Below are 288,358 nucleotides of genomic sequence, written 5' to 3' on the forward strand. Positions count from 1 at the left end.
GAGAAGTATGAGTATACCAAAGAGATCTCAAGACTTACCTAGAAAGAGGGCATTCCTATTTCTAGCAAGAAAATCTATTTTCAGTGCTCTTTGGTGTCAAGGTATGACCATCAATTCCACAGACTCTGTAGCAAAGTGTTCCTCATATTCTCATTACTCACGTTCTTACACTCTTCTTTCTCAACCCAGTTTAGCCTGTTTTTCTGTTACAACAATCTCAACAGCCCTCTTCAGTCTCCTGGAATTGCTTCTGTCAATGCATTCTTCCCCTAAGACTGCTCCCCAAGCAAAGACCATACTCTGTCTTTTCTCCTTTAAAATCTCTTCCTTTGTTCCCCAACAGTCCTGATGTGGTTTCTTTTCATTACCCTAGCTGTGGGGGCCTCTCTGAATTTGAATGTCCTCCATCCTTATTATGGCTAATGGTTCATTGTGGTTTTGCATCTATGGCTTCCTAAGACCTTCCTAGCTCCATTGTTACCATAATTCTTTTCTGTTTGTTAGTACTGTTCTCATTCTTATCTTATTGTACATCAGTGACATACACATTTTCTGCCTGCCACCCCATCCCGTTTCTGCACTCCTTTAGGTGCATTCTATTCCTTCCTTCAATTTGGTTGAATGTCACTAATGAACATCTCCATTTTTTGAGTCAGTAGAGAAATCTCACTTCAACACAGCACCTCTGTTGAACTTCCCTTCACTTGAGGCCACAGTGGTTGCTCAGAAGAGGAGCTGGCTCCGTTTGCAGCATATCTAGTGCCACCAGCAGATGACTAGAAATTGGTCAGAGGTTCTCAATAATAAATAAATAATAATAATAATCAGGAGACCTTTGGGCTTCATGGGCTCCAAAGTTTCTGGGTCATTGTAGGGTGGACCATAAATACGAATTGTTTAGGAAAAAATCACCATAAAAAGCTTTCAATCATAGCCTGTCTTTACAGTGAAATGTACTAGAAACTTTAAAATGAAGCCAGATATTAGCACTGACATTCAAAGCCACCTAGACTGCATGGCAGGGAGTGTGAGTAATGAAGTCATGCGCATCAATTTATGCTGCTTTTTGTCTGTTACTCTAGATGCAGCTTTAATATATGGCCCAGCTCCCCTTTATTTCATTCATTTTTCCTCATGTAACCTCATGGAATCCAGAACATGGTCCTATAAATTCATAAGGATAAACTATATATAGCCCAGCATGTCATAAGATGAATTAATACATCTGAACTTCATGCAATGGCTGCTCTTCTAGCATCTCTCTTCTGGGGTCAGTGGGAATGAACCAACACTTTTGTGGACTAAACAGGGGTGCTAAAAAGTGATATTCTTTCTCTCACTGTAGTAAGCCTCTGTTCACATTAGGATGCAGTGCTGCCAAATTCAGTCTGTTTTCCAAGGGCTCAATCCTTTTCCCATTGAAGTCAATGGTAAAACTCTGCTTGTCTTGAATGCTGGCAGAATTGGGACCCAACTGAAAAACCATAGAGCAGGGGTGGCCAAACCACTGCTCGCAAGCCGCATGCAGCTCTTTTACTGTTAAAGTGCAGCTCATGAAAGCCTCCCACCCACCCCTTCTCCACCTATCAGGCTGGGGGGGGGGGGTGAGCTTGGAACCTCTGTCTTGTAGTGGGGTAAGGGCTTCTGCCCAGTGGGGAGGAGGATTTCGGGGCTTCAGCCCTGCAGGGCATACCTGCTGGGGATTGGGGTTTCAGTAATAGCGGGGCAGGCTCTTGAACTTCTGAAAATTGTTGTATGCGGCTGAGAAGGTCAGTAAGTTTTCCCACCCTGCCATAGAGGGTATCACTGGCTGACTTTCCCCTTAGCAGGGCAGTTTGAAGTCCTTCCTTCTGCTCCATTTATGCTGGGAAATTTGGATCTAAATTATAGGCCTCAAAGAACCAGGTTTCATCCTTTTACAAACAGTAAATTATTTATTTCATAAATGCTGAATCACATAACTGAGATGAGTGTGTTAAATAAAGAAATGCCACATCTTACCCTGCTGAATGCTATGAAGACTATAGTTAAAAAGAGCTCTGAAGATAGGGTTGCCAACTTTCTAATTGCACAAAACTGAACACCCCCACCCTGAGGCTCAGCCCCAGCTCACTCCATCTCTCGCCCCCCCCAAACCTCCCCCACCCTCACTCACTTTCACCAGGTTGTGGCCACGGATTGGGAGGGGGTGCGAGCTCCAAGATGAGGGGTTCAGGGTGCAGGAGGGGGCTCTGGGCTCAGGCCAAGGGGTTCAGGGTGTGGGAGGGGGTGCAGGCTCCAGCTGGGGGTGTGGGATCTGGGATGGGGACTTGGATGAAGGGTTTGGGGTACAGGAGGGGGCTCAGAACTGGGGTAGGGGGCACCAGGAGGGAATTTGGGTGTGGGAGGGGGCTCAGGACTGGGGCAGGAAGTTGCGGTGCCAGAGGGGGTGTGGGCTCTGGGAGGAAGTTAGGGTTCGGGAGGGGATTCCGACTTGGGGCAGGTTGGAGTATGGGAGGGGATTTGCGATGTGGCTCCGGCTGGTCAGCACTTACCTCAGGCAGTTCTCGGAAGCGGCTGGCACGTCTGGCTCCTAGGCACAGTGGCCGGGTGCTCTGTGCAATGCCCATGCCAGCAGACACCACCCCCGCAGGCACTGCCCCCATGGCTCCCATTGGTTGCAGTTCCTGGCCAATGAGAGCTGCGGAGCTGCCGCTTGGGACGGAGGCAGCGAGTGGAGCACCTATCGCCACCCCTATGCCTAGGAGCCAGATATGACAGTTGGGAGCCAGGGAGCCTGCCTTAGCCCCGCCCATCGGACTTTTAGCAGCCCAGTCAGCGGTGCTGACCAGAGCCACCAGGGTCCCTTTTCGACTGTGCGTTTCAGTCGAAAACCAGACACCTGGCAACCCTATCTGAAGATGAAAAAATGAGCTAAGCACTGGGACGTGCTTTTCCAGGGCCTCTATCGCCACAGGGGGCTAGAACCAGTTAGGTGGGGCTAATTCTCCACGACCTTGTACTTGTGGCCCAGATCGGATCTGTCCCCCTCCGCAACTGCAAAACCTGGGGAGCTGCGAACAGCGGCTCTGTAGCTTTGCGGCGGGGGGATGTAGAGGGGTCCGGGAGCTGGGGCCGCTCCGCGTGCGGGGACAGGCGGCAAAGAGCGAGATCACACGCGCGCAGCCGGCCTGCGCAAGCGCATTGCGGAAGCCATCCCTACGCCCCCGCCGGGATTTAAAGGGCCAGCTGCCGGGGGCCCTGGCAGGGCAAGGAACCAGCCACCTCAGGGCAGGCGCGAGTGACGCGCCGGGCCCATGCGGGGAGCGGCCGCCCCCTCAGCCTGGATTCTCTGGATCGCGGACATTCCAGGGGAGATAAGCGAGGCGGGTGGGCGGGGGAAGCGGCCGCTTGCCCTGCTCCGCCCGCTCCCGGTCCCTGCGCCCCCGTCTGGGGGATTCCAGCTGGAGCTCGGGAGCGGACGCTCCAGCCCTAGGCCCGTTATGGAGCCCGGGAAGCTCCTGAGCGTTGGAGCCTCCGTGGCCGCGGTGCTGCCAGCGGGCGGGAGCGGGGAGCGCCTGGGGAGCGCCACCCCGAAGCAGTTTTGCGCCCTGCTGGGCAGGCCGCTCATCAGCTACACGGTGCGGGCACTGGAGAGGTAAAGAGCCGCCCCATCCCCTCCAGGCACCCCCGGGACATGGCTCCCCTAAACCCCCCTCTCCCACAGCCCCGTCTCCCGCCTCCTTTCCGCCCCACAGCCCAGCCCCTCCTACACCCCAGGACACCGCCCCGCCTCCACCCTCTTCCTCCCAGCAGCCGCTCCTGTCCCTCCCCCCGGACTGCGCACCCCACCCTCTGCGATTAAACTCCCTATTGCTCCCTTCTACCTTCACCTCGAGCCGGTGCTACCTGCCTGCCGCACCCTGCCCTGTGCAGCCTGAGGGCTCGGCCCCTTGCACCCCGAGCCCAGCTGCCACCCTCCGACCCCCAGATCCCTCCCTGGAGTTCTGGCACCAGCTTGTCTCCTCCTTAGGGTGACCAGATAGCAAATGTAAAAAAATCAGGACGGGGGTGGGGGGTAATAGCTACCTATATAAGAAAAAGCCCCCAAAATTGGGACTGTCCCTATAAAATTGGGACATTTGGTTACCCTACTACTCCTGCTAGCGAGGCGCTTTGCCACTGGCTTCATGCTCCAGGACTCGTCCCCTGCTGAGTTCCCGATCCCTCAGCTCTTGCATACTCCGCTTGTTTACTGCCCCCCAAATGTATCTCTTCTACCCTAGGCTTGTCTGCCCTCTGCTTCATATTCCTGGAGCTGTTGTCACTTGTTGCATGCCCACTCCCAAATACACTTGGCAAAGTTGGGAACCCCCTACCCCACCTGGACTCAGAATCATAACCAATTCTATTTCTACTCCTGAAAAAAAATCCATGGGTTTTACTGAGAGCTGGAGTAAAACAAGTGCAACTCCTGACGTGGTGAGCATGAGCTGCATCTGCTTATATGATGGTGAATTTGGCTCTGTTTCTACAACAGTATAGCTATTGTTCGGGAATTACGTGCTTGGGATAAGCAAGTATTTCTCTCTGATATCAAAATATTTATATATTAATCCGTTCCAGTTAAACCAAACAAGTAACTTCTGATTGTTCCTAATATTCTCCTGAGCTAACTTTTCTGCCCATAGCCAAAGCTTTTGGCAATGAAGGTGGGGTTAGTGTTGATTGACATTCCTGAGAGAAAGAGAGAAATCACATCCTCCAGTGCAGAAATCACTACAGGCCTCCTATATGCCTGCCGCTGGCATCACATATATATTACTACCCTGCCTTAATAGAAAACATGAACTGTCTTGTGGATTTAATTAAAATTCAGTTGAACTGGAAATTGATACCTAACATAATGCGAGGCTGCATCTGTGGCCCCCCCCCCTTTTTTTTATGCTGAATCAAAGAATTCAAGTATTGGGACACTTCAGTTAATATTTTTTCCATTTTACAAGGTTGCTGGATTTTAGACATGTGACTGTCTGTGGATGGGTAATAAATGTTAACATAGTACACAGGCCTGGATCTTGGGAGACACACACTAGAGGCTGGGGTGAGAAAACTTCGGCCCACGAGCGGTTTTAATCCGGCCCTCGAGTTTCAACTGGGGAGCAGGATTTGGGGCTTGCCCCGCTCCGGTGCTCCGGGTGGGGGGCTGCTCCACACGGCTCCCAGAAGCAGTAGCATGCCTCACTCCCCTCCCCGTCCCCAGCCCTATGCCTAGGGGCAGCTAAGGGCCTCCGCTCTGCACGCTGCCCCCACAGTTCCCATTGGCCAGGAACCACAGCCAGTGTGGGTGGTGCCTGCGGACAGGGCAGCGTGCAGAGCCGCCGTGCCTTGCGTATGTGCCAGAGAAGGGACATGCCGCTGCTTCCGGGAGCCGCTTGACTAAGCACTGCCTGGAGCCTGCACCCCGTGCCGCAACCCCCTGCCCCCTTTACTGTTAGTGCCCCAGCAAGTCAGATTGCCTAAGCAGGCCTGCTTTGCTTTTCTTCTCTGAGGCTATAACCAGTGTAATTGCCTACTGTACTGCCTGATCCCCCTCCCACCCTCCTGCACCCCTCGATCCCTGCCCAGAGCACCCTCCTGCACCCCAAATCCCTCATCCCCTGGAGCCTACCCCCCCACCCCAACCAGAGCCCGCACTCCAACCCCAATTTTGTGAGCATTCATGGCCCACCATACAATTTCTATTCCCAGATGTGGCTCTCGGGCCAAAAAGTTTGCCCACTCCTGTCCTAGGCTAACAAACTCATTGGCCATCATTTTGTTTAGTGCAAATGCAACAGAATGTAGTTAGTGGACCAATATTTGCTATATATTATCCAAAAATAAAATGGCAACTTTTTTTCTCATTCGATTTACATCACCCATTTGATTTACGAATTCAGTATTCAAAGTATACACAAAAAAGCACTTTCCTTGAAGGGACTTTGCAATGATCCAAGACCTTCTGGTTCCAATGCCTCCAGCGTGTCTTGTCTGTTGACATATACCTAGTGGCAGGAGGCAGACTTTCCAATTCTAAAGAAAGGAGGGAATATACCCTTCCATACATTTTCAATCTTGCAGAAAAACCTCTGTTGTCAAAGATGAGGAAGCTCAACTCCAGCTAGTTACTCAGTTGACACATGAACAGGTGTGTCAAAGGATTTCATTCTGCCAAGAATCCGCTACAATAAATTTTTCTTGAGGCTTGTCGGTTATGTCCTTCACATATTGTATTCTGGCTTCCCATAATGTATTCTTACCTGACTTGAAATCTCACATGCCAAATTCCTTTGGCAGACTTGTGTGTCAGTATCACATAAGACTATTTCAGAAGTGGTATATATTAACTGAATATCTGTGTTTTTTAAATAGCATTAGGGACCAAATTGTTATCCTGATGTTACCCATACCTTACTTTGCCAGTATAGCCGCACTGATTTCACTGCAGTTGTGTGTGGAGTAAGGTGTTATCACTGTTCAATGCGAATATGGGCAACTGACTAACTCTGACTTATGAAGTCTCATGACAGGCTTAAGGTTAAATGCTGCTACTGTTCCCCTTTTCTAGATGAGTAAATGGAGATACAATGCAATTAAGCGACTTGCCATAGGTCTCCGAACAAGCCAATGAAAAGAGGGCTTTTGGGCTTTATTCCTCAGCTAACTCCTAGCTTCATATATACTCTGATAGGTAGACCTCCCTGCTTTCCTGCACTGGGATAGTTTCTAAAGGACACTTGTCACAGTTCAGAACTACTGCACCTATATTCTCCCTCTCTGTTGAGCAAGGAACACACTTCTAGGCTTCATTCTCCCTGCCATCACCTCTTTTGGGCAGATACCCGAATCTTTCTTTCCTGACTGGGGTTTTTCCAGGCTGCACTGTTCCCTGCTTCACTGTTAATGCCCCAGCAAGTCAGATTGCCTAAGCAGGCCTGTTTTGCTTTTCTTCTCTGAGGCTAACCAGTGTAATTGCCTACTGTTATAAAGGTACCACCCAGCTCTTTTTAAGCAAGCGAGTTTATTCTTAAGGTAAAACCATTACAGAGAAAACATTAAGAACAGTGATAGATCCTTCATGCATGCTAATAAGCTTACCGAAGACCACTCCAACAAAGGCTCTGGTAGGTGGCCAGTCCTTCAAACCTGTCCCTAAGGAGTGGCACACCTCTTTGGACAGTGGGTCCTGTGTGTTTGCTGGATCAGAAAGAAGGGTCTGTGTCAGTTTAAATTCAAGATTTATTCTAAAATCCTCTCTTTGTTGGTCTCGGGAGAATCCAGTTTGAACCACTCTGTGAGTTTCTCTCGTGGTGGTACCTCTGTAGAAGTGTTACAAATTGACTGGATCTGCCTAATCAGCCCCGACTGTTGTTAGTTCCTGGAGGCCTGTGGTCACCTACTGTAATCTGCCAGGGTATAGGCAGCTTACCTTGCAAGCGGAACAGAACCTAGCCTGGTGGTTATGGTGGTAGTTTGGGTAATAGCAGGCAAAGATCTAGGGTTCAGGCTCCAGCCCAAAGGTGACATTGGAGTCACGGTTGAGGGCCAAGCCAAAAGTCAGAACTGGAGTTAGAAGCCAAAGGGTAAACCAACGTCATGGTCAGAGCCAGGAGCCAGCAATCACATCTAAGCTAAAGGGTAAGCTGGAGTCAAAGTCAGCCAAGAGTCTGAGTCAGGAGTCAGAAACCAGAATTGAGCTAGAGCAGGGCTTGGAGCAAGGACTGAAGCAGTAGTGAGAACAGGATAAACACAGCTGCAGGCTTCGTACATATTGAGCAGCCACTAGGGTTACCATATTTTGAGTGTCCAAAAAGAGGACACTCCACAGGGCCCCAGCCCCGCCCACGCCCCCGCACCAACTCCACCCCTTCCCCAAAGTCCCCGCCCCAACTCCACCCCCTCCCCTGCTTCCCGCGAACATTTGATTCGCGGGAAGCCTGAAGCAGCCAGCAGGTAAGCGGTGGGGGGTGGAGGCGTGGCCCAGTCTGGCCCCCCCAACCGAGTGGCTCCCTCCGGCGGCTGGCCCCGGCCCCAGCATCTCCAGCCTGGCTCGGCTCGGGCCCTGGGGTGCCGGCCCCGGGCCAGCCCCCAGCCAAGCACCCCCGGCCCAGCACCGCCGGCCCCGGTCCCTGGTCCAGCACCCCAGGCCCCGGCCCAGCATCCCTGGCCCCTGGGCCAGCACCCACGGCGCCCGGTCCGGCCCCGCACCGCACCGCCGGGCCCCGGGCCAGCCCCCGGCTGAGCACCCCTGGCCCAGCACCGCCGGCCCCGGCCCGGCCCCAGCCCAGCACCGCCGGTCCCCGGCCCAGCACGCCCGGCCCGGCCCCGCACCGCCGGGCCCCGGGCTAGCCCCCGGCCAAGCACCCCCGGCCCAGCACCGCCGGCCCCGGTCCAGCACCCCCGGCCCTGGCCCCCGGGCCAGCACCCCCGGTGCCCGGCCCCACCCCGGGCCAGCCCCCAGCTGAGCACCCCCGGCCCAGCATCGCCGGCCCCGGCCTGGCCTCCAGCCCAGCACCCAGCGGAGCCGGCCCCTCCCTATTTTCCCGGACATGTTCGGCTTTTTGGGATTTCCCCCCGGACAGGGATTTGAGGCCCAAAAAGCCAGACATGTCCGGGAAAATCCGGATGTATGGTAACCCTAGCAGCCACTGGGGTGGTGTTGCTGCAAGGCTCAGATAGCAGCCTGATGGCTCCTTTGCCCAATCAGGAAGTGTTGGGTAAGGGCTTATTGGGCCCAGCTGAGCTTGCTGGGTTGCCTTGTGACCAGGCTGAGAGCCACCTCTGCCAGGGCCGGCGCTTCCATTTAGGCGAACTAGGCGGTCGCCTAGGGCGCTAGGATTTGGGGGGGTGGCATTTTCCCACCATTGGCGGCAATTCGGTGGCGGGGGGTCCTTCCACGCTCCGGGTCTTCGGCGGCAATTCTGCGGTGGGTCCTTCACTCGCTCCGGGAACCGCCGCTGAAGTGCCCCGAAGACCGGGAGTGCGGAAGGACCCTCCCCGCCGCAGAATTGCCGACGACGACCGGGAGCGCGGAAGGAACTCCACCTAGGATGCCAAAAACCCTGGCGCCGCTCCTGACCTCTGCCCCTGATACCTTCTCCCATGAAATAACAAACAATCCCTGGCCCATAATGATACACAAACTTAATATAGTAAGATCTCCCAAAGGTATTGCAGGATATTGCCATATTTGTCACAATACTGATCATCTTTATTAGGATGTGTCAGTTCATCCAGTTTTTGTCCAGGTTTCTTATGGTAAAGTCCTCGTGATTTCCAAGCAATTTTAATAGAGAGAGGTTCCCTCTGGAATTACTTTTTCTAGCAGAGATGTTTTTATGATGAGTTCAGACTAGTGTCAGATTCTATAATTTACCATTGCTTGAAGACTTGATTTATTTAAACACCAGTGCTTCTCTTCCTTTATTTCTTAAGGAAATGGGAACCTGACATAAATTCTTCATTTAAGCAGGAACACATTCACTCTGCAAGTAGCAATATGGAGAGAAAAATCTAAACATTGAGTTTGGGTAGTGTTGTCAATAACACTAATTCAGCAGTTTTGTTTATGATAAATTTAGCAGAAAAACATTTTTTGGTGGTGGTAAACTTATTGAAGAATAAATATTTTTCATATAGCCAAATAAAGACCTGCAAAATTACTGGCAAATATGTTGGGCCATATCATCAACTGATATAAATGGGAGTAGTTTCATTGAGATTGAGTGGAACTTTGCTGATTTCCACCAGCTGAGTATCTGGGCTTGCTATAACTATAGGAATTATTGAACTGCATTAAGAAGTAATCATCAGAAATCTGGCAAAAAAAAAAATCCTCTGCACTTCAGTGATCTCAGTTTTGAAGTGGTTTCAAAGAAGTTACTCCACATTTTCGCTATGATCAGAGTTGAAGGTCCATTATTTTGATCTCTTGTTTACTCATTTGGAAGTTGTTTTGGAATCCAAAATTGGATTCATGTCTATACTGTCTGGGGATTATCCCGTTCTATAACAATTTTGATTTGTGTGTGTGTGTATATATGGCAGCCTATAAAGCATTTTGGGAGCTCAGAATAGATCTATTTCTCTGTTACTGCATTGTACAGATTCTTTTCCATATTATATGTGATCAAACCAGACTAAAACCTTCTGCTTAAAAGTTTTTTTATAGTTGAAAAAAAAAGAAAATAATGATATTTGACATTTTAAAACAAAATTTTCAAGCTGATTTTGATGTTTTTTTAAATTGGTGAAGTTTACCATCAAAAGATAGAAGTTGAACAGTTTCAGGAAAGAATTAATCACTCTGCTGCTATATTGACTGTTTGTTGACATTCCATATAGAGTCACTAAATAAGTTTGAAATGTGTCTATAATCAGACCCTCAACTGTCAATGCAGCTGTGTGACATGGAATTCCTGTTAATGAGAAATCTGTAGTGTACTAAAACAGTACTATATTAATATTTTTCATCATTCTTATAAATCACTTTGATGTAGGGCCATTGTGTGGATCAAAGCATGGACTCTTTCCTTTCTAATCATTCTGGGCTACCTATGCTCTTATAGGACTAGATTGTGTCTTTAAGGCACAGCCCTAAATTAGAATTGTCAACCCTCCAGGATTATCCTGGAGTCTCTAGGAATTAAAGAGTAATCTTTAATTAAAGATAATGTCATGAGATGAAACGTCCAGGAATATGTCCAACCAAAATTGGTAACCCTACGCTAAGTAGAGCCACACCAGCCCAGGGTAAGCTCAAGAAGGGATTGTCCCTGATCTCAGTGGAGAGGGGTGCACTCAGCCATCTACAGATTTGTGCAGAGGTAGGTTGGAGCTGTGACCCCTCCCTGCCATTTTGTTGTGGATTGCACCAGTGGAGGCCTTGAGCCCTCCTACACCCTACATACAATGGCTGATCATGGTCTGCCCTGATACTGTCCTCCTTCTTTACCATTATCAAAGAATCATAGAAATGTAGGGCTGGAAAGGACCTCGAGAGGTCATCTAGTTCAGCCCCCTGTGCTCTGGCAGGACCAAGTAAACCTACACCATGCCTGACATGTTTGTCCAACCTATATTTAAAACCCCCAGTCATGGGGATTCCCCAACCTTAGAAGCCTGTTCCAGAGCTTAACTACTCTTATAATTAGAAAGTTTTTCCTTATATCTAACCTAAATCTCCCTGGCTGCAGATTAAGTCCATTACTTCAGTGCACATGGAGAATAATTGTTTACAGTTCTCTTTATAGCAGCCCTTAACATATTTGAAGACTGTTATCAGATCCCCCCTCAGACTAAACATACCCAGTTTTTTAACCTTTCCTTATAGGTCAGGTTTTCTAAACCTTTAATCATTTTTGTTGCTCTCTTTTGGATTCTCTCCAATTTGTCCACACCTTTCCTAAAGTGTAGAGTCTGGAATAGGACACAATACTCCTGATGAGGCCTCACCAGTGCTGAGTAGAATGGGACAATAATCCCCATGTTTCCCATACAACTTTCCTATTAATACACTCCAGAAAGCTGTTAGGTTTTTTTTTGTTTTTGTTTGTTTGTTTTGGAGCTGCATCACATTGTTGACTCATATTTAATTTGTGATCCACTATAGCCCCCAGATCCTTTTCAGCAGGACTACCACCTCGATCATTATTCCCCATTTTGTGCATTTGATTTTTCCTTCCTATGTGAAGTACTTTCACTTGCCTTTGAGTTTCATCTTTTATTGTTAGATGGTGCAGAAGATAATTAAGATACCACTCTGCCAACTCTCCACAAGACATTGTGCATATGTTAGATGCAGTGTGGTCAGTTTCATTTGGCTTCAGAGGAAGGAATTTGAATGCTGTTCGTGTATCAATCAGTCACTAGTGAAAATGCAGAGCAGATTCTGCTTTTGCACCATCTCACAATTGTGGGGAGTTCTGCAGTTTAGCAAGGGATGGCACAAATCTCTTCTTTAGTTTCTATCAATGTGAGTATGCCTTTCTCCCTGAGTTTTGCTTTAATTTTAACTTGAAATATGCAAAGAAGAGTTGAGTTGAGTTCAATTAGTTTGCCCTAGGTTTGAGTCAAAATCATGCAAAAGCGCAAGATTTTTATGGCTAGATGTATGACTGTACTGAAGTACACTTGAAGGATTCATGAACCTGGGGTGAGTGACAAGTATGAAATGAAACTGGAAACCAAGGTGTCAGATGATTTCAGATTTTGTCACAATTTTTGCACAGATTTAATACTAGCGAGTTGTGGAGGCCTTTTTTTTCTGACAGTAAAGCAGACTTGATCACATATAAGTAGAAAATATTTTTTATGTTGCAGAATTTTAATAATTGTTTTCCTATTTATTTCTTTGTTTTAAGCAGAAACTAATTTTTCAAAATTATCGCTAAAAACATTAATGCTGTTTCCTTAGTTATAAAAAACTAATACTCAAATCATTGTAGATAATTTGCAAATTTAGAAGTAGATACTTACACTTGGCCTAGTGGGGTCACCTTTCTGTTCCCCCTATCCTGGCCTTTACAGGATATGTTAACGCAGACTAAGCAGTGCTTAAAGTGTGTGTGTGTGTGTGTGTGTGTGTGTGTGTCAACTCCACTGCCTGGCCCCAGAGGGACCCCCAACTCTCTGTCATTTTACCCCAGTCCTGCTCTCACTGCACTCCCAACCTCACTCACTGAATGTTACCTCACCCCTCCAGCCTTAGAGAGACCCCAACTCCACTGATTGTCACTGCACCTTGACCCCTGAGATCCCCAACCCCACTGTTATTGTACTCCATCTTCCCAGTCCCAGAGACCCCCTCAACCCTACTCTCATTTCACCCCTCATTGAGACCCCCAACCTCAACTGTCACTTCACCCCTTGTCCCTAGAGAGACCATCAACTCCACTAAATGTCACTGCACCCCTCAATACCCTATTCCCAGAGAGACTCCAGACCTCACTGAATGTTACTGCAGCCCCCTAGCCCAAGAGGGAGACTTCAACCCCACTGAATCTCACTGCACCCCCGATGCCCCAACTCCTCAGGATATATTTTGTTTTAAGAATTTGTATGAGGCCCGTTGAGTCATTTAAAAACAATAACAATAAATAAATATAAATAGCATAATAAGCTAAGTTGCATGTAATTATGTAATATTTATATAAAAGAAATTGTGAATTGTCTGTATTAAGTGCATGAAAATTTTCGGCTGGTGTTATGATAGGCCTCCCCACTTTTTTTCAGATCACTTTAAGCACAGAGTCTAGGGGTTTCTCTATACGACACTAGCCTACTGAGGATTAACCAGAGCACTTGTGCTTTGCCTCTGCCTCCAGTGAACCCCTTATGCCCAAAGGATGGGGTGGGTGGTATTGTAATAAGAGAATTCTCAACTGTCAGTCTGAGCAAAGGGGGCTTGCTGCCAAGGATCATGTCCCAAAACTGTAGCATTTAATTTCAGAAGGGGAACTGCACAAAAATGAGGAGGTTAGTTAAACAGAAATTAAATGGTACAGCAACAAAAGTAAAATCCCTTCAAGCTGCATGGAAACTTGTTAAAGACCATAATAGAGGCTCAACTTAAATGTATATGTCAAATTAAAAAAACGAGTAAGGGAACCAAAAAAGACCACCATGGCTAAACAACAAAGTAGAAAAAGCAGTGAGAGGCAAAAAGGAATCTTTTAAAACCTGGAAGTTAAATCATATTGAGGAAAATAGAAAGGAGCATAAACTCTGGCAAATGAAGTGTAAAAATATAATTAGGAAGGCCAAAAAAGAATTTGAAGTATAGCTAGCCAAAGACTCAAAAAGTAATAGCAATTTTTTTTTTTTTAAATACATCAGAAGCAGGAAGTGTGCTAAACAACCAGTGTGGCCACTGGATGATCGAGATGCTAAAGGAACACTCAGGGACGATAAGGCCATTGCGGAGAAACTAAATGAATTCTTTGCATTGGTCTTCACGGTTGAGGATGTGAGGGTGATTCCCAAACCTGAGCCATTCTTATTAGGTGATAAATCTGAGGCACTGTCCCAGATTGAGATGTTATTAGGGGAGGTTTTGGAACAAATTGATAATCTAAACAGTATTCACCCAAGAGTTCTGAAGGAACTCAAATGTGAAATTGCAGGACTACTAATTGTAGTCTGTATCGAATCATTTAAATCTGCTTCTGTACCAAATGAGTGGAGGATAGCTAATGTGATGCCAATTTTTAAAAAGGGCTTCAGAGGTGACTCCGGCAATTACAAGCCGGTAAGCCTGACTTCAGTGCCGGGCAAACTGATTGAAACTATAATAAAGAACAAAATTGTCAGACACATAGATGAACATAATTTGTTGGGGAAGAGTCAATGTGGTTTCTGTAAAGGGAAATCATGCCTCACCAATCTACTAGAATTCTTTGAGGGGGTCAACAAGCATGTGGACACGAGGGATCCAGTGGATATAGTGTATTTAGATTTTCAGAAAGCCTTTGACAAGGTCCCTCACCAAAGGCTCTTAAGCAAAGTAAGCAGTCATGGGATAAGAGGGAAGGTCCTCTCATGGATTGGTAACTGGTTAAAAGATAGGAAACAAAGGTTAGGAATAAATGGTCAGTTTTCAAAATGGAGAGAGGTAAATAGTGGTGTCCCAAGGGCTCTGTATTGGGTCCAGTCCTATTCAACATATTCATAAATGATCTAGAAAAAGGGGTAAATAAACAGTGAGGTGGCAAAATTTGCCGATGATACAAAGCTACTCAAGATAGTAAAGTCCCAGGCAGATGGCAAAGGACTACAAAAGGATCTCTCAAAAATGGGTGACTGGGCAACAAAATGGCAGATGAAATTCAATGTTGACACATGCAAAGTAATGCACGTTGGAAAACATAATCCTAATTTATGTATAAAATGATGGGGTCTAAATTAGCTGTTAACACTCAGGAAAGAGATCTTGGAGTCACTGTGGATAGTTCTCTGAAAACATCCACTCAGTGTGCAGCGGCAGTCAAAAAAGCGAACACAATGTTGGGAATCATTAAGAAAGGGATAGATAATAAGAAAGAAAATACCATATTTCCTCTATATAAATCCATGGTATGCTCACATCTTAAATACTGTGTACAGATCTGGTCACCCCATCTCAAAAAAGATATATTGGAATTGGCAAAGGTTCAGAAAAGGGCAACAAAAATGATTAGCAACAGAGGGTCCTGTGGCACCTTTAAGACTAACAGAAGTATTGGGAGCGTAAGCTTTTGTTTGTAAGAACCTCACTTCTTGCATCTGAAGAAGTGAGGTTCTTACCCACGAAAGCTTATGCTCCCAATACTTCTGTTAGTCTTAAAGGTGCCACAGGACCCTCTGTTGCTTTTTACAGATTCAGACTAACACGGCTACCCCTCTGATACCTGAAAAATGATTAGGGGTATGGAACGGCTGCCGTACGAGGAGAGATTAATAAGACTGGGACTTTTCAGCTTGGAAAAGAGATGACTAAAGGGGGATATAATAGAGGTCTATAAAATCATGACTGGTGTGGAGAAAGTAAATAAGGAAGTGTTATTTATTCCTTCTCATAACAAAAGAACTTGGGGCTACCAAATGAAATTAATAGGCAGCAGGTTTAAAACAAACAAAAGGAAGTATTTCTTCACACAACAGTTGGTCAACCTGTGGAACTCTTTGCCAGAGGATGTTCTGCCAAGACGATAGCAGGGTTCAAAAAAGAACTAGAAAAATTCATGGAGGATAGGTCCATCAATGGCTATTTGCCAGAAGCTGGGAATGGGTGACAGGGGATGGATCACTTGATGATTACCTCTTCTGTTCATTCCCTCTGGGGCACCTGGTATTGGCCGCTGTCGGAAGACAAGATACTGGGCTAGATGGACTTTTGGTCTGACCCAGTATGGCCATTCTTACATTCTTAACAATCCAAAGAATCAGGTATGATAAAATATATGGTCCCAACCAAAAGTATCATTAACTTGTTATAATAATATATAATTATAAATAATAATAATATTTGTGTTGAATATGCTCAAATTCAGCAGGAGGAGCAGTAGATCAGAGCCTGGGCAGTTGCTTTGGCTGCTCTCCCTGCTGCCTCAAATTCTCCCTGGAACCACCCAGTTATTGCATAGTTTCAGTGGGACTATTTTTTGATTTGCCCATTTTTGCGTAAGGAGGGTGCCGTAGAGAATTCCTTCTCAGGCATTACAACAGTTTGAGGGTGTTATACCCCCTAGCTTTGGAGCTAGGTATTCCCTAGAGAGGACCTAAACTCTTTGCTCCTGTTTTTTTTTTTTTTTTTTTATGATGCCTTTATTGGGTGATGATTAGAGTGATCCTCTTATTTTTCTGAGTGCAGAATTAGGTTCAAGAACAGAGCTATATTTTAATCTTATTTTGAAAATATACCATTCTTTGCTTTGTAGCTTATTATTATCCAGATGGGTACTGCGGTTAGTAAAATATGTGCCTTTTATAATCATTCCACAGTTGGCTAGATTAATGTATTTTTCCACTTTTAAAAATAATTGTACATGTAGAAATGATATACTGATTTTATTTTTTTTTCCTTTTTTTTAAGTTACTGCCTGCATAGAGTTTTAGGAAACAAACATGGAAATGAATGAATTTGGACTCTGCTGTTAAATATTTTGAAATGCAGTACATGAACACAATCTTTATTTTCTGAGCATATTTAGAACATAACCAAGATATAAATAATGTTACTTCAGTCAGCACTTCAACCAGTTCAAATTAATGTATTTTTAAAATCTAATCTAGGTAGGTTCTTTTCTGTGCCCATCACAGTGCTATTTTTGGGGTCAGTAGATTTAGAAAACTCCCCCCCACTACCCAAAAAAAAAAGTTTATCTAAATAACGGTGCTGTTAAGAACCACCAGATTATTGTCTTCATGGTCAAAACAATGTTGTGGAACTTGAATGTTTTTACATTTTGTGAAAGTAGCTTTGTAAAAAGGTAATTATGTGATGATGATGATGATGATGGGCAATCACTCGTTACCGAGTATGATCAGCTTCCATGGAGTTATGGGTCCTCAGGTGGCTAATAAGGCCAGTCCTTGAACCACAAGTTCTATTGCAATGAGGGCAGATGTTTTCAGGCTCAGCAGGAGGCTGTTGACCATGACTGGAAGCCAGGCTCTCCTTCCTCCTGCGCCTCTTGTCCTCTTCAGCTTGTCAGCGAGCAAGTTCAAAATGCAGGGGACCATCACGTAGGACTTCACTCCATTTTAAGCGATCCTGGGCAAGTGTCTCCCAAGTGTCAATGTCAATATTACACTTTTTTAGATTGTCCTTCAGTAAGTCCTTATAACGCTTCCATTGTCCACACACGTTATGGTACCCTTCTTTCAGCTGAGAGAACAGGACCTGTTTTGGGAGGCGATGGTCTGGCATCCGGATAACATGACCTGTCCAGTGGAATTGCTGATGGATGATCATTGCCTCGATATTGGTGGTCTTTGCCTCTTTCAGGACACTAATATTGGTGTCTATAGGTTGTCAAGTGGTGTCTATAGGTTATCCAAGTTTTGGACCCATACAACAGTGTTGGGAGAATAACGGCTTGATAAACAAGAAGCTTGGTGTCTGTTAGAATGTCATGCTCTTCAAAAACCCTGTGCCGTAAATGAGAAAAAGCTACATTGGCACAGCTCAGGCAATGTTGAATTTTTGCATCAATATCTGCCTTGGATGAAAGGTAGAGGAAATGATCGACATTCACCAGTGCCAGTCCATTGATTTTGATAGATGGGGCATGTAATACCTCATTTGGAGAGGGCTGATAGAGCACTTTAGTCTTCTTGATATTAAGAGTGAGACTAAGACTTGAGTAAGCATCGTCAAACACATTCAGGATAGTTTGAAGATCTTTCTTAGAGTGGGCAAAGATTGCGTTGTCATCAGCATACTGAAGTTCCACAAATAGATGTTGTGGAGATCTTACTCTTGGCTTTCAGCCTGCTAAGCCTGAACAGCTTTCCATCCATTCTGTAAATGATTTCAACGCCAGCTGTAAACTTCCCAGCAACTAGGTAAAGAATGATTGTGATAAAAACCGCAAACATGGTTGGAGCGATGATACAGCCCTGTTTTACTCCTGTTTGTACAGTAACTCCTCACTTAAAGTTGTCCCTCTTAACGTTGTTTCATTGTTACGTTCTGATCAATTAGGGAACATACTCATTTAAAGTTGTGCAATGCTCCACTCTTACATTGTTTGGCTGCCTGCTTTCTTCACAGCTGGCAGCCTCCCTACTTCCCCCTCCCCCCCAGTGCCTCCCGCCCGCTGGCAGACCCCGCAGATCAGCACCTTCCCCCTCCTCCCCCCTCCTCCTGCCCGGCAATCAGCTGGCTTGCGGCGTTTTGGAGAAAGGAGGCAGGGGGGAGGAGCGAGGACTCGGCGCGCAGGCTTCCCCTCCCTCCTGCTGGCGGCAATCAGCTGGCTTGCCACGTTCAGGAGGCAGGGGAGGGAGAGGAAGCCTGCGTGCTGAGTCCTCGCCCCTCCCCCCTCCCTCCTTTCTCCAAAACGCCGCAAGCCAGCTGATTGCCCTAGGCAGGAGGGAGGGGGAGGAGCGAGGACTCAGCGCGCAGGCTCCCCCTCCCTCCCCTGCCTCCCAAACATGGCAAGCCAGCTGATTGCTCCGGGCAGGAGGGAGGGGGAGGAGCGAGGACTCGGCGCTCCTCCCTACCCTACGCGGCAATCAGCTGGCTTGCGGCGTTTAGAAGGGAGGGGAGGGAGGGGGAAGAGCCAAGACGCAGCGAGCGAAATAAAGGGGGAGGAGGTGGGGGGGGGGAAGAAGAGGCGGGTCAATGGTGGGGGTTTGGGGGAAGGAGTGGAGTGGGAGGGCTGAAGTTTGAACCCCCCCCCCGCCGCCTCTGGTGCCTGCAGAGTAGGGGAAGCTGCCCTGGAACCTAACCCCCCCATTTACATTAATTCTTATGGTGAAATTGTATTCGCTTAACATCGTTTCACTTAAAGTCACATTTTTCAGGAACATAACTACAATATTAAGTGAGGAGTTACTGTACTTTGAAAGGTTCACTCTGGAAGCCAGTGCTGCTCAGAACAGTCACTTTCATGTTATCATGAAGCAATGTTAGGACATTGATGTATTTATCAGGACATCCAGTCCTAGAGAGTACTGTCCAGAAGGCATAGTGATTCACTGAATCAAAAGCTTTAGTTAAATCAATAAAAGCCATGTATAGTGGTTGGTTTTGCTCCCGACACTTTTCTTGCAGCTGCCGTGTTGTGAAGATCATATCGGAAACCCCTCTGTGACACTGGTAAAATTTCTTCTGACGGAGCAGAAGGCGAGTTGCAAGGATCCATGCCAGAACTTTGCCTGCAATGGCTAGGATGGAGATACCATGATAATTTCCACAATCTGCTTTACCCCCTTTCTTGAAGAGGGTGACAATCAGGGCATCCCTCATTTCACTGGGTATCTTCTCCTTTATCCAGATTTTAAGGATAAGCAGGTAAAGCTGCCGAATTAGTTCTGGTCCACCATCTTTAAAGATTTCAGTGGGGATCCCATCTAGACCTGCTGCCTTGTTGTTCTTCATCTACTTGGTGGCATTGTGTACCTCATACAAATTAGGAGGGTCTCCGAGCTCAACCCTAAATGGTCGTTGAGGGATTTGCTCAAGGACTTCATCTGTAACTATAGAATTATGTTAAGGAGGTCTTCAAAGTGTTCTTTCCAGTGAGAATTGATGGCTTTGTTGTCCTTCAGAAGTGTGGTTCCATCCTTAGACCGAAGAGGATTCATATCATGGCAAATTGGCCCATAAACAGCCTTGGTGGCACTAAAGAAACCACATGTATTATAGATGTCCACGAGATGCTGGAGTTCTTGCGCTTTCTCAGTCCACCATTTGTTCTTGAGTTCTCTGGTTTTACGTTGGACTTCTGCGCCCACCTTGGCATGGGCTTCTCTCTTTATATTACAATTTATGTCATTCTGCCAAGCATGAAATGCCATTCTCTTCTCATTAATGAGTTGCTCAATTTCAGCATCATTCTCATCAAACCAGTCTTGATATTTTCTTGTTTGGTAACCTATGGTTTCCTCACAGGCATTGATGATTACTGCTTTCAACTGGCTCCAGTGTTCCTCAATTTCTTCCGGAAACGCTGATGGGAGCTTTTCTTCTAAGACTGTTTGGAAGTGGTCACGCTTTATAGGGTCCTTCAAATCTTGAATTTTCAACTTGCGCTTGACCTGCTTCTTTTGCAGCCTCCATTTGGGAGCGATCTTAATTTTCATTGTGGATCGAATAAGCGATGATCAGTCCAACAGACATCAGTACTTGTGATTGCTCTTGTGAGAAGTACGTCACTACGCTCTCGGGCACGAACTATAATGCAGTCAAGGCGATGCCAGTGCTTTGATCATGGGTGTCTCCAAGATGTTTTGAACTTTTCCTTTTGTCGGAAGAGAGAGTTCATAATAATAAGTTCATGTTCAGCACACTTGGGCAGGAGCAGAATTCCATTTGAATTGCTTTTGCCAACTCCTTCTTTCCCGATTGTTCCCTTCCACAGGTCTGAGTCTCGTCCCACCCGTGCATTGAAATCCCCCAGAAGGATGATCTTGTCTTCTGTAGGGGTCTCCGATAAAATGGTTTCCAGCTGAGAATAAAAATCTTCCTTTACATTCTCATCAGCATCCAGTGTTGGTGCATAGGCGCTCACAATAGTTGCCTGTTGATTTTTGGTGAGGCTCAATCGGAATGTCATAAACCACTCATTGATGCCAACTGGTACCTGAGAGAGGCACCTTATGAGCTTGTTCTTTATAGCAAAGCCCACTCCATGCAATTGGGATATATCTGTAGATTTTCCTTCCAGAAATAGGTGTATCCTCCTTTCTCCTCCCTCACCTGTCCTTCATCAGCTCTTCTAGTTTCGGACAAAGCAGCAATATCGATGTTAAACCGACTCAATTCATGAAATATATGTGCAGAATACCACTATATATGCAGAATACCACTATTTCCAGACCACTGTTACAATACTACATCATAACAATGTTTTAACATCTAGCTTCTACCACTGTTTGACTCACATAGCAGCCTCCATATTACTGTCCTTCTCTATCTTGACAATGATTCACTTTCTAGCTCAGGGGTCGGCAACCTTTGGCACGCGGCTTGCCCGGGTAAGAACCCTGGCGGGCTGGCCCAGTTCGTTTACCTGCCGTGTCTACAGGTTTGGCCGATCGCAGCTCCCACTAGCTGCTGTTTGCTGTCCCAGGCCAATGGGGGCAGCGGGAAGTAGTGTGGGCCGAGGGATGTGCTGGCTGCTGCTTCCCGCCACCCCCATTGGCCTGGAGCGGCGAACCGCGGCCAATGGGAGCCATGATCGGCTGAACCTGTGGACGCAGCAGGTAAACAAATCAGCCCGGCCTGCCAGGGTGCTTACCCTGGCGAGCCGTGTGCCAAAGGTTGCCGACCCCTGTTCTAGCATCTGTCCAGAGCCTCTTTGCTGTCTGACTCTCATTCAGTTGTATGTGCTCTGACACGCAGTAGAATTTGGAATAGTCCAAAATTCTGTGTACCAAATAATATGAGTTTGAGATGAAGAGCAGTGAGACTCTAACTGTTGGTTAGAATACACACACATTTGAAAAGGAAGTGACAGGTCATTGGGACCCAGAATGGGATTGGACTCAATTAGTTGATAAGGTTGGTTGACAAGGAGATTTCTGGTTGGTATATCTGAAGTCTTACTCCCTAGTCCTGCAATTTGTTGTTTGTGGGTAGACTCCTGCACAGAATCACATTAACTTCATTGGGGCTCCATGTGGATGGAGGGGTCCACCCATCTGGCTCTTTTTTCAGGATCAGAACCTTAAAGTAGCAAACTGGTATAGCAACTTTAAAATATTGGGAAGTGCTTCGTTACGCTAATATTTTTACCGATAATTAAGTTTCTTGCTACAAGAATTTATTCATTTTTAATCCTAGTCCAGGTGCTCAAAATTTAATTAAGAATGCATGCAAACAATATTTATGCATCTCTACAATTTCTTACAGAATAAACTGGATATCAGATATTGTTGTGGTGGTGTCTCTAGAGAACATTGAAACAATGAAATCTATCATTGAAAAATATGGCCACAAACGAATTACGGTTGTAGAAGGTGGAATGACTCGCCACCGGTCAATTTTCAATGGACTGAAAATCTTTCCAGAGAGCAAGCTTTCCAGCTGTCCACTCCAGAAACCAGAAGTAGTGATTATCCATGATGCTGTGAGGCCGTTTGTCGAAGAAGATATTCTTCTTAAAGTGGTTTTGGCTGCTAAAGAACATGGGGTATGTACAGCACAACAACTGAACTCTGTAAAGCTCTTACATGGTACAAATAAAATAGGAACTGTATTAATAGTCAAGATAGTACCATACATTTTAAGTGGAACAAATATAGGATCCAGTCATGTAAGCAGGTCAGCTTGGGTGGACATGCTTACAGGATAAGGGCCTTATTTGCCATACAGAATAATATATAACCAGGATATGGAATTAATATGCAACTTGTAAGGTAGGAAGTTACCAGCCTGATGAGAATTTACGGTGTATGCTTGATCCCGCTGGCCTTTAGTATGCAAAATTTTGTTGACCGATACCTAGATACTCCAGTGATGCATACTTTATAGATATCTAGAAGAGAGAGTAATATTTTTGTGGCATAACAAAGAGCTTTGCTATTATATTTTTCCATCTCACCTTTCATCGCAAATTCCTTAACAAAGTAAGTGGCAAAAGTACTGTTCCTATTACATGACTTGATTTCCCTAAAACCCTTAAACATTGTCATATTGTACCAAATGACATATAAGTCTTGTAGATCAGTGTTTGCTGTTTTGTGTAGATGGGAATAATTAAGCAATAAATGGCAGAGAGTTTAGCTAACAGTTAGTTAATGATCAGCCGCAAGCCCTAAACACACCTGGTCATTAACTGCCAGGAAATGCCTGTTATTGAGATCATTATTTCTATTGTTTTCCATTATAAAATAGGTTTTTGTGTTTGTTGTCTTGAGCTTTGTTTGATGCTGTTCTTACAGTTTTTGTTTGCAGTACCTGTGTTTTCCTAGTCACTAATCATTGGTACGTTAAAAACAGGATATTTCTGAATGCTGTTAGGATTTATAGGAGACATCTTATAAATATCAGTTAAATGGAATTCAAATATGACAGTTACTTTGAACTTAAACTGATGCACAGACAAAGCATGGAGGAAATGACCTGTAATTTGGTAAGTAATCTCAATGGAATTATTGGGGACTATGACTGTGAGTAAGGTGAGCAGGACTTGGCTTTGCATTTTTAAGGAAACTCCTAACATTATTATTCAGCAGTCATATAGTAAAACTTATGTTCAATTATGCATCTGAAAAGTATTAAAGTTCTATATTTTGTGCATTGCTACATAAAGTTCTACCTGTGAACACATTTTATTACCGCTTGTTTGGGGGACAGGGGTCCCTCATGTCCCCTCCAGGCTCCATTTCAGGTCTTTATGCTGTCCTTTTGTCCTTCCCCTAAGAGGGTTCTTGGCACAAACAAACAAAAGAAGAATCCTCTCCCCTCTCTTCCCTTATGGGAGAGGGGAGTTGATGGGAAAATAAAGAGAGGTAAGGGTGGCTTGGAACTCATGAGTCTTGGGTCTACCCTTTGATCTTAGTCTAAATGGGGTCTACCTCCAACCTCTCCTTGTGGGGTGTACTGCTCTGTGGCTGGGTCTTGCAGCTTCGGGAGCAGAGAGGATTGTTGCTATCTCCCTTTCAGCAAACCTATCTAAGGTAGGCTAGCCTCTTCCTGTTCACCACCCCTTCCAGTGGCAGCTTTTCCCTTTAAGCCCCTCCCGTCCCCACCAGCCTTTCAGGTGCCCCTCATTGGAATTGAACAGGCCCAGGGAAGTTTGTTAGTCTCCTTTCTGTCAGTGTGAGGGTAAGTGCCCCTTCATACGTTGCTATGATTTGTTTCACTTATGTACCATATACTTTAATATGGGATTATTAGCATAGTGTAACCTTCTAAATTAACTGATTTTTACATTTTCTGTGGTTTAAGTGTTACACTTGGGGGAAATCAAAATGCATTTTTACATACCTCTATATTTAACCATCTTGGGTCATTGCTTTATTCTTTTGATCACTGATTCTGAGAGGTGCTCAGTGATCTCAACTGCCATTGATTTCAGCACTTAGCAGGATCAGGACTTTTTCTTTACCAAATTAAGGTCCTAGACTTGCAACTCATTGCACATGGGTAGACTGCTGTATTCAGGTGGAGCCTCACTGACCTCACGTGCATAACAGATTGCAGGATCATAGTGTAAAATTCTAAATATTTGTATATTGTATAGGCAAAAAAATGTCTTGAACTGGAGTTGAGGAGAATAAATATCAGTAACTTAATGGTTTTAAATAATAATATAATAATACAGTTGTTACAAGAACATAATAATTTTAAAAAATCACTCACCTAAGAAATTCAGAGTTCAGGTTAAACAAAACAGAAGCCCAAATGTTTAAATCCTACAGTATCCAAATTGTGCATGAGACAGAATAGAAATTTTGTAAAGGTGCTTATGAAAATCATACATTCTATAATTCTTCATTTTCTTGAGCCTGATTACTTTCCTTTTCTTCCTCCACTACTGGGATCAAGTACCATCAACACAGGAAAGCATGTACTTCATGACTTGGGTGTATATGATATTTTGGATACCTACACCCAGTTTGGGAAGTTGTAAAGTTTTATTGCTACCAGCCTTCCGCATTGTGGTGGCTGAAGACAAAACTGTCTCATGTTCAACCTGTTCCCTGCAGGGAACATTACAGTAGAAGGTCAGCAGTATCAGTACATTTCTGTCTTTTCCACTAAGACAAGGCTACTTCTGAAAAGAGGATGAGGCCTAATGCTTCAGACTCAGTGACATGGAAATGGCAATGTCTCAGATCCTCACAAGGAGAGGGTCATTTTTTTGGAGTTTCCACAAAGATCTTAGAGACTTCCTCTTACTGGGATTTCATTTCCTCAGGGAGTAGTTGATGAAAACTGTGTTGACTCAGGTAGTTGGGCAAGGGCATTGACAGCACTTACGCAGGTGGGAAGGTTGGTTTAGTAGGTAGGGTATTGAACTGGGACTCAGGAGATCTGGGTTCAGTTCCTGATTTACCACATACTTCCTTGGGCAAATCAATCCCATGCCTCAGTTCCTCATGAGTACAACAGGAAATAACTTTCCTATCTCAAAGGGCTGTTGTGAGGATAAAATCTGTTTATGTCTCTGAGGCACTTGGATACTAGAGTGGCAGGAGTATATTGGGAATAAAATTCACCTGGTGCCTGTCCACTTTGGGGAGTGGGGTAAAGGAGAACAAGTCATGAAGCAGTAGCTGTATTTGGAACTGTGGCAGTGATGTATGGCAGGAGTGAGTTGTGGCATTTCTTAACTTGTAGGAGTGGGACGAGCCATCTGTTAAAATATATATTATGAACATTACATGTAAGGGCTCCCAGAGTATATTTATGATTATAAATCCAAATACATAGAGCTCCATAGCAATTGGCTTATATTTTGGTCGGTTGTCTTCATTAGTAAGAAATGAAACAGACTCTACTACTTTTGCTTTAGTGACAGTTTAGGATCTGCACCAGTCATTTGGGGACTTTTAAAGTCTGCTGGAGCCTTACATTCCAGTTTGCTTATCTGATTTGCTAGTAAATATATTTCCAGAAAAATTCCTGTCCATTAGAGCTTCCAAGGTCTTTCAAATGTATCCAATTTGAAATTTCTAACACAAGCCATTTTTGAGATAGGTGATGACAAAAAGCACTAGAACTTTCTAAATATGAATGTCACTTTTTTCTTAGAGCATAAGCTTTCGTGGACTACAGCCCACTTCTTCGGATGATATATGCATCCGAAGAAGTGGGCTGTAGTCCACGAAAGCTTATGCTCTAATAAATTTGTTAGTCTCTAAGGTGCCACAAGTACTCCTGTTCTTTTTGCGGATACAGACTAACACGGCTGCTACTCTGAAACTTTTTTCTTGAGTCCCATATCTCAACATAATTTTCCTAATCCTCTCAAACTTGGGAAAATATTGCTTGCTGGCCACATTCCACATGTGTCAAAATTTAAGTGGAAAAATAGTCTTCTGTAACTATTTTAGGGGGAAGGAGGCAAATGTGCATTACAATATAGTGGAAAATATGTCTCAGCCTTTGTTCTGGAGAGTCTGCTCCCTTTAAATGAGATTTAACCACCAAATGAAGTGATAACAGTGATTCATCACAGGGGTCCTTTCATGGTAAATTCTCCTTTTCTTCCTGAAAATTAATTTTCCATTATAAATTAAAATGTCTTTTAAAATGAGCATCAATGATTATTCAGATCCTGATCACATAATTAACATAGTGTTTTTGTAAATCTGCTATTTTAACATAAGGTTCTTTCTAATAGTGATAGAAGCATGGGATTATTTATGTTGATATGAACTTTCAGATAAGATTGATGTTGCAATGAGACTAGCATTTTTATAATAATAATAATAATTAATGGAGATATCCCATCTCCTAGAACTGGAAGGGACCTTGATAGGTCATCGAGTCCAGCCCCCTGCCTTCACTAGCAGGACCAAGTACTTATTTTGCCCCAGATCCCCAAGTGGCCCCCTGAAGGATTGAACTCACAACCCTGGGTTTAGCAGGCCAATGCTCAAACCACTGAGCTATCCCTCCCCCCATTGTTTTCTAAATGTGTTTGTGTTTACTTATCTGAAGGATATTTTTGGATCTATTCTGTCCTGTCATCTCTCAGACTCTTACTGTTTTTAATGTTTAAATTCCCACTTAATGCTAAAGGAAATAAACTCAGACACTTCATCTGCAACTGAGTAATATTATGTTTGTAATCCAGTGAATGATTTTTTTTCTCACTAATTTTCTTCTAGGGTGATTATAGTATCTAGCTGCATAATTATTCCAAATAAGTTGAGTACGGGACAAAGGCAACCTTTATAAACATTTTCTTCACCAGTCAATGTGCCCTGGTTTGTCTGATCATCCCCTGCCAGGAGATAACCAATCCCCAATTTGCTACTGCTCTGGGCTAGCCCATGTAATCATCTGTTTCCCGTGTCTGACATAGTCTTCCTTTTCTAATGTATATCCAATCTATTTTAGGTATTTATAAGTTGCTCCTTGGCTGTCTAGTGTCTTTTAATAGGTAGCAGGTTTAAAAGAAACAAAAGGAAGTATTTTTTCAAACAACGCACAGTCAACCTGTGGAACTTCTTGCCAGAGGATGTTGTAAAGGCCAAGACTATAACAGGGTTAAAAAAAGAACTAGATAAGTTCATGATGGTTAGGTCCATCAATGGCTATTAGCCAGGATGGGCAGGGATGTTTGCCAGAAACTGGGAATGGGCAACAAGGTATGGATCACTTGAATGTTCTGTTCATTCCCTCTGGGGCACCTGGCATTGGCCACTGTCAGGAGACAGGTTACTGGGCTAGATGGACCTTTGGTCTGACTGAGTATAGCCGTTCTTATGTTCTTTGTTTGGAGCAGCAAGGAAGAGGAGCTGTTTTGTCCCACTTTCATATATTTAATTTCTGACGTTTCTAAATATATGCCTCCTAACCAGGAACAAATGATAAAACAGCTACTTTCTCTACTGGCATAGCTTCACTTAACTCAGTCGAGTTATGCCAGCAGAGAATTTGACCGAAGAAGCTCTTGGCTTCCCTTGCTACCTGTCAGCATAGGAGCATCTGAGGACCTGAAAGGACCTTCAAATTGTGTAACAGAAGCCTTTGTAATAGAATCTGGCAAACTCCCCTAGTTGTGGGGTGGGGTGGTGGGAAGTTATCTTCATCTAACAGCTACACTTCATTTTGAGGAAATCACTGGACAGCCATGGACTTTCCATCTCAAAATTGTCATAGTTTCAGAATATCAGAGAGAAGTTACCCTCTTCTGTTCTCTCTTGTAATCATGTTCTTACCATATCTACAGGAATCAGCTCCTCAGTGTTTCATAACAGAATGTAATTATTTCCTCTTACATTATGTGTAAAAGCTTTTCTGATACAAAATCTGGCAGAAACGTTAAATCAGTAATGCAATAAGGATAATACTACACTGTTGTTCATCTGCATACCATATAGATAGTGTAACTGTATGAGGTTTTAATGTTCTTAAAATGGCAATTGATCAAATAGGGGATTGCACTCCTTAATTCTACTTGTCAGACAAATAAATTACTTTATTACATTTACTAATCAGTTTGTTATTTGCCTGTAGGATTCAAAATGTTCAGCTTATCCAAAAATAATAAATTATGCCTTAATAAATTAATTCTCTGAAACAATCCCCTTATTATGTAGCTTTGTAACCAATTAAATCCATTTATGTTTTTGGGGGGCAATTTATAAGTAAAATGATACGTTTCTAGAAACAAATTCTTCATTGCCAGTAAAAGCTGGGGATGGTAGAAGCTGAAGAAGGCAGCAATCCAAAGCCCCTAGCAATATCTCATTGCCAATGTTTTAAACAGTATCACCAAAAAATGTTTAAAATTAAAATAAAAGGAAAAACCTATCATTATTGGAAAAATCATATTACAGCGAGAAAGAGTCTCTCTTTGTTCCTGTCTGTAGTTAAATTTGCAACTAGATTTGATTATAAACCTGATTTTCATCCCTTCTCTAACTCAAAGTAGAAGGTTCATTCTCAGAATTACAAGGTAGACTGTAATTAATTTAATGAATAACTGTAGTTTTCAATAGTCTTCAAAGAAAAAATCCTTATGTTCATAATTAGCAAGAGTCTGAAGATAAGATGAATTTGTCAGAGAACAAATTGAATCAGTTGAAGGAAAAATGTATGGTGATGGATCAATTTTCAGCAGCGGCCACTGTGACGCACTGAAGAAACTAGGATTTGAGGGAAAATATGCTTAATAAAATGCTTGATGACAATTTTTGCTTTATATATAGACAGCAGAGAAAGTTGGATCTCAGTACATTATTGGATAGTATTTGTGTATGGAGCCTACTCACACATCACTCAAGGAGCCCAGGTCTGTGGGAACTTCTGCATACATTGTAAGGGCTTCCACTGAAAACAGTGAAACAGTGTAAAGACTCTTAATTAACCTCAGTTGGTTTTCTGTCAGGCCCAGGGTGCAAAAAGATTCTTCCTTGCAGGAGAGGAGCAATGCTTCTGAACACCTCCTAAGTTGCTGTGAAGTGATCTCCTCCTTTTCTCCCCTTGTGGAACTTCACATGTGTACAGGAGAGGCAGGAGCGGCGCCAGGGTTTTTGCCGCCCTAGGCGGCAGCGCTCCTCCTCAGAGCATTTGGCGGCGGGGGTCCTTCCGCTCCGTGTCTTCAGGGCGCTTCGGTGGCGGGTCCCAGAGCAAGTGAAGGACCCGCCGCCGAAGCGCCCTGAAGACACGGAGTGGAAGGACCCCTGCCACCCAATTGCCACTGAGGACGGCAAAATGCCGCCCCCCAAATCCTGCTGCCCTAGGCGACCGCCTAGGGTCGCCTAGTGGAAGCGCCGGCCCTGAGGAGAGGAGCTCCACTGCTCTGCACCTGGGGAAGTACACAGCACCATAGCATCTCTCCACTAACTCCTTAGAGCCTGATGCCATATGACAATGTATGTGCCTCATGAATCAGTTTTTTAAATTGACATAGCTGGTAAAATGCTACTCAGCAAATAACTAGTTAGACAGTTAGTGGAAAAATTGTTGAACAATGTTTTTGACATTTTTTCCTGCTATTCAGTCAGCCTTAGAAGGAAGTTACATCCTTTTAACATTTATTAAGTGGAAAGTAAATGAACAGTATGTTACAATTCAGTCTTCTCTTGCACCCCACCCCAAAATAAAACTACAAATCTCTTTTATTCTTTTAAATTGAAGGAAATGTGGCCTTTAGGAAAAAGTGGAGTGGCCTCAGAGAGAGTTTTCACTCCTGAGTAATCGGCTTAGCTTTTGGAATAGTGGTGTCAGGTAAATTGACCAAGCCCTACACTTAGGCATATGTTCTATGCATATAGCTTGGTTCCTTTCTTACTGCCCCTTTGCTCCTAGAGGTAGTAGGCTGCCCATATCAGTAGGAGATTACTGTTTCACAGAGTTGGCTCATCTGGGCTTGCCAGAGCATTTGAGGAATGGAGTCAAGGCTATGCCCTTTCTCTTCCACTTCCACTCTTCTGCACCCAGTGGGGGAGGCCATGCAGGGACATACATAGTGGGGTCTTTTACCCCTGTGTGGCAGCATAGGTCATATCAATGTGTAATAATTGCTGTCAGTTATTTAGTTGGTGATGGTGACCACTTTAAATAGTAGCTCATGATGGCTTGACTATACTTCTGAAGTTTGCTATTTTATCAATAGGTGCAACTCCATTGTTCAAGAGTTTAACAGCCTTACGGCTTGAACTTGCCTTCTGATCTGCATTGCATCTCATTCTGTCTCATAAAAATGAGCTGCTGCATTTGTACAAAAATGAGTAGTAGGTAATTTCCTGAAAGTCAAACCAATAGCTTTCATGTACAATATTAGAGTGTAGAATCAAGCCTTTCTTTGGTTTTTATACTTGAGTCTCCCCTTGTATATAGGAGAGAGGTGAGTAGGAATTAGGATAGGCCTGATGAAGGAGGTCTCCCCAATTCCATGTGCATAGAGTATGTGCACAGAACTCACACAGTGCGTGTTGACGCAGCAGGTTTAGGAGAAAGAAGCCAGAAAGGAGAAAGGCAATGGGAATCTACAAACAGAAGAGACAAGACGACCAAAGGGTATGAGAAGAGGCTGTGAGACTTCAGAAGGTGAAGAGACAGTTGATGAGATTCACAAAGCTGCTTAAAAGCATTAGAACCCCCTTCTGTTCCAAGCCCTTGTTTAGGATGGGAGTCAAACCGGAGAGTCCATGATAAGGTAGGAAACTCAGAATTTTATAGAGATGAAGAAGTGCTTCTGTTCTTCCCCTACTGTATAGAATCTGGGCTTTTGGAAACTATTTTCAAACAGGTGTCTCTTTTCTAAACTGCAAACAGGTGCAAGACTGGGTGAAGAACAGATCTGAAGATGTGAAACAATAAGAGTAGAAAGCTGTTCCCAAGAGAAAAGAGAATACTCCATGATAGGGCAAGGATCCCTGTGTATGAAATGGCTTTTTGAGGGTTTTTTCTGATGTCTTCGAAAATTAGATTTTGTGCTAATTGCCAACCACCATCGACTCACTTGGAAGAATAACATGAAAGATAGAAAATGCCCAAATTACTAGGTGATATTTAGCATTCCAGCCATATCAATCCCGTTGGTTGTTTGATCCTCCTTTGCCTGCACTGGTATCCTCGGGCCCTCTTTGGATGCTGCTCATCTGAAAAATTGCAGCCTTTCATGGTTTTTACACACACACACACACACACACACACACACACACACACACCCTCTCTCTCTCTCTCTCTCTCACTCACTCACTCACTCACTCAGAAAGTGACTAAGAGATCTTACAGACTAACAGATGCATTGGAGCATTATCTCTCTCTCTCTCTCCTTTCTCTGCGTTTTTTGAATGCAGATTTCCATTTTCTTTGAAAATCCTTTGTCACAGATGCAGCTCACCAGACTGCTGTGAGGTGATCCAGTCATTGAATCCCTGGGTTTTAAGCCTCTGGCATCTGAACAGAGCCTAGTTACTGTCCCTGTTTTAGGGTCCTTAGGTACACTCTCCAGGTGTCTCTGGGTGCAGATCCCCCATGCAGCACCTTGTACTGACAGCTGCAGCCATGCAGTCTTCTGCATGGAGACTTGGAACAATGCTGACACTTCCCCCTCTGCCTAGGGTTGCCAACTGTGACTGAAGCTATTCCCGGATATTTTTTCCCCCAACATGATGTAATGTCATTTTCTTTAAATATCCTATTAAAATCTCCTGGATTGCTTTCAACAGTCACTGGGAGATCAATGCCGATTCCAGGACACACCAGGCCAATCCTGGAGGGTTTGGCAACCCTACCTCTGCCCCTCCTGCTCCCCTGGTAGCTTAAACACACCATCTCCGAGAACTACACCCAAAAGTATTAGCCTTCTGATTCCTCCCCAGCTCACCCTTAAGATAGGAGGAGGAATGGAGAGCATGAACAAAGAGACAGATGACCAAAGCAAAAGGTTATAAATGGACTCTCAGAGAGACACCCAGAAAGTGCTCCCAGCTGGAGCAAACTCCCTTAGCATAGCTATTGTCAGATAAAAGCATAATTGTTAAAGTTAAGTACTCCCCATTGTCCTCAGCCTGGTGTGTAGTGATCAATGGCTCCATGTCTAGTTGGCAGCCGGTTTCAAGCGGAGTGCCCCAAGGGTCGGTCCTGGGGCCGGTTTTATTTAATATCTTTATTAATGATCTGGAGGATGGTGTGGACTGCACTCTCAGCAAGTTTGCAGATGACACTGAACTGTGAGGCGTGGTAGATACACTGGAGGGTAGGGATCGGATACAGAGGGACCTAGACAAATTAGAGGATTGGGCCAGAAAAAAACCTGATGAGGTTCAACAAGGACAAGTGCAGAGTCCTGCACTTAGGACGGAAGAATCCTATGCACTGCTACACACTAGGGACCGAATGGCTAGGTAATAGTTCTGCAGAAAAGGACCTAGGGGTCACAGTGGACAAGAAGCTAGATATGAGTCAACAGTGTGCTCTTGTTGCCAAGAAGGCTAACGGCATTTTGGGCTGTATAAGTAGGGGCATTGCCAGCAGATAGAGGAACATGATCATTCACCTTTATTCGACATTGGTGAGGCCTCATCTGGAGTACTGTGTCCAGTTTTGGGCCTCACACTACAAGAAGGATGTGGAAATATTGGAAAGAGTCCAGCGGAGGGCAACAAAAATGATTAGGGATCTGGAGCACATGACTTATGAGGAGAGGCTGAGGGAACTGGAATTGTTTAGACTCCAGAAGAGAAGAATGAGGGGGGATTTGATAGCTGCTTTCAACTACCTGAAGGGGGGTTCCAAAGAGAATGGAGCTTGGCTGTTCTCAGTGGTGGCAGATGACAGAACAAGGAGCAATGGTCTCAAGTTGCAGTGGGGGAGGTCTAGGTTGGATATTAGAAAACACTGTTTCACTAGGAGGGTGGTGAAGCACTGGAATGCGTTACCTAGGGAGGTGGTGGAATCTCCTTCCTTGGAGGTTTTTAAGGTCCGGCTTGACAAAGCCCTGGCTGGGATGATTTAGTTGGGAATTGGTCCTGCTTTGAGCAGGGGGTTGGACTAGATGACCTCCTGAGGTCCCTTCCAACCCTGATATTCTATGATTCTATGATGATTCTACCTGTTGTAGGCTCTGCCAGCAGTGGTGGATTCCACATTTACATAGGGCATTAAGTGATAGCAATTTTCATAGTAACAACTTCATAATATCAAGCAGAATTTATAAGTTGTACAGATAGCTCTCCCCACCCCCATTTTCACACCCTTATTATTACTTTTCTCAGATTAAATATTCAGAATCTAGTGTATTTTAGAATAAATCATAATGCTATTTACTGGCATTTTACAGAGAGAGATAAGTTAGTTTTATTCTTATGACTTTAATATATAACTATGTACAAGAAGAAAGCTAAGGAAACCCAATTAAGGATCATCAGTTTCTGCTAGAGTCTTCTCAATTCCCAGCTTGTTAGAACTAATGTGGGTTCTGACATCTCTTGATATAGGTGTCCTTTCCTCCATTACTCAATTCAGTATAATGCAGTGATAAAGGTGACCTCATTAGAAGAGTCATGGTGTCATAAATTTACATTACATTTGTTTAAACCATCCTGTCTTTTTAAAGTCCATTCAATCTACCTCATGGTGTCAGCTGGGTAGTATTGGATCAAAGTGTATATTAAGTTTCTGATTAAACAGACCTCTTCTGCAGTTAGGAATAAACACAATCATAACTTCTTCCTTCCTGATGTTGGTTTAAGATTCACATATGTCCAGTTTCAGTGAGTTCCACCATTGTCCTTACCCAGCTGGGTAAACAGACTTTAAGGAAATTATGTACATTTTAGCATACCAACCATTCGCCTACTGTTCAAAACTCCTTGCACGTGTTCTAGTGGACCCTATCTTTGTCTGACTAAAGGGTATGTTTAATGTCTTTCTCGGAGCACACTCAATGTTTCAAACCCAGTTTCATGCCAGTTTTTCTAACAGTCCCGTCCCTGGGTTCTAGATTGATAGATAAAAGTGGTCAATACACATATATCAGGTAAAACTAGAATTGGACATGCAACACTGTTTCATCAAATTCTGAAATTAACAGTGTCTCTTCCAGTCATTAATGTGAATAATTGATATTCTGCTCTACATTCTCAAAGTAAGTTTCAGTTAGAAACTCACATATTTAACAGAAGGCAATTAAGATTTTTCTTCCATTTTTAAAATAAAAATAAAGCTCGTGGCTCCTCTCAGTCAAATCTTTAGTAAAACCGAATCCTTAACCTGGCATTAGACTTCTCTGCGGGGAAAAGAATATCTAGAGCAGGGCAAAACTTTTCAGCCAACACTTTTTGACTAAAAATGCAGATTCAGCAAAACTGAAATGTGTTGCTAATTTGGGTTGGTTTCATTGAATTGTTCATGTCTGAGGGAAAAGGGAGGTAGCAAAAATAATTTCCAGGAAAAAGTCAGAATGTTTCCTTTTGATGTTTTTGAAACAAAATGTTTAGAATTTTTTAATTCAAAATAATTGTTTCAAAATATGTCTTCAGTTTTATTTAGAAAATTGAAAAGGGGAAGGATAGCTCAGTGGTTTGAGCATTGGCCTGCTAAACTTAAGGGGGCCATTTAGGGATCTGGGGCAAAAATCTGTCTGGGGATTGGTCCTGCTTTGAGCAGGGGGTTGGACTAGATAACCTCCTGAGGTCCCTTCCAACCCTGATATTCTATGAAACTGAAGTGAAACATTTCATTTTGGATTAAATTAATTGTTTAGTTTGACCTGAAACAATTAAAAAAATTCAGGACTGCCAGCAAACCAAAAAATCATTTATTTGCACAGCTCTAATCTTCTGTTCCATACCAGCTGCTGCAGTCTTAGGGTTGTAGTAGCCCCAGCAGCTGGTGCACTTCAAGGAGGAGAATGGCTGGGAGAGTTTGTGCAGTCATATCTTCTACCTGAACCATATTCTCTAACCTCACCTATACACTGGGGTACATGGAGCCGCAATGGTGCAAGAGTAAGGATCCCTTCAGTAGGATTCCCGAAATCATGCTCTTCTACTTTCCTGCGGCGGAACCATGCCATTTCTGCTAGGTCATGGTCTTGAGTCTGCAGATGAAGTAGGACGTTACCCTTAATAACAACTGGATATTTGGGGAAAGTGCTTTTAAGAAAAAGAAGCATAAAATATGATACAGTGAGACCCAATATCTTAAATTACTGTAAACCAACCAGCTGTGTGTAATAAAGTGATTAGAGGAGTTCTTCCAAAGCTATTTATAGGACTCTGTTTCATTAATACATTCTCCATTTCAGGTTCACAAACGCAGAAGATTTAAAAGGAATATGCCATTAAATATGTGAAATATTTTAATCTCATAATTACCAGTGGTTGGTTTAGCTTTGAAGATGCTATTCTATAAATTTGGAGTAAGCAGTCATTCACTGAAGACAGCCCTGCTAACTGGAATAGTAATTACTATATGTGGCTGAAGCACGTTGATTACTACAGATATAATTAGCTTGACTGCAGATGTCTGAATAGATGTGCATGTTTTTACCTGTGTCATGCACAGATCCATAGGTATTGCTTTCATTTCTGTTTTTGAAAGTGTATGTAGCTGTGAATGCCCGCCATTGCAAGTCATTTGATTTGTGTAACAGAATATTTTCCATGTATTAACATGTGGAAACAGTTTGATAGATTAGGTTGAGAAGAAATTAATCACAGTGATTTTGAGCAGTTTCATCTGGCTCATATCCAGAACTAATTTAGGCTAAATCCCAAAGAGACAGAAGTATTTGATAATTTGCAAATAATCTTTCACCTAATCAAAAATTCTACCACAGCTTTGTAAATTGTTGGATCTATATCTAGCCCATCTACATTCATATATGTTATTAATCTGAGCTGTTTATTTGAACAGCACTTTTATGTGACTCTTATATTCACTGAAGACTAAAATAAAGTCACTTGCATTTCTACTAAATTAAGCTTTTTTAAGCTTAGTGGACATACGGGGCCAAATTCACCCTCAACACTGTTCCGTTGACTTCAATGATATTGCACCATGAATTTATTTGTCTTGTGTCTGACTGTCCCAACTGATTTCAGTATAAAGCTTCAAAGAGATTATCTCATTTTAAGTGATTTAAATATACTTCTAAATTCTGGGTCTATATGTATGAAGACAGAAAGTTTATTTCTTTTTAAGGCAATGTAATGCAAAATTTTCAGAACTCTGTTTCCATGCCAAAGGACTTGTCAGAGAATAACTCTCTGATTAAAGAAATCAGCATGTTCTGCTAAAAATGTTAATATTAAGATATGTTAACACTAAGAAATGTATAGATGGTTAAAGTTTTCCTGTTGTTAAATTGTCATTCATAATCTTGATATACATGAATTGACATCAGATCTAGTCTGTGTATTAAAAATCTGAAACTCATCTATTAACATAGATTTATGGATTCCAAGGCCAGAAGGCACCTTTGTGATCATCTAGTTTGATCTTCCGTATAAGACAGGGTATAGAACTTCTCTAAAATAATTCCTAGAGCAGATCTTTTGGCAAAACATCCAATCTGGATTTTAAAATGATCAGCGACGAAGAATCTACTGCAACCCTTAGTAAATTTGTTCCAAAGGTAAATTACTTTCACTGTTAAAAATGTGCACCTTATTTCTAGTCTGAATTTGTGTAATTCAGACAACTTCTGGCCATTGAATCATGTTATACTTTCTCTGGTAGATTGAAGAGCCTATTATTAAATATTAAAACATGATTAAAATAGATATAAGATATGCTTTGGATTGGTAGATCTAGCCGAGGGAGATTTAAGGTGGAAGGAGAATGAGTGCTAGGAGATATGAAGCTAGATAGTAGAGTGGAAACAATTGCTAGCAGGAAAAAAGGAGAGCAGGGGTGTCAGAATACAGAATCAGAAGAGTCCTCACTTTATGGTCTGATGCTGCAAACTAACGGGCAGGGGCAGCTCTATGTATTTTGCCGCCCCAAACACGGCAGTCAGACGGCTTTCGGCGGTGCGCCTGCGGGAGGTCCGGCTGGTAACACGGATTCGGCGGCATGCCTGCGGGAGGTCCACTGGTCCTGCAGCTTCGTTGTACCCGCCGCCAAAGCCGCGGGACTGGCGGACTTCCCGCAGGCATGCTGCCGAAGGCTCCCTGACTGCTGCCCCCACAGCGACCGACAGGCCGCCCCTCACGGCTTGCTGCCCCAGGCATGCGCTTGGTGTGCTGGTACCTGGAGCCGCCCCTGCTAACGGGCCTAAATGGCCTGTGAACCACCTACCTAAAGCCTCAACACAACAAGCTGATTTGTACAGGTGGACTTCAGTGGGACTCTGCATGGGCATCTGTGGTCCGCTTGCAGGATCAGGGCCTAAGATACTGCCTTTCTTCTGAGACCAGGCTTCTGCAGCTGTCAGGCTTGGATTAAACAGTGTGCACTCAATGCACTTGCGCAGGGCCTCCATCTCAGGAGGACCTCTGACCACTGGCAATAAAAAAGCAAAATAAAACCTGAGTGGTGCTGCGATCCCTAGCACCAGATTGTAATACCACTCACTCAGACTTGGCCCAGCCTCTCCTCTATCATGATGGAGGGGCAGATGGGCCAAACCTGAGTGATGTAGGGCCATGTGAGTGCAGGGTGGGCAATAGGATAAAGTGAAGGTGGGCAGCCAGGATTGGGAGGAGCTACTTAGCCCAGGATGGGAATGAAGAACTGAGCTAAGCTGGGGTGGGTGGGGAAGGCAGGTTGCCAGTGAGAGGCCAGGAAGGTCCTCAGGGTGGGGAGGAGGACTGAGGAAAGTTGTTGTTGGGCTGTGTGGTGAGTGGTGAGTATTGGGGTTGGAGGGCGGGAGTTGAGGGGCTGGGGGAGAATGTGGTGTTGAGCATTAAAGGGTGAGTTGTGAGAGCTGTGGGGGCATTCGGGGTGGTGGGGTTGGGGACCAAGATGTTCAGGTTGAGTGGGGGATTTGCGGGGCTGTGGCCAATGGAGTTGAGGTGTTGGAGGTTGCAGTGAGCAGGGTGTATGTCCGGGTTCTGGATTGTGTGTGGGGGCTGGATATATATGGGTCGCAGGATAATTGGGGGATGGTGGAGAGTTTTTGAGGTATATGTGGGGTGGAGGGGCATTCGGAGGTCTGTGTGGGGTGGGATATATATGGGTCGGAGATGCTTTAAAGAGGGTGTGGGGGCACCCTCTTTAAAGCATTGTGCACAGTGTCCCCCAAATTCTTTATTCTGGGCCTGGCAGTTGGTGTCTTCTGTTAGGGCTTTGTGCCTTTGGAATTCACTCCTTTCTTGGTCCATATCACTCAAAGTTGTTAACTTTCAGGAGGTGCTGAAAGGTTCCATTTTTACTCTGGCTATGAGGAAGGGACAGATTTGTGAGGCAGGGTAGTGGAGGGGACTCTGGTGGTTTGGATGTTATGTTTTTGTTTTGTTTTGATTTTTTGGGAGGGTTTTGTTTTGTTTTGTTTTTTGATAACTTGCTCTGGCTAGGGTATATTTTTCTGAGACCAAATCTGTGTTTAATGTGTACAGAGTGCCGAGGGCATCCACAGCCTGGGATGGATGGCTGATATCTCTCTCTCTCTTTTTTTAATTTTTTTTTGGTAGTATACATCCAAATGAATAAATGAATACTTATTTAAAGTAGCTACTCATACAGATAAACAGACCAGGCTATGAGATGTAGATTAATTCTTTTTTTAAAATAATATATGGATTTTCAATATGTGTATTTTATAAAAATACTGTATAAGTTATTTTGCATTGTGTCACCAATTCCTTTCTTTCCTTTTGTTTCACTTTCTTAGTATATGGTGTTATCATTATTGCTCCAGAGAGCAAAAGCCTTGTATTTGCTTTAAGTTTTGACTTTTTAAACTGATTGTGCTAATGTGTATGTTCTTTCAGGCTCTAGCATGTAGCTCTTGTGGAATATGCAGGTCTGATCAGTATTCCACTCGTGCTGCTTGAAATAAGAAAGGAAGCTTAGAAACATAGTGCAAATTCTGGGGGAAATCTGGAGAAGGATAGCTAGGCAGAACTATGTATTTGCTGGGAGATGAGATCCCAGAAAAACAAATATGTCAAAAATATTGCCTGTACTGAACGTTGATACCACTGCAGAACTATGTAAGCCTGGGGTTGGTCTAAGATTGAAGCCCATGGTTTGAAATTGATGCTAGGAAGATGGAAGACTTTATGGTGCACTCACCCATACCCTACGTTAATTTGGTGCATGAATTGAATAACATTTCAAGATAATATGAAATTCATGCATGTAATTATTTATTTGTTGAATACGCATATCTAAATGTTCAGCTGCTCCGGCTTCCAGTGTAACAACAATAAAAAGAGACAGATACTGTGTGGTTGTTTCATGGAAGGAGGTAGTGTGAATCAATGAGAATACTTACAGTACCATGTTTACATTGGACTATGTGATGTACATATCCTTCCCTACTCTCCCTTAAATCACCATTGTATCTTTGGATATTGTAGATGTGCTATTGTCTTCTGTTTTCACTCAAACTCCAACTAAGTAAATACTGAATACGGACCTTAAAATTTGACCATAAATGTTTTGGATTAGTGCAAATTTTAAATGAGTTTTAGGTATGAGGCTATTAAAGATAGAAGAACCCAAAGACAGACTGATCTTTTGTTTAGTCAGCAGATACACTGTTATGAAGACAAATAGGGCTTGATGCTGAGAGAGACTGAGTACTTGCTCCCACTGAAGTCAGTGAAAATTGCAGGTGCTCTGCACATTTAGAATTATTCCAAGTGAATGGTTGGATCTAAGAGAGATAAAAGGGGCAGGCTTCATTTTTTTTTACTAATGATTTGACCAAGAAAAACTGCTTAGTGGTACCTAATTAATGTAAAGGAACAACAATACTTGTGTGAAACCAAGAAATCTATTTATTTAGATTATTTTCAAGTGTCTGCCCCGGTAACTTTAAGTGCTTTAACAAATATTTTAAATACATAAAAAACAAAGAATAAAAGCTAAAGAAAGTCAAGCAAACTTCCCATACAAGTCAACTCAACTAGAAAATAGTACTTGACTAATAATAATTAATGATGTGTATGACTAACCACCTCAAAACTCAAACCCGGCCTTCATTAAAAGCCCAAGAATGTAGATCAGTGCTGCATAGTGTTCTAAAGGTTAACAAATTCAGGCTCTGCTGGATCCAAGGGACTAATGAGTTTGAGTTAATGACCCTGCACAGAAAACATGCTGGCACAAGATCCCTCTCCATTTTAAAACCAGTGGCTGCCTATTTATGACTTTAGACTACTAAAAAGACTTGGGAAACTGTATCAAGGTTCCCCCCTGAAAGTAAAGGTCACACTATTTTCCCCAAGACCATTATTTATTTACTTATTTATTTAAAGTGCTCTTGGCCAAACCTACTACCTAAGCAGCCAGGCCAAACACCTACAAATTGGTAACCGAAGTAGCAAATCAGAGGTGCTGCTATGGTTTCTGTCATCACTTCTAGTTGCTTTGGTTCTGTCTACTAACACAATGTCAATTTTGCAGAGACTGAGCCTTAAACACGCCCCAATTTGAGTAAACTGTTGGGATGAATTGGTCCACTGCACCATCTGGGTCAGACAAGATAAAGATGTGAAGCTGTGTGTCCTCAGTATATCTTTTACAGCCCTTCCTATTAGTTTCTTGTCTGTGTGGAGCAGGATATATAAAGCACAAGAAAGAACTCTTAAAGCAGATGAGCAATTTCCCACACTACCTCTAGGATCTCTGGCAAAGAAAAATAAAAGAGCCTTGAGTGTTTCCACCAAACCCTTTTAAGGATCAAAAATATGCCCACAATACATTTTGATTAATAATATTGTAAGCAATTGACAGACATGAAGGCCAAGAAGGCCAATGGCATATTGGGTTGTATTAGTAGGAGCATTGCCAGCAGATCGAGGGAAGTGATTATTCCCCTCTGTTTCACACTGGTGAGGCTACACCTGGAGTATTGCATCCAGTTTTGGTCCTCCCACTACAGAAGGGATGTGGACAAATTGGAGAGTCCAGCAGAGGGCAACGAAAATGATTAGGGAACTGGAGCACATGACTTACGAGGAGAGGCTGAGGGAACTGGGGTTATTTAGTCTGCAGAAGAGAAGAGTGAGTGGGGATTTGATAGCAGCCTTCAATTATCTGAAGGGGGGGTTCCAAAGAGGATGGAGCTCAGCTGTTCTCAGTGGTGGCAGATGACAGAACAAGGAGCAATGGCCTCAAGTTGCAGTGGGAGCAGGGCCGGCTCTAACTTTTTTGCTGCCCCAAGCAGCAAAAAAAAGCACCGCCCCGCCGAGTCCCCCCCCCCCTCCCCCCGAGCGCCGCGCTGCCGGAACCCCCCGAGCACCGCGCCCCGCACCGCGCTGCCCCCCGCCACCCCAAGATTGGCCGCCCCTTACCAGGTGCCGCCCCAAGCATGTGCTTGGTTGCCTGGTGCCTGGAGCCGGCCCTGAGTGGGAGGAGGTCTAGGTTGGATATTAGGAAACACTATTTCACTAAGAGGGTGGTGAAGCACTGGAATGGGTTACCTAGGGAGGTGGTGGAATCTCCATCCTTAGAGGTTTTTAAGGGCTGGCTTGACAAAGCCCTGGCTGGGATGATTTAATTGGTCCTGCTTTGAGCAGGGGATTGGACTAGATGATCTTCTGATCATCTTTCAACCCTAATATTCTATGATTCTATGCTTCTGTGACATATAAGACTCCATTATCATCTTCCATCTCCAAACCAATACTACCATTGCAATTTCTGGAATGTACTCAGATCAGAAATCCAATGGGCTAGGGTCAAGACACTTGTTCAATTGTCCCACTGCAACCTTCTTCACTATCTTTCCCCAAAAAGAGGGGATAGACATATTTATAATTAGCAAGACTGTTAGCATCGAGACAGTCATCCTGAGCAGAAACTTCATAATGGATTCCTTAAGGATAGAAGGCAGCTTGTCCTCCTGAAGACAAGCGTTGACAGTTTCCACAAAGTGCAGACCAGTGCTTCTTAACTGATCTTCAGCCAGGAAGAACATGAGTCCAGTTCATATAACTTGAGAACTTCTAGAACTGCAGTGAGCGATGCCAGCTGAAATTCATGTTTTTTTCCTTGCTGATATGGATACAGTCTAGATCTGAGCAATTTATATCCACACAAGAACTTGAAAATTCCTTGCGGGAAATAATACTTGGCTCTGTAGCTGAGTGAAAATAATTTGAATCAACTAGTCTGTCCAGCTATAGCAGTCTCACTTTAGGTACCTAGCAAATACCATGGTAGATGTGGTTCACTGTTGAATTATTTTGGGGAAGTTCTTTGGCTTCTGCTATTCAGGAGATCAGACTACATGATCATATTGGTCATTTTTTGGTTTTAGAATCAACGAATTAGATTGTCAGATACAGACTCTAAATATGAATTTATACTGTGTACAAAACAGTTGTTAAAATAGTGTTTCAAAGTGCTTTTAAGAATACAGTTTTAATTTTTTACGCAATTTTTTTTTCAGTGTGTGTCTGATTTATGAGATCTGATTATGTAAACCACATTGCATTACATTGGTCTGGTTTTGTGATGATGCTGTGAAAAAGGCAAATGCAATCCCAGGGTGTGTTAGTCAAGGTATTTCCAGTTGAGCTAGGGAAAAATTAATCCCATTGTCCAAAGCATTGGTAAAACCTGGTCTGGAATACTGTGTATAATCCTGGTCACCCATGTTCAAGAAAAATGAATTCAAAATGGAGCAGGTATAGAGAAGAGCTGCTAGGATGATCAGGGAAACAGAGAGCCTACCTTATGAGAGGAAACTAAAAAACCTTGCTCGGTTAGCCTAGGAAAATGAAAGCTGAGAGAGGATGTGATTGCTCTCTCTAAATACCTTGAGGGGATAAGAAGGAAGAGAAGAAGAGCTATTTAAGGTAATGGACACTCTTGGCACAAACTGGCCACAAACAAATGTAGACTGGAAGTTAGAACAAAGTTTCTAGCCTCAGAAGAATAAGGTTCTGGAATGGCCTTCCAATAGGAGTAGTGGGGGCATCAGCCTAACTGGTCAAGATAGAGCTTGATAATGTTTATGAACAGCATTGCATGATGGAGTTGCCTGCACTAGCAGGGGACTGGATTCAGTGACTCATGAGGTTCCTTCCAGTCCTATGTTCCTATGGTTAGAATGTAATCTTGCATGATTGACAAAGAGATTATAACATAATATTGCATGAGCCTGGGAAATCTTATTTGACAAAATCTGTTTTTTTCTGGTATTACTGTTTCAGAAAAACTTGTATTAGACATTTAAATAGACTTAACTAATTATGGAAAAGTTGTGGGTTGCATACGACTTTTTCCCCAGGACCTTTGAATTTTATAATTTTTTTGTATGTGGACAATTAAAACATGACAAAACATATAACATTATCCAAATGTCCAGCAAGGAATAATGATCCAGCACCCTAGAATCAGAAATTAGAGATGGAAAAGACCCAGTGACATAGATCATCTAGTCCATCTATCTCAACAGGATTGTTCCCTTCAGTACATCTGCTAAATCTTTATTTCTGAGTTGATTTGGTAGCCTACTGATTAATTGATTAAGAATGAAAATCGCTAATTTACTGACTTTCTGGTGCCATATTATACCCTGGGATATGAGAAAATGGCTTTCTTTTACTCCAGGCAGAACTTTTTGGGCCCTGTCTTCCCTGTTCTCATGAAGAAGGGAAGCTCTTCACACAAGAAAATTGTTCAGATCCTTTTTCTGTCATTTGGATCCTCCGGTCCCCTCCCCTTGAGCTGCCCCTTGTAATCTTATGCACAGGTACCTGGCTTCAAGCACTGGGGGTTCACCTCAATTATGTGTCTTCCCTCTGTGCACATAAAATAGTGAACTAAATAAATTTCTTTATGATAACTCATAAAAGGCTCAACTTATTGAATAAATTTTATCTAACTATAATTACAGTACTTGCTGTCACCTCCCTGCTTCATTAGTAGGTGGTTTGGAGGAGGAAGGGTAAAGCAGCAATATTAATTGATTTCTTCTAAAATAAACAAAAATCTGTCAAAACCTGCTTTGTGTTGTATTTTCCTATTAGATGCCCATGTGAGGTTCCAGCTGAAGTCAAAGAGAGACACTCTCTCACAACCAAGAGCAAATTTTGTTAATGGAAGGTCAAGTTGATTAAGGCAAATACCACTATTGTTTCAGTAATAAGTTACTCCACCTCTGCAGAGCAAAACTGCACCAGCTCTGCTCTGAAGTCACTGGGAATGGGGGATGCTCAGTATGTCTCAAGAAGAGCTTAACACCTGGCAGCACTGGGCCCCAGAGTGTATAGAGGTTAATATGTTAAATTTGTTTTGGCTTGTTCTCTGTGCAGAAATTAGCTAAGATAAACATCCAAGTATATATTTAAGATTTTTTTTGTTCCCTAGGCAGCAGGAGCAATCCGTCCTCTCGTCTCTACTGTTGTTGCTTCCTCTGCAGATGGTTCCTTAGACCATTCACTAGAACGTGCCAGGTACAGAGCAAGTGAAATGCCTCAGGCTTTCGTATTTGATATAATCTATCAAGCATATCATCAGGTAAGAATTTGGGCTTTTCAAAACAGAAGCTCACTTTTCCCCCCCTCAGTGTCTGTTAAAGGAAAATAATTCACCTTGTTTGGTTTTTCTGAAAATTATAGTTGAAATTTCTATAAATCTATCACAGATTATATGAGATTGCATGTAAATCATTTTAGTGAAGTCTCCTAATGCCAATGTTTTATAATACTATTTTATAATTTTTTACTATGATCTGCGTACTAGTGACAATTCTTATCATCTGTTCAATTTATACTGTTATCAAACTGCCAAATACAAATGTTATTCCTGGGTTTTAGGTGACAAAGAAAATCTTTATCTATGCCTAATGGTATGTGATAAAATATATATTTTGTATATTATGAGCCATATTCTCTGATGGTGTAATTCCATTATAGCCAATGGAATTATACCAGAGAGAATTTAGCCATTCATGTATTTTACCAATGTGTCTCTCTTCCTTTGTGCATTACTGTATCATTAAATCTGTTAAAATGAATGCTACAAGCCTGACTTTGAATTAAGATTCCAATAACCCAGAAAACTCACAAAAGTCAGAAAATTAGCAATAACAGTTATTTAATTTCACTTCCTCTTATTTTCTCTCTAGCTTTGTGGTAATCTTTGTCCCTTATTTTCCTCTTTTCCCATGACACGTTGACCTCTTCCACTTCATGGGTGAAGCTGACTCAAGCAAATCACTCCTGTACTTGAGGATTAAGGTCCTGATCCAGAGCCCATTGGAAAGATTCCCAGTGATTTAGAGTTTAGGTCTTGATTCAACAAAATACATAAGCTAGTGGACTAACATGCTTAAAGTTAGATATATGTTAAGTATCTTAATCAGTGGAGTAAGTGGCAGGACTTTGTGGAGGCAGTCCTGTGTGTGAGTAGTGTAATATAATGGACAGTGGGATATGCTAAAATATTGGAAGATATTAATTTTGCAAATATCAGTTAATGTATGTAAAACTATAAAATATTCCATGCATCATAGTAAATTATTAGATTCACTAGATACATTGGTAAATGACTGATCATGATACATAAGTGAATACAATCTCTGTTTTAACTTTCCATTAATTAACTATATTGCATTAACACCATTGAACTGAAAAATTTTGGGCAGGAGATTCTAATGAAACCTTAACAGTTTCACCATTATCTTCTTTGATGTTTTCTTTCATTTGCCTCACCCTACTCTCAGAGTTTACTGGAAGCATTCCAAACTCTAATCTCCAGGCTTCACTTCCTCTTCACACATCAACTTGTGGGGCGTTGCCTATCATCCAGTGATCTCCAAGGTCGGTGCCTGGGAGCATGAGATTTCTTCACTTGCCACTTGGCAGGAATTCTTTCAGTGCACTAGTGTGTAAAGCATGGTACCCCAGGGTTGAAAAGCAGAATCTGTTACAAATCCTTTGCAAGAATAACAACCTGTGTTGTGAAATCTTTTGAGTCTTAGATGAAGCTTACCCCCTATATCATCACTCCCATTTATCTACTATGAATGAAATAAAGTATTTATTCCACATGAAATCTACATGAAAAGGATGTTACCATTGCATTGGTAAGCTCTCAAAATTCAGGAGATGTCACTCCCCCCTCATGAGTATCTGTTGTGACTGTTTTTAATTACATGGCCATATACTATTTCTCAAAAAATACTGTATAATATTGTACTCTATTTTTCTAGGGTTAGGTTGTGGATACCCCATGTTCAGGTACACTAGAGAGCTGGGAAGGGTGTAAAGGAGCTTTGCTGTCCCTCCACTGCATTGTTCAATGGCCAGCCATATTTGCAATCCCTGTGTTCCTCTGAGTACAGGGAATGCTCCCACCTAGAGGGTGCACTTCTCTCCCTTTGCAGGAGCAAAACTCCAAAAGTGGGCATTGAGGAACCAGGGTTAGGGTCCCTTCCCCACACCTGTTGCATTGGCTATATGCTATTCATCCAAAGGGATGATGCAACATGTACAAATGCTCTATGCTTTGGAGCTCTGGAAAAGAATTCACTTCACTAAAACTTCTTAAATGTTTCTGGTCACAGGTGGTAGTGGTTGTTATTATTTATTTGTACTGCAATAGCACCTAAAGGCTGCAATCAAGGTTCAGGGCCCTGTTTGTGCTAGAAATTATACAAACAGATAGCAAAAAGATAGCTACTGCCCTGAAGACCTTACAATCTAACTGTAGAAGAGCTTTTTGTAGGGACTGGAGGTGGAAAGAAGATAGCTAAAATGCTTTGCAAACCTTAACTAATCTTCATAAAAATCTCATGAAGAACGTTGCTATTGTTACACTTTTACAGATACAGAAAGAGACATTAAATGTCTTGTCCAAGATCACATAGCAGGTCATATGGCAAAGCTGGGAATGGAGTCCAGCTCTTCTGTGCATACTAGACTATGCTCTTACTCTGAGTAGAAAACACAATAGTGACCTTTATGCCATAACACTGGGGACCAGTTGAAGGCCCCTTTCACCTTTACTGCTTCTCCAGGTTTCCCAGTTGAATATATGTGCGCTGTTTTATTTTTGTCTGATCTTGTACATCACATTTTTGCATGTAGGATCTCATTTTAGTGTTTGCTCACATCTCTGATTTCTCTAGGTCCATTTTCTATTACTGTTCAGTCCACAGAGCTATTTAGATCTTCTCTCAACTTGTAACATGTGACTCTCAATAATAGGCTGTTTTACTTCCCCTTCTAGGTCATTAATGATGATATGAAATGAGATTGGATCTAACCCACCAATCCCTAAATAAATAAATATATTTGAAACAAAATAAATAACTAGAAATGCCAACAAACAGTACTTTGACTGGCTTGCTATTGAACATTTGTAGGTATGATGGCTAGGGTTTCAGATATTTAATTTGTATTTTGGAAAAAAGCTATTCTTCATGTGGCTGCAGATGTGCATTCCACTCAGATGTGCGCATGCCCAGTGCTGACTGAAACTGGAAAACTTTTGCTTAGCAGTATCCATAGGGATGCCGCTTGTGCCCTACGGCCCTTAGCTTGTCTCGTGGCTATTTAAAGGCAGTGCTGCAGTGACATCCCAACCCCCACCTTCAGTTCCTTTGCACTGAATGTTAAGAGTAGAGACTCCGATACAGATGGGTGGAGGGTGGGTCGTGGAATACACGTCAGCACCCACATGTCAAAGAGAGAAGACATTTGAGTCTTTCACATTTTTATTAGAGGAATGCAAATGATTGAAAAAGAACTGCTTAGTCTCCTGGGAAAATAAGGTAAAAATTTCTTTTAAAAATTATGACAATACAAACAGCTATATCAGCGATGTCCAAATTTTTGAGCCTCTGAGCAAAACCTATTTCTGAAAGGTCAAAAGGTTACAATCAATACTTTGGGGCATATTTTCTGTCCTGTTCTTCTCCCTTTGCACCCTTTCCCCTTAACTGCCTTGTTTTGGGGAGGAGAGTCATCCATTTATTCTTAACACAGTTGCCCTCAAAGGCCACAGATTTGACATAACTGAGTTATGTACAATATTTTGTCATAATCTCATTATACCTATTAATATAGGTGAAAGAGGCAGCAACAGCTACAGTTAAGATTGCCTAACATTTTCCAGCATAAGCCTCTATTTATAGTTTTGCCAAGTGCTAGCCATTTGGTCTGAAAATTTACATGTTAGCTCTTTGCCTCAGAGTGTATTTATTTTGCAAAGTTTCAGCAAAAATAGCTTAGCCATTTCTGAAAAAAATGTTAGGGAAAAATATGCATGTTTTATTTGTTAAAACATTCCATCGGCTTTATTGAAGTGTTCTAATGTTGCCATCCTGTATAGCTGGAACTTGAAATTTGTTAGGGAGGTACCTTTTGCTGCCCTATGAATGAAAATCCACTGAGATTTGGCTAAATTAGAAGCCTCTTCGTATCACCATGTGCATGTAGTCAGTGGAGCTTTTTGCTCCAGCCCTAGTATGCTCACTGCACTGGGTATGCTCCCAGGCCTCACTCAACTTTCTGCATGGTGCAGAGTTAGAGTTCTAGATGGGGCAGAAATACAACTTCCTCCCCTCCAAGTGCATTATCCCCATGGACTAGATCATAGGTTCTTGTGCCCTTTCCATATTACTACATACAGTCGTTAGCTACAGTATCATATACTTTTTTTTTTTTCATTCAGTGCACTTGGAGATCAGTGACTTGAGGTAGCGAATTAGAAAAAGAGAAAGAACTTGCTTTTGTGTTTGCAACACTGGATAGGGACTCAAGACCAACTGGGTTAAATTCTTTGCTCTGCCTGAGACATCCGCTGTGATGTTGGGTAAGACACTGTACTGTAATGCATACGTGCAAGGGGGCTGAATTATTGTTGCACAGGCAACCTTAACTCTGGCATTTCCTAACTTATTAGGTTAATATAAATGGAATTCCTGTTTTTAGGAACAGACATTTATTCTATCCGTATCAGCCCCCAGGGAAATCAGAAAACTAGAAGTGTTAATTATAAATCCACCCTTTCAAGGAATAGCCAAAGAAGTCTTATTTCTTAGACCAGACTTGTTCTTTTTTGCCTAAGGTAGTTTCAGGTTTCCGTTCAGATTTTTAAATTAAACTAGGAGCCTATATCCAAAGAATCCTCCTGAAGTCTGAAAAGAAAGACCGGGTACATCATTTAGTGGAAGTTAGCATTCCCTAGAGCAATATCTTAAGAGGAATTAGAGTATCAGGAAGTCAAGGAGACTATCTGTTTCCTTCCATCAGATTATGCTAGGGCTGATTTCTATACAGACCTGATCCTGACAGATTGTGCAATGCATAGAAGCCCTTTGTATTTAGTAGTAATATAAAACATCATGTTATGTCATGTTACATTATTGTAACAAAGTAGCAGAACATTATGTAGAAAAGGCTGAAATACACATTTCATACTGTATGCTGTGTCAAGATTAGGTGCTCATTATCTAGGTATATTTATCAAGGTGGGATAGTTGTAAACAGTTACAGAGCCTTGCTTTCCTGGCAAGTGGACAGCTAAGAACAGAAGTGGAATAGCAGGAGAGCCTGAACAGAGTCTAAAGAGGTCTCTGCAATAAGACATTGGGAGAAGACACAGCTAACTGCTAGTGGACCAGCACTGACAAGCTGACTGCCTTCTAGGAGGCAGGAAGTACATGCAGATGATGGGGAGCAGCAGATTTCAGAGGGTTGTAGTGTAAGAACACTGCACTATTTTTTGTATAGAGAAGCCTCTGCTCTCCATTAAAGGGGAATAGTGGAGGTTAAATAATATGTTCCTTTTTTAAGGGGGCAGTTTCTATTTGAAAATCACACTTCCATCTGAAAAGGCTGTATCTGTTTTACAAGTAAACCCTATTATTTACTATACCTGAAAGAGCTTTAAGTAAAAACAGCTTCTCTATTTATTGGTGTTTATACTTAGTGCATTTGACTCTACTTCATGTATAGTCAATTTGACTGTTTTCTTGATGGTGGACCTTTCCCTGGCACTGCAAGAGAGTTTTTAATAGTGATCACAACAGCAAAGCTGAAAGTGAAATAGACCAACCAAGAGATAGGAGTGTGTACTGAGAAGGGGTTAGCCCTGAGCCTGTTTAGGAGTGTTGCTCTCAAGCCTAGGGTTACCATATTTTGTGCCTCCTAATGGAGGACACTCCCGGGGGGGCCGGCCCCGCCCCCAGCCCCGCCCACGCCCACGCCCCAACTCCGCCCCCTCCCAAAGTCTCCGCCCCCTCCCCTGCTTGAAGCCTGAAGCAGGTAAGGTAAGGTAAGGGGCGGGGGAGGGAGAAGGAGGCGCGGCGCGGCCCAGGCTGGCCCCCGGCGGCTCCAGCCTGGGTCGGCTCGGGCCCTGGCCGACCACCCCCGGCGCACCCCCCGGCTCCCAGCCCCGCGGCCCGGCTCCCCGACCCCGGCCCGGCTCCCAGCCCCGGCCCGGCTCCCGGCTCCCCGACCCCGGCCCGGCTCCCAGCCCCGCGGCCCGGCTCCCGGCTCCCCGACCCGGCTCCCGGCTCCCTGACCCCGGCTCCCAGCCCCGTGGCCCGGCTCCCGGCTCCCAGCCCCGTGGCCCGGCTCCCGGCTCCCCGCCCCGCGGCCCGGCTCCCCGCCCCGCGGCCCGGCTCCCCGACCCCGGCCTGGCTCCCCGACCCCGGCCCGGCTCCCCGACCCCGGCCCGGCTCCCGGCTCCCAGCCCCGCGGCCCGGCTCCCGGCTCCCAGCCCCGCGGCCCGGCTCCCCGACCCCGGCCCCGCGGCCCGGCTCCCAGCCCCGCGGCCCGGCTCCCGGCTCCCAGCCCCGTGGGCCCGGCTCCCCGACCCCGGCCCGGCTCCCAGCCCCGCGGCCCGGCTCCCCGACCCCGGCCCGGCTCCCGGCCCGGCTCCCGGCTCCCAGCCCCGCGGCCCGGCTCCCAGCCCCGCGGCCCGGCTCCCCGACCCCGGCCCGGCTCCCGGCTCCCAGCCCCGCGGGCCCGGCTCGGCTCCCAGCCCCGCGGGCCCGGACCGGCCCGGCTCCCCGACCCCGGCCCGGCTCCCGGCTCCCAGCCCCGCGGGCCCGGCTCCCCGACCCCGGCCCGGCTCCCAGCCCCGCGGCCCGGCTCCCCGACCCCGGCCCGGCTCCCGGCTCCCGGCTCCCCGACCCCGGCCCGGCTCCCGGCTCCCGGCTCCCCGACCCCGGCCCGGCTCCCAGCCCCGCGGCCCGGCTCCCGGCTCCCAGCCCCGCGGCCCGGCTCCCGGCTCCCAGCCCTGCGGCCCGGCTCCCCGACCCCGGCCCCGCGGCCCGGCTCCCAGCCCCGCGGCCCGGCTCCCGGCTCCCAGCCCCGCGGCCCGGCTCCCGGCTCCCAGCCCCGCGGCCCGGCTCCCGGCTCCCAGCCCCGCGGCCCGGCTCCCAGCCCCGCGGCCCGGCTCCCCGACCCCGGCCCGGCTCCCGGCTCCCAGCCCCGCGGCCCGGCTCCCGGCTCCCAGCCCCGCGGCCCGGCTCCCGGCTCCCAGCCCCGCGGCCCGGCTCCCAGCCCCGCGGCCCGGCTCCCAGCCCCGCGGCCCGGCTCCCCGACCCCGGCCCGGCTCCCGGCTCCCGGCCCGGCTCCCGGCTCCCCGACCCCGGCCCGGCTCCCAGCCCCGCGGCCCGGCTCCCGGCTCCCAGCCCCGCGGCCCGGCTCCCAGCCCCGCGGCCCGGCTCCCCGACCCCGGCCCGGCTCCCGGCTCCCAGCCCCGCGGGCCCGGCTCGGCTCCCAGCCCCGCGGGCCCGGCCCCGTGGGCCCGGACCGGCCCGGCTCCCCAACCCCGGCCCGGCTCCCAGCCCCGCGGCCCGGCTCCCAGCCCCGCGGCCCGGCTCCCGGCTCCCAGCCCCGCGGCCCGGCTCCCGGCTCCCAGCCCCGCGGCCCGGCTCCCGGCTCCCCGACCCCGGCCCGGCTCCCCGCCCCGCGGCCCGGCTCCCCGACCCCGGCTCCCGGCTCCCCGACCCCGGCTCCCGGCTCCCCGACCCCGGCCCGGCTCCCGGCTCCCAGCCCCGCGGGCCCGGCTCCCCGACCCCGGCCCGGCTCCCAGCCCCGCGGGCCCGGCTCCCCGACCCCGGCCCGGCTCCCAGCCCCGCGGGCCCGGCTCCCCGACCCCGGCCCGGCTCCCAGCCCCGCGGGCCCGGCTCCCCGACCCCGGCCCGGCTCCCAGCCCCGCGGCCCGGCTCCCCGACCCCGGCCCGGCTCCCGGCTCCCCGACCCCGGCCCGGCTCCCAGCCCCGCGGCCCGGCTCCCAGCCCCGCGGCCCGGCTCCCAGCCCCGCGGCCCGGCTCCCGGCTCCCAGCCCCGCGGCCCGGCTCCCCGACCCCGGCCCGGCTCCCGGCTCCCAGCCCTGCGGGCCCGGCCCCGTGGGCCCGGACCGGCCCGGCACTGCGACCCTGGCCCGGCCTGGCCCCCGGCCCGGCTCCCGGCCGGGCACCATGCCCCCGGCCCCGCACAAAGAGGCCCCGGCCGAGCCTCCCGATTTTCCCGGACATGCCCCGGCTTTGGGGGATTTCCCCCCGGACGGGGATTTGAGCCCCCAAAAGCCGGACATGTCCGGGAAAATCCGGACGTATGGTAACCCTACTCAAGCCTGCCCACAAGACCCTTGTAAACAGCAGTGGGGAGCAAAATCAGTTTCCAGGATTCAGCCCTAGAGAGGTCAGATTGTGTGCTGTCTCTTTTTTGGAGGATTCTTCAGGAATGTACTGAATTAATACGTCTCCTGTTCATGTCCCTCCTGTAGCCAGCACAACCCCACTTTTGGGGCAATAGTGGCACCTGGCTGAGGGGAGTTTGCAGAATCTGCCTGCATAGATGAGGACCTCTAATTATAAGAAGACAAAATAATATTATGTCAGGAAGAACCATGCAAATACTTAAATGCCATATCCTGAGAAGCAGATGTTCTTCTGGAACAGAAGAACCATTGCAAGGGTCTCCATAGAATTTGGGGATGGGATGGAGAGAAGAGAAATTCTGCAAACTGTTCAATCAGCTCAAACATTCTTTTCAAAGACTAACAATTTTCTTCTGTAGCAGATCTCTGGGGCTTATGCAGGGAAGACTTGGCTGGAAATATGAAAGGAAGTTGGCTATTGCTAAGTCCACTGCAGTAGTAGTTACTCATAGATTTGCCTTTTCAGCATGTAAATGAGTATAGAGAGCTACATATGTGGGATTTGTAAACTTCTGAAGTACATCTTGAAGGGGAGTATCGTCATTAGGGTTTTTCTCTTTAAACATATATGAAGCATTTTAGTATCCCCTGTAGTAAGAAGTGAAGTCAGCTCCAGCAGTTTACTAATATTTTAGCATAGGTCAGGCAGGTCCTGTCAGGCAAAATATCTAGGTTGATTCTGGGACTTTCTGTGGGTGCCATCTTTGCTGAAGAAATCAATGTCTGTTAAATTAACATTGCCTGCAACAATTGAGATTAAGTGAAATTGTTAACTAAGACCTCGGTGCTTAGGTACTCCAAAGGCCCATAACATTTAGGGTAATACTATCAGTAGGAGCTGAAGTAAGTGGAAATATATTTAATCATGACTGGAGGGAAGCATTGATGGCAGACGTAATAAACTCTTTTTGTTGTTTTTAATGTAGCTGTCTGGAAGGGTGGTAGTAACATCCAGTCATGGTCAGTAAGGAGGTGGAGTGTGACAGAATTGAGGTTGTGGATAATGGGGAAACCCACTTCCCTGTATGTAGACATTTTGTAATTCATTGTGGCCTTTCTGAAGGACCTTGGACTGCTGACATTCTCCTTGTCACCTGAAGTTGTGGCTGTGGAATTGCTAAGGATTATAACATGTCAGACTTGCAGATAATGGTTCAGAGACCTGGCATAAATGGCAGACTAACAAGGCCATGGGAAGCAGTTATTGATTTTCTTCTTAGTCTTTTTCTATTTGTTTTTGTTGTTCCTTTAAAAAAATAGGAATGGTATAACTAAATTAGGAAAAGCAAGCTAAGAAAAATTCTGGAAAGGGTATGTGGGAGCTCAGAAGTCAGTGCTGCTCACACTTTTTGTGAGACTGTGGTGCTAAATGGTGTCTTCAGATTCACATTTCAAACATTCTGTAGCTCCATTGGTCACTCATGCCTATTCAGATGTGATCCATTGGGCTGGACGTTGACTCCATTCAGACAAAAAGGATACTTAAATCTTTGCTTGAAATCCTTTGGTTATGAATTGATCGTGTGGAGTATAGATGTTTGTAAAAGCACTGAAAATATTGTTGAATCACATTAAGTTACACTTAAGGTGAGGTAGATGGACGGATCTAACCATAGTCCATAATGAGTCATGATGCAAACCCTTTGATTTTTTTCGAGGAGGACTTGGACAGATATTTATAGCAAACATATTGCCTCCATAAGGATGATCTGCTACAGTAGTGTTGTCAGTCAACCTCTATGAATCCATCCTATATGTATTTGAGAATCACTATATGTTGTGTTACAGCTTAGGGTACATGTGCATTTTGAGCTGGAAGTGTAAAGTCCAGCTCAAGTAGACATATCTGCGTTAGCTCTGATTGAGCTACTTCATTAAAAATAGAGTACAGCCATCATGGTGTGAGCAGTGGCTGCCTTGAGTACGAACCTAGCATCTTAGATGGGTACATACTGTGATAGCTAGGCCCTACAGCTGTAGGAGCAGGATTTTATAATTGTACTATGAGAATTAATGTATGATTTGATTTCATCCTGCCAGCCACCCTTTTTGAATAGCAGAAAGGAATGACAGACCAGAACAATCCTTATGACTGATTATGGTCACCCTTTTGTTTTAGGATAAGTTATGTCTACTATGGTTTCCTATATGCATTACAAATTAAGCACTCTACTTACATATACATTTCTTTGTTTTAAGGTTTTAGTAAGTAAGAGACAGGATCTTGTATTGTGTCTATGTTAAGGAGATTAGAGGAACGTTGAGGGCCTGAAGCCCCAATGTGAATTGTTTTAGTTATAAGATTTAGCAAGGCTTGATTTACAATGCATTCTGCTGAATATAAAATACTGCTGTCTGTATACCTTTGAAGGTTTCTGTAAGAGATTGTGTGAATGAGGAATGCATGCATCAGGAAAAGATAAGGTGTGAAAGCCATCACAAATGTCCAGATGGTCAAGAAAAAGTGAGAGACTTGGAAAGACCAGAAGACAATCAGAAAACACCCATTGTATCCGATGCTAAACATGTTAGCAGCATTGACGACCTCAGAGATGAGGCAGGCACCCCCAAAGGCGAGGAGACAAATAGGAGATAATGATGGGAAGCCCGACAATAACCATGAAATGATAACACCACTTAACGACTAATGATTACAGGATGACATTGCAAAATGCATGGACTCAAATGGGAATTTAAAACTATAAAGCTGGGGTGTTTTGCCATGGAACTCTGGGTTCAGTCCTGCAAAGCCTTGGAGCATCGGATTGCAACTGACTGAGCCCAGCTCCACACTCGTGCTCAGTCTAACTGGCCATTAGATTGACTCGAGCTACAACAAACTGGTAACTATAAACATCAACTGGCAGGACTCTGTGTGTGACTGAAAAGCATATGCTAACTGTTGTATTTTCAATAAATGCGGTGTGTTTGCCTTTTCCCCCCTGAAAAGATCCCATGTGCTTTGTATAGCATAACACGGCCACTCATGCTCCCGCAGCCACAACTATTTTTAGTGTGCTGTCTCAGTCAGAGCTAGTGTGGGTATGTCTCCTTGAGCTGGAATTTACACCTGTAGCTCAAAATTTAGATGATAATTGCACATTTCTTTTACTACATTAATATGTGTGTGTGTGGGCTGTCCTGCCTTCCTCAACTCGATTATGGAACACAATGATAGTGCATCAAAAAATTACTAATGAATTGGCCAGGAACTGGGTAAAATCAGCTAATGTTTTTAGAAATATACAAATATAGTTGTACAAGCCAACCAAATAACAGAGCAATGCTGGATTCTTTCTAACATGGAGTCCTCGATATAGACTACTTCCACCTGCCTACAAAATATAATCAGTAATTATACTGTTATGTTTGAAAAACTTAATTTTATTTTTTTTGCTGTACTTATATTTATGTGTTAAGTTTCTGGCTGCTTTTCAAGTTTTCTGAAGCATCCCAGAGGGTTATTTATGTGTGTAACACTTTTTGCCTCTCACATTAATAAAGTGCTGGATTTTAATCCTTGCTCTCTCAAAGGTGTTTTTAGAATATGGAAGTATTCATTCTCTCTCTAAAACAGAAGCATTGATATTTAGTGGTATAGTAAAGTAGCATGGGTGCATTTGAGTTTGCAAAAGTATCCCGCATCACTGGATCTTCTACAAACATGAGAATCTGTATTTAGTGGCATGATAAAGTAAAGTTGGGAAATATGTATAGTTGAACAAATTTAAATTTTTCTATGTGTAATCTAAACATAAAACCAACCTGACAGAGGTGAAGAAAATTCTGATCAGTTCATAGATTGTAAGGTCAGAAGGGAACATTGTGATCATTTAGCCTGAAATCTTGAATAACAGATGCCATAGAATTTCCCCAGAATAATTCCTAAAGTATATCTTTTAGAAAAACATCCAATCTTGATGGAGAATCCACCATGATGCCTGGTAAACTGTTCCAGTGGTCAATTACTCTTACCATTAAAAATGTATGCCTTATTTCCAGTCTGAATTTGTCCAGCTTCAACTTCCAGCCACGGGATCTTGTTGTACCTTTCTCTATCAGATTGAAGAGCTCATTACTAAATATTTCTTCCCCATGCGGTACATATAGACTGCAATTGTTGCCCTTTACTCTTTTTGTTATTAAATAGATTGAGCTCCTTGAGTCTGTCACTAAAAGCCATGTTTTCTAATCATTTAATCATTCTTGTGGCTCTTCTCTTTCCAATTTATCAACATCCTTCTTGATTTGTGGACACTAAAACTGGCCACAGTATTCCAGCAGCAATCGCACAAGTGCCAAATATAGAGATAAAATAACCTCTCTCCTCCTCCTCAAAATTCCCATGTTTATGCATCCTAGAATTGTAATAGTTCTTTTGGCCGTAGTGTTACACTGGGAGCTCATGTTCTGCTGATTATCCACCCCATAACCCCCAAATATTTTTCAGAGTAATTGCTTCCATGCTAGAGTCTCCATCCTGTAAGAATGGTGTACATTCTTTGTTCCTAGATATATACATTTACATTTAGACATATTAAAACACACATTGTTTGCTTGCGCCCAGTTTACCAAGTGATCCAGATCACTCTGAATCATTAATTACCACTCAGCCAATTTTTGTGTCATCTGCAAACTTTATCAGTGATGATTTTGTGTTTTCTTCCAGGTCATTTATAAAATGGTTAATAGCATAGGCCAAGAACCAGTCCCTGAAAGACACCACTAGAAACAGACCTGCTCCTGAATGATTCCCTGTTTACAGTTGCATTTTGTGACCTATCAGTTAGAAAGTTTTTAATCGATTTAATGTATGCTATGTTAATTTTATATAGTTTCAGTATTTTAATCAAAATGTCGTGTGGTACCAAGTCAACTGCCTACAGAGGTCTAAGTATATGATGTCAACACGACTACCTTTAATCAATCAAACTTGTAATCTCATCAAAAATAGATATCAAGTTTGTTTCAAGGATCTGTTTTCCATAAACCCATGTTGATTTGCTACCCTTATTTAGTTATTTATTATTCAAATCTCATCCATTATCTTGCCTGGGTTTGATGTCAGACTGCCACGTCTATAATTACCTGGGTTATTCTGTTTACCCTTTTAAAAATTGTCACAACATTAGCTTTCTTCCAGTCTTCTGAAACTTTCCCAATGCTCAAAAACTTATTGAAAATCAACATTAATGGTCTAGCGAGCTCCTCAGCCAGCTCTTATAAAACTCTTGGTTGCAAGTTATCTGATTTAAAAATGTATACCTTTAGTAGATTCTGCTTAACATCCTCCAGGGATCCTAGTGGGATGGAAAGAGTATTATCATCACCATATGATGAAACTATAGCATCTGTTTCCCCCCACCTCCCCTAATACAGAACAGAAATATTTATTGAACATTTTTGCTTTTTCTGGATTATTATTGATAATTGTACCATTTCCATATAATAATAGACCAGTACTATTGTCAGGATTCCTTTTGTTCCTAATATATTTAAAAAAAAACTCTTATTGTTTTTAACTCTACTGGCCATAACTTTCTCCTTGTGTTCCTTGGCTTCCCTAATCAATTTTCTACAATGCCTAACTTCTGATTTATATTAATTACTAACAACTTCCCCTTTCTTCCATTTGTTATTTTATTTTATTTTTATTTTATTTTACAGCTGCCATCGCTACCCTTGAAGCCCAGGTTGTGATTTAACCAGCATAGCCTTCTTCCACTATTGTGGCTTTTTGAGCATCTAGTAAGGTGTTCTTAAATGATTCCCAATTATCATTTGCATTTTTCTGATTAAATTCTTCCTCCCAGCTGATTTGGCTCATAACTGTTTTCAGCTTTGTGAAATTGGCCTTATTAATGACCAAGGATATATATTATTAGTTTTGGCTTTATTCTACTTGCACTTTATAAATGTGATCAAGACATGATCACTTGTACCTAAGCTACTATTAATTTTTAGTTCTGTGATCAGTTGTCCATGGGCAGCTAGGACTTCAGATATGATTGTTTGACAAGAAAACATAGTTTTTCTGTTTCGGGGCTGTAAGGTTCATTCTCTCATAAGAAATAGATTGCTGATTTATCTAAAAGCATTTTTTGTATTCTGCTTGTTCTGTTTGTGTTCAGGGGTTTCTTGTTTTTTATGTGTAATGCTTCTCACACAGACTTCTCTGTTTGGACTGCCCCAGGTTTCATTCTTTTTCATGGAGAATTTTGAAATTTTTGTTTTACATTCCAAATCAGACTAAAACCAGATTTTGAACAACCTGAATCCTTCACAAAACAGGCCTTTCTCCATCCAGTTCTTGTCTGATACACACTGACTCCTGCTCAAATATAGCAGGCTTGATAATAAATCTAACTTTTAGTATGCATTTTTGACACGTTTCTAAGAGATTTTACAGTTGCTTCCCCTGACATGTTTTGCCCACACAGCTTTTCTCTTTGTCCTGGGCTGTTGAGTAATAGGATTTTTCCCATCCGGAAACCAACTGAGTCTTGCTAATCTGTTTTCAGAAGAACTATATTTTAATCTGATGTTAGCTCAATAATGTTTTAATTTATTCAAAATCTGAAGCAAGATTGGTGGTCTGTTGAGTAACCTTGATTAATTTAGAAAGTTCTGTACTTAATTAGTTCTTTGGCACAGTAGTAGACCCAGGATATTATATGAATCCTGTGATGGAAATTAATTAGGATAAATTGGGGAATTTTTCAGAGAAGTTGTATGAACCATTTACAAAAAAATAAAATAAAAATCATTTTGCTAATGAAATAATGACTCCCATTTTATGTCACTCCTCGTCTTGTAGAATCCCAAAACACTGTACAAGCTCATATAGTAACTCTTTATATTATGACAATATTGCTCCCCAGTGAAAAGATGCCACATCTTGTATGAAACTTGGCAGCTGCTTAATAGCACACTTCATATAGGGCAGTATTTGAAGAGGAATACTGTATTCAAGTGGAACTTGGTGGGTGATAATTTAGGAAGACATACTATAATTATGCACTTGGAAACTGGCACGCTTTTCACAAGTATGGAGGGATCTGTCCTGAGAAGTCAACAGTAGACTGTACCTCCAGCAGCATAGTGCCTTTCCTAACCATTGATTTTTTTTTGTACTAAGAGGGAAGAATGCTACTCACTGGGCTGGTCTGCACTGGGGCTGGGGGGCTCGATGTAAGATACGTAACTTCGGTTATGGGAATAGCATAGCTGACGTTGACGTATCTTATTTCAACTTACTTCGGGTCCTCACGGCACGTGATCGATGGCCGCGGCTCCCCTGCTACCACTGCTCGCCCTGGGGGAGTTCCGGAATCGACGGGAGCGCGTTCGGGGATCGATTACTAACCGCCGATTCGGCAGGTAGTCTGGATGTACCCACTGAATCCACATCAGTTCATGCAGAAATCCTCCCCTCATCCAAATTCTGTTCTGGCTATACTGCTTAGCTTCTGAGATGATTCCCAGAACAATGAGCTTTTAACTTTTTGGTCAGTAGTTCAAATCCATCAATTAATAGATTCATAGATTTTAAGGCCAGAAGGGACTATTAGGATCATCTATTCTAATCTGTCCTCCTGCATATCACAGGCCACTGATTGTTTCCCTAGGTAAATTGTTCCAGTGGTGAATTACCCTCACTGTTAAAAAGATGCACTTCTGTTCTGATTTGAATTTGTCTGGCTTCAGCTTCCAACCATTGTCTCTTGGTATGCTTTTGATTGTTAAATTAATGAGCCCTCTATTTTCAGAAATCTGTTGCACATGTTGGCACTTGTGGACTGTGATCAATTCACCTCTTAATCTTTTCTTAGATAAACATAAACAGATTGAGCTTCTTTATCTCTCACTGGAAGGCAGGCTTTCAGACCTTGAATCGTTCTTGTACCTCTATTCTGAACCTTTTCCAATTTGTCAACATCCTTTTTAAAGAGTGGGCACCAGAACTGGACACAGTGTTCCATTATCATTACTGTCATGTACAGTGGTGATGGCCCCCACCTATTTCTACTTGATATTCCTTTGCTTATGTAGCCAAAAATTGCCTTTGTTCTCTTAGTCACTGCATTGCACTAGGAGCTCATATTCAGCTGATTATTCAACATGCCTCTTAAGTCCTTCAGAGATCAGTAGTAGATTGTTTTGAATTCCATTTTACCAGGGACAACTGATGGGTAACTCCTCCTCCTCCTATGTAAGGCAGAAGACCATCTACTAATAATACCCAAATTCACATCTTATGCCAACCAGTTTGCATCCTGACTTTCATTATGTCAGTCAGTCTGCAGAAAGCCTCCTCTCAGCCCTATCTGCAGGCACACTGAGCTGCCCTGCTTTTATGCTATGTTAGACTGCCTCAGTCACTCAGCATCATGTGGCAACTCTTTAGTAGCAAAGTCATACCCATTTATTTTTCTTTCCACAGTACAGCAATGATTTGGACTGGAAAGAGACAGAATTGGTGTTTCATTGTAGAGGTATTGATCTGAGGATACTCTGGGTATACAGGAGTCAAAGGTCTCCCTTTAGCTTTGCAGTAGCCCTCCGGACTTTCACAAAGATAATATTGGTGGTTGTGGGCATCCATAAGCAACATGGGGGGCTGGTGTATTTCTTTATCTTGATGACTGGTTCATCTGGACCACTTCCTTTGCAGAGACCGAACAAGAAGCAGCCAGGTTAAGGCTAAGATTTCAGATTGTTTGGGGTTTTTTTTGACAAAAAGGGACAAGAATGTATTCCCCCCCAGGATACTCTGAGACACAGCAGAGGATTGTCTTCCACTCTCCGAAAAGACTCCTAAAACGAGATCTGTATTTCTATTATCCAGAGTCTCTCTCAGTTCTTAGAGTGCTCTCCAGGTACCCTTGGTATATCATAGTGTTATATTAGGATCTGATTTCCTGATCCTACTTCAATCTTAAACACTTTCAGCGAGATAGATGATGGATAGATGATGACAATTTGTAAACTCCATATCTTCTCTCACTCCTTAGCTAGTCAGGGAATCTCTTATCTGGTGGCTGGATAGGAGGAAACTTTCAGGGAATTCCCCATTCAGGATCCATACAGTATCTTTATCATGCTGATTGCCAATCTTTCCAAGTGTGGAGGGAGGAAAAAATACATAGTCCTGGTACTGTTGTGATAACTGGGCCCGCAAATTTATTCTAATTGTGAGCTCAACCGTATAAAGTACATGAAAGTTCATGAGCTGTTACAATAATGTATAATAAAAAATGTTAATGGCAAAAAGTATAAAAGGTAGACAGACTGATTTAGTCACACAAAAATGCCTACTAATATAACTCAAGGATTGTGTTAAAATCATGCTTGGTAAACAAGAGAAGTATGGAACCAGAAATCAGTGAACCAATATTGGTGTGTCAGAAACTAGGCCTAATTGGTGGACAAAATAATGAGGGGATGGACTATTCCACCCACCATTTCCTTTGTGGGTCCTTAAAAAGGCTTTGGGAACTAAAGCTGACTACTGTCGTGAGCTTTACCATTATGGCTGCCACCCACACTGTCTCTTGGGACACCAGTCATTTGTTATCCTTGACAGATGGCCGTACCAGAGCAGGCCACACAAAGGGACCAAGATGACACTGCCACTTCTACCAGCTCCAGCGAAATCCCAAACACCACTTGGGATGTAAGACTTTTTCATAAATGCTTTAGTGTGTTCTTTTCCTGACCCACCTTATTTATTCTCCTTTTTCCTTCTCTCTAATAAGGGTCTGACTTAGCTATCCAAGACTGTATATTTTACAACACTGCTGTAAGTCTGTAACCAGAATAGGATTGCCAATTTTGGTTGGACATATTCCTGGAGGTTTCATCACATGACAGATTTTAATAAAAAATTAATCTTTAATTCCTGGAGGGCTAGCAACCCTAGACCAGAAAGAGGCAGCTAAAAGCAATGCCCTAAGCAGCCCTATGCTAGTATGAGTTTGCCAGATCTCAGATTTGATAAAATCATGTTCTGTGCTGCTCTTTTTCCAATGTTCATTCTTGGTTTGTTGAGGGGGCTTCCTCAACTGGATCTTCTGAGTAGCAGTGCACAGTCACATGCTCCTCATCCACCAAGTCTTCCACAGCATCCTCCATGGTCCCTACTTGCCCTGACCCTCATCAGCATCCTGTTGGACAATGAAGCTGGCAGAGGTGCGGAGGGGGTTGTGAGCCACTTCACGTTCTCTACTGGGCCCCTCCTTGACAACACCTGGTCCATCTTGTAGAAGGGGCATGTACAACAAGATCTCCTGACTGTTGGCGTCTTTTCCCCTCCTATATAGGAACCTCAAGTGCTTGATGTGTTCCTGGCACTGGGCTGGAGTCCGCTGAATGACTGCTTTAGTCTCCGTGAAATTTCCTGGTAGAGGTGTTTTTCTGCTGCTCTGTGTGAAGTGATGGAGAGTGATGTATTCCAACCACATATTGATCAGTACCCGGGTCAGCAAGCCAAGCAGCTGCTCTCAGAGCAGGATTCATAAAGCTGAAAGCTGTTCTGAATTATTCAGTGCAGCTTATCAACAAAGTGCCAACAAGCTGGCGACAGGCAACAGTGGTTGCCCTACTGATATCTAGGAAACTCCCAGAGGATGCAGCCAGCTATCGCCCAATCTCTCTCCTCTCAACCACCAGCAAACTCATGGAAGGGGCACTGCTCCACCGTCTGTTTGACATTATCGAAGACATCCTCCTAGTCGAGCAGGTAGGATTTCGCCTGATAAGGAACTGCTGTGACCAAATAGCTTCACTCACCGACCACATTGAGGCAGGATTCCAACATAAGTTGAAGACAGGGATTGCCTTTGTTGATTTGTCCTCAGCATGTGATACCATCTGGAGACACGGCCTCCTCCTCAAGATCTCCCACATCATTCACTGCTGGTGAACGATCTGTCTCTTGGTGGCGATGTGACCAGGGACCGCCACTTTAAGGTATACCTTAACGGCCAGATCAGTAGACCAAGAACTCTTAACTCAGGCATCCCTCAGGGCCCCGTCCTGGCCCCGATATATAGCAGCGACAGAGTTGAGGAAATTCGTGTATGCTGATGACGTTGCCCTAGCTGCTCAGCACACAAGTCTCCATACGATCAGCTGCACTATATGGTATGTACTTACCCCCATCCTTCAGGTGTGCTAATTTACTTGTCCTCTGCTTGCCTCCAGACAAATGCTTCTGGAGTTTAGATGTGGACAACAGGGGGGTTATGGCACAACCACATGCATGGACACATGTATAGTTGTTAGTATAGCTGTAACCTTAGTGTGAGAGAAACAGCAGAAGCACACAGGACACAGAGAGAGAACAAAGAAGGTTCCAGATGCAGCCAGAGAAGCCCGAGTAGCCTGACCTTGAGGAAAAAGAAGCTGAGAGAGAGAGACAGAGCTGTTGGGTAAAGTGTTGGCTGAAAGAGGCTTTGAACTGAGCAAAGAAACTATCTCCTGTTGTTTGAGTTTTATTGTGTTGAGGGAAACAAGACTTTGAACATTCTTTGTAAATAAACAGGACTGTATAAAAGAAATACCTGACTCCATCACCAATCTTTCCTTCAAATGGAAACAACCCATTAGATCCTGAAAATTGGGTACCCACTCCAATCAAAAATGGATAACCGTATAAAGGTCTTGAAGATTCAGTTAACTGGAACCTTACCATTTTGTAAGTTATGGTTTCTATTTATTTATTTATTTATTTAGCCATGTTTCAGAGTAGCAGCCGTGTTAGTCTGCATCCGCAAAAAGAACAGGAGTACTTCTATTTTTTTCCACTCTATATGCATCCGAAGAAGTGGGCTGTAGTCCACGAAAGCTTATGCTCTAATAAATTTGTTAGTCTCTAAGGTGCCACAAGTACTCCTGTTCTTTTTATTCAGCCATGTGTGCCCCAAGAACAAGCAAGTATAATGCAAAAAATCATGAGACTCGGCAACACTGTTTCCTTCAGTTGGGAAGTTTAACTCTGTTATGATGGTATACGTTTGGGAAGTACTAAAAGTGACTGGCCCAGGGAGTGAATGAAACTGCAAGGGCAAGGGAGCGGAGCTGTTTAATTGTTTCCTATTGGATGAAGAGTTATCCATCATTCTGCTCTGATGGAATGGAACCACCAAAAATAATTATTCTGTAAGATGTTCTCTTTTGTGCAGCCGGTGTGAAGAACAGGTTGTGACGCTGTATGGAAGATGGATGACCATTTATAATAATATTGCAGAATTGCAATGAATCTTACAAGATATGCCAAGTAAAAGGTATCAGTGCCTAAATATGATAATCATGGTTATATGTATGTGTATTCTTTGTATTGTGAGTTATAAATATGTGTAGTATATTTGTATTTCAAACTTGTGTTGTGTATCTGGGTGACACACCCAGACAGATTAGTATCAGCACTATCCAGCCTGCTTCATAGCCTATCAAAGACAATCAACTAACAATGAACCCATTGAAAGAAGCCAGGGGGTTACATCTATGAATCAGCAGGAGATGTGGGGACATGTCTGTGGACAGGGGACTGCAAATGCTTTACCATGCCCACATACTGTAGGTTTGTGCTTGGACAGGGCAAGAACCTGGGTGTCTGCATTGATTTTTTTAAAATTTATTAATCTGTTTTTGACACTGAATAACTGTCTTTGGTAATTATTATCTCTGGCACATCAACAATGGAAACTTGCTCGGTTTGCAAGGGACAAGAACAAAAACCATAACCTAAAGCCCTTGCCTGTAGCTAATTGGTTTTGCAGTTAAAATTCAAGATTTATTTGTATCAGTGCAGAAAGGCCCCGGGGGAATGATTCTTTATGATAGGTTTGGTAATTCTGTAGTCAAAAATTAGAGTAAAAATGTACCACAGAACTAGATAGGATAGACAGACACATAAAGAAACAGCTCTGAAGCAAGAATATTTTAAAATATTAACTTATATGTGAAAAACAGTACATATCCTATTTCAAGGCTGATGAAACAATAAACTTCTGAGAATTTCTGATATTGTAACTGTAATAGATTTACTGTACTAGTTACCGATGAAATGTCATCTCACAGATACATTCAAAATCAGTGATATGGGACCAAAAGGATTAATGGCTATTAACCTAAAAATAAGAATAAACTCAAAGCTTCTCTCTCATGAATTGTTAAGAGATATACCGGAAACAACTTTCTGGTTTTCAGCAAATAACAGGCAGAGGAGGAAGATGGTTGGGTGTAACCTGCAGCTTTTGTTGTGAAGAAACTCAGTGTCCTAGTTTTTATGTTAGGGAATCTCAGTAGAGCTAATTTTTTAGGCTACATCACTCATTTGTGCTATGCTTTCAAAAAAATCCATAGGAAAAAAATGTGCATAAAAAACTCCAAAGTTGGTGCATGTAAGTTACAAATGTAAATGATAAGGTCTGGAGCCTACTCAGCCGATTATACCTTATTCGGACATGTTGTATGTTGGTGTAAATAGTCAGCAACCCTGTGATACTACAATACCATTCTTTGTCTCATCTTGCAAAGCACATCTCACTAGGCTTCTAAAGTAATAGGGTGGATGCCATATAATTGTTGCAAACATGATTTCATTTAACTTTGTTATATGGATTAAACAGAATTTGAAAATTGCTTAACTTTGTGCTAGCATGGAGACCAGACTTTAATGTTCTACAGTGAAATCTATTGCAAACCATCTGGGAATGAATCACTACAAAACTGTGGGTATGTCTCAAAACACAATAAAAAACATACAAACTTTAGTAAACTGTTCACTGTTGCTAAGCTGTGTATGGATCTTGACATAGAATACAATAAAATACAAATATAGGGTGCGGTCATCTTCAAGCCAGTCTGAAAACCCCAAATATACACATTTTACTTTCCTGATTATCCAACAGCTCCAAAGCATCTTTAAATAACTGTTTTTCTTCTTTATTATTGCTGATGTCAAACTCATCTGGTTTCTTTCTGTTGTGGATGTGTTTGGCGCCAGAGTTCACAGCTGTGTTTCCACCAACTCAAATCTCTGCTCCAAAATTTAAACTCTGCCAATAATTTCATCGAGCTTGGCATCCATAACTGTTATGACCAACTGTACTATGTCAGGCATTATGTGAAAAGTTTTGATCAAACTGAAATTATATTATAATCTATCTGGACAGCCTATCTTTTTGAGGCTCTGGCTATTCAGGGCAAGAAACATGTAGGAATTCATGGGTCACTGAGAAATTTATTTTTAAATGTCCTGCTTTTATGAGTCATAGACATTTCATGGTTAGGGCTGAATCTCATTATTTGAATTTCTCAAAGAAGTAGCAAAGCTTCCAAAAGCAGCACATTAAAAATAGACTTAAAAATTCAGTTGTATACAAAATGAATCTGAGCTGTCCTTAAACTATGTTCTTTTCATTTCACTTTTTCTCACCTGGCATCAGTGCATCATCTCCATAGACTTGCAAAGAAGTCTATTATAAAAAAACAAAACAAACCCCTTGTTTTTATGTTTAAACAATTACAGGTAGTGAATGGAGTGGTAAATGTCATGGAGTACAAGTGTTAGTGAAATATGTTTTTAATTATTACTATACTTGTGTCATATTTAATTTCTTGAATTCAGGCACGCCCTAAAGATGGATTATCCTATAGATTAAATTCCCCCCATAATGATGTATAATTAATACACTGCTAAAATAAAAATAAAATTTAATTTTAATTGTAAGCTAGTGATTTCAAAAATGTTCCTTCCTCAAATGCCTTCAACTATTCTAAGACAATAGGAAGGTTTACATCTTTCTGGTCTGTGATTGTATATAGGAGAGCGAAGGTAAGACAAGATTATGACTATCAACAGATGGCTGAGGCAGTAGTGTTATAAGGAGGGCTTTGGGATGTTTGACCACTGGGAGGCATTCATGGACAGAGGACTGTTCTCATCGGGTGGACTGCACTTGAATAGGGAGGATAATACACTTCTGAGATAGAGGTTGGTACAACTGATTAAAAGTGCCTTAAACTACGAATTTGCGGGAGACAGTTGGAAGATGCTCATGCAATCTCCATGCCTGATTCAAATATTGAACAGGAGGAAAATCAAGTAAAGAGGAGATAGCAATGGAGAAAAGAACAAAAGAGTGTAGGAGGGTGGACAACAAAAGGAATGATAGTGCCAGTACCACTGGCAGTAACAGGTAGGTGATACTGGCAGTGAAATGATTGTACCTAATTGAGCAAGGAATATGGGTGAAGCTAAGAAGAAACAACTGAGATGTCTGTACACCAGTGCAAGGAGCCTGGGTAACAAAATAGAAGAACTAGAAAAACTGGTGCAGGAAGTGAAACCAGATATTATAGGGATAAGGGAAACATGATGGAATAGTAGTTGTGACTGGAATATGGGTTTTGATGGATACGTGCTGTTCAGGAAAGACAGAAATACAGATAAAGATGGTGGAGTAGCATTGTACATTAATGACAAAGTAGACTGTAAAGAAATGAGAAGTGATGGAATGGCTAAAACAGAATCTATTTGGGTCAAATCACTTTGGGGAAGAATGCATACAGAGGGTGCAGTGGGACAGTGCTTGGGATCTGCTACAGATCTCCAAGTTCCTATTTGGATATATAGAGAGCACTTTTTCGTATTTTTAATGAAATAAAGACAACTGGGAATTGTGTGATTATGGGAGACCTTAATTTCTCAGATATTGATTGGAGGGCAAGTGCTATTAATAATTATAGGGCCCAGATATTCCTGGTTAGGATGGATTTCTTCACCAAATAGTCACCGGACTAACAAAGTGATTTAGTGTTGGTAAGTAGCAAGGACCTCATAGAACAACTGGTTGTAGAGGACAACCTTGGATAGAATGATCATGAGTTAATTCAGTTTAAACTAAATGGAAGGATAAACAAAAGTAGGTCTGCAAACTGGGCCTTTGATTTCTAAAGGGCAAACTTAAAATAAATAAATAAGGGAATTAGGGAAGTAGACTGAAGAAATCCAGGATCTGAATATGGAGGAGACTTGGAATTACTTTGTCAAACTTGCAGAAACTATCTGAAGCCTCTAGCCAAGCAAGAGGAAACAATCTGTAAGGAAGGGCTACAGACCAAATTGGATAAACAAACAGCTCAAACGGGTTATTAAGAGAAAGCAAAAAGCCTACAAGGGATGGATCAGCAAGGAAAGCTACCTCTTGGAGGGAAGAATGTGTTGGGATAAGTGAGAACTGCCAAAAGCCAAGCAGAGTTGGAGTTTACAAAGGCAATTAAAACCAATAGTGAAAGGTTATTTAACCAGATTAAATAAAAAGAAAACAGGGAAAGAAAAGTGGGACTGCTAAGGATTGAAGATGAGGTGGACATAAAAGATAATCCTGGTTTGGCTAATGGGAACAAGGGTATGGCCAATAACGAGGTTTTTTAATGAATCTTTAAAATCAGAGGTTGTACCCTATGACTGGAGAACTGCAAATATATAGTACCTATATTTAAGAAAGGAAAAAAAAGTGATCTGGGAAACTACAGGCCTGTTAGTTTGACTTCCATTGTATGCAAAATCTTAGAACAAATTGTGAAAGAGAGAGTAATTAAAGGTATAGAGGTGAACAGTAATTGGGATAAAATGCAGCATGATTTTATGAAAGATCATGTCAGATCAACCTGATCTCTTTCTTTGAGAAGATTAACTGATTTTCTAATCTGGACAATGGAAATTTTGTAGATCTAATCTACCTGGATTTCAGTAAAGCATTTGATACATTTCCACATGGGAAATTATCAGTTAAATTGGAGAAGATGGGGGTTTAATACAAGAAGTGAAAAGTAGGTAAGGAACTGGTTAAAGGGGAGACTGTGATAGGTCATACTGAAAAGTGAACTGTCAGACTGGAGGGAGGTTACCAATGGAGTTCGCCAAGGATCAGTCTTGGGACCAATCTTATTGAATATTTTCATTAATGATCTTGGCACAAAAAGTGGGAGGTGCAAATTAAATTTGTGGATGACACAAAGTTGTGAGGTATTGCTAATAACAGAAGAGGACTGGAATATCATACAAGAAGATTTGGACGACCTTGAAAACTGGAGTAATAGAAATGGGATGAAATTTAATAGTGCAAAGTGCAAGGTCATGCACTTAGGGACTAGCAACAAGAAAAAGGCGAATGCAGTCCTAGGATGCATCAGGTGATGTATTTCCGGTAGAGATAGAGACGTGTTATTACCACTATACAAGGAACTGGTGAGACCTAATATGGAATACTGTGTGCAATTCTGGTCTCCCATGTTTATGAAAGATGAACTCAAAATGGAACAGGTACAGAGAAGGGCTACTAGAATGATCAGAAGAATGGAGAACCTACTGTACAAGAGGAGACTTAAGGAGCTTACCTTGTTTAGCCTAACAAAATGAAGGTTGACAGGAGATATGATTGCTCTCTATAAATACAACAGAAGGATAAACACCAGGGAGGGAGAAATGTTATTTAAGTTAAGGATCAGTGTTGGCACAAGAACATGTAGATATAAACTAGCCATCAATATGTTTAGGCTTGAAATTAGAAGAAGGTTTCTAACCATCAGAGGCATGAAGTTTTGGAACAGCCTTCCAAGGGGAGTAGTGGGACAAAATCCTAACTTGTTTTGAGACTGAGCTTGATAAGTTTATGGAGAGGATGGTATGATGAGGTTGCCTACAATGGCATGTGATCCATCTGCGACTGTTATAGCAAATATCTCCAGTCACCATAGATAGGACAGGAGATGGGATGGGCTCTGATTTACTGCAGAGAATTCTTTCCTAGGCGTCTGACTGGTGGGTCTTGCCTACATGCTCAGGGTCTAACTGATTGCCATATTTGGGGTTGGAAAGAAATTTTCGTTCATGTCAGATTGGCCAAGATCCTGGGTTTTTTTCACCTGCCTCTGTAGCATGGGGCACAAGTCACTTGCTAGTTTGAACTAGAGTAAATGGTGGATTCTCTGTAACCTGAAGTCTTTAAATCAAGATTTGAGGACATCTCTAACTCAGCCAGAGTTTATGTACCCCTACTTCAGGAGTGGGTAGATGGTTAGCAATGTGCAGCAAATCAGACTGGATGATCATGATGGTCCCTTCTGTCCTTAAAGTCTGTGAGTCTATGTTAATAGAAAATAATTTGTGTATACATACCTGAAGAATCTCTTAAGGAAGGAAATTTTTTAATAATAAATGTTCGTGATTGAGACCCATTTGAAATACCACCAATATTACTGGTGTTTTTGAATATTTTGTCCCTAAATCCAAATGTGTGTGCAATTTACAACCTCGTATCATATATATCAGAAAGCCTGATTCCATGCTGCAGTATATTTGTTGTGGATGTGATTTAGTTCTTTAGTGTATTAGCTTTGTCTAATTTAACTAAAATTGTGAAACTTTTTTAATTGCTGTTGTTATGATTGTCTGAATAGTTTCCTGAAACAAGTTCCCTTTCTTTTTAGGTGTGTTACACCTTAATTCATGCTCCTGTTTTATTTTCTACCTAAAGCTATTAAAAATGGCTATGGAAATATACAGTACTTCTAAAATTCATCTCTTTTTTTAAAAAATTGGTGGGATAAAAAGCTTTTCTTGCTGGTTGCAAGATGATGACTGACTGGAAAAGCAATTATTATTATTCATTTAAATATTATAGTAAGAGACCATTAGAATTTCATACAGTTCTGTTTTCTTTAACTGACATATTCCTTCAGACATTTCACAGATACCTTGCAAGAGATAGACTGGAACCAAGGGACTCTTACATCACGTTGTTATTTGTCAGAGGGCTGTTCTACACTGGGAACTTACATTGGCCTAGTTATGTCTCTGAGGGGTGTGAAAAATCCACAGCTGGAGAGACATAGCTATGCTGACTTAACCCCCAGTGTAGACAGTGCTAGGCCTATGGAAGAATTCTTCCATTAACCTAGCTATTGCCTCTTGGGGAGGTGGGTTAACTAGAGCAATGGGAGAACGCTCCTGTTGCTGTAGTGAGTGTCTATAATGAAGCTGTTGCAGCTGTGCCACTGTAGCATTTTAAGTGTAGACGTACCCTTACACTTAAACTTACTGAGGAAATACAAAACTATTGTGAGTCACATTATAGCAGGGATCAGCAACCTTTGGCACGTGGCCCGCCAGGGTAAGCACCCTGGCAGGCCGGGCCAGTTTGTTTACCTGCCGCGTGCCCAGGTTCGGCCAATCGCAGCTCCCACTGCCGCGTCCGCCCATCGTGGCTCCCACTAGCCGCGGTTCGCTGCTCCAGGCCAATGGGGGTGGTGGGAAGCGGTGGCCAGCACATCCCTCGGCCCGCACCACTTGCCGCAGCCCCTGTTGGCCTGGAGTGGAGAACTGCAGCCAGTGGGAACCACGATTGGCGGACGTGGCAGGTAAACAAACTGGCCTGGCCTGGCCCGCCAGGGGACTTACCCTGGCGGGCCGTGTGCCAAAGGTTGCTGATCCCTGCATTATAGCATTGTTGCTCCTATATTCTGTAATCAGCCAAATAGACTTTAAAGAAGTCTCACAGCTGACATGTTACGCTTTGTTGTTTTTTTCCTTCCCTAAATTGAACAAGAAAGAAAAGAAAGGGGAGGGGGGAAATCTAAAATAATTGTATCAGGTTACTTTCTCTGTTGCCCCATAAAATTCTCAATTTCATACTCCTGCTTATGGTGCTTATATGTCAGTACTGAGGTATATGAATATAAATAGTTTGGGTTTACCCCCTGCCCACTGCTGTGTAACAGTGTTCTGGTTTGGTTTTCCTCTTCTAAATTGCTGTCTGCTACATTTAATTGTGTAATCATACCATATTTTAATTACTCAGAGCTTGGAAGAAGAAAACTTTTTCCTATGTATTTTACATGTGAACGCTTATTTTTAAATAATATCTTCAGAGTTATTCTGGAGCATTTGCATGGTATGAGTCGTACCCTAGGTCAAAATTTAGAACCATTTATGTTAACTATGTGTTCCTAAACTGAACATGATAAACAACTTCTCTACACTGAGCCTGGCACCCTTGCAATGCCCACCAAATTCAAGGAAGAATAATTTAATAGTGAAATTTGTGTACAGGAGGCTGTTAGATTCTAGAGGTTTGGACACTTTGCGCTGCTTGATCTGTACAAATAGAACATAATCTAGCCACATGGGAATTTCCCCTGCAGTGCTGTCTCCTATGCCATCCTCACCCCTTACATCCCTGTGCTGGGAGATGGTGCAGAGTTCTAACACAATTCTGAGTTGGTTTGTGGTCCTTTAGGGAGTGTAATATAGCCTAAGGGCTGCTTAACTTACATCAGGGCCAGTACAGCTTGAGATTCAGGGAGTCATAAACCTCAGTCCATGCTTTGTGATGAGTGTAGCTTGGCTCAGGGGAGAATCTGTCCCCTAATTTTGCATTCCAGTCCTAATATTCTTGCCTTTCAAGTCCTCAATAATTAGATGTGCTCAGCTACTTGAAGGGTATGAGGGGAGAAGAAGGGTGTTTTGGGAGAGTGCCGTTTCATGCTGATAGGAAAGCAAATGGAATTCCAGTCACTTGTCTTCATCTGAAAACTTGTGGATATAACATAGAGCCTTGTTACTGTAGGGCTCTGTATGTGTGTAAAAATGGGAACAAATAAATGGGAGATGCACAGATCTGTAAGGGATGTGGAAAATCCCATTTAACTCCCTTGCCCTCCATCTCCCACACTTCAAAAGACAAAAGGGACAATGAAAATGCCAATTCTTCCACTGCTAGGTACCCAGCTCCACATACTTATGAAGTTTACTATTAAACTATTTCCATAATTCCCTCATCAGCAACTTTTCATAACTTTAACTTCTGATCATCAAAGTTCAGTACCTAATGGTGTGGCAAGTCTATCTAGACTCATGAAAGTCCATAAATTACTGGAGTCTGGCATAGTGTGAACAGGGTAGGCTTCCCAGCATAACTGTGCCAAAGCGCCTCAGTCCTAACCTAACTATTAAGGTGCCAGAGCTGTGAATAGGATTGTAAGGACGCAAAATGTGGTTAAACTAGACAAAATATTTTGTTGTTTAGACCATTAATATGTTAATTATACTCTTAAATATAATAAAAACAAATTTGTTCTTGTTTTAATTGCCACAGTGTAGTGATTATGACCTGGATTACGGGACAGAATGTTTGCACTTGGCTCTAAAATACTGTAAAACAAATGCCAAACTTATTGAAGGATCACCTGACCTCTGGAAGGTAAGAGCGATATTGATTTTCTTTTATTTATTTATTTTTTAGCAAAAACACCACACCAGCTAAAATATCAGATAATTACAAAATATTAAAATTCCTAAGATGTTACAGTAATTATGCCTTTGTTTTACAAGTTTAAAAATTCTAAAAACTTGGGAATGGTTTATAACAGTTGATGGATAATGTATAAATATAAAGATTGGAGGCATTTAAAGAAATAATTCTTACCCAATTAAGAGTTGTAGAAAGAAGTTATTCCTGTATTTGCAGTTCTTCGTGTAGATTGTCAGTACAGAGTCACACTCTTGAGGTCTGCTGGCTTGGAACCCTTTGGAAAGTTCTGAATATGGTGAGACTTCATGGAGTTCACCTTAAGCTTTGCAACATTCCATGAGAGGTCATATCAAGAAGTGTGACCCCCAGATGCACCCTTGGGTCCTTTTAATTCTTCAGACTCTTGAGTAAACTCCACAAGAGTGGGGATGGAAGCTGGTGAGTGTGCATAAGATGGGTTGCTTCTTTCTGCTTACTTTATTGCCAATACAGATTCCCATCTTTAGGAAATTGATAAGCAGAAACAACTTTCTAAGGAGCTGGTTTTGAGGAGAAAACTTGGGGCCTGATTCAGTGCCCATTAAACTCAGTGGAGAGATTCCAGTTGACTTCAGTGGGTACTGAACAGTGACTGGGACTGCACTCCTGAAGTAAGCATCAGATTTGGAAACTATATTAAGAGAGCAAAGCTGCATAATGATGTGGATTGAGCTCCCAGGTAGCGGCTCTCTATGTTTATTTGGGTATATAGGTGGAATAAAACGGTAGCTGTCCCAAATTCTAGGTGCCTTAAGAGCTATTTAATATGTAGCAGCCCTATAATGTATAGTAGTAACTAATTAATCAGTACAGTAAGATGAGGGGAAAGTATCTCAGCCTCCTTAAATACTGTCCCCCCCAAAAGGTCTTCATCCACAAAAACCCAAATAAAAAGACACTGAAGGTCCACACATTTGAGCTATTGCACATAAGTGAGAAACAAGTTCCAAAGCTATAGGGTCTTTTGGCTAACTCCTTGATAGCAACCTCTTTCTTTCATATCAAAGGGGCTCAATTTTGACTGCCTCAATCGATCACAACCTTCACAGTGTAGCATGGGCAGAGAGGTTATCTCTCAGACAAATATCAGGCCATTTAAGGCTTTATAGGTAAATGCAAACTCCTTAAACTCAGTCAGAAACCAACCGGCAACCAATGCAGACCACAGAGTACCAATACAATATGTTGTAAGGTTCCCTGCTTAAACATGCATTCTGTCACTTTCTGAATAGAGTTAAGATGCAGTCCCAAGTACACCATTAAAGTCACCAAGAAGTGATTAACACAAGCAAGGTACACATGAGAAAGAGAAGCCTTTGCTACCACAAAGTACCAAAAAAACCCCAATAGATTTATGAACATTTAGGAGTCCTCAGATTTTTTTCATTTTTTTTATTTTGAACAGATGCAGTTAGTATTCATAGATAATATGGGCTCATTGGGCGTGGTTCCCCATTGAAGGAGCTCAGATGCCTTTCTAGGCTCCTTAGTCTTGACTTCATTTTGACTAGGGGAACTTGCCCAAGCACACCATCCATTTATGGTGCCAAAAAGAGAGGTCACTCACAGTAGATATTCATAATATGATCCTCCCTCTCCTTTCATACATGCTTTGACCAGCAGTGACATGGTTAATAATTCTGACCTTCACATTATTATTATTTGGCATCTATTGAGTTACTACCTCCTAGAGTTGTAGAGGAGCAAATCATGCCTGTTGGCGCCAGGGCCACCCAGAGGATTCAGGGAGCCTGGGGTCTTTAGTGGCAGGGGTCCTTCCCTCCAGGTCTTCGGGACACTTTGGCGGCGGGTCCCGGAGCAAGTGAAGGACCCGCCGCCGAACTGCCGCCAAAGACTCAGAGTGGAAGAAGCTCCAGGTCTCCGGCAGCGGGTCCTTCACTCGATCTGAGTGTGTTTGGCGCCACTGAAGGCAGGGCCGGCTCCAGGCACCAGCTTACCAAGCAGGTGCTTGGGGCGGCCACTTCGGAGAGGGGCGGCACATCCAGCTATTTGGCGGCAATTCGGCGGACAGTCCCTCACTCCCTCTTGGAGCGAAGGACCTTCCGCCGAATTGCCACCGCAGATCGCGATCGCGGCTTTTTTTTTTTTTTTTTTTTTGGGCTGCTTGGGGCGGCCAAAACCCTGGAGCCAGCCCTGACTGAAGGACCTGCTGCCGAAGACCCGTCGAAAACTCTCGTGGGGGCCCTTGTGGGGTCCGAGGCCTGGGGCAAATTGCCCCACTTGCCTCCCCCCCCTCTGGGTGGCCCTGGTTGGCGCTATTGTTTTAGGCTCCCTACAATCTCTGGCAGATGTCGCTGCTTTGGTGACACATGGGTTGCTTTTTGGAGGTTTCCTTGCAACCATAAAGATTAAAGATTTAGTTTTTTAAAAAATGAAATCTGATAATCTGGAGAACAAGATGACATCTTAAAAGAGGTGGTGGGATGGTGTACCTGTTCTTTTGAGTCGCCAACTTGAGCCCTGTGTAATTTATAGGGACCTTTTAACAGCCAAGTTGATTGACTTGTTAGAAACCACTCTACAGACTTAATAGGGATACTTTGTTGTCTGTTGATATTCCAGTGATTCTTATGTTGTCGTCTTATGATTTCCACCAAAACCATCTTCATAGTTGTGATAAATGAAGGATAAATGAAGGAGGAGAGGTAGCTCCCTTTTATGGACACCCACCCAGCCAGTTAGCTATAAAGTCCCTCTTGGTGGCTGTACTCTGCTTGCTTTACCTGTAAAGGGTTAAAAAGTCCCCCGGGTAAAGGAAAGGGAGTGGACACCTGACCAAAAGAGCCAATGGGAAGGCTAGAACTTTTTAAAATGGGGGGGAAAAACACTACCCCTTTGTCTCTGTTGTTGTTCTCCAGGAAAGAGGGGAATAGGGAGCAGTTATGCTATCAGAAGCTTTAAGCCAGGTATGATCATAAAACATCAGATCATACCTAAAACTACTTATTTGGAACCCCCAGATGTGTGAGTAGATCAGAAATGTTTTTAGAAAGACGCGATTAGGTTTATTTCTCTTTATTTCTTATGGCTAGTGGACTCCTCTGTGTTAACCCCAGATGCTTTTGCTTGCTTGTAACATTTAAACTGAACCCCCAAGAAAGCTATTTTGGAATTTTTGGAATTGCTCTTTTAAAATCTAGCAAAAGCCTAAGTTCCAGAAAGAAAATACATCTGGAATATTTTTTCAGAAGCACAAACTACCATTTGTTTTCTTATTAAGCCTCCCTAAAGAAAAGATTCTGCCATACTTCAGGCTCAATCCTGAATTGTGCTCATCATCTTGCAGAATTGTCCTCAGCTATATATTAAGATCTACATTAGCCTGTTACACACAGTGAATGTTTATTTTATTATGGTTACTGGCTTTTCTCTGAAGCTTTTTGGTGCTCTGATGAATTATATTACACATGCCAAGAACTGATGTCTTCAGCGAGATCAACATCAGTCTTCTTACTTCCAACAGAGAAAATGAACTCCACCCTAATGAAGGAGAACTGACACAATAATGATGCTTCAAAGGGTTCTTGAAATTTCAGAGTATCTGGAATAGAATATCTTCAGTCTATTATCCCTCCTCCGATGGGAAACAGTTTTTAAAGTAATTAAAAATGCTGAGACAGACACTCACACTCTCTGTCTTTCTCTGTCTCTGCTCCACACATTTTTTGTAGAGGTTTTTAGGTCCTTAGTAAGCCACAATCCATCAACTGATATTCCTTCAGAACACCTTTCTTTTACCATAATCTTCAGTATCTATCTTTGGATTCTGTCTGAGAGAAATTGTCCTTTTTCCATTCTTTAATTCTTGCCAAGACATGTGTAGTAGTGGGGGCCAATCTCAAGGTACTCACCCAAAGGCTGCTACACTAAACAGATGATGAAATATAGAGCTGCTACTAACAGAGAGAGGTCCATTAGTAAGCCATCTCTTCCATCCCACCTCTTGAGATCAGGGTGACTGAATCTAAAAGTCTTAGGAAGATTCCTTATCTGTTGTTGCCTCAGAGCAGTTCTGCCATCCTGCCATCACCCTTTAATTATTTGAAATGCTATCTACCTCCCATTAAGTATGGCTTAACCTGATGCAATCACAGAAAAGGTGATTTTTACATGCATATAGTACTGTTCCTTTTAATTACTTCAGGTTGTTTCACCTGACTGTTATCTATATCATGATTGCTTATGTTTAATAACTACTCATGGCAAAGCTTTTAAATGTGAGCACTGTCTTTTTGCTACCTTTGTTCTATGAATGTTTTATGTATTATTTAATTTTATTTTCAAGTTTGTGACATATTCATTTTTGGAGTGAGAATCATTCACAAAGCTGACAAGAATTACGAGAGAGATCAGCAGAGCAAAATAATTTAATCAGAAAAATGTGAATTATATTGGGAATTGCTTAAGAACATTTTACTAGATACCCAAAAGGCCACAAATCCACAATCAGGGAAGAACACCATGCTGGTTTTAAAACAGACCTGGCTTAAAGGGCAAGTGAAGGCAGCTATGAAAAAATTATATGTATAAAACCAATCGAAGAAAGGGAAAGTTGATAGTAATTCATATAAATCAGAAGCTTGGAATTGTAAAAAATTGATAAGGGATGCAAAGGACACAAGGCGAAATCTATGGCCAGCAGAGTTAAAGGCAATAAGGAGGAGTTTTTAAAGTATATTAAGAACACTAAGAATCTTAGCAATGATATTGGTCTGTTATTAGATGGAAAAGGTAGAATTATCAGTAATAATACAGAAAAGGCAAAAATGATCAATAACATTTCTGTTCTGTATTTGGTTAAAAGCCAGATGATGTAAATATATCAGATGATGACATATTTTTCACTCTTACAGCAACTGACGATACTAAACTGCAGCTATTATAGCTAGACATTTTAAAATCACAACTGGATAACTTGCATCTGCAAGCTTTAATAGAGCTGGCAGAGAAGATCTCTGGAACATTAATATTTATTTTTCAATAAGTCTTGGATCACTGAGGAAGTTCCAGAGAACTGGAAGAAAGCAAATATTGTGCCAATATTTAAAAAAGGGTAAATGGGATAACCCTGGTAATTATAGATTAATTATCCTGACATTAGTCCTAAACAAAATAACACAATGGCTGATACAGGACTCTATTAATACAGAATTAAAGGAGGGTAATATAATGAACGGCAATCAACATGGATACATGGGCAATAGATCACTTTCATAGAATTGTAGAAATATAGAACTGGAACGGACCATGGGAGGTTATCAAATCTAGCCCCTGCAGTGAAGAAGGACCAAGAAAACCTAGACCATGTATTTGTGACGGAGATTCCACAACCTCTCTTGATAACCTATTACAGTATTTAACTATTCTTATAGTTAGAAAGTTTTTCCTAATGTCTAACCTAAATCTCTCTTGCTGCAGATTAAGCCCATTACTACTTCTCCTATCTTCATGGACATGGAGAACAATTGATGACCATTCCCTTTATAACAGCCCTTAACATATTTAAAGGATGTTATCAGGTCGTTTCTCAGTCTTCTTTTCTCAAGACTAAACATGCCCAGTTTTTTTAACCTTTCCCCATAGGTCAGGTTTTCTAAACCTTTTATCATCTTTGTTGCTTTCCTCTGGACTCTCTCCAATTTGTTCACATCTTTCCTAAAGTGTGGTGCCCATAATTGGACACAGTACTGCAGCTGAGGCCTCACCAGTGCCTAGTAGAGCAGGACAATAACCTCCCATGTCTTACATATGACACTACGGTTAGTATACCTCAGAATGATATTAGTTTTTTTCACAGCTGCATCATACTGTTGACTCATATTCAGTTTGTGATCCACTATAACTCCCTGGTCCTTTTCAGCAGTACTACCACCTAGTCTAGATTATGAAAATCCCAGTATGAAACCATAGTGAAATATCTAGAGCAGGGTCGGCAACCTTTCAGAAGTGGTGTGTCGAGTCTTCATTTATTCACTCTAATTTAAGGTTTCACATGCCGGTAATACATTTTAACGTTTTTAGAAGGTCTCTTTCTATAAGTCTATAATATATAACTAAACTATTGTTGTATGTAAAGTAAATAAGGTTTTTAAAATGTTTAAGAAGCTTCATTTAAAATTACATTAAAATGCAGAGCCCCCCGAACTGGTGGCCAGGACCCAGGCAGTGTGAGTGCCACTGAAAATCAGCTCGCGTGCCGCCTTTGTCACGCATGCCCTAGGTTGCCTACCCCTGATCTAAAGGATAACATGCTTGTTATGGCTCCCTAAAGAGTTACAAAACATGTGATAGTTTTAAATGAGCTCTAAACACATCTATATATTTAACAACAAAGTGTGATTCTATAGCATTTCTTGTGATTGTTGTAACTTATGTTCTTACATTTGCCAGTGGTATTTACTGTAATTAAGAAATTGACTATATCATTTGTTTATGGTACTAATATAAAGAATTGCCTTCAGGGCACTATTTTATTGGTTTTACATTCCTTCTTGCTCTGTTAAGTCTAATGAGGTTTTTCTGTCCTTTAGGTAACCTACAAGCGGGATCTGTATGCTGCTGAATCAATTATTAAGGGTATGTGTTTTTCCTTGTGACTGTCAGTTCATATAATTCTCAAATCAAACCCAGAATTTAGAATAACACTATTTTAAATTTATCACCACAAGAAACAATAACCATACAACTGCTCTGGTTAGTTCTTTTAAAAATACCAACTTTATGTTATTTATTATTTATATAGTCGTAGTGTTTATATCTATCTATCTATCTATCTATGTTACTCATATTTGTAAAGATTAAAGAATATTTAGACTATAAAGAATATGTAGAATATTTGAAAAAATATTTGTGACTTTAGAAGTGAAAATGTTGTAAAAAGATATGGCTATTATACTAACAAGACAGTTAATTTATAACTTTTATATTGAGTACACACAAAGGTCAGCTTAAAATTTATAGAATGTTGGCATATATTTTTGTATATTTAGTGCTTTATACTGTGCAGACTTATTCCAAAACATTATTAGTAGTACAAACTGCCCTGCTTGACTGTTCTATGATTACTGTATTTTTCCCCTCTTTCTTGCCACCAATATTTAAAGGGAAACTGACAGGTAACATTTAATGTGAAACCCAGATTTTTGTAAAAAACCAAGAATTTGCAAAATCTAAGTCCATTAGGAATGGTTCCACAAATTTTGTTTAAAATTTTATTTTATTGTTTTTGAAAAAACAAATAATGTATGGTTTAGGCGTAAAATATTGCTGCACTGTATTAGTGCATGAGAACTCTAATGTGAAATTAACTGGAATTTGTGACCTGGTAAAATCAGGAAGAAGATCATATGATATAACTAGATAACAATATTCCTTTTAATTCCTGTATTTCATGCCTATGTATTATGCTGTGAATTCAAAGATAGAAAGTAATAAAAATGAGGTGTCCATGCTAAAAGAAATGCAAAAATTAACCAGATGTTACAATACTGAAAAGTAATTAGATTTTTTTTTCCAGTTTGAATAATATAGGTCCAAATCCCACAAGCCCTTGTGCACATATTTAAGTATGAGTACACGCACTGACTTTAGCAGGAGTTCTCATATGCTTGCAGTTAAGAACAAGTGTGTTTGTGGGATCAAAGTCAAACTGGGGCAATAAACTGGTAACAGAACAGTAGTTAAGCATTATATAATCAGTGGTCACATCCTCAGCTGGCATGATGTGAATGGAGCTATGCCAATTTATGCCAGCTGAGAAGCTGGCCACAGACAGAGCCTGCAAGCTTTCCGTGAGAGGAATTCACATTAAAATCAATAGAGTGTGTATAGTACAGGGCTCGTGATTTTTACCTTAATATGTTTTGTTTTGATACTGAATTTATAAACATCCACTTAACAAAGAAGCATTGTACTTTTGTCACTCAAACTTGTTGAGCCCACCCAAGGCTGCTCTGGGTGCTCAGACTGATATAAATTATTTAAGTGGTTAGAAATGCCAAGAGTAACATAGCTGAACTAGATTTACATAAACAATGCAAACAGTCCAAAACCGTACTTAATTTAATAGGCTGACCATATCTTGGCTAAAGAATCAATATTTAGTTTTAAAAACCCACCATACCCAAGTCTCCATATTATGTTTTTCTCATTTTCCACTCATCCTGCACCATTTCACCCTTAACTATCCCATCTATCACAAACATATAATGGCAATTTATCCCCAAACTGTCACCTTAAATTATGTCTGTCTTCATTTTTACTGCCTTTAACATAATTTTAAAGTGAACTATACTTTATTTTTTGCATTGAACATGTAGGGCCAGCATGTTGTACTGCATCAATGGAACTACTTATATGACTTCGAGCTACTAGTTTGAGTGAGGGTTTTCAGGATCTACCAACATTTTGTATGTTTCAAAGTTTTTTAAATACAGTTAAAAATATAATCCTATTGAATTATAAAAGATAGCATTAATTTTCTTTCAGCGACTTTTGTGATGTTTTGTGATTTGTGGCTAAAGAATATTTAATAATTTTGTGCTAAATCATGGCTTTACCATAAGCCCAGAGTAAGAGGCAGCACACTATTGAACAACCCAGAAGACTGATTTTCTCTGGTTTCTCCACTGCTCTGGGAGGGAGCAAACTGCACCTGATCTAGATCCAGTGCAGCGTACACCACCTGACACACTGGTGCAGCTTTGCTGTCATGCACATCAGGGAACGGGAGCCTCTTACGATGTAGTGGCTCTTCAGAGTCTGTTTTCCCCTGTCCTGCTGCTACTCATGATACAGGTAGTTGGTGCCTCCTTACTCCTTTGGGCCTCTGTTCAAAACAGGCCATGATTTACACACATGCTAAAAGTTCTGTAGTGCACATCGTCTGTCACAGACGACATCCTTGACCTTTAAGCAATGCTAATGCTTTTCTTTTAACTCAGTTAGGCAGTAAGGAAATCCGTTTAAGTTTCGGCGAAGGTATGCGTTCTGATGAGAATAATTTGGAGAAGTCTTCACTTTCTGACTGCAGATGGAATCTTTTTGCTTTGAGTTATGATCTTGGATAAACAAATCTTTAAAGAGTTTATTCTTTATGAGCCAAAATGTCAAATTTATACTTATGGCAGAGCACAGCTTGTCTAAGGAATAGTTTTCTTTTTAATACACTTTTCCAGTGATGGTCTCATGGACTTTCTGGATAATGACTTATTTTGATGTTTTATTTATTACAGGATACTCTTGCATTTCTATAATTTTTCTTTGATTAATTGCCTAATTGTAATTTAATATAATTAAATAAAATAAAAATTGTTGTAAAGATAAGTACTTGGCTGTAGAATACTGTGTGAAAGAAGTGACAATTCATCATCCGACAGTAATTAGGTGACTTATTCCTTAGTCATCCACGTTACAAATGTAATTCTACCTATGCAAGAAAAGCTAACAAGCACATATATTCTTAAAGCTAACAAGTCCCAAATGCTTCAGAAGAGCAGAACTAGGTTTTCAGCTGCTGGCTAAATGAGACTTGATGATAGACAAATTCCAGCCCACTAAACTGAACTCTGATGTAGGTAAGGAAAACACAAATGTAGCATTCGTATTCAGAGCAGTGCAGTGCAATATATAAATAGCTTCATGAATCACTATCTTCTGAAACTGTTTTCTTAAAACATACTTATTTATTTTCTCACTTCCTTAAGTCACAAAACCCCAGTACCATTCATTTTATAAACAGTAACATTAATGCTTTTCTTTAGTTCAGCAGGTATGAACTTGCAGAGTATGCAGACAAGGTGGCACATGTCTATTTTTTAATAGCCTATAAGTAAAGAAACCTCCTCTTGTAGTCAGGCTGATTCATTTAGAAATGAGATCTGGATAATACAAAATATCCTAAAAAATCTCTATTAGGACTACTGCCCCTAGGGTAAGTATCTTTGAACTCTAGTTCAAACATGTAAACTTTAAAAGTAGCTTCTCAACAAGAATTTTGTAATTTAGAGCCTGATTTTTTTTTAATTAACAGAGCCCTGCTTCTGTAACTACTTTTGCATGCATGCTTATCAATGTGTACTTGCAGATTGGGCATTCCATATGCACAGTTGGCTGGATAGACACCTGCTTATCCATGTATGGGGCCAAATCCCAATTTTGGAGGTATGTACAAATGTAGTGACAGACTTCTAGCCTCAGTTTATGGAAATCAGGAATTATATTCCATATTATATGGAGAGCACATGTGAAAGGTTCTGAAAAACACTTCTGTGAGTTCTGTTTTTATCAAAGGGCATATGTAGATGATGCAGGATTATCAGTCAGGGCTAGGAAGGCAGGGCAGACCCTAACCAATGGCATGTTTCCACTATGTGGCAATGGGTGCCCATAATAATCACTGCTGAATGGAAGCAAACTCTTCCTTGTCTGCCACCACAAATATTGCTCCCTCTCTTCTTTATATGCAAATGATAGTATGCACAGTGTTGAGTGTGATGATTGTTTTTGTGTGCATAGAGTTTTGTGTTTGTTAAGTGGGCAATAATAGCTTTGGTTTGGTTTGTTGTGTTCTATGAAGAACTATGGACCTTTGAAGAAAGTTTATATCCACAGACTGGACACCTAATGGCAGTCATTCCATCCCCATCCTCCCCTCTCCATCTGCACAGATAGAAACCCTTCTTCCATGAGAGAGTGATACCTTGGAAGTTCTGCATGATGAACCATACCAAGTTTCCAGAATAGTTTATCTATTCTCTACACTCTTGTGTGCTTTTCTGTGGTAAGGGAAAGCACATAAGAAATTAGCTTGACGTGTTGCAGCCACAGCATGGACATTCTGTTGAATTCATTGTAGAATTGAGAGTAGAACACAGGTCAGCTAACGATATGTGCTTGTAAAGGGGAAGCATTTCAGTGATGGCTTGAGGGGGGCCATGTCATGCAAATATTTTGAAAAAGAAAGTAAGTGTGTGTGTGTGTGTGTGTGTGTGTGTTTGTGTAATTAAAAAAAAGTTATGCTTAAAAGCTGAAGACTGCTGTTTGCCATTAAAAAGGTAACTTTCTAGGACCTTGATAGGGTATTAATCTTCATTCAGGTTTGTTTGTAGATTTGCAAGAATCTAACTAGTTTTGACTAACTTTACCTTTAAGCTTGACTTAGCCATTGCTCAAATGATAGAGTGCCATGGGTTTGTGTATATATATATATATATACATACACATACACATTTATTTAAAAGATTGGGTATGATTCTAGAGAGGAGGTGATGAGAAATGTCACTGAATAATCTGTGCTGAAGCATTCTATGAATGACAGTACCTCAGCGCAAAGGGGTCAGGTTAAGATTGAAGTTTCAGTGTTAACCTAGATTTTTTTGCTTTTGTAGATTTCTTGCCTTTGTAGATTATTTAATTTTCCCCTCCTTTTTAATTTTTCAGACTTCGTATACCTCAGTCTGCAGGCTATAATTTCCATAATTTTTTCACACTTTCCTAAGCACTTCACAAGATGTTCTTTCAAGTTGCTGAAAGCATAATTTTTTAGTGAAAACAGAGATTGCATATATTTTTTCACAGCAAGTTTTAAAAATAAATCTGTATGAATTCTATTTGCCCTGAAGTTAATTGAACACTGAATGATCTTAAATGCCTAATATGCTGCATTACATACTGTTCCAGCATGAACTATGAATTCTCATAATGTTGCTATGTCCATGGCAGTGAAACTAGGAAGTTTGCAGCTCAGATTTCTCAGCATTTGGGTAATACAAACAAAAGTCACTGTTAATTCATAACCATGTAATGACATCTTTGCAGGGAAGGGGAAATCATCATTCTTGATGTGTGTAAACACTCCTGAAAAAATGCAGGTGTATTTCTGTGAATTCTTATTTTACTTACAGTTGCTGTTAGAAGAATGTGGGAGTGGAACTGCCTTTTATTTTGAGTGAATCGTACATTTGTATACAATTTTTTAAATATTTTATTCAGTTCCATCCCTAATACATTGTAGACAGGTGAACCATAGTACTGCAAATTTATTTTCTTTGCATTTATAATGATAGCTTTGTGTTGTACTTTGTAGCTTTCACAGTTTAGGGCAACTGCACCTGTATTGCTTCCCTATGGTCTACCAAGGGCATGCAGTTTTAGGCTTTTGTCTCCCAGCCATTACCTCTCTTGGGCGGAGACCTGTGTCTCTCTGCCTCCTGACTGGGGTTTTTCCTACCTACATTATGATATCCCCAGCAAGCCAGACTGCCTAAAAGGCCATCATCTGCATTTAGCTTTCTCTCCAGAGTCTATGCCCAGTATATTGCCTGCAGTTATAAGTTACCACACAGCTACTTATAAACAAGCACATATATTCTTAAGGTGAAAATATTACTGAGAAAACATATTAAAACAATAAGAGAACCTACATGCATGTGAAAAAGCTTACCAGAGATCACCTCAATTCCAGTCTTGGGCTCTGGTAGGTGTAGGTCTTTCAAAATGCATAAGTTGTTTTTTCATGGGGTTACAAGTTCATAACTCTCTCAGAATCAGAACAACAAGGAATAGTTCAGTCTTTCCTTTATACAGCTTGGGCCTTTGAGCTGGGCCTCATGTAATTGGTGATCAGCAGACAAAGCCCCCCCTTCTCAGGATGTAGCTTCAAAAGACTGAGTTTTTGCATAAGCAGAGGTGGGGAATTTGCATTCACCTCTCCGTAAATATTCCTGAGGAAAACCCAACAGTTTTTGTTTCAAAAGTCCATTGTTGCCTGGCACATTGTTCAATATAGACCTTTGATCCGCCAGGTGTCGCATCTGTCACATATTCCACATCAAGAGATTACATACAATCCAGGCCCACAATAATGACTGCACCACACTTAAAGTGGGATGAGCAGTTTCAATTAAGGCCAGCAACACAAACTGGGATAAGGTGGGACATACCTCATCACACTCTCTGGTTGGAGTGGATGATGGCAAGGGGGCAAGGAGTTCTTGCATGACTCAGGCCCCTCCCGAGCTTGTTCATATCACAGCAAGTTTGGGAGGGGCCTAAGTCATGTAATAATATTTGCTGGGCATTTAATGATGGTGGCTGTTTTTGCAGCATCTGTAAATTCAGGCACGTTTGTGAGGCATGTTTTGGGACCCATTCAGCCCGTTCTTGCCAGAGCGGTAAGGGATGATCACAAGGAGGAAACAGGACTGGGGGTGGCTCAAGTGCCAATTGCAGGTCTGGCTCGGTTGGAACAGGGTCTGGGACACAGAACGCAAGCTGGGGAGGGGAACGAACTGGGAGCAGTGCAATGAGCATGGGCACCAATGCCAGTTAGGCCGGAAGAGTTAAGGGTTCTCCTATGGGACTACCCTAACAAGGCAGATGGGGCATATTTGTGGGAGGGGTTTACTGTGGGATTTCGGATCCCCTTTGTGGGGAGTAAGACTCATGTGATGTCAAAAAAATGAAGGTCAATAACTGGGATGGGACATATTGTTCAAGAGAAGATTATACAGGAATTAAAGGAGGGCAGGGTGGCTGGGCCAATTACCCATAGAAAACTTGAGGATTTCCCTTCTGGGTTTGGTCCCCAAGAGGACTCAAGAGACATACCAATTAATTCATCACCTGTCTTACCCACGAGGTGGCTCTGTTAATGATGGGATAGATTTGGCACTATATTCCGTGCGTTATTCCTCCATTGACAAAGCAGTTTGTATGGTTAGGGCTTGTGGCCCAGGGGCACTAATGGCTAAGTGCGATATCAAATCTGCTTTTCGACTGCTGCCAGTTTACTCATTGGACTTTGAGCTCCTGGGTTTCTTTTTTGAGGGACAATTTTATTTTGACAAGGCTATGCCCATGGGCTGTTCGGTGTCCTGTTCAGCATTTGAAAAATGTAGTACAATGTTGCACTGGGCAGTGATGTGGGCAGTGGGACTATGCCAAGTAGTGCATTATTTGGATGATTTTTTGTTTGCAGGATAAGCCGGGTCAAATGAGCATGTTCACCTATTGAACATATTTCAGGTCCTGGCTAAACAGTTTGGGGTACCCCTAGTGGAAATAAAAACAGGCTACATTGACCTACTTGGGGATCGAGCTGGACAGCAGGGAGGGCATATCGTGGCTCCCTCAGGATAAGCTTCACGAGCTATTGGGATTGTTCAGGAGAGCAGTAGGAGCCAAGAAACTCACTACAAGATCTGCAACCTATTCTGGGGCACCTGAACTTTGTCTGCAGGGTTGTTGCCCCAAGGAGGGCATTTTGTGCCCGGATGGCAGCAGCAAGAGTGGGCATAGCCAGGTCACACCATTACATACGAGCCACTAGAGAGATGAAGGAGTCACTTTAATGGGGTACCATTGTGGAGGGCGCAGAATGGCTATGACAAGAGGTTTAAAAATCCAGTCAGATGCTGCAGGGGATACAGGTTTTGGGGTGTTTTATCAAGGCAGGTGGTGTGCCCAGAAAAAGCCTGCCATCTGGACGCAAAAAGGGGTGGTGCGTGATCTGACTTTCTTGGAATTTTTTCCCATTTTCATTGTGGTGGTTATTTGGGGACCGGAGCTGGCTAATAAAAGGGTGTGCTTCTGGTGCAACAATATGGCAGTGGTACAGGTTATCAATCGCCAAACTTCCAGATCGCACAGGGTTATGAAGTTGGTGAGGGCATTTGTTCTACAATGTTTAAACCTCAGCATCTGTTTTTCTCCCACGCACGTGCCGGGCATGGATAATGGCATAGCAGATGCCTTGTCTCGTTTCCAGTTTGACAGATTTCGTGAGCTTGCACCAGGAGCTAGCAACGAATCCAAGCAGATGCCGCTGGCTCTATGGAACCTCGGCATATGATGTAGTCAGTGGCATGGAGATTCTTGGCTCCGGGCACACAGCTGAGCTATTCAAGACATTGTTTTTTAATGAGTTCTTTCAATTTAAGGGTGCTTTTCACCTATACTGCCCACCACGGATGGCGGTTGTTGCGGTACCTGGTCGAGGACAACTCAGCTGCTGGCACCTACCTGGCATGGTGCAAGGGACAATGGGTTCTTTTGGGAGAATAGGGCTTTACCTATTGGGGCTGCTATACAAGAGGCCATTGGGAGACGTCTGGGAAGGAGCAAATTGCTGGTGCCTCCTGGTGAATGTCTGTGCAGGTTCTCCATAGGGAAGGCATCCAGTGACCAGATAAATGGCCTGGTAAAGGACTTAAAAGGAGATGCTGGATAAAGGAACAGCATGGGTGAGGGAAGTTGGGGACTCCTATGATTGGTACGGCAGGGAGCCAACCCCTCTCCCCGTTCTCATAGCCACCTTAACCACCTACGAGTGGGGTGGATGGTAAGTTCCAAGCCACGGGTTGGCTGGGGGAACCAGGATGGAAAATGAAGGGGGGCTGTTGGAAGCCCCAGATAATGATTTGAATAAACATGGATTTGCCTGCACTGTACACTTTATCTGCCGGCCTATATATGATAAAGTTGCGGCCTGATTAAATTCTATATCAAGTGTCTCCTTTCCTTCTTTCTTTATATCCAGACAATAATAGACCATTCATTTCAGACAATGGACCCCAAAGATACTTAAAAATTTAATCAATAAGGTCTCCCAAGAATAGTGCAGGAAATAGCCATATCTTTCTCAATAGCAATGATAAGAAATCTTTAATTTGAAGTGAGAATGCCTTTGTAGTAGTTCCGGGGTGGGGCTCGTTCCTTCCTGGGGCGCCTGAAAGCCAGGCCGCCCCGCTACAAAGCGAATAACAGTTCAGGGCCCCGACCTTTGGGTAGGGGCTAAGCACCCAATTGACAGTTCAGGGCTCAGGCCCTTTGTGCAGGGGCTGAGCAGACAATGAACAGTTCTGGGCTCAGGCCCCTTTGTGCAGGGGCTGAGCGGCCAATTAACAGTTCTGGGCTCAGGCCCCTTTGTGCAGGGGCTGAGCGGCCAATTAACAGTTCTGGGCTCAGGCCCCTTTGTGCAGGGGCTGAGCAGACAATTAACAGTTCTGAGCTCAGGCCCTTTGTGCAGGGGCTGAGCACACAATTAACAGTTCTGAGCTCAGGCCCTTATGCAGGGACTGAGCACACAATTGACAGTTCAGGGCTCAGGCCCTTATGCAGGGGCTGAGCACACCATTAACAGCTCCGGCCCTGGGTCAGGGCGGGGCAGCACACCAATAGTCAGTCAGTGGCCCAGGCCTTGTAGCAGGGGCTGGGTCAGTTTGGGTTAGCCCAGGCCCTAGGTCAGGGCGGGGCAGCCAACGGATAGTCTGTCAGGGGCCCAGGCCCCTTGGACAAGGAGGAGGAGAGACTGCTACCCGGCGCGGGGTGGCAGGGGGGAACATAGGCCCACCCACTCCACTGTGTTCCAGCCCGGGGCCCTATCCGCAGCAGTCCATCTGCCGCGCAGTCAGTGGGGATCCTGACCGCAACACACTGACATGGGTTCGGGGTCTGCTATCCCCGGGCCACTTCCCATCTCCTCCTCCATGGGTACCTGCTCCTCCTGAGTTCCGTCTGCTGGGTCACAGATCATGGGCTCCTCCGGGCCCCGAGCACCAGGTAGGTCTGTCGCTCCCTCTGGGCCCTCGGCGGGGGGAAGCTCAGACTGCTCCTCAGGATACCGGGCTCTCGGCAGGCTCGGCCAGTCCTCCTCAGGGTACCGGGCTCTCGGCAGGCTCGGCCAGTCCTCCTCTGGATACCGGGCTCTCGGCCGGCTCGGCCAGTCCTCCTCTGGATACCGGGCTCTCGGCCGGCTCGGCCAGTCCTCCTCTGGATACCGGGCTCTCGGCAGGCTCGGCCAGTCCTCCTCTGAGTACCGGGCTCTCGGCAGGCTCAGGTCCGCGGGAGCTCGGGCACCAGCGTCTGTCCTCTCCCGCTGCCGGCCAGCTACTGAGCGCTGGGGCCTGGCCTTTATACTTCCTGTCCCGCCCCTTGACTTCCGGGGGGCGGGGACAGGCCGCGGTGGCTCCGCCCACTCTGGCGGCTTTTCTGGCTCATCCCTTCCTGGGGCGCCTGGAAGCCAGGCCACCCCGCTACACGGCCCCCCCCTCAAGGCTGGCTCCCGGGTACCGGGGCCAGACCCTTCCATACCTCCTAGGCGGGAAAGGAAGTCGGCGTTTGCGTGGTCTCTCCCAGCCCGATGGCGAACGGTGAAGGCATAAGGTTGCAGCGCTAAGTACCACCGCTGCAGCCGCATATTATGGTCCTTCATGCGGGCCAACCACTGGAGAGCAGAGTGGTCGGTGATTAAGATGAAAGGGGCTCCCAGGAGATAGTACCGCAGGGCGTCACAAGCCCACTTCGCGGCTAGGGCTTCCTTTTCCACCACGGCATAGTTCTTTTCTCGGGGGAAGAGTTTCCGACTGATGTAAAGGACCGGGTGCTCTTCGCCGCCAACCTCTTGGGAGAGGACTGCCCCGAGACCCACCTCCGAAGCGTCGGTTTGCAGGATGAAGGCCTGCTTGAAATTGGGGCTATATAAGACTGGCTCTTGACACAGGCTTCTCTTGAGGGCTTGAAAGGCTTCGTCACACTCACGGGTCCAGACCACTTGCCAGGGGCTTTCCTTCGTTAAGAGTCCCGTCAAGGGGGCTGCGATAGCCGCAAAGTGGGGAATGAAGCGTCGATAATACCCCGCTAGCCCCAGAAACTGGCGTACTTGCCGTTTCGTGGTGGGCGGGGGGCAGGTCGCAATGGCCTGCACTTTGTCCACCAGTGGTTTCACCTGGCTGTGCCCGATAGCGTACCCCAGATACTTAGTTTCTTGTCGGCCGATGCAACACTTCTTCGGGTTAGCCGTTAACCCGGCAGCCCGCAAGGACCTCAGGACGGCGGCGACCTGTTCCAGATGGTTTTCCCACTGCGGGCTGTAAATGACTACGTCGTCCAAATAGGCCGCCGCGTAGTCTTGATGGGGTTGGAGGAGGCGGTCCATCAGGCGCTGAAACGTGGCCGGGGCTCCGTGGAGGCCGAAGGGCATTCGAGTAAATTGGTATAGGCCCGTAGGGGTGGCGAACGCAGTTTTCTCCCTTGAAGTAGGATCCAGGGGGATTTGCCAATACCCCTTGCTGAGGTCCAGGGTCGTGATGTAACGAGCTCCTCCTAACCGAGCCAACAGCTCGTCTATCTGGGGCATGGGGTAGGCATCGAACTTGGAGATGGCGTTCACACGTCTAAAGTCGATGCAGAACCGTTGGGAGCCGTCGGGCTTCGGTACCAATACGATGGGGCTTCGCCACTCGCTGTGCGAGGGTTCAATCACGCCCAGGTCCAGCATCGCCCGTACTTCCTCATCCACGGCGCCTCTCCGGTGATAAGGCAAGGGTCTGGTCGCGCCGCGAATCACCACCCCCGGCTCCGTTTGGATCCTATGGTACACCAGGGAGGTGGCTCCTGGTTGGGCAGTGAAGGTGTGACGGAATGCTCGTAGGAGGCACCGGGTTTGCTTGAGTTGTTCCTCCGTCAGGGTCTCCCCAAGTTGGGGTTCCTCAGGGTCCCGGGTATGGGCTACCTGGGGCCCTAGCTCGGGTTCTGGTGGGTAGGGGTTAATCAAAAGCCCTTCTCGTTCCCGCCAGGGCTTGAGCAGGTTGATGTGGTACTGCTGTATCCGCTTCTTCCGGTCGGGCTGGTCGATCTCATATGTAACCGGGCCCACTTTCCGGACCACCTCATATGGTCCTTGCCAGCGAGCCAGAACCTTCGACTCACTGGAGGGGAGAAGGAGTAATACCCGGTCTCCGGGTAAGAAGTCCCGTGCTTGGGCGTCCCGGTTGTAGGCCTGGGCTTGAGTCTCCTGGGCGGCTTTCAAATTCTCTTGGGCCCGGTCTCCAGCCTGCTTAAGACGCTCCTGGAGCTGGATCACATACTTTAAGAGGCCCTGGGCCGGTGAGGGGGTTTGCTCCCAAGTTTCCCTCACTAGGTCCCATAGGCCTCGTGGTCGACGGCCGTAGAGCAGCTCGAACGGCGAGAATTTCGTCGACGACTGGGGGACCTCTCGGACCGCTAGGAGCAAGGGTGGGAGTAGCTGGTCCCATCGGCGAAGGTCCTCCGGGGGGAACTTACGGAGCATGTCTTTTAAGGTCCGGTTAAACCTCTCGACCAGCCCGTCCGTCTGGGGATGATAGACTGACGTTCGCAGCTGCTTGACCCCCAGAAGCTCACACACCTGGCGGAGCAACCGCGACGTAAAGTTTGTCCCTTGATCCGTGAGGATCTCGCGGGGTAGGCCGACACGGGCAAAAATCTTCACTAGCTCATCAGCGATGGTGCGGGCTGTAATGTTCCGGAGGGGAATTGCCTCGGGGAACCGGGTCGCATAGTCTAACATCACCAACATGTATTGAAACCCTGCACTGCTTTTGGGAAGGGGCCCCACCAGGTCCATGGCCACGCGCTCGAAGGGTGTCTCAATCAGGGGCATCGGGATCAACGGGGCCTTGGGAGTCCGGGCCGGGGCGGCCAACTGGCAGCGCGGGCAGGAATTACAGTAGTTCTTCACCTCCTGGTACACCCCTGGCCAGAAGAAGCGTCCCAAAATCCGGGCCAGGGTTTTCTCGTGACCGAGGTGCCCAGCCGCGGGGACGTCGTGGGCCAACTTCATGACGGACTGTCGATCACGCCGGGGAATGAGGAGTTGGGTTCGGGTCTCCCCCGTGTGGGGGTCCCGCTCGACCCGATACAGGCGGTCTTGCCGCAACTCAAAGTGTGGCCACTGGGCCGCTCGACCGGGGTCGAGGACAGTCCCATTCGCCATGGCCAATTGTTCGTATACTCGCTGCAGTGTGGGGTCGGCCCGTTGGTCCCGGCAGAAGTCCGTGGTGGGCGAGGAATCTGTCGCCGCGCCTGGGGGAGCATCCTCTGGTTCTCCGGCCGAGCTGGTTGGCTCGGGGGTTTCCCTCTCCTCTCCTTCACTCTCGGGGGCCTCCCCTTCTAAGGCGGGCACGGCCCGCGGGTCATCTCCTGCGTGCTGGCGGAGGATTGCTGGAAACTCTGGCCAGTCTTGGCCCAGGATCACGGGGTATGCCAGTCGTGGGGCCAGTCCCACCACCATTGATCGGGTGACCCCCTCGATCGTCAGCTGGGCCCGGGTACTCCGGTAGGGCCGTACGTCCCCATGGATGCACTGCAGGCGAATTTCACCCAATCGGGCGTCAGCCGGGGGGCCGAAGCGTTGGCGGACTAGCGTCTGTCCGCAGCCCGAGTCGAGGAGGGCCACTGTCGGATATCCTTCAAGGACCACCGGCACGGTGATCTTAGCCGCCTGGGAAGGACGGGCCCGAGCCTCCCCTGCACAGACCTGGCCAAAGGTACACTCCAGCCCTGGGCAATCCCGCTGGAGGTGGCCGTATTCCCCGCAGGAGAAACAGGGCCCCAGGGTGGCCTGCCCCGTTCGGGGCCGGACGCCAGGGGGAGGTCCCGGTGGACTTCGGTGGTCTTTTTGCCCTATGGGGGTCGGGATCCGAGCGGGTCGCCCGGGTGCCACCGGGGCCCGAGTCCAACCCTCTGCTTCCCGGGAGGAAATCCGTGAACCCGCTCGAGCGGGTGTCCCTTTCTTCTCGGGGGTAGGGCGCTCCGCCCCGGGTGGGGCCCCTCGGAGTCCCGGGCCTATCGGCGTGTCAGCCACGAGGAAGTCCTCCATTAGTGACACGGCAGCGGCCAGGGTCGCTGGTCGGTGGCGGAGGACCCAGGCCCGCCCCCGTGGTGGAAGAACATGGGTGAACTGCTCTAGCAGCACCTGTTCCATTACCTCCTCCGATGTTCGGTGCTCGGGTTGTAACCACCGCTTGCAGGTTTCCCGGAGTTCCTGGGCCACCTGCCAAGGTCGGGCCCCCGTGGGGTAGGTCAGACTCCTAAACCGCTGGCGGAAAGTCTCGGGGCTCACATCCAGGGCATCGAGAATGGCAGCCTTTACTTGGCTGTAGTCTTGGGCGGCTTCCACCGACAGGCCTCGGTAGACCATCTGCGCCGTCCCAGTCAGGTATGGGGCTAATATGGAAGCCCATAGCTCCGGGGCCCAACCGGCGACGACGGCCACCCGCTCGAATGTGACGAGAAAGGCTTCGGGGTCATCACCGGGTACCATTTTCGTCAGCCGGATCGGGGGGCTGGGCCGCGTAGTCCCGGCTGCGCCTCCAGGCTGTGCCTCTCCGGGTCGGGCCAGCGTCGCGGCGAGTTGTTGGAGACATTCCCGCTGGAACTCCTGCTGCTGGGTGACCAGGTCTTGCACGAGCTGGTTCCGCTGAGCTCCAAGCTGCTCCATGAGCTGCTGCTGCTGTTGCAGCTGGGCGGCCTGCTGCTCCCTTTGCTGTTGCAGCTGGGCCGCCTGCTGCCGCTCCTGGGTTTCTGTCACCAGGGCCAAGAGCTGGGACAGATCCATGTCTCGGGAGGGGGATCTTTCTCCCCCGGCCCCTCTCTCCCCGGAGTCGAGGGTTCGCGCCCACATCCTGGGCGGAACTCCTGCCTGGCTTGCCACGTGTAGTAGTTCCGGGGTGGGGCTCATTCCTTCCTGGGGCGCCTGAAAGCCAGGCCGCCCCGCTACAAAGCGAATAACAGTTCAGGGCCCCGACCTTTGGGTAGGGGCTAAGCACCCAATTGACAGTTCAGGGCTCAGGCCCTTATGCAGGGGCTGAGCAGACAATTCACAGTTCTGAGCTCAGGCCCTTTGTGCAGGGGCTGAGCAGACAATTAACAGTTCTGAGCTCAGGCCCTTTGTGCAGGGGCTGAGCAGACAATTCCCAGTTCTGAGCTCAGGCCCTTTGTGCAGGGGCTGAGCAGACAATGAACAGTTTTGGGCTCAGGCCCCTTTGTGCAGGGGCTGAGCGGCCAATTAACAGTTCTGGGCTCAGGCCCCTTTGTGCAGGGGCTGAGCGGCCAATTAACAGTTCTGGGCTCAGGCCCTTTGTGCAGGGGCTGAGCACACAATTAACAGTTCTGAGCTCAGGCCCTTATGCAGGGACTGAGCACACAATTGACAGTTCAGGGCTCAGGCCCTTATGCAGGGGCTGAGCACACCATTAACAGCTCCGGCCCTGGGTCAGGGCGGGGCAGCACACCAATAGTCAGTCAGTGGCCCAGGCCTTGTAGCAGGGGCTGGGTCAGTTTGGGTTAGCCCAGGCCCTAGGTCAGGGCGGGGCAGCCAACGGATAGTCTGTCAGGGGCCCAGGCCCCTTGGACAAGGAGGAGGAGAGACTGCCACCCGGCGCGGGGTGGCAGGGGGGAACACAGGCCCACCCACTCCACTGTGTTCCAGCCCGGGGCCCTATCCGCAGCAGTCCATCTGCCGCGCAGTCAGTGGGGATCCTGACCGCAACACACTGACATGGGTTCGGGGTCTGCTATCCCTGGGCCACTTCCCATCTCCTCCTCCATGGGTACCTGCTCCTCCTGAGTTCCGTCTGCTGGGTCACAGATCATGGGCTCCTCCGGGCCCCGAGCACCAGGTAGGTCTGTCGCTCCCTCTGGGCCCTCGGCGGGGGGAAGCTCAGACTGCTCCTCAGGATACCGGGCTCTCGGCAGGCTCGGCCAGTCCTCCTCAGGGTACCGGGCTCTCGGCAGGCTCGGCCAGTCCTCCTCAGGATACCGGGCTCTCGGCCGGCTCGGCCAGTCCTCCTCTGGATACCGGGCTCTCGGCAGGCTCGGCCAGTCCTCCTCTGAGTACCGGGCTCTCGGCAGGCTCAGGTCCGCGGGAGCTCGGGCACCAGCGTCTGTCCTCTCCCGCTGCCGGCCAGCTACTGAGCGCTGGGGCCTGGCCTTTATACTTCCTGTCCCGCCCCTTGACTTCCGGGGGGCGGGGACAGGCCGCGGTGGCTCCGCCCACTCTGGCGGCTTTTCTGGCTCATCCCTTCCTGGGGCGCCTGGAAGCCAGGCCGCCCCGCTACAGCCTTACTAAACAGAAATGGTACTAAGGCAAAATTGAGGAAGATATGAAGCTTATCTTTAGTTCGTGTTACTGTGAGTGGAAAAGAAAAGACTGTCCCAACGAAGTGTTAAGACTGGTGCAGAAGACAGTCCCATGCAGGTAACAAGTTGGTTTAATTGGCAAGTGCCTAAGAAAACACCCAGTGTCAGAAACTATCAGGGCAGTTGCTTGTATGAAGCTTGACAAAATTGAGATGTGGCAAGACTAGGCAATGATACAGTTGGGACATGGCAAGATTCAGAAAATGGGTTGGGGTGCCTTAGGATTCAAACAAAGGAGTCTGACTATGTTGGAGAGAAGGGTTAAACATATCAGAGCAAGTCCTGAGTAAAGTTTTTTTTTTTTTTTTTTAATTTTACTCTAACAAACTCTCTGACTTCACTGATTTAAGGACTTCAGGATTTGGCCCATTATATTTTGGCAGTATGGAGAGCTTTAGCTGTGGTTATGGAATGGACAGATCCTTTCTGATAGGACTACAGGTTAAAAAGGAAGCAGCACTTGGACGTTTAATCCCACCACAGCTACATTTTACTCCATGTTCAGGGACAAAGCGGAGGAAGTCAAGGGTAGATGGGAGAGAGGCTGAGTAGTGTTCCAGAGAGATGTTGAGGAGTGTCATGTGCACATAGGGAAGGGGAGTCCAAAGCAGTAGAAAGGTGGAGGGAGACAATATAACAGTGATCAAGAAAAGGGAAGAAAAACAGCCCAACTGGCAGTTAAAGGGGAAGATAGGGCATGGTGAGAGAGGAGAGGAGAGGCATGTCAGGAGGCATCATTAGTGGTACAATAGGTTTGTATGCAGATTTTCTTAATATGAAGAGCTGCATATCATCAAACCAGTTGACTTTGTGTATCATCAAGTTTTTCAAACAATCCATTACCTCTTCTTTAGCTGTTTCTATAAAATCTAATTGTCCAAACGTCTTTTCATTATTTTTCTTCTTGAAGCCATATTTTAAAAATGATTTCAGTATCCCATCCGTGTCTGCATTATCATTAATGGTATTACTCTCCTCACTTTCTCTGTAATACTATTCCCTCACCTGCTATTTTTTATAAAATGACTTGTTATTCCTTCTAACTGTTTTGTATAGCATTAAGATGTTGTGCTCTTCTTTATTAAGGTTAACCTACAAATCTTAATTGTCTTTTTGTATTCTTTTTCCTTTACCCCTTGGATTCCAGGGGATAGGAGATTTTTGAGGGGTGGGGAATTGACTTTTTAAACTGAGATCTTTGAGCAGCCCCTTGTGAAGTTACATTGGATGCTATTTGTTTGCAGACTCCTCTTTCAGAGAAATTGTCTGTTGTGTCTTAGTTCTGCTGCCTTTTCAGATTCCACAGCCTTATTCCACATGTTGATTTTCGTAATTGCTCTAATCTGACTTTACTCAAATACTTAGTTCCTCAACACTTCATTTTCTGAAATCTACTACCCTTGAATTGCTCCATTATGTACACATATCTTGTACCGCTTCATTCCTTGTACTAGCTAAATTGACGTGATTCGTGGTTTCTGGTTTCAAGCTTCTCTACCATTCTCAACCAGTTCCTCTCTGCTGGTAAGAAGTAAATACAGGATGCTTCTCCTGTACTCACAGGTCCCACTTTTTACATCATAAAATTGTTTCTTTTTATGTAGAAAACAGCTTTGATGCATGTTTGACTTCACTTTCTGCCCAACAAATCTATAGGAATATAAATTCTCCCATAAGAGTGGTATCCCACGGTTTCCAGTTGCCTGAGAATTGGGCCATACATTTGTCACTCTCATTTTCATCTGGTCCTTGCAGATACTTGTTGTTTCTCATTTATTTTTCTTTCTTTGTAGCCTAATCCAAAGAACTTCACCACCATTCTCTTTGCTGTCAAATTGTGCTTTGGTGGCATTGTAAATAATATAAAGTATAGCAACACCCTTCCACCTCTTCTTTAGAGCTTTTTGGCAATTAATTCAGTTTTAATGTTCAGAAAAAAATTGCTTGAAAATGATCACAAATCTCATTCATTTTCCAAGAACACTAACTCCATAGCAATAAGCAGTTTTAAAGTTATTTTTGTTCTGTATTTGTTACCTTTTATACAGAGATGCTTGATCATATGCCATAGAGAAGAAGGGAAAGTTTTCTTAGACAACGTTAAAGACATCTGAATGAATTTATCATTTGATGTTTAAATATTTAAAAACTTTCCACATGAAGCCAGTATATATTTTTATATCCAATGTTGTTTTGATGAGCATTCAGGACATATTTTTATAATTTCTTTTAAATCCCTCATGCTAATTTAATTTTTTAGGTTTGTTTATTTTTGTCCTTGAACTGTAGTACAGATCTGTTTTCAGTATAATTATACTGTACATTTATTATCTTTTAGCTGCTTGTAGAATGATAAAATAAATTAATGGAGTTATCCCATCTCCTAGAATTGGAAGGGACCTTGAAAGGTCATCGAGTCCAGCCCCCTGCCTTCACTAGCAGGACCAAGTACCGATTTTGCCCCAGATCCCCAAGTGGCCCCCTCAAGGATTGAACTCACAACACTGGGTTTAGCAGGCCAATGCTCAAACCACTGAGCTATCCCTCAGAAGACAATACAAACCGTACATATCAGTGTGCATGTTAATTGAGCATCAAAAGGACAAAAAAATGCATTAAAAAGGAAGAGTTGGATTAAAAAAAATTGTTAAAAAATAACAACAAAGACAACCCACCAGGAAAAATCTTGTTGAATCTTAAGATTAGAGTCAGAGTTCCTGCTTTGAAATGTTGGAATATTTGTTGGAATATTTAAATGTTGGAATAAAATATGGAACTGCATTAATCTTATTTTTAGTAGTGAATTTGTTATTCTCCTAGACCAATGTGTTTAGTTATGAGTTCCCAGTTGTGAGGTTGTTGTCTCATAATCAGATGGATTTGACCTGATTCTACAACTTGCTCCATGTGAGTAGCTTCCTGTGCCCAAAACCTCATTGATTTCAATAGAGCTCCATGTGAGCAAACACCCACATGGAGCTGGTTGTTTGGTTCAGGCCTTAATTTATCTGGCTGCATTTTTGTCCCATCTGCTTCTTGCCCATTTCGTAATATACCTTTTACAGCATTGCTAATAATGTATTTAGTGCCCACTTGGAAGTTGGGGTGGAGAGGAATTAAGCTTGTATGAAATCAGTATACCAGGAAATTATTATACTTTCTTGATATTCATTAAATGTAAGTATGTGGGGTTCATCCAAAACCCATTGAAGTCAATTAGGAATCTTTCCATTGATTTCAGTGAGCTTTAGATCAGGCCCGGTGTGTGAGATTTTGACAAAATTCTGCTAGAAGTAGGAAATAGGGAATAAACTGCTAATTTGATTTTCTGATTTATGTTAATTGTGCTGACTTGCCTTGGAGTAAGGCCTCTTAAAATGAGATTTTCAGCTGTTGAAAAGGCTATATTGAAAAACAACAGCTGAAGAAGTTGAAAGTAGAGTTCAGCAGATTAATAATTTTGTTTGATATATTCTTTATATGAAACATTCAGTTCTTGTTTTTTCTTGATCACAGACAGTCTATCACAACAAGTTTGTGTTACCACTGATATGAAAGAAGATGCTGTGCAGTTAGGTTTTCTCCTTCATGAAACTCTGAAAAACGAAGTAAAAGTAAGTACTTGTACATAAGAACATAAGAACGGCCGTACCGGGTCAGACCAAAGGTCCATCTAGCCCAGTATCCTGTCTACCGACAGTGGCCAATGCCAGGTGCCCCAGAGGGAGTGGACCAACAGGCAATGATCAAGTGATCTCTCTCCTGCCATCCATCTCCATCCTCTGACAAACAGAGGCTAGGGACACCATTCCTTACCCATCCTGGCTAATAGCCATTAATGGACTTAACCACCATGAATTTATCCAGTTCTCTTTTAAACGCTGTTATAGTCCTAGCCTTCATAACCTCCTCAGGTAAGGAGTTCCACAAGTTGACTGCGCTGCGTGAAGAAGAACTTCCTTGTATTTGTTTTAAACCTGTTGCCTATTAATTTCATTTGGTGACCCCTAGTTCTGGGAATAAGTAAATAACTTTTCCTTATCCACTTTCTCCACATCACTCATGATTTTATATACCTCTATCATAGCCCCCCTTAGTCTCTTCTTTTCCAAGCTGAAGAGTCCTAGCCTCTTTAATCTCTCCTCATATGGGACCCGTTCCAAACCCCTAATCATTTTAGTTGCCCTTTTCTGAACCTTTTCTAGTGCCAGTATATCTTTTTTCAGATGAGGAGACCACATCTGTACGCAGTATTCGAGATGTGGGCGTACCATCAATTTATATTAGGGCAATAATATATTCTCAGTCTTATTCTCTATCCCCTTTTTAATGATCCCTAATCCTGTTTGCTTTTTTGACCGCCTCTGCACGCTGCGTGGACATCTTCAGAGAACTATCCACGATGACTCCAAGATCTTTTTACTGACTTGTTGTAGCTAAATTAGCCCCCATCATATTGTATGTATAGTTGGGGTTATTTTTTCCAACATGCATTACTTTACATTTATCCACATTAAATTTCATTTGCCATTTTGTTTCCCAGTCACTTAGTTTTGTGAGATCTTTTTGAAGTTCATCACAGTCTGCTTTGGTCTTAACTATCTTGAGCAGTTTAGTATCATCTGCAAACTTTGCCATCTCACTGTTTACCCCTTTCTCCAGATCATTTACAAATAAGTTGAATAGAATTGGTCCAAGGTCTGATCCTTGGGGAACACCACTAGTTACCCCTCTCCATTCTGAGAATTTACCATTAATTCCTACCTTTTGTTCCCGGTCTTTTAACCAGTTCTCAATCCATGAAAGGACCTTCCCGTTTATCCCTTAAAAAAACAACAAGGAGTCTGGTGGCACCTTAAAGACTAACAGATTTATTTGGGCATAAGCTTTCGTGGGTAAAAACCTCACTTCTTTGGATGCATCCTTTTATCCCTTTTTTTACATAAGAACCTTTGGTGAGGGACCTTGTCAAAGGCTTTCTGGAAATCTAAGTACACTATGTCCACTGGATCCCCCTTGTCCACATGTTTGTTGACCCCTTCAAAGAACTCTAATAGATTAGTAAGACACGATTTCCCTTTACAGAAACCATGTTGACTATTGCTCAACAGTTTGTTTTTCTATGTGTCTGACAATTTTATTCTTAACTATTGTTTCAACTAATTTGCCCGGTACCGACATTAGACTTACCGGTCTGTAATTGCCGGGATCACCTCTAGAGCCCTTTTTAAATATTGGCGTTACATTAGCTAACTTCCAGTCATTGGGTACAGAAGCTGATTTAAAGGACAGGTTACAAACCTTAGTTAATAGTTCCGCAACTTCACATTTGAGTTCTTTCAGAACTCTTGGGTGAATGCCATCTGGTCCTGGTGACTTGTTAATGTTAAGTTTATCAGTTAATTCCAAAACCTCCTCTAGTGATACTTCAATCTGTGACAGTTCCTCAGATTTGTTACCTAGCATATGTGTTAGTAATCTTACTAATAGCCTGTTTCTGGTTGCCATCAATTCTTAAGGAAATGGACCAAATTTCACCATTGTGTTAAAGACAGTATCCAAGGCCCTCTGTGCCACTAGAATAATTTAAAAGGGGAAAGGAAACTAATCAGCTATTCTGCCTTCAGTTTCAAACATGTCTTGCCAAAACTTTGAAAAGTGTATTACTGGCACTCAGCACTTGAGAAATATATCCTCAATTTGTTTGAGACAGCTTTGCCACTCTAGTCCATAATAGCAGACATGTTAGGATTCACTTAGCATTTGTGCTCACTTCTACAAGTAAAGTCTAAAGAATCATTGACTACACTATAGTTAGATAGATGTCTCTGATTATTCTATTAATTCACCTCTCCAGAGGACAGATTGTGATGAGAGATTCCAAAAGCCAATACCAACAGAAAAAACGCTTCAAAAATGATATCAATGAACTGAAGGAAATGCAAATAACTTTTCTGAGAGAATTCCAACAATTACTTCATCTCATGCAAAGTAGTACCTCCCGCAACAATTTTTAACCAGAACTTTATAATAAAATATGTGACTAATAAATTAATGTTACTAAAAGATATTTTTCACTACACACATATCTATTACTGTAAAAAAACTAGGTCAACAACTTTTCCTATTCATTGCAATTGTTAATTTAGTCATTGCCTTGTTAAAACAAGTAAATTTATAAGGAGACTAAAGATGTTTCCCTCTTTGTGCTTGAAAATTATGCACTGTTGGTTCCTCAGACCTGGTCCTCTCCTATGCAGAGATTGCCAATTGTGATGAATATGGCTAAGTTGTATACTAGTTTTGTGATTAAATAAATATCCACAAGGGACTAGATTGAAAATATTAAATTCATTTCACTTGGGATGTAGGCCAGGTTCACTAATTAGCCTTTCAGGGGTGACGGGCTAGTGCATTAATCACAGCACTATTTAGTTCCTTGGAATGGTATTAATTATGTATATATTTAATAAAGTTCAACTGTAGTATTTTAACTAGTTTTTATGGATGCCTGGTGCATGGGTATGTTTTTTTTATAAATGTTTTTTTATAAAAACGGAAATTGAAGAAAGTTGAAACCATAACATAGGTGGCAAGGTAAGTAGGAAAAATGTGTTTTCGCTAAAAATAGTGTTTTCTATACAATTTATTCATTTTATGTTTGGGTCATTTATCAAGGTTGTTTAAAATTTCCATCTTATGAATCAAAAATCAAAAATTTTCTATAACTGAAAGCTAATTGCTCCTAAATCCAGTAATGATTTGGCAAGACCTCTTATCTCCATCCATTTAGTCATATAAGCATACTCTACTCATCAGGTGTTATTTCTTCATGTTGTTTACTGACCAAGTATTATCAAATCTTAGCTCAAAACACCAGCTCATATCCCTCAGAATTTTTAAAAACATTTTTATTCAAAATACTGGCACACAGACTGAAAAACAGCTCCGTTTGGTTGCTGCATTTCTTATTTGCTGCTGAACTGGAAACCTAAGAGTCAATGACACTTAGATTCCTGCTTCCTAGCTCAGTAAATGTGGGTGAACTGCAGAATATCTTTTAGAAAGGCATCCAGTCTTGATATAAAGATTTCAAAGATGGAGAATCCACCACATCTTTTGGTAATTTGTTCTGATGGTTAATTACCTACTGTTAAAAAGTGGTTTTCTATTTTGAAAGTCTAACCTCAATTTTCAGCCATTGGATCTTGTTATGCTCTTGTCTGCTAGGCTGACACATGCTTTTCTATCAGATAATTTCTCTTCATGTAAGTGTTTAGATTGTAATCAAGTAACCTCTTAACCTTCTTTTCGATAAGCTAAATAGATTGATCTCTTAAGTCTCATTTTCAGGTATGTTTTCCAGTTCATAAATCATTCTTGTGGCTCTTCTCTGAGCCCCCTCCAATTTTTCAAATTCCTTTTTTTTCAAGCATGGACATCAAAACTGTACATGATATTTCAATAGTAATTTCATCAGTGTCATATTGTGAAGGTATGAGGGATACCATTCGACTGAGGCAAAAGGCCAGCAACTGGCTGCTGCACCTGGGAAAAGACCTGCAGCTTAACTGGCTGATCCTCATAAAAGCAGGAACAGGAAATGGAGAGAGGGAGCTGCCATAGGCTGGAGCTACTGGTATGAGGAACTGTTCCCAGAAATAAAAAATGGACAGAAAGGAGACTGTGGGAAATCCTTTTATCAAAAAGGCTCTGAGGTAAGAGTCAGGAACTTTGGTTGAGGAACTTATGGGGAGTGAGGGACAGACTTGGGGAAGTTTTGATCTCATTGTTGAGAAGACTGGAAACTACGTTGTCTGGGCTTGGTGAGAAGGTTCCAGGCAGAATTCCCCCAGGGAGGGCACTGGTTCAGCATGAGCAAGCCAGGGTCCAGCAGGAAGAGGACCTTATAGGATGGGCCCCATTCTCTTACGCATATACAGCAGTAATATAACCTGCCTACTGGTATTTGATGTTCACGTTCATACACTCAAGTATCACAACAGCTCTTTTGGCGAAAGTTTCTCACTGGGAGCTCATATTGTCTTGTTTAGCCACTTTAACGCCTAAGTCCTTTTCAGAATAACTGCTTTCCAGGATACAGTTCCCCATCCCATGCCTGCATTATTTGTTCATAGATGTATGACCTATATTTGTCCATGTTGAACTACATGTTGTTTGATCCCAGCTTACCAGCATTCAGATTGTCTGTAACTAACCTGTCCTTATCTCTCACCTAACCAATCTCTGGGTCATAGAAAACTTTATCAGTAATGATTTCTTCCAGATCATCAATAAAAATGTTAAATAAAGTTGCCCAAGAACTGAACCCTGTGGGATTCCTAGTGTAATGTTCTCAGTCTCCAAGTTTCGATGCTCAGTTTGTCTCATCTTTCCTGCCTGCTTCAAGGAGTGAGTGCTGTCTTGGCCATGATTTGGGACAGAACAAGGAGTAATGGTCTCAAGTTGCAGTGCGGGAGGTTTAGGTTGGATATTAGGAAAAACTTTTTCACTAGGAGGGTGGTGAAGCACTGGAATGGGTTACCTATGGAGGTTGTGGAATCTCCTTCCTTAGAGGTTTTTAAGGTCAGGCTTGACAAAGCACTGGCTGGGATGATTTAGTTGGGGATTGGTCCTGCCTTGAGCAGGGGGATGGACTAGATGACCTCCTGAGGGCCCTTCCAAACCTGATATTCTATGATTCTAAGGGGGGTGGGGGAAAGAGAAAAAGAATGATAGACTGCAGATTTTAAAGTATTTATTGAAAACATGGCCCTCAGGAGAAATTCAAAATGTTAATGACTGTATATAGAAACTTAAAAATCCTCAACCCTAAAAACAGCCTCTACATCTCCAACCTTCCATCTGTCAATCGGAAACAATGGAACTTGCCATTCCAAGGCTGAAGCTTACAGGGGTTGGGGGCAGGGCATTCTCAGTAGCAGGGCTATATCTCTAGACTTGCTCTTTCCAGCAACACCACTTAAACTTGAATCTGGCCATGATGATAAAGATTTGAAGAATACATCTTTCTGTCCATGTTTTTTCAACTGATACAGTGTCCTGGCTTTTAGTTGTCTCTGCAGATATGGCTCTGCCCTCTCTCTTAAGCTGCAGGGAGTGTTTTTGAGTTGCATATTTAGAATGTTAATTGTGAATTTTAAGCCATGTAAAATGCTCACAGACACTGCCGTGGTGGCGGCTTTAAAAGAGTGAGTAGTAATACTGTTCTGAGTTTGTATATTGATACAATATCTGTTTGCTTTTTCAGCAGGCTAAAGGTAAATCAGTGTTTCTATGTAAAAATGATAATCGTCTACAGAACATCTTTTTAGGACAATGCTACAATTTTATTTGCATAAATGTGAGTATTATGGACAAATATGCTAATTATGCACTTCATATTTAAGATATTTATTGATTTTTGAAATAAATCAACAACTTACAATAAGTTTTTGTGTGTAATGTGTTTTGAACAATAAATAGTAAAATCAATATTGCCACATGGGAATCTCACTCCTGAGGTTTGTATTTCTAGTGTGTGACAGGCCCAGAAATTCCCTTATATTTCAAGAGTCATAGACAATTGAGACACTTGTAGTTGAATATGCGCCCTTCCTACCCCCATTCTTGTACTCACTCCAATCACAAGCACCTTTGAAAGCAGCCAGTGAATTATTGCATAGGAGGGATAAAGAGTTCTTATAAATCACCAGTTGAAACAAATAAACTGCAAAGGATCATAGGGTTGATAGCGTATTTATTTGATTCTTGTTGTGCTATCTCAAAAACAACGAGTATTCAGGCTGAAGTTATCATTGGAATACAATTTTGTATTCCTGGGGGGATTCTACGCCAAACATTTCAAAATTCTGGGCCAAAAAATTCAAAATTCTGCAAAACTCTGCATATTTTATTTGTCAAAATAATGCAATGTAATCACACCAGTTTCAATTGTTTTGGTAATTTATTTAAACTACAATACAGAAAAAAGTCACAATAACTATTCAGCATTTCCTAAACACGTAAAAGTTAAGTTACAAACACTTGGTTACTAATACCCTGCATTCCAGTTATAATCCTGGATTTTCATTTAAATTACATTACAGAACACCAAACAGGAAAAAAAAATGTAATGTCGTTTTAAATTGCTCAGACTTTCACACATTAAAGTGATACAGTTTTGCTAATCATTATCCTGGACCTGGCTGGGTATTTTGGGAAGTGGTTGGTTCTAGTTGTCCTGACATTTTATTGACTGCTTGGTAAATGTTTTATTTGCCCTTAAAGTCTTTTTTTTTTTTTAATGGGTAAGTAAAATAAATCCTGAGCTGTAATCTAACTCCATTGTGCCACTTTGGCACAGGAAAAAAGTGAGAAAGCACATAGATCTTCTTAGCTGAGGATTCCCTTACTGTCATTTATAATAACGCTCCTTTACATCACTCTGGCAATGTAGGGGCATTAAAACAGGTTTTATGCTCCTGGGGGAATTGACTGAGAATGGGAACAGTTAACTAACAATAGGAACATTAACAATGTTATTTTGTAGGCAGGCTGCTACAGGGGTGCAGAATTATGTCAGGAGTAAATTTGAGACTCCCTGTAATGTATGCCTCCACAGAAATTGTAGTCCACTGAGATTGCCTCATGTGGCAATGTGACTGGTTCAAAATGTTGTTGTGGCCATCAAACTCAGCATCCATCACATGGTCTGTGCCTACTGGCTCTGACAAGTCCATTCCACTAAACCTCTGGCTAGGATCCTGTACTGGAGCAGGAAGGGTTTAAGTTGAACCATGTCTAGATTCCAGTTTTGTCACTTATATGCCTTAGAATGTAGCAGAATTCATGACAGCGTGCTGTAAATGGCTATAATTTCACCAGTCCAAAGCATTACAAATATAAGAGGTATATTAAGGGTGTATTTCCCTTTCCAGTGGATAAAAGAACCTTTCACTGCACTTTGTGAATTAGGCTTTGCTTTATTTTCTTTTGATAACTTTAAAATTTCCTTTTATTTAGGGTAAAAAATCTGACATTAAAGAAACCCAGCAACTAGTGGATATACTTGAAAATGCAAGAATTTCTGTCTTACATCCAGTTGTTCTCATTTCGGTAGGTTAACTTATATAAGTTTAATGTAATAAACCTCTAATCAAATATAAAATTGTTTTCTTAGAAGCTGTATAATTTATTAAATATTTCATGTGATGCACCTTTGGATTTTAAGTATTTTTAAATGGTGAACTGTAAATGAGATTATAAAAAGTCATTGCACTTCATCAATATGTACTTAATGCTGCCAGGAGCCAAGCTGAGGCAGATAAAAGGTACAGCATTACTTGAAAATGTACTTTATTTTCTTTAAGGTTTCATGATGTCTAGTCCTAGTTGGCTTTTTAGCTCCCACTGCTTTATTATGCCCTATTCCAGGGGTCGGCAACGTTCGGCACGCGGCTCGCCAGGGTAAGCACTCTAGCAGGCCAGGCCAGTTTATTTACCTGCTGACGCGGCAGGTTCGGCCGATCGCGGCCCCCACTCGCCGCGGTTCGCCATCCCGGGCCAATGGGGGTGGCGGGAAGCCGTGGCCAGCACATCCCTCGGCCCGCGCTGCTTCCCGCCGCCCCCATTGGCCTGGGACAGCGAACCGCGGCGAGTGGGGGCCGCGATCGGCCGAACCTGCCGCGTCAGCAGGTAAAAAAACTGGCCTGGCCCGCTAGGGTGCTTACCCTAGCGAGCCGCGTGCCGAACTTTGCCGACCCCTGCCCTATTCATTCTGGCGATGCTGCAGATTGCATTGAGCTCTGTAAGAGTGTGGAACCAGCCAATTGGGTGTCAGGTAAATGGCATTTTAAGTTATGTTGTGTGGTTTTATCAGTTTTAAAATTATCATCATTTTCTGCCACGTTTTACAAGGAAATTTGAAAAACTGTGTACAATATAATTTAAAAATGTCATTTACCTACCTGGACCTCTTAAGACCTAATAGATTCAGCTATGGGTAAACTTTCATTAAGTACCAGTCTTTCTAAGTGTATATATTATCAATATTTATGTGGTTTACATTCTGGTTACATGGGTTATTTGCTACTGCTGCTGAGGATATCTTCAGAGTTTGGGCTGAATGCTGCTTCTACACCTAGAGGGGCAGAGGGATTCATAATCACACAAAATATGAGACAAGAATTTTCCATGCAGCTGAGCAGCTCTGCGAGCCTCTCCGTCTGCTGAACAGCAGTGCATAGTTCTCTGTACTAGTTTTCTGCCTTGCTGAGAGTATGGAGAAAGGGGAGTTACCAGTTCTACCCAGTCCCAAGGATTATGCTGCTGTATTGTACTTAAAGCTTTTGGTAGCAATAGTGCATCACAACTGACTGTTATTTTAAATATCATTCTTTGAGTAAGGTACTTGCCAACATATTGGTTGAATGTTATACATGAAGCCAGTGGCAGTAGAATCTCAGCTAGTCTAAGAGGATTGCATTGGCTAGGAGTCAAGAACTCCTGAGTTCTAGTCTCAGCCCTGACAGTCACTTTCTCTGTACCCAGAACAAGTCACTTATCCATTACCAACTAACAGGTGTTGTGAATATTTATTTGTTAATGTTTATAAAACACTTTCCAAGTGAATAGCACATCACAAATACTACATCCTTATCTGACCGAAGTGTTCCCCGCAGACAGTGGGCTGGTCTGAATGCTGATCCTTGACACCTGAGAATTTAGTCTTTACTTGCTTATGTACATTTATGAGGAAATTCAGTAGGAACCTCCATGTGTACCAACCTCTTACGTTTTATTTGGGCTTCCTCTGTTTACCTATGAGAAATAGAGAAAATCCGGATCTCTCACTCCTGCACCCAATATTTAGGGGCCTCCATAAAAGACTCTTCTTTCTTGCCAACTATTCAGCTATGTGGTAACACAAAATACTTTCCCTCTGGGGCAGAATATTGTTTGCATTATCCCTTGAATAACTGCTTTAATCACTTTCTCTACATATAAAGCCCAAGGAGGAGTGAATCTTTATAGAATTATCAATCAGCCAGATAACACTATAACTTTAAAATCTTTTGCAGTAGATGTCATGGCTGTTGTCTGTTATCGGATTGGTATTAAATTCTTTCTTGTCTGGGATGTAAAATGAAAGGGCTAAGAATTGATAGTAGCAATAATAAAACATTCCAGACCCATGTCAACTTTTCAAGAAAAATATATGAGAACATAAATTCCTTACAAGAGCTCACTAAGGAAACTTCTGTCAGGGTTCTGCCCTCAAACTACACAGATCTTGACATCTGCCTGCGGTGCAGCACAATCTTTACAGAAGCCCTGTTTCTCTGCCCTGCCTCCCAATCCCAAATTGTTAAACTGTTAATACCTTCTAAGAAAAATAAGATACATTTAATATGATCTGTTTAGCAATATATATGTTTTTAAACTACGGGATCTGATTCATCTGTTAAATTATTCTCCCAGTACATTCTAAATATCCCTGACCTACATAGCCTGGGAATAACCTTAATAACAGATACCCAAAATTGCCTGTTTATGAAACATATTTTTGATGCACACAAAGTCTCTCTCAAAAGTAGAGCAATGTCCTAAAAATAAATAGACCTCGTGCTAAGCTAAAAAAAAAAAAGGGGGGGGGGTTGTATAGAATTATTTTTCTAGAATTCTTATTGCTATCTATTCATATTCTCGGTTTATGGAGCTTCCACATTATTTTCAGAAATAGAACAAATAGAAAATGGAAAGAGGTCTGAAAAATATGTTTTTAATTAATAAAGAGTTATCTAAACAAATCATTGTCTCATATTAATCACTGGGAACTATTTAAGTCCTTTAAACTTCCGATCCCTAAAATTCACTACAGATGGTATAACTGGGGGATAGAAATTTCTTTCATCAGTCTTTAATTACTTAGTGTTGGGTGTATTCCTAAATAATGACAACTATAGTGGAATTCATCTCAGTTTGATATTTTTATTTTTAAAAATAAATAAATTTAACTTATAAATCCTGAATGAATTGTTAGAAAACTATTCAGTATAACATTGCTCTTTTGATGTAAAAGTGGATACTTACATTTCTCAGATAAATAAATGTCAAAACTTAAAGGTATTATGAGGATGTTGGCACATTTGGTCATTATGGTTTTTTAGATACTGGTTGACTGATGTACATTTCCCTTTTTGAGTCCAGAAGTAAACTTATTCCTTGCTGTGGAGCCAGGAAGGGATAGGCGAAAAGAAGCAGCAGACTTCTTCTAATCTAACATAGAAAAACCTGTATTACGTGTTTTTCCTTCAGCCCTGACAAGCTTTTTATTTCCTTTTTGTATAAGTAGAAAGTGCTCACACGCGCTGCACTTATTTCAGAACATCTTCACTGATAAAAAAGAATCAGATCACTGGCAGAATCTGTTTTGTATTACTTCGCTTTTTTTTTTTTTTTAGTGTTTAACTTTTTTGATTGTAAATGTAATGGGCCAGATTCTCCGGTGCATTGCACTGCTTTGCACCAAACCATGAATGTAGCGAGCGAGGGGGGGATCACAGCAGTATAAGGGAGACCCTCTAGTGGTGTACAGCCAGCATATAGGGGCTCCTACATCACTTGCCCCCCTTACTGATACTATAGCAGGGTGTGGCCAGGATGTCACTATATCATACTGATACTGGAGTACATTTTTGGCCCATTGGATCCTTTTGTAACCAGCGTAAGTGAATACTGATTGGCTTGCTATAACCCAGTACAACAGTTTTTCCACCTCTCCTACACCAAACATGAGCTCTCTGCTGAACAGCTAAGCTCCAGCTTCAGACCCAATATCTCTATTCCCACACTAACACAGCTGCTCTAAACTCTGTATAAACTTGTAGCTATATGTTTCACTGGACAAATGTATTGTGCTTAAACCTGTTTTAATGCATTTCCTGCATTTTCACTATTAATGCGTTATAGCCTTTGCTAGTATCAAATGCTGTGGTTAAGATTGCTATTTTAACTCAATTTTCACTCTCACGCAACTTTTTTGGGGGGGGCGGGGGAGGGACGGGATAATGGGGGACTTTGGAGCTGAAATGTCCAATATTTGCTCTTAGTTCAAAGGTATGTTTGAGGAAAATCTCTTCCGCATCTATGAATTTTGTGAATGTGACTAAAATATATAGCTTTTGACTACACATTGTCTTGACTGGAGTCTCAAAAAAAGCAGAAGTTTTAAAATTTGTTTGTAAATTGTCATTAAGGAGTAGTGCCTCAGCTAAATTTTTAAAATAATTGATTTATATTTAACAAAGTTATGAATGGTTTGAAAATTGCATTCTTAGCATGCACAACAAAACATTGTGTTCTGGTGCACATTTCCACATATCTATGCTGGACATGCATACACAGTTTGGAAAGTGTTAATTTTTAAAGACCTGTTAAGAGGTAGTTATTCACCGCAGACTGTTGGCTTGATTGTTCCAGTCAGAACAGAAAGTTGAGAGCAGGCAGGTACACGGGGAGCTGCAATAGTTTACAAAGGCACAGATTCTTCTACGAGTGCTTCCTCATGTTGATTCCATTCTAGGTGCGTGCCCGCCCGTGTGCACAGTCGTCAGAGACTTTTGTCTTAGTGGTATCCGTAATGTTGGCGGTGGTGCCCCCTTGAGTGCCACCGACCCTATGCCCTCTCAGTTCCTTCTTACCGCCCATGGCGGTTGGTTGGAATGCTTTGTCTGGCATCGCAAGAGCGTTAGCGATTCTTTCAGACCCATTGTTCTGTCTCCTTTGTAGTTAGTTGTTAGGTATGGACCACTATGTTAAGTGTTAGATAATAGTTTTAGTAGTTGGAGTCCTGGCTGGGACTTCACCGCGGAACTTCCCCAGGCTTTAAGTCATGTTCATTGTCTACCCGGCCAATGCCCATTAGTGACCCCCCACGATATCTGTTTGAAGTGGTGGATAGATCACTGGACTGTGACGGAGACCTGAGTTCTATTCTTGGTTCTGCCATTGCCTGTTGGGTAACCTTGGGCAAGTTGCTTCACTTCCCTATACTTCGGTTTCCCCATCTTTAAAATGGAGATAATGATACTGACTTCCTTTGTAGAGCGCTTTGAGATCTACTGATGAAAAGTGCTATATAAGAGCTGGGTCCTATAATAATCAGTAGTGATATTTTCTATTCTTAATGTTCTAGTTAAATATATAGTAGAATATAATCCTGTTTATGTTGTAAAATGTATATAATAAAATATGCAAGATGTGCAATGTCATGAAGATAAGATTCCATCACCAATATTAACTCTTGAATTTCATGATTTGATAATGTACTATGAACATGCAGACTCAGTGTCACACTAGCACATTTTTTTCATGTAATATACATTGTCATAATCTTCAACAATCAGGCCCTTTCCCTGATGGCAGGTAGAGGATGTTGCATCCTATTTCAAAATAATATTCGTAACAAGTTTTCCCTTTAGTGTAAGATGCCTTCTAGTTGTGAATTTCTGCTTATTAAAAATGTTAATTACTTTAGCTTTTCGTAAACATGTCATGTTGATGGACATCGATATAGACACACAATATATTTTTGAAGCAGTAATGAGGGTTCTGGAAGGCTTGAAGTAGAGCAGAAGAAAAGCACAAGTGTTGTCAAAGCATGACTCACTAGCTCTTGCCTCCATCAGGAAAGTGAGGCAGGACTGGTAATGACAAAACTCAATCTCAAATCAAATATTTTAAAAACACAAAATCCCATTAAGAATTTAGGGACTTTAATTTTCTGCAAAGTAGCTTTTTATTTTTGTGTTTTATGAGACTCGTTTTAACTATCCAGTAGCATAGCAGTGGCATCATATGAAAAACGTTATATGAAGAAATGTCCTTCTTAAATCTTGGTTTTCTCTGCTTAATAGAAACTTTGTGAAGAGATAAAGATCAAAATTGTTGGATTGTTGTCAAGTCTGAGTCAAAGTGTGAGAACTAGTTACCGTACTTCTCTTTACAATGCTGAAGTGCAACCTAGTACAGAATGCAACTTACAAATGCAATGCCCCAGACAGAGAACAGACACAGCAAATATTCTTGAGAATGTGATTCCATGTTGAAAAACTAAAGGTTGTTAAAGGAAAACATCTGTACTCTTCTCTGATTTCTTCAGATGAGGATTCGATTTGTGAATGCATTGATACTAAACAATTGTATGAAAGATGGAGATTAGAGATTTTTTTAAAATTAATAAACTCTTAAATGTAGAGAGCACATTCTGTTCTGCTCACTTCTGGCATGTTGGTTTATCTAGATTTTGAAAAAGTTTTCCTCTTATTAAATATTTAAGTCATGGAGCATGACATTAATACAAATTTATAAATAAATCCTTTGCCATCTTATATTATTTTTGTGTTTATCTAAATTTTTTTTTTTTAAATCTGGAGATCTAACGGAATATACTTTGTCATATAATGTAGTAATGGTTTGCTTTTTGCACCCCTTTGCAGGTCCATTTGAATGTTTCAGAAAATATGTCTTTCAGCAGTGGAATGGAAGAACTGGCTGGGATCAAGGAATTTGCAAAGGAAGTGAAAAAGAAACATATTTTGGTTTACGGTCTTCTCATCCATTACAATAAGGTATGTAATTCTCTTTATACCTGCAAATTATCTACTTTTGTAAACTGTATGATTAATGATAAGAATCTTCTTCATTTTAAAAAATCAAAGGGAAATAAATATGACAAAGTAAAGTTTTGTTGGAAAGATTCTTGCCTGTTCATGTTCAATATTCAGTAGAGCCTCTGGTTACAGGCAAAAATGCAAGTGATTTGATTAGAGAGAAAAAATGGTAAATAGTAAAAAAGAATAAAAAATTGTGAACATGCTTGAGCCTTTCTTTTCCTGTTGTTAACTTTTAAAACTTGGCATTTGCAGCTTTTTAAAATGGAAAACATTAAAAGTTTTTGTAATCAAAATTGATTTTTTCAAGTGTTTTCCATTCCAGTATCCATGTCTCCAGTAGCAGTAGATTTCCAAGGCAATCTGCAGCATCTTTGTACTTAGAAAAGCTATTTAAAATAAACCTTTTTGTTTGGGGATATGTTCTGTTTACAAAACACAGTCGACTACTTTGCCATTAGTGTATATATAGTTTTCACTGTGCAGGCAGCTTTATAGCTTCATAAAGCCACCAGTTAAAAGAGGCAAATATTAAATATTCAACTGATGTTTAAAGAAGTGGAATAAATGTATTTTTTACTACATTTTTGGGATATGGTAGTTATTTAGAGTTACATGTGGCTGATTAATCACAACTATAGTTCATAACATTTTCGCCTTTATTCCAAAAGTGCTGAGGCCTCAAAAATCCAATTGATTTTAATGAGAGTTGTGGATACTTAATATCTTTGAAAATCAGGTCACTAATATTTAAAGACTTATTAATATTATTATAGGAATACCGTTATAAATAACTGTAATTCTCCTTCTGTTAACTTCTATTATAAACCCCTGTGTAGAGGGATGTATTTTATTCAGATGTATATTTTCAGATTGTATAATCTGTCTAAGATGAAATTTAAAATTCAGTGTCTCAGATAAAGGTCAAAAGTTATTTTGAAATCAAATTTGGAGTGAAAAATCAAGATGGCCCTTATTAAATTATTCAACCACAGATAAAATAATTTAGTGGTTTCAAACACCTTTTGCACACAGGGCTTCAAAATGAGTTAGGTATTCAAAATGTAATATGACCTTTACCTATGCTGGCAAATAAAAATTAAATCACATAAACTATTTCGCTTAGAAAGTAACCACTGTGCATTACTTTTTTAACTGAAAAGTTGAAGATATTTAGATAATCTCTCAAAGATTAAATCTTGCATTTTGGTGTGTGCCTCTACACCAGTGGTCCCCAACCTCTTCTGTGTGGCGGGCGCCAGACCGAGGACCGTGACTGCTGGAAAAGCACCTGCCGAAATGCCGCCAAGAAGCGCTTCTTGACGTTGCCACTTCTCGGCGGCATTTCGGCAGGTGCTTGTCCGGCGGCCAGTAGGTGAGCGCACATAGATGCCCCGGCGGGCGCCATGGCGCCCGCGGGCACCACACTGGGGACCCCTGGTCTACACTGACTCATCTATTGTAAATCAGCTATACTACTTGCATAACTTGAATGCTAGGTTTAAGCCGTGAGTGATTTTTTTCCCCCCAGAAATAATAAATTTCCCTATCATTCATTCTGTACATAGAAGCTATTTAGGCAAGATAGGTCTGTAAGATCTTTTATGTCTACTGGTTCTGTAATTCACAAGATGAAAAGGATTTTCATAGACTTACTGAAACAGATCATAGAATCATAGAAGATTAGGGTTGGAAGAGACCTCAGGAGGTAATCTAGTCCAACCCCCTGTTCAAAGCAGGACCAACACCAACTAAATCATCCCAGCCAGTGCTTTGTCAAGCCGGGCCTTAAAAACCTATAAGGATAGAGATTCCACCACCTCCCTAGGCAACCCATTCCAGTGCTTCACCACCTCCTAGTGAAATAGTGTTTCCTAATATCCAATCTAGACCCGCCCCAACTGCAACTTGAGACCATTGCTCCTTGTTCTGTCATCTGCCACTACTGAGAACAGCCAAGCTCCATCCTCTTTGGAACCCCCCTTCAGGTAGTTGAAGGCTGCTATCAAATCCCCCCTCATTCTTCCTTTCTGAAGACTAAACAAGGCCAGTTCCTTCAGCCTCTCCTCATAAATCATGTGCCCCAGCCCCCTGATCATTTTCATTGCCTTCCACTGGACTCTCTCCAATTTGTCCTCTCCTTTCTGTAGTGGGGGGCCCAAAACTGGACGCAGTACTCCAGATGTGGCCTCACCAGTGCCGAATAGAGGGGAATAATCACTTCTCTTGATCTGCTGGCAATGCTCCTACTAGTGCAGCCCATTGTGCTGTTAGCCTTCTTGGCAACAAGGGCACACTGCTGACTCATATCCAGCTTCTCATCCACTGTAATACCCAGGTCCTTTTCTGCAAACCTGCTGTTTAGTCAGTCGGTCCCCAGCCTGTAGCGGTGCATGGGATTCTTCCATCCTAAGTGCAGAACTCTGCACTTGTCCTTGTTGAACCTCATCAGATTTCTTTTGGCCCAGTCCTCCAATTTGTCTAGGTCACTCTGGACCCTAAATCTACCCTCCAGCTTATCTACCTCTCCCCCCAGCTTAGTGTCATCTGCGAACTTGCTGAGGGTGCAATCCATCCCATCATCCAGATCATTAATAAAGATGTTGAACAAAACCGGCCCCTGTGGTACTCCGCTTGATACCGGCTGCCAACTAGACATCAAGACATTGATATCTACCCGTTAAGCCTGACAATCTGCCAGCTTTCTATCCACCTTATAGTCCATTCTTCAAATCCATACTTTTTTAACTTGCTGGCAAGAATACTGTGGGAGACCGTATCAAAAGCTTCACTAAAGTCAAGATATATCACGTCCTCTGCTTTTCCCATCTCCACAGAGCTAGTTGTCTCATCATAGAAGACAATCAGGTTGGTCAGGTATGACTTGTCCTTGGTGAATCCATGTTGACTGTTCCTGATCACCTACCTTTCCTCCAAGTGCTTCAAAATGGTTTCCTTGAGGCCCTTGAGATCCAGTCTCAAATCACTAATCCTCATATTAAAAAATCCCTAAATCTGTATTACATAATAAAACGTAATATCTCTGTTGATCTGTTACTACTTATAACATAAGGGAATTTTAAAATAATTTTACTTACATTTATATGAATGATCATAATGAGTCCTATTGAGACAAAACAGTGCAGCAGATCTTCATTTTAAGAAGTTTATAAATTACAGTGTAATGTACCAGCTTTTACAGTCATATAGTTGGTTGTGGCTCCTCCTAAACTCTTTCTGACTGATTTTTAAATAAATATAACTATTAAAGGGCAAGACATTTACCAGTAATTTTACTTCTAGCCTTGTCTTCCCTTTATACCCTTTATGTAGCAAGAATATCAGATTAATGTATGATGATATATGTGATGTGCTCAAATCTCTAAGCACTACAAGCATTGTTAAGGATTGTTTACCTTGGCTTCTGTGGATCTGTCTTCACTTGGTTCTTATCTTATCTCTCTGCCGTGTCTACCAGTATCTTCTCCCCTATCTTGGGTTGTTTAGGGTTTTGATATATGTATTTATTTATTTATGTATTTATATGGAGTATGGAAAAGTGAGAGTGTTGGTTTGGGGTTTTTGTCAATTTTTGCTCTATGATACCTCTTCCTTACTCAGCAGAGGCTATATTGTGCTTAGCACAGGATTATCGATTCATTGCCACATGAAGATTTCCCTTATGTGCTCTTGCAGTATAGCTGAGTGCCATGGAAGCAGGTGGAGAGAATTTTGGGCCACATATGGTATGAACCTGCACCCATGTAGTTGTTCCTATGGCTGTCTGGATTAAGGAGAACATGGTTGTGGGGACAGAATATGGGTGGCTTGCAAATAGTCACATTCTGCTTTGTTGTGGCAGCACACTTTTAATGGGAGAGGGGGGAGATCAGGTGTCATAAAGCTTTCTAAATTCCTCCTGTTCTTATCTAAGCAGTGCTTCTTCCAGAGTAGACTTTGGCATCCTTGGGTCAGGAAACACTTATGTAACAGCTGAAATGTAGTTTGGAGGAGTTCAGGCAGGCAGTACACACTAAAATAATTAATAAGTCTAATAGGGACCTATTAGACCATCATCCTTCAAATACAGGTTATAGTTTCCTGTTAGAAATATATCAGAATGCCCTTTCTTATATATAGATGGATCAAATATGGGATATGAGCATACCAAGTGTATCCTTTTAAAGTTAAGAATAGTTGTATGTATGTCTGCTACAGCAAAGATCATAACAACCACAAAATATCTGAATTGATTTTAATCCCAGATTGTCGAGCAGCTGCTGAACCAGGGTTTTGGCTGGATGGACTGTATCCTGCAGCTATTAAATATAGTTTTTGTTTACTAATTATAAAGTGATGCTGAGAATTTTTTTGATTTACTAAAGCATTATATTTTTTTATGGACAAAAGGTTTCTAGGCAGTTACTCAGAAAAAGTGAAGCAAAACTAAAGGCCTCTATAATTGGCACAAATGATCTGAACTGTATACTGTAAATACTGTGTCAATCATTCAAGAAGAGCATGTGCTTGTAAACAAAGGGTGACCTCTATCAATGTAACTTTGCATGAAATTCTAAAATAATAATATTGATACAAAGGTTGGATTCATTTAGCAACAACTCTTGTTTGTGTTCTGAGTGATTACATGGAATTTATTCCTTCACTACTTACTGAACACATATTTTCCAAGACACAATCTTGTGGAACATGGGCAAACACAAATTAAATCTTGTTTACTGAAATCCACAATATAATGTTTAATTTAACCTTTTTTCCCCCCAAGGAAATGAGGGTTTAAAAAAAAAAGTCATATGGTTAATTAGTAAATGACTTCATTTTATATTTAGGGTCAAATACTCCCGACCTGTAGAAAAATAGATGAGAGCAGGAAAAGGAGGTAGTGAGAAGATTCCACTGGTCTGAGCTTGTGGAGGTAGAATTAAGGGAATTTGCAGGTTCATGGTGTAGGACTGCGACATGGCCAGCAATCCTCAGAGCCCAAAGAATTTGAACTCAGTAGAATTTGGAGAGATGTATGGAGAGATAATTCTTCACATTTCCTCACAGAGGAACATGGTTCCCTGAGTCTTTCTTTTCTGCACCCCAGTGTCTCCCACAATTCTGGATGTCTGGTTTGCTCTCCTCTACTCTGCAGCTCATAGAAGCGATCAGAAATTTGGTATTTCACAGCCTGGCCACACTCCCTTTGCTTCCGCTTCCCCCATTCTCTGCAGCTGTGGTCAGTTGGCAGTTACACTGTTCCTACTTTTTATTTCTATCTTTATTTTTCTCCCTTTTTTGGGGGCAGTGGTGATCAGTTTCTCTATTTCAGGCTTCTTTCTTCTTCTCTGGGTCGGTCTTAAGCAGCCTGATGGTTCAATTCTCTCTGAGCCTCCACTGCAGCATTCCTCTGCTGGCTCCTCTGCCCCTGTACAGGCATGGCAGAGCAACCAAGAAAGCACCGGGTCAGATCCAAGAAGTGCTCCATTTGTCAGGCAGCCTTCCCAAGCTCAGCAGATGGTGAATTGTGCCCAGCCTGCACCCAGCCAGCTGACCCTAACTGCTTTAGGTCTTAGGGCTCTGAGAGGGACAGGTAGGTTGATGACATAGTCATCAAAGCAGCCATGGCTCCAGCATGGAAAAGAATGGACCAGGAAGAACAGATCAGGGAAAGGCTCTAAAGACAAGGACACCAACCACCCAGCTCAGGGGGTAAGTCCCCAGGGAACAAAGAGGAGGGCTTGTGGGACCACAAATCCCTCCCCCCCCACCCCAAGTCTTAGACTGGGTCCTGAGTGGTCTGGGAAAAGTTGCAGTGCTCTTAAACAGTCCCCATCCTTCCCAATTTGAACAGAAGGGCTCTGGTAATGAGTTCCACCCCCATGGGAATGGGACCAAGGAGGGTGAGGAATCGGAGAGGACTTTCCTGAGGGCTCTGGAAAAGGCAAGCTGCAAAAGGCCTCAAAGCCACAACAGAGCTCCTACACCTGCAAAGCATGCAAAGAGCAAAGAAATCAAAAAAGGGGGGTGGGAAGAAAAGAGGAAGAAAAATTGCAGAAAATCTTGGTGGTATGAGCCTTCTGGCTCCTCTTTTTTTCTCCTTCACTGAGGAAGGTGAACTATGGGACTCTGAGTCCAAACAGGACTGGGGGAAAAAACACAAGAGCTTTTTTTCCCCAAAAAAATTTGAGGCCATGTGCAGAAGGGCTGTCTCTACGATTCAGATCCAACCTGAATAGGTTCTTGAGAGCAAGCCTCAGGGTAAATTTTGCCCCTCGAAATCCTTCCCTGAGACTGCAATTCCCCCGCAGTCTACCTTTGAGGACATGGTCAGGGATGAATGGAACAAACTTGATTAGGGCGAGCACATTAACAAAAATGACCTATTCTATAAAGATACAGGAACCCAAGGCCTCTATTGCTGAGGTACCTCAGGTAGATGCCATTGTACTATTTCTAGCAAGGGATATGGTCATTCCCTCAGAAGGGGAATTCTATCCTAAGGACCCAATAGATAGAGAAGTGTAGGCCACTCTCAGGAAGGACTCTCTGAGTCCTCCTTGGTCTCCCTCAGAGTGTCTGTAGCAGCTACCTGCTTTGCAAGGGCATCTCTTTCCTGGCTGGAAGATCTCAGAGCCCTAAAGGACAGGGATCATCCTGAATTTGACTCAATTTTAAAGAAAGTGTACCTAGCAACAGCATTTACAGCTGTTCCCTTCTTTTGACCCTTTGACCGCACTCCTGTCCCTGTTATTACATTAGTTGTCCCCCGTAATCATTTGGGTCTCAGGCCCTGTAGAGCCACCCCTTAGGCTGGGGGGGGGGATCCTTTAGCAGTGGGCAGGCTTATGCTTACGCTTATTTCCTGGACCCCAATATGTACCAGGAAGAAAAAAAAAAACCAGCATTCACAGCTGATGCCTTAATGAATGCAATGAAGTTCTCAGCCCGGGCCCTGGTTTCTGGTTTCCAGCTCAGAAACCAGGTGTCGTCTATGGTTCCGACCCTGGAAGTTGGATACTCATTCTAAGCAGGTCCTATTCTTTGCCAAGTTTACAGGTTCCTTCCTTTTCAGAGAAAAGCTAGACAAGGTAGTGACTGATAATGTCACAAAATCTGCGCAGTCCCTCCCATTGTCATGAAGTGCCCGCAGGAGACACTTTCAGGTCTCATCCTCACAGAAGGACCAGCGAAGGGACAATAGATTATCCAAAGGAAAGTCACAGATCCGAGGTTTGGGAAGAAAGCCCAAAGGGAGCTCTGCTCCCACCCATAAAAGTCATTTTATGACAAAGATTACATAGACCTCTGCTCAGAGCTGAAACTAGGGAGCAGAATTTCCCATTTCCCCGAAGAATGATTTGCATCAACCACGTGTCCGAAACTGAAGTGGTGTGGCATCTAACTTGGGATGCTAAAAGGAGGGTGTAAGCTTATCCAGAATTCTGCAACTGGTCGTCTGTGCTTTTTGAGAAGAGAGAGTTTAATCAAAACTGACCTTCCCCTGCTGGAGAAATATCCTATACTAATAGGGAAAAATAGTTTCTTACTTAGAAGAGCAGCAAAGGTACAATAGCTTCTTTTTTCAGCAAAAAATCCCTAAGATCTGTTTTGTAAAAAGACATTAAAGCAAACTTTGCCCTGAGTGACACCTGTGCAACCATACTGAATTAATTGTGCAACCATGGGCAGAATTTGGTCCATTGGGTTTAATTAATTGGGACAGTACATAGCCATGTATCTCTTATTAAGATGAAAGACTTTTGTATGTCTACATAGCAGCTGCAGTAACATGCTAGTTTGTAATGAACCTGGAAGTCTACACATCTTCACAGAAGGCTTTACTGCTGATGATATCAATGAACTGAATTATTTCAGATGACCACAAACTAAATTTCTAAGTAACTCTGATACCATAGATTGTATTTGCTATTTTGTCAAGAAATCCTGGAGAAATGAGTGGTGAGTAGGAAGTGGCAGAATGAGTTGCATTGTTCCTTAAAAGAATGCAAGATAAATAGACTAAATTGAGCTTGACTTGTTCTCGTGGCAAACCTAATTGAAATCAATGGGATGCATGTGTGAATAAGGGGTAGTAAGTTGGATTTGGGGCCTAAAATGACATGAACTGATAAAACGAAAGATTCAAACTGATGGATAATATTGTGCATTCTTCTCTTGTCCCATTGTGTTAAGGTGTTACAGAAGTCTCAGATCAGGACATGAAGTTATATACCCAGTCTGTTGAATACTTAGACAGAATTGAGATATTAAAGGAAGACTCTTAACCTTAACTCTTAGTTTCCAAACATTGCTGGTTCAAACACAGAGAAAATTTCTTGAACACAATTCTTCTTCTTGTATAAAAGGAAGATATGAATGACAAACACAAACTTTCGGTTCAAAGTGGAAAAGCATTTGGTTTTTTTCTTTATATAACAATTGTAGAGCAGAAAAGACCAATTTAACTAAAGTTAGAAGAGTTTATATTGAATTACACAGCTTTCTTTCTTAATCATTCTTTTAAACTTCAAATTTGGGACTGTTTACATGCAGTTAAAGGATTTAAATGTGTCAGTAAGTATAGTCTTTAAAAGAGAGCTTTGCATTATTTGGAAAAAAGGTGTAGACTGTTAACAGTTATAATTTTGATACTAATAAAGAAAAAGGATGAAGGGATCCTGTAATAACAGGAAGTTTTAACAAATATAATTAAGTATATATTTATAAGACATTAATTATTTGAGAACATCCTGAATTTGTATTCAGTGGTACACTTAAGCCAGATGGTTAAATAAACCAGACTGTGACAAAGTCAGACTGGATAGCCACCAAAAAGTGGTAGAAGGTGGGTATATCAGTCCTAGGATGCCTGAGTCCAATTAAGGGCTGCCTGCGACCTTTAAACACCCCTCTTCTGGTGAGAGAGAGGAAGAGAAGGAAGACAAGCTGCAGAAGGGCTACTGGCAGCAGGGTAAAAAAGGCTTACGCTGGGTGGAAGGCTACTCTCTTCCCTATAAGCTGATTGCGGGCCGCGAGACATTTTGCAGACGTTAACCATCTGCAGGCATGCCCCCCTCCCCCCCCCCCGCAGCTTCCAATGGCCGCTGTTCGCCGTTCCTGGCCAATGGGAGCTGCAGGAAGCGGCGGCCAGCACATCCCTATGGCACTGCTCCCTTCTTCTCCTATGAACTACAAGACAGCTTCTCCCATCTTCCTTCTCCCTCCTTGCAACACTCCTGGAGCAGAGGTGAGGCAGGGAGGACAGAACTGATGTGGGGACAGGTGAGTGTGGAGCAGAGCTGATGTGGGAGCTGTGGGGACAGGATTGATTTGGCAGGCAGATGTGGGGTGAGAGCTCCTGTAGCAGGGACCATAATCACTTTATATGCATTTGGGAGAGTTAGTGACACTAATTGTCACATACGCACACTTGGAGGGGTGAGGGTGATGAAGTCAAAAATAAAAACAGACCAAACTACACAATGTTCCTTTTAAAAATAAACCTCATGATTTTTGAGCCACCTCTCATTATGCTCTGGGTCTGACTCAGGATTTTTTTTTTGGCAATTCTGGATCTGAGTCTTGCACTAATGCGTACTGCTGTGTGTCACGAGAGGATGCACAGCTAAATGTCTGTACTCCTGCAGAATAATAGAAATTATAAGGACTGGCTTTAGATCAGCTTGCCCAGCACCCTGCTAGTTAAGCATTGTTTCCTTTCCCTTCTGGGTTTTAATTAGTGTGTCTATTGAGAACTCTCCACATCTGTAAACCTTACACAGTGGACAATAAATTAGTTGGTTTATTGCAGCTGTGGAATCTTAATAAAGGAACACAAGTGCTCAGATGAAGCATCCTGTGACGTTGTGCAGTCTATATGGTTTTATAAAAATATGATAAGTGAATATAATGTAACTGGGATATGCTTCATGCAAAAGGTCTCTTGTTAGGTATCATTACAAAGTTTATAATCTACTGAGTGTGATCATGCTATTTGTATAAATGTACCACTCTTGTATCTAAAACTAGAAATATGAAATATAACTCTGAGGGCCTATTGTCATTATGTAAAGGGTGGGCCATTAATGATGGTTTGGAAGCTTGATGACTCCCATTAACCAGGACCATTGTCTGCAGATAGCTGTATTTACCTGTGAGTCTTTCTGTATATGTGTGTGCTGGCAAGTGAGTAATGAAGTCTTGCAGTGACATGTGATCATGTCACCTGAACTGGAATCCATCTTTAACCTGGTGCTTTTCCAGTGAGGGGGGGTAGAAACCCAGAGGGACAAAGGGTTCCCACCTTATGCAAAAGATATATAAAGGGGTGGAAGAGAACACAAGAGGAGAGAGGAGCCATCATGAAGAATCCCCTAGCTATCACCTGAGCTGCAACAAGAGCTGTACCAGGGGAAAGAATTGTGCCCAGGCCTGGAAGGTGTCCAGTCTGAGAAAAAACGTACTGAAGCATCTCTGAGGGTGAGATTATCTGTATTCAGTTTGATTAGGCATAGATTTGCGCATTTTATTTTATTTTGCTTGGTGACTTACTTTGTTCTGTCTGTTACTACTTTGAACCACTTAAATCCTACTGTCTGTATTTAATAAAATCACTTTTTATTTAGTAATTTACTCAGAGTATGTATTAATACCTGGGGGAGCAAACAACTGTGCATATCTCTCTATCAGTGTTCTAGAGGGCGAACAATTTCTGGATTTGCCCTGCATAAGCTTTATGCAGGGTAAAACGGATTTATCTGGGTTTAGACCCCATTGGGAGTTGGGCATCTGAGTGCTAAAGTTAAGCACACTTCTGGGACCTGTTTTCAGGTAAACTTGCAGCTTTGGGACAAATGATTCAGACCCTGGAACTGTGTTAGAGCCAGACAGGAGTGGCTGGCTCAGCAAGACAGGGTGCTGGAGTCCTGAGCTGGCAGGGAAAACAGAAGCAGGGGTAGTCTTTGCACATCAGGTGGTAGCTCCCAAGGGGGTTTCTGTGATCCAACCCGTCACACATCCCACAAACAAACTTTCCAGTGTGACTGTGAATTGCCAATCTGAGTAAGGGTATGTCTACACTACCCGCCGGATCGGCGGGCAGCGATCGATCCAGCGGGGATCGATTTATCGCATCTAGTCTAAACGCGATAAATCGACCCTCGAGCCCTCTCCCGTCAACTCCTGTACTCCAGCGCCATGAGAGGTGCAAGCAGAGTCGATGGGGGAGTGGCAGCAGTCGACTGACCGCGGTGAAGACATCACGGTAAGTCGATCTAAGTACGTCGACTTCAGCTACGTTATTCACGTAGCTGAAGTTGCGTAACTTAGATCCATTCCCCCCAGCCTTTCCAGTGTAGACCAGGGCTAAGATGAGCTGTTGAGAGAAATAATTGGTAACCTTTTAGGTTTTCACTAAATAATTATCCTTTTTTTTTTTTTTTTTTTTTGGCTTGGAAAGGTCAGAGAATTACTCAATTTGTCTCCACTATTAGGGTTTCTAGGAGTTTAAGAAGCTCTATAGAAAATGATGAGATTACTATTTTATATCTCTACACATGACCTTTTTAGACTTGTTTAACTATCAAACTTTTAATTGCTAATTGAGAATTCTCCCACCACCTTGTCAGCCAAAATGATCAAGGCATATAGACTTGTCATTAAAATAACGTTGTGACTAACCGGTTTATAAACTTGCTTTCTTACTCATGAAGTTTAAACAAGGTTATGCTACCTAGATATTTTTTATAGTGTGCGTTGTTCTGAATCTTGTGATTTTTAGAGAAGGAAATGTGGAAAAAAATGCTTTTGAGAGCTGTAATTCTAGGATAAATAGAGGAAAGGAAAATATACAGCACATAAAGATGGAAAGCTGCAAAATGTGTCTGTTGTAATTATGTTTGATAGTTTAATGAGATAGGAAATAAACACTGAATTGGAACAGTTTGTGAAAACAAATAATGGGAGTATCAAATTTGAGCTATTTCATCTTCAAATCTGTAACTAGTTACTCTGAAATATTTTCAGTACACTGAAAGGTTTTAGTATTGGATTGTTACCTCTTAATAACAGAAATATATAGATATTTAAAATAACAGAGACTCATAGAAAAAAAATCACCTGTTGCCAACAAATTATTTTTACCTATGTTGTTTTTTTGCGTGTTGCTCAGCATGAACAACAGAATCCAGTGATGTCAGTCTCAGTTGTTCATGGGCACTTTCACTTCAGATTGTTGGTGCTTGAACCTTCATTTGTCCTCCTTCAATGCTGGAGGTACATGGGGACCAGACCAGGAAGATTAAAAACAAATCAGTTCATTGAACCCAAACTAAATTTACAAGTGAACTATTTGGTTGTGGCAGACATTTTTTTTTTAACCAATAAATAAATAATTAATGGAGATATCCCATCTCCTAGAACTGGAAGGGACCTTGAAAGGTCATGGAGTCCAGCCCCCTGCCTTCACTAGCAGGACCAAGTACTGATTTTGCCCCAGATCCCCAAGTGGCCCCCTCAAGGATTGAGCTCACAATCCTGGGTTTAGCAGGCCAATGCTCAAACCACTGAGCTATCCTGTATACAGTGTAACTTAAACTAATACAATATACAGATTTCTTTGTTATTTATATCTTTATGTAAATACGTACAGTAAGTGGGAAGAATCCTCATTTTTAGATATGGTATTTTTATCTTTACTGTCTGTATTTTTTCTTTATAGACTATTACTGAAATCTGTCTTGTACTGAGTGTCTTTTTTTTATATCCACATAAATGTAAGAGAGCCTGTTTGTAACACGTTTTCCTCACTAACTTGAGATGAATCACTCTTTTTTCTCTGCTTTTATATAGCAGTTAACATTTTGATCAAATTATAAAGCTTTATTTGGATTCTAGTACTTAAATTCTCAACCCTATAGATTGCACATTAAACTGTATTGAAATTGACATTTATATTCACAGTTCAGAGTATTTTAGTAACTTTATTGCCTCAGCAACTGGTTACAGATAAAAATACTATTCCTAACAATGACGATTTTTCTCAGTTGCAGGGGAGTTCACAATCAGCTTCATGGTGAAGAGCAATGGTTAGTTATGTTGAGATAGTCAGACTCAGTGTACGTGACATCTCATCTAAACATCCTTTTGCTAATAAACCCATCATTCCTTAAAATCTGGGCATAGCTAGGGAGAGAATATTATAGATGATACCCTGTTTAATCCATAATTGGTAAATTTTCACCACTCTAGTCATTTTAAAATTGAGTTTTCATGTCTTAATGTGAATTTTTAGGGAAACTTTCTGTTTCCTTCTGGATGCAGTTGAATTTCTGCACTGATTTTACTGTAGCATGCCTATGCAGTCTTGATTTGCTTCAGGCAGGCTTAGTAATAATTCTCCATTGATTTGATTGTACCAAACACTAAATGTATTAAATATGTTGTTTTTTAAAAGTTTATACTGTGCCATATAACCCTTTTTTTTAAAATACATATTTCTTAGTTTTTATCATGAGGGTTTTTGTTGTCATACTTTCTGTGTCTAACTGCAGAGCTTGTGAAATGCTTCAACCATTTAAACAGATAGGGACAAATCCCCCAGTGCCAGTGTGGCTGTTACTGCAGCTGTAAGTCTATGGTAGCTCTTGAAACTCCTGCATAGAGGACAGTGGTCATCAGATTTATACTGTAGCGGTTCCACCTGGCTTTTGTCAACTCCTCCCTTTGGAAACTGAGGAAGAGCATCAGGTTGTCTTCAGGAAACTCCCTTGCAAGCTGTGGCATAGAGGGCACTCCTTGGAGGGGGCGGGGGCAGGAAGAGTGTGGCGGGAGCTGGGCTGCAGCTTGTAGCACTTAGGAGATTCTGAGCAGTGCTGCTGTCCCTAAGCAGGGAGGGATGTGCTGCTGTAATTTAGACAGCCTTGCTATATTATTACGTATAAAATATGTATTGTTATATTTGTAAGAAAGACAATTTAATTTAAAATTACTTCAGTGTTCAGAAACTTCTGTATGGTTTTTATAGAAGAAAAGGATATTGGTTAGGACATTTTCAGTTACATTTCAATATGAACAAATTTCTTTAAGGTATTTCCTACCAGATGCTTGGATTAAAAAAAAAAATGGAAAAACGTCATGATCATTTATAGAATTTCCAACATTCACAGTTTGAACTAATTATATTGATTTTAAAACATTCTTATGAACTAATATTTGTTTTGGCCACTTTTATCCATACTTTTAAATAATGTTTACTATATTTTATTCCTTGTAATGTAATTTCCCACCAGTTCAGAAAAGTCATTCTTTCTAGAATTAAGAGGCACAGACTCATTACTTTGCAATGTGCTAAGTAAATATACTTGATTTATAACTGTGACTATGTTTTGATCTTTGAATTTCCACCAAGCAGAATATCTCTTTTTTTTTTTTTTTTTTTTTTTTTTTTTTTGGGGTAAAAGAATAAAAGTAAATTGTTTACATTTGAATTTGATTCAACCTGTGTGGTACTGGCAACAGCATGCATGTTCATTTTTTGGCATAGCTTTTGCCTTTGGCTTTGTTGCTTATTCAATGTTTCCATACATATGCATGTGCCTGCACAGTATCTCTTACTCAACCATCCCTCCCTCCCCCCCAAAAAACCTGTTCCATACTTCTACCCATACCCAACAAACTTTCAGGTTCACTCCAAGGCTCCTTCCCTCTCCCTCAGCTGCTCTGTTTCCCTTGACTTCCCGAAGCCTTTGAACTGCTTCTGAGGGATGCAGGAGATACATTTCAGTGTTGTAGTTTAAATGAATTACTGAATGAATAGGGTCTACTCTGCATCTCTACTGAAGACATGAAGATTATCTATGCTACCCTCCCCTCCCCCTCCCCCTTCCCCCATAACACACACTCACTCATATTCATTCTCATTTTAACCCTGCTAATCCCAATCCTCCATTCTCAAGGGTCTCTATCCAGGGCCAGATTCTTCTACCCTGGCTCTGCAAACATAGTATAATTGAAATCAATTGAACTACTGTAAGCTACTACTCAGAATCTGGCCACAGCCACTATCCTTCTAGATGAAGTGGCCATAGAGTTGTCTTGATCTAGACCAATGGTCTCCAAAGTGGGGTGCACGGCAGGAGGAGCGCCTTTTTTTTTTTGCTTCAGCAAAAATGGTAGAGCCGGCGCGGCAGGGGGTGTGTGCTCAAAATTTTTTTACTGGTAGGAAAGTTTGGAGACCACTGATCTAGACAACCGCTGAAAGCTGCTGGCCTCCACCCAGTGTCTGCTGAAACCTAGTGGGTGGAGAAGCTAGTAGGATTATAGTCTCAGCCAAGGCACCACCCACAGGAGCCCTGATTGGAGGCTTGTCTGGCTCCACTGATTGGTCCAACCACTCTATTTAAGTCAGAAGGAGGTACAGGAAGTTGTCGAGCAACAAGGTGATTTCCGATTGTGGCTGCATTGGACCCTACTTGTGTCCGCTTCCTGCACCCAACCATGTTCCTTATTTCTCTCCACTCTTGGCTCCTGTCTCACTCCTGTCCCCACGTTACTCCTCCTCTGTGCCTGATCCTTGCCTCTCCTCCACTTCCTGCCCTTACATCTCATCTCCAATAATCATTTACCAGTCTGGCTCTGACCTTGAGCTCTGACTACTGACCCTGACTCTGGCTTGAACCTTGGCTCTGGCATTTGGTATCTGACCTCGGCTTTGACCCTCAGCTTTGTTTCCTGGTTCTGACTCTGGCTTGACCCCTGGCTCTGGTAACTGGTAGTTGACTCAGGTGCTAACCCTTGGCTTTGTTCCCCAACCTGCCTGTGTGCTCTGCCCACTAGAGCTGACTCTTGCTCTGACTACTAGGCCAGTCTGCTTACTTCCCAGTCCATAACAGCAGGATTCTTTCTGGTGTTTGTCACTATCATTCCTCAGCTGGATAAATGGTCATTACTGAGACTGCACCACTGCATCTACAAGAAACAATTGAAGCAGAAGGAAAATTTTTTTTAAAATAGAGAGCTAGCACTGCTTTTTTTTTTAGATTTTTAGAATCAACCATAATAAGATCCCGGCATACTGAGATGATGGATGGGACAATTAGTGTTTTGATTTATCAAGGATAGATGGGACACTGAAAATGATTTTGACCTGTAGTATTTCCACAGTGAGATTAAAATACAAACTTCAAGTAAATACATACATCTTCAAATAAATATTGGAAATTATGAATGTCTGTTGTGATGCTCAAAGTTCAGTTAATTAAATTTACCAATAGTCAATGTGAAGATTCTATTGACCTGAAAATATTAATAGAAGTAGTTCCTAATGAAAAGCTTGAGTGTAAATAACTTCAGAATGACTAAAGTGGTGCAAATTATACCCCATCTGTGGTGGTGAAATTAGTTAAGAACACATCTCTGAAGTGGGTAAATGTGTCATACTATGAATGTTTATGAATGTTAAGAGGGCTGTATTAGAAATTAGGAACAAAAATAGCTCAGGAAAATGTATCTTCCCCCAAACTTTTATTTATTGTTATTTATTGTTATATTGGCTATAGTATAAGAAAGAGATTAATATCTCAAGAATTAGTTTCACATGTACATTTTGAAGAAATCGAAGGAAAAGATCAGAGGATGACAATGTTTGGGGCCCAGTCTGGTAAGCCCATATTCTCATAAGTGGTTCCAGTGGAGTCAGTGAAGTAAATAAGATGACGCACAGGAGTGAAGGTTTGTAGAATCAGGCTTTGGGTTGCTCCAAGAATCTCACAGGGTTTTTTTTTGGGGTGGGGGGGGCGGAGTTGGCTTGTTTGTTTGTTTATATTTATTAAAGGCACCTGAGTTAAGGTCAGTAGTGCTGGCTCATGGACAGAGTAATGGTTAAGAGCTTAGTATTTGTTTCTCTCTTTTATGGAAGATGTTGAGGTATGCTACTGCTTCGTTGTGTCAAATCGAAATAGAAAATGTTCCAGAGCTTGCCAACATTATAGTACTGTTTTCCAAACTGAATTAACAAAGAACATAACCTAAGACTGTTCCTAACAGCTATGTAGAACAAATGCTTTCTATATGCTTCCATTTCTATAAATTAAATATTAATTTGTGCAAGTTGATGGCCCTTTTGAAATTGTTAACAAGATACTGATGACAACTAATATTTGTTCTTTTTAATGAAAAGAGTGAATATACAGTTCTTCCTGTTTGTAGAGCTATTGTGCTGCATAATCTTAAGGGGAGACAGCAATATGAATAAATGGGTCACAGTACAAACATAGTAAGTAAAGAGATTTTAGTATGTCTTACATAAACAGAGAATGATGCTTGAAAAGGGCAGACGGAAATTCCTCATTTCCTATGTTTGCATTGCTACAATACCTACACTAGTCTGGATTAGTTTGTTAATGTGAAATGCTAATAAAAGATCCTTTATGCCAAAAAGAAAAAGAAAACTGTAAAGAGTAGGAGTAAATTCACAATGAAGAGAGATAGAGTGTGGGGTCCTCCAAGGATTTGTACCGGAAACTCTGCTGTTCAATACATTCATAAATGATCTAGAAAAGGGGGTAAACAGGTGACAAAGTGTAGAGACAATACTAAATTACTCAAGATAGTCAAGTCCAAAGCTGACTGAAGGGATCTCACAAAACTTGGTGAGTGGGCAACAAAATGGCGGATGAAATTCAAGGGTGGTAAATGCAAAATAATGCACACTGGAAACATAATCCCAACTGTATATACAAAATGATGAGGTCTAAATTAACTGTTCCCACTCAAGACAGAGATTTTGGAGTCATTGTGGATAGTTCTCTGAAAACATCTACTCAATGTGAAGCAGCAGTCAAAAAAGTGAACAATGTTAGGAATCATTAGGAAAGGGATAGATAATAAGACAGAAAACATCATAATACAACTATATATAGCCATGGTATGCCCACATAGTATGCATCGCTTGAATATTGCAATGCAGTTCTGATTGCCCCATCTCAAAAGAGATTAGAATTGGATATTAGAATTGGAAAACATATGGAGAAGGGCAACAAAAATGATGAGGGGTATGGAACAGCAGCTTCCATATGAGGAGAGATTAAAAAGACTGGGATTGCTCAGTTTAGAAAAGAGACAACTAATAGGGGGTATGATAGAGGTCTATATTATCAGGAATGGTTTGAGAAGATGAATAGGGAAGTGTTATTTACCCCTTCACATAACACAAGAACCCGGGTAACCCAATTAAATTAATAGGCAGCAGGTTTAAAACAAACAGAAGGAATTATTTCTTCAAACATACCATCAACCTGTGGAACTTCTTGCCAGGGGATGTTGTGAAGGCCAAAAGTACAAATGGGTTACAAAAGAATTAGATAAGTTCCTAGAGGAGAGGTCCATCCTCTGTCATCCAGTCCAGAAGCTGGGACTGATGACAGAGGATGGATCATGCAATAATTGCCATGTTCTGTTATTCCCTCTAAAGCATGTGATGCTGGCCACTGTCGGAAGACAGATACTGTGCTAGATGGACTGTTGGTCAAACCCAGTATGGCCATTCTTTATGATCTTATGACGTTACCTTTTGTGAAATTTAAAAAGAAGTGATTTTTCCCTTTTCATTTTCTTTTATATAAATTGTTATACAATCTTTTCTGGAGAATAAATGAACGTTCTTTAAAACAAAGGCTAAAAATGTTTCATAGAAAAGGATTTATTTTAGTAATTGACATGGTGAAGTGTAAGAATACCTACAATATTTTAAATGATTTTTACTATCTACTGACAAAGGATATAAGTAAAGACTATGCACACGGTGTGTGCTGCTAAATGTGCCTTGACTTCTTGGAACTTGAATTTATAGTAGTAAATACTGTATGAAACCTATGGCTAATAATAGGTTTATTTATAATGAAGTACCAAAATCACAAAATATGTATAGAACATAAAATGCAGCAGACATATTAGTGATACAGGTTAAAATTTTGAAAAGCACCTAAGTCCCGTTTTCAGAAGCAACTTAGGAGCCTAAGGTCTGCTTTACATGTAAAATTTAGGTCAACCTAACTATATTGCTCATAGATGTGGAAAGATCACACCCCTGAGAGAGATGGTTAGGCTGATCTAAGCCCCAGTGTAGACACTGGTAGATTGATTAAAGAATTCTTCCATTGACCTAGCTACCACCTCTCAAGGGGGTGGATTTACTACAGTGATGGAAAAACCCTTTCTGTCGCAGTAGCAAGTGTCTACACTACAGCGCTACGGTTGCATCATTGCAGCTGTACTGCTGTAGCACTTGTAGTGAAGATATAAGTCTCGCTGAAGTTCAATGGGACTTATGCTCTTAAGGGCCTGTCCCATTTGAAAATGGGACAGAGACTCCTTTGAAAATTTTACTCGTAGTGTTAAACTGTGTACTGTAAAGTTATATTAGCTTCCACATATTTATGACCAATGAAAAAGTTTTGAGGACAAGTTTTATTTGATGTGTAGTGCCTTCTCATCCAATGCAGTGGCACCTCAGAGAGTGATGGAGGTAGCAATAGTTCCTCTTCTTGTCCTGCAAGGGAGATCAGTGGCTCCTATTTCACTGATCCGGGGTCTACACTATAGATTTAGGTTGGTATAACTGCATCCTTTAGGGATGTGGAAAATCTAACCTAATCTAGAGTGTGGAGTGTATTGCCTTACATCAATGGGAGACACTCTCCTGTCAGTGGTGGTAGAGTCTTCATTAAGTGCCACAGCAGTGCTATAAGTGTTGACAAGACCTCAGTGACAGTACTCTAGAGGGGAACAGAAGAGTCTGCAAACTAGATCCCATTTGTCCAGAACCTTTTATTACCTTTTATAGTTTCTGTATGGAGGAGGAAACAACTGACCTTTCACATTAGGCACCTCTATCTCCCTCACAGCTGTTGGTACATGTACTGATTTGTGTGAGAGAGACAAGAGGAGAGGGCATAGTACTCAAGAAGAAGCTTCATCCTCATTTGGATCAAGAGAGATGAAGGTTTTGGTTTTAAGAAGATTTACATTCATGAGTTTGAACCTTGAGCTTTTGGATGTTGCCATTTGTCAGTATTCTCCACTGCTTCCTTCCAAAAATAGTGTGTAACCTGATTATCTTCCCACTTAAGGATGGTCTTTCAGTTGCCAAAATTCACCCTCTTCCTTTCTGGTACCTGTTTAGGGAAGGGGGAGGGCGTGAGAGGTTCTGGTTTCATGATCTAATGCATGGTTTGCAACCTGGAGGTTGCAACCAACCTGTTTTTCCCATATTGCTATAGGGGAAGGAGGTCCCAGCTAGATGGGAGGAAGGGTTCTGAATAAAGGGGTCTGATACGAAAAAAAAATGAGAACCCTGGCTTAGGGAGTAGGGAAGATTTCCAGCAGCTAGCTTGCCTCAGGTGCAGTGGTTCTCAATTTTTTCATATCAAAACCCCTTTATTCAGACCAGAACCCCCTTCCCATCTAGGTTGGCCCTCTCTCCCATTTAGCAATATGGGAGAAGCAGGTTGGATGCAAAATTCAGATTGAGAACTTGTGCCTTAGTCCATGAAACTTGATCTTACTCATCTCCTGACTGCCAGTAACCTTCCTGCAAGCCTTGGATATATTCCTCTATCAGAGTTGTTTCTGGCTCTCAGAATGCTAATTTTTCAGAGTCAGGATGCTTCAAGAGAAATAAAACAGTTTAGATTCTGGTTCAGTATATAATATTGTAATTTGACGCATCTTAATATATGGAGCAAAGACTTGGCCAGTCACAGGAAGGGAAATAAGTATGCTCTCCACCACAGAAATGAAGATGTTGAGATGGTCAAATGGTTGAACACTCTGTGATAGGAAACAAAAAGAAGCTGTATGGGATGTAATGCATGTGCTCCAATTGAAGACAAGTTGAGGGAGAGCCATATCATTAGGATGTCCCTTGCAATGATTGTGGATGGAAGATGAGCAAGGGGGAGACCAAAGACTCAGTATAGAGGGAGACTGATGTGCATACCTCTGTATGATCATGAGTTTTGGATAAAGGCTATAAATATTGCCCACCTTGAATAGGGAAGTGGCAAATAAAATGATAAAGAATAAGAGATTCTGTTGCATCACAGATCATTCTACTTGTATAATACCTTGCACATACTAAAGCAGTGCAGAGGTTTGCTCTGGTAGATTAATTACCATCATGTGCAAGTTAGAAACAAATAAACCCTTTCATTTTTACTGAAAATAACTTCAATTTTAAAGAAGATAACTATAACTCTGATGAACACATTTAAGTAATTACAACCAGTACAACTGATGATATGAGGGTATTAGTCTACTATTGCTCAGTTGCTTTACATTTGAAATATTTTAGGGACTTAAGTGGTTTAAAAGTTATATTGTATGAAACTGAACCAATTTAAGAGCCTCTAAACATCAAACATACAGTGGAGGAAGGAGTCTAAAATATCTCCTAAAAATGAACTGCTTCAATGCCTTCTGTGCCAAGCCTGGGCCTCACAAAGGCATTTTTGCTGTTTGCCCTGACATGCCTTGAAATACAATCCATTTCAAGAGGGATGTACAGTCCTTCATAAAGGCACTCCAAACGGTGATTTAAAAATAAAATTCCCATTTCTCCATTGGGAGACTTAATATGAATTTTATAATCAATTAAAGATTTGTTGCTATTTAAACTACTGCTTCTGTTCCCCTCATACCTATCCCAATGAAATAACATTCAAGTGTATGTTTTGATGGAATAACATTTAAATTAAATATGTTAGAGAGAGTTAATGTGAAACTCTCGTTCTGAGTCTCTTTGTTTCCTAATTCTGTAAGGAGAAGATGATTTCTGATTGGTGCAGAAGGTTTCAAAATGTATTGATTGTGCTTTGTATTGTTTGGGAGTTTCTAGAGCTTAGTAAACATGTTTGCTATGTCAGAGCCTTACTTATTGAAACTCATGACAAAACTAATTTAAATCACATTGTTACTTTGTGATCAAATATCAAATGTTTGTGTAAATGCTGTACTTAAACATTTCTTGACATCAGAATTTAATGGTTGAATCAAGGGTAACTGATGTCGTTATATCCTGGGAAAAGGAGACAACTGATATAGTTTAATTGATGATACCTTCGGCAATAGCTAGGAAACAATACTTTATGTGCAGGTGTTACATCTTAACTTGCATGTATCTCTAGTGAAATTTTAGATGATGTAAAGCTTATATCTGTTTAACCCAGTGATGGAAAAGAGTCCATTTCAATAGAAATTATTCAGCCACCATTAATTAGTTTCTAAATATCTTTAAAAAAACAGGCCTTGGTGCATTTCTTCCTCTTCATCAGCTCTGTGGGCGAGTGGGGAGGAATGAGGCATTCTGGAGGACCAATAGCATCTGTTCTTAAAAATAATCCCACCAGTGGACACCACCTTATTATTATTATTATGAGAATATTAAATAGATTCTGTCTTGTTAGAGCCTGACTTTGTCTATTTGTAGAAAAGTCAGATTTTGATATTTCTGTGATGGACAAACCTTCCTTGTACACTGAATCACACAAGTCAGAGATGGAAAAACTTTAATAGATCACCCATTCCATCTCCTTCCCAACGAAGGATTGTTTCTTACAGTACATTTTGTTATGTTTGTATTACTTCAGTGGTGGTGATAGTGTTCCAATGCATCTGATATATTTTTGATGCTTTACAACTCCTGAAAGGCACTTACTTCTCTTTTGAACAGTATTATTTCTCTGAATTTCAGTTTTATTTTTTGGTAGACGTTTATTCAATTAAAGGAAGAAAAATATCCATTCAAAGTTATTTTTTTTTATTCCTAATTAGGTCTCTTTATCCAGCAAATACATTTTTGTCTTAATAAATATTACAGCACAATAAGAGGCTCACCAGCACCTGGAATGGTGCCTAATAAGGTGTGTAATTTAATTGGCCACTTGTTCCTTTTTAAGTGCGACATGAGCAGACACTCATCAGTTCAGACACACAAACTTGCAAACATGTTTATGGTGCCTGCTAGTGAGTCTCCAATTTGCTGTACAGTCCTTTGCCCCAGCTATCTACAGGATACTAGTTCATATTGTTAGTAATGTTCTTCATGCTGTTCCAAGTATACTAATTCATTCCTCCACATGTTCATTGGATTTGTGAACCATTCTGTGATCAGCACATTCTGCAGGTATAGTGGGAAATAAAAAAAATAAAATAAAATAAAGGGAGTTCTGCTGGAACAGACTTGGAAGTATAGGAGTAGTTTGAATAACTCTCCCACATCACAGGCAGAGATAGGGTCAGGTTTGGATTCAGAACAGCATTATACCTAAGAAAAAGTACTAGAGCATTGCTACAACCCAATAATCATCCTTTTCAAAGAATTATACCAGTGTTCAAAACGTGACCTAGGTACTAGAAGATATGTGGAGAAAATGCACTTGAGGAAGTTAGCAAAAGTACTTGTATACTGGGGATTTAACATAGCATATACTTAACACCAGTCTAAGTACTGGATGGTAATCAGCCTAGGATAGTACAAATCTATGATGACTCTCCAAACATGCTCATTTTATTATGATTATCGTCATCATCATCATTATTACTACAGGCATTTATAGTACAGTGTAAGCAGGTGGAGGTCTAACCTTGCTCTGAACTGAAACTATACACATTGTATTTAGTCCATTGTATTTAGTCCAGACTTATGCTCTTCCTGGGATTTGGCTGTACTAGTATTTCAAATAATGACAAGGATAAATGTGTACACCTTAAGTTTTCCCTTTAAACTTAGCTTTTCCTAGTAGTTTCCTGAAAAGACCATTCTTTCTTAGGTCAAAGAGCAACTATTTCTCTTATAGAGGGGTGGACTTAAACCACACCTGCCACAGTGAGACAGCAGGAATCAACCAGTGGTTCCAGCATCTGCCACTGAGGTGTGTAAACAGAAGAACACTGTGAACCCATTATAGGTTTCCATAACTATAGCATCTGGATACCTCTTATGCAGGTTACATGGAGATAATGGCAATCTTAATATCAGAGTAAACACTGTGCTACGAACAACTTTCAGATAGGCCAACTTGGAGTCTAATAATTTGAGATGATCTGAGAAAAGAAATGCATCTTTGCAACTTTTTCTAAAAGTGGTTAGATGTGTGCTTAAGTGTATTTCTGTAATTCCAGAGTGCCTGTGATAAAGAATGTCCTACCTTCTTCTATCCACATTGGAAACCATATGCCACAATGGATTGTTATCATGATTGTAATTATTTATTAAACAGTGACAAAATATGCCAACAATTATGGAGGTGACTCAGAATTTGCAAGATAAAAAGGGCATAGCTGGACAGAGTTGACAGAATCATAGAATTGTAAGACTGGAAGGAACCTTGAAAGGTCACTTAGTCCAGTCCCCTTCACTCAAGGCAGGACTAAGTATTATCTAGACCATCCCTGACAGGTGTTTGTCTAACCTCCTCTTAAAATATCTCCAATGATGGAGATTCCACAACCTCCCTACGCAATTTATTCCAGTGCTTAACCACCGTGACAGGAAGTTTTTTCTACTGTCCAACCTAAATCTCCCTGGTTGCAATTTAAGCCCATCGCTTCTTGACCTATCCTCAGAGGTTAAAAAGAACAACTTTTTCTCCCTCTTCCTTGTAACAATCTTTTATGTACTTGAAAAATGTTTTTGTGGGCCCCCCCCCCACAATCTTCTCTTCTCCAGACTAAACAAACCCAATTCTTTCAATTTTCCCTCACAAGTCATGTTTTCTAGAGCTTTAATCATTTTTTGTTCCTCTTCTCTGGACTGTCTCCAAGTCTTTGCTGAAATATGGCACCCAGGACTGGACACAATACTCTAGTTGAGACCTAATCAGTGCAGAGTACAGTGGAAGAATTACTTCTTTGCATGCATGGAATATTATGTTCCTTCACTGATTGTGAAGATATTTTTGTCCACTAAATAATATTAGGCTCTACTGCAAAAAAGTCCCAGAAGACCTTCATAGATACTTGTGAAGCTGTAATTGACCACAACACATCAATAAACTATTCCTTTCTGAAGACAGAATAGGAAGAATATTACAGAGAGATATTAAAGTGGTACTACACATAAGAAAGGAATGTTCTCATCTGTGTAGCTTCAGGCAGATGACAGTAGAATTTCCTGTAGTACACAATGTGCTTCTATTCAATGGCTACTTGGGTGGCTTTTTATACTGACTTAGCAGGTATTTTTGTTTTGCCCTGTTTTTTATTTTCATGAGAGCTGAACAGAATCCAATTCTTATATTATTATTTAATACTCTTTAAAGGCAAGATTATAACCTAGGCCTCTGCAGCCCACATGGAAGAAGGGGACCTAGTTCTCTGCAACTGTCTATCCTAATAGAGTCCAGGTGTAGAGGGAGAATAGGGTCCATGGTGCCACGACCACCCTATGTGAGCAGGAGGACAGGAAGGAGTTGGAGAGGGGCAGTGAGTGAATGGAACTTTGTTTGCACCCCCGTAGCTCCCTTTCCCACAAGTAAATGGCCAGCTGAACTGACCCAAGACAGGAAGTAAACTGCAGCCTGTAAAAACCAGCTGTACCTTACTGAGGCTAGGTCTACACTACCCGCCTGAATCGGCGGGTAGAAATCGATCTCTCGGGGATCGAATTATTGCGTCTCGTCGGGACGCGACAATTGATCCCCGAATCGACGCTCTTACTCCACCAGCGGAGGTGGGAGTAAGCGCCGTCGACGGGGAGCCGCGGAGGTCGATTTTGCTGCCGTCCTCACAGAGGGGTAAGTCGGCTCCGATAGGTCGAATTCAGCTACGCTATTCGCGTAGCTGAATTTGCGTATCTTAAATCGACCCCCACCCCCTGTAGTGAAGACCTGCCCTGAGTCACAAATTCTTCCCTGGGCTCCTCCTGTGGCAGCGAAGCTACCACTCCTTAGACAGGACTAGACGCAAAGGATGAAACACAGCCCCTTTGCAGTCAATGGGAGTTTTGCCATTGACTTCAATTTGGCCAAAGTCCAAATCTAGCCTTATATGTGGAGCTGTTAGCATTGCCTAAAATTAAAGTTGCTTGACACTTTCCTGTTGTCAGTAGCTTATAACTTTGCCAGACTTTAACTTTCTAGATTGGAATTTGTGATGATGCAAGTTGCCTGCTTCAGGCTGTATTTTTTTTTTTTTAAATTTCAGGAAAAAAAAAATCAGCCATTTCCAAGAACAAGATTAGGGGAAAACATATTGTTTTTGCCCACGTGAAAATAAATGTGTTACAAGTTGAGTCTTTCTCCCTCACCCAAATTTGTTGTGAGTTATAAGCCTCTTAAAAATCACAGTTCATACATGCTCAGTAGAAACTTGGTAGAGTTTGGCACTACAGTTATAATCCAAAGATTCTGTCTGCACTAAGCTTGCTTCACCCTCTCTCAGCTCCTATGTGTGACCACATTGTGTGTGTGTTATCCCTGCAAAGCAAGCCAGCAAGCTCCAGCACAGTTTTGCAGGAACTTCCCCTGCAATTACTCCTCCCAACTGATGAGAGGTCATTGTGACACCAGGCACAGGAATGGAATACAGGGAGTCTGGCTCGCCTGTATACTCAGTGTTCCCCCTGCTGGTGCCCAGGAAGGAAGCAAGGAGGAGGTAGCAACCTGATTTGAATGCAGAGGGGTAAGGAAGGGAGGGTGCTGGATAGGTGTTTCAGGAGATGGCGGGGGGCAAGAGCCAGCTTTGGAGGGGACTGGATAAGTGCACAGGGCATCTGCTTCATTGAGTGCACAGGATGGACAGTGCTCTGGGGATGAATCAAGGCTGTGTAGTGAAGTAGGCTATTGTCTGTAGGATCCCGGCTTCATTTGTGGTAGAAGTTGGAAGGTATGTAGAGAATAAGGCAGGAGATTGCAGGAAGAGGGAGAATTGTCTCATGGTTAAGAGACTTGAATGTTGCCCTGGAGAACTGGATTTTTTCCTTCGTCTGCCAGAGTTCCTATGTGATGCGGGGCAAGTCACTTAACCCAAAATGTTTACCTTTGCCACTAATTGTGTGTTTCTGATTTTCTGGGTGCCCAGTGTGAGACACCTGGAGTCTTTTTTGCAGGAGTGTTGAGCACTCACAAGTGTAACTGACCTGAAGAAGAGCTCTGTAAAAGTTTGAAAGCTAGTTTCTCTCATCAACAAAAATTGGTCCAATTAAAGATATTACCTCACCCACCTTATCTCTCTAACTGCAAATGAAGTCAGTCAGCGTTGTATTTGGAACAGATAAAAGTTTGATAAAAATGATAAGTACTTTGAAAAATCAGATTCTAAGTGTTACTAGCTGGTGTCCAAAATTAGTGGACACTTTTGACTATTTTGGCCTAAATCTCTGTGTACCTCAGTTCCCCAGCTGTAAAATGTAAAACTTAATGTCACTGGATTGTTTTGAGGATACATTCATTAATGTTTGTGAAGTGCTCAGAAACTATGGTGAGAGCAATGTAGAAACACCCACGGGGAAATGAGTAATTCTATATTCAGTGCAAGGTTTGGATAAAGGTCTGTGCCATACATTGAATGTGAATAAAAGAAATAGTGAATAAACTACCCATTCACTGAAAGAAGCTAGGATCTAGTGAGGGGGAAAAAAGTAGGTGAACATGTATTTGGTGACTATCATAGTGCGAATGCACAAGGGGGCTGAATTAAGGTTGTATGGGCAGCCTTAATTCTGACATTTCCTAACTTTTGATGTTAGGCTTTGCAAATCTATCGTTCTTTAACGTATTTTTTTAATGTAAACTGAATAAACAGTACTTCTCCATGCTTGTTTTTAAGGCTTTAAAAGTAAACCTAAAGTGAAATTAATTATCAGAATTCTAGAGGAAGTTGCTCAATTACCTGCTGACCATTCCCCATAACTTTACCACTGAGTGTAGGAAAGATGGTCATGTCTCTCTATATCAACACTGGGTTTCTCTGTCCATTTTGGCTCTCTTATCCAAGACTAGGCTTGGAAGGGATTAGGTTTTTATGGGTAAATGACGATTTCATCACGCACACACAAACCAATGGAAAAATATTTCCATTGATAATAATCAAAATTTGCAGATAGCAAAAGTAAGAAAAATGCTGCTTAAGAACTTATTAGAGTTTGATTTAAGGATATTTACTTCATATATTTTGGTATCTGATGCTCGCAGTTTGTTTTTAGAGTCATAAAGCTTTACCTTTTTGAATCTCAATGTCTACTACAATTAAATAATTGCCTGAGCCTATCCATTGTCTGATCCTCCCCACATAATTTCCCTCAACCATGAAAATATGAATAAATAAAAATTAAAAAGTTAAAAAAGAAACATTGATATTATCCCTTGAAATTATATATATAAATCGAATTCTGTCTAACCTATGTCGGTCCAACCTCATTGGCAGAATTTGGAAACTCTATATCAACAATACGTTCATAAATATAGATTAAAACACCAGTCCACATTTTTACTCATCTTTCTAGAACATCTAAAGCGTCTGAATTAAAATGTGATGAATTCCCATTTGGCTATAGTAAAATTGGCCCCCTTTTTAATATGCACTCTGGGGATATACTGAGCAAAGTAAGATTAAAGACATGATTTAAAAATGAGATTTGAAGTTTCTGAGGATTGAATCTTGTGGACACGTTTGAATATAATCAGTCTAACTTACTGAGGCATTGTTTTACCTATATTTAAAATATATTTTAGTAACTCTATTATCTGTGGTAAAAGACTGGATTTCTCAACTGCTAGACTGTAAATGAATGGTGATTTTTAATCCCTCGAGCATAAATATCATATTTCTTCATCGTTCAGCAGTGCTTTTATTAATATAATTACAGCAGCAAGCAACAGAGCCTGGTTTTATCCTGGTGATAATTATAAATGTATTGCCCAAGTTTCTAATTTTTATATCGACACAAGACATTCCCATGCATGCTTGTGCATGCACATACGTATGGAGGGTTATTGTGGACTTGGAATGTGCATTTTACGGAAGATATATGATACACTGATGTTCTACAAATGAACCCTCTCTCACTTTTCAGCTAGGATTATTCTGTACAGTTACAATGTTGAAATGTTAAAAAATTAACAATATCAGTTAAAGGTGAACCACTTAATTGTAGCTTAGGAGCAACCTCAGAATTGCTCTTTACTGCTCCTAGATCCCATTGGGCTACTCAACCGGGCTACAATGCATGTAACTCAAATTAGTTTCTAATGATGCCAGAGATCACTAGAGATTGTCAGAGTCCTCCAGGAAGACAAGGAAGCCAGGATGTGATATTTCTCATGTACGAAAACAAGGGGAGAAAAACTCTACTAAAAAGTGAAAGCATCAGAAAGGAGCTGTAAAGGGCGGGCAGTAACAAAAATTGTTTTCTCACCGAAATTCATTTTTAAGTCAGACTAACCTGGTTCATAGATTACAGGGTCTCTCTCTCTCTCTCTCTCTCTCTCTCTCTCTCTCGCCTGCTTTCAAACACTGAAATGCTTTTTTCAAGCCATCAGACACGTCACTTGAATTCTAGAAACTGTTAATTGTTTTTAATGAGTTCCTGCATTCTCCTCCACTGCAGGGATGCCAATTAGTGGGGCTAGTGGGGGGCAAAAGCCCCCCCAAGGGTTTTGCAATTGCTCAAAGTAGGATGGCCACCCAATTAGCACCCAGGCCCACCCAAATCTGATCCTGTGTGAATGCCCTTGAATGGATGGGATTCTGTGGCTGGTCTGGGTGACATGACCCAGCAACCCCCTGTCACCATTTTGTTTCTCCTCCCCACCCAGGCAGCAGCATTGGCAGAGGGAGCTATGTAGTCCCACCTCCAAGATCAGTGGTGTCTCCCCCCTCAGGCAGGGCTGGATTAAGACCTTTAGAGACCCTAAGCACTGAAAAGATAATGGTGCCCCCCCCATATGTAATTCAAAATAAAAACAATACTATCCCGTAAAATAAAATTTTATTTTTCAAAAATGACACAAAACTTACATGTATGCTGAAATTAAAATAGCTTCTTTCTAGATTTTCTGATTGCAAAATTCTGGATAAGTTCATCGAAGCTGACTTGACAAAGCATGTCCACTTCCATACACAATAGGAAAAGTGAATCAAGTCTGTCCTGACACATTGTTGTTCTCTGAGGGTTTTTTATTCTTTTTAGCTGAGGAAAAGAGTGTTCTGTGGAGCAGTTAGTAATCATCAATGTTAGAAAAATACATAGTGCGATCTCTACATTTGGAAATACACATTGTATTCCGTCTTTCAATATTGTGTCATGAAGATCAATGTGACTGAATTTCATTTTTCTTGTTTCATTAAACTTTGCGTGCATATAACAGTGGAACTGCCGTACTTCTCCACAGAGATTCATGTTCAAGTCAACAGGGTATGAGTCAACTAGTTTTTGGGAACCTTGTGAATATTGGTTGTCAGCTAAGTCCATATCGTTTAGAAAAGAAAATATACTTGATACTTCTTTGTACATTTCACCTCTCTTCTTCAAGTGTATCAATTATAGTGTAGTAAGTAGATAGGCAAAATTTGTCTCTAGGATTCAATGCCCTTTCTGTGGCCCATGGAAAGGGGCAGCACGTCCGGGTCTTCGGCGGCGGGTCCTTCAGTCCCTCTTGGAGGGAAGGATCGGCCGCCGAATTGCTGCCGAAGAATGGAGCGGCGCGGAAGAGCTGCCGCTGAAGTGCCGCCGATCGCAGGTTTATCTTTTTTTTTTTTTCTTTGCCGCTTGGGGCCGCAAAAAAGCTGGAGCTGGCCCTGGTTCTCTTTCAGCATCATAATCTCAGTACAATTTATGCTCTTAAACCCTCAAAAATACCTCCAAAACTCTCAAATCTTAAACCCAGTTAAAATAACCTTAGGGTTCTATATATATATATATATACACACACATATACATAGAGTAAAAATATCCTCAGTTAAGGCTCCAGCAGCTCTCCTAATTTACCCCTGTTGTATATATTTACAGCAAAATGTAGTATCTTGTTCTGAGACCATTTGATAGAGATCTTGGGCATGTTCTCAGCTGTGCCAAGCTGATCCTAGCTGAACCTGTCTGCTTCCAGATCATTTGCCATTCAAAGGAGCTGGATTGCTGCAAAGAATCCATCTCCTCCAAATCATCAGCCACCATTAGTACTATGTTTGTTAGGTATAGTTAACATATAGTTAATAGTGCTTTAGCAGCCTCAACTCAGAATGTTCTTCCTTTCATGAGGTGATATTAGAGCCGTAATGTTATTGTAGTAAGTTGCCTGTTGTATTTAATGTATTGCCAAGACATTTCATTCTTACCATCAAGGACATTAAAGTAGTTCAGTGTTGTTTTGAGTAAATATAATTAAGTGACTTTCAGCAGCAAGTCATAGTTAAATTTGTAAGTAATGCACTGTCCTACATGATAAAGTATGTCAGAAGTTAGGGATGAAATCCTGGCCCCTTTCAATGGGACCAGGATTTCAGCATATGTATAGATGTCTGCAGTCACAATGCTTGATAGTAAGCTTTCGTGGACTACAGCCCACTTCTTCGGATGCATCCACGAAAGCTTATGCTCTAATAAATTTGTTAGTCTCTAAGGTGCCACAAGTACTCCTGTTCTTCTTTTTGCGGATACAGACTAACACGGCTGTTACTCTGAATGCTTGATAGTGTAATTTTGCTATCAAGTAATGGTGTATATAATGGGAAAATATCCTCTGGATACAATTATGCAAGATTTTCACCCTTACTATGGGTATTGCCATATTTTAGTTATAGTACTATAAGTAACATTGCTGGCATAGTAATTACCATATCTGTTCAGTCCTTAGCATCATTATGCCCTAATGTGTCTGGACTCCCTAAATGAAGGAATGTATAACAGACCACATAGAAATATGTTTAGGGTAAGAGAGGAGGTATCAGCTTAATCTACCTGGAGTAATACCTACCTGATATTATGAAAGTTAATGGAAATATTATAACTCATGCTGTACTAAATCTCATTTTTTTTTAAAAAGTGTGAATATATACTAGAAAGTTTTGAATATGTTAAAAACTAATGAACTATGACCAGTATTTCCTTGTTTACCAGGAAATATGAGGTGATTGTTGTTTTAAAATAAATAAATTATATTGTTTTCCTGAATCATCCTTTATCAATATGTTTTTAAAATTTTAATTAAATTTCATGCTGAAATGTGCAATTTACATGATCAGAAAATTCACCCACATCTCAAATATCCAATTTTTTTTAAAATAATATGTAAAGTAATGAAGTTTGTACAGTGTTTTTATTCTTTACCAGATTTCTTGGCAGTTTTGTGGTAAAATTGACCGTGGTGAGAAACCTTTATTTAAAGTGTTAATCTTCAACATTTTCATAGTTGTGCTTCATATATAGTACTGCTTTCGTCTGCTGTGTTTTTTAATACAGCTCTTCATTCAGTGTCAGCTTCCGAAACATTTAGGTGTTGTGGTGATACACGTTTCATAGTCTCAAAGGCTATTAAGAATTTATGGCCTCCGGCTATCATGGATGTTAAGTCTATATAATTTTGTATGAAAGACAGCTTTGATATTTCTGAAACATTCTAATTTTATACTCCACTCAAGTATATTTCAGCGAGCAGTGAATTAATAGGGACTTTTCTGAATTTTACATCTTTACTAGCAGATGGATGCACTAGCCAATTTGTTTCAAGCAAAAAGAGCATAATGTGTGACCATATAATTGTAATTGGGTAAGATTTTTGACAACCATTTTACTTTACATGGATTTTAGACACTGAAATTTATTTTTTTAATTATATCCTGGAACTTGTGCCTCTTCACCAATTTAGCACTGAACATTATATTGATCAACAGAGAGGTAGCCTCTTCGTTTATCGGAAACTGCTTGATATTACAGGAAATTGAGGAAGATGCTGCATGGAATTTTCCTACTAGTTAGTAAAAAGAACAGGAGTACTTGTGGCACCTTAGAGACTAACAAATTTATTAGAGCATAAGCTTTCGTGGACTACAGCCCACTTCTTCGGATGCATCCGAAGAAGTGGGCTGTAGTCCACGAAAGCTTATGCTCTAATAAATTTGTTAGTCTCTAAGGTGCCACAAGTACTCCTGTTCTTTTTGCGGATACAGACTAACATGGCTGCTACTCTGAAACCTACTAGTTAGTGGAATTCACCATTTCACAAAAGCAGACTGTCATTGCCAAATCCCGGCTGCCTCCCTCATGCTCAGGAATTAGCCTTAGGGCTTGTCTTCACTGCAGTGTTCGTTTGATCAATCTACACTTGAGTTAACTCTTCTCAAAATAGTTCACATAAGACAAATCACACAACGAAACACTGAACAGCACAGAGTGTTTGTAGTAGCAGCGCAGAATAACTGATTCCTCACTGCCCTAACTGGCTCCATCCCCTGATGGGCTAGCTAGCTCAAGTTTAAAGTGCCACTTAACTAGAGCTAGAGACTCGCCTGTGTACACTGGGATGGATTAAGGACAACATTTGAGTTATAACTCGAGCTAACACTGCAGTGAAGGGACAAAGATGGCCACATTCCTGCTCAATCTGCACCTCGGAAGATAGCTGTCACCTTCCACCTTTTAGAAGCTGCTAGGAGTTCTGCCTTCTGGGCTGTCTAATTTAATTTCATTTAATAGAGATGCTGCCTGTTCAAATCTTTTTTTTTTTTTTTTATTCACTGATTTGTGTGTCTTCATTGTCATGTGCCCGGGGTATTTAGCAAACTGTTCATGCTTATGGTGTTGATGATGCTACATCTAAGGATCCTTGAAATTTCTGTCACTTTTTCCTTTGCTTACCACCTCTAAAGCTTCACCTTTAAATATTTCCATTTGGTACGGTCTTTCCTGCCATTCAAATATCTTGTTGCCGTCTCTCTTTTAAATATATTTTATATTATTTGAATATTAAAATGCACTACTAGATAATCTTAAAGTTATTGGACTCAAATGTAAAATTTAATCTAAGTGAAAACCATTTTAAACAGTTTAAATACAATGCCTTTCAGTTAATTTGTTCCCTGACTAATTTGATCAAATCATTTTTGAGTCAAATTATTTGTAATATAAATAACGAGTATTATTTGGTTATTTAAATCATTGGTGATAGAAAGTTGTCAGGTAATAAGGAAAGTCATACTGCTGAATGACAGAGAAGACTAGAGGGCTCAAGCAAGTTCTATTACTCAGATATTGCTAGATTAGAGGAAGTACCGGTAGTATACCCCAGGAAAGCAGTGATACATATTTGTGTCGCTGCCCAAAATAAGCGCTGCCCAGCGGGAGCTCACACCCCTTCTGTACCCCAATCCCCTACCCCAGCCCTGATCCCTATCCTGGAGCCAGCACCCCATACACCCTCCTGCACCCCAACATCCTGCCCCAGCCCTGAGACCCCTCCTGGAGCCAGTACCCCATGCCCCTCCTGCACCCCGAGCCCCCTCCTGGAACCTGCACCCCAATCCCCTGCCCCAGCCTTGTGAAAGTGAGTGAGGGTGGGGAAGAGCAAGCAATGGAGGGAGGGGGGATGGCATGAGCAGGGTGGGGCCTCAGGGAAGGGGCGGGGTAGATCCTGGGTTGCATTTAAATTCAAAAAGTGATCTTGTGCTTAAAAAAGTTGGAGACCACTGCTATAGCCTGTGTGGTATCCAATGCAAAGTTTGTCATGTCGGGTGTCTTCGGAAGGCTCAGGATGCACTGAGCATTGGTGTTATAGTAATCTTATAGGTTGTAATTTCATGTATATAGTTATGAGGCTGAAAATGTGTCCTTATGGCTTAAAACAAGCCCAGGCAAAACTCTTTAGGAGCAGAGGGGCAGTTCACACCTCATCAGGGCATGTATGGGACAAACCTAGACCAGCCTCACAGGAACAAAGGACACTGGCCTAGGCAGCAACAAAAGATCTGTTGGACTCTCAAGTGAGTCACCCCCCTTCCCTTGGTCAGTTTGGGACTATGATGAGGTAATGGTCACCTGACTCTGAGGTGGGGGGGGCAAAGCCAAGAGGGAAGAAAGAACATGATAAAAGGGAGAGACATTTGCCATGCTCTGTCTCTTCCACCTTCATCTACAGACACTACCACCAAGCAAGCGGCTAAAGTGCTGATCAAAGGGGAGAGCCTGGCTTAAGGGCAATCAGCCAGCCTGTGGTGAGAAGCATCTAAGTTTGTAAGGGCATTCACAGTGTTAAGATCAGCTTAGAATGCGTTTTGCTTTTATTTCATTTGACCAAATCTGACTACTTGTGCTTTGACTTATAATCACTTAAAATCTATCTTTCGTAGTTAATAAATCTGTTTGTTTATTCTACCTGAAGCAGTGTGTTTGGTTTGAAGTGTGTCAGAGACTCCCCTTGGGATAACAAGCCTGATACATATCAATTTCTTTCTTAAATTGATGAACTCATACAAGCTTGCAGCATCCAGCGGGCATAACTAGACGCTGCAAGATGGAGGTTCCTAGGGTTATATCTGGGACTGGATATATTGGTTAGCGTCATTTGGTTGCACAGTCCAAGCAGCGGCTGGCCAAAAGTGCTCACTCACGTAACTGGGAGCAGCTTACATGCTAGAGGCTGTGTGTGAACAGCCTGGAAGTGGGGGTTCTCACAGCAGAGCAGGATAGGCTGGCTCCCAGAGTCGAGGATTCGAGTGACTAGCAGATCACCAATCCAGATAACACCAGGAGAATGTCATACTGAGACCACAGAATCCAGCCTGATAAATAAAGGTATGTATCTATTCTCCACTGCATCTGTCAGGGTACACAGTCTCCATATAGGAAATCTAAAGGGTATATGGAGTTCATGTAAAAGTGAATAAACAGGATCCTTCCATAATTATTATTTGAAAATAGACAGATTCCGTTGATGAGCACAGGACTTTCTCAACTAGTTATTTGCTCTAGTAATAAGCATGCATTTGTTGTTACTTTCATCATTCTGCAGGTGGTAAAAACATAAGCACTGTCTGGTAAATCAGAATATTCTCTATTGATTTTGTATTAGAATCAATACAATTTTTATACTGTAATTGGGAGAACAAAAATTAGTAAAAAATGTGTTTTTAATATAAAAAGTAGAATATAGATTGACTCAAGAAATTTACCTGAAGCATAAGCCCTTTCAACAGATATATATTTCATTGGTTTTGTGTCATATTAAGAACTTGGATGTTAGTTTACTTTTTTTTTGTCAGTTACACAACAAATCAGCATGAAACCTTGTCCTATGAAAGAAAAAAGTGAAATTGCTTGATAATAAATACTGCTACTCCATAGTATTTTTTTTACTAACTGCTGAATGACTAGAATTATGTATATAATTCAAAACTTTAAACAGGAAAACGTTTTTTCAGCAATATTGTTATTGTTAAAAGCATTAGCTAATTATTAGTCTTGTAAGGATTTGGTTATTTAAAAAAAAATAATTTTAGACCTTAGGGCAAGATGTCCCATCTAACACAAAATGGAATATAGCATAGCAGTGGCTCTCAAACTGGTCCATGAAGCACAAGTGGTCCACAGAATTAAACTTTTTAAAAATAAAGCAGTGTGAGATTGAGGGATGGGAAGGAGATGGTCCACAAAAGACTCTTTATATTAGAAAGTGGTTCATTCATTGAAACATGGGGAACCACAGTAGAGCAGCACGGAAAGAGTATAAGGAACTTAGAAGCTGCAAAACAATTGAAGTGTCCCTCCTTCAGTTCTTGAAATTCATTGTGGGTATGGGCATGTGGGATTTGAATGACAGAGTTGAGGCAAAGTGGAAGTGCCCTATTGAGTAAAGATGCTTTGTTGAGGGATTTGGGTAGAGATTTAGCAAGAACACATTTGTTCAATAACAATATAGTCTTTCCTTCACTGAGTGGGTGAGACAGGTGGGGCTTGTGACCAGAATATACACATGTAGTTACAGCTAATACAACAGAAACTTTGTTCAGAGTTCTATTGTTTATTATGTTAAAATGAACTTTCAAGTAAACATGTCTGGTAGTTGCCAGGTGTACAACATACAGTGTCATTCATTTACTGTTTCACTGTTTATCTTGCATGAATTAAGTAACTCTACCTTCCAGTAGTCTGGCATTTTTGTGATGTGCTGTGTAATATGATACAGTTTGTCCTCCATATATTAAATCAAAGTATTTAATACATGAAAATATGGCATGTGAAAAAGTTTCAAAGTGAAAGCTGAAATTGTATTACAGCTTATAATTAAGGCCTGAACATTCTCCAGGAACAACAGGAGAGAGTGAACGTTGGATGCTCTGCAACTATTTCTTCAAGAATATAATGTTTGACTACTTTTGAATCTATAAATAAACATAAATATATAGAGAAATTAAAGGCCAACAAGATGCTATGGGCCTGATCTCTAGCATTGGAAAGTCTGCCAGGAGGAGTGCAGCTGCACAGGTCTCCTAGAATATCTTTTATGCCCTTGGAGCCAGAAATGGCAGCAAAGTGGACAGGGCTAGCTGCGGAGTGGGTGGGAGTAAGATACATAGGAGATACACTAATTTAGTTGAGTATCCACTGCAGATTGAGAGGCAGCGTGGTCCTATGTGTAGGTGTTGAGAGGCAGCTATGAACTATGAAAACAATGGAAAAGCTTATTAGTGGTATGAATACCCACTGCACGGTTAGAAGGGTCAGGTATTATAGAATCTAGCCAGATGCAGAATAAAGTAGTAGAATCGAAGGTGTCATTTTAATAACAGTTTCTAGCCACTGCAGTTATAAATAAATAATTCCAAATGCAAACTGAATGTAAATGTATGCAGTGTCGTCTTTCTGTATTTGCAAACCAGCGGCTTGAATCAATATGTCTTAGATGTATGAACTGTTCCATTTTGCAGCCCAGCATCTCCCATAATTCTGAAACATATTATTTCCCTCCTGTCTGCAGGTTCTGAGGGTTGTTCAAAGCTGCAGCACAGCCCGTACTTGCTGCCGAGATAGTCTGGCTCCATGGCAGCAGTCAAGTGGTGGTTTGTTTCACTCCCACTCTTTTCTTTTAGATTTGTTATTTTTAGCTGTTTTGGGGGCAGCTACTGTGTTTTTATTTGTTTTCAAGACTCCTCACCTCCTCTCACCTGGGATGCAAGCAGCATGGTGCTCACACCCAGACAGAGCTGCTGCTGCAGCAGCTTCTCCCTGCCAAGCTCCTCTGCCCCCTTCCAAACAGCTGTGCAAGCACTGGGCAAATTCCAAAAGGTGCTCTGGGTGTGAGGCAGCTTTCTCAGACTTGGCAGAAAGTAAAAAATGGCCAGCTAGCTGATCCTATCTCTGCTAGGGCATGTGGCTCTAAGTAGGATGGGGATGTTGGGGCCCCTTTCCCCCCAAGAAGCCACAACTCCACCAAGGAAAAACCTGACTAGGAGACACAGAGAAGATCAGGGAGAGGCTCTGAGGATCAGGAGAACTTCATCCAGCTAACCCAAGGACTTCAAGGACTGTAAAGATAAGACCCTTTCTGGGCTCCTTGCCCCTCCGATGAGTCCTAAAATGGGTCCTAGAATCTCAGGGTAGAAAAGCAGAAAAGTCAACTACTTGGAATGATGCCTGAACTAGGAAGTCTTCACTCTGATCTTGCACATGTTTGGTCTTCCCTCAGTCCACTTGTTTGCCAGTTGCAAGAATGCAAAACATCCAGAATTCTTCACCTGGGAAGCAGGCCTAAGTCAATGGGGAAAGTTGCTCTGTTGCACAGATGGGCACAGGGCCTGCTATACCTATTTCCATCCTCTCCTTTCCTGGGGAAGGTGATCCAAAAGGCAAGGTGAGAAGAAGCAAGGCTACCGTTGGCCAATGAGACCCTAATTCTTTGGTCTGATAGAATTGAAGCTGGAACCACCATTGCAGCTTCTGACAAGACCAGACAACTTTTTTCCAAGGCCCACTCTTCGATCCAAACCCAGGGAAGCATTTGCTGCATTTGGCCCATCAGCCAAAGTGATTGGGACAGTGCTCTCATTCAGGAGTGTTTTCTCACTAAAAACCTACTCCTCCAAATGGACCAAGTTCAGCTCATGGTGCACAATGCACATCCAAGGGATCCTAAAAGTCCCACCACTCTGGACTGCCTTCAGGAAGGTGTGGATTTGGAATTTCAGCTCAGCACCATAATGCACCAGATATTTGCCCCGAGTAATGTACTATCTGTGGGATCCTTGGATTCCTTGGCAGAACCCACAGGTATCCAGATTTCTCAGAACAATCAGACTGGTCAGACCAGCAGTCAGACCAATCTTCCCTAAGTGGGAACTATCACTGGTGGCAAAAGCCCTAGCCTCCCATGCGTTTGAGCCTCTGATTTCTTTCATTCTTGCCATGGCCACAGCACCCAAGTGAGAATCAGTGGCACAGCCTAGGTGTCAGAAGAGCACAAAAGACATATCTAGCATACAGAATCCACAAGAAGTTCTGGCTTCCTGTTCATTTCCTTTCATCCCAAAGTGCCATGGGCTTAGAGTATCCAAGCTATCCCTTACCAGACTATGCATTGTTGAGGAATACACGCCATCTGGCACACCTATTCAAGAAGGAATCAAGGTGCATTCTACAAAATCCATAGTGACCACGTAGGTCAAAAAGCATGTGCTTCCACCAGAGAGATCTGCAGTGCAGCCACATGGTCATTGAGTATTGCCTCTACCGGACACTATAAAGTAGACGTTCTGTCACCGCATAGACCTCTTTTGACAGGAAGATGTTGCAGGCAGTGCTCGAGACATAGTCTTAGAGAGACAAGGTGGGTGAGGTAATATCTTTTATTGGACCAACATCTGTGGGTGAGAGAGACAAGCCTTTGAGCTACACAGAGCTCTTCCTCAGGTTCAACATGGGACTGACACAGCTACAACACTACTGCATACAGGTGGTCTTAACATTTGAACAAAAAAGTGAGGTCTTTCCTATTTCTTATGTTCATTTTTCTGTCCCTCCCTACTCCTATTCATTGCTTGCCACCTCCGATATGTATCAGAATCGTGGGAGACATTGCGCTGCAGAATGGAAAATTTCTTACCCAGTAATTTCCCTTCTGCTAGCAGTTTCTCCCACAATTCTACCCATCCTGGATAGCTTCACAGTTAATGGTCAGCAGTTTACTTGGGTAGTTACTGCGTGGTCAGTGGCCTACTGTCCACAGTTAGTTAGTTGGCACTGAAGTATTTGTTACTAATAATTTTCTTCTAGTTTTTTTCACAGCTTTGGAATGAATCATCTGGCAGCAAGTAGGAGAAGAGGGCATGGCTAGCGCAGGCTATGCTGCAGATTGGAACTACCTCGAGAAACTGCAGACGGAGGGAAATAGCCCATATGTATCAGAATTGAGGGAGATGGAGTACTGGATATTTGGACAGTTTGCGGTTGAGGTTGGGGTTTGCTGAGGTGGGGAACAAATTGTTCAAAGTGACTTCTGACCCTACCCACAAGGAACAGTGGAGGAGATGGATCTCACTACCATTGTCAAAAGCCTCAGCTGCCTAACGGGTCCAAAGATTCAAATAATCTCCCTCCTCTTTTCTGGGTGTCAAAGTTCCAGTTGTTCCTTACCTAGATGCCAAAACTTCATGTTTCTGCCAACCACTTTTAAATTGCACATATGCATGTTCAATACTCAGAACTTCTACAAATTGAAAATATGCGGGCACTCTAAAATAAATTGAACAGAATATCCAAATCAATAACACAAGATATACTGTAGCAACTTTTGTTATTTAATATAGTGAAACACTCAATTTTTGTGCTGTAGCATTTCCGGTTTGCCACTCTAGAGTAGAGCTGGTTGGGAATTTTTCAATAAAATGTTTTGTTGGGAAATGCAGATACGTCGAAACAGCAGTTTGTGGAAACACATTGGTTTGTGGAAACATAACTTTTGTTGTGATGGATGGATGGTCTAGGATGGAGATTCTTGTCAAAATAAGAGAGAGGCCCCAGAATAGCCAATAATCTGGAATCAGGTCAGTGCCCTATCACCCTCAGGCTATAAAGTATCTCAAACTCTTGTGAAAAAAATTTTCTCAAAAATTTCCAAAGGTGTCTGGTTCATCCCAGTGTAAAACAAACCTCTTTTTTTGTGAAACAGAATTCTTGTTTTCTGGCCAGCTCCACACTGGAGTTTTTCAGAAACCGGAGAGGCTTTGTTGCAGAATTTACTCATATTTGTAGAGTACACAAGCTTTGTATGCAGCAGATTAAATGTGAGAAGACCATTTTGGTTGTAGAGCTCTAAGAAAATGTCTGCACTTCTGTCACCATGCCGCAGTGGATCGCAGCAGAGAATACCTGATTCAGGACAAACTGCTGAGAAATAGGGCAAACTCACCCCAAACTGGTTATTCTATCATAAGATATACCTAGCCAGTAACAAAAGGAAACTTCTGTCTCACCACACTAGTTAACAAAAAGTCAAAAATGCAAATCTCCTTTGGCATTCCAGCACTCATTTCACCACCCAGACAGTTAAACTTACAATGTGTGGTTATTTAAAGCCAATTTCATCAAGCAAAGAGTCTTTCTAATCCCAAGAGATCACCCACATAGCCAGGTCAATATATAACTCAGATCTTATCCAATAATCACGTTGTTGCCAATCCTTTCGTATCTAATAGCTAAAGATTTATTTATACAAGAAAAGAAGGAGGAGAGAGTTAAAATAATCAAAGAAATCATGTACATACAATCATTGCAAAGTTCTTGGATCAGGTTTGTAGCAGTGATGGAATAAACTGCTGGCTGTAAAGTCTCTGGTAACTTCCAAAAGATTGGAAGGTCCTCAGGCCATTGCTGTAAGTCCACAGTCCAGAGATTAGATCAGGAAAGAGGCAAAATGGAGATGCTTCCAGAGTCTTGTGTACCTTTTCACATATGGAGGGATTGCTCTCAGTCTTAGTTTGTGGAAAATTACAGGCACAAGATGGAGTCCAGGGACACATAAGCAAGTTACAGGCCCTTGCATGCTTTGATGACTCATAGGACAAGCCATTTTGGCTAAAGTGGCCACAGGAAGGCTCACTGGGTGGGGACAAGCTTCTTCTATGACCCATTTGAGAGCTACGTATTCTTGGGCCATCAACTTGAATAATTCATTCACAAATGTGCTGGCCAGACTGGATGTAAATTACCTTGGGAGTGTTACCCTAGGAGCAAACACATTTGAAATATGGGTGCATAGTCAATATTCATAACTTTAGATATAAAGATGATACTTGCATACAAATAATCATATTTGATAGATTGTAACTTTTCCATTGATACCTTACATGACATACTTGTATAAGATTTGTTGCAGTTGTCTAACAATGGCAATGTTAATTATATAAATGATCATATTTCAAACATACATAACTTATGGGCACCTTATTTATTATTTTAACAATGGTTGGATAGCAAATGGTTGGATATCAACCAATGGTTGGTTGCTGCAAAGTTGTTTGAATTTGCTACTGCTCACATAATAACCAATAAAAAAGTGAAGATGATAGGTGCATATAGTTTCCATAGCCCAAGGCAATTCATTATGCATCACATGACTGGTAGAACAGATGTTTTATTGGAAGTGAATAGAAACTGAGACCTGAAGGATAAGTTTCATTGAAGGAGTTCCAGTAATGGTGCAAAAGTATGATGCACATCTTTTCTGCATAAACGATCTATTTTCACTGAAGACATACCCTCACCTTTTCCTTTAAAAATGCACAGAAAGAGTTCCATGCCCACTAAGTGGTGCAGAGGTATGCTACTTAATACGAAGAAATGGAATTGGACAAAAAGGGAAGTGTCTGAAATATTTAAAACCCTCAGATCCTGTAGCTTTTCCAGTTTAATTACATTAGAGCATGCATTTTCTCTTTGAGTAATATTAGAACTTCCATTTTATCCAAATTACCTGGATATTCTGTATCCCCACACATCATTCTCCTTGTCAACTATTTAACTGGTTTAAAGATTTATCTATTTATCGTTTTGGGTTTCTCAACATACAGGATTTAAGTCTTTTCTGTCCTTGGTAAAATCACCAGCCACAGGCTATGTCTACACTAGGGAGGCTGTGCCAGCATAGCTGTTTTAGCACATGCCTCTAGTGTAGCCAGCCTACACCTATAGAGGAGTTTTCTTTTGATATATTCGCACCACCTCCCTGAATGAAGTTAGCCACGTTAAGAGAAGTGCTCTTCCATCAACATAGCTGTATCTACACTGGAGGTTTGTTGTCATAGCTGTGTCAGTCAGGGTTGTGGGCTTTTTTCATACTCTTACCTGACATGGCAATGCCAATATAACTTTTAAGTGCAGACCAACCTTCAGTTATCAATTCATATTTTTGTATGGATTTTTACTTTGCCATTGCAAAGGATAAAATAAAGCTCCCTATTTTAGGCTCAGGAAGGACTTCACATGAAGGTATAACAATATTGCAGAATCCTCCTAAAAAAAAAAAAAGAATGCACAGGCCCTATGGTTGATGTAATAGAACAGATGTCTCCTGGAAAAGTGGCAGTAGAAGCATCAGAAATAGGGAGTTAGTCTTGTATACTTTTGTCAGATGACTTTTGAGTTATCTTATGAGTGAATTTTAGTTTCTATTTTATGTGCTTCCTTTCATTAGCTAGTTTTATAATGGATAGATGGCATATGAGTCTTGTTGGTTGTCTGTATTTTAATTCATAACATGGAGCAAATAGTGCTTTTTAATGTACCCTGTGCACAGCTTATTGTGGTGTTAAAACCTCACCTGAATACCCAAGTACTCTGTTTTTTACAGTGTCACTACAAGCAAATCCTCCTCAGTTTAAAAGTAGCTACCATAATTACAACCATTATTACAGGGACAAAGACAGACATGCAACTTAAAAGAAAAATAGAGCAAACAAAGAAGAAGCTGGAACAGCTAGGTGGTCAGTCAACAATAGGAGAACTAAGGGCTTGTCTACACTGGCACTTTACAGCGCTGCAAGTTTCTCGCTCAGGGGTGTGAAAAAACACTTCCCTGAGTGCTGCAAGTTTCAGCGCTGTAAAGCGCCAGTGTAGACAGTGCACCAGCTCCCAGTGCTGATAGCTACTTCCCTCATGGAGGTGGTTTCTATGCTGTGACTACACAAGCTGCGCCAGCGCTTTAACATTGCCATTGAAGACATGCCCACAGTCTCAGGGCACTCTCCATTCTTTCTTCTCTCCCTACCTCTTGGCCATTCACTTAAGCCATGGCTCTGTATAAATTGGAAAGATTAGACACCTTTGCTCTGAGAGCCAAACATTATTTTAATAAGGTTCAAAGGGTCAGTACTCTGGGGCAGATTTCCTGCACAATTTGCTCCATCTGTGTAGCTCAGGTGGTGCAAAGGGAGCAGAAACCATCCGCTTGTTCCCGGTTTGGCTTCCCATGGGGTGGGGGATTCCTTAGTGGGCATGGCACCAGCAGAGATGGCTCCTTGGCCTTCTTCCCCAAATCCTCCTGGCTTAGGAGGCAAGGACTGGCAGCATTGAAAGTACCGCCCGGTGGTTATTCCTATCTGATATGTAGTCAGTAGGGGATTGTTGTCAGATTATGCAAATTAGAGCAGCCCCCAGGTTGTTCTAACCTGGTCTGAGGCAAAAAAAATCAAGGAATCATGGTTAGTTCTCAGCTGCTTCTCTCTTTCCTTCTTCCTGACTTTGAGCTATTTAGATCCATTCAGGTCTAGACGAAGGATGTGAGATTAAAAATTTAACATGACTGGCATGTCCCTGTGAGCTGCTGATGCTTTATGGAGAACTTGGAAAAACATTTTATTTAGAAACAGTTCTGTGTATAGTATATGTCATGTAGTTCTCGTATCAAGTTTTTTGTTCCAAGGGACTTGTGCAGGATCTTTGTTCCTTAAGTGTCAATACATTCCTTTTTATATCCACCAAAAATCATAATTCTCTGTCTATAACATTACAGTGGCTTGCTGGTAAATGAGCAATTAGGATTACAGTTACAGAATACACTTCAGGAACAAATTAACCCTGAAATAATTTTTTTTCCCTGCTAATGTACTTAGTCCTGAAAATTGTAAATTATAATGTAATTGCACGCATATGCACACATATCCCTTGCAGTCAGTAGTTGTATTTTACTGTCAGATAATAGTGATATATATCCTGTGAGGCAATAATTTTCCACTATAACATTCAACTCCTGTCAGGATAGATAACATATGAAAGAAAACTGTTTAATGGCAAGCCCACCAACTTTCTCAGTTTTTAATGTTCCCCACAGAATCTATGGATAATTTAGCTCCATAAACTGGTTTCTACAATTCACTGGTACAAACTGTACAACTTCTGTTGTTCTGACCTCTCTACTTTACATCTGATCTCACAACCCAGAATGGCATAGGACTTAAGACAAGCAAAAGAGAATACCCTCATTTTGGAGAAGCAGTGAGTGAGCAGAGTAGACAATTCACAAAAATGGTGAACAAATCACATTTTGGACAGGTACATGCTTATGTATGCCTCCCTTTTATAACCGATATTTGGAGCTGGAATATAGATTGTTTTACTGGGCAACTGAAGATACGAGTTCTAAACATTGTAAAGAGTGTTTTTAAAAGTCTCAATAAAATGATAAGTGCAAACACTTGACAAATGACACTCTCGTGCTTTAGAGATAAACGGATCATTATTTTCATAGCCAAGTTTTAAAAAAGCATGGAAATAATTTTTCATGATATGTTAGCACTGAAGTAAGAAATGTTTGAGGCTTTTCATATGGAAACTGATTTGTCACAACATGATTGACTGAGGCGTTGCAAGGCTTTTGCAATCTGTGTAAGTTGTTACACTCTGGGTTCAAAATTACAAACTTCATTTCTGTGACCTCAGATAGGATATAAACATAAGTGACATTGTTTTAATTTAAGTTTATTTTACCTGATGAAGAAAACAGGCTGTTTTTTGATTTTGATAATTATCTACTTTTTGGGTAAAAGGAGGAACCAAATCCAGAATAGATTTAGTCTCACAAATAACATTTCAGATACACCCCTACCCCGATATAACGCGACCCGATATAACACAAATTCGGATATAACGCAGTAAAGCAGCACTCCGGGGGGGCGGGGCTGCGCACTCCGGCGGATAAAAGCAAGTTCAATATAATGCAGTTTCACCTATAACGTGGTAAGATTTTTTGGCTCCCGAGGACAGCGTTATATCAGGGTAGAGGTGTATTGTAATTACAAAGCATGAAGTTCAGCACACAGTTCGCATATTAAAACCCCCCCAAAATGCAAGGAATTCAAGGATTATTCTTACGGGTGTGTATATATAGAGGTCATGAATTTTGATGCTTTTGATATGAACTCACATGATATGTGAGCCTTTTGACATGAATTACACTATTTTAATGTATTAATTTGACCTCCTTACAATACTAATTTCAAGTTTTTAATTTTGAGTTGTTCAGAACACATATGTACACACACAAAAGTCTGTTGGAAATAACTGCGCAAGCACACCAGAAAATTCAGAGTGAAGGCTAACATATCGCCCTTAAACACCCAATGAAAGCATAGGTATTGCAGCACATATCATGTACTGGAGGAATCACACAATACCTGTACTTCATAATGTTGGTTAAGAAACCTTAACATCTTTTACATTTGTTTCTGTCTGAATTGTGTTTTTGTTTCTCCAGTAGGTTAAGAAACAGGAACCGATCTGATAGACTGCAACTGTCATTATAAAATAGTTTCACAGCTTTGTATAAAATGAGTGCTCTGAGACTGACTACCAATTATGTTATTCCCAAATACATGATGCCTAGTAAATACATGGACCTGTTTTCCATGTTTTTATGTGTTTTTTTTTTTTATAATGGTAATACAATTCAGATACTTCTGTTCAAAATTCACAGCACTTCTTGGGTGGTTAAACTCCCTAGGTATTAGTCTCATGCCTTATAATGCTACCTGAGGCAAGTTATAATTGCCTTGAAATACACTGCCTGTCATGACTTATTATGGCTTAAACACTATCTATTGTGTAACTATGAATTTAATCACTTAAAATGTATATTATTGACACAGTAGATGGTAATAGCCTCAGTGAGCAAGTGCCTATACCCGGACTTTCAAAATTGTAGATCATTGATGCAGTTGTCTGTGACGGCTCTCTCAGAGCCATTATCACGTAAATCCATATTAAGGGATTGTTTCTGTTGATTGACTTGGTTCTGGAGTGCCGAGTGTTTGCAGACTGCAGAATATGGGTTACACAACTATTGTTGGCTTCCACTTCCACTTACCCCATGATGATAATAGCGGTAAAAACAAAGCTTCTTATAAAAACTGTTTAAAATAGTGAGCTTCCAAAGAGAGTTCCAATGAGATGGCATGTATTTTATTAAACTAACAATGCGTAAGAAAAGAGGAATTTGTTCTGAAGCTACATTTGCTTTGGTAAATGTCTCTGTGCAATTAAAAAGTGACAAATTTATTTTTCTTTTGTTTGTGTTTTGGTATCTGAAAACATTTTTAATTTGTCTTTATTGTAAGGACAAATGACAGTTTTATTTATATTGTTCCTCATTGAAGTTTATGATGCATGAATGTAAACAGACCTTTTATCAAGCTGGTGGAATCACGCTTTTATTCTTAATTGTGGTTAAATAAAATGATTCATGCTTGAATTTCCTCCATAGAATTGTGGGACTGGTCATAAAATGACCCCAGAATAAAATGTATGTTTCAGGACAATGGGTGTTTCAGCAGCATAGAAATCCAAAGTTGTGTGAACAATTTCTAGATATTATGATTTTATATTTATTTGGGAAAATAAGTAATTAAAAAGATTGCCACCTTTGATCTTTAATGTGCCACAGTCAGATTAGCTAGTATCCTTGGTAATATACTGGATCAGCACTGCCAGTAAGAATTACTTCACTTGCTATTAAAAGGGCATGATTCTACTGATTTAAAACAAATCTGAATCTGGAAAATTTGTTGTTCAGCTTTTTTGAAGGAAAACAAGAATTAAAAGTCCCCCAGTTATGAGGGATTCACCAGATGTGGTTTTCTGGGAAGAACATTACTAGTCAGTTGTTAAGGAGGCTGGGAAAGGGTGAGGCCTCAGTCTCGGAAAACCTCCAAAACCTTCAGGGAGTGGAAGAAAGTAAATATTTTAACAGTAGGAGTTTAATTTGTGAAATGCTTTGCGGAGTTCAGTAATGAATTTACAATAATAAATAACAAAATAAGAGAGAAGTGCATAGGCAAGAAAGAAAACCTACTTTTTCAGCTGAGGTTTGAACTGAGATGGAGAGTCAAGGCAGAAGAATACAGGAAGTGTTTTGCATCAGTAGTACCCAAACTAGGTTGAAGAAAAAACCATGTGGAAACCACTGATAGATGAGCGGGGAGGGGAACAGAGAGAGAGAGAGAGTGTATGTGTTTACAAATCCCACCTGTAGACAGGAACTAGTCCATTGTGGCTTAAAATAAAAGGCAGTGGGTGTTTTGGAATTGGATCTTGACCGGAATGGAGAACTGCAACAATGAATTGTTTGATGATGTGATCCCACTTCTATGTACATATGAGAAGGCATTCAGTAGCATTGTGCACACACTAAAGGGTAAACCTTGAGGAGACCATAGAAAAGGGGACATCAGTAGTCAAGATATGAGGCGAAGGTATGTGTCATGCTGGGAGACCAGGTGCCAGCTCATGCAAAGGCCCCTAGACCTCACTGAACACTCGCAAATGCCAGTCTAACTCACCTGTGTGTTGGTATTGTTAAAATAGATATTAGAGTTATAAGAATGAGTTTAAACATTATGAAATGCTTGTAAATTGCTGCATGCGTTAATCTCATTTATAATAGCTGTATAATATGTTATAAGGTAATATTTAAATATTTGCTTTGTAACTATAAAAGTGAAACTAGAAAATATGAAACTAGAAATCTCCACAGTCAGGAGAAAAGCATTACCTAGTGTGAAATACTAGTTCACCACAAGAGTGGCATCTCCTGCTCAATAAAAGACCTATAGATGTCAGACAAGCCATTGTGGAATATCTGTGGACAAAAAACTTTGTTGATTGCTTCTTCCATATACAGGAGGAGGGTATGTGCACAAGCCTTTGTCCCATCACAGTTTGAACTCTGGGGGAAGGGAATAAAAATGCCTTACCAGAAGAAAATTGTTATCACTATGTTGCTTGGAATTCATAGAGGACAATATTTCTAAGCATAAGCAAGGGATCCCTATACTACTTTGTTTGGGTTAGCCCTAAGGGACATATACATATATATATATATATAGAGAGAGAGAGAGAGAGCACTTGTATATTATAGCAGCCACTATTACCTTTTGGATAGTAGGGCTGTAAACTCATTTGTGTGTGTATTTTTACCTACTTTAACTCTAATTTCTTTTTCCTTGTTAATATATTTAGTTAGTTAAGATTGGCTACAAGCATTGTCTTTGGTTTGAGATCTAAGGTACAATTGATCTGGGGTAAGTAACTGGTACTTTGAGACTGGGAGTAACCTGAATATTGTTAGGTTTCAGAGTAACAGCCGTGTTAGTCTGTATCCGCAAAAAGAAGAACAGGAGTACTTGTGGCACCTTAGAGACTAACAAATTTATTAGAGCATAAGCTTTCGTGGACTACAGCCCACTTCTTCGGATGCATCCGAAGAAGTGGGCTGTAGTCCACGAAAGCTTATGCTCTAATAAATTTGTTAGTCTCTAAGGTGCCACAAGTACTCCTGAATATTGTTGTGATTTGTGGTGTAAGGCACCATCTATCCCAAAGGCAGGCTTGCCTGAGTGGCAAGATAGAGTGGCGTTCCCAAGGGGACTGTCTGCGACTCCATATTAAGGTTGTTATGGTGCTTGAGGAGTTCACACTTGTTACTTGGTTGGTGAAATCTAAGTATAGAACTCACAACCAGTTTGGGGTTTGTGATCTGTTTTTCGACAATCTGCCCTGAGGTTGTGAACCAGCCGAGACAGCTTGACAGGGTCGCCTGGGGGGGGGGGGGGGGAGGGCAAGAGGGGCAATTTGCCCCAGGCCCCGCAGGGGCCCCCACGAGAATATAGTATTCTATAGTATTGCAACTTTTTTTTATGGAAGGGGCCCCCAAAATTGCTTTGCCCCAGGCTCCCTGAATCCTCTGGGCGGCCCTGCAGCTTGACAGTATGACTGAGGATAATTGGAAGTGCTAGAGGGAAGACTGTGGCATGTACATAGCAATGTCATACACATAGTAATAATTACTGGATAGGCAGCAGATTTACAGAACTAGGAGGAGAGTTGAGGGTGTAAGATGAGGTCAAAAGTACAGACATACAGGAGTGAAATTTACTGCAGATAAAGGAGAGGTCTTTGTCAGGAAGGGAGTTTGTGGAAATGAAATTGTACTCCAGATTGCTCTTTTTGCCCACAGAATGCTTTTCGGTTTTTGAGGTCTGGCTGAAAATAATAAAGACAAACTATAAATTCTCATTATCACTACAGGCTGAGAGGGTGGATGATGTAGAGTCATTAGACTGTCAAAAGATTTTTGCATTTAAGGGTAATTGTAAAAGTAGAAGCTTAAAGCTAAACTTGGAAAAAAAGATGAGTGAGAGTAAATATCAAAGAAGAGGTAAGAACGGCCCTTTAAATGTTAGCAAAAGAATATTCATCCTTGACCATTACCTAAATCCAGAGTTAGACACCCAAATAAATAAATAAATAACTTCTGTTGCTGTGAAAATCAGCCCAAAACCCAGCAATGTTATAACCCTAAAATGCCCAACTACAACTCTGTGAAATTTCTCAGACAAATAGTTTATTTGCTGAAAAAGGCAGTTTCAGTCAATGCAAAACTACACCTCTACCCCGATATAACGCTGTCCTCGGGAGCCAAAAAATCTTACCGCGTTATAGGTGAAACCATGTTATATCAAACTTGCTTTGATCCGCCGGAGTGCGCAGCCCCCCCGGAGCACTGCTTTACCACGTTATATTCGAATTCGTGTTATATTGGGTCGCATTATATCGGGGTAGAGGTGTATTTGCAAATTTGACATTAATTTGCTGAATAGTTTTGGCCAAATTGGTTTTTTTGAGGGGAAATATTTAGGATATCTGCAGGAGGAGAATGAGGTGGTCCCATTGCCTCCCTTTCAACTGTTAATCCAGTGATTGGGGCAGTTACCTGTGATGTGGGAGACCCAAGTTTATTCTCTGCTCTGCCTAAGGTGGAGTAGGGCTTTGAACAGGGGTCTGTCCAAGTGCAGGAGAGTACCCTAGCCACTAGGCTATGGGAAATTGTGTTGTGAGTCTTTCTCAGTCTCTCCTGCTGAAGCTGTTCCACTGGGTATAAAAAATAGTCTGTGGAGCAGGGACATGAACTTAGATCTTCTCACCTCCCAGGGAGTGTCCCAATCACCTGGCTATAGAGTCATTCTTACTTGTTTTCTCTGGATCATTATTCACCACTAATTCCTCCTCTTCCCTTTGTGTGAGTCTAGCCCTTCATTTCCTTTGCTTTTATGTTAAAAAGTACCTGGCAACAAATCAAAGCAGTTCATTGCAGATTGAATGGAATATTCCATTTGACTTAAAACAAAATTTGTCGACTTTTTTGATTTGCTGAATTTTTTCAGCTTTTTTTGATACAAGTTGGACCATTTTTGTTTTCATTTTTCAGAATTGCCACTGAACTGAAAAATCGGTTATTCACACAAATGTAATTGTAGCACAATTTGTATTAAAAGATACAACTTAAACTTTTTCCACAGGTCTAAAAATTGTCTCACATTTCTATGACATAAAAAATTGCCAGGAAATGGGGAAAATAGAGGATTTTGTTTACTCTTTAATTTTAGACAGTTATAACCAGCAAATAACCTCAAGAAATGTGTTGAATCTTATAAATATTTTGTGAGCCTATTTGCAATTTTATGTTCAGTTCATCTTTATTTTTAAGAAACATCCAAAATATGTAGTTAGGGAGTTAGACAGTATTTATTTAGAGTCCAACTCACTCCTTGCACCACATCCAAGTAACTGAACATTGTGTGGGAAACTCAGTGGAAGGGGAGAGGAATCTGAGGGGGAAGTCACTCCCCAACCTGCAGTCAGGCTGTAGGGCAAAAATGCAGCCTCTTCCTGTCAATTCTTCCAGCTTATGGGTTAGAACAGGGGTGGGCAAACTATGGCTTGCGGTTCACATCCGGCCCACCAGCCAATTTAATCCGGCCCTCGAGCTCCTGGCTGCTTGAAGTAAGTGCGGCCTGGAGCCTGCACCCCTGAGCTCCTCCCACACCCCAATCCCCTGCACCAGCCCTGATCCCCCTTCTGCTCTCTGAACCTCTTAATCCCAACCTGGAGCACCCCCACACACCCCAAGCCCCTCATCCCCAGCCCCACCCCAGAGCCTGCACCCCCCGCCGGAGCACTCACACACCCACGTGCCCCAATCCCCTTCCCCAGCCCGGAGCCCCCTCCCACACTCCAAACCTCTTGGTCCCAGCCTGGTGCACCCTCCTACACCCCAAGCCCCTCATCTCCAACACCACCCCAGAGCCCGCACCTCCAGCCGGAGCCCTCAACTCCCCGCCCCCACACCCCAACCTCCTGCCCTAGCCCAGAGCCCCCTCCTGCACCCAGAATTCCTCATTTCTGTCCCCACTCCAGAGCCTGAACCCCTACCCAGAGCCCTCACCCCCTCCTGCACCCCAACCCCAATTTCGTGAGCATTCATGGCCTGCCAAACAATTTCCATACCCAGATGTGGCCCTTGGGCCAAAAAGTTTGCCCACCCGGTTAGAATATTGGCCACTGCTCTTTTATGGCTGTAGTTAGGGCCATTGGATCTGTATAAAAATAGCTCCAATAGCTTTGAGGCTGGTGTGGAGTGACCTTCCACAATTCGTGTAGGTGGTAGAGCTGCTCACAGAGGGTCTGAGCCAACGCCCATTCAAATCAGTGGAAGTCTTTGGTGTCCATTGATTTCAAATGACTTTGGATCAAATCAAATGCTACAGTGGGGCTTAAGTGCTGTGAGGCACGCAGTGCTTGAGTGAATTTCACTCTTATAATAGAACTTGTTTTAATCATAATAATGGGAAATGTGTTTTGATTTTTCTAAGAATCATTTCCTTATTTGAATTCCTATTACAGGAAAGTACAAGGAAAAATTGAATTGGTCTTTGGGGACAGTTAAAGCTGCAAGTATCCATAGGAAAGTGACTGAGGTTTTGAAGATATTTTGAAAGGAGACTGTGGTAACAGTTAAATAGTAGTTAAAGACTGCACAGCATAGAAACTTCCCAGGGGTAGGCATTTTTGCTGCTTTTATTATACAGCTTAACATATAACATATCTGAAGGTGTAGGTTAGTATTGAGTACTAACATTAAAAAAAAGTTGTGGATGCCTTCATAGGTCATGAACTACTCATCTGTTTTCATTTTCATTAAAATACTGTAATTACTGAGTACAGTTAATTCATCCTTAAACTGTTATTGCAAAATTAGTTTGTTGTTCCTTTAATTTTTATAATTGGTTCTTCGTTTCCCTTTCCTTGTCATTTCAAATAGCTTTTTTAAGAAGTCCTGGTTATTTTACAAGTGTTTTATTTTTTGAAGTTAATTTCAATTTGAGTGTGGGTATTTGTATAGGAACAGATTATTGTGTTAATGGGTTTGGATTGATGATTGATATTAGCTGGCAGAAAGACATGAACTACCCATCTTGACAAACTATAGATTTTATTTAAGAGAACATCAGTGACATCCATATTTATCTGACTGAACTAACACAGTCTAGAAAAGAACTTAAATGTAAAAATAAGGATATCTTTCCCCTTAAGGATAATAAAATTTATTATTCTCAAAGGGGATATTTGACCTTTTAAATTTAAGCATATTGAAAATGCTATTTTTAATCACTTAATTTGCAAGCAGCTATTATACCATGGCTAGCGTATATTTGTTTGCAGAACATCCATTTGACATTCAAATCAGAGATACGGTACCACATGGAAACGTACTCTGCCAACTTCAAATACTTCAGCTTGGAACACTGAAAGGGATCCAGGAGTGTTATGTAACAATCACATTTCTGTTAAGAGCAACAGAGAGTCCTGTGGCACCTTTAAGACTAACAGATGTATTGGAGCATAAGCTTTCGTGGGTGAATGCCCACTTTGTCGGATGCATGTCTGTTAAGGTAACTGTAGAGTAGGGTTACAAGGAGTCATACTGGGAGCAGTGATGATGGTATCCCAGAGATCTTGTTCATTTATTTGTTTGAGTCTGCAACATCATCCAATGATTCCTCAATGAGACCTGTTTCTCATTTTGCAAGTGCTCACAGGTTTCCTCCTCAAATCCCTTGGAGAGGTCCCTCTCAAACCACTGTCTTTAGAGGTGGACCTTTTTTAGTTTCTGTGACATCACCAGATGGGTGAAAGAAATGAACTTTGTTACATACACATGCCTGAATCTTCAGTTCTTTCCTGAAAATGTGGACTTCCCTCTCCTACCAGAATTCACCAGGAAGATGAACATGGAATTAATCAACAAACCTATTATTCTCTACACTCTTTCTAGAGGGTTAAAAATGTATTGAAGTTCTTTCTTGTTCACAAGAGCTCAGAAACATTATGCAGTCAGTCTGTTTTGAGGAATGCCAGCTGAGTAAAGGATTGCATCTTACTTACCTATTAGAAAGTCAGTGCCTGCATTCATAGATGATCAAATGTCATTCTGCCAAAGAGGTCATGGTTCCCTGGGCCATATGCAAGTGGAGACTTTGACTTCCAAAGTGTATAAGACCGCAATGTAGTCATTCCCCACCCCCAGTTTCTATCATTTGGATCTATCTACATTGGTAGCTGCCTCCTCTGGTCACTGAGTTATTCAAATCTCACAGTAAAGTCAGGCCCCTTCCTGCTGTCTACATCCAATGCACATCTTGGGATGTAAGCTCCTTGGACAGGGATTATGTCTACAGCTGTTTTTACAGTGTCTACCACAATGGGGTCCTGAGCACAATTAGAGCCTCTCAGCACTGCCACAATATTAATAATTTTTAAAATTAGCATCCTATTGGTATAAGAGAGACAGACAGGAAAATTACTTACTGTTAATTTCTTTCATTGTAGTTCTCCCTTCTTCCATTCGACATCCCCTTTCCTCTTGTGGAGAGATATGACCTTATATCTTTACATCTCTTTATCCCATTTCTCAGCTCATTAACTTCTTCATCACTCTGGAAGTTCTCTTTCTCTTGGAAAGTAGGCCATCCTGAAGCCCTACATACAGCTCTTGACTTTGCCTTTATTGTCTTGATTCTTTTGCTTACTTGCTTTCCAGTAGGTGGAGCCATAATACAGTATGTCCTTGACTGTTCCTGTTGGTAGGATGGGAGGGAACAGCTGTATAACAAAGTGTGAGATGCTTCGGAAACACTAACCTAAACCAAATGTGTTATATGCCTTTTTTAATTCCTCTATCTTCTTTTGTTTGCCAACTAACATGATGGTATTGGAGACTACAAACATGGCAATAATCAGATATTTTATCTTATTGTAAATACTGGTAACTGGAGCTTATTTTTTCATACTTTTTCAAAATTTAAAATAAATATATGGTGCTTCATACTTTGATATTATCATTAAAGTGGGATGTGAATGATAAGATGAAAGTTACTTGACTAGATGTTTAATTTTAAATATTTAGCTGCAATTCAGCTGGCGTAAGTCAAAGTAGCTCCATTGACTTCAAAATGCAATTAAAGTATGAAGGTTTTATGACTTGTTCACTAGACTGTCCCTTTTTACATTAGGGGCTGATGCTGCAAGTGCAGAGAACAGTCTGAGGGCACTCAACTCCCACTGAAGCTATCTGTCTAGGGCATCTTGCAGCACCAAACCCTTAACAGTGAGCCTCTGTGGTATCTCTACACTGCAGCCAGGAGCGAACCTCCCAGCCCGGATAGACAAACTCACGCTAGCTCCACTTGAAGAAATGGAAGTGTGAACATTGCGGCTCCAATGGAGGTTCAGGGTAGCCACCCGAGCTCAGACTCAGAGGTCACGTGGGCTTGATAGCCTGAGCTGCAACATCTACCTCTATTTTTAGCTCGCTAGCTCAAGCACCACTGGCACAAATCTGTCCACCCGTGCTGGAAGGCTTACTTTCAGCTGCAGTGTAGACTATACTGTGTGCTCCCACTGCCCACGTCTCATTGTTTTCTGCATACGAGCACACAGTAAACCTTGGGCTGCTCCAAACCTTGATCTTGACATCATGAGAGAGCAATCAACACCACAGGAAATTAGAGCATATAGTGTAGTGTGCAGCAAGCATGTGCGTGTAATTAAAGAGTTGAGGTCAGACTCTCTCTCCGTTATACCAGTGTAATACCAGAGTAACTCTGTTGATGGCAATGTAGTTACTTTGGTTTACACTGAGTAACTGAGATTGGAATCTGTCCTCTTATCTACTAAACTGGTATTGTTGCCCAAGACGATTGAGCACCATAGCAAAGGGCAACATAAACAATAGCCCAGAGGATGCACTCACGTGTGGTTTGCCCCTCAGAGTCTCTTGTGTTCAGTTTATTATTCTCCCCAGGGGAGATTTTTTCATTTTGTTTCGTTACATATCGTACAGCATTTCCTGTGAACCATCTTAAACAAATTACCTATAATGAAGGGGAATGTTTCTAATCAATTAAGTAATTATTGCAACCTTATGCTAGTATTTCAAATTACTTACAGCCGACAGGAGCTGTATTTAATGCAGATTTTAATGACTAATTATAAATGAGTAAATTAAAATGTATACAAGTTTTGTAGCCTTCTTTTCCTTTCTATTTTTAGAGGTGAAGGTGTTCTGCTTTAACACTTAGATTATTCTTTATGAAATCAATACATTCAGGAAACCACAGACGTTTGCATTAGGCTGAGGGAATGGAAAAAATGCTAACATTTCCTCTGCACTGTTTTTCAATATCCCACAAGAGATTCTAATGCATTGCTCACTCTCAATAAAGACCTTTCTATTTTGGTACAATAATAATTAAATGGTGCTAGGCGTTTCTGCATACTGCGGATAATATTAAGATCACAAAACAAATGTCCATCATTTTTCAGTATAAAACAGAGCTTGTACCTTTATATGCGAGAGTCTATTATCCACAACAACTAAAGCATTTCATGATCTGTACTTTTTTGTTTTAGCAATTTGATTCTAGGTGTTTGCACTCCATTATGGTCAATTTTTTTTGAAATTGACAACAGAACAACCCACATTTTCAGTTTTGTATGAAAATAAGTGAAAAATCAAGCTAATGTATTCAAAATTGCTACAGTTTATATCATTTTTTCTGTTATGATCACCATAAACTGAAAATGCCTTTTCATTCACAGATTATAAGGCGAGAAGGGACCATTGTGATCATCTAGTCTGACCTCCTTTATTTAGGTACCCTCCTGCATTAAGACCCTGACTCCCAAGTATAATTCTACTCCATTTATATTAGAAGACAACTGTTTCATAATTTGGCATTTTGCACGCATTCTGCAAGTTATGGTTTTCTTACAAATTGGTCTAAAAATTAAATGTTCCTATTTGTATAGCATTTCCTAATGACAAGTCTTTATAAGGATCCTTCTACAGTAGATATAAGAAAAAGAGATTGATTATTATTACAAGGTAATAGTGTTGATGTAATATACTTAGACATCTGTAATGCATTTGACTTGATACTACACAACATTCTGATTAAAAATCTAGACCAATATAAATTTAACATGGCACACATTAATGGATTAAAAACTAGCTTAATTGATAGTCTCATATGTAACTGTAAACGGGGAATCATCATCTAGCGGGTCTGTTTTCAGTTGGGTCCTGAAAGGATTGGTTCTTGGCCCTACTCTATTTAAACTTTTTTAGCAATAACCTGGAAGAAAATATAAACCATCACTGATTTTTTGTGTGCAGATGATACAAAAATTGGGGGAGTGGTAAATAATGAAAAGGACAGGTCACTGATTTAGGGCGATTTGGATTGCTGTGCAAAAATGAACAATATGCATTTTAATATGGCTAAATGTAAATTAAAAAAAGATTTGGGGGTTGTGGTGGATAATCAGCTAAACATGAGCCCCCATTGTGAGCTGTGACCAAAAGAGCTAATGGGATCTGGGATACATAAACAGGAATCTTGCATAGGACTAGAGAGATTGTTTTACTTCTGTATTGGGCACTGTTGTGACTGCTGCTGGAATATTGTGTCCAGTTCTGGTGCTCACAATTCAAGAAGGGTATTGATAAATTGGAAAGGGTTCAGAGAAAAGCCATGAGAATCATTAAAGTACTAGAAAACACGCCATATAGTGATAGACTGAAGGAGCTCAATCGATTTAGTTTAACAAAGAGAAGGTTAAGGGGTGACTTAATTTCAGCCTCTAGTACCTACAAGAGAACAGATATTTAATAATGGGCTCTTCAGCCTAGCAGAGAAAGGTATAATATGACCTGATGGCTGAAAGTTGAAACTAGACAAATTCAGACTGGAAATAAGTCTCAAATTTTTAATTGTGAGAGTAATTAACTATTGGAACAATTTACCAAAGGTAGTAGTGAATTCTCCCTTACTGACACTTTTTAAATTATGATTGATCTAAAAGATCTGCTCCAGGAATTATTTTGGGGACGTTCTATGTCCTGTGTTGTACAAAAGGTCAGACTAGATGACCACAATGGTCCCTGTAGAATCTAGGAACAGTAACTGCTTAAGAAGTGTGAGTTCATATATGCCTGTTCACTCCTTGTATATTAGTCTGTTGTTACTATAGGGTGTATTTGACTACCATAATAGCATCTTTGTGTTCTCACTCAGTCGCAGAAATAATTGTTTAGAACAAGCTGAAAGATGATGAATATGAAATTAAATCATGTATTAGAAAACAGACTGGTTAGTTTGGTTACCTAGAAAAGATCCTCAACTGATTTTAAATAGTGTGAGAGTTGGAGTCAATATCATCCTGGCCACTAGAAAATAAGTAGGAAGTAGGAATATTTCTCTCTCTCATTCCCAGGATTTTTAAAAATAAAATAAACTTTTCCCTTGATATCTCCCAAATCTCCTTAGATTACTTAGCAGGAATGGGGAGGGGGGATGTTTTATTATATGGAAGTCTACTTGGGTACCAAAATGTAAGTTTTGTTCAGCTTTTTTTGAAAAACTGTCTGAGTAAAACAATATTAGAACACTTCCGTTGTCTCTACCTTGTCTTCTTTCTCTGGTAATCTCTCTCTTTCCCCACTTCTTCCCACTTTCTCCTTCCTATGTTCTGCTGGCTCTCGCTGTCCATCTAGTAGGGAGAGCTACAGTCATCAAGTAATGCTGATCTCTGATGTAATTTACACATTGTTTTACCTGTAAAGGGAAACTGCCTAGGATTGTGTTAAGCAGATTTCACTGTGCTGCTAGCTCCATGTGACAGGAACTTCCTTACATGAGCCATATAGTAATTCAGGCTTCTGATGGGGCCAGTTGTAGTCTGTAAATGATTTAGATGACTGGGATGTTTATGTGTAATGAGAGGCCAGGAATGAGTAGCAGGTTTCTCTGAATGCATGTGTGTGGTGGGTCTGCGAGGCATTTCTGGCCTCCCACAAAACATAACATCCCAGCCATTGAAATCATTTACAGACTAACACAGTCCATCAGTCAACTGAAGGTCTACCACACTTACATGCGGAAGGAAACACTACTATGCACTACTCTGTGGGAGACCTGTATTGAAATCCCATATGAATTTGTCAGTGCCTATGGGCCTGACCCAAAGCCTACTGAAGTCAGTGGAAAGACTCATTAATTTCTATAGGCTTTGTCCCAGGCTCAGATTTTAAAGATTTGGAGCACTGTTGAGATTACATTCATACCTCATGGGGAGAAGCAAGGGACTCTGCTGTGCCTCAGATTTATACCTTTTTTTTCAACCCTCATCGTGTCTATTTTGATAATAAGAAACAGTCCTTGCTCCTAAAAAGCTTACAATGTGGTTTCACAGTGCCTAGCATAGTGAGACCCTGATTTTGGGTGCAGCCTGTATACAGTACCATAACACTTTTAATAAACAATAATTAATAATACACCTCCTTTAGTAGGCAATATCTTATACTAAGAATCCACCCCCAGAGACTCCTCAAATGTACTGTATACAATATTCTTCCACTTTTATTAAACAAGCACATCTGTAAACAACTGATTTTTGCCGATACTTTTGTACTAGTCACATATAAGTGGGAGAATTGTCTGCCAATTGAAGCATAAGGTGACTTTGTTGAACACAGGAAGAGGAATGGATGGTAGCTCCTGGTATGACTGCTAGCACAGTTGGTGAAGCCAGGTGTGTAGAGCTGAGGATAGTCAATGGGGAACGAAAGCACCAAACTCTCCTGACTCTCATTCCCTGTGTCTGAACCACAAAGAGTGGGCATTAGGAGACTGTGCTTTACAAGACACTCCTTTGTTGTTGTTGTGGAAGGTGTGTTTTGTTTTGTTTGCCATAGAACTGTTTTTTAAAGTAATTACTATAACAACGCTTTTACAAAAACTAGAGAGACGTGAAAAGAATGAGGGCAGGGAAGTCACATAGACCTTGCCAGGATAAGCAGTATTGAAGCTTTGGGGTTGAACAATATTTTCTCTTGTATTACCATCAACTCTAGAAGCTTCCAAGAATCAGCAAATGGAATTATTGTACTGTTTAGTTTTATTTTCTGCTACTTTGTAAACAGTCAATAAGTTCAAAAGTCGATGGCTTTCCAGTTACTCATGACAGCAGGGCTGGCTCCAGGCACCAGCTTGGCAAGCAGGTGGTTGGGGCGGCCACTCCGGAGAGGGGAGGCAGGTCCAGCTATTCGGTGGCAATTTGGCGGACGGTCCCTCACTCCCGCTCAGAGTGAAAGACCTTCCGCCGAATTGCCGCCACAGATCGCGATCGTGACTTTTTTTTTTTTTTTTGACTGCTTGGGGCGGCCAAAACCCTGGAGCCGGCCCTTCATGACAGACAATACCTGTATGCACTGTAGTTAGTGTAAGAATAAGTATCAAGTTATGATATAGTGAATAATGATCTAACGTTAGTGTGGAAGTGAAGAAGTACTTGATTCAGGGCCGGCTCTAGGCACCAGCAAAGCAAGCAGTTGCTTGGGGCAGCAGATTTGCAAGGGGTGCAAGAATCCAGCATGGGAGCTGAGAACCAACAGGGGGCCCTGGGAGCTGTAGTTCCTTGTTTAGCTCCCTGCCTATAGAGCCAGCCCTGGAGCAGGGAAAGAACTACATTTCCCAGCATTCCCTTGGCCACTAGCAACAGGAAAGGGTGGGGGAAGGAGTATGGAACTAAAATCTGCAGCTTGCTGTGAATGGTAGGAACAGAGCCAGCTCTAGGTTTTTTGTGGCACCCTCCCCGCCCTGCCCTGGGCTCCCCCCGCACCCCTGTATTGCCCCAGCCCTGTACTTTCCCCCGCCCACACCCCCTGCTGCCCCAGCTCTGGCCTCCACCTGCACTCCCCTGCTGCCCCAGCCCTGGGCTCTTCTCCCCCCCCGCACCCCCTGCTGCCCCAGCTCTGGCCCCCATCTGCACCCTCCTGCTGCCCCAGCTCTGGGCTCTTCCCCCCCCCCCCCCCCCGCACTCCCTGCTGCCCCAGTCCTGGGCTCTTCCCCCCTGCACCCCCTGCTGCCCCAGCTCTGGGCCCCCCCCCCCCCCCCCCGCACCTCCTGCCGCCCCAGCCCTGGGCTCTCCCCCAAAGAAGGAATTTGGGGGACTAAATGGACGGTGCACCTCTCTATCTGAAGCTTAGCAAGGGAGGTATGTGGATCCCACTAGAATTTAAAATGAAAAGTAAGGGAGGGGAGGCTCTGGACCTGGGCAGCTTTAGATACAGTACCAGGCACTTAGGAGGATTTTCACTTCTGAGCCATGGAAGCAGAAATTGACTTTTCCTTTCCAGATATAGCTAATATTCAGAAAGGGAATCTAGCACCTGCCTTCCAGATTTGAACACCCTCTAAGTTGAGGAGTGCTCAAGCTCAATTTGGGCAGCTGTTACTTCATTGCCCCCAAATCAAATATACTGATCCACTGTAACTTGCTGTAGAAAACGTAGAATAAATTGAGCAAGAAATGCTTCCCAGTGGTTATTAGGACTGGAATTGCTATTTTCAACAGTCATTGCTTTTTTAAGTTTTAGTTTTATTTGTTTAAAAGGAAGACCGTGATAGTGCATTCCCCATAGAAACAAAGAATGGAACAAAAGAATAATAAAGGCACCTCAACTTTTTCTCATTTATGTAGGACATTCTTATAATATGCATCCAGATATCCTCCAGTCACACAAGCTGAAAATTTTTCCACTTTACTGCAGTTCTGTAACCATATGGGAACCAATCCTGTCTGTGTTCTGTGCACATCCAAAATTCCTGCTGAATGACCCGCCCTGGGAGCGAGTTACCAGTGACCCAGGGCTGGGGCGGCAGGAGGGTGCAGTTTGGGGGGTGGGGGAGAGGGGAAGAGCCCAGGGCTGGGGTGGGGGGCAGCCAAAACATTTTTTGCTTGTGGCAGCAAAAAATCTAGAGCTGACCCTGACCCAATTGGACTGAAAGTTCATTGACTGCAACCTGTCTCCTGTGTACTACTTGTGTTCTGATCCTACTAGATTGTACTTTATATTTGAACCCGAATGCTACATTAATTTGTTGTTTATTATTTGAAAGGAAAACTAAAGATGTTCAGTGAAAATTTTCTTTTCTCTCTAAATTATCTGCTTAGATATCTTCTTATTGAGGTAAACAATTGTATTGGTATCATGTCTGAAATGTCATTTCTCAGTAGGTCCTTTGGCAAGTGGCATGAATAAAAATGTAGCATGGAAGCATCTGAAGGAGGAGGTAGGCCAGTGGTTCTCAAACTGTGGGTCAGGACTCCAGAGTGATATGCGACCCCATTTTAATGGGGTCTCCAGGGCCAGCATTAGACATACTGGGACCCAGGGCTGAAGCTGAAGCCTGAGCTCCAACCCCACTCGGGTCAGCGGGGCTTGGGCTGCGGCCCCCTCCACCCCCACTCGAAGCAGCGGGGCTTGGGCTGCAGCCCCCTCCCTCCTGGGATCATGTAGTAACTTTGTTGTCCAAAGGGGGTCGTGATACAATGAAATTGAAGAACCTCTGTCATATTAAAAGGTCTGTGGTTTTAAGAGACAGGGAGGATACCTGCATGGATATTTTTCACCCGGGATAGCAGGCCTAGTCCTCAGGTTTATGAGTGTCAGATAAATTTCTCAAGCTGTGCTTTAAATTAAGCTAGTTAATATTCAGATGAAATATATGTATATCAAGCAGTAAAAAAATATATGTATATCAATTCCAGTTAAAAAAAAAAAAAAAGACCTAAACATGTTAAAGTATGGGAATAAACAGTTAAGAGAATGTCAATACATTTTATAATATCCTCCCAGTTTCTTAAATAAATGCACAGGGGTGAAATATCTCATTGCATGTTCCAAACACTGTTTTTAACTCTGCTCCTGTACCCCTTACCAGCCTCATCCTGTAGACCGGAAAAACCTTTTAAACCTAACAACTCTACATCATGTGCATTATGAACAGGGCCGGCTCCAGGCACCAGCCTGGCAAGCAGATGCTTGGGGCCGCCACTCCGGAGAGGGGCGGCACGTCCAGGTATTCGGCGGCAATTCGGCAGACGGTCCCTCACTCCCACTGGGAGCAAAGGACCTCCTGCCGAATTACCGCTGCAGATCGCGATCGCGGCTTTTTTTTTTTTTTTTTTTTTGGCTGCTTGGGGCGGCCAAAACCCTAGAGCCGGCCCTGATTATGAATGTGAATAACAATCATTATATATTTGGAATTTTTTACTATTTAACAATGGACAGAAAGTGGATATTATTTTGGAATCAACATTTTGTTATATGGATTTATGATTTATAAAGTTGGCAATGTTTTAAGTACTTCCTTTTTCAATGTACTAAAAAATAAAGTGATAAAAGTTTTGTTCGTGGTATATAAATGTAGTTAGTCATCCATTTTAACAATCAAAAAATCCTTTTATTAATGGCGAAGAAAAGGGTTTTTATGAGACTCACTTAAATCAACTGGATGAAATGAGTAGGACAGAGGCAGATTAAGGTTTCCTGGGTCCCTGGACCAGCACAAGTGGGGGCCCCTCCCCACCCCGTCCGCCTGCAGCTCTGCCCCTATTTTGCCCCTTCAGCCTGTGGCCGAACCCACAGCCCCATCCCTTTCTGCCCTTTCCCCGGGGCTGACCCTGTTCCACCCAGGTTCTCTCTCCCACTGCAGTGCTGCAACCCCTTATGCTCCTTTCTGCCCACCCCCTGTCCACTGCAGCCCCAAGACCGGAGAAGCTCTGTCTCCACGCCACAACCCTGAGGCTGCAGTGGAGAGTGAGAGCTCCTCCAGTCCCAATGCTGCACAGTAATCCGGGTGCTGGGGCTTCCTCTGCCTCTCCCCGCGGTTCTGCAGGGGACCAGGGTTGGGATGCTGAGGTTTCTCCCGCCCCGCCTGCCTGGCGCTTCTGCCAGAGAGTGGGTTGGGCATGGGGGTTTTCCCTGCTGCCCTGCGGCTACTGCCAAGGATGGGGTTGGAGGCCATTGAGGGGAGGGGCTTGCCCTGCCGCTCCACGGCTTCTGCCAGGGATGGGGTCCCTGTCCCATAGCTTCTGCTGGGGACAGGCTTGGGGACCACTGGGCGGGGGCTTCCCCCATCTGGCAGCTGCTGCCGTAGAGCAGGTTCAGGGCATGTGGGCTTCCCTTGCCCCGGTGGCCGGGGCTCTGGCCTTACAGCGGTGGCAGATTTTTTCCGGGGGGCCCCCCAGTCGTCTGGGGCCCTTGGGCACAGGCCCCGTTGGCCCAGTGACTAATCTGCCACTGTGAGTAGACAGTGAATAAGACAAGAGGTTTTTGGGTTATGCCAGCTGAGCCTGGGGAAAGTTAATCATATTAATTCATAAAGGTATTTCTGCCTATGAATCAGACTTTGAAAACTTTTGTTAAGTAAAAGAACTAGTCTTGCTTAATCTACAAGCATTGAATGAGTAGTAGTACATTTTATCCTCTAAATGTAGTGAACTGAACAGTGGGTGGACAATAATGTGAGATAATTATTGAGGACTGCATACAAGATCTCTATTGAGCGTTTTGTTCTTACATCCTATTCTGTGCCATGGTTTACATTGTATCTAAACTTCTCAAGCAACTAGCCATGTGAAGCCCTAGCTCTACTTGATTATTTGGCTTTCTGTAACCAGTAAAGAGATTTTTGAAAGATTGTACCACTAATACAAAGGATGCTTGGGGGCCTGTAGGATGGGATTAGGGTGGTAAATTAGATTGATCCTGGCATCCTTACTGAGGCCTCTGTGGATGCACTACCCATTTTATTCAGCACTAATTCCAAGAATGACACTGCAAGTGTCAGAAACTTGGGAGTTCTCAAGATATACCTATGGGGATTCATATGTTCACTTACTAGCTCCTCTCTAAATTAGGAGAGCTCTTAAACTTTTCATTTTTTTGTAGTTTGAATTCTAGTTTGTGTTCTGAGTAAACAATGATGGATTTCAAATTAACTGTAGCTACTTGGGGAAAAGTTAGGTATCATTATCGCTCAATGCAAATTTCAGCTCAGTAAACACCAATGGTCTGAAAAGCAATGAAATCATCAGGCTACATTCAGGAAAAGATAGAGCCGAACACTGAAAAGATAACATTACCATTATTACCATAATATTACCATTCCTTCACTTGGGAAGGAACAATCAGTTGCACATACAAAAGGAAGGAATACTGCAGAAAGGAATCTGGGGGTTATAGTGGATCACAAGCTGAATATGAGCCAACCGTATAACACTGTTGCAAAAAGCAAACATCATTGTGGGATGTAATAGCACGAGTGTTGTAAGCAAGATACAAGAAGTAATTCTTCTGCTCTACTCCACGCTGATTAGGCCTCAACTGGAGCATTGTATACAGTACTGGGTGCCACATTTTAGGAAAGATGTAGACTTATGGGAGAAAGTCCAGAGAAGAGCAACAAAAATGATTAAAGGTCTAGAAAACATGATCTGTGAGGGAAGACTAAAAAAATTGGGTTTGTTTAGTCTGGAGAAGAGAAGACTGAGAGGGGACATGATAACTGTTTTTAAATACATAATACAAATACAAGGAGGAGTGAGAAAATACATCATACAGATACATAATAAATACATAATAAATACATAATACAAAATACATAATACAAATACAAGGAAGAAAAATTGTTCTCCTTAACCTCTGAGGATAGGAGAAGAAGCAATGGGCTTAAATTGCAGCAAGGGACATTAGGAAAATCTTCCTGTCAGGGTGGTTAAGCACTGGAATAAATTGCCTAGGAAGGTTGTGGAATCTCCATCATTGAAGATTTTTAAGAGCAGGCTAGACAAACACCTGTCAGGGATGGTCTTCATAACACTTAGTCCTGCCATGAGTGCAGAGGACTGGACTAGATGACCTCTCGAGGTCCTTTCCAATCCTATGATTCCACAAGTCAATGTTATGAATACCATATTCAACGTTGGCTACCAAAAAGTTAACCACTGTAACTATAAAAAAGTTATAGCAGAAATAGAAAAGGCCCAGGGAAGAGCAATAGAAAGGATTATTCCTGGATATATGACAGTCAGATACCACAGTACTGATTCTTCATGTGCAAGCTAGTTTTGACTTTTGGGAAAGCATACTGTGTTGTTAGTTTTGAGCTATTTGAGTTTCTGTATAGAGACAGCTGTAGGAATGTGGGAGCTGTGCAAACAGCAGGAGAGTTTGTCTGCCTTGGGCTCTGATTAGAGTCTATTCTTGAGGCAGAGTTTCTCCCTGGGTACCAGGCATTGGTGTCGGTCTGAAATTCCTGGAAGAAGGTATTGTCCTGCATGCTGTTTGAGCATCTCATTCCAGAACTGGTATAGGTGTGTAAATAAAACAAGTTATATTAGAATATATCCAGACTTATACTGAGTATTACATAGTCTTGTAATGCATCTGCTGCTGGTCACTGTCAAAGACAGGCTACCAGACTGGATGTAATGATGGTCTGAACTGGAGTGGCAGCTCAAATGTTCCAATAGTTCTCAAAGATTGATTTTAAAAGGAAATTGTTAGGCTAAACATATTAAAAAGGAACCAACAGATTTCATTAACTGTGTTACAGCTTAGGTTATTAAGAGTGAAATAATTTTAAAAATCAATATTACTTTTAATTATTTATGCTATTTATGTTTTGTATTTCTTTCATCCTACACACACAAAAATAGACTACTCAGTTTCTAATCAGGTTCTCGTTTCAGCTTCCTCTACACAGCACACTGCTGCAGTGTGTGGGTTGCAAATACCCCAGAGGATTTTCTTTTTCAAATCTTTCCCTTGGAATTTTAAAATGATCATAACAATCTTTCAGTTGGCTGTAGATTTGGTAAAAGCTTTTATTAAAACTATTTTTTCTGTCAAATTGGACCTCACAATGTCACTTTAAGTCCCTTGCTTTAAAATAGTGAAAGCTAAATTTTCCTCTCTCGCTTCCTTTCATGTTCAAAAACTGAAATAATTTATTACAACAAAGGAACTGTATAGAATCCAGTAACCAACAGAGGATGTGGAAAGATTTATTAGGAGAAACGTTAAGAGTATTCCTGGCCAGGTGTATTTTTTTTCTCTTTAAAAAAAAAAAAAAAGTATACAAATTTGGCCAACTTCAGATATGGCTGGAAGCCCATTTAGAAAACGTAATGTCTGTAATTGTGAAGCACCTCTCCACACTGCAACCACAAACTAAACAAAAATGGAGACCAGAGTTTGTTCCTGCTGAATTTCAAGAAGTGTGTTACTAAATCTGGAAAACAATTAAAATGTTTGTATGGCCCTATGGGCCTGATTCCCCATCCATTGCATCTTGCGCTGTAATTTACACCTGTGCAAAGTGGGCAAAAACCAGAATGGCATCTTCTGACACCCACTTTGCACAAGTGTGTAAATGTCTACATAAAATGAAAGACAATGGAGAGTCAGGCCCCATGAGGCCAATTCTGCACTCCTTGTTTATCCAGAACTCCCCTGCGCTAATTGGGAGTTTTGTCTGAGTAAGAAGTACAGGATTTAACCATAAGTGAACATTAAACATCTGTGTTCTCATTGGCTGTGATTGTTATTTTTAACTCAGAGAATTTTGCAGGCTACTAGTAAATAACATTGACTAATCCTCCTAGGCATCAAAAATACATGAAATGGTTACTATATCTAGGTATTACCATGTTTTCTCTGTATACATGACAACTGTTTTCAAAAATGGACTTTTAGGACAAAATTCTAGTCTGACCCAATCATTCATATTTCCAAACTAATGACTAAAGGCTCATGTGTAAACTGTGCATCTCAGATAAGCAGCAGATAAAGTGACTTACCTGGGATGAGCCAATGTGCAACAGAATAGCTCTGCTTTATTCCCTTATCATCTTAAAACTAGGGCTGTTGATTAATCGCAGTTATCTCACATGATTAACTCAAAAAAATTAATCGCGATTTAAGAAATTAATCGCACTTTTAATCGCACTGATAAACAATATAATACCAATTGAAATTAATTAAATATTTTGGATATTTTTCTACATTTTCAAATATATTGATTTCAATTGCAACACAGAATACAAAGTGTATAGTGCTCACTTCATATTATTATTTTTGATTACAAATATTTGCAATGTAAAAATGATAAACAAAAGAAATAGTATTTTTCAGTTCACCTCATACAAGTACTGTAGTGCAATCTCTTTATTGTGAAAGTGCAATTTACAAATGTAGATTGTTTTTTGTTACATAAACTGCACTCAAAAAACAAAACAATGTAAAACTTTAGAACCTACAGGTCCACTCAGTCCCACTTCTTGTTCAGCCAATCGCTAAGACAAGTTTGTCTACATTTACAGGACATAATGCTGCCCGCTTCTTATTTACAATGTCACCTGAAAGTGAGAACAGGCACTTGCATGGCACTTTCATAGCTGGCATTGCAAGGTATTTACATGCCAGATATGCTAAACATTTGTATGCCCTTTTGTGCTTCGGCCACCATTCCAGAGGACATGCTTCCATGCTGATGATGCTCGTTAAAAAAATGTGTTAATTAAATTTGTGACAGAACTTCTTGGGGGAGAATTGCATGCTTCCTGCTCTGTATTACCCGCATTCTGCCATATATTTCATGTTATAGCAATCTCGGATGATGACCCAGCACATGTTGTTCGTTTTAGGAACACTTTCACTGCAAATTTGACAAAATGCAAAGAAGAAATGTGAGATTTCTAAAGATAGCTACAGCTACTCAAGATTTAAGAATCTGAAGTGCCTTCCAAAATCTGAGAGGGATGAGGTGTGGAGCAGGAGCATGCTTTCAGAAGTCTTAAAAGAACAACACTCCAATGCGGAAACTACAGAACTTCAACCTGGGGGGAATAGCTCAGTGGTTTGAGCATTGGCCTGCTAAACCCAGGCTTCTGAGTTCAATCTTTGAGGGGGCCATTTAGGGATCTTGGGCAAAAATCTGTCTGGGGATTGGTCCTGCTCTGAGCAAGGGGTTGAACTAGATGATCTCCTGATATTCAACCCTGATATTCTGTGATTCTATGAACCATCAAAAAAGAAAACCAACTTTCTGCTGATGGCATCTGACTCAGATGGTGAAAATGAACATGCATCTGGCTTCACTGCTTTGGATCATTATCAAGCAGAACCCATCATCAGCATGGACGCATGTCTTCTGGAATGGTGGTTGAAGCATGAAGGGACATATGAATTTTAGTGAATCTGGCACGTAAATATCTTGTGGCGCCCGTTACAACAGTGCCATGAGAAAACCTGTTGTCACTTTCAGGTGACATTGTAAACAAGAAGCGGGCAATATTATCTCCTGCAAATGTAAACAAACTTGTCTGAGCAGTTGGCTGAACAAGAAGTAGGACTAAGTGGTCGTGTAGGCTCTAAAGTTTTACATTGTTTTATTTTTGAGTCATTATTTATTTTGTACATAATTCTACATGTGTAAGTTCAGCTTTCATGATAAAAAGATTGCACTACCTTATTTGTATTAGTTGAATTGAAAAATACTATTTCTTTTGTTTTTTACTGTGCAAATATTTGTAATAAAAATAATGATATAAAGTGAGCATTGTACACTTTGTATTCTGTGTGGTAATTGAAATCAATAGATCTGAAAATGTAGAAAACATCCAGAAATATTTAAATAAGTATTCCATTATTCTTTAACAGTGCAATTAATTGCGATTCATTTTTTTAATCACGTGATTAATCGTGATTATTTTTTTTAATCACTTGACAGCCCTACTTAAAACTACAACCCCAAGCACCCCTTCTCTAACTTCAGTCCTCTCTTTAAACCCCCTCTTCCAGTTCTTCCAACTTCCCTCTCTTCCCTGGTTCTCATCATTTTCTTAAAAATGAGCATAAAACAGTGAGCTTCTCCACTGCCCCCCTGGCCAATATCCATTTTCCTTTCACTCCCAATTAGACTTTAAGGCCTCTTACTCTTAACGTCTAACTCCTGTACTTGTATACTCATTCTGCATTTCCCCATGCAGTACTCAGTCTCCTTAAAAAGCCAGCACTTGACTATCTTCACCTTTATATCAGTTCCCTCTATCCATTAACTCAGGTTTCTTGAACATGCCATCTATAATCATTGACTCAGCATCTTCTTTTCTGAATCCTCTTTAGAAATCTGACTTTTGTTCCACTGCTGCACACAGGGCTGGATTTAGGGGCAGGTGACCCAGGTGACTGCCTGGGATGCCGGGCTTCGCTGGTGCAGGCTCAGAATGCTGTTTTTGTTGTTAGCAACAAAAGGGAAAATAGAATGTTTGAAGTAACATGTTCAGGTATTCCATATATGGATTCATTTTTCACTAACCTCCTAGAATGTTCTGGATGTTTGTGGAATCTCATGGAACCTTACAGACTTTTTGAGAACTACATTTTCCTCAAGCCTCCTAGAATGTTGTCAGCCATGCCCTCGCAGGTATATAAGGGGCAAGGCATCGCCAGTCAGTCAGTGAGATATAAGAACAAACTGAAGAGAAGTAAGAGCCCAGCTGCGATATTGTGAACCTTATTTTACTGTGTTATTGTGAGAGTGACTTGAAGACTTTCAGACTTGCTTGAAGAGTGTAAGTGGCAACTAATAAAGGACATATTTAATTCCAGAGATATCTACTGAACCCCTATCTATGAAACAGTATAAAAGAAATATTTTTACTACTTTTGCCATACTCTGTATGTAATGTTTGACTTTTTGACTGCAGAACATAGACTTTTGCTCTCACTAATACTGTCTGTTTTCACTACTGTAACACTATTTAATACTGGTCCGCTCAATGTTGGTTCAGTTTTTTGATTTTGGTACATTTCAGTTATTCTTAAAACTAAAAAGTTTCTACAAGCTTAGAGGAAACAATTTTTTTTATTTGCATGGCATATGTGGCCTAAATAAATACAGATTTACAGATTCTAGCATGCAAATTTATTGTCTTGTACGCATAAATCATGCATGCAAATCATGAATCAAAGTCACTAAACGGGCTATAAATGCAATAAAAATAAGGTATTCAAAAGTTTAATAAATTGAGGGGTGGTGCTGAACATGGCTTCTTGCCTGAGGCACCATTTGGTCTAGGGCTGGCCTTGGCTGCACGCATATCACTCCCACCAATGACTTACTGCTGGTTATATCCATTGATATCTAATCAGTGTGCAGGTGGAGATACTAATTGTCCATACAGATTTGGCTTTTTATTTGCATATAATTAGGAAAATTTGGAAGCCAGACTGAATTCCCTTTGAAAAACTGATCTCCACTGCCTGTTAAGGCGCTTCATATCGTACTAGAGTGCCAGTTATGTTGTACCATCCTTTTTTTGGCCTTTATACTTGCCTACCAAGAACAGATTAACTTCTTTGATTGTTTGAACAAAGATAGACTCAAATCACTAAGGCCCCAATGTTTAAATCTCATTGAAGTCACATGTTTAAGTGCTTTGCTGAATAGGACTGGATTTAAGCATATGCTTAAAGTTAAGTATGTGCTTCAATGCTTTGTTTAATTTGGACCTAAATTTGGATCCAGATTTCCCAAACCCTAAAGTGTGAGGGTATTAGGATTCTGGGTTTTGCTTCTGCCTATTGGAAAGCTGCATACAGAATTTGTAGTTATGTTCAGTTTTCAAACACAAGTTGGGAAGAGGGAGTCTGGAAACAAGGTTTCATTTTGGATCATCTCTTAATTGAGGCGATCTCATGTCATTAACCTGAAACAATTAAAATGTGTTGCATACTCTTTGTTTACATTCTATTTCTGTCTACAGATGTTTTTTATGGTATAGATTGGAGAACTGACATTAGTACGACATTTTCTTTTATAAACAATCAACATTTTTGGAAGGTTTTTATACTGGTAAATGTAACACATTTTGAATTTGTGTCAGAAGTCATAAGCTGATTGTGCATATTTTAAAATGGGTGTTAAGTGCGATTAACTTTTTTCATAATTGCTCACAGGCTATTCCTTTTTCTTTCAGGATGATCCGAAGCTTCAGGAGACCATAAATTCTGCTGCTGCCATTATCTCTGCATTAATAAAGGACAGAAACCCAGAGCTGATTGGCCAGCTGTTGGTAGCATGAATAACTAAATAATTTGTAGCTATCAGAAGTATTTCTTTATCATCATGTGTTTACCAATGTTCTTGAAACATTTTACTCTGTGACAAAATCACTAGACTTACAAAGTTTGCTTTTAGGATCTTTTATCAGCATAAATTGTAAGTCTGACATTGTGTTGAGATGCAAGTGGAAATGAAATAGAAGGTGCTATGAGGTGCACCAGGTATTATACTTTGAAGTGTTTATATTGAAGCATTATATGTGAGGTACTAATCATTTCAAAAACTACCACTGAATGATGCTATTTAGTCCTTTCATGTCCGAAGCACTTGATCTAAGCACAAATTTCTTTTCAACCAGATAACATATATGATATTAAAGCACAACTGGTGCTCTTTACATGAAAATGATTGAGGGGTTGATCCTGCATTTACTATTAGGTTTAGATTTTAATACAAGGCATAGTCCCTTTGACTTTAATGAAAGTATCCTGATAGTGTTTTCAGGATCTGGTCCTCATTCCCCAGAGAATGAAGATTAAATTTTAAAAATACATTTGAACATACCATATGAGATGTAATAGCCTATCTTGGGAGTGCAGAATTAGGAATTCATTGTGGTGGGAATTAATTATTTTTAAAGCTTATCAATTCTGATGGTAGTGGAGAAATAAGACAGAAGAAAGACTCTCTTCTTAAATAATTGAGCTGCCTCTTCAGTTTTTGTGTCACTCTGATTTTCTGTTTGATATATGTGTTTGTTACACCATCATCTGGAAGACAGTATTATAACTGCTAATGCATGGAGGGTGTTTTGACTTTTAAATGAAGATGGCTTAGGGAGGAGGGTAGAATAAGAAGTTTTCACTTATCTGCATTGAATATTTTCAAGTGTTCCACTAGCTTAACATGAACATTTCTCTACTGCTTCTGGCAGCATATAACCCCCTGCGGTCTTCATGTTTTTTTGGTACTGTGTTTCCACAATTTGTGAATAGGTTAGATTACATTCTTAGGAACTCTTGTTGACTTCATTGTAATTGGAACAAGAACTTTGTGAAATATTCAGCGCATAAGTGGCTGCCCCACATGTGCTCCCATGAACCTCCCACCATCTCCAGGCTTAGAGATGGCTCCTATTCCAAGGGGAAATGTCCCCTTGAAACCAGCCATGCAATGCATTTTGCTGCTGACCTGTCACTGCAGTCTTCCCAGGGATAAAGTCTGTCAGCATGGCAATTGGGCCTTGGCATAATGCTGGAGAATTGCACTGCACCTCTGAGGTCATAGAAGGGGGAATATTGTTCCTTGACTTACAGGCATATGGGGAATTTTTTCAAGGGTCTCAGCCAGAAAAAGGAGATAGGAGATCCCCATTGCGTCAAAGATTTCCCTGTCTCAGTGGCATTCAGGTGGGAAGAGTGGTGATCTCCCCTTCTCTATTAGGCAAACCTCACAACCTGTGAAGAAGGGGGCCCCCAATTTTGATAAAAAAGAGCCCTCCCCAACATCCATCACTGTCTGTTGGATGTCTCCCTTCCCAGCGCAACAGCCCATTGAGATATAGCCAACACAGTTGTTTACAAAAAATAAAACAATCCCTGCCTACTAACCTTCCTTCTCTCTCCTCGTGGAGTCCCATCTGTGCCAGGTAAGGAGATTACTGCAGTCTTAAGGCTGTAATAAATTCAACTGCCTGCATGGCCCCCTGTGAGTGGGAGAAGGTTTGGTTGAGAAGAGAAGGTGAATGTTAAATACAATCTTCATGTCTCAGCAGGTAAAATCTGCATACTTCTTTCTGCTCACTTGCTATACGTGCAGTCCTGGCCACGGAGCATGATTTGATGGTGGGTTTATTTTGCCCTTGCAATAAACCTGGTGCAAGAGAAGATTGGCCTAATGTGAAGTCCCAAGCACAGTCTTCTGAGGCTTAAGTGCTCCAGAAGATCTCATCTGGTGCATTAGATAAGGTCTTATAATAATCTGAATCTACTTTGGGTTCGCTCTGCTAATGAGTACTCTGAGACACGGGATGAACTACATGTGTCTCTGCTTTAAAATCCTGCTAAGAAACTGATGTTGAGCCAAATTTTCCTCCATTACAAGGTACAACAAATAGTTATGACTGCTTGTTTTTCATCCAGAGCAGACATTTTCATTCAATACAGAAACCTGTACAAAAGAGCTATAAGCTGTTTTCTCCTTTGCTCCTCTTCCCTCTCTATAATTATCACATATGAATCATTTGTCCTTCTTTGACATTATACAACAAATACATTTGTGTTAGCACCATATATGGCTATAGAATACCTATGCAGTTTAGTTAAACAAATGAGAAACTCAATAGCTTACATTATTTGCATTCACTTATGAATAATCTTTTCAAATTCACTTTTATCTGACAGTAATAGATTGAGTTTGATGCAGTAATTCATCTCTCAGGCTTGCAAAAGACGTGATATAAGTTATTAATTGGATTGCAAACACCTAAATTACTAGTGTCTTCTTATTTTGCTGCTTCTTCACTGTAATATGTAGAAAGGCTCTAACACAAAATATATGATGTGTTTCCCCAGGACTAACAAGCAAGCAAAGAAAAAATCCTTTATGTTTTACATCTATAGTAATTATAGCCACTGTGCTTAAATTCAAGCACAGTAGTGAGCAAACTGACTTATCATTATAAAATTGTCAATTATGTCAATCTCGCTTTTATTCAGTTGTAATTTTTACCTGATTATTTATTTTAAACAGGTTTGATGCAATTGAAAATTTCTCATGCAATAAACTTGTATAATGAAAAACGATTTTCTATGGGCTATTTGGGATCTGCAAAGAAAATAAACAATGTAAATTAAGTTTCAGGTTCTCAGTATAGATTTAATGTTTATTTAAATTGAAATGCAGGATAAAATAACAGGTTTCCCTGATGTGCTATTAATATATTATTGCTGTTGTTTTCTTTAAACAATCCATAAACAGACAGTAAACTAGCATGGAGAAAGTAAAAATTACGAAAGCAAAGCTATTGAGACAGATGGTAAAATAGTAAGCTTCTGTGGGAATGAATGAAACAGAATTGAATTAATGATAAACCAAATCTAAGTGGTGCCTATTTCATGAATGTTAATATCTAAAGTACAAATAAATAGGTATGGTGAAATTAAGAAACTGGTTGATTGTTTTTTATCTACACACAGCAGCTCACAAATAGTTATACAAATGAAAAAATTGGCATATGTACACATGCTGTTTGACTTTAACTAGTGAATCAGTCGCAACCCATATTGCTTTGAAAATCTAGACAGAGATAATACACTAACCAGATTCAGCCACTCCTACTCACCTTACTCCTCAAGTAATAACCAATGACATTTCTTGGGTAAAATGCTGTTTAATGTGAATAAGGGTTTCAGAATCTGACCCTAGTAATTATTATAATGATTGCAAAGTTGACGGAATAATAGTAATATCTGTACAGTGAAACAAACCTGCTTGTCACAATTGAAAATAAAGTAAAAACTTGAGGTCTGCTAGGTCATTTGGTAGAAAAAATTCTACCCTGATCTTCATTATATTTCCAGGCCATCTGGCTTGAAAATTACATTCGGTTGCTTCCCTGAAAAAAAATTACACGAATGAAAAGCACAGAAGGCAACATAATAAAGAAACACCCAGATAGGGGGTGGAATTCTAGCCCTATTGAAATCAATGGCAAAACTCCCATTTTGCCCTCGGGGGCCAGGATTTCACCCGTGAAGGTTGCGGCTGACTCTCTCACTATAATGGACTGAATAACAAAACTCTGCATCCAAAAACCTTTAAGTTTGGGGCACATTCAGCATTATATCCACATGAAAATAGACTTTTTGATGCTTATCCAAACAGAAGCTTCAAAAACCATTTGAGGTTCCCCGTTGCTTGTTTGTGCTCTCCTATTGTATGTCACCTCTTACTGAAAATTATTTTTTTAAAACAAGTGATTTGAATAATTCATGTCATCATATTTTATCTGTGATTAAGAATACTTTGTTTGAATTAAAAGTGGAAGGCGCTGAATTTAGATGGATTGAACACATATCTAAATGGGTGAATTTAAATGAATTCAATTGATTGATAAAACTTCCACTAAATTCGATAGAGTCAGGGTTTGGCCCAATGAAGGGGATAAACGGTTGTGAAACAAAATTTGTTGCAGAGATTCATGTAGCAGTTCAGAATGATTTTGTTTGCTCATCCTTTTAAAGACACCTACCTGACTGTTCTATGCTTCTTTTGACAAGGAAATCAGTACCCCTAATCCCCATCTTATTTTTTTATAATGTGTTATTGGAATCATTCCAGCTCAGGAATTCAAATACATGGTTCACTAAATGGAAGTTTTTCTGTATGACTTGGTAGTGAAAGAATGCTATTCAAAGGCATTTCCTCTTGTTTGTCTCAAGAATCACTTACAAAAGCCACAATTAACTCTTTGACTGTTCACTTAAACTTGGAGAGATGCTGAGACTTGTAAAAATAATAGAATATTTAAGTGCCCCCCGTAGGGTAATTAGTTATGAAATGCTAAGATGTTTATATTTGCTGTGATGCAAAAGACTCCACTTTAAATCTGTTATTTAGATACCAGTCATGGTGCAGTAACTAGAGAGATCAGGAATGAGATACCCCAAAACAAAACTGGACTACTGGCCCATTCATTTGATCACTCAGGTTTTTTGCACCTCGTGGTAAGTCCAAATTATGACATATTGTAGCTCTATTATTTAAAAAAAATAACTTGCTCTCACAACTGCCCAGTTAGATGTGTAACTACCTGATTTCTAGGTGGTCGGTACGGTCTTTGTGCATGGATATCTGTGTGGACAATATTGGAGCTGTGACTCCATCTTTAGGCTTGTAACTTACTATTATTTTCATTACCCCATGTCCTCAACCCCCAACTTAGCCCACTTGTTTTGTCCTTTAGAGTGTAAGCTCTTTGGCGCTGGGACCGTGATTTACTTTAGATTTGTACAATGCCTCGCACAATAGGCCCTCAACCTGGCTGGCTTCTAGGCACTCCCACAATATGAATGTTAATGCTAATTAATAATGATAACTTTTGTAAATTGAGTTTGGGCCTGAAAAATGCAATTTCTGTGCCAGTGCTGACTCCAGAGTCCCTGTTTCTCAAATAAGTTTATGGCAGAGTCGACTGTTTGATTACATATACCAGCCTGAGGAGGCGTGGCATTCCTTGATGCATTTATCCACCACATGAATTAAACCATAGAACACAATTTTATCTTATACATCATCTGTCACATACTCTCAGTATCAGAATGTTTCACAGAGTTAAATAAGACTGTTACAGAGAGAAATAAAAGCAATAAAATAAAAGACATAAAAGCAGATGAACAGAGAAATGAAGAGGCATAGATAGGAGCAAATGGCTGTGAGCGAGAGGCAGTAAGACAGATATAGGAAAGCTCCTCCTGGTGGCAGGAGCTGCAGGGAAGAAGGGCTTTGGAGGCTAATTCATGTCAAGTTTTTACTGTATAAAACAGTTTTTACAGTAGCTTAATATGAGAGGGATTATGGTTAGTTACTTGCATCTGGCTCAGTGGAGTCACAGGCTGCAGCTGTGGGAGGTGTGTTTCCCCTTTCCTGGTAGTTAATTTTATTTCTCTTAATTATGTGTTCCTTCTTCGCATCACTTCATCTCTTCCTCTTTCATGGCACTTCCTCTTTCCTTCTATTTTATATCATCATATCTCAACTCTGTCACATTTTGAATCTTATCTTTCTGTAACCCACACACCTCCCAGGGTCTGTTGGTGCAGGCGAGATCAAACCTGGGACCTCTAGAGCTAAATGCATGACCCTCTACTGCATGAGCTAAAAGGCATACGGCCCTTAGCTAAGGCTGTAGAACAGACTCATTAATCTCTAAGTAATCTTCATGCCACTAGAGGGGACAGAATGCCACACCCAGGTTACATTTCTTTCCCCCTTCCCCCCCCCTTTTGTCTTCTCCTCCTCCTCTCTTCTCTCTCTTCTGTCTCTCCCTGTTTGTCAATATCCTTCTTTTCCTCCCAGACAATCATGGTTGAAGGAGACAATCCACTTCCTCCTCCCCAAAGCCAGGCTGTGGGCTTGCACAAGAATGCCTTCCTTGCCTGCCTGGATCAAGAACTAAGGCAGTCATTCTTTTGCTCCTCTGTGCTCTTCACAGCTGGGCCTGAGAGCAGCTGTCACTTCCATAGCTGCAGCCTGTGGCTGTACCGAGCCAGATGCAGGTAACTACCTGTAATCCCTCGCATATTAAGCTACTGTAAAAACTTGACATGAATTAGCATCCAAAGACCTTCTCCCCTTCCATTGTGCTCCATTTGTAGCTGAGCACATTTAAGCAATAGCTGCCTGAAGGGACAGACTTCCTGCATCGATAGCTGCTAAGAGCAACACTGAGCCCCACCAGTTAACTGAGAAAAGCCTCAAGCTCCCTGTCAACACATGGAAACTGATCTCCTTCCAGGTCAGAGAGGCCAAAATAAGCAAACTTGGGTAAATAAATTTAGGCAAATAAGCAGCCGGATTGCATGAGCCGGAAAGAACCCAGCTTGACTCTCAGAATTCAAGGAGAGCTTCCAGGGCTCTGGCGACTGGAAAAATGTTTATGTATAAAAACAGCAGATTTGGAGTCACTGTGAGACAATAAACCAGTGCCATGTTAGTCCCTTTTTCACAGCAAAACTCCATCTAGGGCCTGATTCAAAAGCCACTGAAATCATTGCTTCCTGGGTCTTTAAGTATGTATTGCATTTACTCCCTCCTGCCATGTTCTGTTAACATTACATGTAACCACACTACTTAGTTTAGGCTGTTTTCATTTATGCTACATTCTGAGGTGTGTGTTTATGCAGCACCAACGTACTTCACCATTTGTTGGGGAGGATGCTTATAAATAATATTGTTTTTGATGCAGACCTTCAGAATGGCTTCTGTGTGTAAGTAAAGAAGTAGTGAATTCATGTACATTTATTGAACTCGTGGCCCTTGGCTACGTGTGCGACATTTAAAACATAGGCTCTGAAATCATCCATGCCCTGTGTACAATGCAAGTCTTCTATGAAAATGATCTCTCTCAAAATGCTCAGACACTGAACTATGTTCTAATATGGCGGTGGGGGGTGGGAGGGGAATGTCTGTAAACCATTTTGGGAGTGGTTGTTTAACACCAGATCAAAGAATTTGTGTTATGATGTGTATTTAAACAAAAGCTTCAAAATGCCTTGAGTGCACATCACAAAAGCCAGTCTCTTATTGTTTAAAAAACATCAGCCTTCCTTGTTTCATCCCACATATTTAATGTGTATCTTTGTGTAGGCAGCCAAACAGAAACTGAGGGTGCAGGGTTTGTTCAAAGCTTCAGAATATTGGAGTACGATTACTTCCTGCGCCAAAGAAGACAGAGTACAGTGGCAGCAAAGCCCCACCTGGTGGTGGTGCCTAATGAATTTCTAGCAAAAAAATCCTTTCTAAAGTTGATCAGAAGGCCAGTACTACTGATGAATAGCTTGGCTGTGCAGCGATTGCTCATTAGGACAATCCTCTTTCGCAAAGATTTTAAATCATCACCTTGATCTCAAATATCACTGATTCCCAATCTCTTTCTTAGCAACACAACTCCGTGACTGTGGTGATTGGTGAGAAATAGGGTACCTGTTTGGACAGTGTGGCAAGACTGAAAAAATACAAGAAAGCATTCGGCTCCAGAGCTGTCAATCCAGCATCATTCACAGTTACTCAAATGTAAAAAAGGAAAAGTACAATCATTACTGTAAACTATAGTTTACAGAGAGTGCTGGAAAATATGCTCAGTAATATTATTAGCCCATTGGGTAGTGACAAGCTGCCAGACACGTTAATCAAACAGTCTATGTGGGTGGGCAATGTAAATGCAGTATCTATTGGCTGGTATACAATGGATTATCTTGGCTGACATGTATAGTCTTTGAGCCAGTTTCTCTGCAGTTCCCAGGGTTTCATTCAGCCTTTTTTCAGTTTCTGTCAGTGCAGACCCCGAGTTTCTTTTTTTTTCAGGCTTGAACAAACCCCAATAACTTGGCCAAAGTTTTGCCTGAATGTGGGTTGAAACCATCGAGTTCTGCATGGCTTACAGTCAACAGCTTAAATAAGTGTAATTTCTTGCAAAAATCTGCCTGGGCTTTCTTGAAACTGAGCCTGAGTTCACTGAAAGGTTTCTGAACAGCAGAGAGTCTTTAGAAACACAGCTTGCAATGCACAGGGCTGCAGGCAGTCAAATGATATTCCATGCTATTTAACACAAGAAACTGGTAATTTTCAAATTGATATTAAATGAGAAATCAATTAATATAAGTTGATATCAAATTAGCACAATTGCACTTAATTGGTGCAAAAGGGTTTGGTCTATGGGGAGGTGGGGGTGAAATCTCCACAAGGACAGATTTTCCACAAAGGGAGATATTTATTAATCTAAACTCTGCAACAAAATAAATTTGAATTTTCTACCATGATTATCGTTAAGAAATGACCTTTATCATTGTGTAAATCTGGTGCTTTGTGTTCTTTGGAGTAACATTTATCGTGTGTGGGTTGTTTGTTTGTTTTTTCTTTTCAAGAAAACACAGAAAACCAAATTGGATCCTTGGAGGATCACTAGTTTCAGAGTAACAGCCGTGTTAGTCTGTATCCGCAAAAAGAAGAACAGGAGTACTTGTGGCACCTTAGAGACTAACAAATTTATTAGAGCATAAGCTTTCGTGGACTACAGCCCACTTCTTCGGATGCATATAGTTTGCATATCAATTCTAGCTCTGCAGTCTCTCTTTGGAGTCTGTTTTTGAAGTTTTTCTGTTGTAATATAGCGACCCGCAGGTCTGTCACCTCCTACAAGACAGGCCCAACAAAGAAAATAACAGAACACCACTAGCTGTCACCTTCAGCCCCCAACTAAAACCTCTCCAGCGCATCATCAGAGATCTACAACCTATCCTGAAAGATGATCCTTTACTCTCACAGATCTTGGGAGACAGACCTGTCCTCGCTTACAGACAACCCCCCAACCTAAAGCAAATACTCACCAGCAACCACACATCACTGAACAAAACCACTAACCCAGGAACCTATCCTTGTAACAAACCCCGATGCCAACTCTGTCCACATATCTATTCAAGTGACATCATCATAGGACCTAATCACATCAGCCATACCATCAGGGGCTCGTTCACCTGCACATCTACCAATGTGATATATGCCATCATGTGCCAGCAATGCCCCTCTGCCATGTACATTGGCCAAACCGGACAGTCTCTACGCAAAAGAATTAATGGACACAAATCTGACATCAGGAATCATAATACTCAAAAACCAGTGGGAGAACACTTTAACCTGTCTGGTCATTCAGTGACAGACCTGCGGGTGGCTATATTACAACAGAAAAACTTCAAAAACAGACTCCAAAGAGAGACTGCAGAGCTAGAATTGATATGCAAACTAGACACAATCAACTCCGGTTTGAATAAGGACTGGGAATGGCTGAGCCATTACAAACATTGACTCTATCTCCCCTTGAAAGTACTCTCACACTTCTTATCACACTGTCTGTACTCGGCTAGCTTGATTATCACTTCAAAATTTTTTTTTCTCTTAATTAATTGGCCTCTCAGAGTTGGTAAGACAACTCCCACCTGTTTATGCTCTCTGTATGTGTGTATATATATCTCCTCATTATATGTTCCATTCTATATGCATCCGAAGAAGTGGGCTGTAGTCCACGAAAGCTTATGCTCTAATAAATTTGTTAGTCTCTAAGGTGCCACAAGTACTCCTGTTCTTCTTTTTTGGAGGATCACTCACAACTAATGTAGAATGTTAGGCAGACAGTACAGAAGAAAGCAGTCTGATTTAAACTTTATTGTAGAAGCTGCTACACTTGAAAGAATATTTTATAAGTAAGACACATAACTGTTCAGCAGCTCTTTCATGCCCCCTGCAGTTAACTCTATTTCTTGTGTATGTGCAGTCAAATTAAGATCTGTTGTGTTTCCTGCTAATGCAATTTACCTAGGGTAAATACCAGTACATCAGGAGAGTAATGCTGTTGTGGCTTCTATTACTCACACCCGCCACTGACAAGCAATGCTATAGAATAGAATAAGGTTGTACTTACATAGTCTAATTCACAGGAGTAGTTCAGAGCACTGAAATACAAGCACATTATTGCACGAACTGTGTGATGGATGACTAACATTTCACAAGTTTGCACGTCACTGCACTTGCAATTATCTATCCACTGGTTAACATATACATACAGTATTCAAAGGTAAATTAAAATTGCAGATCTTGAATATAGATGACTGTCCAAACTGCTTTGAAATAAGTAGGGCTATGGATAGAGCTATTATAAATTTCATTTTATTAATGATCAGTTTTAAAAATGTGTGTCAGATTCAATTATTGCTGCTCACATTCACACAAATAAAAGTATCTTTAAATTAATAATCAAAATTAGTATAAACTAAATTGCTTGTGTATGAATTAAGAGGAAGTTCTTTAATCATGCATTAAAAATAAGAATGGTCCCTTGGAAGTGGAATAATAAATGACAATAATGGGAATATGAAAATGATTTCAGGCCTGATCCAGCAAAGAGTTCAGCGTATATCTCACTAAAACCATGTGAATAGTCCCTCTTGACTATTTGATTGCTTTGCTGGATTGAGACCACAGACTGTAAAATCTTGGAAATAGATTTTTCAGTATGTTTGTACAGTGCCAGAGATGGTAGAGGCATGGAGTTCAGGCCAGGGAGGGGATTCCAGGAATGTGGGACCACATAGAAGAAGGAGAGGGTCTCAAGTGTAAGGCACTGGATTGTGACTTGGGAGACTGGGATTTAAATCTTGGCTCAGTTACAGACTTCCTGTGTTACCTTGACAGGATACTTAGTTCGTACCTCAGTTTCCCATCTGTAAAATGGGAATAATAAAACTTTCTTTCATGACTTTTGCCAATTTTGTCTGGCAAGCTCTTTGGGGCAGGCATGGTTTCTTACTATTGTGTAACAGAGAGTCCTGTGGCACCTTTAAGACTAACAGATGTATTGGAGCATAAGCTTTCGTGGGTGAATGCCCACTTCGTCAGACGCATGCTCTCTGTTGCTTTTTACAGATCCAGACTAACACGGCTACCCCTCTGATACTTACTATTGTGTGTGCTCAGCACCTATTGCAGGGGTCGGCAACCTTCAGCATGCGGCCCATTAGGGTAATCCGCTGTTGGGCCGTGAGACATTTTGTTTACATTGACCGTCCACAGGCATGGCCTCCCGCAGCTCCCAGTGGCTGCAGTTCACTGTTCCCAGCCCCTGGGAGCTGTGGGAAGCAGCGTGAGTCGCAGGGACTTGCTGGCTGCTGCTTCCCGCAGCTCCCATTGGCCGGGAAAGGCAAACTGCAGCCACTGAGAGTTGCAGGGGGCCGTGCTCGTGGACGGTCAATGTAAACAAAATGTCTTGCAGCCCTCCAGCAGATTACCCTGGTGGGCTGCGTTCTGAAGGTTGCCGACACCTGGCCTATTGCAATGAGGCTGCAAACTCTGTTGGGGACTCCAGGTACTACATTATTACAAATAATTTTAAGATAAATAAAAACTGATGAATAATTATTAATTATTTTGCATTATGGTAGCACTAGAGGCCCTAACGAAGATCAGGGCTCCATTGTGACAGGCACTGTACAAACGCAGAGTAAGAGATTGTCATAACACAGAGTAAGAGATTGTCTCTGCCCCAAAGAGCTTACAATCTAAATAGACATGAGAGGCATAGGGTGGAGGTGGAAACAGAACCATAGAGAAAGGCAATGATGTGACCAGACTCACACAGCAAGTCAGTGACAGCAGAACCTAGGTCTCCCAACTCCAAGTCCAGCACCATCGCTACTAGCCTACACTGTCTCCTTCTGTATAACTATTGGTTTGGTTTGTCTACCGGGGTCAACAAGGTGCAGTTTTTCTGTGATGAGGTGAGGAAGCATGGTCCGGCATTTAAAGCACAGGACTGTGAACCAGGCATCCTGGGCTCTCTACCCAGCTCTGCTAAAGATCAATTCTGTGACTCTTGGCAAGGTAGGGTTTGTCTACACCGTGCCACAATGTGCACCGGAGGGATGTAATTTGTAAAGTGCTCGAACTGCCCTGTGTAGATGCTGCTGCCACACGCTAAAAGGTTCCTCGGGGATGTTAATATAGTACTGTTTCAAATGGGACTACATCAACGCTCAGTAGATACCTTTACTGTTATTTACAACATACCTCGGTGCAGAAAACAATTCAATAGTGTATATTGAAAACTCCTTGAATTCCTAGCTGAATCCTTTCCAGTATGGATTTTGCTTTTCAGTGACTGTAGAGAAAGTAGATGATATGACTCATATATCTGGAATATTAGCAGTGCTTGTAAATCGGTTGTTTTGTCAACATATTAAAATTATCCAGTGGTGTCTTTTACATGACTGTGCAATGCAATAGGTTAGTGGTAGTATGTTCATAGTTGTGTTCTGCACTAAGAACATGAACTGAACTGAAAGGATAACACTCTTGGATAGGCCCACAATCATTATTCGTACTAACTCCATTGCTGTTGGCAAATATATTTTCTTGAAAACATTCTTCAAGGAAAATAGACTTCTGGTTTGTGCTATACAAATATTTCTGACAATTGGCTGGCTTGGGCAGAGCATATGGGGAAGCATAAGAGGTTAAAACAGAAAAGTAGGCAGGGGATAAATTGTGGAGGCCCTCGAAGACAACGGCAAAGAGCTGGCAAATTGTGTGTGTAAAACAGCGCTGAACATTTTGTTCAAACTGATTTGTATGAATGTTAAGTTTACCACTCTAAGATGTGCAAAAAAGAAACCAGTAGTAGAGAAAACACAATGGATTAGAAACATGCCATAATTTAAGGGTTAAAGTATCAGTATTTATCCAATAGTTAGCGTAGGGAGTCAGCAAATGCTGATTAACTGCACCCCCCCCCATTACCTTTGCTCATCTACCTCACCAATTCTGGACTGGAACACCCACACACACTCAGGGTGGTGTTCTGTCCCCTGGCTGGGCTATGGACTGAGATGGATGAGCCTGCTAGAGCCTAGGCTGAGTGTTTTAACTCAGGCAGTAGATGCTCAGACTTTTAGAATGAGAGAGGCCAGCTTCCATACGCACTGTCAGTGATCCACTCAGGGCATCACTTGCGCTGCTCCACTCCCGCCTGGTGTTCTCCCACAGAATGGGAGTGGAATGGCTTATTTGCTGTGATTCCTTCTCTAATTCTCTGTCCTTCCTTGGGGATGAGGTAGAAAGTTAGGGGTAGATTCACAAGGGGGACTTAGGTGTTGCAACATCCAACTTTTAGGCACCCTGCCACCTCGTGAAATCCATCGCCCCAGGTTAGGCAGCCAGGCTCCCCATGCAGTGCATCAGGAGAGTTGGGTGCCTAACCTAGGGCTTCAGAGAAGGCAGCAAGCTGAGTGAGGAGACTCCTTATCTAGCTAGTTGGAAATGCCAAGGATGGGGTGTGTCCAAAACCCTGCCCGTCAAAGGAATGTGGGCATCTAAGCCGGGTCAGTCAGTGTTTCACAAAACCAGAGAAGGAACCCCTCTGCCTTACTCATAATACCCCAGTGATCAGAACCCTTACCTAGGATGTAGGAGACCCAAGTTCAAATCCCCACTTTGCCTGATTTGGAGCAGGGATTTGACCTCTTTCACCTCCCAGCAGAGGGACCTAACCAGTCAACTATAGGGTTATTCTGGGGTGGGGCTGTGTCAATCTCTCCTGTTGGAACAATTCTACTGCGTATGAAATAATTATATAATCATTAGACCAGATAGACAGTGACTATATAGCCTGGCGGTGAGAGACCTGGATTCAAGTCCCTGCTCCAGCTTGGGGCAGGGAGGGATTTGAACCTGGGTCTCCCACAGGCTGGGTGAATGTTCCAATCATAGGACTGTCACATTTGTTGTCTCTTGAGGGGATTAGGCATGCTCAGAGCAGGTCTATCAAATTGGACCCAGCCTGTGAGATAGGTTGAGACACGCTTAGTCTGTGAATCCTGCCAGGGCTTAGGCATGAGCTAGGCATTGCGCTGCTCCAAGGTATCAAGATATGGGTGGCAGTGTGCAAGCTCACCGGCAGAAATTTAGGGACCTGGGGGACTTTAGTGGTGGAAACGTAATACCTAGGAAATTTAGGCACCTACATTTAGGGTTAGGCAGCAGCTCAGGGGGGCTTTTGTGAATGCCAGACTGCCTAAATGTTGGACTTGGGTGCCTAAAGTGGCAGTTAGGCTCCTAAGTCCCTTTGTGAATTTAACCCTTAGTGGAATGAGGGAGGAGGAAATAGGTCAGGAGATTCTGGAGCTGAGCATGAGGTGGCTGGAGGGAGGGGATCTCAGAAAACAGGCACCCAGAACATGGAGGATTCTGCTTCTAGGAACAGTGGGTGGGGAGTCACTGAAGCAGGAAACTGCCAGGAAAGAGGGAACATTTGGTACTGTGACGAGGAGGTGAGGGAGGGATCATAACGTCTTTTTCTTTGATGAAGGATAACTATAAAATTCCAGTGGATACTTGTTTTTTTTTTTTTAAATATTAGTGCACAGCCTCACTCAGTTTAAACGTTGAAAAGAAAAGAAAAGAAAAGAAAAGGCTAAGGATGAAGAATCTCTAAAACAAATGCGTTTCCCAGTTTCCAAGCCTGCTTCAGTTTCTCATTTGTCCAGCAGAGGGAGTATAACATTATAAATGATGTATGCTGAACGGACGATTGGGGCTTGGAAACAAAGGAATCTAGTCAGCTAAAAGCCTTGCACGCCAGAAGATGTTTTACAGTGCGTGCCTTTTATTCACCACTTATATCTCTAGTACACATTTTCTAATGTTATTGAATCATTTAGCAACATGATCAAATTGTCCCATATATATAATAAAAATTTGTTAATGAGATGGAACCTGGAGAGCAAGAAACGTACAGTATTGAATAAATTATGTATAGTGAAACTGGGTGGAGAGGAGAATTAAGGTATGGCCATTGCCTATCCAAATGAAGGATCTGAGCCCCCAGTGTAGGTAAAAAATTGACCTATCATGTTGTTATAACAGCAACATTCTTAACTAAAGGATTTAGCTGGGAATGGAATCCAGGTTTGATACAGTAGCTGTATGCAATTCAAAGTCTGTAGGAACAAGGCTGTTCACTGTTCAGCCAATTTTTAATCAGATAGATTTTTTGAAACGTAGCTCCCGGTAATACTATGTAAACAAGGCGCGTAATCATAGGTTAATTGCTAGATAGAGGGCAAGCAGGGATTGTTGATATATATTTATTTAATAGTTTCTGGGGCTTATTCTCTGGTCCTCACCTTTCCCTTTTTGCTACTCAAGCTGCACAAAAAGAAGCAGAAACGTGCTGCATCTTCCCCCCTGGGGACTCACCTGGCATAGGGGAGTGCCTAGCAATGTAGAGCCAGGGTATGCCTCTTGCACCCATCCCCAGCTCCAGCTGGTTCTTTGGTAACTGTTACCAGTTTCCAAACTCTACCAGGGCCAGCCGGAGAATTATGGAACTGTAACAGAGCCCTGGAAGGTCCCTCCACACCCTGCTGTTCCAATCAGCATACCCACTTGTGTGTGTGTGTGTGTGCGCATGCACACACGCATATATATAGTTTATAAGTCTTTGAACCAATAAATTATCACTGCTGTCCTTATTCTTTCATGATCTTGCCCTCTATTGTTCATTACACTCATAGTATTTTGTCTTAACTGGACTGTTAGCAGTATAAAAAACAATGTAGTAAGTAATAAATCGAGCCTCCTTTAAATTCAGTGGGAACCCAATTTTCGTAAGTATCTCCTTAATCATATATCAAAATCCCGCATTTGGATACCTACATGCCCCTGTGAGGCAGGATCCTGCTGCCCAATTTAGATGACTACATCTATAAAGATTATCTACATTTAGGTGGGTAATGCTGAGAAAGCTCTTATTCTATCAGATTATAGATAAATAGAAATTTAAATGTTGATGAATATCCATTCCCCATCCATTTCTCAAGACACCCAACATTGTTCAGACAATTTTCTCAGATTTTACATATTTTAGCCAGATAGTTCCCCACTTTCCAGTTATTCTGACCTTTCTGAGACACAGAGATTGAAGTTTTCCATGGTTAACTGTTAGTATTGGCTCAAAGAAACATATAATAAAAGATTTAATTATCAATTGCACTTGTGACATTTTTCATCTGATGATCCCAAGGTACTTTACAAATGTTCATTAATGACAACATTAATTCATTAATGGTGACAACAACCCCGAGAAGTAGCTTAGGACAGTTATCCCCATTTTTCAGACAGACAAAAAAAGAAAAAGAAAATGCTGACATTCTTTAACATCCATTTATCTGCAGCTAAATGAGGCCTGGTAAAGGAGCACCAGGAAGCTTCTTTAATGGGTTGGCCTCTATCTTCCATGTATACTGTGTAAAGATCTCGTTCTGGTTTTGAACTGTTATAACTGCATTGTCTTAGGTTCCTAACTAGAAATGGGCAGCATTAAAAAACCCAAGGTCAGGTTTTATCCCAGCATCTCCAGAGAATAATTAGAGATGACTGGGTTGAAGACCATGCAATTTCTCCATATTTAGCTGGTATAAAAGAGCACAGCATTCATGTCCTTTTTGTACATACTGCTTACTGAAAAAGCAAACTGTTGATAAAGTTCTGAATCTTTCTACTAAATTCCAAGAGAGCAAAAAAGTCCTCCTTCATTCCCTGAGAAACATTCTGCCCTTCAGCCTACAGTAATGATAAATTAGTAAAAGCTGGTACGTAAAACCAAAGGAATATTGGAATCTGCTGCGTGATCTCTGTTAAATACATTTATGTGTTTATATGTTTCTATTCTCTCTCTCTCTCTCTTTTTCTCTCTCTCTATATGTATAGTTTGAAAAACAAATCTGTTAACTTATTCTTTAAAATGTTAATAGTTAAAACCAGATTTCAGGTGAGCAATAAAAGATGCTGCTTCTCCAGACCTGTTCAAAACAATAACAATAGCCTAAGTCTCTTTAAGCCAGATGTTAAAGCACCCAGAGCGGGGGAAGGGTGGATTCACAGAGACAAGAACAAATGTGCAGAGGCTAGGATCTGGAAGGTCACAGAGACTGAACTTTCTTAAAGCAGAGGTCCCCCAGGTTAAGACAGAGTCACACTGCCCAAGCAATGTGGAGAATCCTTTGCTGTACATTTTCTGTGGGCAGATTAACAGAAGTCTTCACTCCCCAGGTCTGTTAAGCTATTATCTTTTACCTAAATTTGCTGAGCAGTTAAGAAACCAATGTAGGCTTTCCTCCTTTCCCCTCCCACCTCCTTTTTCTAAAGCTCTTTCTATCATGGGCCTGCCTCTACTAGCACATCACCATGCAGTGGGCAGACTAAGAATCAAGAGACATGCATTTTGTTTCTGGGTCTGCCATTACCTTGCTCAGTCACTTAACCTCTCTCTATATCAATTTTCCCATTTGTGAAATGAAGGTAACATCTTATTAACCAGCTTGTTAAGGTGCTGTTAGATTAGAGATGAAAAGTGCTCCCAGGGCTAAGTATTTAATTATTATTATTAAATATATTTTAAAAGAAATAAGAACATTTCAAATAATTCAAATACATTCAACTTTATCAGGCTGAAGTTTCCATTCAACCCAATGGAAAGATTCCCACTGACTTCAACAGGCATTGAATCACCAGGTCCATGGATGGAAGAGATGGAAGCTGATATTTAACTGTGAGAATATTTAGCATTAAGCAACTGACCCGAATCACGCTGTAGAAGGGATTACTTGGTTTTCATTTGTTTTGTGTTTTTTCAACATTGAAAAAATTAGTATCAAGTAGGGTTATATCATGGTCTTGTGGACTGATGTAATCAGCATGCCTAGTCCCAACTATGATTTGCTAAATCAGGGAATCCAAATAAGATCATTTCTATCCTAATTAACGACATGTTCTAAAACCCTCTCTTTCCTTTTAAAATCCTCCCTTGCCCTCTGGCTTAGACTCTGAGAGGGCTTGGAAGTGGATGCTGCAAACAGATTCTGTTGTGGATGCTGAGTGTGTGGAACTGCAGCATCTCATTAGCAGCAGGAACCAAGTGTGTGCCAACTAACAGTGGGGCTCAGGAATAAGGGAACGAATGTTCCTGCCGTGGTAGAAATGTGGGTAACTCTACCCAGGAGAGAGGGCTGAGCATAGACAGGAATGCAAGCATGAGCAATGGAAAATAATGAAAACCATCAACTAAAGGGGGTTGAGATGTGAGTTGAGTCAGTTCTTTATCTAAACTGCTTTGCTCATCTCTGGGTATTACCCATTACATTATTATTAACAAAACACTGATTCAGACCAAGGCTGAAAACTTTCTGTCCAGAGTTTCTCAGAGAGCCTCTGTTCCTCGCATTAGCCAGCTATTTATTACACCCAATTTACCTACTGAATGGACTCTCAAGGCAGACACCATCATTCTCAACCAATGCAGGAGACTACTATTCCACTCATATGAATCTGTAATTTGATCCAGTCTCATCTTGTGCCTGATCTAAAGCCCACTGAAAATAGTGGAAAAGCTCCCATTGACTTGATTGGTTTTTTGATCCAGCCCCTTATCAATTCATTATGATAAGATTACATCAAAAAGTCCCAGTTATTAAAAACTTTATGAAAAGGGCTGAGGAATGGGAATTGTTTTAGAGTCAGGTTCAAATGACCTAAGCACAGAACTAGCATCAGCAAGTTCCAGAGTTCTTATCCCAGCTTTAATATTGACTCCTAATTTGGCTTTGGGCAAGTTCATCAGCAATGATTTTTTGGTCTAGGGTGAGTGAGAGAGAGTCAAAAAGCTTCGGTTTTCAATCTAAAAATGAACATTTTGACCCAGTACCATTTTGTGAAAACATTAGAAAGATTTTGTTTTTGAATGAATGAAAACAAATGTCAAAACCTTGAAAATTGCCATGACACATAATTGTCATCCTCTAGACAGCTGTAATTCTTACTTTTCTAAATAAATACCTACCACACAGAGCTGTTATCAGTCTCAATCAGGTAATCTCTGCAAAATGCTTTGTACACATGTACATCACCTATTATAACTTCAGTCACTGTATCTTTTATGGCAATCCTGAATTTGCAAATGTCAAGGTCAATTTCAAAGCTGAGGGAAGCCATATTTATATTAGAATGCAAGCTGACTGACGTTCATCTTTATCATCATCCCCAGTTACTACTATTATTTTAGTAGCACTCAAAAATGCTAGGCACTTTCCAAAAGCAGGGGCCCCACAAAGCCCTGCCTCAGAAAGTGGTAGGATTTGTACCTGTCCAAACAAACTGTCCCCAGTTAAAGATATATTTGAAAGTTTTAAAAGAAAAATAAAATGAAGCGCTGTGTTTATCTAGAGCTGACTTGTGGTGTTTGCTACTTTACAGCTATGATGAAGATGAATCGAATTAAATTAGTGATATCAATGCTGTGCTTTTTGCTTATAAAACTAGCTATTCACTTTTCCCCTTCTATGCCTAGAACAGGATAGTAGCAGATCAGTTCACCAAAACATTACATTATTTTATATTTTTAATGCAACACCATAAAATAACCTTATTCATCTGCACAGACTCTTTAGCATGGCCGATGGACCACATGAAATGATGATATTTATTGGTATAATGGCCAAAACTGAGAAGCATCTGTTAATTTCTCTTGTTACTTTATACATCTGTTAGCAGCCATTTGTGTGGTTTGATTAAGGAACCTGTATTTTGCCTTGCGTATGTACTGCACAGCACACTTCAGTCTTTTTTACACAATTTTCCACAAAGCATCTCCTCCTGCTACTTAAAATAAAACATAAAGAGCCAGATCCTTGGCTGGTGCACTCAGCATAACTCCACTGAGTTCAGTGACTCTCGGCCAATTTATACCCTCTGAGGATCGGGCACCAAGATATTATTTTGTAGTTCATGCCTGAGACAGTTTTTTAAATAATAGCAGAGACGTATTTGTCGATTACAACAAAATGATCAGTCTCCTCCTCTATAACAATGAGATTTCACTTGGTGAAAGGGTAGACGAGTGCAATTGTTTCACCTCTCATTCTCTTTAATTATCTTGCCTTCCCCACAGTCTGACTGCAGAGACATTTACAACCATCAAACATAGTCTGCCAGACCTAGGTGTTATGGACTATGCCTCCAGGGATCATAACCATATGGTATTTTAGGAGAGGACACAGCTCATTTCAGAGCAATTCGAATAAGCAGATTTCTTTTCTTTATTACACCATTGCATTTGGCGGCAATCCACCAGAGGCAGATTCTCTGCTCTCAAAGGACTGATCTGCCCACTCTGTCCATTTAACAGGACGTTCAGCTCAAAAAATCTAGTCGCTGATCACACATGTGGAGCAGATGTGCGAGCATGCGTAGCAAAATAAAAAATAAAAAATCCCAGCAGTGGACCAGGGGAAATGTAGCATAACTACTGAAAAACAGTGACACAAAAGCTCTGATTCCGAAATGGTGGATATTGTTGCTTTTAAGGGAGTATTTTTCTTATTAATTCTTCTTAGGGGGAAAAAAGCATATGCTTCCTTTATTATTTTTCTTTTTGGAGGTAGGGGAGTGTTATTCGTGTTACCCTGATTGGCTTCTTTGTTCATTTTCACAGCCTTCTCATTACAATGATATAACTCTAACTATTTTGACCAGACTGTCTTGGGGCCATACCTCTCAGGAACTGAGTTCTGGAAAACTTCCATTGGAAAAAAAACACCCATTTAAAAAAAAGGATATCAGAAGTATACATCCTTTTATCCATGCCCTACAGACTTGCATGTAAAGGGAGAGCACCAGCTGTTTTTCTCATGGTGAATAAGGATTACTTGGGGAAATCTGACTTCCTGTTTTTACATGGACAGCTACATTGTTGCATAACCAGTTAATTTTGGTTAGGTCAATAGAGCAAGTTCAATTATTAGAACTTTCCTTTTTCGCTCAAGCTGCATACTGTACATCAGAAAGAGAAATTACTAGGAAGTCAGAACTATGTACAGTAGCTGAAATTTTCATCCTTAGTAAATGGATGGATTTGATATTCTTTACTAAATATATCCCCTCTTTTCATAAGCATAATAATTTTGGGGAAATGTTTGCTATATTATGGTATTTATACTGGAAAATGCTCATTATTTAATATCTCAAAATGTAGTGAATAAAAATATTGTGTGAAATTTAAAAAATAAAATACCCAGAGCACTCGCGAAAGTGAGACACCTCCTCAGCTAATTGTGAAATTCCCCTCAGCCTCAGAGCTCACAATAATGAAATTCAGAGCATCCTCATCCCTGGGAATGCAAACATGTTTATTATCGGGAGGTACTATCAAACACACAACCTTCCATTTGTGGTTCTCATTATAAGGACAACCATTGGTGGCAATTCAAAATATTAACTAATTATAGATTGGAATGCATTAGAAACAAAGTGTGGTTCTTGTTATTTGTGACAGTCCTAATTTTCTTTAAATCAAGCTCTTATTATTTATTTTGTGTTTCAGTTCAGTGACTAGATATAACCTTTTTCTCCAGTTTATACCGTATTGTAAATTATGCTGGATTTCTAAATCTTGGTTTTGGTTAATGCATCAAAGGACATATGTCCCTATTTCCACCAGTTTCTCATAATATACATGTGCCCAGTTGGATGTTGTTGCATAACTTCAGAATAAAGCAATCAGATCATTCTAGATCGTAGTATCAATTTCTGTGTTTTCAGTACAGCAATATTACAGTGGGAGAGACCCACTAGTATTGTTATATGGATGGGTGTTTTTATTCAGAGTCTTGTTCTTAATAAACATCCCAAAGAAAAACATTCAACAGCAGCAGGCAGTAATAAAAAGGCAGAAAATGGCAAAACCACAGTTCTGAAGGAAGCCTATGTGAAAACACTGGTTGTGTCTTCCTGGTTACAGAAAACAAATAGAACTGTTTAAAGTGCTTGCCAGCAAGGGCCTGCCAAATGAAATATTGTTTTATGAAGTCAGGAAAAAACTAATTTTAAAGGTTATTGTAGGTTATTTGTGGTCACGTCTTGAGTGCATAAAACATGATGTCATTTTGAACCCTTTTCTATTTTTATTTTAATCCTATAGGTCTTTGCCCGAGACACTATCTCAGCCATGCAGAAATCTAAAAGGTGGTGTTATTGTTAAATACATACAAAAGCCTGCCCTACAAAATGAATAGAAAAAAATCCAAGCCAACAAGTACACATCATACCAGATCAGCCTTACTGCTGGTACAATATATTCACACTGTGAAATAACTCTGGAGAAAAGGATCACCACACTAATAGTAAACTTGGATCAGAGGTTGCAAAGAGGTTTTCCTAGTGCTGCATACATAAAGTTTATAATATGGTATGATTCTCTTGGATTATATGTCATACTAACACTACACAAACTATCCTTGATAATGTCAGATTAACTTCACTAGCTTAACAATATTGTGGTTGTGATAATTATTATCATTGGTGTAACCTGTCGGCACATGTTGCATGCCTGCCTCTGGTCTTCAGTAGTATAGGCTTGTCTGGATTTCTGAAAAAGAAATACCAGCACCAAGTGTAACATATCTAGATGAAAGGGAAAGGCAGATTAAGGAGGCATTTGATTAAAAGAAGATGACAGTAAAGGGTAAAGTCTGTTTATCACCACTGGTCAAAGCTAAAGTTGTTCTTACTTTTCTCTCTTAAATTGTAAGTTCTTCAGTGTATGGAGCATGTCTTCATATGTATTTGTACAGCAGCTAGCACAACAGGATCTTGATCCTAATTGCAGCTTCTGGGCTAATTAATAATAAACAAATACCGTAATTTCCCTATCTTCGATTGTTTCCATAAATATCATGGACTACTATTTGAGGGTCTGATCCAAAGCCCACTGAAGTCAGTGGAAAAGCTCTTACTGACAGTCTTCATGCTTTAAAGCAACTCTTTAATCAGCTCACTGAGAGATTTCCATATACCACTAACCTGGACCTGTTGGTTACCTCACATTCATCTGTAATTACTGCTCCTAATATGGGTCAAAATGAGCCTGAATACATAGAACAGACTGCCCGCAAGAGGAAGTACCTAGCCAGGCTAGGCATTTGGCTCTCAGAGATCTACCTGTGACATGCTGAAATGTGATGAGCAGCTCAAGCTAATGCCCTCTCTTTCTACAAAGGAGCTAAAACTGAGGGGGCTACTGCCCCTGTGATGAATTAGGCTAAACTTAAGTTTTCCAGGAAAATCATTGTTCCAACACAGGGCAACAACACATCTTGGGGAAAAAAGGTATGCACAGATGGTGATATTCTACAAATTCTGTTTTCACCTGGCATAGTCTATAACACTTATAAAATGACCTCTGAGTATTTTTATCTTCCGCACAAGCTTTCTCTTACAGTCCCTTCATATTATTAGATAATGTATCCAAATATCTACAATACATAGCCAAAGATTTTCTCCAATTTTTAAATAGAATTATGGATTTGCTAACAGTAGCACACCAAGTAATCTTGCAAAAGTCTTGATTTGGTGAATAGCGCTCAACAAAATAACTGTGTTACGTTGTTCCAGCAGATACACCTTGGAAAAATCCCCTCATGCTCAAGGACCAACAGGAAATATAGCTGCTTAGTCTTCTTATATCCTGCTTTCAGGCTCTCCCCTTGGCTTGCTTCTGGCTTCAGATTCACAACTCTTTTTTCTGCAAGTGAGAGTCAACCATAGCTAATCCATCTCTCTCTCTTTTTGTTTTAGGCAACAGTTGAGCTCATCACTATATTATCTCAACCAACTTGGACAAACTGATAGGTATTCTTCTCCAAGGAAAGCTTTCTGTCACAGTGGCTTCAAGACATGAATCATTTAAAGGGGAGCTTTGTGTCACTGGGCTGTTATAACAACAGATGCAAGTCTGTCTGATGGTAGAGCATATGGGAATGTTTGCTGAGTTATGGCTTCACATAAACATTCTAGAACTAAAAGAATGGCCCTGTTTGCATTCCAGGAGACTCTGTTAAAATCCTGAGACTCTTCCACATCCCTTTTCTATTGAAGCGTAGTCTAGAAGAATTTCTACTGTTCTACCAAATTTTCTCTAAGGACTTAGTTTTCCAGCAAGGTTCTGCTGAAGACATCACCAGTTCTCTGAGGTGTCAGCATACACTGTTGGTCAGCATCATTTCTCTGGCCAAGCAGTTTTTTTGAGTTCTAGTTAGACTTACACACATCCCTACTAAGCAGATGACTCACACCTGGACACTACACTTCCACAGGCTGTTAGAATATGGACACACATTCCTTTGCATGTGTAGCGTCTGGCCCAACTATTCTAGTCTCTGTTCTTAAGAAGTAGTCCCACTCTTTAATTTAAAGGAAACGCTATAGAGGGAGTCCTTGGGCTTACGACACAATTCGTTCCTCAGAATTGCATTGTAAGTCAAAAGGTTGTAAGTTGAAACTGCTTTTCCCATAGGACTCAATGGTATGAACAGGGGATTGGTTCCTGAGCCAAGGCTTGATACACTATTTTCACCACAATAACCCAGATTTTTGTACTAAAAGAATTATAGATGATTAATGTTGCAACATCAATGTATTTACTGTACACTGTATTTTGTAAACAGCATTCAAATGAACATATAAACTCACATATGCTGCTCAGAATGCCAGCAACACAGGCTCAGAAAGCCAGGGAGAACGGCACACATGCTAAGCCTCAGCCAATCACTGTTCAAGCTTTCTGATTAGCTGAGCCCGGGGCTGGGACCCAGTCCAAAACAAGCAGCAACCCTACTCAGAAACAAGCTGCCCTGCTGCCTCGAAGCCAATCAGAAGTGACCCCTTCCAGCTCCATAGCAGTATAATGCAACCAGGAATTGATTTCAAGCGAACTTTATGCAAATCCTAGGGGCGAAACAGGCAGTCAATTGAAAAGTGTCGTAAGTGGCATCCGACGTAAGTTGGGCATCGTAAGTCTGAGGACTCCCGGTACAGACCACATCTAATCAGAGTCTGACCTTGCCTGTCCGGAGAATAAACAATGGGTGAGACCCCCCTAAGCTTCACCTCTGAGAGTTGCAGCACCGAATTGACAGCCCAGTGGGAGGTGGGCTAATGCCATTTTAATCCACTTTTCCGCCCTCCCAATCTGGAGATGCTCCAAGGACTGAAGCAGCATCCAGATTAATTTACACAGCCCTGGAACCCTGTCTAATGGTTGTCTGGTCTATGAGCCACAGCTCTGCCCAGATTTTCACAATGCTATGTGCTGCCGCCCTACCACTGGTATATACCGTACGTCTGGGCTTCTAAGGAGGTCCTTGGAAGGACAGTCTGGGGCTGTCTTTGCAGTGCCTACATAGGGGAATCCTCCCCTAGTCAGATCTGGAGCTTTTAGAGCCCCTTTAAACTTCTCTGTCCTTATGGGTTACCTAGGGAGGTGGTGGAATCTCCTTCCTTAGAGGTTTTTAAGGTCCGGCTTGACAAAGCCCTGGCTGGGATGATTTACTTGGGAATTGGTCCTGTTTTGAGCAGGGGGTTGGACTAGATGACCTCCTGAGGTCCCTTCCAACCCTGATATTCTATGATTCTATACCCATATAAAGGGTCTGGAGCAGGTGTGAGAATCTCACCTAACATTTCTTACTTGTAAATGGTATTTTTTCAAAGTCAATCTCTAATAGTCTACCATTTGTTGTCTTTCTGTTTTATTGTCAGTTGGCATTATTGATGCTATTTCCTTGCTATACTGTCATTTTCATGAGAGAAATCTCCTGAGCACAGTGTCTATTAACGTCTTATCGTTTGGACTTTCTGGATAAAAGATTTTCACTGTAACTAAGCTTGACTAAGGCTCTTATTCCTGTTATAAATTTCATTCCACACAGGTGTCTCCCTCCTCCTAGCTTGTAAATATTTCCCTTTATAGTAAGTGCTGTGGGATTCATGTTGGGGAAGCCAACGGGGACCTTGAGGCAATTTGTGTTGCTGCTCAAACATTCTGCTGTTCCTTTGGTTCTCAAACCTGTTCCAATGTGATGTGAACAAAACCCCATTCAAGTAGAGATTGATATTATCCATTGAAGAAATACCATTTACAGTAATAAAATTGTCTAATCCACTGATTGTCCCCTGATAGCAATATCTAGACTATAGCAATGGTGTGTCATGCTGAGTGGGCCTTCTGAGCAACCACATTTATATTCTCCTTAAAGGAACTGGTTTCAGATCACCATCCAGTTCCATCAGCTGAACCTTTTGATCTGTCTCTAGGGACACTCCAGTCACCTGCTCTGTCACATTTAAAGTATGATTCCAGAAGCACTGGACAACATCACAGTCCCACCACACATGAAAATGTGTTCCTGCCCCTACTTATTCCCTCCAGCAAGTAAACAGGATTAATGCTTTTCTCTAATTCACCTTTCAAATAGAGGAGGTTTATGGATAGAAATGTATATATGTATATCTAGTACTATATATGCCTTACAAATAGAAAACTGAATATTTGATTTTTACCTTCCCCCCATAATAAAATAGTGACTGCCACTTAGGTTTCTTGCAGGGTTTGTTAGAAGTCAATACTTATCAATCCTAGGTCTTCCTGCTTCTAGATCAGCCTCTGACCAGGTGACCACAAATCTGTAGAGGGCCTTGATTTTTGTGGTTTCTGCACATAAAGGTGGAAGGAATGATTTGGCTCTATATTTTGACAAAAAGCAGATCTGAATGCATTTTGATATAACATCTAAAAAGTACATCATTTTTACTACAGGGAACTTTCCTTGTAAAGTGAACAGCTTTGTAATTCATTAAATCTCCTTCCCTGGGTGGAGCAGAATATTTGTTCTCTCTATTGCTTTAAGGTGGTACAAATGAAGAAGAAATGCTTCCAGGCTGAAAGAGAAAGCCAACAGAGATGGGAAACATGGGTTAACCACTTCCAATATGAGTTTAGAGAGCCCTCTTCTCTATTTCTACCTTCCTCTGGGTAGTGTTTGCAATGCAGGGAGAGTTTGAGTTCTGCTCCTCCCAAAAAGCAGATAGTGTATAATAGAAATGCAGTTACATGAAAACCACAGAAACAGAGAATTAAAAAACTCTTTGCCTCCCTTTAAGGAAATTTAGAACCCCTCGAAAGGAAGCTAATGGCTTGATTTTGTAAGATGCTAAGCACTCTGGCTCCAATCCAGCACAGTAGCTAGGCACATGAATACTCTCATTAAACCTGTCTGTTCACATGTGATCCTCCTAATCATCAATGGATTTTCATCCACAATGTCCTACCGGGGTAGGGAAGTATTTTCCCAATTTACAGATGGGGAACTGAGGCAGAGATAGAGAGTAAAGGTCATATAGGAAGTTTTTAGCAGAGGTGGGAATTGAACAGAGGTCTCCCAATCCCCATACGTTATCTTGTGCATTAGACCATCCTTTCTCCCTGTATGCTGAAATGCTTTGGTGGAGCAGGGTTAGTGCTGGAGTGCAGCACCTTGCAAGAGTGAGTATGGAACAAAAGGGAGACACAACCAGATAAACTGATTATGAAAGCTTGTTACAAATGTACCCACTGCTTGATTCCACACATGCTGTTGGTTGAAGAATAGCCACATCAGCAATCAGTTGTAACGCTGCAAACAAATCACAAAAGGGGTTGCACTGAGAGGCACCTTAGAGCTCTCAGTTTGCAGGACTAACCATAAGGCTACAGCTGTTGGTAAGATTTGGTAAAATTCAGATCAGGTGAAATTGCATGTTGGGATCTACCTTAAGTCATAAAGAGTGGCACTACAATGTTATATTTCTCAAATGCATGATAGCATGGGTCCTATAATGATTAACAGAGGCCTTTGGAAAATTTTCACACTGAAAGCTGGGGTGTATTGAAAACTGTGTTAAAACTACAAGCTATCACTTTAAGTGTAAGGAGTTTCTGGGTCCTGCTTGCAGGCTAGGGGGCTCTGTAGGGAAGCATGCAAATGGATGCAATCTGGTTCTTCAGCAGCCTTTCTGCAAAGAGACAGCTTAGAGCAAGGTGGGGTAAGTTGAGCCTCTCTGCTTTGGGGTTCTTGTATGTTAGGGTTCTGGAGTCTAAGAAATAAAGTGGGGTTACTCTGAAAACTTCTGAAAAAAGTATTTTATGATTTTATCTAACTTCTCTGGTTTTATGTCATGAACGTAACAAAAGCCATGACTAGGAATATTCTGTGAGAAAGCTGTGGGTTCTTAAACTGTATCATAGTGTGGAGCACAACTTAATAGAAAGCTGCTCTTGTGGACCATTTCTCCTGCTAATCATAACCACACAAACTACCTCTTCTCCCATTTGCAATGGTAAGGATTTATTTTTAGGTGTTTTGAGTAGCTGGAAGCAAGGCACAGAGTCGGCACTATGTGACCAGCCAACTCTCCAGGGACAACCAGCTAGTTTTGTGAGGGCCAGGTGTAAGCAACCAGCATAGGACTCTTAGCCAGCAACTTTTGAGTTCTACTCTGGGCCAATAGAATAGCACTGAAGTATGCCAAAAGAGATGTAGGTTCAGTACCTAGCTCAGTCAAACTTTCTGTATGACCTTGGGCAAATCACTTAGTTTATCCTGTGCCTCAGTTTCCCCTCTGTAAAATGACCATCCTACTTCCCTGCTACACTAAAGTGCTGTGAGAATTACAAATCCATTTTTAATGTATGGTTGTGACAGAGTTCAGGGAGTTAACAGGTTGAGCCTTCATTCTGATCACTCTGACACTACTTAGCTTCCCCAGAGAGGGTTGACTGGGGAATGAAATGTAATCAGCTGCTCAGGATAGCAGGCTGGGTGAGCTAAAGGATTAATTCACCCATCAGGTGTGGACTGATTAGAAAGGCACAGAAAGGAAGCACAAGGTAGAGGAACAGGGTTATTTGAGCTCAGAGACAGAGCAATCTCCAGGAAGGGAGACGCTTCTCCTTGTTGGCCCTGGCAGAAGGGCTGAAGATATAAGGGATTTTGTAAATAGCATTGCTGCATGGAATGGTAAAGGTGTGGGTGGAGGGAACATAAATAAACAGCATGGTGTGCTCATCCAACCGATAGAGTCTGGGCTGCCTTCTGTAATGCTAAAAGGTGGGAGCGGAACATGCCCTGCTACAATAGGGTCAGACCCTATGGCAATGAGCTATATATGCACATAGCTAAAGTAGAACTGACTTCCTCTGTGACCTTAATCTCCCAGCTTCAGCTGTAACATGGTCTTAATACTGTAATATATACCCACTTTATACTGATGCTGTGAGGAATAACATTTGCAGAGTGCTTTGAAGATGTGCACTGATATATCACTAAGTATTATTAATAGTGAGTGATAACTTAAGAACCATACAACTTTTATGACCTTGTGTCCAGCCATAAAACTGTTCCCAAGGAAAACAGCAGGGGACAAATACATCCCTGATGAAATTCCATCAACATCAGTAGAGTAGCACTAAAGAGGAATTTGTCCCAATGTATGTATAAGTGGGATCAAGGATATTAATGGACAGTGTTTAAAAACTATCCAGCAATTAAGTATTTTACTGCAATTATTTGGATAAATTAAAGCAAGTATTTTATTTTTATGCAAACAAGTGTTTTTATTGTATTTTTAACTTATTATATTTTGAATTTTTGTTGGTACCTTCTTTTTTACTGGCATTTGGATGGGTAACAAAAAAGGAACTTGGCATTAATATTCAAACAGGACTCAATGAGGTTGCTACAAGGGGCTGGCCCTTTGTTTACTGCATTGCTGGTGGGAGTGCAGACGCCTGTCCTTACAGCGTTAGTAGTTGAAGAGTGTTCTGTAACTCTGTGTAGATATGAATTTGTGTTTGGAAAGACACACAGTATTTTGGAAAATTAGATTAAAATCTTTTAGTGGCGGGGGACTTGATGACTCAAGAGCCATTTCATCTCTAGATCACCAGTTCAGATGAACAGCAGCCAAAAGTCATTACTATTTGATTGCTGTTCAGAGGCTTGCTTGCAGTAAGGGGGTGGAATCTGTCCAGTTCCTACTCCATATCACAAAAGTTACCATCAGAGTGAGCATTAATTGCAGTCTGAGCAGATATGCCAAGCAGCGAAGGAGCAAGGACAATAAAATCTCACCAAAAAATTAAAAATAATCCATTCATCGCTGGATGAGTTGAATAACATAAGAGTACTTAGCTTTTAATTTTACAGCAGCCAAAATTGTGCCGGGCACTTTTCAGCACATTAAAATTACAACAAAAATCTCTTCCCCCAGTTACTCAAAATCTAATATCATATGTGATACAGTGATGGGGTATCGCCAAAAAAGCAATGAAATGGGAGTGCAAGAAGAGGGTTGCTATGTCATCATTCAGCAAAACTGACAATGTAGCGTATTGAATTATTTAAAATGGTTGAAATAGGTTTTAATTGAGTTTTTCTGGTGCAAACATGAGTTGGCTCCAGTGTCTTTCTCAAAAAGTCAAACACTTCTAGTTGCTTTTGTTTAGTTCCCTGATTTATTAGCCCATCATTTCCTGGCCTCATATGACAGATTAAAAAAACCCATCAGTTAAGGCAAAGATTGTAAATAATATGGCCAGGCAGTGTGGCAGTAACATAGCACTTGGGCTTGAAAAATACATTCAAACTACAGGTGTATTTCTGCTAAAAACACCATAGATTTTATAGACACTATTTCTTGGCATATAATTCTGCTTTAGAATTGTTCCACAGTTGCAGACTCTTGGTATAAGTTAACGTTGCCCAGGGCTCCCTGGTTGTCTCATCTAAAAGTCTCAAGAAACAAGCAAGCTACATGATTTCTTTTCCTTGTATTACATCATTGGCATCCCAAAACAGATGGTGTAATGTTCTTATTTGGTGGTGTGTATATATATATATATATATATATATATATATATATATATGTCACAGCACGTGCTTTAAATTAATGGTGTTGATTCTTAGGACATGGCATCCTCTTTCAGGGGCTTTGTAGGAAGTCTGCATCATCTTTGTTTCTGATTGACTTGACTGAGTATCTAAACACAATGTGGACAAATGAGGCTTGCTGTATTTGCAGGATACGACAATTTGTTGGGGGATGCTGGAATAATTGGTATAGTGGAGTCGCTGAGAGCATTGAATCAAACTGTAAACACTGTATATGATGGGTGCTGCAGCACACCCAGAACCTCTAGTTCCAGCATCTATGATCTGTTGTGATTTTCAAGAATGTGACTTTTAGTGAAAAATTACACTTTTAAAACATCCAGAGAGCACCCAGTTTGGTTACATGCATTCTATAACACTATGCTTATAAACTGTACACACTGTAAATAGATGGTCCATAATGGTCCCCATCATGGGTCATCAGTGGGGATTGAATTCTGGACCTTCAGCACTAAAAAGAAAGGCCTCAACCATTTGAGCTCAAGGAACAATTCCGTTAGCTGGTAGCAATAGTAGGTACTTACTTTATTATTTAGCTGAACCATTAGAAGGGAACACATAATACACACTGAGCCCAGTGAGTTACATATGCAAGGGTCATTATAATGGGGCATAGTTGATCAACAATCTTGAAGTCTGTAAGAGGAAGAGTCTTAAGAGAGAACATTATTAAAAAGCTAAATTGTTTATTCATCACTATATACATTCAGAAGCATATAGCAAAACATCCTATGTTCAAATATGAAAGAACCAACACATCTGATAAAAAGAACAGGAGTACTTGTGGCACCTTAGAGACTAACAAATTTATTAGAGCATAAGCTTTCGTGGACTACAGCCCACTTCAAGAAGTGGGCTGTAGTCCACGAAAGCTTATGCTCTAATAAATTTGTTAGTCTCTAAGGTGCCACAAGTACTCCTGTTCTTTTTGCGGATACAGACTAACACGGCTGCTACTCTGAAACACATCTGATAGGCTCAAACAAACTAACAGAGAGAATTCACCATTTTTGTCCTCTCCTTAGATATATTAAAAGAATTTATTGCATCAAATCTTTTCCTGACAGGAACTGAATCCTCCTTTATTTCCCCTCTGTGAGAACCCTGAATATCTGTTTCGGATAGTATCCTATTTAAGGGCAGCTATGAAGTATCAATATTAATGTTTCTCTAGTTGTCAGCAACAAACCACTTTTCAACTACTGGTAAAGGCTGGATTTAATTTTTCTAACCTCTCCTACATGATTGGGAACTTACTGCGGCAGAGATTAGTTCAAAGCAGTAAAACAGTATTGTCAGTCACTGCAGAGGATGTCTGGAAACAAAATTGTCAGCCAAAAGAAAATGGCTTGTAAATTTCTGGCTATCACTTCCATCAGGAGAGGTCACTCAGTTTTCTGGCAACTGAGAAAGCTGACCCCTGACACTGAAACAACTGTAGTACAGTGATAGGTGTTTCTTAGTCTGACTCCTGACTCTCTGGTGTGGCCGTGTAACTGGGGAAGCCTTGTGTTCTGCTGGAGCTGTAGGTGTAAATGTAGGAGTTGATGAAAGAGGAACAGGTCTAGTTTTTGCTGCTATTTATTTTCTCCATGTGCATGCTTTTGCAATTTGAGTGTAATTCAGAAAGTGTGAGGATAGTGCTTCCCGTTTAGAGTAGATGACTGGATCTCATGTAAGTGATTCCACATGCTGGTTGACAAATGGCCTTTATGTTTACCCCTTACTACGCTAAGCCTACAAATCACACACACAGGGGCCTTTTTTTCTTTTTCTTTTTTGACCTATCACTTTAAACTCCATTTAACTATTTTAGCTGCAGTTTAAAACAAATAGTTTCACAATCTGATGAAGACTTCTTACTTTTGGTGCCAGGAAAGGACGTGTCATAAAAACATTCTGTTCACGTACTTCACTGCTGCGTGTTTGATGGATGTCCTTAGCAGTGAATATCCACTGGGGGTTGTTGCTTCTTATGGCCATGTTTGGTTTAGGTTGTTTTTTTGTCTTTGCTTTTGTTTTGTTTTTCTTTAGCAGAGCAGAGGGGTAAGTTTTTCCTCACTGTCTCAACACTTGCAGCATTATCTGTAGATGTCAAGTATCAGGGGGTAGCCGTGTTAGTCTGTATCTACGAAAACAACAAGTGCCACCAGACTTCTTATTATCTGTAGATGACACTTCCAGTTCCTAAGGGATGAATTTGACAGTGAGATATAGAGTAGCACAGAAACTATATGGATTCCAAAGGCTTAAATTTGCACTTACTACAAGCTACAGTGCATGCCCATGTCTGGATGTCTTTCTAAAATACTGGGAAGTGAGAGAAGCAATTAACACTGGATGCAAAGGGGTAAGAATACATCCCACTGTATTCTTCAGAGCAAGCCTAAAATAATCTTGAAAAAAATATTAGTTCTATAGCCTGCCACGTAGAGATGGGCCAAACACTGAAATGTGTTCCCATATTTCACTAAGCTTATCAAGCTTATGCACCACATAGGGTGACCAGACAGCAAATGTGAAAAATCAGGACGGGGGGAGGGGGGGTAATAAGTAGCCAATATAAGAGAGACCCCAAAATCAGGACTGTCCCTATAAAATCGGGACACCTGGTCACCCTAGCACCACATGTCACTGAGGGGTTGAGCAAGTAAACGTAACAGAAGCCTGGAATGGTGCATCAGGACTACATCAATGGTGGTTGAAGAGTTAAGGTTGAGATGAGTTTTGGACTTAAAGCAGTGATTCAACCCTTGGTTAATTATGAAGCATACAGTGTGTCCTCCCCAAAATTATAGCATATACTCTTGGAGTACAGAATGAATCTTCTGAGAATTTACAAGTAAATCAGTTAGTTAATTTACAAACTAAAATTAATAACTATAGCACTGTCAGACTTTTTCCTTCCTGAATGATCTTTTGTAATGGAATAACACAGACCCTTATTCATCGTAATGTGATCCGGACAGACACTTCAGGTTTTTATCAACTACCCAACTATGGTGCCTGTAAAAAGAGGATGGGGCAAAACTTAAAATTGAAAAGCTTTTTATTTCAGTTGTAAGGTTTTTGGTTGTTTTGGAGGAGAAGGAATAATTTTGGCATGTGCATTAGTTAATGTCTTGGTCCCTTCCTTTTGTCTAAATGATGTCCATCAGACTAGATGTGCCAGAGGTCCCTTCTGACTATTAGGGTATGTCCACACTGCAATCAGAGGTGTGAGTGCAGCACGTGTAGACAGACCATAGCTAGCTTTGATGTAGATCGCATAACAATAGCAGTGAATCCACAGCAGCACTGGACGTGGCATGGGCTGTACAATATCCTTGGGTATCATAGAATATCAGGGTTGGAAGGGACCTCAGGAGGTCATCTAGTCCAACCCCCTGCTCAAAACAGGACCAATTCCCAAGTAAATCATCCCAGCCAGGGCTTTGTCAAGCCGGACCTTAAAAACCTCTAAGGAAGGAGATTCCACCACCTCCCTAGGTAATCCATTCCAGTGCTTTACCATCCTCCTAGTGAAAAAGTTTTTCCTAATATCCAACCTAAACCTCCCCCACTGCAACTTGAGACCATTACTCCTTGTTCTGTCATCTGGTACCACTGAGAACAGTCTAGATCCATACTCTCTGGAATCCCCTTTCAGGTAGTTGAAAGCAGCTATCAAATCCCCCCTCATTCTTCTCTTCTGCAGACTAAACAATCCCAGTTCCCTCAGCCTCTCCTTATAAGTCATATGCTCCAGCCCCCTAATCATTTTTGTTGCCCTCCGCTGGACTCTTTCCAATTTTTCCACATCCTTCTTGTAGTGTAGGGCCAAAAACTGGACACAGTACTCCAGATGAGGCCTCACCAATGTCGAATAGAGGGGAACGATCATGTCCCTCGATCTGTTGGCAATGTCCCTACTTATACAGCCCAAAATGCCGTTAGCTTTCTTGGCAACAAGGGCACACTGTTGACTCATATCCAGTTTCTTGTCCACTGTAACCCCTAGGTCCTTTCCTGCAGAACTGCTTCCTAGCCATTCGGTCCCTAGTCTGTAACAGTGAATGGGATTCTTCCATCCTAAGTGCAGGACTCTGCACTTGTCCTTGTTGAACCTCATCAGGTTTATTTTGTCCCAGTCCTCTAATTTGTCTAGGTCCCTCTGTATCCTATCCCTACCCTCCAGCGTTATCTACCACTCCTCCCAGTTTAGTGTCATCTGCAAACTTGCTGAGAATGCAGTCCACGCCATCCTCCAGATCATTAATGAAGATATTGGACAAAACCGGCCCCAGGACCGACCCTTGGGGCACTCCGCTTGAAACCAGCTGCCAACTAGACATGGAGCCATTGATCACTACCCGCTGAGCCCAACCATCTAGACAGCTTTCTATCCCCCTTACAGTCCATTCATCCAGCCCATACTTCTTTAACTTGGCAGCAAGAATACTGTGGGAGACCGTATCAAAAGCTTTGCTAAAGTCAAGGAATAACACATCCACTGCTTTCCCCTCATCCACAGACCCAGTTATCTCCTCATAGAAGGCAATTAGGTTAGTCAGGCATGACTTGCCCTTGGTGAATCCATGCTGACTGTTCCTGATCACTTTCCTCTCCTCTAAGTGCTTCAGAATTGATTCCTTGAGGACCTGCTTCATGATTTTTCCAGGAATTGAGGTGAGGCTGACTGGCCTGTAGTTCTCCGGATCCTCCTTCTTCCCTTTTTTAAAGCTGGGCACCACATTAGCCTTTTTCCAGTCATCTGGGACCTCCCCGGATCACCATGAGTTTTCAAAGATAATGGCCAATGGCTCTGCAATCACATCCGCCAACTCCTTTAGCACCCTCGGATGCAGCGCATCCGCCCCCATGGACTTGTGCTCATCCAGTTTTTCTAAATAGTCCTGAACCACTTCTTTCTCCACAGAGGGCTGGTCACCTCCTCCCCATACTGTGCTGCCCAGTGCAGCAGTCTGGGAGCTGACCTTGTTTGTGAAGACAGAGGCAAAAAAAGCATTGAGTACATTAGCTTTTTCCACATCCTCGGTCACTAGGTTGCCTCCCTCATTCAGTAAGGGGCCCACACTTTCCTTGACTTTCTTCTTGTTGTTAACATACCTCAAGAAACCCTTTTTGTTACTCTTAACATCTCTTGCTAGCTGCAACTCCAAGTGTGATTTGGCCTTGATTTCACTCCTGCACACCTGAGCAATATTTTTATACTCCTCCCTGGTCATTTGTCCAATCTTCCACTTCTTGTAAGCTTCTTTTTTGCATTTAAGATCAGCAAGGATTTCACTGTTAAGCCAAGCTGGTCGCCTGCCATATTTACTATTCTTTCTACACATCGGGATGTTTTTTTCCTGCAACCTCAATAAGGATTCTTTAAAATACAGCCTTGGACTCCTTTCCCCCTCATGTTATTCTCCCAGGGGATCCTCCCATCAGTTCCCTGAGGGAGTCAAAGTCTGCTTTTCTGAAGACCAGGGTCGGTATTCTGCTGCTCTCCTTTCTTCCTTGTGTCAGGATCCTGAACTCGACCATCTCATGGTCACTGCCTCCCAGGTTCCCATCCACTTTTGCTTCCCCTTACTAATTCTGCATGGTTTGTGAGCAGCAGGTCTAGAAGAGCTCTGCCCCTAGTTGGTTCCTTCAGCACTTGCACCAGGAAATTATCCCCTACATTTCCCCAAAACTTCCTGGATTGTCTGTGCACTGCTGTATTGCTCTCCCAGCAGATATCAGGGTGACTAAAGTCTCCCATGAGAACTAGGGCCTGCGATCTAGTAACTTCTGCTAGTTGCCGGAAGAAAGCCTTGTCCACCTCATCCCCCTGGTCTGGTGGTCTATAGCAGACTCCCACCACGACATCACCCTTGTTGCTCACACTTCTAAACTTAATCCAGAGACTCTCAGGTTTTTCTGCAGTTTCATACCAGAGCTCTGAGCAGTCATACTCCTCTCTTACATACAATGCAACTACCCCACCATTTCTGCCCTGTCTGTCCTTCCTGAACAGTTTATATCCATCCATGACAGTACTCCAGTCATGTGAGTTATCCCACCAAGTCTCTGTTGTTCCAATCACATCATAGTTCCTTGACTGTGCCAGGACTTCCAGTTCTCCCTGCTTGTTTCCCAGGCTTCTTGCATTTGTGTATAGGCATTTCAGATAACTCACTGATTGTCCCGCTTTCTCAGTCTGAGACAGGAGTCCTTCCCTCTTGCACTCTTCTGCTCATGCTGCTTCCCGGTATCTCATTTCCCCACTTACCTCAGGGCTTACTGGTGAACCTAGTTTAAAGCCTTCCTCACTAGGTTAGCCAGTCTGCTTGAAAAGTCCCTCTCTTTGTTAGGTGGAGCCAGTCTCTGCCTAGCACTCCTCCTTCTTGGAACACCATCCCATGGTCGAAGAATCCAAAGCCTTCTCTCTGACACCACCTGCATAGCCATTCGTTGACCTCCACAATTCGACGGACTCTATCCAGGCCTTTTCCCTGCACAGGGAGGATGGACGAGAACACCACTTGTGCCTCAGACTCCTTTATCCTTCTTCCCAGAGCAACGTAGTGATCCGCTCAAGGTCATTCTTGTCAGTATCATTGGTGCCCATGTGAAGAAGCAGGAAGGGGTAGCGATCCGAGGGCTTTATGAGTCTCAGCAGTCTCTCAGTCACATCGTGAATCCTAGCTCCTGGCAAGCAGCAGACCTCTCAGTTTTGTCGGTCGGGGCGGCAGATGACTCAGTCCCCCTGAGGAGGGAGTCCCCTGACCACCACCACCCGTCTCCTTCTCTTGGGAGTGGTGACCGTGGAAACCCCATCCCTAGGACAGTGCATCTCATGCCTTCCAATCGGAGGAGTCTCCTTCTGCTCCCTTCCCTTAGATGTATCATCTAGTCCACTCTCCGCACTAGTACCTGTGGAAAGAACATGAAAACGATTGCTCACCTGTATCTCCATTGCTGGTACATGGATGCTCCTCTTTCTTCTTCTGGAGGTCACATGCTGCCAAATTTCTTCACCATCCTTCTATCTCCTCTGCACAGCCTGCTCTGATTCTTCAGAACGTTGTGCCCGTAGAAGCATATCCTGACGTCTATCCAGGAAATCTTCATTTTCTCGTATGCAACGCAGGGTTGATACTTGTTTCTCCAGACCTCGAATCTTCTCTTCCAATATGGAGACCAGCTTGCACTTTGTACAGATAAAGTCACTTCTGTCCTGTGGAAGAAAGACAAACATGGCACAACCTGTGCAGGTTACAACAACTGAACGCTCACCTTCCATAATTTCTTCCTTCTAAGAGCTTCCTCAGCTGTTGCAGCAACTCACAGAAGCCCACAAAATAAAAGCCTCAGTGGGCACTCCCTAGGCGAACTCCCTCTGTTAGCCGCTAAGCTGGTTCGCTGCTGACTGCCTCTTTATAACAGTCAGGCCCACTCAAGGCCCACCTGGAACAAAACACTCCCAATTCACACTTTTCAAACAATCAAGCAAGCACACGGTCAAACTGACAAACTGTTCCCGCAACAGACACTCAGATACTCACCAACACAGCCCCCCTAATGCAGCACTTAGCGTACCTTCTCTTGGACAGATACCAGGCAAACTCCCCCTGTTAGCCTCCGCTGTTCACCGCGGTATGTACTTGAGCAGCTAATCCATGTTTCTGTCTATGCTGCCATGGCTTCACAGCTATTGTTAGTTGAGCTAATTAGGTCAACAGTGGCTCAGGTGTGTCTATATGTGGCACAGTCATACCTCTGAGTACATACCCTAAATCTGCAACATCCTTCAGCTAGGAGATGATTTCCTTGAATTTTTGTGCAAAGCTACACTCACCCCAACTTTTTAAAAATACTTTTATGTTTGCTAAACATTCGTTAATTGAATGCCAATCCTAGTGAAGTTGTTGGCTAGTCTCCCAAGGGCTGTAATACTTTGATCTACCCTCACTTGTTGGGTTTAGGGTGTTGGTGGTCTGTGATATACAGGAGGGAAGACTAGTTGATCTGGTGGTCACTTCTGGTCTTAAACTATGACTCTGTGCTAATTAATTCAGGTAGTAAACAGCTGTGTTTTTTTTCAGGCAATTACAGAGTTAGTTGCTTAGATGCTCATTGATTATAATAGATGGTGATTGCAACAACAGCCACATCTATTTTTAAAAAATGGTCACCAAAAAGTGGCCAACTTCTCAATAGCTTTTTATCATGTTGCTAAGATATTATCTTGGTGGTACAAATTCATGCAGTTTCCCTATTTTTTTATTGGTGGTATCCATTTTGTTACATGCTTACAATGTGACTCAATCCAGTAGAAATAGCCATGGACTTCGGTTTATGTTGAATCCTCTCAAATCTTGGCTTTCTAGCAAATAAATGTATTTAGCATCAAGATTGGCCAGCCTACTGAAGACACTTTTGGGGGGTTGTAAGTCTGGGTTGCATTAATCTGAATGATAAGATTCCCTTAGCCTGTTTAGCATTATACCTGAATCAACAGACAGTTTAATGGCTGTTCCAGAGCAGTGCATCAAATTTTTTTTTAGCTCTGGCAATTATTCTGTGCAGCTACCAGAATAGAATCTAGGTTTGGTGGCCCAAATACAAAATCTTTTTTAGTACCAAACATTGCTTCTTGACAAGGAGGTCATTTTCCCATCTGTTGAAGGGTTGTTTGCCTTTTGTTACAATTTTCAGACTCCCTGACTCTTTTAGACTTACACTGGTATAAAACAGATGTAACTCATTTGAAGTCAAAGGAGTTACACCTGCTTAAAACTGGTCTAAGTCAGAGCAGAATAACATTGATAGATGTTAAGATCTGGAAGAAGGTTCTTTATGCCTGGAATGGTTTGAGAACAGTCCTGTTGTCTCTGTCCTCTCTCTGGTCTACTTTAAATATTTTTGTGACATCTTTTTTTTCTCTGAAACTGTCTCAGCTAGCTGTCATCTCTGCCTCCTTTGAAAGGTCAAGAGGGGATTGCACCAGGGTGGAAGGATTTCAGGACAGCCCCTGAATATGATGTAACTCTCCAGTTTCATTCCTCAGTAACTGATGGATGAGAAGCCTTATAGGTTTCAGAGTGGAAGGTGCATGGGACACCGCATGGCACACTGTTTAATCCTGCCTGCAGGGGGTCACCGGCAAACTGGGATTTGGTTAAATCCACCATTGAATCTGCCATAGCATAGCCAAGGAGAGCCTCTAGTGAGCCCCTAGTGTTCAAATGTGCACAAAATTAGAATATACAAAGGAATAGGAAAAATTGAATTACACATGGACATCCTAAACATAAAGGATATAAACGGCAATGTGACATGGGCTAGACTAAAACTGATCACTCCAGTACTTCCCACGCTGCCTGGAATATTTATTAAAAATGCATTACATAGGGCTATTTTTGTCACAACACGTTTTATGACAACTGTTTTCATGTTGGGAAATTTACTTCCAAAAATATATTTTTGAAAAGCCTTCATGCAACTGATCACCAGGCATCTAAGGACTTCAGAGATGAGATTCCAGTGCACAGGGCCATACTGCAGTATACTAAATATTAATGGAATAACAAGCATTTGGTTGTTATTGAGTTAACAAGCACTTCTATAGTAAATACCAAAAATGCATATTACTGTTTTAAAAAAAATCACTGGCATATTTGAACATTTTCAGTATGTCAAAGCAAAAATTGCCTTGTGTCCTTTTAGATGATTGTTTTCAGGATATTGGTCTTGCTAGAGTGACTAGCACATCCATTATTGTAATTATAATTTAGTGATAATTGCCCTGTAGAATTCCAGCATTTTATTACTATAAGCGAGAGCTCATGGTGAAAGCCAGAATCCAAAATCTTTGGGGAAATGACTGCTTGCTATGTTTATAATTTCCAGACTTGTTACATTCACTTTGGAGGGGTTTATACCTGCACTGAGTAAGTTAAAGAACCATCTCTCAGCTGATTACAATGAAGGACTGTCATTGAAATGTCAGACCAACAGTGTAATCAACATGGCAAATATGTCTGAACCATATTGGTTAAGAGAGATTACTTCCTTGCATGATTTTATAAACAGTTGTAGGCGTAATGCCAAAACGTAAAAGCAAATTGTGCTTTATAAAAGTCTATTTGGGTTCCCTTTCAAATTAAAAACAAACTAACCCCTCATACCAGCACATGCCTTCTCAGTAGAGACATCATCCTTCTGCAGTTGTTATGAGAATGAATTAATAGGTTCTGCAAATAATCTTCCTTTGTAGAGCATGAATCCTGCAGACAAAGATAAAACCTGATGTTCCAACTTACAAAGATGTATCACAGAGACAACAGGTTACAAAGGGGTCACCTGTATTTCTTGACGCAGTTTTGTTTCCCAGTATTTAATTGATATATTTGTTGAAAGAAAAGACAATGATTACAGTTTATATTATTGCTGGAGAGCCTGAAATGCTTTTTGGAATATTGGCCCAAATCCTCAATTAGTATAAATTAGCATCACCTTCAAAATTAGCCCTATACATAAAGAAAAGGAAGGGAGAGAAATATTAGCCACTTTAAAAAAGGGAAGGGAAAGGGCTGCTGTCTAAGGAGGAAGAATAGGAAGAGGGAGAGGAGAAGGGCTACATATCACTTGGGGCCTGATCCAAAGCCTATTGATGTCAGTGGTAACATTCATCAAACTTCAGTGGGCTTTGGATCAAGGCCTTGGGTCTCCATTCTTTACGTGCAATATCCAATTTAGTGGGTGCAAAAAAATTGACCAGCTGCATATGACCAAGTCTCAACCTATTGGAATGTGGACTGGACTTTTGACCCTGATACTCTGATGGTACAGGGGGTTAATGTTGCTTAACCTGTGCATCAAGAATTCTTAAAGTATAGAGGGAAACCATCAGAGGGGTGAAGTTTTGGAACAGCCTTCCGAGGGAAACAGTGGGGGCGAAAGACCTCTCTGGCTTTAAGATTAAGCTTGATAAGTTTATGGAGGGGATGGTTTGCTGGGATAAAGTGATTTTAGTCAATAGGTCAATAACGTGCCATCGCTGGTAATTAGCAACAATGGTCAATGATGGGCTATTAAAAGTTACTACAGAGAACTTTTTCCAGAGGGTCTGCCTGGAGAATCTTGCCCGCATGCTTGGGGTTCAGCTGATCGCCATATTTGGGGTTGGGAAGGAATTTTCCTCCAGGGTAGATTGGCAGAGGCCCTGGAGGTTTTTCGCCTTCCTCCGCAGCATGGGGCAGGGGTCGCTTGCTGGAGGATTCTCAGCGATTTGAAGTCTTTAAATCATGATTTGGGGACTTCAACAGCTGAGTCAAGGGAGAGAATTCTTCCAGGAGTGGGTGGGTCAGCTTTTGTGGTCCGCATCATGCGGGAGGTCAGACTAGATCATCATAATGGTCCCTTCTGACCTTAGAGTCTATGAGTCTATGAAATTCCTGAGTGGTAGCTGGAATATGTTTAGGGTCCTTGTTCAAGGAAAAGGAGGCACAGGCCTCTCTACATATCCATAAGCCTCAGCTGCTGGACAGAGGCTACAGTAGGGGCTGAAATCATTCCAGGACGGAGAAGACACAAAGATGGGATAAAGCCCCTTCTCTGCCCACAATCATGCATTGAACACAGTTCAGCCAGACTGGAGGAACCAGGAAGCCTTGGGTTTGGCCGTTGCCAGGAGTAAAACTGTAAATACTTTATGTATGTGCTGTCTCTATGGCACCTCCCTCTTTTATGTTGATTAATTTTTCATTTGAAGAAAATGAAAGATTAAGCCACTACATAGTTGTCTTCTAGAAATTTATAAAAGAAACATTCAAAGCACTTGGACAAATCCCTTCCTTTATGTTTTTCCAAGATGAAGACTGGATTGATTATTAGGATGTTCTATCTAGCGTAGGCAGATTCTTTTTTTTAAACTTATGACTTCTATATATAGAACTTCCTCATTGTCTTACCATGTCCACTAGAATCCATTTGTTTTCAAGGCCTGGCACAACTATTCTATTCTGCTGAATTTGTCTGACTGTATTCACCTCTTTCCCCCAAACAATCCTCTTTTGGCTTTTTTGTTTTCTTTTTTTGTCTTTTTTCTTTGTGTAAGAACAGCTGATTTGTGCCCACCATTGGGTTTGTTTTTATTTAAATATTGTTTTACGCAAAGATTTTCAAAAGTAATTAGTGACTTTGGATACTTCAATTTTTGGATGCTGTGATAGAGAGCTGGGCAGCAGCAGCAGCTGTACCAGCACCTTGATTAGTGGATCACCAATTAAATTGGCCCAGAGTAAACCAGAGGGGCAAAGCTGTGCATAATTGATAGATTGGGGATGGGTTGGAGGAAGTTACAAGGTTAATTAATCCAATAGCCAAGAAAGTAGGAAAGGTGCAGGAAGGAAGTGCAGGGGATAGAGAAGCAGGCTAGTGGAACCAGAACCAGGAAAGCTCTCTGGGGTAGAGCAATCTCTTCTCTTTCCTTCTCAGAGGACTGAGGAGAAACTGAAACTGTAAATAATTATGGTGTATGGATCTGAAAGGTCATGGGAAGAGCAAATGTTAACAAACGGCATGTGGGAGCTTGTCTGGGATCACTGCTGGTGCAAGAGTTTGGGGGCCTGGACTATGCAGGAGACCCTGCAGTACCTGGTGAAACAGCAAGATGACTCTGCAAAGTTTCCAGCAGCCACAGTACCTGGACTGGCAGTGGTTGTGTGCCTGGCAGATGGCACAGCAAAAGGGCCTGCAGAACTTCATGTGAGCTCAAGCAAATATGCAGCAGCAGTTACTACAAAGGGTGGTGAGTCTTGTGGTGGCGAAGGGTAATTGGGCCCAGGGACTGGGCCTCTGTAAGATAGGCCCTAGGGATAATCCTGATGCATTTCTGGGTACCTTCAAGAGGGTGGCTATGACTGCAGGCTGGGACTGGGAGCCTGGGCACTGTGGCTAGCCCCCTATATGACCTAAATGGCTCTAAATGATGAGCAGGAGGTTAAGGTGGCGATCTTGGATCTGAACAGTGTGGACAGAAGTTCTGAGCCATGAAGTTCTGGAGTTGGAGGTTGCAGTCCTGGACATTTACCCAAAACCTGATAGATTTGTCCACCCAGTGACTGAGACTGGACACCCCAACTAGGGTAGATTATTAACACTTTGATTCTGGAGCAGTTCCTCCAGAGCCTCCTCAAGAACATATGGATATGGGTCAGGTGGCATCAGCTATGTAACTTAGTGTGACAAAGTTCCTCCTCTACCTTGGTGGGTCCTGCGCTTATTGGTGGATTTGCTCCCTTCACAGATTCACCCTGTTGGTCAGGAAACAGTCCAGAGACCTTCCCCTCTGGTAGAAGCTATAGTCTAGGTCAATTCCTCCTGTGTTTGATCAGGAGTTGGGAGGTATGGGGGGAACCCAGGCCTCTACTCCGGGTTCCAACCCAGGGCCCTGTGGACTGCAGCTGTTTAGAGTGCCTCCTGGTACAGTTGCACGACACCTACAACTCCCTGGGCTACTTCCCCATGGCCTCCTCCCAACATCTTCTTTGTCCTCACCACCGGACCTTCCTCCTGATGTCTGATAACGCTTGTACTTCTCCGTCCTCCAGCAGTACGCCTACTCACTCTCAGCTTCTTGCACACCTCTTGCTCCCAGTTCCTCCCACACACACACACACACACACTACCTCTCTTCTGGCTCCCCCTGGCTTGACTGGAGTGAGCCCTTTTATAGCATCAGAGGGGCCTTAATTAGAGTCAGGTGCTTAACTTAGCAGGTTAATTGGAGTCAGGTGGTCTATTAGCCTGGAGCAGCCCCTGCTCTGGTCACTCAGGGAACAGAAAACTACTTATCCAGTGACCAGTATATCTCCCTTCTGCTACTCTGCTGTTCCCAACTGGTCTGGGTCTATCACATATCCCTCCTCCCTGCTCAACACCAAGGGGTTGGGCAGCTTGGGATGCCAGACAGTGTACACGTGATAGGACATCAGCGTTGCCATGGCGACTCCCTGCTCTGTGCTTTATGCGGAACTGGAAAGGTTGGAGGGATAAGAACCACCTGGTTACCCTTGTGTTCTTTTCCTTGTTCCATTGCATCCATTGAAGAGGGGCATGGTCAGTCACGAGGACAAATCTGTGCCCCAGCAGGTAGTAACGCAGCCCATTTTACGGCGGGGCATTCTCTCTCTACCACTGAGTATTTTTGTTCCCTTGGAAGGAGTTTCCTGCTGAGGTAGAGCATTGGGTGTTCCTCTTCCCCAGCTATCTGCGACAGGACAGCCCGTAGCCCGACCTCGGATGCATCTGTCTGAAGGATGAATTCCTTGGTGAAATCCGGGGCTATCAATACGGGGTTACTGCAGAGGGAAGTCCATAGGTCTGCAAATGCCCTCTCTGCTGCGTTGGACCATCTGACTGGAGCCGGACCACGGGCCTTCACTAAGTCCATTAGGGGACTTGCCCTTGTGGCAAAATGGGGAATGAAACGCCGGTAATACCCCACCACCCCAGGAATGCTCGGACCTGCTTCTTACTACTTGGTCGTGGCCAATTTTGAATGGCCTCTAACTTGTTCAGTTGAGGTTTCACCAGACCTTTTCCTACCACATAGCCAAGATATTTGGCCTCTGTGAACCCCACAGCATACTTTGGGTTTGCCGTAAGGCCAGCTTGCCTGAAGGTATCAAGGACCACCCCCACTTTCTTCAAGTGGGTTTCCCAGTCTGGGGTATGAATCACCACGTCATCCAAGTAGGCCGCAGCATAGCTGGCATGGGGGCGTAATAACTTGTCGATGAGGCGCTGAAAGGTAGCTGGGGCCCCATGTAGTCCAAAAGGAAGGACTGTATACTGGAAAAGACCCTCTGGTGTGGAGAACACCATCTTCTCCTTTGCATCTTCAGCTAGGGGAATCTGCCAGTACCCCTTTGTCAAGTCTAGGGTCGTTAAGTACCTGGCACTCCCCAGACAGTCTACTAATTCGTCTATGTGGGGTATAGGGTAGGCATCAAACTGGGATATCTCATTTAGTCGCCGGAAGTCATTGCAGAACCTCTTGGTGCCATCATGTTTGGGCACCAACACTATTGGGCTGGACCACTGACTGTGCGATTCTTCAATGATCCCCTTCTCCAGCATTTTCCTGACTTCTACTTTTATTTCCTCCCTTTTGGCTGCTGGCACCTGGTAGGGCCTCATTGTTACTCTGGCCCCAGGGTTCGTGACGATGTGATGATATATCCCAGTTGTGCGACCCGGCTTTGTTGAGAATACATCTTGATATTGGGCGATCATCTCAGTTACTTCTTTCTTCTGGGCTGTCGTTAGACCGGGAGACACCCTCACCTGTCCAGGGTTTTTATTCCCTGGGTGTAGGTCTTCCTGAACCACTGTGCAAGCTTCTCGGGTATGCCAGGGTTTCAGAAGGTTGACGTGATATATCTGTTCTAGTTTTCGACATCCCAGTTGTCACACCTTGTAATTTACTTCCCCTACGGGTTCAACTATTTCGTAGGGCCCTTGCCACTGGGCCAACAGCTTACTTTCGGCCATGGGTAACAGTACCATTACTCAGTCACCGGGTTGAAACTGACGAACCTTGGCTTGACGATTGTAATAGGTTTGCTAGGCCTCTTGGGCCTTTTCTAGGTGCTCCCTCATTATGGGAGTGACCCGGGCTATCCGGTCCCTCATCTGTAGGACATGCTCTATTATGTTCTTCCCCTCACTGGGTTCCTCCTCCCAAATTTCCTTGGCTACGTCCAGGATGCCTCGGGGGTTGCGCCCATATAACAGCTCAAAGGGGGAGAATCCAGTTGAGGCCTGAGGTACCTCCCGGATAGCGAACATAAGGTAAGGTAGTAGGGTGTCCCAGTCCTTCCCGTCCCGACTTACCACCTTCCTTATCATAGCCTTGAGGGTTCGGTTAAACCTTTCTACCAACCCATCAGTCTGCAGATGATAGACTGAAGTTCTCAGGATATGTATGTGGAGCAGCATACAGAGGTCCTTCATTAGCTTCAACATAAATGGGGTTCCTTGGTCTGTTAATATCTCCTTTGGTAGCCCCACTCGGGCAAAGATCCCCACCAACTCCTTAGCTATTGTTTTAGAGGCCGTGTTTCGCAGGGGGACGGCTTCTGGGTAGTGGCCCCGGGCTGTCTTCTCCAGAGGTCCCACTAGATCCATGGCTATTCGCTCAAAGGGGACCTCTATGATGGGAAGGGGTACTAAAGGTGCCCTCAAATGGGGACGGGGACTGTGCAGCTGACACTCCGGGCAGGACGCACAGTACATCCGCACTTCTTGTACTCCGGGCCAGAAGAACCGTCGTAGGACCCTGGCCAGGGTCTTCTCTACCCCCAAATGTCCCCCAAAAAGATGACTATGGGCAAGACTTAATACAGCATTCTGGTATTTTTGAGGTACTAGGATCTTAGTAGGTTAATTGGAGTCAGGTGGTCTATTAGCCTGGAGCAGCCCCTGCTCTGGTCACTCAGGGAACAGAAAACTACTTATCCAGTGGCCAGTATATCTCCCTTCTGCTACTCTGCTGTTCCCAACTGTTCTGGGTCTATCACATTAGTTAAACTGACAGAGGAATTCACATAGGTGGACCTTCCCAGGAAAGAGGGCTGACCATTCAGGATGGCAGATTGGTGGAATCTAGACCAGACCTCTTCCCCAGTGGGAAGGGCATAGGGAAGAGGAGCTCCAACAGAAACTTCTACCCCTACCTACTACCAGTGTGGGTGAGAGGGATGCATAAAAAGAGACTGTCCTTATATGGAGTAGAGTTTTGCTGGAGTCAGCAGTTGGGCCAGGTCTTGTGGGCTAGGGAAAGAAAGGAAACTGTCTACCATTTCTGTGATGGCAGGAGGAAGTGTCAAAATAACTTGATAGACATGACCTCAGCTTGCTCCCTGTTATAGTGGGAGTTGGTAAATTCTGGATGATTCCAGGAGCAATTTTGAAATTAGAGTATGTCTATGGAGACAAAAAGCACTGCCCTATGGCAGAGGTCCTCCTAGACGTCCAGGGGAGGCTCACTTGGAATCCCTAAGGTAAAGGGAATGGATAGGTTACCCTACTCCTTTGTGATGGGCACCAACTAGAGGCCCTTCCTGTTGGGAAAACAAGCTGGTGTTGAGGTCCTCAGGTGAAGAAAAAGTGGAAAGAAAGGAACAAACCTGAGGTAGATGCCTCTAGACAAGAAGACACAAGCCAAATGAGAAGTAATAAGAGAGAATTCCCCAAGGTACTGAGGGGGAGAGTAAGGAAAACAAGGTCAAAGGTTTGGATACTACTAGACAAGAGAATCCAAGCCAAGATGTAAGGGAAGAACCCCGAGAGGCTGAGCGGGGAGAGGAAGGAAAATAAGGATAACCTGAACTTGTTAATGGGGGTTGAGTGGCCCTCAGAAGCATCTCCTCCCGCCCCCCTTCCCCCATTGGCGCACCAAGGGGAAAAACCTCAGGCACAGTTCATATGGTTAGGAGAACCAGGAACTGCAAGTGAGCGGGAGCATGGGGAGAGACCACCAGTCCCAGGTACCCATGTTGTGAGGACCTATATTCCAAAACAGAATTGTGGGGGCAACCTCCACACACAAAGTATGATTTGTGAAGGTGGAGGATGGGTGGACCATATAAGGAGGGCCAAGATGATCACCTTGGAGACAGAGGTAGAACCCCACAAGGAAGCACCGCCAGTAAGGGAGGGAAAGCATGGCGTAAGAAAAAACTTTGTTGAGGGTGAGAGATGTGTGCCAGAATGCTGGCAATAGCAGCTATTGATGTCTGGGGGAGGTGAGCAGGTGGGCACAAGACTGCCCACATCTGAAGGCCCCTCCCAAGCCTAAGGGGAGGAGCTTCTGAACCCAGACCTCCAAGCAAGTTTGGGGGGCAACAAATGATAAAACAGGGACAGGAGTGAGGGTTATTAGGAGGGAGCCACAGGAGGACACCAAGCAGAGAACCCCAGACAGTGCCCACTGCTCTTTGAAGGTGTCTAGGGAGCCAGCAGACATGGCCCAGAGAAACTCTGCCTGGATACATGATCAAAGAGAGGAGCAGAAATAGCCCCCACAATTGAAGAGCACCTCCCCATCCAACGTCCTCCTCCTGGTATGGTGGATGGCCATCTTGGCCAGCGTCAGGAGGAGGATGACAAGGAAGTTTCATGACTTTGTGGGGCCATGGACAGGGTGTGCATAAATAAGGAGGGGCATGGAAAAGTGCAACCAGAATCTGAGGAAAAGATTCTGGAGGAGCCACAACCTGGCGCACTCGAGGTAGATATGAGTGGGCAAGAGTTGCTGCACCAGCACTCTGATCATTGAATCCCCTATTAAATTGCCCTGGAGTAAACCTGAGAGACAAAGCTGTGCCTAATTAATAGATTGGGGATAGGCTAGAGGAAATTACAAGGCTAACTAACCCGTTAGTCCAGAAAGTAGAAAAGGCACATGAAGTAAGTGCTGGGGGAAGAAAGACCAGCTGGCTTTTGAGAGTCAGAGCCAGGAGAGATCTCTTAGGCTACTCTCTCTCTCTCCCCTCTCCTTGGGGTGAGCTAAGGGGTGTATGCTATTGTAAATATGGAGTTGCACAAGTTTATAAGGGTGATGGGGAGAACAGGGTGAAAAAAATCATGAGGTCTTTGACCAGGAGAAGGTCTCCAAGTAGCTTGTGGTTAGAAAAGAGAGAGGACCAGGACATTTTAAAGATTGATTTTTAGAAAACATACAGAATTCATTCTCTAATAATTAGGCCCATTTAAAGTGTTACAAGTGGGCTTCCAAAAACTGAAGTATCCAAAATCATTTGTCACTTTTCAAATTCTTGGTGTTTATTTGTACAAGGACAGATTTTGTGTGCGTGTGTGTAGGTGAATGCTGCACTGTATAGTAATTAACTATTTCTTCTAATGCTTTTATTTAGCGATGGTTCAAACGGCAAAATTCACTGCCATATTTTAAACACTTGGTGATTTCTGGATATGGGATTTAAATCCAGCCTGTTGCAAACACAGAGCTCATTTCCAAAACTTGGATCTGGATCGGGTTTGGCTTTCAATCACCCTAAAAGTTCAGGATGTTCTCTACAGATATCCTGGCACAGGCCTTTCTCCATTTTGTTTGTGTGAACAAAATAATCTGCCTACATGTAAGTGAAATATATTCACAAATGTGCAACTCCCTTCTCATGTGCAGAAACTATTTCAAAGCTCAGTCCTCCAAATAGTTACTCATGCACTGAATTCCATTCTCTTCAATGGGCTCCACATGTGAATATCGATACACATGGGAGTAACCATTTCCAGGACCTGACCTTTACAAAATAATAATACACTGGTGACCAGTTTAAAAAAATAGGAGTAACTTTTATCTAGCCTGGTGTAGCTTGCTATGAAAGAGACTGTCTGGATGCAAACTATTGTCACACTTTGAAGAAGTGTTTTTGGAAAGGTTACTTTGCTCAGTACCTGTTTACCAGTGCAGCTCATGTTCTCCCTTCTAAAAGATAGACAGGTAGTGAATGTATGTTAACAAATTCAAAAGCTAGAACTGAATTTTACAGTCCTCAGTGCTGGTCATTCGCATCTCATGAATCCACAAGTGTCTATGAATTTGAAGCATTGTTGTTGAGGGATGATCTCATCTCCCGCTTTCCATATTCTCTAGTTTTGTTTTCCTCTGCAGCTCGTTCCATGTGCTCAGAGCCAGAGTGCCAAACTTCCGAGAGAAGAATGAATTATTGTTGCTTCTCCTTTCTTCCTTTATATTTGCGGATTGTGTTTTATCTCAATTTGGGGCAGTAGTTTCTATCTAGGGACAGGAATTGTTTCATATGGTTTTATTGTTTTATGTGCTTTATATGGCCTCAGAAGTAGAATTTTTACAATTCCATACCTCTCTGCTTTCAAAAATGATACAATGGAAGGTCCAAATTCACAAGTGCAGCTTCAAATTAGGCTTTAATTGCTGGCTTAGGGAAAGGGCTGCAAGGGTCTAGACAGTCAAAATGTAGTGATTTGTGGAGGTCAGGAGAGGATGCCTGTCTTCCACAGTGTAGAATGTCTAATGGTAGGAGACATAATTTGCTTCATGGGAATATCAGATGCATAAAATGGCCCAAAATGTGTCTATTTTCATTCAAGGGATGTACAGATAATGGAAAAGAGAAGAACTGTTCCTCTCCTTCATTACTGCTATCTTTCTGCTATGAGCATTTCACCCTCCTTGGATCTCCTACGTTATTATCCATATTTATGAAGTGACCTTAGAGATTTTGGTGAAATGGCTTTTTCTAGTCTTTTGAATATTTTTTGTTTGAATTTAGTGCTCAAGGTCTGAGTGCACTGGACAGTGAAGTACAGAAAACTTTAGTTCTTGTACTATTTATTTTGTTAGTACTTGACTTTGCAACTTTAGTAATGTTATTTAGTTTTTGGTGCATAATTTCATAGATATTTTAAAAAAGCAAATTGAAAACCCCCACAAATTCATCATGTAGCATCACATTGGCACTCACATGGGTCATTAACAGGACATCCACAGCCCAGACCTCTGCCACTTGAATTAACAGAGGATCTTCCATCCATACTAGATTGTTATCTTCTGTGTGGACCAGCACAAGAAGGAGATGGGACACTTTTTGCCAGTGGGTTTCATAGATATTTGCTGACAGCAGAGGAATGGTGAGACTCAGGAATCTTAGGTTCTGTTTGTGTTGGGTTGCCCCCTTAGGATGTCACCTGATGTGTTGAGCTACCACTGAGCCTGTCAGTTATGCCATCCTGGTCCCCCTTTATTCTGTCTTGCTGAGCCAAGCTATTAAGCCTCCTCTAGCACACACACAAGCAGGGCCACACCCAACTGCAGAACGAAAAAGAAACAGATCAGTTCTGGGAAGGCTCAGCTTAAGGGACTTGCCCCCAGCACTCAGGTGTCCACTTCCCTTGGAGCGCAAACGCAAAGTTGTATTATGAAATCCACCTCCTCCCTCAATGTGAAGGAAGGTATGCACAGCCTCTGACCCCATCCCAATTATGAATTGTACACATGGGGTGATGTTACAAACAAGAAATAAGTTTATTAACTACAAAAGGTGAATTTTAAGTGAATATAAGTGATGATAGACAACAGATTTGCAGATTACTGAGCAAACAAAACAAAATATGCAAGCTAAACTGAATATACTTAAGAAACAGGTTAAAATATAATTTCTTACCCTAAATGTTATTTTAGGCAGGTTGCAAAGTTTCTGTGGTTTAGGGTTCCAGTTATATTCCTTTTCTGACTGGACCCCTGTCTCAGTGTGGACTCCCCACCCGGCCGCCTTTTCTTCAGGTGTTTTTAGCCGTCTTTCTTCTTGGGCAGACAGGCCATGGAGAGGAGTCCAGTTTGCCTTCCTCCCCACCCTTAAATAAGATTTACATAAGGTGGGAATCCTTTGTTTCCCAAACTTGATCCCTCCTTCCCTTCCAGTGGACAAGTCCCAGATAATGTTTAGTATCAGGTGATAAGACCACCTGACCTAGTAGTGTCACAGTGACCTCCCCAGACGCCTCTCAGGAGGGAGAGAGATTAGTATCTTCATGGTCTTGTTGTTCCTTTCTGATGGCCTGTCCTCTGGGGGGTGTCTTCCCAATACACACCAGTAGTTATTGTTACATAGTCCATATTCCTAACATTACATACAGAAATGACACATGCATACAAATTGGATAATCGCATTCAGTAAATCATAACCTTTCCAATGATACCTTGCAAGACCATTTGCATAAAGTATATCTCAGTTATGTCATATCCATAGTATAAGCATATTTCCATAAAAATATTAAGTGTAACGTCCCACCGTTCCAGGCTGCCGAGGGCAGTGTACTCACGTGACTATTCTGCCCATTCCTCCAAGTGTGACCCCTTCTGTCTCATCCTCTCCAACCTATCCTTGTCCCACTCCTATCTCTTCCCCACTCGTGGCTCCTTGTCCCAGTCTTATTTTGGTTGTTGAGTTTCATGTGTAGGTGTTGGTGGTGATATATACAGGAGGTAGGACTAGACAATCTAGTGGTCGCTTCTGGCCTTAAACTCTGACTCCTTGCCCATCCAGTTGTAGTCTTCCCCACCAAATGATAGCCCCAATTTCCTTTCCCAGTCAGTCCTCATTTCCCCCGAGCCCCAGTCTCCTTGATCAGCTAGTTCCAATCTTGCCTCCAACTCTCATTCTCTGCCCCTTCCGGACTCTTGTTCCAGTCTACTTCTTCCACCCTGCCCCTAATTCCCCCTCCAGGTCTGGCTCTTGTCCCTGGTGCAGTTGAATTGGGTAGTTTCATCATCCATGCTGCCTGGGCCCAGTGTGTGCATGTGTCACTGAGATCATAGGACATAGTGTCCTTGCTTCCAGTTCAGTTGCTTCACCACAGACTGGAGCATGCTTGGTGGGAATGGAATATTCAGGGAATTTAGCTGTTATAATCTAAGTCTCTACTGAGCATGTGCAAGCTGATTTTCCCTCCCCCCCCCCCCAGAATCTTATAATTTGGGCAGATTTTCATGATGGCAGGAATAGACAGATCCCTGATGCAAAGTCCAACCCCTTGCAACCTGTCAAGCCCTTGCTTCAAAACACACCGGTGCTAGAGCTTTTTCAAAGAAAGATCGCAAGAATTTTTTAATGTGGGCAGAACAATGTATCTCTTTCTAGCTTTGTTCTCAGAAACAGCTGCACTGTTTTGACTGAAGTTTTCCAAAACCATTCAGCCTGAGGAAAACGCCCAAGATGGACAATTTCAGCCCAAATAGTTGGCAGAGTTACAAGCAACTAAAAACAGGGGTTGATAATGGAAAGTGTTGGGCCACCTTAATAAATAGTACTACCAGATTCACCTATAATCCATATCTACATGGAAAGATTGAAGATGGAATGTTATGGCAATATTATGTTCTAGAATAAATGTACTTCTCTAAACCAAACCTCTCAGCCTTGTGAGGTTTGTTTCTGTGACATTCCTCTGTTGAGACTGTCAAAAAGGTGACCAGCTGTGGTGGTGATTGTGACACACACATATATACACAATGGGAACTTGCTTTACTTTTTAATCTGCACTATCACTTGATTCACACATTCAAATGATCTATGAAGGTGACTGCACTGGGGTTTTGAAAGAAACGATCTCAATATAGTCAAGATAAACAATTAAAGGGAACAGATTATCCAGATATTTTGTTAGCTGAATGCAATAATGATACTTAAATCATCATCATCATTTGGGTTCAGCTACAGCATAACAGATATATGAAAACTGAATTTGTAAATCTTGGACTAAATTCTAATCTCATCCGTGCTGGTGCAAATCTAGTGAGGCTAAGGGAGTTAATTTGGATTTAGATTTGCACCACTTCAAATAACAACAGAACCTGGTCCATTGAGCTCTTAATTCATTTATTTTCACTCTAAAAGAATCATAACAAAATGTGAGGTTATTTATTTTATATGTAGCTTGAGCTAAGAGGGGTCTGGGGCAATACTGTTCCTTTTGCAAGATAATAAGTTAGGGGAAGAGAGGGCAGATCAAAATTAAGCAAGGCATTTCTCTTGTCACCCTTCTACCATTCTAACTCTATTTTAACTGCACCTGTCACTAGGTGTAGACAAACTTTAAAGCATATGCTTAACCCTACTGGGACTAAAACCATGCTTAAAGTTCAGTATGTGCTTACGTGATCTGCTGGATCAGGGTCTACCATGAGAACTGACAGCACTCTAGATGTTCCCAACTCTGCTACTCCTATAGGAAATACAGCACTGAAGTCAAATACCATAGCACAATGAATGATGCTTGTTTAATGGTGACTACAGTTATATAGATGGAACTTGTGACGGATTGGATCACAGAAACCCCCTTGGGAGCTGCCACCCAATGTACCAAGACTACCCCTGTTCCTGTTTTCCCTGCCAGCTTAGAACTCCAGCACCCTGTCTTGCTGAGCCAGACACTCCCGTCTGCTCCAACACCGACCCAGGGTCTGAATCACTTGTCCCAAAGCTGCAAGTTTACCTGAAAACAGCTCACAGAAGTGTGCTTGTCTTTAGCACTCAGATGCCCAACTCCCAATGGGGTCTAAACCCAAATAAATCCATTTTACCCTGCATAAAGCTTATGCAGGGCAAACTCATAAATTGTTCGCCCTCTATAACACTGATAGAGAGATATGCACAGTTGTTTGCTCCCCCAGGTATTAATACATACTCTGAGTAAATTATTAAATAAAAAGTGATTTTATTAAATACAGAAAATAGGATTTAAGTGGTTCCAAGTAGTAACAGACAGAACAAAGTAAGTCACCAAGTAAAATAAAATAAAATGCACAAATCTATGTCTAATCAAACTAAATACGGATAATCTCACCCTCAGAGATGCCTCTGTAAGTTTTTCTCAGACTGGACACCTCCCAGGCCTGGGCACAATTCTTTCCCCTGGTACAGCTCTTGTTGCAGCTCAGGTGATAGCTAGGGGATTCTTCATGATGGCTCCTCTCTCTCCTTTGTTCTCCTCCACCGCTTTATATATCTTTTGCATAAGGCGGGAGCCCTTTGTCTCTCTGCGTTTCCACCCCCCTCACTGGAAAAGCACCAGGTTAAAAATGGATTCCAGTTCAGGTGACATGATCACATGTCACGGCAAGACTTTATTGCCCACTTGCCAGCACACACATATACAGGAAGACTCACAGGTAAACACAGCTATCTGCAGACAATGGGAGTCATTAAGATTCCAAACCATCCTTAATGGCCCACACTTTACATAATTACAATAGGCCCTCAGAGTTATATTTCATATTTCTAGTTTTAGATACAAGAGTGGTACATTTATACAAATCGGATGATCACACTCAGTAGATTATAAGATTTGAATTGATACCTTACAAGAGACCTTTTGCATGAAGCATATCCCAATTGCATTATATTCACTTATTATCATGTTTTTATAAAACCATATAGACTGCACAACATCACAGAACTATTCAGCTTCACTTAGGGAGTGACTGTCCAAAGTGCTGAGCAGATTTGTCTCCCATCGAGGTCACAGGAAGATGAGGGCACATGCAGGTTCGGGTTGTTGTTATCAGAGCCCTTGCTGTGACGCATTGCTAAAACAATCCCCAATGATTATTAACATCTCGATGCTGCAGAGGAAGGTTTATACAAGACAAACTTCTGCAAGCAGTTACTCCTTGGTTGGAAGTTATGGCGAAGGAGTCCTTGATGCATGTCCTCCCCTTCCTTCTTCCTACCCCTTTGTCTGGATCTGATGAGATCAAGAACCAAGATGGATGTCTTATGCTCTTGAGGTGGTGACTAATGATGTGTTTCAGTCCAAGTAGTGTGGTAGGTAAAGATTTCACCTAGCTCCTTTCAATCTGGGACCCTATACAAGTACTGGTTTAATTAGTACTCCTCAGTTTACCTCCCTTTGTGTTATACTGCTAACTAGACTCCCACAAATGGGAATATACAAAGGCCGCCTCAAAGAAGAACAAAAAGTTACTAGTAACCGTGCTTCTTTGGGAGTGTTGCCTCTGCATTTTCACACTACCTGTTTGCCCTACTCTCTTCCTCGGAATTCAACTCTCTTTAGGACCCTGGGAGATTGTAGAATGTTCTGAAGGTCCAGTGCTGTGACTAGGTACTTGTTTGGTCCCAATGGAGACTGGTTTACTAGAAGTTTCCCGAAGGACACTAGTGTCGGGGAGGTGAGAGATGGAGAGGTACGAGGTGCTAACACAAGTGGCAACATATAATGGGAAAACTAATGAAGAACCTGCAGTACTGCTGAGTAACTCTTCTTTCTTCTTTGGCCACATGAGTACTTCTTAGCCAGCTCTGTCCCTATCATTCTGCTAAGGCCCAGTTATGAGGTGCAATGTATGATAAAGGCCCAAAATGAGAGAGATGAAAAAATTAATTTTGTAGGAAATTTTAAATGTTGTTTCACTAAAGGAAGGTGTCTAAGTGATGCTTTCTATAATCCTTGTTTCATGATTCTGTATTTCTGATGTAAATAGTCTTGAACCATAAGCATGAGGGGACACCAAACTTGTGTGGAACTTTGAGACTAAAATGAATGACATCACTAGAAAAGAGGGATGGCTGAGAGGTGTGGTTATTACTGTTCTCCATGGATTTAATTCAAGAAAGAAATGGAAGCACAGGGGCTTTTTGTTTTTTGCTTTTTTGTTTTAAAATCCAGTACAGTATTAGACTTTTGGCCTTACAATTTTCTACAGCTAAGAAAAAATAAAGGCGCTTCTATTACATTTCTGTGAGGCAACGGTGCCATTCATTGGTTGCTTTAGGTAACAGCAGGTGCACATTCCTTAGCATGTAGGAATATCCCAGAAGACTTATTCCAGGTTCTGTTTTGAATTTCAAGTGAAAGTTTCAAGACTGATTATTGCATCTCCTTTTTAAAAGCGCTTTTAAGTCTGGTCTCATGTGGAAAATAATGTTTGTGCTAGAAAAACATGGATAATATATTTGTTTCTACAAATCAAATATGTGACAGGCAATATGAAAACACTTCGTAAGTTTGAGTGCAAGGCATATTCACGTCACTACTTTTATTTTTCCTTCTCTATGTGTTTGCAGATGACAGAGCTGTATACAATTTGGTCCAGCACCTTGCAATAAAATGGAGCTTGCAAATGCACACCAATTTCTAGAGGCATATGGAGAAGACACTTGGATTTTCTGTTGACAGTGATTAAAAGACCATGCTAAACTTCTTTTGTTTATCTGCCCAGGGTTCTCTTAATTGGAGTGTGCTGTGAAGGGTCTGGTACATCTCATGCTAGGCACCATATTCCGATATCAGTTGAAATGGTAAATATGGATTAACTCCACTAAGATAAATGGAGTTACTCCAGACTTACCGCTGCACAACAGAGATCAGAATTTTTCCTTAAGTGTGCATATGTACTCTTAGATCTATGATTTCAACAACAGAAATGTTAAGCAATCCAGCAGGTGAATAACTCTTCTGCTTGATCAAAATGGCTTGATTTTATTTTTTTTAAATTGTGCTTGCATAAGTGGAATTGAACTGAAGAGGTCATAGTCATGTGACCTTTTGGGGGGCTGAATTCATGTAAGCTAGCAAATGGTGGTTGAGCAGGGTGAAGAGGGAGTCTGCCAAAGGGAGTGTTAGGACTGGGAGGTCATGATCAGGTCTGTTTTGAAGGGTTCATCTTGGATCTTTCAGCTTTCTGCAGTATGGGTGGTAACTGAGTTCCCCTGAGCAATTCTAGTTGGAGTCATCTTTTGACAGCAGATGGATTTATTTTTGAATCTAGCCAGTTTCATTTTTTTTTATTCTAGGAGTGTCCATGTTTTCCTGTTCCTTTATTCACATAGATGTTTATCCGTGATATTCCTTTTGATAGCTCTTCTCTGTATCTTCTTTAAAATTTGTATAGAAGGAAAGTGCTTATAATAAGACGTAACAATTTCCATGGTCTTTGTATCAAAACAGCATTCTAACAGCTTAGAATCCCAACAATCTTTGTGTGGCAATTGAGAAATAACATATCCATATTCTCAGATGCTTGGTTGGTGGGTCTTGGTCATATGCTCAAGGTCTAATTCGGGGGATCCCAAACTTTTTGCATGCGTGTACCCATTTTGAGATTTAGTGTTTCCTGTGACTCCAGGCAGCAACAAATCAACATAGTGACCAAGGAATTTACACATTAAATACTTCATTTAATGTGCTCTAATGTGACACATGGACTTGTGTGTTGCAACACCGCTTCTCAAAAGTCCAGTGCACATCTAATCTCTGTGATATCAACAGTACATTGATACCAAGACTTGATGGACAAAAGTGCGCTGAATCCAGCTTCACACAAGTACATGCTCATGAACAGCTCCATCAGTTTCAAGGCTTGTGTTGAGTGCAAGATATTCAATCTTTATAGTGAATCCGAACTCTGGGAGAGAAAGTTAGGCAGATGTTTCTTGCAAGAATTGATTGCAGGAAATTTCGATGAGTTGCTTGATTTCAGCTGCTGGCCAATCCGTGGCATCAGGCTTACACTTAAAGGGATTTTGCACCCAATCATACTTTGTCATGTCCAACTTGGGGGGCAGGGGGAAAGGATGCAAACTGTTCCTCCAGTTGGCTGAGATCACCTGTGTGGGAGGCTGAATAACTTCTTTGTCAGCCAGGAATTTGCAAGGCTGTGGGAAGGATTCATAGTTTGTCTTCAATAGATTATTCCTCCAGAAAACAATTTTCTTCATGAAGCCTGTGACTTGATCACTTTGCTAAAGGATGTGGGTGTTCTTTCCTTAAAGACTTGTATTCAGTTTCCCAGATATGTCTGACATAGGCAAGAAGGCATAGACGTTGACTTGTACTTTTCACCAGGGGATAGTCCACAACCCTCCCCAAGGCCATGCTCCCACTCTGCCCCCTCCCTGAAGTCCTCACCTGCCACTTGCTGCTCCCTGCCCTCCTCCAAGCCGCTCCCCCATCTGCCAAACAGCTGATCAGTGGCCCCACCAATCAGTTGCCAAACAGCTGTGACTGGTGGGTGCTGAACACCCACAATTTTTTTCCCATGGGTGCTCCAGCCCCAGAGCACCCACAGAGTCGGTGCCTATGCAAGAAGGCACATCTTCCTGTGGTCACACAGAAAATCAATGAAATCACACTCTTTGCAGTCCACTGCATAGGCATGCAGCTTGTCTCTCAGTTCAAAAGATCATCCCAGAACTTTTCCTCTCAAGCTTCAGTGTGGAACTTCATGATCGTGTGAAGAGGATGGGTCTCTATGTAGTTTGCATAGATAAGACCTGCTGCAAAACTTCTGGTTCTGAGCTTTAGATGCCAGTTGTTCTCTGTGAATCATGCAGTGCGTGCACAAGGGGGATGAAGCAACTTTCTTTATCAAGGCACGCAGGCCTGCTTTGTGGCCTTCGGTAAATGGAGCTCCATCTGTGTAGAAGCCCACCATGCGTTCACACTTTATAGTTTGGTCTTGCACGTAGCACAACGAACATTCCTTGTGTTGTCATGTTTGGAAAGAATTGTGTCCTCCCATATGTATTTCACAAAGCCAAGAAATGTGCATCATGATCCTGAGTCATCACCTCAACTTGAAAGAGCAAAAGCATTCCCGTTTTCAGATGCTCCCCCACTGTGTTTAACTGATCTGCTGCTATCGCTTCAATTCTTCACTTCACTGTGTTGCTGGAGAGTGGTATGGGTTTGAAGTTGTTTGCCTCAGTTTCCCAACAATTATGTTCACTATATCAATTGCAGATGGCAAAATCAAAGTCTGTCTTACTGTATGAGGTTTCTTGGCCTGTGCAGTGTGGCAATTACCTTAAATGATGCCTTTTGAGCTCAGTCAGAGACGGACATGGCTCTCATGAATCGCAATTGTTGAGGGTAAAGTTCTTCTTGCTGGTGTTGGTTTTCCTGTGTGTTCCTTGTGAAGGGGTTCCAAGTCTCATTAAGTTTACTAGGCTTCATGCTTTTGCTAGATAACACCATGTGACATAGGCAAAAATGCTGCTTTCTTCATCCTTGAGCAGAACACTGGTGAAGCCATAATCAAAGAAAGCCTCGTCATATTTGTGAGCACATTTCTTGGGCTCTTGTTTGTGGGTTTTTTCTTCTTCTCATAACTGCATCATTAGACTCACTGCTGGAGGTTGAAGCAGATACTCTGTGTAAAAATGCGTCCATTGTGCCTCTTATAACAAGTCAGAAGAATTCACTGTTAGGCAAATGAGGCCAGGACTTAGGAAGGCCCTGGGTGATGATACTAGGGCAGCATAGAGACTGTGACTTGCAATGATTCTTAGCCTTAAGTACCAACAGGGTACTCAGGATGATATAAAAGAAGTTATGGGCCACTGCAGATTCCTAACAGCTTGAGCAAAGAGGATGCTCTATTGATGAGGCTGCTGCCCACAGATAAGAGTCTTTTTCATGAAAGCCCTTCAGCTGGATGCTTGCACAGATGGATGGTGCAAACGGCCAAAATTGGTGTTCACACAGCCACCTCCACACAGCCTGCTCCACAACGCACCAGAAGGCTGCCATTTCGATCTACAAAATGGCTGCCTCTTGGTAGTGTGACCTTGACTTCAAGTCAGTCAAAGTACTTTATAAACAATCAAATATATACTGGTAGTGCTATTCATTGATATAAGGTTACAAAGACAATCACTGTGTACTTAATAGGTGCAAGATTAAAGACTCATGATAGGGGTATCCAGCATGTCCACCTGAGAACAGAATTTGGCCCATAGCTTCAATGTGAAACATAAATATTACTGTTAAACTGTGGCACATGCTGGGCTAGTCTCCTGAGGGCTGTAATATTTTAGTCTAATTCAGGTTATTTGGGGTCAATACAGAGATAACTCGAGGGGATTTAGTGGTCTGATATGCAGGGGATCAGAGTACATGATCTGGTGGTCCCTCTGACCTTCCCCTTACAGGCAGAGTTTATCTACACTTGAGCTGGAGGTGTAAAGTCTAGCTTGGGTAGGCATTCATGCACTAACTGTGATCGAGCTAGTTGCGGGGCCGGATTTCCAATTAGGCACAGTAGGTGCATGCCTACGGGTGCCTTATCTCTCTCAAACTGTGCAACATGAAGGTCAGCTGTAGGCAGAGGGCGGGGGCACTGAAGATGCTGTGCCTAGGGGCATATAAGATGCAAATCTGACCCTGACTAGTTGGCTAAAAAATAGAAGTGTAGTTGTGGCCTACGCTAGCGAATGAATATGATCCAGCCCGGTACCTTAGGAGCATTCTCAGGCAGCTAGCCTGTGCCACCGTGGGTACTCTATTTTTAGCTCAATCTAACTTAGCATGCCTACATCTACCTGAGCCAGAAATGAAACTTCCAGCCTGAGCAACACTGAATCAGGAAAGAGAGCTTGTCAAGGCTGGAAAACAAAAAAGATAGGCAGAGACTAAAAAGGAAATGAGGGAGTTCTGAGTTGTGATTGGTCAGATAAATCTCACAAGAAGTTATTTCTGTTTCCTGATTGAATGATTGTGCAGGAACTTCTAGCACAATTATTTGCATGTGTGAATTTATATTACTTTCCAAGAACAGTCACACACACATTACAGATTCAGGCACCGAGATATCCAAGCCAAAATAGAGAGGCACATATGTGTGCAGGTATCGCTATCATATGTGAGAACTAGGTTGTAGGGTCTCCCTTGGGAAACTTTAAAATAATATGTGTCGTTTCCTGAATTTTAGACTATTTTAAAAACATTTAACCCCCCCCCCCAAAGTGTTTTTTTTTTTTTTTTTTTGACAAAAAGGTGAGGCTACCTGAGATTTATTATGAAATCTGAACTAGAATATTTTGTCAGTGACAAAGCATTTTCTCCCCTCTGTAAATCTCAGGGAAGAGTGGAAAAGAAACATTAATTAGAGGGAAAACAGATCATGCAAAAGGTGAGGGAGGGGGGAGAATAGACCAATAGCCAAAAAGGAAGTAGAAAAGGCAAGTGAAGACAGAGAAAGATCAAAGTGAAGAACCAGGAGAGGTCAAGTTAATTTTTTTTAAATTGTTTTATGAAATTCTTGTGCCAAATTGTTACAAAAACATGCACAGTACAAAATGTTTGACATTGTATGTTATATATGTGATATATATAGTATATTGTATAAGAATGTGTTTTAGACTGAGAAGTACTTGGAAGACCTGGCAGTGAATAAGAGGTGAGCTGGGCACCCAGTGTTCCTGTCAAAGGTAGTTCTGAGGGTGTTTACATCTGGGGTCTCTGCTCGGGCAGTTAGAGCAGTGCCATATGCAAAGTTCAGATCCAACTGCCCCCAAACATTGGGCACTGGTAATTTGGGGTTTCTTTCAGGCCAGACTCTAGATTCTGCAATGATGGAGGAGATGATCTGCTTTGGTTCTATAACTTTTATTATAATATAGTGTTGAGGGGGCTTTGCGCTTCTCTATATTGTTTCAGCTCTTTCTACACTGGTGTTTTCTATTTCCTCTTATGTCTACCTGTCCCTTTCCCCTCGTGTTTTTCATGACTTTTTTTCCCTTTTTCCTTTCTGCAAGTCTCTCCTTTCGTTCCCATTTCTGTTCTTTTCCCCTCCATCCCCTTGTTCCAGCCAGCCACTCGCAAGCTGGCCAGCGAGCCATGCAACGTGCTCTGGTCACACATTCTCCTCCTTCCTTCAGACAGATCACCCACCTCATCGGCTGGCAGTGGTGGGTAGTACTCACTGCAGAGGGATGGTAGTGGTAAGGGCTGTCACTGCTGGGTGCTTTATAGCTCTAGTGCTGCTCCGTGGATGCAGATTGGTGGGACTGCTGGTCCATAAGCACTGAATTTAGGATCAGTACTTAGTAAAAAGTTTACAGAAAGCACATTTGGACTTCAAAGCACCTATTAAAGCCTGCTTTTGCATAAATAACATGCAACATAAACAAATATTGAAGGAATAATGTAGGGCCCAATCCTGCTGCCCTTTCCCATGTTGACTGATAGCACATTTCATAAGCAGTCACACTGAAACTGAAAGCACTTGTGAAGCAAGATACTTGTTGAATGTTTGTTATGCAAAATTACAAACATTTCATAAAATTGAAAAGTTAGACACCATCAGTTTTAAATCCAGTCAGTGTGAAAACTGAATTTATAAGCAGTCTCCAGTCCTACCCCACCCCAGACGTCCCCTGCCGGTTATTAGATTAATAGATTCTAAGGCCAGAAGGGACCGTTATGACCATCTAGTCTGACCTCCTGCCAGGGCCAGATTTCTGATTAGGCACATGTCTGGGGTGCCGGCATTCTAGGGGCACCTTACCTCTCTAAAACTGTTTGCAACATGAAGGTCACCTGTAGGCACAGGATGGTGGTGCTGAAGATGCTGTGCCTAAGGACACAAGGTGTAATCTGGCCCTGCCTCCTTTACAACACAGGCTATCAAGAGCCTCCCCCAATAACTTCTGCACCAAGTCCATAGCTCCTGGCTGAGTAGTAGCCTATCTTTAGGAAGGAATCCAGTCTGAAGATTTCAAATGATGGAGAATCCATCACATTCCTAGGTAAGTCCAATAGTTACCCTCAATATTAAATATTTGTCTTATTTCTAGTCTAAATTTGTCAAGCTTCAGCTTCCACTTATTGGGTTGTTTTAGGCCTTTTTCTGCTAGATAAAAGAACCATCTTCTAGAAATTTCTTTCCCCATATGGGTACTTGTAGACTGTGATCGTCACTTCTTAACCTTCTCTTGGATAAACTAACTAGATCAAGCTTCTTAAGTCTCTCACTAAAGGTATATCTTGCAAAACTCAGATCATTCTGTAAGTTTTCTGAATCCTTTCTAAAACTTTATGGGTTTACAATGACAGTTTCTTTTTTTAATGCACATTTTCTCTTCATTGTTAAGTGAGACCCCCCCACACAAATGTGGAATGGCTAGCCATAGAAGGGACCAAAGTACTGTCAAATGTACAAAGAAAACAAATGGAAAAATTAGTTTGCTATGACTGAAAGATTTTTCTCTAATCAGACAATATTCGTAAAACAAAAATCTATTGGTTAAATTCAGACAGAGAATTAATATTTTAAGTTGATTTTGTCCCTTTACCATTTGTCCCATAGGTGACTCTTGCGCCCAGGAAAGTATTGTAGATCATTTTGGTCCCATACCCATGCTGCTTGTGCATTATAAACTGCTTCCACACATTGTACAGTTGCGCCTTCTCTGGAAAATGAAAATGGAAACATCTTATTATGTTAGAACACTATTGAATTTGAACATAATAAATTCCATGATGTCCACTTTTAAACATTGACTATTCTGATTAAAATCTTCCTCCCCTCTTTCAGTTCTAATCGCCAATATTTAACCTCTGAAGACAAAGATTAATACTTTATTCTGTTTGAAACAGTGTTCACCTTTGTTTCTAGCTTTAATAGTTGCCTAGATAATGGCTGGTAAAATTAGATTGGATTTGAAGTGGGAATGAACAAGGCAAGGTGATGCCTGATCTATTTTTTTTTTATTTTATTTATTAATTTTTTTTAAGGTCTGCTATCTCATGAACCACCAGAGCCAGCAAAACTGGAATTCTTCACTTTCCAATGGTCCCTATTATTCACTTCTATCCCTGGTGGTTCATCAGATACTAAAGTTTTAAAACTTTTAAAAGCTGTTCCTTCAACTTAGCAGAAACATAGGCCATTTTCAAGAGAAACCAGATACTTTCAGTGTCCCAAACATCCCAGGCTAAGCCCATGTTTGTTGTATAGACAATAAGCCAGGGAAGAACTTGGCTCACTGTCTTTCAGATGGAAGGTTAAATTTAAGTTGTTCTGTTGCATCTCTGAGGGATGCTTAGGTGAAGTTAACAATACGCTGGTTGATAATTTCATATAAGCTTTGCTTTGGGGTTAGTTGTGTACAGAGCATTTACAAACTGTCAGACACAATGTTTATTTCTAACTACATTTTTCTATGACAGATATGGAGGAGATGTTCACTGTTCATTCTGTCACCATATCGAAATGAGCTCACAATTCCACCTCTGAGCAAAATCATGAACTTGTCCCCAAATAGAAATAAACTTGCTTTTTAAAGAAAAATAGTGATCTGCCTGAAAAAACTGCGTTTAATTTTTGCAAAAGTATTGAGGCAATAACAAAGCTTGCTTCATTCCCCCCCCCACCACCAAAGCCATAAAACCAGATTTTTTCAAGAGTTTGGTTGGCGGTGAGAATTTCTTTTCATATTTGGTGCTCTGACCAACATTTTCTGCTTTCAGTTTAACAATAATATTTATGTTATGACATTGAAGCTATGGGCCAAATTCTGTTCACAGGTGCATATACTGGATTCTCATAGAAATCAATCCTCTTTAATCTTGCACCTATTGTTAAGTACACACTGTCCTATCATCCTTCTACAATGAATAGCACTACTCGTATATACTTGATAAACAATTAAGTACTTTGGAAGTGGAAAAGAGGTTATATCATCCCAAAGTTTATTCTGTATCGGGCTGCTTGTGCAGCTAGCTCAAGCCATCAATGTTTACGTGTATGCAAAAGCAACCCATTTTATTTACTTCAGCTTTCATAAGTACCATATTTACAATACATCCAATCAATAAATAACAAATCCTGCATATACATTTTTTTTAACAAATAGGCATTTTAATGTAACTCAATGGATTTTTTTTTTCTCTCCAGAATTTTGCTGGCAGAGCCTTTCTTTTGATCTGGGAGTTGTTAAAAAACATGGTACCACAGATGAAAGGAGTTAGAAAATTGTCCGTATCATAATGCAGTTAGAACAATAATTCATGGAGCAGGTAATTCACAATGACTTACCAGTCCTTTGATTGCACAGGGTTTATGGCTATTAGCAGTTTCCCCTTTCAAATTTGTATTCTTCCATACTTCCTTTCTAACCTCTTTTTCATCATTTATGGTCCAATTTGGTAGTGAAAAAACATAACTGCTGCACTAGTGCGTGGCTGTCATTCAAACCCCAATGCGTTACTGAGCAGTTTGACATTTGTGACTATGGAGGGGGAAAAAAAACATTAAGCAGGTGTACAGAACACTAACCAGGTCCCTTAAACAATGCTTTATGGGATTCACAACTTGCCTCTAGGCTATAAACCTGATTCCGTCTCAATTTAACAATGCAGATTTTCATCTTAATATTTACACTCCCGAGCACAATTTGCATTGGACTGTAGTTTAAATATCAGTCAGCACAAAAAAATGTTTTCATATTAAATCTCATTTGAACAAACAGAGGGGGAAAGTTTTATGATAAGAATAGCCTGGAGTTTAAAGGTATTGTTTGAAGTTAATAATTATCACTGCTAAATTTTAAAGTAGGCACACTGCTGCAAATCTGTATGATTTGTAAGATTCTGGCCCTAAAGATTTTCTAGCAGACATATAAAGGAGTAAGATGCAAAACTAAAACAAGCTGGAATAAATGCTTGTTTCTGCTTAATCGCTTTATAACTTAGTCATCTGCTGTACAGGTGTGCACATATTGCACTTTCTTTCCACCACATTTACCAGGTTTCTGTGAATCGATGCTGTAGCTTTAGAACTGTAGGGAGATTAGTACAGCTGACCAAATAATAGCATGTAAATGGATTAATGAAGTTATTGATTTGCCCTTTAAAGATGAATCTCATGTTCAGGTGACTTGATAACAGCCATCTAATAAAAAAGGATTTTAAATATAAAACTGGGACTGGAGGAATAGAAATTGTGATTCTGAACACTTACAATTAATGTGCTAATTTAAAATATTTGTGTATATAGGATGCTTCTGTTTTGTGTAATATTTTAATCTTAGTTTTGGATGACTTCTTAGCCCTTACAATGAGAAAATCCATAGCTAATGAGATGTAGGGAGTACCATTTTGAGAGTTTCATGCACATATTTGGATTGTGATTAGTCAAATTCTCAGGTCTTGTTAGTTGGGGAATATTCAGAAATATGAGCACTAGTCAGGTAAACACAAAGTCTGATGTGTGTGTGTGTGGGGGGGAAGAATGAGGAAAATTAGCAGTATGGCAAAAGTATGCAGACAAAAGAGTAGAACTGTGATTATTTTATTAAATGATGTATACTCCTATTCTTCGTGAGACCCGGGGTGAGCAGAGCTCTGCAAATGCAGAGCAAGAAGCAGCACTCACTGAAAATGTTCAGAAAGTGAGCAGTGACAGCAGCATCAAAAGAGAAGGCAGAGAGGAGAAGAACATGAAGATCTGCCTTGCCCTTTTTGTGCCTGACCAGAAGCCCATGAAAGTCAATAGGGAGACTCCCTTTCATTTCATTTTCATTCCTGGTTTTGGATCAGGCCCAGTGTCCATATCCTTCATGAAATGGCATAGAGATTTAGACAGCCCTAGCATAGAATCTGAAAAGTTTCTGAATTTTGCTGGGTATGTTTAGGTCTGGTATGATTTTTATCTTTGTTGCCACCCACCCACCCCAGTCCCCAATGTAGCATATTGTACACACATGGGTTGTTTTTTTAGTAAGGAAAGCATCTGTTGCTAAAAATCCACCGTTCCCTGTCCAAATGTGGATACCACCTACTCCCTCTCAAGGAATCTGGATAATGTAATCGAATACACATTTCTTGTACTAAGAAGAATTATAATGAGCTATCATTAGAGGGCATTCCAAATATTACACTTTCTGCACTAGCACTGCACCAGAGGTTGGTGGCTTCTCTCTCATGACAAAACAATGAAAATCTTATTTATAAAAAGGATTTGAATTTGTGGTGGGTGGGTTTTTTGGGGTTGGAATGGGAGAACCAAGACTCCCCACACCCCCTCAACCTCCCACACATCCTCCTCTCCTAAACTTTTTTCCCAGGGACTAGTGAGAATAGTAAAGTACTACCAGCCAACATCCCAAACAATCAAACAAGGTCTGTAAACTGTTTGTCGCATCCAGTGTCATGACTGAGGCACTGATTCAGCAAGATACTTAAGTGCCCAGTCCTAAGTATGAGTAGTCCATTGATCTACCTGACAGTGGTCCAACCATTCACTGTCAACCCAAGATATGCTGGTTTATGGTGGAGGAGATAAAAGAAGGGGAGTTACAATTATTTTTCTGTGTGGCCCTGGCACATTATCACTGCTGAGATTAGGCATCCTGATGCTGCAGGCCTATCATGTGGCAGCTTTTAACAAGGGATGTTAAAGAAAATGTGTGGTCTCTGAAGAAAGACTGGGCAATGATGTTCTTGTGTCCTGGTTTGCTTGGATCTATAAGAGAACTGGTCAGAAAGTGGTAAGGATATTTCATGAAAGATTTTAAAAGGAACATAATTTTCTTTCCTTTTTTGTCAACAAAACTAACCAAAATAAATGCAAAGATTTGTTTTATTGAATGTTAAAATTTTAATTTTGTTTTGTTTTTTTGAAGATTTAAGGTTTTGAGTTTTTTCCCCCCCACTTTTTCTCTCTTTTACTTTTTGCTTAGGGAAAAAAGAAAATTGGGGTGGGGAGACTATATAAACAACATTTTAAATTTTGTTTTGAATTTATATTATTATATAAAAGTCAAATTGACATTCTGTGACCTTAGTGAAACAAAGCACTTTGACCTTATCAAACTGAAAGGTTTCAATAATTTTTTGTTGAAAACTTTCACTAAATCGATATGTTCCTTTGAGATGTATTGATTTCAGCAAATCAGCATTTTTTGATAAACTGTTCAGTCAGAAAACATATGAGCAACACTACTCTTTTCCTTCTCTTCCATCCACCTTCTTAAATATGTCTTCCCCCCGGCCATATTAAGTTCTCAGCCTGAAGGCCTGCAGTTTTGTCTCCTTTCTTCTCCCATTTCTCCTTGAAATATCTTTCTCCCTCTCAATACCATACACCTCTGTGCTTGTTGGGCTAGCCACCCACTATACTTTGTTCTGGGGTCTTGTCTGACTATTTCAGAAACTGATCTCAATCTCTTGGTACACTGATCCTCATCTCGTACAAGTCAATACAAGGGCCATTCTACATTTACAGAACTGCAGTCAGTCTGTTAGTTGCTTAAGAGACTAACAAACCCCAAGACATTGTCTGGGCTCCTTGTTTGAGTTCCTTTTTCAGTTAAGGCTCAATCAGCTCACTAACTTCTACTATTAGATGTTAAAACTGTAAGCACTTCCATGCAGGGACCACTTCTTATCATGAGTTTGTAGGGTGATTAGCATAATGGGAGGCCCTATTATCAGGCCCTATTCCTGATAGCATCCATTGAGCAATACCACAATATAAATAAATTAGAGGAGGCTCTAGCTTTCCTAACTCCTTGCCATACCCCGCTCTACATGCCCATTGAGGTTTAACAGTGTAGAAAAAAATCTTGTAAAGAAAATTATCAGAATTCACGGGGCTCCCCAGCCATCTGTCTAGTCTTGTGCACAGAAGAGTTGTGAATGAGGAACTGTCCAAATGAACTCTCTTAGGTAGTGCACAGTGATTAATCCAGACTGCCCTGCCCTGTTAAGAACGCTGTTTGATTGATGTTATGAATGTAATATGTTCTCCAGGGATAAGAGAGAGATGATTTTTAGGGGGAAAAAATCAACAAATGTTCAACTCCACTGACCTGTATACATCACTTTATAGTTGTACATATTTAGGGTTATCGTCACAAGAGAAAGATACATATGGCCTCCATCAAGTTACTCTGTGTTAAATTAGCGTAATGCAGATTCTTACATCATTAAAAATGAAAGCTAGGATTCTTTTCCTCTTAGCCAGTTTCAGCATTTAACTGGCATAGCAGATTTTTACTGGCATGACTTTTTGAATCTGAATCTAAACTTTCTAGACTCTTTCCTGCATCAGGCCAGAATTTGCTCTGACTAAAATGACAAGGGAGCAAATTCTGACCCGAATTAAATCCGCTTTTACCCAGTTGTCTTTGGTCCTTCAAGTGGCCATTTAATAAGATGTTGTAATAGTAACATTGGCTATAACTCTATTACAAAATGAAAACCAAAGTAGAAATAAGGTCAGAAAACATTTTACGCTTGGATTAAAAGAGCAATTATACATTCTTAATAGGAATAATTTAAATTATTTCTTCAAAATCTTTTGTTCATGTTAGACTCAATCATCTCCTAGGTCTCAGCTTTAATTAAAAAAAAAAAAAAAAGTAAAATGGGAGAACTAAACTTCTGTTAAGCATATTTGGCTACTCTTATCAGGTAGTTGGGTTTAAAATGTTTGGGCAGAAAACCAATAATTTGATTTACAGATTACAATGTTGTCCAGTTTCCTGTACATTTTTGCAAAGCGGAACAATGACATTATAACAACAAACCTCTTATTAGCCTTCCACCCATTTTTGTGTCCCTTTCGGACACTTCATGTATAGATCTTTCCACAGTCCATTAAAAAGTATCTTGGCCATTTACCTAACTAGCCACAGGACATCTGTTACAAAATATTACAAACACACCAGCATTCTACCTTCCTGGAGGGAAGAGGACAGGAAGCTCAGGATTGAAATGCAGCATTTCCAATATTTTATGATATTTTACATATGTGCCAGACAGTGACATCATATCTACCATGTGTCCCATCCCTTTATGACTGTAACTTCACTGCATCATGGAAATGCTGCAGGACGATGATTGATTTAAACTTTTGCCAGCACTGTAGTTAAGCAGAGGTAACAAATGGTGTCATTGCTGAAGCTGGTGAAAAAATATTTGTAGTCAGGGTTGTAGTTGGAGCCAAACTCCCAGGCACTGACCTGAAACCTAAAGAGAACCCAAACTTTTCCATGTTCATACATTTTTGTTTATTTTGTTTTTAACATGACTGAGTAGTTTTTTGATCATTTAATTGCAGCTTTGAATGCTTGACAGTCCTGAGGGTCTACAAGAAAACAAAAATAGGAACAACGCATCAGTGATTTTAAATACAAATACGTTTGCCGCATCCCTCATCTAACTGCAACCTTTGCTCATCCTTTCACGTTCCCTAGTACAAATTTCTCAAGGCCCTTGACGTAGATGTATGTTAATGTGAGCATGAATTAAGTGGCCAGGTAAATGGCTTTTACCTGCACTGTATAGATGCAGTACTGCAGACACTCATAAATAAGGCTGAAAAATCAAATCAGTCTGTAACGTGCTTACTCTGAGCCGCACGCTCCGAGCCAAATCCTGATCCCACTGAAGCTAGTGCCAGACCTCTCATTGACTTCAGTGGGCTCAGAATTTGGGCCAGTTGTAATGGGAATGCATTTTTCTCTCTAAATAACTGGTGTGTGGAGGGAACTGTAATGTGACCTCACAGTTTTTGCCCTTACATACTGAATAACTGGACACACTGTTCTTTTTTCACTTCCACTTCTCAACCACTGGCCAAAAATATTGCTGTGTGCCGTTAAACACCTGGCACATGCAGCTTCTGAATTAGGGCTGCCTGGAAACCAACAGTTCTGTTTCACAACAATTTCACCGTTTTCAAATTTGTTTTCATTCCAATGTGGAACAAAAATGAGACCTTTCCAAATTTATCACTGGGGGCGGGGGAGAGGGAGATACCCCTCCTCCCTAACAGCCAGATTCTTAGGACACTTGCCTGGAAGATGGAAGACCCAAGTTGAAGTTCTGCTGTGCCAGATTTGGAGCAGAGATTTCTACCTCCCAGGCAAATACCCTAACCATCAAGCTATTAGGTGGTCTCCTTACTCTTGTTTCAATCAGAAATTCTATTGTAAACCTGAGAAACTTTCCCAATGACACTTTCATGAAAACCAAAACATTTCTGCAAAATGCTTAATTTGACAGGGTGAGATGGGAGTTTTGGTCAAACCAAACAAACAAAAAAATGACCAGCTCTACTCAGAAGTGTCTGCATTTTAATTTTGGGTAAAGCACGCCCTACATCTGGTGTCTAGTTCTCAAAATCATTGAGCATCTCCAACTCCAATAAAAGTCAATAACAGCTGCAGTTGCTCAGCACCTTCGATAATCATGAACACCACGCATAATGGTTTCTTTAGGAAGAATGGAGCTATACAGAATACAAATGTTACATTTTTATTAATAATACTAAATAGCAACGAAGTTCCTACTGAAGAAAGTAGATGGAGTGCCAGATAGTTTTGCAATAAATAGTGCAATTTGTAAAATAAAGCTTTTAATTAAGCACTTTAGGTCATCTCAACTTTATAAGAAAAGCTGCCTCAAATCATCTTTTTAATAATGCTACAAAATGTTGTGTGTTTAAAACCAACATAAACACCCAACAATGATCTTAAAGTTAAGGAGCTGACTTTTTTTAACCTCAAAAGCAAAAAAGCTTCAACCTACGCTCATAAATGAAATATTGATAAATTCTTAACTCTAGTGAAGCCAGTGATTACTACCATCAAGGGGGGAAAAACTATTACAATAAGGCTACATTCCACATACTTATCAATTTTTATAAGAGTTAGATTAAACCAGGATCTTTTCTTGTGTTTATCAACAGCATTTTTTTTTTGAAGTAAGTGAACTTGGAATACCACAAACCAATCAATAAAGTTTAAAAGCTCCAGTGAATCTAACCCATAACAGGTCCTTGTTTGGAGAACATGCTCAAGAAACACATGTGCCTTTAAGAGGTCTTGAAAGAATTTACACCCATGGACCATTACCATTTCCAAACACCCTGCAGCTTTACCAGCACAACATGTGCTGACTGTATATCACCATGACCCTTTCACTAAAGCTCTTTTGACTGGAGTGCTTTTAATACCCACTTTCTCAGCTGAGCTCAGGAGTGATTTGTTTTACATGCCACATTAATCCTTTCCACATTTTCTGGATGAGGCAACCACAATTCCACTTGTGAGGTGTTTCTAAAACATAGTTATAGGAATAAAGCAGCAGGATCCCAGACTTGACAACTTCCCTCCAGGCAGCTGACAAACTGGGCTATCGTGACTGGGTTTAGCTTTTTAAAACTAGCATTTGTGCCCAGCAGTCAGGGTGGGCTGGTCTCAGTGGCTAGTAGGAGGCCCAATTATTGTTGGCAATTCAGTCACAATTAAAACCCTGCAGGGATCTTCATAGATTTAATGTCCAGTGAATGCTGATGAAGATTAATAAAATCAAATTCTTATTTTATATGCTTAAGATGAAATGCAATGGAGAGAAGTAGAACTGAAAATATAAATAGCAGCTCAGTAAAATCCAAGAAGTTTATGCCTCACACCTTCATGATGGTAGGAAAAGAGCTTTTTATAAATGGGCAATTAGCGTTCAGTGTACTGGCTTTTATGATGTGGTAATTTTACAGTTTTCACTTTAAAGACAGACACAAAAAATCAAAGACCAAATGAATTTCTGTTGTATGCATTTATGAGCTTTCTGCATTTATAATGTTAGCTTAATGTTACCAAGGTAGCGTTCTGAAAATTTATTGTTGTCAACAAGGCTAACAGAGTGGACCAACCAATTATAAAACTCTTTTTACATGTCAGCACAGTACTCATTTTATTAACAAGTTAGTATTATACTCAATTTTTTGTGTTAAATCTAACTGTACAAGCAGCTGGAGGATTAAAATTCTGTTTCTATCCAATTCTAATTTATTGCTCTTTCCCCGTAAATTTTACTTGTAAGCTCAATCGTCTGAACTGAGCTATAAATTTGAGCAAGGAAAGTCTCATTTATAACTTCATTCAGAAATTTCAAGCATAATCCAAATTGCATTGCATTCCACACTATCTTCATGGCAAGTAATGTAAACAGAATGAAAAAATTGCTGGCCTAATCAAGGCTTTACTTTTTTCTTAGAGGATTTTATTATCATACATTGGCCTACTCTACATAAAGTCAAACGAAGTGCAGCCTCATTATCAGAGAGACCGAAGAATGCATCCACTTATATTGTTATGCCAAGTGGCACCATTTGGTGCTATTAGTCTGCCAAGTTCTTATTATTACACCTCTACCCTGATATAACGCAACCTGATATAACACGAATTCGGATATAACGCGGTAAAGCAATGCTCCGGCGGGGTGGGGCTACGCACTCCGGTGAATCAAAGCAAGTTCGATATAATGCAGTTTCACCTATAACACGGTAAGATTTTTTTGGCTCCCAAGGACAGCGTTATATCAGGGTAGAGGTGTAGTATGTAAGCCAATGTTCTGTCTTTAGAGAATGTGTGGCTGTTGTTAGTTTTGGCTATGCGAGGTTTTGTGTGTTGACAGGCGAATTTGCTCTGTACCTTGGTCTGAATAGAGTCAATTTTTGAAGCAGAATTGCACCTTGGGTCTAGGTACTGGTGTTGAGCTGAGATTCCTGAAAGTAGGGATTGTCTGCATGCTGTCTGACCACCTTTGTTCTGGGGCTGGTGTTTTATGTCTAAGTGAAATGAATTACACTTAGAATATAGCCGGACTTCATGTAACTGACTTCTCTTGCACTGTGAAACTGACCTGCAAGAGCCCAGATATCCACTACTGCTCAGTAGAGGGGCAAAAATACTTAGTAAATTAAGAAATGAAATTGATTTACAGTCTAGAACATTTATTGGTCTGATTTTTTATTTTTCAGAGGCACTGATCACCTGCATATTCCATTCAAATCAATGGGAACTGTGGGCACTCAGCACCCCTAAAAATCAGGCTTTTGTGGCCTGATCCAATGCCCATTGAAGTCAGTGGGAGTCTTCCCATTGGCTTTGGTGGGCACTAGATCAATCCCTTAATAGCTACATCATTTTACTACATTTCCCCCCAATTAATAGCATGTAAGACAGAGAAATATTCACAGAAAAGAAACTAGCAAGTTCTCCTCCTCAGATTTATTCTTGAGGGTTTAAAAGTGATGTTTCCAGTAAGTAGATAAAATAGTTTAGCATAAACAGAAAAAGTACTCGGTCCTAGGAGTGTAGCACCATCTGTTCCTAAAGACATTCTTCCTACTTTGTCTAACAAGCAGTCCACTTCTTATCTACTTTTTCCTAAGCCCCTGTGAGAGTCAAGGGGAAGCTGAACTGCAGTTAACGCTCTGTTCACTAGAGCACAGAGAAGGCAGAAACTTTTAAACAGTTTTAAAAACGTTCAGGGCAAAATTATGGCTGCCCCTATGCAGGTGTGATGTGGGGGTTAGAGGGCAGGGAATCGTTACATGCACACGTGCACACGCACACATAAGTGCACACGGAGCTTGTGCACCAGAGTGGTCAGCAGCCAGAACTTGACTGTTCTGTCTGGGTGAAATTCAACCTTCAGTAGAGGGCCACCAAAAGCCCTATGAGCCACACGCAAACTCTCTTTCCAGAACTTAAATAGTGCCCACATCTTGTGTTAGCCCTCTGAGTGCAAGGAGGGTGCTGGATAGTGTGGCCAACTCTGCTCAACACCCCAAAGAGAGCATGACCATCTACCATAGGAGCATTACTAGGGTCCTGCTATCTGTGTGCATGCTAGATGTCAAGAGGAGAGAGCACATTGTGTGTATGGGTTTGGCGTGTTTATATATATTTATAATATTTTTTAAGGCTTGATCCTGTTCCATTTGAAATAAATGGAAATTTTACCATTGATCTCCGTGGCAGCAGAAGTAGGCCTTAGGTCCTCCAATTCAGCAAAAACCTTTAATAGGTCTTAAGTTCAAGTTTAAGAATAAACACCTTACCTATGTGCTTTGCTGAACAGGGACGGACTTAAGCATGTGCCTAAATGCTTTGCTAAATCAGGGCCTCAAAGGGTAGAAAGGCAACTGGTGAATGTGCCAATTTTGAGTCCTCTAGAGTTGCCATGTGTACAATTACTCCTTACTCTGCTTACTCCCACTAAGCCACTGGCTTATGAAGCCAGAATTTTGCTCTAATTTTATTTATTTATTTATTTATTTTAAAGACTTCACACACACACAGCAGGAAAAGAAACTGATAGGTCCTTCCCATTAAAGTGATTTATAATAGCCTATATTATGATAAGACCACTTACTGTATATCATAGAAAATGAGTCATGGAAAATAGTGGACTGTAAATATCACACAGCCAAATAGCTTTTCAAGCCCCACAGTCAAGACTGTATGATACAAATGAAAAATATGTTTCCTTTAGCAAAAAAACTTCCTGCAGCTTCTAGCATTTTTTTATCCAAAAGAACAAAAACATTTTAGAAAATAATTTCTCTATAAAGAAAATAGAAACGTATTTTCAGCTGACCCTGTATGCAAACTACTATTTAGATATAATAGGCACTTATTGTATCTTGGTATTGTTTTCAGTCGCCATTTAAAAAAGCTTCCTAACTGTTTGTATCTGAAGGTAGAGATTTTGATTTTAAATAAGACAATAGAAACAATCTTTTTATTTACAGAATTCAGATAGCTTTTAGGCTCCCATACTTGTGGAATTGTTTTATACCCTAGTGCAGAAATCTACTCTGCTGTATTTGGAGTTAGTATTTAGCTTGATCCACAAAAATTGCCTACTTCATTTTTTTTGCCGTTGGGCAATTTTTCAATCTTAGCTAAACCAAGTCCATAATGTATGCCTTCTGGCCAACATTCCAGGTAAATGAATAGCTTTTAAAGAAAAAATATGCTGTTTTTTCAAAAGCTTGACATTTTTTAAATACAAGTCCAGAACTGAAACCTTCAATAATTTTTCCATGCCTATATGTTGCAAGCAGCAAAATGTTACACAAATGAATACATCTGGGATTATTTTCAAGCTGTTATTTCCCACTAGGGAAAATATTTAGAAATAAGGCTCAATTTTTGTGCTGAAACTACAAAGAGGCCAACCATCTTGATGCTTTTCCAGATTTTTTTAATGGTTTTCCTGATATTGTATGGTGAGTTTACTGCTCTGTTTTGTATGGCCTTATATTCACCAACAGTAAGCATTTATGTTGGGCTTATTTCAGTGTACAAATCTGTTTTGTGGCATTTATGGCCTGAAGCTAATAAGGACATTCAGTATTTTCTTGTAAAACGTTGGGGGGGAAAAAACCTGTACCAGGAAAATAAAAGGGAAACCTTTTTAAAATTAAAAAACTGGCCTAACCAAAGGCAGGGACAGCCCTTCTATACCAGAGTCTGTCCACTCTGAGTTTAGAAGAAGTAATCTTCTGTTTCCTGTCATCAGGTACCTGATCCAAAGTCCATGTAAGTCTGTAGATATCTTTCAATGGACTTCAATAGGCTTTGGGTCAGGCTTCAGTTTAGGGGAGGTTTGACTTTGTGTATTTACAATAATAATAATGATGCATATGTACAAAAATAATAAGAAGAATACTGTCCGTTATATAGTGTTACCCTCACAATATACATTGTTATAGGGTTACTCATTAGCAATAGTGCTTTTCATGCATAGATCTCAGGAATTTACAGAGTAGTGAAGTGACTGGCCCAAATGTCACAGAGCTGGGAACAGTACCCAGGTCTCTTGAGTCCCAGACCGGTAGGCCACACTGTCTCCACGCAAACCATATTTTCTACTTAAAACCTAAGATTATTTTAACAGTTTAATTTAGATTTAAAATGATTAAAAAGGCACCTATCAAAGGCTCTCGGTACCCCAACACCTTCACTAACGATATAGTGAAATCCAACAATACTGCATGGTCATTCCAACAGGAACCTCAGCCAGCCTGACACTTACAGAAGCTAATTTCCTACCCCTTTATCACTGTTGCAAGCACACTCTCAGCCTTCTCCAAAACCCCTCTCTAACCTTTTTTGCAACATGCCCAGGAGGTCACCAAATTTGGGTTATTACGGACAAGGGGAGGGAGCAAGTTCCAGAGCCTAGGAGTCCTCCGAGAATGCCTTGCCAGCCATCCCCTCTCTTTTATAGGGAGGGGGATCTGACTCCGGTTCCCCTGCTTACTGCAACTGTGGCAGTCTGTCATGAAGACCGAGGTGCTCACCACATCGCTCATCATTAGTGCATCTTGGTGTGTTTCCTCGTCTAAATGTTTAAAAGGAATAGCACTTATTTTTCAACAAAGCCCTACATTATTGGCCCCATGATCTACAGTAACACTGATGCTATTACTATAGAACATTGTAACATTTTTTATTTTAAAGTTTTGTTTTTAAAAAAAGAGAAAAGAAAAAAAAACACAGTATATCTGAGAGTTGTATAATGCACTAGGCATTGTTAGCCAGTAGTTAATAATTCACTATCTCTGCTTCCCAATCCTTCTGTTAGAGGCTTATTAGTAATGTTTAGACACTAACTACCACCCCCTATTTCACAAGTGTATAGATGCAATGTAATAAATATGCCAGTTGCTTTCATGACCTCATGAGCAGAGCTCAAGGAGAGAAGAAGATATGACCAGAACCCTGAAAGGCTTATTCCTTTATTCTTTTCAGGGCCGGCTCTACTGTTTTTGCAGCCCCAAGCAGCACGCCGAATTGCCGCCGTGGACGGCGGGGGCAGTCCGTGCGCCTTTAGGGCGGCACACGCGTTTCCGCGGTGACAGCAATTCGCCGTCAGCTTCTATGTTCAGCTGCCCACGGCGGCAATTCGCCGGCAGCTTCTGTCTTCAGCCGGAAGACAGAAGCCACCGAAATCCCCCCTGTGGGCAGCTGAACATAGAAGCTGCTGCTGAATTGCCGCTGCCGCGGAAACTCGCATGCCGCCCTAACGGCACACGAACTGCCCCTGCCATCCGCGGCGGCAATTCGGCACACTGCTTGGAGCGGCAAAAACACACAGAATGCCGCCCCTTGCAGATTGCCGCCCCAAGCACCTGCTTGGAATGCTGGTGCCTGGAGCCGGCCCTATATTAAACATGTCATTCTTTCTGTCAGCTCTCAGAAATCTATTGACTTTCCAAATAACCAGTTCAGTTACTTAAAAGGTGCGTGAGAATTGTGCTGGCCTTCTGCATAGGGGTAAATATCACCTTTGCAGAACTGTTAGGAAGAATTGAATGAGGATGAGGACTTCAAGCTGTTCTCGGGGACTTCATCAGGCATGTTATTTGTCAGTTAGTGATACTAGTAGCGGAACATGACTAGAAGGCCCTATAAATAAATACTAGCGGCCCTTCTGCATAAGGACGCACATGATTCTCATGTTAGGGTCTGATCCAACTCGTTTAAATCTATGTGAGTCCTTCCATTGACTGCAATGGGAATTGGATCATGCCCTTAGTGGAAAGGGATGTGCAGGTGACCTGCTAAGAGCAGGATTTGTCCCTTGAAGTGGGATGAAGAGCTCTGCACTGAGCCTAGTGAATTACAGCTGTGCTTACAAATAATATTACAATATTCTACAATAATGGTATTTTTTATTGTGGTTTCTATTAGAGTAATTACCTGAAAGTTTGTGATTGGGTCACCTAGTAGAAAGTGATGGTGACTGGATATATCAGAAGCTGTGATAAAGATAACCAGTATCGCAGGGTGAAAATATCACATATTATTGGTATTGTTTCTTCTAGGTTTGGAATGAACGTTAAAAATAGCAGGCAAGATTCTCAGTTGGTGTAACTCTATTGATTTCAAAGGAGCTATCCAATTCATACCAGCTGAAATTCTGGCCCAATGAACCTTATTCTATGGCAGAACGTCATACCTGTTGTTCTCAAGGAATTGCCGCAAGAAAATTCCACTTGGCTAACCCAGTTTCATGGTTACATGAGATTGTTACATATTGAGCTCTGCCTCCTGATTATTTCTTTAGGGAGCTGCTTTACTTAGCAGTTATATCCTTTCCTCCAATCACTCATTGTCAACAGTTCCATCAAGAGAATGCTTGGGTGAAAGGGCAGAATTCAAAGGAATACACTACGAATGTTCAAAGGGAGTGAGACCACAATCCCAGAGGCAAAAGATAATTTGAGATTTCATACTTATGTGCAACAACAGAAAAACTCTGCCATGAAGTTGCAAACAGTTCTTTGCAGTATTGGAAGATAGGTTAGGGCTTATCTGTATCTCAGTTCATATTGCTTTGTTTTGCTAGTGTCAAACCAAGCTATCATGTCTTCTGTCTTCTAGTCCAAACAAACAAAAGACATTCTAATGTATTTTATTGTGCTTTTTTAAAAAAATCAGCTCCCAGAAATGGGAACAACTTTTAATTTTTCCAAGTATCTTCCTCTCCCTGATTCCACTTTGAAAAATTGGTTATGATTATTGCTTGCTACAGTAGAAACCTCGAAGTTACAAACTGACCAGTCAACCACACACCTCATTTGGAACTGGAAATACTCTATCAGGCAGCAGCAGAGACCAAAAAAAAAAAAAAAAAAAAATAAGGCATATACAGGACAGTGCTATGTTAAACAAAAACTACTAAAAAAATAAAAGGAAAGCAGCATTTTTCTTCTGCATAGTAAAGTTTCAAAGCTGTATTAAATAATGTTCCATTGTAAACTTTTGAAAGAAGAACCATAACATTTTGTTCAGAGTTACGAACATTTCAGAGTTACCAACAAGCTCCATTCCCAAGGTGTTCGTAACTCTGAGGTTCTACTGTATATGATATAATGCCATTGGAATTGACAGAGAGCTAAGAAGTCATTTTCTCCCTAGGCAGACTGATACCTAGATATTTCCATGGTCCCTGATTTAGGTCAAATGAAATCTCTGTCAAACCATCAGATGACTGACAGTTGCCCACAAATTAAACTTCAAACAGCAATTCTTCAGCAAGTTATAAACCTGAAGCTCATTAATAAAAGTTTAATGTACTTTTAATGAACCGCACTCTCACAGACAGGCTGTCTTTTTAATAGTTCAAACAGGATTCATTAAATGTACAGTGGCATTTTGACCCCCTATTCTACTACACTGATACATCAAGGTACAAATGTTCAATCTACATCTGTCCCTTGACAAAGTGGAAACACAGCAATTGTAACTGACTGCTTTCCATACAGCCTCCTTTGAAAATAGCTTGGTTTCATATTGCTTTTTTTTCATAAATTTGGCATTTGGCATTTATGTGGCAGCAGGAGACCATTACCTGTGGCGATGTGCTTTTCCATTGACATTATTTCTTAATTGTATCACTCTGAGCTCATCACTAGTGCAGGATCATGGGTTTGTGGTTTGTAAAGCCCGTCTACATATTGCTTCAGCATCTCATGCCAAGGAGGTGTTATCAAATTTGAGGTTTCTGCTTCCTTTAAAAAAAAAAAAAAAAAAAAAAAAAAAAAACACTTTGGAACTGATGACTGCTTAAAAAGGTATCAACAAAAGTGCCTGTCTTTTCTTTGAAGTAATTTTTCTGTGGAAATCAGTCCCTGACCAAAAGGTTTCAAAAGATTAAACTGTGCTTATTTTATGACTTTCTAAAACAGCAGGGTTAAATGCTGGGCTAGCTGCCAGCCAGCAAACAGCACCCATACTTTCATGTTCAGCAGCCAGACACCTCTACAACAGTTATTCCTGAGCATGACTGTGTCACTCTGGACAACAGAGATTTCAGAGTTGGAATAATTTGAAGGAAGGCTAATGAAATTTCAGAGTGAGAAAGGTGACTTTGCAATGATCTTAGTAGGCAAATTAGATATTTGAAATTCTCTTTGCCAAAACAGACTTTTCTCTAGTGATCGAATTGATTTTATGGATCTATGGATCCCGGTGCACTACCCCAAATGTCAATGCAGCTAACTGTGGTCATTCTCTTTGTGCACTGAGGCTGAAATTCACTCTTTTACAGAAGGCCAGCCCATGGACTATACTCCACTGAAAGTCTCACTTAAGCCTTCAAAAGTGTTTTGAAGATGAAGGCCCAGCTCTTGACTTTAACCTTGTATTCAGTGAGAAGTCAGTGCGGAGAGTTGGCACTTGGGCAAAATGCTCTCCCTGGCCTGTCTTGCTCCGCAGTATTCTGAACCAACTAGAGTTTTAGAATTCCGCTCCCATTGCAACCAGGAAGTTACCTACTCTATTTTATGAATTTTCTTTCTGGTCTTTTCTTTCTAATCTTTGCGTGCCACCTGGTTGTCCATTTTTTCATCTCCCTCTCTCCATTTTGAAGACTCTTGGGCCAGATCCTCTCCTCCTCTTCCATCACTTTGTGTTGCTAAGGTGGTGCAAAGTGCTGGATTAACTGGCCAACTGAGAATTCTCCCTGTTCAGGGAACTTTTCAGATGGTATAAAGTGGCATAAACAGCGCCTGCTCCAACTAATCCCCTCCCCTGGCACATGGAGTCAGTCAGAAGCATATGGGTATGGCTAGGATGTGCGATGGAGTGTAATTGCACTCTGCAAATTTTAACCAATGTATCTCAGGAACCATAACCAGCTGGCATAAATTAGAATAGCCAAGAATCCCCTAAACTTCTTTAACTTATGCCAGGGCTCAGGCTGACACTGGAGCAACCAGGAAATTGGGTGACTGTAACTGGCTTCCTCTTTCCTGTTCCGAATGGATCTTGACACAGGAGAGAACCTGGGCCTCTTATTCTTGTTCTGCTCACTGGATAAAACCCCATTGTGTACGGATCAAAGAGGTTTGATGAACTGCCAAAAATAGTAACCTATACGTAAAACGTGTGCTCCATTTACAGCAACCATTTGAAAGTTTCCAGCTACTGCAGAAATGCAGATTACGTTGATTTACTGTCTATACTACACAATATTGAGGAGCTTTTTCAATGAGTTCTATTGCATATGCTGCAGAAAGACTGGGGAGAGCTCCTCTTCTTTACTCTATATTCAATCACATGAAGTATATCTTTCAGATATTTTGCAGTTGTAGCACAAGAGAAAAATATCAGCACCTGCCTCAACATCTCAGCTCTTAAACCTGTATGAAAATCAATGGACTTGCTCTTTGACATAAAAACATTATGGTATTATTTAGACTATCAATTTATTTTACTTCTCAGTCTGTCATTGTGTCATGTATGCTGTATGTTTTGCCTGTTCTTCTGGTAACATATCTTTTGTGCACAGTGTATTACTCAATCACTAGGTGTTTGTTATATAGACAAGGTGCGGTATTTGGTAAATAAGAGACAAAGCTGGGAATCAAGGAGTGTAGAAGTAATTTTATTTTGTCTGTAGAAGTGTTTTTTGTTTAGTAAGCACCTCTCATATAAGGAAGACTGCGATTTCACGTTATGAATGCTTGCTATTCATACTTTTTAAAATAGAATCGGAGAAACAAGTTGGTGGTGATTGATGGTAGGACAGAGGAGCAAACTCCAGAAAGTAAAAGTTAGCTAATCTGTGGACTCAAAAGCCTTACAAGTGTCTGTTTCAGAAACAGTATATTAGAGGAAAGTAAACTTACAAAAGAGCTGACCAAGGCAGTAGAGGTGTACAGCAAACACACGTGCTGAAGAAAGATGTTACACTAATCAATAGCCTGAGTCTTTTCAACCAAGTGGTGTTTGTGTTCTTCGTTATGCTGGGAGAAAACGGAAAGAACTCGATCTTAAAACAATGCATCAATTTTATTAGAACATTGGTTATGGCTCAGATACAGGAAGAACATCACAAGCTTCTCTCCAAGTAGGCATATCAAACAGTATTTGGAACCAATCCCTGCCACTTCCTGGTTCCACTTTCCTGCTTCCTGTCTATTGGGGTTCAAATTTCCAATCAATAAACCCATAACAATGGATTATTCTATCACTTGTTACTATATTCCTCTCAATTCACTCCTCTGCTTCTGTCTGTCAACCTCTCCAGGATCAAAGCCCGCTATAGTCTAGAAGTTCAAAATGCCATAGAACAAATTCAAACTTCACATATAAAGATCTAGGCTACGGTTCCCCCACATCTACAGTACTTTTAAGAATAATATTTTCTTCTCCACTAGTATTCTAAGACTGACTAGTAAAAATCAGCTCTATTTTCACTCTCTCCAGGGCATCATGCATGTCTTTTTCCACATACACATTACTCTGAGCTGCTAATTAACCAGAAATACAATTAACTAAAAATATTCAATAAGAAGAAAGTAGCTGTATTTTATGGGGAAATGTGGACTTAGAAGATTCCTTTTCTATTATTCCACTTTTTTCTGCCTCTTGCAAGTGTTATGGAGTAATTTTTCTTTCAGCATGTAGGTTGCATGCATTTACAAACTGAAGTTCATTTTGAATAGCTTAAATGTGATAAACACAGCAATGACTTTGAATTTCCATATTCTTGTCCAAGATTCATTGTCTGAGTATTGATTTTCTCCTAAAACAATTTCTATTTGAATGGTTATCAGCCAGTCCTCCATATTGATGTTTGTTAATGCATTCCCAATTGTATTTATAGCAGGACCATCCAGTAAATAAATAAAAAAAAAATCTGTGTATGTAGACTGTGACATACAGAAAAATGTCACTTTCCTATGTCCCCTCCTACCTCTTGCTGTTGTAATACACACTGTCTTGAATAGAAAGTGATGATCATGTCTCCCTCTTGTGGTTGGTCTCAGCAAGGATAACAGCCAGCTACCTACTAACAGCTAATACTTGTTTAACTCTGTGCCTCCTGGTTTCGGCCAATCCTATACTTGTGAGATTTCTAGCTGGTCACATGTCATTTCAGTCAAGGATATCAAATGCCTCTTTTGTTAAATACTGCCTTCCCCCCACCCCCCAAGTATTACCAAAAACTATTTGGGGATCACATGATGCTATGATGTCCAGTTTTGGTCCCCACACTACACGAAGGATGTGGAAAAATTGGAAAGAGTCCAGCGGAGGGCAACAAAAATGATTAGGGGTCTGGAGCACATGACTTATGAGGAGAGGCTGAGGGAACTGGGATTGTTTAGTCTCCAGAAGAGAAGAATGAGGGGGGATTTGATAGCCTTCAACTTCCTGAAGGGGGGTTCCAAAGAGGATGGAGCTCGGCTGTTCTCAGTGGTAGCAGATGACAGAACAAGGAGCAATGGTCTCAAGTTGCAGTGGGGGAGGTCCAGGTTGGATATCAGGAAAAACTATTTCACTAGGAGGGTGGTGAAACACTGGAATGCGTTACCTAGGGAGGTGGTGGAGTTTCCTTCCTTGGAGGTTTTTAAGGCCCGGCTTGACAAAGCTCTGGCTGGGATGATATAGCTGGGAATTGATCCTGCTTTGAGCAGGGGGTTGGACTAGATGACCTCTTGAGGTCCCTTCCAACCCTGATATTCTATGATATTTCAGCCAATCAGAATTGATGAAAAAATGAGTGTCTGCATAAAAAAAACTAGAATGGTATGTGACTAAATCTCACAATGATGTCACAGTTAAACCTCTGTAAAGAACGATGATAAGAAGGCTTGAATGTTGGAAGAATATCCAAAAGTTCTGGTGCTTATTTGAATCTTTCTGGTCTATAAATCAGGCAAAAAACTTAATATATTACTCCATACGTTTAATATTCAAAGATTTGTATTTAAGTGTCTGAACAACATCTAAGTAATAGGACCTTGGAATATAAATATAACTGGAATATATATTTGCATCTCGGTTGCAAATTATCCTTCCATGTCAACTACTACACTTCCACATTACTAAACTATATGGCTTACCAAGAGATTTAGGTTTGCCTGTCACCCAGTTCACACAAGGTGTCATCAGGTGGAACTCCACTCAAACACTTGCTCAAAATCAAACAAGTACACACATACACCCTTAGAAATGTACTGAAAATCAGTTTCTTATTTTAATAGCTAAACTTGCTGTTTGTCACTTAGGAAAGGGGTACTTTTGACTAATAAATCCAGTTTTAATAAGAATAATAAGTGGGGGGCACTTAAAAATTCATGGTAGTTCTAGAAATTACTAGTAGTATTCCTAGTGCAACTCTAGAGAATATCTCTAAAACAGGAATGAAATTTTAGTGTGTTTAGTGTATCTCTGAAGTAAACTTTTATATTCAAGCTATGAAATAGTTATTAAAATCAATATGCCATGCAGTTATATCAATGACAGGTCACTTTAAAATATGGCATTTTCAATTTATTTAATCAAATATTAGCCAGGATGGGCAGGGAAGGTGTCCCTAGCCTCCGTTTGCCAGAAGCTGGGAATGGGCGACAGGGGATGGATCACCTGATGATTACTTGTTCTGTTCATTTCCTCTGGGGCACCTGGCATTGGCCACTTTTGGAAGACAGGATACTGGACTAGATGGACCTTTGCTCTGATCCAATATGGCTGTTTTTATGTTCTTAAAATGGGTGCCTTTCTTCAGATGATCATTGGCATCTGATGGATATTAAAGTATTTGTCTCAGTGAATACACAAATAATCTAAATATACAGATAACAGTGCACTGGAAAACATTTATTTCTCAAGCATACTGTATATCATACACTGTGTAATGGGTCTAGGACTCTAAAGAATTACTTTGAGATTGCATTCTCACAGCAAGTCCTGTTCTTTCCCCAAAGAACATTCCCTAGTGTTCTTCCCATCCATCAGATGATTCCAACAGGGCCAATGGAAGAAATTATTTCCATCAAGATACCTATGCAGGAATATGAAGTAAACTAAAAACCATGATGTGCCATTAAATTAGCACCAGTTTAGTAACTTTTTTTATTTCATCTATCCATCCATCCATCCAAATATCTATACATCCACAATCAAGACCTGGTCTAAAGCAGATTGAAATGACAAACCAACCATGCAACACTGGGTATAAGTCCATCAAGAAGTTCTGGTGACCTCATGAACCATCAGAGCAGGCACTGATGGCTTTAATTGAAGCACATGATTAAATTGCAATGCATCCTTTTGAAAATGTAGGGATTCATTTAATATTGCAGAGGGATGATAGATCTACCATGTTAAATTGCTTCTCTTTCTTCTCGAGAAGCCACTCTCCTTACATTACAGTCAATCCTCTTTTGTAGCAAACGAAATATGCAATACTGGAAAATGAGTATTTTCTCAGACAAAATGAGTTTAAAAGTATATTTTGTAGAAAGACACATATTTGGTTTATATATGTATTTCTGGAGGGAGCACAAGGAAAATCTGGCTCTTTCATGGCTATAGAAAACGTTGGCGGCTTATATAAGAAAGGCAGGTACCTGCCAGAGACTCTCAGCCTTTTTTCCACAATAGCTTTTTTGGTATGCTGTCATGTTTCCCTCTCCCCCCCCCCCCACCCCTCAATAAAGTGAAATGTCAAATCAGCAGAGAATTCAAATGTGTTTACAAAAAAAAAAACCCAACAACAACCTAAAGGGCATCTGATGTTTTACAGACATTCCAACACCTCAGGAAATTTGAACTCACACCAGAGAGTCTGATATTCATCTGAATCTCCATCTGCACTGAAGCACACGTGCGTACATAACACACATTGAACCACTACAGTGGCGGGGCAGGAAAATCCCTGCTCTTAAATTATAGCCACCTTCTACAATTCTGCAGTAACCACCCAGGTTTTGGTAGTTTGACACATCATAGTGGCTTGGGATAATCTTATCAGGTTTGTTAAAGAGATTCTTCTGTTGACCACTATAGAAAAGCTGCACCAGAGACACAGGGGTTGAATGAGAGTAATTTAGAGTAGAAAGGAAAGGCTCAAAAAGCTGGTGTGACTGTAGACACCTCATAGACAGATTTGACTTTGGAATCATTGCATTTTTAGTTGCTTCACCAGCATTCTTCTGATTCTCTGTGTCTGCAGGAAGGGATGTAGTCATTAGTCCTCAGTGGAAATGTGACCTTTCCTTTTAAGTATCTGTTTGATGCTCTTGAAGCTCTCGGAGGAATAAATTAATTTCATGGCATTAAATCTACTCTTGAGTGAGGAGTAAGTCTCTCTTGGAAGCAGGTCTATATTTTCTAACTCCTCATCATTTATCACATTCTTTGGGGACTCATTCTCCATTTTTAATTCCTTCCTCCATTTTGTCAGTACTTTTAGAAAACTCCCTTCTCTAGGACCTGATTGATCTTAATTACATTGGCTTTGACTTTAGTGTAATTGCCCCTGATTGTACACTGAAACAGACTCTGAGTCTGTTAGACGTTTCTGTTAAACAAAGTGTTTATTTTAAGGCTCAATTCACCTTTAACTCATACCTCTCTTCACACACTTCTTTACATGCTTTTGAATAATGCATACCTAAAATAAATAAGAGGGCCAGATTTATGGGGATAGAACAGTTTTACAGTGATGAAGTTGCACTACTGATGAATTTGGCTGTGTTTTGAACCCTGATTTATCACAGCACTTAAGCTTGTGCTTACAGTCCCATTGCCATAATTAAAGGTAAGCAAATGTTTAACTTTAATTTAAGCTTTAATGCTAAATCAGGGCCCAATCACGGAGCCAAATTCATCCTTGGTGCAAGTCAGTGGAGTTACATCATTGTAAATCTGGTCCTCCATTAGTATTTTGCTGAATAGATATGTTTAAAGTTAAGCATATGCTTAAGTGTTTGCTTTGCTGAATTAACACCTTAGTGCTTGGTCCACTCTTGCCCACTCTTCTCTTCCTTTCTGTTTGATGATGTAATCATTAGGGCCTCAAAGTAACCTAATAAGCTGCTTCCTAGTTAGAAGCCATGGTAGGACTGAACCTCTCATTTAAGAGAGGATAAAATTAAGTTGTTCTGCAGCTGTGAACCAGAGAAGTCCCAGCAAGCTTCCCAGTAAAATGAAAAAGTGATGGTATGCCACGCTGGCTCATAAAAATGTAATTTAAACACTGCCCTCTCAATAAAAAATCACATTCAGGACACAGTAATCCCCTTCTGAACCTTATCTTACATTTCAACAGCTCTTTGGACTCTTACAATTGATGCACTTTGAATTTCCTGCTGGTCAGGTAGCGTGGCTTTCTGTATTTCCCTCCCCCAACTACTGCTTTGTTCTTCATTCTGAACCCCACAGGCATTTCCACACACAGGACAAAAACTGAATCCATGATGTAAAATCCAGTAAGTTCAGGAGCCTTTAGGTACTACTCATTAGAATTAAGAACTAGTGCTGGTTAGAGCTGTGAGATCTTTACACACATTCTACCCAAATGAATGAAACCGCTCTCTTTTTTTAAACTTTTCAACTAATTTTTCAAAATTGAGATTTTTTTTTTTTGATCTTTCTAAAAATGAAACTCTTCATTTATGGCAAAAACTCACCAGAAGCCTGGGCTTTCAGGGCTTATTAAAACAGACAAACTTCTTATTGTTTAAAAAACCCCAATTTTTCCATACTAGATTGGATCAATAGTCTGCCAATCCTGACATATTTTTCTGGCAGTGGTCTATAATTTTAGTGCTATAGAAGAAGGTTAAAAATAACCCCAGAAGGCACAGGTGCTGGCTTCCTCTTTGCCCTGAGGATGCTCATACCTTGTTCCACCTCAGGCCCGGCTCCACCCCACCGCCCATGCCCCCCCTGCCCGCCTCTTCCCAACCAATTCCCCCCCCCCATTCCCTGAGCATGCCCCATCCCCGCTCCTCCCCACCCAGCTGATCACACGGGGTGGGAGGCACTGTGGGGGGGGGGGGCAGGGGAGGAGCTGGTTGCTAATGGGTGCTAAACAGAAGATGCCCTGGTCAGTTCAGTCAATAATGTACTTCATGTGGGAAGGGAGATTGGTTTCTGGCTCCTGCAGTAATCATCTGATTGAACTATGAGACGGTTACTTCAGTTTATCATTTACAGTATTGGAATGGGTTGGGGAATTTTTTTGACAAAACAAACTTTTAACTGGACTGTGTGAATTTTGACAGAATTTCATTGGGTGGGTTTCTCAGGTACAGCATGGACCTTCTTGGGTTGGAGGACAGGAGATAGAGAACTCCCACATGGAATAGCTGACAGAGAGGTGGTTAGAGCACTCAGGCAGGATGTAAAAGCGTCAAGTCGCTGCTCTGAATCAGCCACTACATCCCCCGTATCTTAGATGAGTGTCCTAACTAGCAGGCTATAGCATCACAGTTGGTCATGCTCAATCTCTCCTGCTGGAGCTTTTCCACTATGTATACATAATTTAATATTTACAAAGCCTGCGAGAGGGAAACTGACTGACTATGTAACCCAGTGGGTAGGGTACTCACCTGGGATGCAGGAGACTCAGATTCAAGTACCTGCTCCAATGAATATTTAACTATTTATACAAAGAGATCCCTGTTCGTCTCAGAATAGCCAATACAGTAGCTTAGTTATTAGGACATTCATCTGGCATGTGGGAGAATGGCAGAGCAAGGACTTGAATCTCGGTCTCCCACATCCCTAACTTCTCTCTCTCTCTCTCTCTCTAACTTTTGTGCAAAAACCTCACAAAAAACAACAGAACTTTCAAAGGTCTTGATTTCATCCCAATGTGAAACAGGAAAATTTTTGACATCTCAAACCTTTGCAGGACAGGAAAACCATTTCCCACCCAGCTATATTGAATATAATTAATTGGTCATAAAATTATAATCCTTTCTCCTTTTTTATGTATGGCTTCCCTACCTGAAAATAACCTGCAAAGGTGAATTGCACAGGCTGATGATGTGCTCATGTCCCATTCTTATGGTGTCTTGTCTGGCTGTCCTGCTTCTCCCTTGTGAGCTAGAAGTGTTGAGTAATCTTCTTAGTTAGCTCACAGGCCCAGAAGCCAATAGTTATGTAAGCATGAAAGCTTGTCCCTCTCACCAACAGAAGTTGGTCCAATAAAAAATATTATCTCACGCACCTTTCCTTTCTAATCTCTTGTGATTCTGGGTAAGATAGGCAAACCTCAAAAAGTTTGGAGTTTTGTTTTGGATAAGAACCTAAAAGACTGGATAGTGGGCCTGGATTTCACCCTTTATCCATGTTGTCTGAACCTCATAAATCTTCAGTATTGTTGCCTCTTTGCCCAGAGTGTTTAGCTAATATTGGAGCATGGGATCTTGAAGGTTTCTTCCCATTACTAAGAGAAATGTCCAATATAAGGTGTATTTTTGATGCAATCCTGATTATTTTCAAAGATTATACATTCAGTTCTGTTTCCATGAACACAGTAGGAAAAGCAGCAGTCCTTGCTCATGGTCTCCAAGTCTTCTCCTCCAGTCAACTCTGTGTCCTGAGGTGCTCTCTCCCTCTGCTCCCTCTCAGGGCCACAGTCATGACTACTTCTCTTGTTATCTGCTGACTTTCTCCAGGCTTTTCTGCCTCTAACCCATATAATTTGTCAATCTGCCAACCCTTGTTTTGGCATTCAGGGATTCCCTTAGGCCACATGGCTTAGTTTTTGATCAGGTCTTGCTATGAGGCCCATTGTCTTGGATGGTGACTTCCACTATTTCCAGATATCTTGCTACATAAGAAGGCTTAATTGCTCCTTCCATTTAGCTTGAAAGAACAGTGTTTAGCACACACATTGATCCTTGACTGTCTATAGATCAAAGACCTGACTGATGGCAGCCATTAACACTGTTCAGAATGAAAGGGATAGGAGGGATAGCTCAGTGGTTTGAGCATTGGCCTGCTAAACCCAGGGTTGTGAGTTCAATCCTTGAGGGGGCCCCTTAGGGATCCGGAGTAAAATCAGGACTTAGTCCTGCTAGTGAAGGCAGGGGGCTGGATTCAATGACCTTTCAAGGTCCCTTCCAGTTCTAGGAGATGGGATATCTCAATTAATTATTTTTTAAAAAAAGTATTCAGCTAGGAATCTACAAGAACAGGTATTTAAAATTGTACCTACAGGTCATACATTTACATGTAGGTATTTGCACACGCAAATGAGCTTCTAAGCAATATGAGCACATCTCCAGAGGTCTTTGCATTTTACTATACATTAATTATCATCAACTGAGTCAGTTTCAAGGTTCTTTTTTATTTTCAAAGGTGAATTAACTAGAGCCAAGTTATCTCAGTGACCACTTCTTTTGCTACATCCTAGGTGTTATAGTTTTCTATAGGTGGTAAAACGTTTTGTCAATATGAACACCAGGTAATTTTATAGGTTAATTACCAACTTTACCAAAGCTATTAGAGGGTAGTTACCAGGAGAATTGTGAAGCTCGAACCATCACCTGTCATCTCATTAGAACAAGTAACAACTCTATACTCCAGCAATAACCTTTTACAACAAAAACTGTTCAGAAAGGATCACACCTCACACAATTTTACTGTTGAGTGACTGTTTACTTTAGGCAACAAAAAATTTTCCCTTTTCTTTTTACAAGGCTATGACTGCCAAGGCTCCCTCCCTGAAACTGGACTCAGGCGCTCCAAGTTCATGATTCTCTAATGTATTGTTATTTTTCAAAAAGACGCACTGTTAGTTTAATATAAAAAAATAGAGACCAGATTATGTCCCTTTACTCAGGTTGAGTAGCCCTTTACTCTCCGAGTAGTCTCCCTGACACCTTAATGGAGGGGAAAACTTCTACTTCTGAGTAAGGGACTGCTCAGCCAGCATAAGAGTGGGAGAATCTATCCTTCATTAATTGCAGTTAATTTTGATATGACAATATTGAATTTTCTCTTCTCTTGCCTGTTTTTTAAGGTAGTATTTACCATTTTAAAGGCCTCTAGTGCCTCCTGTTGTCTCCTCTACCACAATAGAATGCAATATAGAATTACATCTGCAGAGACTGAGGACCCACCAATTAAGGAGTGAAAATCTCTGGGTAATCAAGTATCTTAAAAAGTTAAGAACAATTAGGAAAGGAGCTCCATTAGTTCCCACGACTGGCTTTTCTTTCATACCTACTTCTGAGGCCACATCACGACTGTGCTGCTGCTCTGGGCTGGGAGCACTGCATTCCTAATTAGAATGTGTACAATGGCTGACCCCCACCCTTCCCACAGCTGTGCAACCATTATAACTTCAAATAATGTTTTACAGATGGGGCACAAGGCTGAAATAATACACGTGGTTAGTTACTCCTTTATATATGGTATCTTTCAGATCCAGTGTGAGTCTGCTTTTTCTAGGTAGGGCAAATATTGACATACAGTATTTTGTTCCCTTTTAGCTCTTGCATTTTCCTCTTTACCAGATGTAGCAAACCTTTCCTAAGCTGTTCTGTCTCTACTGCTATGCATGTTGACACCAATGGACTTGTGAGTGAGTAGGCCTGTCAGCACTGGATATTTTCTCCTCCATTGTCACTGGAATAATGACATCTCCTGCTTTATAGAGTTTTGTGTCCAACAGCTCAGGAATCCAGTGCAGCTCACAATGTCTGGCAGCAAGACACTAAACTATAATTCATGCCAAAAAAAAGGAAATCCCTTCACTTTAGGACAAGAGCATAACATGTATCCATAGTGTTATAAAGTCTATAATGCGAAACTTTTTATTGATTTTGATAAAGTAAATGTTTATTTGGCAGATAAAGGAATGATTATGGCTAAGAAAATAACTTTAAAGACAGGGATAATTTGGGGGATAACCTACTTCACACTGTCCTTTTAAACAAATGCAAACAAAATCAGCGAATAAATATTTTAAGACGGAGATTTTATTTGCCATTTTAAATAGTTTTCTTCAAAAAAAAAAAAATGACCCCAAGAAAAGGAGAAAGGGGGAGACACATACAACTTCGAGAACTAGACATATTAGTAAGAAGTTTGAGCTGGACCCAAATGTCTTGGAAGTTCTGGTATGTTTTTATATTTGTGTTTTATTTCTGGCCCTTTTCTAATAAAGATTCAACCCAGCTAAAGCAAAGCACAAGATGATGTTATACGATACAGAATTAAGAACAGGATTTCTGTGAAACACCATTGTTCAAGATCAATTCTTTTCACTTTGTCAAATTTCCTTCTGGTTCAAAAGGAGATATTTTCCAGAGTAATGAGGTCACTGATTCCAGTTTACCACTCTGGAATATTTAGTTTATTCCTTGAATTTTAGTTCTTTCAGTAATATCTGATGTTCTCAATAGCTGTTGCTCCTGTGAGAGTTGAGAGTTTAAATGTTCATTAAAAAGTGAGTTCCCATTGTTGACAAAATACAGATGGCCGTGCATAAACTATTGACACCTAGGAATACGTTTCCAGCACAGTGCATGGTGATTTGAGCACATAAATGCTCTTGCTGTTATTAACAGTCCTGTGTCATTTACCATTTTTTCCTGTTGTAATTCCATTCTCTTTTAAGTATGACACATTAACATTTATTTTTAAATTAAGTGACCTTACTTCTTCTTGTAATATCTAACATTATTGCTTCTCTTACCACTACAAATTTGTAAATAGATAATATTGTAAAAAGTTAGATGCACAAAATATTATGAGGGGCTATAATTTGTCTCTTATCAAGGCTCTGATTCAGCAAGCAAGGCACTTGCGCGCAAGTCTAATTTTAGTACACAGTTTGTCCCACTGGCTTCAAGTGAGTCACCTACTTAAATATCTTGCCGAGCTAAGGCCTGATAGACTAACCCTTATGGACATTTGCATAATTACATACCTCACATTTGAGGTTTACGTGTTGTGGGGAAAAAAGCCCAATGCTTAATTTTGTGGAGTGTTACAAAACGTGAAACAAACTGAAAAAAAAATATCATAAATTCATATGTAGATAAAAATTATTAAATTACAAGATAACAAAGCTAGCAACAAAAGATGTAAGTACTACTTGAAATAACTAGTGCAGGGTGGATGGATAATAGAAAAAGGATTAGCTACATTCATCCATTTGAGGGGAGGGTTTATGCATCCTTAGATGTTTCTGTCCCTTGTTCCCTTCCTCCTGCTCCCAGTCTGTTTGGTAACACTTTCTCAATGTTTACTGGCTGCTGGATTTGCACCCTTCTACGTTTTTCCCTCCACTTCTCACTTCTTTTACTCTTGACTTCTCCTTGATATCTCCTTTTTACTGCATCTTCTGTTTTACTTCTCCCCCTTTGCTAGCTGTGGGAGAACTGTCTTTTTTGCTGATCTTTTGCAAATTATAGTGATATTTCCGATGTGGGTGGGTCGGTGCGTGAGAAAGAAAGAGAAAAGATACCACGAGGCAGCCAGCAAAAGTCAGAACTGGAAGAGATGGAGACCTGAGGGACTAAGAGACTCTGTCTTATTGAACTTGGAGTAGAGGGAGGCCACCTGGGGCAGAACCAGCAATTGAGAATATTAAGGAAATAAAATAATTGTGGAAAGTTAGTGCTGGAATTGTGAATGAGCCTGAGACTTCTGGCCGTGGCCCAGGAACTGGGAGTGGTGGCTGCTTAGGCTGAATCAAACATGCAGTCACTCAAAATCTGAACAAATTAGAGAATATCATACTTGGAGGGTTCTATTACAGATTGAGATACTTTTTTTAAAGTCAGTATATGATTTTAAACATTAAAATTCTCAGATCTATTTGCTAGAGCAGTTTCAAAGTCTAGTTTGTATGATCAAACATCCCACAGCAACAAAACAATCCATAAAGTATAACTCCTACACTTTCTGACCTTTCGACTCCAACAAGGCTTTCAGCCTAGATGCACTAAGCACAGATTGGGTCAGCACCATTAAAATAGACATAGCTTTGAGCTTAACGTTCATACTTCTCTCCAGTTTTTCATGTAAAAGACTTTGATGATCTCTTTCTGAGTGGATATTGTCTGCTCCTGAAATGCATAATCCTTAAACTAATGTTAAAATGTAAAGTACAAAACTTTATTTCAAATGAGTCATTTTTAGCATAATCGTCCAAAAAACTCAAACGTATAGCGTCCAGAGACTTTAATGTTCTATCTTTTAGCCTGTGGTTTTTGTGTGGTCTTTGAGGGGTCTTACAAAGTTCACAGAGAAAGTGCACTATAATAAATAAAAATATCTTCTATCATTGATATTGCACATTTCATCCCAAAGAATCCAAAAGTACTTACAAACTAGTGAATGTATTTTTCATTATATTCATGCTTATCACATGGATATCTCTCTGGTAAGTTTCAAATAACAACTTTTTTGAACCGTTTAGAGATTTGGGGCCAGACTTTCACCTGGAGTAACCTGTCATAGCTCCATTAGTCACCTCAGGATTTGGCTATTTTATGTTAGAAGTAGACCTGGTAAAGATGGATTAGTAGGTAGAATGAAAGTGAGTTGGTCAAATGTGGATGATAAATGCAGTTTTCACTACCAAATATGTGAAATGTATGGTCTCGGTGTGGGTGTGTGTATAATACACTTGCACCATATAAATATACATTGGTCCCATTGCCTATCTACTAATCATACACCTGTGAGAAAATAAAGATGACTGGTGGAATGTTGGTACACCTTGTATTTCATGTTTTGTTAGGACAAAAGTATCTTTAACCCAGCCTTGTATGGCACATTTGATAAATAGCTCCAGTGAGATTTTTTTTCAAAAAGCTCAGTGGTGGTTTATCTCTTCTTCCATTGAAGTCACTGGTAATCTTCAGCTGGAGCAAAATTAGGGTAGTGCTCAGAGTTTTTGAAAATTCCACCCCTTCGTTCTATAGCCATGTCATGTCAATAGATGTCTAGTCACATATTCAATGAATGGCATCAGCGTCTGACGATTGAGTCTGGGTGGATGGGATGGATTTGAGTAAGGTTGGAGTGGAGATAAGCTAGTGGGTGCATGGGATATTTCTGTCTTTGCTTGCTTAAAAAATTCAAGTTAAAAAGGAGATTCAAGAAAATCTCCTTTAACCATAATAAAATAGAGATTTTTAAAATCCAAATATCCATCTATGATATAGAAAACAAGATCAATAGGAAAAGGAAAACCATTCCTGAAGAGGTGGTACAGATCACACAGTCTATTTCTGGAGGTTATACATTTTTTACTAGACCACCACATAAAGCATACAATTTGAAATGCTTGGAGGGGCCCACCAGATACTAACTTATGAATTATTGACTGTGGGTAGGAATAGGTTGAAAGTATTTCCTGCTGTGAATGATGCTGGGTAACTTTCTTTTTGCTGTACTGTACAAAGCAACAGCAGGATTTATGCAGTCATTCAAAGACAGCAGATTTTCCCAGACATTTCAGAGACTCTATCAAAGTAAAAGTACTCTTCAGTAGGGCTTCAGTTTCTGTTTTAATTGGACGTACAACAATATTTCAAATGTGAATGTAAGAAGGAGGGAAACGGTGGGGGCGAAGGACCTGTCTGGCTTTAAGATTAAACTAGATAAGTTTATGGAGGGAATGGTTTAATGGGATAAAGTGATTTTAGTCAAATCAACAGCGTGCCATCGCTGGTAAATAGTATCAATGGCCAATGAGGGTCTGGCTGGAGAATCTTGCCTACATGCTCGGGGTTCTACTGATCACCATATTTGGGGTCGGGAAGGAATTTTCCTCCAGGGTAGATTGGCAGAGGCTCTGGAGGTTTTTCGCCTTCCTCCGCAGCATGGGGCAGGGGTCGCTAGCTGGAGGATTCTCTGCTACTTGAAGTCTCTAAACCATAGGACTTGGGGACTTCAACAGCAGAGTCAAGGGAAAGGGGTTGGGACGGCTTTGTGGCCTGCATCATGCGGGAGGTCAGACTAGATGATCATAATGGTCCCTTCTCACCTTAAAGTCTATGAGTCTATGAATCTATAAGGATCTTATTTACTCTCTGATGGAAGTGAAGATATCATGGAATACAGTGAAGAATTTTTTGCTTATTCTCCACTCGGGTGGGTGTAGATAGCTTCTGGAGTTATGCTTAATCACAGGCTCATTTTTAGGCAGTGTGGTCCTAGACTGGGAGTTAAGAGGCCTGGGTTCTATTCCTGCTATGGCCACTGTCACTGTGTGACCTTAGGCGAGTCACTTAATTTCTGCTTGCCTCTGTTTACCTTCCACTCTTTGTCTTGTCTATTTAAATTGTAAACTGTTTGGGGGCAGGGAATATCTCTTGCTATGTATATACAGCACATACATATGCTGATGTCAATTGGAGCATGTAGGTGCTACTGTAATATACATAACAGTCATGAAGAGTTTTAGTCCCAACTTGTAGCCAGGAGCACTGAAGTGTGTGTATGGGTTGGGGAGGAATGTTCTTTTTCATTACAATATTGCTGAACTCCTCAGTGATTCGTATTTAGTAAAATGGATTCTTTTAATTTACTTTTTTTGGAGAATGAAGTTATTACCATTGATTAATTATGAACTACTCTACCCATGCATTCTTTGTCTCCTGTGTATTCAGTTTTATAAAACTTGCAAAATCTTTCTCTAGAAAGAAGCTAGAATATAATCCCAAGCCATATGCTTTGTGTCTAGTTCTATTTGTTGACATGATTATTCCGCATAAGTGCGAATGGGTCCAGAACATTTGGTGCGCTAGTTTTTACCAGATACCTTTCATACGTGTTGGTCCATTGTCTCTGAAGACATAAAATTATTCCAGACTGCCTAAATGATGTTGACTCTTGGAAAGATTGCGGCCATACAGGGTCATGGGATAATCTTACTCCGTTGTGTGGCCTCCCAACACCTACATGGCAGATGCAGGAGAGAGTGGGGAAGCATGGGGTAGGCACACAATGCTCGCTCTGTCCCTGAGCAGTGCTACAGAGCGCTGAGGAGTGGACAAAGACTTGACTCCACAGCCCCAATGACATATTGGCAATACAGCTGAACCAATTTGGGTTTTAGTAATCCTCTGTCTGGTAAGGGCAAGGAGCTGGTTACTTCCCAATGGAGCAAGAAGTGGGTGGGGGGTTGAAGAACTTTTGAATCCCAGTTCCTTCTTTAGGCTCCTCCTATGGTAACGCTGCCAAGAGCTGCTGCTTACTCAGAGCTGTGCTTAAGGGCACAATCTAGACCTCTGAGATCTCATTGCCATAATCCTTTAAGTAGTAATTGGGTATACCTAATTTATAGAAGCTTTTATATCCTTCAGTCCAATTATGGGCAAGAATAAGTATGGTCCATTTGCTTGATAAGCAGTGAGAAATGTGGTAGCACTTCAGCTAAGACATCTTTGCATTTGAAACACTAATACATGTAAACTGGTACATGATTTAGTTTTGATATCCAGTACGATCATTTGCAAGGGAATGAATTCCATAAGCAATCAATTCCTGACAGGATAAAGGGGATCTGGTGGTCTAAAAGACAGGTTTTTCCAAATATAGTACTAGATTGAGAGCGTAGGGCCAGAAGGGATCATTGGATCATCTAGTCTGACCTCCAGAATATCACAGGCCACTAAATTTAACCCAGTTAGCCTTGCATTGAGCCCAATAATTTATGCTTTTGCTAAAGCATATCTCAAGAAAGACATTCCGTCTTGATCTGAAGATATCACTTCCCTTGGCAGTTTGTACAGTTGGTTAATCACCCTCACTGCTACAAATAGTTTTTCTCCAGTTTTTCAGCATTCTTTATGAAATGTTGATACCAGAACTATACCCAGTTTTCCAAAAGGGGTCTCACCAATGGTATATACAGAGGTAAAATCACCTATTCCTACTCATCTGTTTATACATCCAAAGATCACATTAAGCCTTTTAGCCACAACAACCCCCTGGGAACTTGCTGAGTTGCTGGTCCGCTATGATCCCTAAATTCTGTAGAGTCCCTGCTTTTCAGGATACAATCCCCATTCTGCAAGTATGGCCTACATTCCTTGTTTCTGTGTCTGACTGCATTCAGACACATTTTGTGTGCATGGCTCCGACTTACCAAGTGATCCAGATTGCTCTAAATAACTGCCCTGTCCTCATCATTATTTACCACTCTGCAAAATTTTCTGTCATCTACATATTTTATATTTGCTTCCAAATCATTGATGAAAATGTTGAATGGGCATCGGCCCTAGTACCAATCCCTGTGGAACCCCCTTAAGAAACATCCTCATTTGATGATGATTCCCCAAAATATATT

At 41.6% G+C, this 288,358-nt stretch overlaps 1 protein-coding gene across 2 annotated transcripts; it reads left to right on the forward strand.

Moving 5' to 3' along the window:
- The first annotated feature begins 3,282 nt into the window (after nucleotides 1–3,282).
- On the forward strand, nucleotides 3,283–188,920 carry CRPPA (CDP-L-ribitol pyrophosphorylase A). Of its 2 annotated transcripts, XM_054020278.1 has the most exons (10): nucleotides 3,298–3,637; nucleotides 22,079–22,358; nucleotides 44,798–44,947; nucleotides 74,281–74,385; nucleotides 81,027–81,072; nucleotides 100,972–101,069; nucleotides 106,727–106,819; nucleotides 108,481–108,573; nucleotides 114,957–115,088; nucleotides 187,894–188,920. In XM_054020278.1, the coding sequence occupies exons 1-10, from the start codon at nucleotides 3,483–3,485 to the stop codon at nucleotides 187,996–187,998; spliced, it is 1,257 nt and encodes a 418-aa protein (XP_053876253.1). In that variant the 5' UTR covers nucleotides 3,298–3,482; the 3' UTR covers nucleotides 187,999–188,920. The 2 variants fall into 2 exon arrangements, with proteins under 2 accessions (XP_053876254.1, XP_053876253.1); XM_054020279.1 differs by lacking the exons at nucleotides 100,972–101,069; nucleotides 106,727–106,819; nucleotides 108,481–108,573; nucleotides 114,957–115,088; nucleotides 187,894–188,920 and adding an exon at nucleotides 83,443–83,745 and having other exon boundaries at nucleotides 3,283–3,637.
- Nucleotides 188,921–288,358: the final 99,438 nt, after the last annotated feature.

This window comes from Malaclemys terrapin, chromosome 2, assembly GCF_027887155.1.
Source record: "Malaclemys terrapin pileata isolate rMalTer1 chromosome 2, rMalTer1.hap1, whole genome shotgun sequence".
Classification (NCBI taxonomy): Eukaryota; Metazoa; Chordata; order Testudines; family Emydidae; genus Malaclemys; species Malaclemys terrapin.

Coding starts and splice junctions, on each gene's coding strand:
- CRPPA (XM_054020278.1), top strand. CDS start 3,483: ATGGAGCCCGGGAAGCTCCTGAGCGTTGGAGCCTCCGTGGCCGCGGTG. Junction 3,638..22,078: donor ACGGTGCGGGCACTGGAGAG/GTAAAGAGCCGC, acceptor AATTTCTTACAG/AATAAACTGGATATCAGATA. Junction 44,948..74,280: donor TCTATCAAGCATATCATCAG/GTAAGAATTTGG, acceptor TAATTGCCACAG/TGTAGTGATTATGACCTGGA.